The sequence below is a fragment of the Vipera berus genome (assembly GCF_964194415.1).
Source record: "Vipera berus genome assembly, chromosome: 1".
NCBI lineage: Eukaryota > Metazoa > Chordata > Lepidosauria > Squamata > Viperidae > Vipera > Vipera berus.
The window spans coordinates 26,822,018-27,065,810 of NC_138202.1; the positions used below are offsets into that span (position 1 = coordinate 26,822,018).

At 40.0% G+C, this 243,793-nt stretch overlaps 2 protein-coding genes across 6 annotated transcripts; one reads left to right on the plus strand and one right to left on the minus strand.

The window, feature by feature from the left end:
* Positions 1–119,604: 119,604 nt before the first annotated feature.
* KTN1 (kinectin 1) lies at positions 119,605–214,603 on the minus strand. 5 transcript variants are annotated; one of them, XM_081316964.1, is made up of 42 exons: positions 214,352–214,603; positions 188,203–188,754; positions 186,064–186,201; positions 180,702–180,878; positions 175,847–175,977; positions 174,900–175,016; positions 174,061–174,201; positions 172,504–172,610; positions 171,115–171,247; positions 168,218–168,305; positions 167,474–167,640; positions 166,424–166,492; positions 165,318–165,355; positions 163,272–163,362; positions 162,016–162,084; positions 159,751–159,788; positions 159,546–159,636; positions 158,312–158,380; positions 151,534–151,568; positions 150,784–150,874; positions 145,619–145,687; positions 143,453–143,490; positions 143,063–143,153; positions 142,834–142,902; positions 141,386–141,423; positions 139,295–139,385; positions 139,174–139,211; positions 138,656–138,746; positions 138,504–138,572; positions 137,476–137,513; positions 135,838–135,928; positions 133,128–133,214; positions 129,603–129,692; positions 129,283–129,363; positions 127,860–127,949; positions 127,672–127,764; positions 126,427–126,510; positions 126,101–126,184; positions 123,970–124,053; positions 122,986–123,078; positions 121,113–121,221; positions 119,605–120,001 (listed from the first exon to the last, which is right to left on the minus strand). In XM_081316964.1, exons 2-42 carry the CDS (start codon positions 188,723–188,725, stop codon positions 119,994–119,996), a joined length of 3,939 nt encoding a protein of 1,312 aa, XP_081173090.1. In that variant the 5' UTR covers positions 188,726–188,754; positions 214,352–214,603; the 3' UTR covers positions 119,605–119,993. The 5 variants fall into 5 exon arrangements, with proteins under 5 accessions (XP_081173090.1, XP_081173091.1, XP_081173092.1 ...); XM_081316965.1 differs by having other exon boundaries at positions 119,605–120,148; XM_081316966.1 differs by lacking the exon at positions 158,312–158,380.
* Positions 214,604–223,750: 9,147 nt separating this feature from the next.
* PSMA3 (proteasome 20S subunit alpha 3) lies at positions 223,751–243,518 on the plus strand. The gene is made up of 11 exons (XM_081314091.1): positions 223,751–224,342; positions 232,931–233,013; positions 233,999–234,122; positions 234,638–234,739; positions 235,171–235,244; positions 238,172–238,244; positions 239,331–239,396; positions 241,642–241,688; positions 242,446–242,513; positions 242,697–242,761; positions 243,374–243,518. Exons 1-11 carry the CDS (start codon positions 224,322–224,324, stop codon positions 243,416–243,418), a joined length of 768 nt encoding a protein of 255 aa, XP_081170217.1. The 5' UTR covers positions 223,751–224,321; the 3' UTR covers positions 243,419–243,518.
* The last annotated feature ends 275 nt before the right edge of the window (positions 243,519–243,793 follow it).

Below are 243,793 nucleotides of genomic sequence, written 5' to 3' on the forward strand. Positions count from 1 at the left end.
GGTCAGATCTTCCAACTGGCGATTCAATGGCCGGTCCCTCTGGTGACCTCTACAGACTGATGTGATGTGGCCGGTTTTCCCGCAGGCCCGGCACGCAGCTGTCCAGAAAATGCAGTCAGAGCGTTGGTGGCAGCTGCCACAACCTGGACATCTAGGCAAGAGATCTGCCTTGTAAGGAGTCTCTTGTTGCTTGCTGCTGCGTTGCTGTTGGTCGGGCTGTCTGTGCAGCTTGTCAACTTCAGCGTCTTCTTCTGAATCCTCTGTGAGTTCTGCATCCTTGTGGTGGATGGCTTCTTCGTGTTGCATCGTTTTGGTGGACCAGATCGTTCGGACGGCTTCACCAGCGGCTTCATCCGCCATGACCTCGTTCTGGGCATCTGCGAACGACAGGACCTCTCTGGCAAAAAGTTTCTTCTGCAGCTCTCGGTTGCAGAGGCCGCAGATGAGCCGGTCTCAAAGTTGCTCTTCGACGTCTGAAAAACAACACAGGCATGCAGCCTGCTTCAAGGCCGTGATGTATTCGGATGCAGTTTCTCCCGGCTGCTGTATTCATTGTTTGAAGGCATAGCGCCATGCAATCACTGACATCTTCGGTTGGAAGTGTTCTCCAAGCTTCTTCTTCAGTTCGGCATAGGAGACAGATTCCAACGGCGTGGGCGCGAACAGTTTTTGAGCCAGATCGAACGTCGCTGGGCCGCACACACAGAGCAGCCTGGCAGCCTTCAGTCTGTCCTCTGCAACCTGGTTCACCCAAAGGTAGTTCTCAACCTGGGACAGGTACAAGGGCCATCCTTCTGGTTTCTTGATGTCAAATTCTCGCAGTCTTCTGACCTTGGGCATTCTTGTCTTCACAGCTTGAATCCTGCCTCTCTCTTGCTCAGGGACTGGTCCTCTGAGCGTGTGGTCGCTAGCGTGGCTTAGCTAGCCGACCGTAGGGCGGGGAATTGTTTTTCCTGCCAGGCGTGCACTGCCTCTCCCCTAGTGACTTTCAGCTCCGACGGAGAAGCAGGATCCCACCTTCGTCGCCAGTGTTGTGTACTGGGTTCATTGTGTAGGAATGAAGACAAGGCAAGTGAGTTCAGCAAAGATCATGGTTTATTGCTTGCAGGATCTGAACTAGAGAACTGGGCTGCAGATGCAGCAATTTATACCCTGGTCCCTAGGTGGCGGCCAATAGGTTTGAAGCAACTTATTGCCGCCCTAGGGGCAACCAATAGCAGCACTGGAGATGGGTTGTCTGAGGTGCTGGGAGCTGTTAGCTAGCTCCCTGCTCAAACAGCCTTCCAGCTGTTACCACATGGTGTTACAAAACAAGCCCAATACATTACATTAAGTCTAAATGAAGACGGTTAATCTCAGTTTAAAATACTACCTATTGAGAGTTGTAATTGGGATTTTAAAAAAAATCAGTGTGTTTATTCTTGCTTGTACTTACAATTGTCATTTTATGAATTATAATTGCTGTGGTGCAAAATCTGGCAACCATATAGGGTATAAATGGATTCTTGTCTGTCAAAAAAAAACCAGCATGAAAATTCTCATTTTGACCTATAATACAGGTCGACGAAGTGTGGTTGGCTGCTCTGGTCATAGGGTAGTTTAAAAGTATGGTAACTTCAGGGACAAAGGTATGTTTTAGAAAAAGATAAATCTAAAGGTGTTTCTTATTTTTCATTTCTGAAATAAAAGAGTCTCCTTTGTAATATAGAACACATGGCCACTGGTACCAGCACATGTAATGTCAGGGCTATCAGAGGCTGTGGTCCAAGAGACAAGTTGCCTGAAGGCCTTCAAGTCAAGAGAGACCTGATGGCTTTCTTCTTCTTCCTCACCATGGTTGAACTCTTACAGGGCCATTCTCTCTCTGTAAAGGGATTAGGGGGAAAGTATGTTTATATTTCTCTGGTGGGCAAGATGGGTTGAACTAGACATCTCAATGTGCCTTTCTACATATGGGTGAACCCTCCCTTCACGGCCTCCTGTGAGGAAGCACCAAACCACAATTTCTAACAGTTGCAGACATTCCTCCTTGTAACTGAAGCAACAAATACTTTCTCAGCAGCTTCACAACAACAGTCATTTAAGAGTGTTCCCGCAGCTGCAGTCGATTATCGGCAAGACCTTTAAATAACTCGTAGGTGGGGCTTTGGGATTACTCAGGCTGACTTCCTAAAGTGGTGAAGGAGGTCTTTTGTTGAAGGGTTCCCCTCTTCAATGACATTTACAAATAGCTTTGGCCAAGCTTCTTTTCCCTAGCTATTGGCATCCTTGCAGTAGTTTTTAAAAAAATGGCTTTCATTTCAACAAAATAAATGAGGCCTCTGCTTAGGGTTATCACCTTTCCCTCAGGGAGGAACTCTGAACATTTTTTATGTGTTTTATGGCAGTGCTGTAAGGAATTTACTGGTGCCTGGGATGAACCTCTGTGATACCACAAAAGGCTTGTTTGCAGAATCCACAGAGCTGAAAAACTGAGTTCATCTGTGCAAGTCATCATCACAATCAGCACTATACTTTAACCAATCTTTATGGTTTGCCTTGTAATCCAATCCCAAATGAATATCATTTTGGTTATTCAGAAACATGGATTTGGAAATCTAGACTATAGAACATGTACTGTAAGTAAAGCTTTCTCCACACTGTCATTTAATTGTCCTATGCGACTACAAAATATTTTTTTAAAAGAAGGGAGATGGCAGAATGGAAAAAGTTAAACCTATTTTGGAGCTCCTCTAGTCTCCCATCTTTGTGATCAGAGGGTGGAAGAGAAACTTAACCACAGAGTTAGTGTAATTACTGTTATTGGATGGCTCAAGCTGGTTATATTAAAGTTAAGTAAGTTTAAAACAAAATGTTCTACCACAATCATAGATCAATGTTTTTCAAACATGGCAACTTTAAGATGCTGGCTGGGGAATTCTGGGAGTTCAAATCCACACAGCTTAAATTTGCCAAGTTTAAAAAACATTGTCATCGATTGATCTTTGGTCCACATTTATACATGTTGGTTCTGTTAGACCGATTCTGATCAAAGTTACCCAATGAAGAATGCAGGACAATTGCTCAACGTAGAGATAGAATTTTATTCGAAAAGCTGGACGGCAAAACTGAGGATCAGAAATTCAAAGGTGGCCAAAAATGGAAATGTTGAGAGTAGTAATATTTATACTAATAGTGGGCTTTGATTGTGAGGTGTGAAAATGTGTCAATTGAAGTGTTTTACCTTGTAGACATGTAAAGTCCAATGAGGAAATCTGTCTCTTTCGGGTGGGACATGGACATTTTCTTTTTACAGTTCCGCTGTGCTTATAGTTTTTTGTGTATGTACATCACCACTATTTGGAGAAGATGGGGCAGCTCAGTTGGATGAGATGTTCTGGAAGTCCCTCAAGACCTGGTTTTGCCATCAGGCCTGAGAATACAGGGAACCAGAGACTTGTTCAGATGGTTCCACTATTGAGATGTATGCATTCATTCACTCACTCACTCTCTGTTTGTGGTTTGTATATAGTATATTTTTAGTTTTAATTAACTCCATTTTAATGAATTTTCTATTTTTAAATGTCTGTTTTTATATATGTGTTGATTTTTATTGACTATTGTACACCACCCATACTCCCTTCTCATGAGATGGGCAGCTATATAAATTTGATTGATTAAATAAATAAATAGATGAAAGGGTGAATGAAAGTATCAACCTAAAATCATTGCAATAGCAAGGTTTCATGATTATAATTAAAAAGAAAATAGAATGGTTTTTTATCAAAGTTATTTCTGCAGAAGAAAGACAGGTCTGCTTGCTAAATTTATCAAAGCTGAAATCATAATCAAAAGCAGAGGTGCACAGTGGAGTTAATGCCTGGATCATAAATCCTGAACATAAGTTCAAAATGAGAACAGAAATGAATCATGGTGTTGTATATTTGTTCCATAAAGAGATAATGGTCTCAGTTAAATTGCATGCATCTTACTATTATTTATTTTAGTTTATATCATGGATTTGAACTGGGGAAAAGAGTGGTATATTGCATTCTGTAAAATAGTCTAGTGTTGTTCAGATTCTTTTTTTAGGAAGAGGAGGATTTAAAATCTATTGCCATTTTTATTTTAAGATTAGGGGGATTTGTGGTGTATGAATCCATATGCTTAAGTAAGGTTCCAGATTTCCTTTTCCTTAAACTCCTGGATAAGTCTTATCTTAAACCTTAAAGCAGGTCTTGTTACTGAAGTGGCTCCTATAAGACACCTGTGCTGAAAAATTAGTGTTTTTCTCTTTCTCTTGGATCAATCTGTGACAGTGTTTTTCAAACTTGGCATCCCAGTAGTTCTTAAGAACTTGGAGATACTATGAAGAACTAGTTAGAAAAACAAGGACATGCTTGATGCTCCAGAGAAAGTGTTAGAAAGAAGTTCAGACTGGCTGTGATGGACTGCAGTGAAGCAGCAATTTCCCAGAAAGGAGGGAACATGCTCCAAGGAGGGGGATGAGACAAGAGACACAGCCCTGAGCAGGATCAGAGGAGGAGGCAGAACATTAGGACAGCTACTCCCTAGACTCTTCCAAGGAATATCCATTAGAGTTAGAGTAGTATGGGTTTAGTCTGGCAAGATTCTGTCTGTATGATGTGAGCAAATAAAGAACTGAAAGTTGGCTGGATTGTTCTGTCATTCTTGAGTGGGTCCATAAGTCACTTGAATATAAAAGGATTGAAGGGAAAACATAGGCCTTCCTAGATTCTATTAGGTAAAGGTGAAGGTTCCCCCACACATGCGTGCTAGTCGTTTCCAACTCTAGGGAAACGACTCCATTTCAAAGCCGAAGAGCCAGCGCTTGTTCGAGGACGTCTCCGTGGTCATGTGGCCGGCATGACTAGATGCCAAAGGCGCACGGAACGCTGTTACCTTCCCACCGTAGTGGTCCCTATTTTTCTACTTGCATTTTTACGTGCTTTCAAACTGCTAGGTGGGCAGAAGCTGGGACGAGTAACAGGCGCTCACTCTGCTACGCGGCACTCGGGATTCGACCCACCAAACTGCCGACCATCTGATCGACAAGCTCAGTGTCCTAACCCACTGAGCCATTCCAATCAAATGCGTGGAGTCTGTTTGCCGACATGGCTTATCTCTAAGGGCTAATAATTCCAACCAGCCTTGCACCTCTCCCCTCACTAGTTCCACCAGTTCCTTCATTATTAACTAATCCCACCTACTTCCCTTTCTCTTACCCAGGACTGTGGAACTAACTCCTGGAAGTTCACTCTAGAAGCCTCATGTAGTGATCTTCTCTGTGTCTCACACAAAGAAAGATGCAATTGTTTTTCCTCCCAGTCATGGGGTTACCCAAATAACTTTACTAGAGCTGTAGTTATTGCCAATTGGTTTCTGGGTGCAATTTAAAATGCTGACAGTCATTTGTAAAGCCCTGTCTGGCGTAGGATCTGGAAGTGTATGGGACCACTTTTTCCCAGTGACTTCTACCCAGTGCTTTTTTTGTAAAAGAAAAAGGTGCCGGAACTCACACATGTCATACAACCCGCCTTGCCTACCCTACAAGGTTCCATCCAAAAAAGGTGCCGGAACTCCGTTCTGAGCGTTCTATGAGAAAAAAAGCCCTGCTTCTACCCATCTAAAGATAAATGCAAAAGAAGATTCCCTCTAGGTTCCTGCCCCTGGCGTTTGCCTTCACTACAAAGGCAGGTCTTCTCAGTTGCTGTCCCTTTCTCTGGAACAGCATTTCCCTGTGGTCTGATTAACCCCAAGTATCTTGGGCTTTCAAAAAGCAATTAAAACATGGCTTTTTCAGCCAGCCTTTAGGTATAATAGGTTGGATTTAATTTCTGCAGGGAGATCATCGGTTCACTGGTGATAAGAGGTGCCTCATGGAGGAATAATTGATTATATTTTAATGTTTTTTTATATTGCTTTAATCTTACTCCTGACTTTAGGAATGCAAGAAGCCCAGATGCATATGAGAATGGAGCAGCATATAAGCCATATAAATACATTGCTTCAAAATTGTTTTTCATCCTGGATTTCAAAGCTCAAATTTCCAGCCAATGTATAAGAATGGCAGATAAACACTGCTTAATAATGAAATTACTTAGACAGTGTGAACCAAGTACTACTTAGGGGCACAGTACCACAGAGACCATTTGATGCTCTTTTGTATGAATCAGTTATTGTGAATGAAGATGCAGAGTACAGCTGCAGCCAGGCTTCTCTCTGGTACCCTGCTCACTTTCTCGCATTTCATTAGTTGCAACCTTTTGGGTTCCAAAATATTCAAAGTGTGCAACCTATCACCCATAGGTTCCCATTTTGGGAATCTGGGTCCACAAAAGAAAAACTGTAATCAGCCAATTTAGAGCAACTCTCCATCAGTTTTGCATGCAGAACAAGTCTCCAATTATGCAAAGGTCACTGCCTACAGATGGAGTTGGAGTATAAATCATTTCAGCAAGTTTTTCTTCCTTCTTTGAATTGGTCTTCTTGTTCTTTTACCCAAAATGCATAATAAAGATGATTCCTCTCTTTCCTAAATAGCAGTTGTCCCACATATTAACAAACATTTATCAAGAGTGTTAGCAATGAAGTAGTGCATGCCATAAATAGAATATGCATCTCTACAGCTGATATTTCTTTCAACTAAGATAGATAGTAGGCAATGAAATAGCCACCACATTTCATTTGACCATAATTAAAACACAGACTCGGCCACCTTTTGAGAAATTCTTTATGACAGTGCAAAATATCTAGTCAGTTCTAGGTATTTACATCTTGACTTGTATGGGTTTTTTAGTCTACAAGTATATAAAAATTGGGTCAAGATGAACATCCACTATAGGAAAAATTGTGAACAAATATAGAATCTTTATGAATGATAAAAACCTTAGGCCAGGTTTCACATGCCTTTGCTTCAGAATATATGATAGGTTATAGTTACATATTTAGGAGAGGAAGAACTGAACTAAGAATGACAGTTATTCATAAGTCATTCAGTCATTCAGACAACTGGTTAGCAAAATATGATTTAATACATGTTTGGATTCAGCTAATGTGGTGATATAAATTGAACAGTTATATAATATCAAAGGAAAACTCAAAACACGCGTGTCATTTTGACCACAGTTCCTTTGTTAACCTAATTTATCATTGCATACTCCTGATACTTATCTTCTGACCACTGAATTTAAAGGCCTTTCTGCAATTTTAGATAAATGCACCTGCCAAATAAATGAATGTTCCTGCTTCCTACTAGCAGCTGCCCACATCCAACATGCTTGGCCTCTCATTGTTTGCATTGATGAATGATTCAACAGACCTTGGGGCTGAAGGAGCTTCCTTTCTCTCCTCTTTTCCCTCCTCCACTGCCCTTTGCCCGTGGAACATGGCTGGCACCATCAAGTTGCACAGACAAAGCCTCGCCTTCTTCCTTTCTCATTCTCCTGGTCTTGAAATGCAACATTGCTAACACTGCAGCAAAGTAACAGAAAGCATAGAAGTGACAGCAGTACTAGACTCAGGATGATAACCATTGCTCGTGCTCTCTATTCCCTATATATGCATAAATTTGGAACAATGTCATATTTCTTTTTTTTTGCTCATTTTCTAATTAGCTGGACTCTCCCTCTATCTCATCTGTGCCAAAAGCATTATTTGATAAAGCATTCCAGAAGGTGTACCTGAGGCATAAACTATGTATTTTCCACTTCAGTGCACTAATAACCTGGACATTTTCCCACTTTTGAGTTGATGGTATCTACCCATCCTTGAGTCAGCAATAAACTATATTGACATGACATTTGCTATCCTTAATAATGATCCCTATTCTATATTTATTGATTCTGTTCTCATATCTGCAGTCACTTGATTTCTCTCCAAGGTGATGGGTGCAAAAGCCTTAAAGATTTTACATGTTTGGATAATATTTGGACAACATTCAAATACGGAGGGAACAAGAAGGGAAACAATGATTTATCACCAGTATAGCTAAGAACATTTTAAGCCCTTCTCATTCATGGGCTGGAAATGAGACAAAGGCAATATTTTGTGTTTTTAAGGGAGCTTTTATAAAAATATGGTAAGCTGTACAGAAAGTATTTGGAATCGGGTGGACTTAAAAATCCAATAAATAAATGCCCAATGGATGTGGCAGAAAAAAATGTTACCAAGATATATTTCCACCGTGATTGGGTACAAGCGGAGCATATCTAATCTTGCTATAATATATTCTATGAGCAAATATGTTTTAATAGTTGATTTTTATTAAAAAAAACCTTTTTGAAAATAGATTTATGACTTTTAAAATTAGCAGTCTAATACAGGAATGGCTACACCTTGTCTAACAACAGAAAAAACAGTCAACCATCTCTCACTTTTATATGCGCTTATGTAACTGCCAAAAGGCTCCAAGTGCTAACATTGTCATCAATAGCAAAAAAAATATTGTACCATTCAAGGCAGTGTTTCTCAACCTTGACAAATTTTAAGATGTGTGGACTTCAACACCCAGAATTCCCCAACCAGCCATCCTGGCTGAGGAATTCTGGAAGTTGAAGTCCACACATCTTAAAGTTGCCAAGCTTGAGAAACACTAATCTAAGGGTTTGGCTACTTGTTTTTAGCGAGCAGAACTGTTTAAATACACACTACACATTTATACTCTGCTTGCCCAAGTCTGGTTAAGGATAATACCAAAACTCCACTGAAGTTGATTATAGTCTCACATCAGAGCATGACCCCAGGAGAGTATTAGGAAAAAAAATAGATCTAATCCTTTCGGTACTGTCTGAGTACATCCTTTGCATCTTTTTCCTTACCGTCCCTCTGCTCTCAACAAAGGCCATTTGGTTTCACTTGGCATCTTTGCAATTGGAATGCAGTCAGCCATGACAGCAATAAGAAAAAAAGATTACTTGGCTCTTGGGAGACCTTTCCAGACTGTTCTATGAGGCTAATGGTGGCAGAAGCCCAACTGAACTGCAGCTTACTGATCCAGCTATGATTTATCTATTGGAAGGGGTTGGATCTATACAAATATTTATCAACCTCCTTAACAAATAGAACTGCAGAAAAGTGTTTGTGAATTGTTAAATGGCTGAGGCATCTTTTCAGACCCAGCCTCAACCCTCTCCTATCCACAATTTCTTTCTCTTCCCTCAAGAACAGGTACTCCCCAACTTACAACCATTCATTTAATGACTGTTTGAAGTTAAAACGGCACTAAAAAGGTGACCTATGACTGTATTTCACACTTACAACTGTTGTAGCATCCCTGCGGTCACATGATTAAAATGGCAACTGGCATATATTTATGATGGTTGCAGTGTCCTGGGATCAGGTGATCCTCTTCTGTGACCTTCTGACAAGCAAAGTCAATGAGGAAGCCAGATTCACTTAGTAACTATATTACTAACTTAACAACTGCAGAGATTCACTTAACAACTGTGGCAAGAAAGGTCATAAAATGGGGCAAAACTCACTTAACTGTCTTGCTTATTTATGGAAACGTTGGGCTTAATTGTGATTTTAAGTCAAGGACTACCTGTTTTTAAAATTAACCCCTTGGCAGAGACAGTTTCAAGTTAGGCCTTCTGAGGTTTTCTATCCAATTTGTGAATATGGAAATGTAAGTAGGAACCATTTCTCCAACTTTCTCAAGGGAAAAGAGAAATTCTCCAATTATTTCTTCAGCCAATATGAATACCAAGGGAAAAGACCTATGAGAGGAATTGTTCCCAGGGGATTTAAAACAAACAGGAAAAGCTACGGAGTCTGCAGACCACTGGAGTGATAACCGTATAATTAAAGACAGCTGTACTCATACCACCTTGGCTATTTCAAGTCCAGGTGGCTGCATTCTCACAAAACACTTAGCTTGGTTAGTAAAGCAATCCATTGATGTATTTTCATAGTAAACTGAATCATGAATTAACCAAAGAGGCAAAATTTGAAAAATATAATTAATCATAAATAACCACCTCAGGTTAAACATATCCATGCTTATGAAAACAGCCAATAAGTGTATCAGAAAACCACATTCCACCCATGACAATTTCATCCAAATTTCCATCTATTGAACTATGCCCAAACTGACCTGTACAGCTCTTACCTTATCATTACTAGAGAATGTTGCATAGGACATAACTAAGATGAGTATCCTAGATATATCTTCTCTATCTACTAAAGAATATTATTTAAAAGCTTCAGATGGTCAAAGCTATGATGAGCAGCACAGGCCAATTTCTATGGGTGCATTTGCTAACAATTTTGGCACATGCAAGACTGTGACTTGATATATAAGATGAAACAATGGTAAACTGCCTTTTCCAAAAAGCTAAGTCTTTGCATAATGTGTCTGAGATTGTCAGGTGTGAAAGACCAGGACATGCTCATGCCTATGCACAGAAATCTAGTCACCTAATAGTTAGCACTATTTTGGCACTAGGCAAGGGTTATTGGAATTCAAGAGGGTTGGTGTCGTGGTTCTGATGCGAAGACCAACAAAATCAGAACTCCAAGGCCAGAGATTTCCTCAAATAACATGTTTATTAGTTACAGAATATCAGCACAGTCAAAAGTGAAACCAAGTCTGAAATTTCCTCCAAAGAGTTACACTACTACAAAGTCAAACTTCCCACCCCAGGGCTATGCAATCAGCTACGTTCCCCAATAGAATAATTTGGCAGGCTTTCTAACTAAACGGCCAATCCACTAAGCTAACTGATAGAATGACCTTGTTTAGACTAGCAAAAACACACACCCCTCCCTTTCTTGTGGCAACATAACAAAAACACTCCACACCTCCTTTCTTGTGGTAACCTAGAATGAGCAAGATGGCTTTAGCCAGGTTTGTTGTAGAGTTGACAGTTGGGCTTAGTTCATTTCTGGCAATGAAGAGGCTCTAGGCCAGGCATGTCAAACTCGTGACGTCACGTGATGTTGCGTGATGTATCACAACTTTTCCCCCATTGCTGGCAATGGGGTGGGTGCGGTTTTGTCGTGACGCATCCAGCCTGTGGGCCGACAGTTTGAGTTGCCTGCTCTAGGCTGATTCCTCTTTTGACTCTCGCTCCAGGCTCTGTCATTCTTTCCCCTACATTGGTAGGATAATTTGAGCCTGGTCATTTGTGCCTCAAGTAAAAACTCTGGGTTGAAAATACCAAAGTACCATATTTTAACCATAATTCTAACTTTTCAGTTTTATTGGCTTGAAGTAGTATTATGATTCCACATGAGCATTTGAAACTTTAAGCATATTTTAGATGGGGTCTTCCACCATGTGACCAGTCCACTTTCTCCTCTCCCCCCCCTTAATTTTATTGAAATACAGGTTTCTGTTGCTATTTGCTTCTGAAGCCATCATGACTAAAAAGCTGGCTTAAAACAATGAGTGGACAGAAAAAGCCCTTGCAACATTCCTTGCAGAGTAGAAGGACAAGCGTAGGAGGCGAGGAATTCCAACCAATAATCAGAATGTCAAAGATGCCTTTTTAAAAATGCTTTCTATAACTCTGGATGCATGTGTGTCATACCTCCATCTTCAGGCAGTCTAAAATTTAAATCTTTTTCATCCCCTCCAGAGTAGAGAGTCAAAATCGTATCCACTTAATTTGATAAATGATACTGCTGCCACTGCATTGGTCTCCCTCCTCCCCCTGCCCCCGTCCTCCCTCCACACCCTGCCAGTGGTGTGTTTCCTCTCAGGCTGCATTAAAATCCTCAACAAAACCACAACAAAATCCTCCAGCAGAATCCCAGAGGGCTCTCTGAGTATTGCTCAGCAATGTCACCGTGATGAAAAAAAATGCTTGCCTTTCAGAGGAGCCAGGAGCAGCAATGTCAGTCTATGGATCAGTGTTTTTCCAACTTGGCAACTTTAAGATGCGTGGACTTCAATCCCTAGAATTCCCCAGCCAGCCATGCTAGCTGGGAAATTCTGAGGGTTGAAATCCATGCATCTTAAAATTGCCTGGTTAGAAAAATGCTGTTGCTGGTTGCTTGGGGAATTCTGGGGGTTGAAGCCCATGCATTTTAAATTTGCCAAGTTAGAAAAATGCTGATGCTTCTGGAGAATTCTGGAGCAACCTCCAGAATTCTCCAGAAGCATCAGCATTTTTCTAAGTTGGCAAATATAAAATGCATGGACTTCAACCCCCAAAATTCCCCAAACAACCAGCAACAGCATCTGAAGTCCCTGCATCTTAAATTTGCCAGGTTGGAAAAACACTGATCTGTAGATGGAAGAAAGCAGTAGTTAAACAAATGCCAAGCCCTATTACGTAAATAAGGCCTTGTTTAAAGAGCAATGCATTCCCATGAGTCCTTGCTATTTCCCTACCTTTTCTCCATGGGTTGCACCATGATGCAGAATGTATAGTACTGTATTGTCTGGAAAACAAAATCACATGCTTCATTATTCATAACCTTCATCAAATGCAGTTCAATTCTGTTTGGTTATCCAGCAGTGGGATTGCACTTGCAGGAGGCAAATATTGGTCTTTTTTATTTTCTTAATGGCAATAAAGGCTGTAAAGCTAGCGATGGGGATCAGGCACATTTACAAAGTATGGTCAAAAAAATTAAGATGGCACCCATGTCTTCATGGACATACACATACATCTTCATGCACAAAAAGGTATCTGGGAAACAGTCCAGATGTGTGGTATGCCTTTCCTTCCTTCCAGGGCCTTCTTTGGTTCTCTGGTCTAGCCTTTAAATTTAGGATTTGGGGGGGGGATTTCCTATCCAAGAATTAACCAGGTCTAACCTTGCTTAGTTTTTGCAAACAGCCAAGGAGAGCTAATATATAACAAGTTATGACTCAAAACTGATTAACCACTAGGAGTAGGAAGAATAATTTGAACCTTACTTTTCAGATTAATATGTGATTGGCATACAGTTGTTCTTCAGACAGTGAAGTGCTCTGAACTGTATAAATTAAGTTCTGTTTTAAAAAGGGGGAGAGGGCAAAAAACGATTCGCAGTTTGTATTGGCAGGGGGACAAAGATCCACCCTGAGGCCCCTCACTTCTGGGGTGCCCCAGGGATCGGTTCTCTCCCCCCTCCTGTTTAACATCTATATGAAGCCACTGGGTGAGATCATTAGCGGCTTTGGGGTGAGGTATCACCAATATGCGGATGATACCCAGTTGTTCATCTCCACCCAGAGCCAACCCAGTGATGCCCTTGACGTGATGTCCCGGTGCCTGGAGGCGGTATGGGTCTGGATGGGTAGGAACAGGCTCCAAGACCGAGTGGCTGTGGATACCGGCATCTCGTGTTGTCCAACAAGTTCCATCTCTTTTAATGGGGGAGGAGGTATTGCCCCCCTCAGAAAGGGTTCGCAACTTGGGTGTCCTCCTTGATTCACAGCTCAACCTGGAAGATCATTTAACGGCCATGACCAGGGGTGCCTTCGCACAGGTTCGCCTAGTGTGCCAGTTGCGCCCCTTCTTGGACTGAGATGCCCTATGCACGGTTACTCATGCCCTCATCACCTCTTGTCTGGATTACTGCAATGCTCTTTACATGGGGCTGCCCTTGGAGAGCACCCGGAGGCTTCAACTGGTGCAAAATGCGGCCACGCGGGTGCTTATGGGAGTAAGCCTATGAAAAAATAATAAATATTGATGACCAACAGACCCTACTTATTTCTCATTATTTGCTTTTCTTTCACAACGAGCCATCCCCCTTCTCTTGTCAATGACGTTTTGTTGTGTGAAAGCAGGCAGTGCTGTGCTGTGCCATGCCAGGATGTGAGGGAAATCTGTGCAGAGTCAAGGGACAACCTATGCTTGTTCTTCTTCGCTAGGACAAAAGATGCCACTGTGTTCTCACACTTGACCACAACAGAATAAATTGAAAGAGTACAAATCAAGTCAGATTCTGGGCTCTGGGGTTGAAGGAGGACTTTAAAACAATCTTAATTGTCTCCTAGAGCTGGAGAATAGTTCTCTACAGAGAAGTGTTTTGCTAATCTATATTAGCATAAAGCACAATGTGAGTTACCTATCTATGAGGGCAATTTAGAAATTAACCTCTGTTTGGTTATCAATGACAGACACTTTCAGATACAGAACTTTTATTATACACATTGGAAAACTACAACATTGCATTACTTTTTGACATAATCGCCATTCAAATTGAGGCACTTGTCATAATGTCTTATAAGGTTTGAAATTTCTTAGTAGTAGTTGCTCGGCACCGAATCTGAGCTATGGTGTGTGTGTGTGTGTGTGTGTGTGCATGCGTGCGTGCGTGTGTGTGTGTGATCAAAAACATCCCAACAGAACTGCCTCAAAAGCTCTTGGGTGCATCTAGCAGTGTGCAGGCAAGCATTATCATGAACCAATACCACACCAGAAGTGCTGCCATAGAAAATCCAAATGCCAAATGTGAAGATGCCAAAGGAATACTGTTCATGGAGCGTGGTTCAACCATCAATTCAGAAGTCTATTGTGAAACATTATGAAAACACAGACAAGCCATCCATAACAAGCGTCGGAGCATGCTGACTTCCGGTGTGGTGTTTGTTCACGATAATGCTCTCCCGCACACTACTAGACGCACCCAAGGACTTTTGAAACAGTTCCATTGGGATGTTTTTGATCACACACACACACACACACACACACACACACACACACACACACACACACCATAGCTCAGATTTGGTGCCTAGCAACTACTACTAAGGAATTTCAAACCTTATAAGACATTATGACAAGTGCCTCAATTTGAATGGCGATTATGTCGAAAAGTAATGCAATGTTGTAGTTTTCCAATTTGTATAATAAAAGTTCTGTATCTCTGAGTGTCTCTCATTGATAACCAAATGGAGGTTTATTTCCAAATTGCCCTCGTAGATTTGTCTAACACTTAAGTCAGCTGCCCCTGTAGAGCATTCAGGAGCTTCAACTAATAGAGAACATGGCTGTGAGGGTAGCAAGTGGTGCCAGAAATACGGCACACTGCACACCACGTCTGCATGAGCTGCATATTTCTGGATATTTGCAGGTAGTCCTTGACTTACAATAGTCCCCTTAGTGACTAAAGTTGCAACAGTATTGAAAAAATGACTTATGACCATTTTTCACACTTATGACCGTTGCAGTATCTCACATAATCAAAAAGTCAGATGCTTAGCAACGGATTCATACTGATGCCAGTTGCAGTGTTCTGGGTTCATGTGACCATCTTTTGTGAGTTTCAAAGTCACAAGGCAAAGTCACAATGGGGAAGCCAGATTCACTTAACAACTATGTTACTAACTCAACAACTGCAATGATTTACTGAACAACTGTGGCAGGAAAGGTCGTAAAATGGGGCAAAACTAACAGCTGTCTTGCTTAATGACAGAAATTTTGGACTCAGTCATGGTTGTAAGTTGAGGACTACCTGTAGTCTATTACATTCTCCCCAAATAAGTAATACATTTGTAACTGTTATTTTGGAATAGAAGGAGATGGCATTTGCAGACAAAATAATATAAGGCGGAGTTCATTATCCCGCTTTCAAAACTCTTGGTCGAGGTGTCCCAAATAATCCTTTCCCCAATGTAGCCCTAATAGTTATGTCACATTTTACCTCTTCTAACTCCCTCTTCCCTCCTTGCTGTTTTATTTAGAGATACAAATCTAAAAGTTAAAACTGTTCTTAGGGATGCAGGGAGTTTCTATGCAACCCTCTGAACAAGAAACATTTACAAAACCTCATGACTGCCTCTTTTGAAAAGACATTGCTCCTGGCAGAGCTATAGAATTGTTACAAAAATAACCCAGTTCACTTTGGGATGTAGCCAAATCCGATGCACAATGCTTCTTATTAACATAGTTATTGATATTTATTATTGCTTACGGTGGGCTGGATTATAAATTAGTCACAATTTAATCCTTATAGATTTCAGTGGGAAATAATTGCAACTTCTATAGTCTCGATCAGCCTGTTATTGTTTTTTAAAAAATATATATTTACCACATTGCATTTCATTGGAAATGTTCTCAGATAAAGCCTTATTGGCATATATTTTTGTTGTTCTATATTTTCATTTTACTCTTGTATGTATCTTTGTAGGACAGCTGATTCACGGGGATGCTGTTCGAGAAAACAAGGCACCTTGTCTGATGCAGCCCTTGGCCTCTGAAACAGCATCCCAACTTACAAGAGTGCCACAAATTGTTGAAAATGTGGCTGTGTTCCCAGACTCTGGTACAGCCTTCTGGTGATTCCCCAGATGTGACAAAGAGGCATGTAAGGCAATCAGCATTTTTTATTTGTTTGTTTGCCATATGGCATATTAATATCACTTTATAATGCCTTGGCAAGACCACATTTGGAATAATGCATCCAGTTTTAATTGCTACTATGTAATAAAAAATGTTGAAACTCTAGAAAGACTACCGAGAAGAGCAACAAAGATGATTAGGGGACTAGATGCTAAAACATATAGGGAACGGTTGCTGGAATTGGGTATGGCTAGTTTAATGAAGAGAAGGAATAGGGGTGACATGATAGCAGTGTTCCATTATCTAAGTAGATGCCATAAAGAAGAGGGAGTCAACCTATTCTCTAAGGCAGGGGTGTCAAACTCAATTTCATTGAGGGCCGCATCAGCATTGCAGTTGCCCTCAGGGGGCTGGGTGGGTATGGCCAGGGTGGGCGTGGCCTACTGGGTGGGCGTGACTAGAGTGCGTATGGCCTACTGGGTGGGCATGGCCAGCTCTACATCTTTCGCATCAAGGGTGCCTATGGGGGCCTGGGCAGGAGTGGGACAGATCTGAGGGTCTCTGGCGGAAGGAGGGTCTCTGGGCCAGGGCCAAGGCAGTGGGGGCCATTCCCTCACTGTTTCCAGGATGGCTTCGTGGGCCACATGAAACCAATTCGCGGGCCACATCCGGCCCCCGGGCCTTGTGTTTGACATGTCTGCTCTAAGGCATCTTAAAGCAGGACAAGAAGCAATGGATGGAAACTAATCAAGGAGAGAAGCAACTTAGAATTAAGGAGAATTTTTGTGACAGTTAGAACAATTAGTGCAACAACCCACCTCCAGAAGTTGTGAATGCTCCAACACTGGATGTTTTTAAGACAAGATTGGACAACCATTTCTCTGAAATGGTATAGGGTCTCCTGCTTGAACAGAGGGTTGGACTAGAGGATCTCCAAGGTCCCTTCCAACTCTGTTATTCTGTATTCTGTATATCATACATGGACTAGCAATGTATATTAACATTTCATCTAAATTAGTAGAGCACAATAAAATATAAATGTTAAAAAGATCTATGTTCAAATACCAATGTTTAGATCATCTATCTATTGATGCACAGCATTGTTTATATTTTAAAATCAGATACTGGACCTTCTGTGGACATCCAGACTTGTTCTTTGTCACAGAAGGCCACTCAACATTCATTTTTAGTGCTACAACATTAATTTAAAACTTACAAATAATGATTTATGGGCATCTTTACAAGGATGAATATGTTACACGATTTTCATAACATCCCCTGCCTTTTGTTAGAATGCAAGTCTTGAGTTATTCTTCTTCTTCTTTGCATTCTCAAGAAAAAAAACCTGATGTGTATTTATTTATCCACATTCCACTTCAGGCACTGATCACACACAATCAGTCTTCTCTTCCTTGAAATTAAAACATAATTAAGAATGTGTGATGGTGGTAAGAAAACAGCTTGGGCAATGACTATTGGTATGAGAAGGGTGACTTTGTGTATTTCAGAAGTGCATCCTGACAATAATAACAAGGTTTGAACAGAGTTAAGGCATTCATCTCTCCCTCTCCCTCTCCCCCCCCCCCCCGACACACACACACAAATTGATTTCAATACATTCCATAACTCCTGCTGAATAACTGTATTATTTGGACATCACTCCTGAACTTTGCTTTTTAAATAGCATGAATTGACATCAGCTACTGGCAGAATGACAGAGTTCTTAGCTCAAATTGCAGAGCCCGCCAGCTGAACAGAGCAAAACCTCATGCATGTTTCCGGAAAGGCCTTTGTAACATCTAATTAGCTCTTTTGGGTCAGCTCCAAAAAGATCTGAAGGACCAGGAACATTTTGCAAGAGTAAACATATAGCCTCCATTCCAAACCCAGAAAATCTCTGCTTCTGAATAGTATTTATCCTACCTGCAACCCATTCCTCCTTGTTTTTAAACGTAGTTTAATATCCAGGATTCTGATCATCATACAAACTCTTTACTCAGTCCCATCCTGGAACAAAAAAATTACAGTGAAAGGAAAATGTGATGTGAGAGCAGGATTTGGATACAAATCTCAGAAAGAAATATAATAATATAATAATTTTTACCATCTTTCTAGGAAGTATTTAAATAAGGGAAGTGTCAAAACACAAGCGGCAGCCACAGAGACACCGTCACCTCTATTCCTTACTGTTATTTCCAGCAGAGATGCCCCTTACTCTTCAAAGGTCACAAAGACCAACCATTACGTGAGAAAGATCAGCAAAACCATCTGTTTCCATCACAGCAGGCCACTATAAGAACACTTACGGACTGATGCCTGTTTTCCTTTTCCCTCCCCATCTCCTCTTCCTTTTGTGCCATGTCCTTTTAAGTATGCAAGTCTGAAGGTGAGGACTGTCTTGCTTTGTTTATTCTATAAACGTATCTGGGAGACTTACAAGCCAAAGAATAGTATAGTATAAATGTTTTAAAGAAATAAAGGGCTCCCAAATTCAGAATAGGATGATGTGCAATTTGATGGCATTAGAATGGGGGGGAGAGATTATTTAACCTTTCCTATAGCATAATTCTTCAGAAGGATGGGATTGAGAATGCAGCATTCACTCACCCAAAGAAATGCTGTTTTGATTCCTCCCCCAGTGAAACTAAATCTTTAAACCTCCAGATGATGTTAGACTACGACTCACATCCCAATTTCTATAATGGCCAGACTCTCCACGGCTAATGGGAATACTGGGAGAGATGTCCAAGGTCCATAGCTGTTCTAATAGCACAGGTATCACCAGGGCTTTTTTGTCATAGAACGGTCAGAACGGAGTTCTGGCACCTTTTTTGGGATGGAACCTTGTAGGGTAGGCAAGGCGGGTTGTATGACATGTGTGAGTTCTGGCACCTTCTTCTTTTACAAAAAAAAGCACTGGGTATCACCAGTCTTACTATATACTTATACCAATAAAACTGCACCCAGAGAATACCAGGAGGACATCAGAATGAAAAAGGATGGACTAGCTGAGCTCTTGTCTATGAAATCTCTTTGGCTTTCAATCATATGCCAACTACAGTGAAACAAAAATACATTATGGAAAGGTTCTCCAACTTTGTGGCTATCCAAGTTCAGATTTCTTAACCATGGCCATTCTGTCTGGGAATATTGATAGGTGGAGTTCCCACCTCTGGAAGACATCCAGGTTGGGGAAGGCTGAACTTAAGTATGACCTTTCCAAACATAAAAAAAGAAACTCTTTTTAAAACTGATGCCACTGGAGTGCTTCTAATTGACGCATTAATAAACACACATTTTTCTCAGTGCAGATTGTCTCCAAACATAAAATTTTATTTCCCGCCCCCTCCAAGAAAAGGACAAGAGAGAAGGAAAGGAGGCCCCGACTCATTGCCACATCACCACAACTGGAATTGTGCATTTTAGTTCTCTCTCTGGGTTGGCTTGCCCAACAAACAACACCCTAGAAGCTAATCACCTGTCTATGGCTACATCTGTTCCTGACATGGCGTCAAAACAACATAGGGAACCTAAAATACACCCTTTAAAATATATATTGGGCTTTTCTTCCTTTCTCTTTTTGGCATTGCTATTTCTGCTCAACTGTTTCCCAGTGACAACTTTTTATGTTGGTTTTGCTTACAGCCATGGTATTTTAAAACCTGAGCAGCGCCCTTTGAACACTGGCACACCTTGTTCTCAGTGAATAAGGCCATTCTTTGATGCTTCTGGAAATACTTTCTTATTCCCTCCCAGAGCCCCCACCTCACATGCTAAAGTTAATTGTGCAGTGAAGACTGGAAACCCAACTCATCAAGGCTGCTGAACTTCAGGGGGATGCAAACAATCAAGATTTTGAACTTTCTGATAAAAAAATAATTCAAGAGTTGGGGAAGCATGAAGATTTGCAGTAATAGGAGTAGGGGGAAAACCAAACTACTGACATGCTCATATTGTAAATATGATAGCCAGACACTAAATAAATAATGTGATAAATACATCCATACCAGAAGAAAGCATACATAGCTACAGAGTAACATAAATCCCATCCAAGATACCTTTTGCAATCTCTCTGTGCTTAAGAAACGTATTTTGTGTGACAGGCTTGAGAATCAGTTCCATGATGGATAAGCTTGATTTTTCAGCTGTTTTTTCTTGGAAGATTAGATTTGTAAAAGATGTCCAATGTGATTAGCAGCATTAGTGTGCCCATGTGCATAATTTAGTCTGGTTCAGATTAAATTTAATTCCCAGGAGATTAGCTAGCAGAATACTCTGGCTCTTTTTTATATACATATTCTCACAACTCGTTAATTTCTCAAAGTCTCACGTTTGTGGAAACCGCTGAATCTGAAACTGTAGGTCAAATGTGGCCCAGAAGAAGTTAAAAATGGCACCACCCAGATTTGTATTGACCATTTGTTCTGCAACAAATGTTGCAAATATAGGGATATCACTGTCCACAAAGCTAAGAACACTTCCAGAATTCTGGGAGTTGAAATCCACACTTATTAACATTGTCAAATATGAAAAATGCTGCTTTAATAGAATTCCAAAAGTCCATTAATGTGACTTAGGCCAAAGTGGTGCTGATTGTTTAGCAAAACATGTTCTTACTTTAATAACACTTTATGGTACTTTTAACACCACCTTATCTAGGAAGTAAACTATCTGCAATTGGCTCCTTCCTATTTCCTTGGCTTCTCTGCATTCTCCTGGACTAAGTAGCCCATTGGTTTGTTATTAACAAATATTTTTCAAGGAAATAAAATTCCTTTTTGACAAAATGGGAGGTATCTAAAAATTTTAGATTTAACTTCAGACATAACAAAGGAAGGTCTCCTGCAAAAAAATTGCTAGGAAGACACTGCCATTAAGTTTAGACCAGGGGTAGGCAACCTCGGCTCTTTTATGACTCGTGGACTTCAACTCCCAGAATTCCTGAGCCAGCCATGCTGAGGGGAAAGGGAGAGGTTTCCAAGCTGAGCCATGCTGGCTCAGGAATTCTGGGCATTGACGTCCACGAGTCATAAAAGAGCCAAGGTTGCCTACCCCTGGTTTAGACTGTATGAGTTTAGGTGATCCAATGGTTTGGCAAAGTAGAAAGCATTTTTCTACATTTTATCAACTTCTGTAGTGTAGAACCAATCATTGTCCCTTTGATTTAAAGGCATAATCAACTCAAGCAACCTCTCAGTCTGTTTTGTAGAAACCACAAGGAGAAAAAAAACAAAACAAAGATACTTGATTTTGTTAAGTATTAAAGCACAAAAGAAATCTATGCTCTTCTCCCTCTTTTGTCCCCAAAGCAGGGAAATTAGTGGAGCAGAAATAGCTGTTGAGTTTGCAAAGACACATACAGAAACATTTAACTGTGAATGAATGAATGAAATTGAGAAGGCAATGAATACACAATGGTGAGTCATGGAAAAAATTTTACCGTGCCCTAAATAAATAAATAAATAAATAAATTCACTGTGTGCAACATACATACATACATACATACATAATATCAACATTGGAGGCCAATGATGACTTTACAACTTCCTCTTCTTGACTCTGTCCACAGCCTTGATGCAAAACAATATTTTGCACTGACATGAGAACAGTAGCTTGTCCTCAATCAAAGCCACCACGTGTATGTGTGGAGAGAGAGAGAGAAAGAGAGAGACAGAGACAGAGATACCATATAGCATATTAATACCACTTTATAATGCCTTGGTAAGGGCACACTTGCATCCAGTTTTGGTCACCACAATGTAAAAAAGATGTTGAGACTCTAGAAAGAGTGCAGAGAAGAGCAACAAAGATGATTAGAGGTCTGGAGGCTAAAACATAAGGAACAGCTACTGGAATTGGGTATGTCTAGTTTAATGAAGAGAAGGGTGAGGGGTGACATGATAGTAGTGTTCCAATATCTCAGGGGCTGCCACAAAGGAGAGGGAGTCAAGCTATTCTCCAAAGCACCTGAAGGCAAGACAAGAAGCAATGAATGGAAACTAATCAAGGAGAGAAGCAACCTAGAACTAAGGAGAATTTTTCTGACAGTTAGAACAATTAACCAGTGGAATGGCTTGCCTTCATAAGTTGTGGGTGCTCCATCACTGGAGGTTTTTAACAAGAGATTGAACACCATTTGTCTGAAATGGTATAGGGTCTCTTGAGCAGGGTGTAGAGTAGACTAAAAGGTTCCTTTCTACTTTGTTGCTCTGTTATTTGACATTTTGTTCCAGATGTTGTTAGAATCCATAAGAAAACAATGGAAAATGATGGCTGATGTGAGGCTGAGAGTTAACATTTTAATGCCAAAAAGACAGAGCCCCCACCTCTGGCTCTGTTAAATGCCTGTTTAACATTGGCCTCTTAGTTCATTCTTAATCATTGCAGCATCTGTTTCACAACTTAGTGTCACTTTTGCATTTGCACAGATGAACAGAAAGAAGAGAAAATAAACTTTTTTTTAACTCAGAGAAATTTGCATTTAGAGGAACTGAATTTACTATGGTTAACAGATCTGAACTGCAAAAATCTGTACAACCATTAGATGGCAGCAAAGAAATACATTGAAATAATTAGCAGCCATCTAGCAGTCATCAAAGTTTTTTGCAGCTGCAGTCTGCTAGGCTTTCGGGTACAAATCACAGATTGATGCTGAAAAGCCAATTGACTAAATCAAGTTTCATCGCCTTGATCTTAATGAACTTCAGAATGAGGGTAAGAATAAATTCTGCAGTAAGAACCTGCTGAGTAAATGAGTCTATCATAGCAAGACATAATGCAGATTGTTCATTTGGGAATAGCCTTAAATAACATAAATGAATAAGCTTAAGCATAAATAAAATGTTAAGAGTCAGTGGTGGGATATAAATACTGTATAAATACGGTAAGTATAACAACTAAGTTAATTGAGTTTAGTGTTTAATGCCTTATGTGAACCCAACCAAATAACATTTTTCTAGTTTTGTGTCCATACAATAAAACCTCAAGGTATTGGAGCCCCATTTAGTGCAAATGTGGGTGCAACAGACACAATTTCTGTTTAGACATTCACCAGAAAGAATGGAGCATTCAGTTGCATCTGTAGTCCTCACAAAGCAGTTACATTTAGGTAAATGTCATCTTAATTTTATAACATCCATGACAATTTACATCATTATGCAAAGTACATTTCATTTACATCTTTTGTGTACATTACCTAGATGACTTAAATTGACACAAATTTCATACTTCTGGACTTAATGGGCATTTGTGAATAATAGACACCTCCTCCCTCAGTCCCTCAGAGCGATTTTCATTTATCTGTGTCACTGGACTGATTTTCTAAGCGCTGCCCCAGCTGTTCCAGATAATCTCACATCTATTCTGTTTTCCTGTGTATTCTTTTAATAAGGTCAGAGAAAAAAAGGAATGAAAAGACTTGAAATGGAAAAAATAAAGAAAGAAAATATTCCCAGAAAGAATGCTACCAATCCATCTTTCTAAGATAATTTCAGTTCATTTTGAATAAGTGCAACCTGCACTTATGTCTAAATAAGATGGTAGAAATCTGAAATAATAAAACAGACAAAATTATGTTACCAATATTTTTACTATTATACTCCCTTTGCTTTGTTAGCCCTTCCACTTCAACTGGGATCCCCCATCTATACTTTGAACTAATTCAAGGATGTCCATGAAGGATCAAAGAAGTCACCATGGTAGCCAGGCCCACACAATTGAAGCCCTGCCTATTTTTATGTTACAAAGCATTAAAGAGAGCAAGCTCTGATCACATGGCTGTGGCTGCCATTTTGACTTTTTTTAACCACTCTCCCTACACATGCCTCTACTCAAATCTCTATCACTACAGATGAGCAGAAATGTCATAAAGGGTTTTTTAACTGAAACAGGAGCTTGGGGTAGAGATGGGGGTAGACATTAGGGAGATGCCCTTGAAGGGAAATAGGTACCCAGTATTAGCTAAGCGAAGAGGCCCGAGACAATTCTCAGATACTTGGAAACAAGATACTGTGGTACAGGTAATCCTTGACTTATGACCATAATTGAAATGCCAATTATAGTCATAAGTCATGATAGTCATGCACTGAGGCATCACATGACTGGTTTAATTTTACAAACTTTTTTCATGGCAGTTATTAAGCAAATTCCACAGTCACTAAGCAACAGTTGTTAAGTGAACCCATTCTTTGCTATGGGGCATTTTTTGCTGAAACCAAAAGTAAATACCAATTTTTGGCAAAATGTAGTAAAATGTGGTCCTGTGACTATGGGACACTGCAAACGGGTGTAAATGTGGGGTGGTTGCTGAGCACCCAAAATGTAATCACCTGATCACAGGTGGGGGTGGGGGGAAGCAGTCATCAGAACTTCAGAACCATGTCATAAGTACCTTTGGGGCAGTTATCATAACTTTGAACAGTTTGTTAAGCAATCAGTTGTAAGTCGAGGGCTATCGGGTACTATACTTGGAAGAGACTTTAGCAGGCTCCATCCTGAATAGATGAGACAGAAGAGGGAGGGGGATAGAACCCAATCAGATTTGTAAGACTCTGTTATTGTCCTATCTCAGCTATAGCTTTAATTTTCCAATGAAGTTTTTTTTCTAATCTGGTCTACCGTGAAGGGCTGACAGCAGGTGAAACATTTAGGCAAGAAAAACCAAATACACAGGTACAGTATAGGTCAGGGGTGTCAAACTCGCAATGTCACGTGATGTGTCGCAATGTATCATGACTGTTTTGCCATTGCTGGCAATGGGGTGGGTGTGGATTCACCACAACGCATCCGTCCCGCAGGCTGGCAGTTGGACAGCCCTGGTATAGGTAGCAGCTTGCTCAATAGTAGTAACTATGAGAGGAATCTTGGAGTCCTAGTGGACAATCAAATATGAGCCAGCAGTATGCTGAAACTGCCAAACAGCCAACACAGTGCTAGGCCGCATTAACAGAGGGATAGAATCAAGATCACATGAAGTGTTAATACCACTTTACAATGCCTTGGTAAGGACACACTTGGAATACTGCATCCAATTTTGGTCACCATGATGTAAAAAAGATGTTGAGACTCTAGAAAGAGTGCAGAGAAGAGTAACAACGATGATCAGGGGACTGGAGGCAAAAACATATAAGGAACAGTTGCTGGAATTGGATATGTCTAGTTCAGGGGTAGGCAACTTTGGCTCTTTTATGAATCGTGGACTTCAACTCCCAGAATTCTTGACCCAGCATGGAAGTTGAAGTCCACAAGTCATAAAAGAGCCAAAGTTGCCTACCCCGGTCTAGTTTAATGAAGAGAAGGAATAGGGGTGACATGATATCAGTGTTCCAATATCTCAGGGGTTGCCACAAAGAAGAGGGAGACAAGCTATTCTCCAAAGCACCTGAAGGCAGGACAGGAAGCAACGGATGGAAACTAGTCAAGGAGAGAAGCAACCTAGAACTAAGGAGAAAGTTCCTGACAGTTGGAACAACTAACCAGTGGAACAACCTGCCTCCAGAAGTTGTGAATGCTCCAACACTGGAAGTTTTTAAGAAGAGAATGGCAAACCATTTGTCTGAAATGGTATAGGTTTCCTGCCTGAGCAGGGAGTTGGACTAGGAGACCTAAAAGTTCCCTTTCATCATCATCATCATCATCATCATCATTATCATCACTATTATTATTATTATTATTATTATTATTATTATTATTATTATTATTATTATTATTATTATTATTATTATTATTATTATTATTGTTGTTGTTGTTGTTGTTGTTGTTGTCATTGTTGTTATATTTCTAGAGATCCAACTCTGTATTCTATTCTATTCTGTTCTGTTCTGTTCTGTTCTGTTCTAATGCTATTTTCCCATTTTAGAATAAATTATTATAAGTTTTTATCGTAAACCATTTTAATGCAACAGCTAAAGTATTATATATAATATTGTATTAAATAGTTTACAATATAAGTGATGTCTTTAAGTGCTTATTAATGGTCTATCCTCCAAATTAAATTTAAGAAGAAATTGTGTAATTTCTGAGTTAATAAATGTGGTTGTGACACAGGTAGCATGGAAAAATACCAAGAGATTGTTGCTATTAACTGTGATGAAGGTAGTTCCATATTTAAATGATTCACTAGGCAGTGTCAATAGTGAGTGAAAGAATTGTCAGAATTCAACGTTTTTTGTTCACCAATTCAGACTTTTTGTACAAGTCTGCTCTGCTGGAAAGGAAAAGATACAAAAATACAATTAAATATACAGTTTTTGAAAAGAACCATTAGCAACATTCCAAAAATTGCATGATAAAACATTTCAGTAAAGAGACAGAAGTGGATATTAAAAAAATATGCAAACACATTTTAAAAAGTTCTGGGAATAACTAAAATTGCCATAATGTAAGTGTCATGGATGCTTTCTTGCCTAAGAAAACCCTCTATAATTATTTCAAGGTAATAATCATTTCTACCATGCTGCATGACAGTTTTTAATTATATTCTTTTGCCACTTAGATTATTGTAATAGAAACCTGGCCTCAAAATGTGTGGGTGCAGCTTCTTTAAGGCAATACCAGCAGCTGTGACATACATGCCCACACATGCTCCAATCACCTTTTCCACCTTTTCCAGTTCACTGCTCACCTTCAAATGAAATACTTCAGTAAATCTTCTCTGGAAACAAACTCCTAATGGGAAAGCTTAGCCCGTAATTGAGAGAGACACCATGGCTTTGTTTATGGATTTTTGTATAAGCAATTAACCATGGTTTCTTTAACTGTACCAACAGGGGTGTCTTCAAAGAAGTAAAAAAAAAATCAAAATGGCAGCCTTATGATCCAAACTTGCCTCTTGTGACAGGCATTATGCCCTTTCTGACCCAGCTACTTGTTAGGGATATGCCTGAATCCCAATTTACTGTCTTCAAAGAAGTAAAAAAAAAATCAAAATGGCAGCCTTATGATCCAAACTTGCCTCTTGTGGCAGGCATTATGCCCTTTCTGACCCAGCTACTTGTTAGGGATATGCCTGAATCCCAATTTACTGACTTCATAGAGCATACTTAACCATGCACTGACTTCACAGGTTGTGTTTATATTACACATAAAAATAAAATATGATAGGCACAATCCCAAAATGTAATTTTTGCAAACACACCTTCACTCTTTTAACACTTCTGTTATTTTACTGCCATTCAGCCATGGGTAAAGTGGATTTTTGTTCCAATATAAATGCTTAGGAGTACATAAAATAACCCTCCAATGCCATGGTGTGCATGGTTAGGACCATGGTAAAGTAAGTTTACTGCCAAGCATGTCAAAAATGTATGACTATATCAATTGTTGCCTACACTGCAAGTACCTTCCTGGTGTCATAGGAAAGGTTGCAAGAAGCATTCCTGATATATTAAAAATAAAAAGTTCCTTTTTTTCCTTCTGTAGTCTTAAAAAATGCCTGTGAAGGCAAATCTGGTTTGTGCATTCCCTTTCACTGTATGCGTTCCAGTTAGCAACTTAGCATGTAGGAAAAGATGAGAATTGTGAAAAATGGAAACTATAGATCTTTTGAATGTGTATGGAGATTCTCAATCATCCAGGTTATGGTTGTTCCAAAGGGGCTATTCAGAAGGCACCTGGATTTTCTTGGGTTTTTTTCCCCTTGAAAACAGATTCTCATCCAGTTCTGTTCAGTTTAGAACTGAAGAAGGTTCTTGGGTGAGAAGCAAAAAGTTTTCAAGGAAAAAAGAAACTCAAGAAAGTCCAGTTGCCTTTTGAAAAGCACCTTATGGATAGAGATCTCCTGGTTTTTCTGGAAGAACAGAAGTCATACAAAGTTGTAAGAGTATAACTAGCTCAGACAATATAATTTGAGATGAAAAAGTGCAAAAGTTGGAGGTTCGTTCCTCATTTCTGAGAATCAAGAGTTATTCAGATCCTGAAGTTTCAATCTACAAAAGCCATGTTTACTGATGTGCTTTGATTTTAGTCAATGATCTTAGTGACATTTAGCTTGAAGAAAAAGTGCAGACACTGAATTTTTTAAAGGGTGCAAGTGTGATGTTTAATGAATCAGATTTTATTTTACTATTGACTTGGTTCTTCTGCTCTAACAATCCACAAGTACCAGTGTCACCAGTAGTTGATCAGGCTGTGGGTCAAATGTTGTACAGGTTGTCTGAAACAATGCTTATAAATAGGGCCAATAAGAAAAGAGTTGAGATACAATGACTGGGTTTACATATCAAACTAAACCCAGATTAAGAAAACATAATAGCCTTGTTTGTATGCTTTCTCCAGAATGATAAATGAATGTTATGGTTCAGTTTATTGGTCTGGTTCACACATCATGCTAAGATTCCTCATAGCAGACAGAGCAATGATGTAAACTAGTCTAACACTTTGTGCAAATCCAATCATTGTGTTTAAAATTCTGGTGTGTTCCCGTAGCTCATTCCATTTTCTCCTCTATATATAATGTCTTCATTTTCTGCCTCTTCATAGTGTCATGCTAATTGAATTAAGAGAGAGGCCTCATTATCAAAAGAAATGCTAAGCAACCGAAACAGACCCAATTTAGTTCACTAAAAAACCTTAGAAAATGTAATAGTGACATTAAGGGTTACAGCATCAGCTGTATTAATTGGCAAAACTGAGATGAGCTTATTTTGAGTTTTAAAATTGTGTCATTATGGCAAGGTGTTAATGGGGATTGGGTCTTTCACATTTAGTATGGTTGAAGGATTTAACTGTTCTCCTGGAGGTTCTTGCAAGCAGAGTAGGTAGCTAAAGCATTTAAAATCTTTTACACCTAACAAACATTTTCTCCTTTCAAGAAATCTTGCCAGTTTTTGAAAAATGGGGAGAGGGTGCATGTCTGAACCAACCCCAAATGATCAAGAAACACTAGTAGCAATGACTGAAGTTAGTCATCCATCCTCAGCAGTGTCAGAATGGTGAGTAAACATTGCAGGTTTGATGCAGATTAGGGCTGTGATGGAACAGTTATTCTTCCCCACTACTGAGTTACAGTATATTCAAATGATAATTCAGACAAAAGTGGCATCATAATCTTGAAATACAAGTCCTGCCCCATTCCCATGCATTGTGATGTTGCACACACATCCAAAAAGGAGGGAGCTTGTAGTGTGACAGCAGGATTTTATCATAGGTTTTAATGCCCTCTACACATCCTTCAGTTAGCAGAAAACTACCGCACTATGAAACCTGTTATCCCTATCATTAATTTGCTCTATTGTCTCTTTATCGTCATCATAATTTCCTGATTTTCCTCCATAATGGACAACAAAAACAATGGTTTGTAGACTATAAGACTGCCCCTGGAAGGAATATGGGGGAAATTATTATTATAATACTGGTATAGCTAAGGATAACTTAGGGGTAACTTATTCATAAGTTGAAGATGACATTAAGGCACCATCATAGGGACATGGTAAGGAAATATATACGTTGGCAAAGGCCTTTAATAATTCTGATAAGCTAAGGGCTATATCAAAGACGTAGAAATCAATTTCTTCTCCCTGTATAATTCAGCCATGCATCCAGCAGTTTGAATTATCTTAGTCAAGATGATAAGAACTTCTAATTATATGGTTTTTCACAGTACATTCATGTGTATGTGTGAGTCAGAGAGAATCTAGGAAAGACTTCATGGACAAAAATCCTAAAGGGGAAAACAATGCAAGAAGCATGGGAAACTCCAAAAAATATGATCGTAAAAGCCCAGTCCAGCACAATACCACTTAAAAAGAAAAACAAGAAATTCAAGAAGAAACCAGCAGGGCTGCACAAAGCTCTCTCTCACAAACTGAAAGACAAAAGGACAAGTACAAAAAATGGAAAGAGGGACACATAACTAAGGCTGATTATCAGCAGACAGCCAGACCATACAAAGATGAAGTCAGGAAAGCAAAGGCTCAGAATGAATGAAGACTTGCAACAGAAATCAAGGACAATAAAAAAAGTTTCTTTCAACATACTAATAACAAGAAAAAAGTCAATGAAACTGTCAGAACCATTGCACCATATCTTTCAAAGTCCTGGAGCACTGGGGAAGTACCTGAGGATTAATAATAATAATAATAATAAAAAGAAGAAGTTGGAAGGGACCTTGGAGGTCATCTAGTCCAACCCCCTGCTCAGGCAGGAAACCCTACACCATTTCAGATAAATGGCTGGCCAGTCTCTTCTTTAAAACTTCCAGTGTTGGAGCATTCACCACTTCTGGAGGCAGGTTGTTCCACAGGTTAATTGTTCTAACTGTCAGGAAGTTTCTCCTTAGTTCTAGGTTGCTTCTCTCCTTGACTAGTTTCCATCCATTGCTTCTTGTCCTGCTTTCAGGTGCTTTGGAGAATAGCTTGACTCCCTCTTCTTTGTGGTAGCCCCTGAGATATTGGAACACTGCTATCATGTCACCCCTCACCCTTCTCTTGGTTAAACTACACATACCCAATTCCAGCAACTGTTCCCTATATGTTTTAGCCTCCAGTCCCCGAATCATCTTTGTTGCTCTTCTCTGTACCCTTTCTAGAGTCTCAACATCTTTTTTACATCGTGGTGACCAAAACTGGATGCAATATTCCAGGTGTGGCCTTACCATTGTAAAGTGGTATTAGTACTTCACGTGATCTTGATTCTATCCCTCTGTTAATGCAGCCTAGCACTGTGTTGGCTTCTTTGGCAGCTGCAACACACTGCTGGCTCATATTTAAGTGACTGTCCACCAGGACTCCGAGATCTCTCTCACAGTTACTACTATTGAGCAAGGTACCACCTATACTATACCCGTGCATTTGATTTTTCCTGCCTAAATGTAGAACCTTACTTTTTTCACAATTGAATTTTATTTTGTTAGATAGTGCCCAGTGTTCGAGTCTGTCCAGATCCTCCTGTATCTTAAGCCTATCTTCTGGAGTATTGGCTATTCCTGCCAGCTTGGTGTTGTCTGCAAATTTGATGAGTTCCCCATCTATCCCCTCATCCAAATCATTGATGAAGATGTTGAAGAGCTGTACAGACCTCTTCTAGATTTTCCTCTTGCCTTTCCGAGTTAACTCCTTGGTCTGTCATTGAGCAAGAATTGACTTTGTAGGGAAGCATATTATCATTTGATGTATATTTAACATATGTTTTACCTTTATTTACCAATTATATAATATTTGTATGCAATCCACATGGTGAGGTTTGGGGAAACTTACAATAGAAAAAATATATTTTTAAAATCATAAGATTAAAACATCGCCTGGCCCGCACCGCCTCTGCTGCCCGCATTGCGCAGCCCCACCATATAGAGTGGGCTCTGCTGCTCCCACAGCACCAGCCGCGCCAGCTACAGCCCCAGGGAGGGGAGCCCACCGCCAACACCCTTCACACCTGTGACTGCAGCAGCACTGCCCCCCCCACCCACCCCCGCCTCCTGCGCCTGCCAAGATGAGAATTCCGGCACCTTTTTTTAAGAAAAAAAGCACTGTGTAGAGATAAAGGTATTTCTTATATAGAGAGCAACTCCACCTCCTCTTTTGTTTAGTCTGTTGAAAAGGGCTGATGTAATCTTCAAGAAAGGGAAAAAAACACATCCAGGAAACTACAGACCAATCAGTCTAACTTCAATACCTGGGAAGATCCTGGAAAAGATAATCAAAAAACAGATCTGCAAACAACTAGAAGCAAACAAAGTTATAACCAGTGGCCAGCATGGGTTTGTTAAAAACAGATCATGCCAAACCAATCTTATTTCATTCTTTGATAAAGTGACTAAATTAGTAGACCAGCAAAATATTGTGGACATAGTATACTTAGATTTCAGTAAGGCATTTACAAAGTAGACCACAACCTGCTGCTTAGTAAGCTAGAAAAAGGTGGGATAGACAGCAACACCACCAGATGGATTTGTATCTGGCTGACAAACTGCACTCAACGAGTAGTCCTCAATGGACCTACATCCACATGGAGAGAAGTTTCAGAGAAGAGCAACTAAGATGATCAAAGGCCTGGAGACTAAAACATATGAAGAATGGCTGCGGGACTTGGGTTTGGCTAGTCTAAAGAAAAGAAACGGGTGACATGATAGCAGTATTCAGTATTTGAGGGGCTGCCACAAAGAAGAGGGTGTCAAACTATTCTCCAAAGCACCAGAGGGCAGAACAAGAAACAAAGGTTGGAAACTGACCAAAGAGAGAAGCAACCTGGAATTAAGGAGAAACTTTCTAACAGTGAGGACAATTAACCAGTGGAACAGCTTGCCTTCAGAAATTGTGGGCGCTCCATCACTGGAGGTTTTTAAGAAGAGACTAGACAGTCACTTGTCTGAAATGGTATAGGTCCTCCTGCTTGAGCCTCCAAGGTCCCTTCTTGCTCTATTTTATTCTAATTCTAGTCTCTTCAAACTTGTCTTCCAATGGTGTTTCTGCTCATACAGTGCTAAACCATGAAGCTAATGAACTTTCTTACAGGATTTAATGGATAGGGAGTTTCCTTTTTCTCAAAAACCTGGTTATATTATGCAACTGACTAGAAGGAAATTTAATTAAACAACACAAAGTAGTTCTTAACACAATGCATAAATAATCTGAAATTTTAATTAACACATAAAGTGGTAATTGCCACTAATTTGGATTATTTTTTTAAAAAAAGAATTGGATAAATTTGTGGATAAAAGATTCATTAAGAACTATTAATCTTTCATCAGATTAGCTTCCTGCTTTGAAGATTCACATTCTCTCTCACAAAATTCTACACTCTCACTCCTGAAGTATTTCCAAGTTAAACCCTACTAATTGGAAAAAGTATGTGTGCAAACACCTTCAAATACCATTTATACACATCAGCTTTGCTTGTAATTTTGGGAGTTGATGTCTACACTTCTTCAAGTTGCTGTGGTTGAGAAATGCTGCTCTAAATGCTAAACATTACAAGAGAATAACTTTGGGTGTAGGATATGTCTCTTTCTTTTCTTGTGGGCATCCCAGAGATTGCTGGCTGACCACTATCAGTAGCACTCAGATGGGCCTTGGCCTGATCCAGTAGGATTCTTCTTATGCAATGTTTTTTGACTTGAGGAAGGAGCAACTCTGTAATTATTATTTTGACTTCTGAACTCAAAAGAGCCTAGAGGTATCATCAACAGAGGGTTGAAAGTTCATCTTTAGCAATTTCAGGGGCCTTTTGGTAGTTTTAAACATGTATCCACATGGATCTTTAATAGCAAGATACTGCTAAATATTATACTCCCCCCCCCAAAAATCCATCACATTGTTGTTGGAAGTTGAAGCATTGTAATGTACAAGAAAGAGCTTTCTCAAGGGTAGCAATCTAACCAAGATCGGAATCAAAATTATTGCACAGAGGCATCAATACTTATCCTTTGTTGAAGTTTCAAATGCTGTGACTGTTTCTTATACCACAAAGCATCTATAAACTTCATTGTTTTGGAGCAAAGCTGATGTTGTATCATGGTAACTGGATCTGGATGCAATTTTCCAAGTGTGAGCTCACCAAGGCTGTACCTAGCAATGCTAATACTTCAAGTCAACTTGATGCGATTCCTCTGTTGATGCAGCCTAGGACTGCACTGGGTTTTTTGGTAGCTGCCAAATTTTCCCCACATAAAGGAGCACAACTGCTGTCACTGCCCAAGTAGTAGGCACAAAGATGGTGCAGCCTCTGCTGATCATGCCTTTGGCCTCACATTAGGGCTAGGGATGCAGCCATCCAGTGGCCTGCTACCACCTGAGGATAGAGCTGCACATTCTTCTCATCCAGAGAAACATCTGGCTGAGATCAGCAAGGCACTGTGCTATGTTCCTTGCTCTCACACAGCGGAAGAGCATTAAAATCAGCTGCACTTGCGGGGAGAGCAAACGGCAACAGCATTTTTATTTTAAATGCAGGAGTTGAGAACAAGTAACACAATGTGATGAAACATCTTACAGACATTCCTTGGGAATGTGGAGGAGCAAAACTGTTAAAGGGATAATAATAAAAAAACACCTTTGTAGAAAAGATTCCTGATTTCCAGAGAGAGGAGAAACATGAGAAAGAGGTGCAGATAAATACTGCTTCAATTACGATAGATCTAATTTTAGCTAGAGAATTGTTTCAACTAGCCTTCAAACTCTGAAAGTTGTGGAGTCCTTGGTGCTCTCTGAGAGCTCTCTCTGAGCTCTGCTGTTTTCTTGCAGATGTTTTATTACAACTGGGTAATGCGGTGGCTCAGTGGGTTAGGACGCTGAGCTTGTCGGTCAGAAGATCAGCAGTTTGGTGGGTCGAATCCCGAGTGCTGTGTAGCAGAGTGAGCGCTTGTTACTCGTCCCAGCTTCTGCCAACCTAGCAGTTCGAAAGCACGTAAAAATGCAAGTAGAAAAATAGGGACCACTACGGTGGGAAGGTAACAGCGTTCCGTGTGCCTTTGGTGTCTAGTCATGCCGGCCACATGACCACGGAGATGTCCTTGGACAAACGCTGGCTCTTCGGCTTTGAAACGGAGATGAGTTTCCAACTAGAGTTGGAAACGACTAGCACACATGTGCGGGGGAACCTTTAGCTTTACCTTTTTAACATCATCAGTGTAGGTGAGAATGTTATTTAGTTGGCTAATGAAACATTGGTGAGCAAACAATCCAGTTCAGACAGCACCAAGGACTCCATAGTTTAACCCTGAGCTATAAATATTCTCTTCTATGGGACTCTGGCAATTGCTACCCTCCTAGCAATTAAAGGTCTTTCCAGAAATCCAAGAAGCTCTTATCTCCTTAGTGAGCCTACCTCATTGGGCTTGACCCACAGGCACTTATCTCTTCACCTTGCTACTGTATACACTCACTATCTTACAGCATTTTAATGCAGACGTATGTGAAAGTGAGTTTGGGAGACAAGAGGAAAACCTACAGCCAGAGCAAGTCTGATAAGGAGCTGTTCTGTCCACAGGTGAGGGGAAAGCAAAGGAAGCTTTTCAAAAGGAATCCTCTCTAGTTTTCCAAAGACTAAAAAGAGAGGAGAGAAATAGTCAGAATTACATTCTGTTGAAGGTAACCTTACAATAAAGAAAGATTGATTGGGCTTCTTGTCAGGACTACTTGAAAGGCTAATATTAACCTTTCCTATACAAAGATAAACTTTAAAATCAACAGGCCAGTGCAAACAAATGAGGGAAAGTTGTAGAAACTATGGCAGAGGGAACACCTTGATGCACTTTGATGATCAGAAGCAGAGCTATTAACAAGAGTTTAGAAAGGTGCTAGACACAACACAACAATCTAACCAGGAAGGTTTTAAACAATGTTTGTAGTCAGAGTCTACTGGCTGAGCGCTAAAAGTCTTAAACTCTTCGGTGGCATTGAAAAAAATCTAGTAACGCTGAGGAGGTTTTAGAACAAGGGTATCAAACTCGCAACATCATGTGATGTGTCACGATGTAGCACTACTTTTTTGCCATTGCCAGCAATGAGGTGGGTGCACTCTTGTTTTAGAACAACAATGGGAAAACAAGGATAGAAGAACAAGGGGGGGGAGTGAAAGTAGGCTTATCTGTATCTAAAACCCAAGTTGGCCATGGGTAAAACAAAGGAAAATAAGAGACTTTTCTTCTTAAAGCCACAGCAGCATAAAATATAATAAAAATAATACAGGACATTACAGAAGAAATATAATATAGTATTTCCATAACAGAGAGCCACTGGCTAAAGCAGACATGTCAAACACAAGGCCTGGGGGCCAGATCCGGCCCGTGAAGTGGTTTCATGCGGCCCACGAAGCCATCCTGGAAACAGTGAGGGAACGGCCCCCCACTGCCTTGGCCCTGGCCCTGGCCCAGAGCCAGAGACCCTCAGATCTGTCCCACTCCTGCTCAGGCCCCCATAGGCACCCTTGATGCGAACGATGTAGAGCTGGCCATGCCCACCCAGTAGGCCATACACACTTTAGCCACACCCACCCAGTAGGCCACGTCCACCCAGGCCACACCCACCTGGCCCCCTGAGGGCAACCGCAATGCTGATGTGGCCCTCAATGAAATTGAGTTTGACACCCCTGGGCTAAAGCAATGATGAAGAGGGCTGGTAAAACCCCACAGACTGTGAGTCTAAAAATTCTGATCTAAATTCACATGATTACATCACAGAAGTTTTATAACTAGCTTATTGCAGGGAATATTGATTATATTGGCCACAGAGAAATGTCCATAAAAAAGGGATGGCTCCAAATCCAATTTTTGCTATGAGCCATAGGTCCTATACTTGTAGCTGCTTTTGCCTGTTTTCTCTACACACATAAAAAGAAATAAAAGAAGCATATCCAAAGTGCTATATAGGCCACAGGTCTGCAACCCGCAGCTCCGGAGCCGCATGCGGCTCTTTTAGCCGTCTCCTGCGGCTCGCAGTCCTCTGCCATGTGCAGTCCCCCAAAAAAAAAGTGGGACTAAAAAAGTTCAACCAATCAATTCAAATTTGCAGGGTAGGTGCATATCTCGCCTTGGCTCCACTCTTCAGTCAAACCCTGTTCTGCGCATGCGCGCATGTACGCGCATTTGCACACATTTTTTTGTGGCTCCCAGTTTTTCCTTTTGTGAGGGAACCGGTTCCGAGTGGCTCTTTCACTGTTTCAGGTTGCTGACCCCTGATATAGGCCAAAAACATCAACTTAACAATCATAATGGGATCAGAATTTTGGTCGTAAGTCATGATGATTTTAAGTTGAGGCACCTACATGACCAGATCCAATTTTATCATGATTTTTATGGCAATGCTTAAATGAATCACATGATCATAGATCTGAATCCATTCTTCTGAATGGGCTTTTTTTGCCATAAATTGCCAAAAACACCATTGCAAATTGCAGTCATGTGGCAGTAGGACACTGCAACCAGTCATAAATGTGATCTGGTTGTCAAGTGCCTGAAATGCAGTGTGACTGGAGGGCCACACAACATTTTAAGACAGTAGAAGTACTTCATAAGCTGTGCAAGGAGAGGCCCTCCTTGGGGGAGATGGGAGGGTCTAGAAATGCAAAATATAAATAAATAAACAAATAAACAAACAGACCTCATAACTCTGAAAGGTTGTTAGACAACACATGACCAGTTGCAAGTCAAGGACTACCTGTACTGTGTTTTTACTGACTGCTGTTCCTCGCTGAACCTCATCCTCTCATTAACATCTGTTAATGAACGACTATATAAAAGCAATGATGTGTGCTTATTCTTCCAGGAAGAAAAGTGGTTCTTTGGTGGAATAAGCCTGCAGGCTTATTCTTCCTTCTATCTAGATCATTGTCAGGACAACTGGCACGGTGACACAATGTTGTCTGGGCAATCAGGAGCATCTTTCTTGCTCCTTAGCATTGGTGGTCAGTTATTATACCCTTGGTTACAACCATCTCTTCTCAGAAATCATCTTGTCATATCCAAATTGGAGGCAAAGAAAAATGCAGAAATGAAAAGCCGCTATGAGGAAATCAAGCATCATAAAAATGATTAACTCAGTGATGCATGAAAATGGGATATAGATCCTGTGATGCTTTATCAAAAAGGATTCCAAGCGACTGGCTTTGTTGTATGGAAGCTGCACCAACTCACAATTCAGAAAATCTTCAGCACTATCTGGGTATTCTGTGCATTCTTGCAGTTACTGCTTAGATGATGACAACCTGCCTGGAGACAAAGTCCAACATTGGAAGTTTTTAACTCCAACAGTGGAAGTTTTTAAGAAGAGATTGGACGACCATTTGTCTGAAATGAAATAGGGTTTCCTGCCTAAGCAGGGGGTTGGACTAGAAGACCTCCACGGTCCCTTCCAACTCTGTTATTCTAATTCTAATACCCCGGAAATGACTCTAGTAGCCCTCTGTTGAGAAAGCATACACTTCTAGGATTGCCCCAAAGTCGCTTTTCAAAAGGCAACTGGACTTTAATAATAATAATAATAATTTTATTTATATACCGCCCTTCTCCCAAAGGACTCAGGGCGGTGAACAGGGCAAATATATAAAAAATACAAAAATACAAAAGTTAAAAGAAAATTAAACATATGCCCGACTAAAAACAGTAAATACAAATATTAAAAATGATCATAAAACCCAACCCATCCCCCATCAGGCCAGGCCGGCTTGTTCAAATAAGAGTGTCTTCAGATCGCGACGGAAGGAGCGAAGGTCGGGCGCCATCCAGAGCTCAACCGGCAGCCGATTCCATAGCTCCGGGGTGCCCACAGAGAAGGACCTCCCCCTGGGGGCCACCAATCGACATTCTCTGATCGGTGGCACCCTGAGGAGGCCCTCTCTGTGGGAGCGTACTGGGCGGAGGGAAGTTGACGCCGGCAGCAGGTGCTCCCTAAGGTAATCCGGACCCATGCCATGTAGGGCCTTAAACACCATTACCAGTACCTTGAATCTCACCCGGAAGACAACTGGTAACCAATGCAGCTCACGGAGCAGAGGTGTGACATGGGAGTATCGGGAGACTCCCAACACAACTCTCGTGGCTGCATTGTGTACCAGTTGGAGCCTCCGAGTGGTCCTCAAGGGCAGCCCCATGTAGAGAGCGTTGCAGTAGTCCAGACGAGAGGTCACGAGCACGTGAGTGACCGTACATAAAGCATCCCGGTCTAGATAGGGCCGCAACTGGCGCACCAGGCGAACCTGGGCGAAGGCCCCCCTAGTCACAGCTACTATATGGTCTTCCAAAGTGAGCCGTGAATCTAGAAGGACTCCCAAGTTGCGAGCCCTATCTACGGGGGGTAATAGTTCACCCCCCATGGAAAGAGATGGGATGTTCTGAATATCCCAGGATGCTGGTATGCACAGCCACTCAGTCTTGTCGGGGTTGAGTTGAAGTCTGTTCCTCCCCATCCAGACCCGAACCGCTTCCAGGCAATGGGACATCATGTCAAGGGCATCACTGGCTTGGTTCGGGGTGGAGATAAAGAGCTGGGTATCATTGGCATATTGATGATACCTCACTCCAAAACCACGGATGATCTCACCCAGCGGTTTCATGTAGATGTTGAACAGGAGAGGCGAGAGGACCGACCCCTGAGGAACTCCACAAACGAGAGACCTTGAGGTCGACCTCTGCCCCCCTGCCAACACCGACTGCGAGCATCCCAGGAGATAGGAGGAGAACCACTGCAAAACCGTGCCTCCCACTCCCAATCCTCTGAGACACCGCAGCAGGATACCATGGTTGATGGTATCGAATGCCGCTGAGAGGTCTAATAGGACTAGGACAGAGGAATATCCCCTGTCCTGAGCCCTCCAGAGATCATTCACCAGAGCGACCAATGCCGTCTCCGTGCTGTACCCGGGCCTGAAACCCGATTGGTACGGGTCTAGATAATCCGCTTCATCCAGGACCAGAGGGAGCTGATGCGCCACCACACTCTCAACAACCTTCGCAAGAAAGCGAAGGTTGGAGACCGGACGAAAGTTATTCAACACAGCTGGGTCTTTCCTTGAAAATGTTTTGCTTCTCATCCAAGAAGCTTCTTCAGTTCTGACTGAGTGGTGGGGAATAGAAGGATTTATATTCTTTGCAGTCATTTGGTCGTTAGCATTCTGAAGGTCAGTTGTTAGCTCTCTTTGGCCAATCTTCAAAGTGCTAACCATCAGATGACTGCAAAGAATATAAGATCTTAACTAGTTTGGAAGCTGTTCTAAGAAAGATTTGTTTTGGTTTTTCAGCTCTTACTTCAAATGTCCCCTTCATGGATTACTGCCTTGTCGTGGTGAAGGGGCTTGTGTAATTCAATGAAGCTATGAGCTATGCCGTGCAGGGCCACCCAAGACGGACAGGTCATAGCAGAGAGTTCTGACAAAACGTGATCCACTGGAGAAGGAAATGGCAACCCACTCCAGTATCTTTGCCATGAAAACCCTATGGACAGTACCAAAAGGCAAAACGATATGACGCTGGAAGATAAGCCCCTCAGGTCGGAAGGCGTCCAATATGCTACTGGGGAAGAGCAGAGGGCTAGTACTAGTAGCGCCAGAAAGAATGAAGCGACTGGGCCAAAGCCGAAAGGACGCTCAGCTGTGGATATGTCTGGTGGTGAAAGGAAAGTCCGATGCTGTAAAGATTTTTTCTCCATAGGAACCTGGAATGTAAGATCCATGAATCAAGGAAAGCTGGACGTGGTCAAACAAGAGATGACAAGACTGAACATCCACATCTTAGGAATCAGCGAACTAAAATGGACAGGAATGGGTGAATTTAATTCAGATGACCATCAGGTATACTACTGCGGGCAAGAATCCCTCAGAAGAAATGGAGTAGCCTTCATAGTCAATAAAAGAGTAGGAAAAGCAATACTGGGATACAATCCTCAAAATGACAGAATGATCTCAGTTCGAATCCAAGGCAAACCATTCAATATCACAGTAGTCCAAGTCTATGCCCCAACCACCGGTGCTGAAGAGGATGAAATTGACCGGTTCTATGAAGCCCTACAGCACCTTATAGAACTAACACCAAAAAATGATGTCCTTATTATCATGGGGGATTGGAATGCTAAAGTAGGAAGCCAAAAGATAAAATAAATAACAGGCAAGTTTGGCCTTGGAATACAAAATGAAGCAGGGCACAGGCTGATAGAATTTTGTCAAGAGAATACGATGGTCATAGCAAACACTCTTTTCCAACAACCCAAGAGACGGCTCTACACATGGATATCACCAGACGGTCAACACAGAAATCAGATTGACTATATGCTCTGCAGCCAAAGATGGAGAAGCTCTATACAGTCAGTAAAAACAAGACCAGGAGCTGACTGTGGCTCAGACCATGAGCTTCTCCTTGCAAAGTTTAGGCTTAAACTGAAGAAAGTAGGGAAAAGCACTAGGCCACTCAGGTATGAATTAAATCATATCCCTGTTGAATATACAGTAGAGGTGACAAATAGATTTAAGGAATTAGATCTGATAGACAGAGTGCCTGAAGAACTATGGACAGAGGTTCGCGACATTGTGCAACAGGTAGCAACCAAAACCATCCCAAAGAAAAAGAAATGCAAGAAAGCAAAATGGCTGTCTGAGGAAGCTTTGCAAATAGCTGAGGAAAGGAGGGAAGCGAAAGGCAAGGGAGAAAAAGAAAGATATGCCCAATTGAATGCAGAATTCCAGAGAATAGCTAGAAGAGATAAGAATGCCTTCTTAAATGAACAGTGCAAAGAAATAGAAGAAAACAATAAAATAGGTAGGACCAGAGATCTTTTCAAGAAAATTGGAGAAATGAAGGGAACATTTAATGCAAAAATGGGCATGATAAAGGACCAAAATGGCAGGGACCTAACAGAAGCAGAAGAGATTAAGAAGAGGTGGCAAAATTACACAGAAGAACTATACAAGAATGAGCTTAACGTCCCTGATAATCACAATGAGGTGGTCACTGACCTCGAGCCAGACATCCTAGAATGTGAAGTGAAGTGGGCCTTAGAAAAGCTGAGCAACAACAAAGCTAGTGGAGGTGACAGTATTCCAGCTGAGCTATTCAAAATCTTAAAAGACAATGCAGTAAAAGTGCTACACTCAATTTGCCAGCAAATTTGGAAAACTCAACAGTGGCCACAGGATTGGAAAAGATCAGTTTACATTCCAATTCCAAAGAAAGGCAGTGCCAAAGAATGTTCAAACTATCGCACCATTGCACTCATTTCTCATGCTAGTAAAGTCATGCTTAAAATCCTACAAGCTAGACTTCAGCAGTATGTGGATCGAGAACTACCAGAAGTACAGGCAGGATTTCGAAGAGGCAGAGGAACTAGAGATCAAATTGCCAACATACGCTGGATCATGGAGAAAGCTAGGGAGTTCCAGAAAAACATCTACTTCTGCTTCATTGACTATGCTAAAGCCTTTGATTGTGTGGATCATAACAAACTGTGGCAAGTTCTTAAAGAGATGGGAGTACCAGACCATTTTATTTGTCTCTTGAGAAACCTATACACGGGTCAAGAAGCAACAGTGAGAACTGGACACGGAACCACTGATTGGTTCAAAATTGGGAAAGGAGTCCGGCAAGGCTGTATACTGTCGCCCTGCCTATTTAACTTATATGCAGAGCACATCATGAGAAAGGCAGGGCTAGATGAATCAAAAGTTGGAATTAAGATTGCCGGAAGAAATATCAACAACCTAAGATACGCAGATGATACCACTCTAATGGCAGAAAGTGAAGAAGAACTAAAGAGCCTCTTGTTGCAGGTGAAGAAGGAGAGTGCAAAACTTGGGTTGAAACTTAACATTAAGAAAACCAAGATCATGGCATCTGGCCCTCTCAATTCCTGGCAAATAGATGGGGAAGAAATGGAGGTAGTGACAGATTTTATTTTATTTAATTTTTTATTTTTTTTTATTTAAAAAGTTTTACAATACATTTTGACTTTAATCCCCCCTCCCCCACCCCTATCCCTCTCCCCCACTCCCTCCTCCCCCCCCCCGACTTTCCAGAGCTAAATACAGGGCATAAAATCAAAAAACAAACATAAACACCCCTATGTTATCAACAATAAACTATAAATTCTATCTCTCTCTAGCTCATATAAAATGAGTACAAACAATATTAATATTACAAATAAAGTAGAAAAGAAAAAGAGGAAAACAGAAAAAGATCTTTACTCAAAATAAATTTTCTTAATCCCAGTCCTTATTCATATTAATTTCAAAAAAAAGGAAAAGAAAAAAAAACCTTTCACCTGCTATTTGCATTCTCCCACCTTTCTCTAATTTCCAAACAAATTCTCAGTTACGCACCAAAAGCGCTTATCTCTGTTAATCTTAATAATCTCCGACCAAACTAAACTATAATCAAAAATAGTTCTTGCATGTATCACGCCAAATGTCTCACAGTTCCAAATCATCCTTAAGTTCAAATAAAAGTTCAAATAAAAAGAGTATATATAAAAAAAAAATTAGGCAATCTCTAAGACAACTTGTTGTTAATTAGGAGCTTACATACCCACTCTTAGTTCAACACATAGTTTAAGTCCATAACCCTAATATACTTTTCTAGCAAGCAAATAACATCAATCTTAAATTGTGTAAAATATTAAAAAAGAGGGGGGGAAAACTTTCTTTCTCCTCTATAATAATTTTACTCCATTGACATTCTAATCTAAAAATTTAATCAGCAATCTTAACGCCCCAAAACTTTTGGAGCACCTCTGTCATGACCCCCAAAACTTCTTTAGACCGCTCTCCTCCTACATCTTCACTGTAAGCACACTTTGAAGATTCCATAACTTTCTGCTGGTCTTGCTCTTGCTCTCGTCTCGCTCTTCTTAGGGCGGCACGCGTCATCTTCTGGCCTCCTGCAGCAACCGATGAGACTGTGGCTTGATCCCCTCCAACACCATTGTCCTCTGTCTGTCTATCTGCAACATCTTGAAACTTTCCCACACCGTATCCTTTTGCAGCTTCCAAAAATGATAGGGGGGTTGCTTTTAACACATTACTATAAAAATCACGTGCCTGAGCCACAGTAACCAAACGATGTCTTTTACCTTCGTGCGTCGCCACCAACCCAACTGGAATCTCCCGTCTGAACTTAATATCACGTTTCTTAAGTTCCTGTACTAGAAATGCAAAATCTTTCCTTCTCCTTAGGATCTTCGGAGGGATCTCTTTTAAAACCAAAACTTCTTGCTCAGCCACTACCAAATTAGTATCATAAGCAGCTTGAATGACTTCATCTCTAATTACTCTCTTTGTAAAATAGACCACCACATCTCTGGGTAACTTCCTCTGTCTTGCAATCCATGAATTTACACGAAAAACTTTGTCCATATTTCCCTCAATTTCAGATGCTGACTGGCCCAGTACCCCTTCCAGAGCCTCAGAAATCAGCTGCTTTAAATCTTCTTTACCATTCTCCTTTAAACCCCTAATTCTAATAGCATACTGCATCTGATTATACTGAACAAGGCTCAATTCTTCGTCCATTTTATCCCTTATATTTTCATTTTCTAATACCTTTGCTTCTAATATAGAGTTCTTTTGACTGAGATCCTCCACTTTTATATCCAGCTGTAGCACACATTCAGCTACGGATTCAACCTTAGACAAGATGTCCACCCTCATTGCTCTCAGCTTCTCTTCCATCTTCTTCTCCAATTTCTCCATTTTCTCCTCCAATTTCTCCTCCAGCTTTTTCAACTTTTCATCCATCATATCAGACATCAGTTGTGCATGCTTTCCAAGAGCGTCTTGTAAATCCTTAAGCGTCAATACCGAGGGAGATGCAGGAGGAAGCAAAGCTTGCAGTGAGGTCTCTTGCACCAGGGAAGACCCCGCATTCCGAAGAGCTTTAGAAGTTTTAGCCGCCATCTTCCCCCACTTTCACTTATTACGCACTTTCACTTTAAAGCTATAAAATCCATTGAGCTAGAGAGTAAAAATAAAGAGTCCACTTCACCTTGACCTCCTGTACCGCTCTGCCTGCATCTTGATAATCAAAAGTATTTCCTTTTGGCAGGGGTGGTTGCTAACGCCTGGCTCTGCTCCAAGAATCCCAGAGCAGAGGCGCTGCGCAGCTCGGAGCAACCCAGGCTTCGGGGGGGCTCATCCTTCAGCCGCCCAAGCTCTCAGCTCAGGCGGCCCCGGAGAGCTCAACCCCTACCTGGGGCCTCACCCCCTCCTCTTCTCCCGAGGAGGGGGCTTCAAATCCATCTAAACAGCTGATCGGCGCTGTTTACGATGGAAAAACACAGCTGCGGAGCGGGCAGCCCGAAAACGGCTGTCTTTCGACGTTGCGTCGCCACCGGAAGTCTAGACAGCACACTAAAAAAGCAGAGACATCACCCTGCCAGTGCGTACAGTCAAGGCTATGGTCTTCCCAGTTGCAATGTATGGCAGTGAAAGTTGGACCATAAGAAAGGCTGAGCACCAAAGAATTGAGGCCTTTGAACTGTGGTGCTGGAGAAGACTCCTGCGAGTCCCTTGGACTGCAAGGCGATCAAACCGGTCAGTCCTAGAGGAGATCAATCCTGACTGCTCTTTAGAAGGCCAGATCCTGAAGCTAAAACTCAAATACTTTGGCCACCTAATGAGAAGGAAGGACTCACTGGAGAAGAGCCTAATGCTGGGAAAGATCGAGGGCAATAGAAGAAGGGGACGACAGAGAATGAGGTGGCTGGATGGAGTCACTGAAGCAGTAGGCGTGAGCTTAAATGGACTCCAGAAGATGGTAGAGGACAGGAAGGTCTGGAGGAATGTTGTCCATAGGGTCGCGATGGGTCGGACACGACTTCGCAGCTAACAACAACAACAACAACAAGTTTAATGAAGAGAAGGATAGCAGAGTTTCAATATCTAAGGGGCTGGCACAAAAAAGAGGGGGTCAACTTATTCTCCAAAGCACCTGAGGGCAGAACAAGAAGCAATGGATGGAAACTAGTCAAGGAGAGAAGCAACCTAGAACTAAGGAGAAATTTCCTGACTGTGAGAACAATTAATCAGTGGAACAACCTGCCTCCAGAAGCTGTGAATGCTCCAACACTGGAAGTTTTTAAGAGGAGACTGGGCAGCCATTTGTCTGAAATGGTAAAGGCTTTCCTGCCCGAGCAGGGGGTTGGACTAGATGATCTCCAAGGTCCTTTCCAATTTGATTATTATTAAATCATAAGAGAAATGTATTTTAAAAATCAGGTGGGAATGAGAATCAGCAAAGGGAGAAGTCACTCCAGTCCTCTCTATCTTTGCCCAAATATTAACTAGTCTATCACACTCACACTTTCAAATCAATGCAGCTGAAAAGTAGGGACATTCTTTGCTGTGATGGGTTCACTTCCTTCAAGGATACCCAGAAAGTGCAACTTCTCAAGGAAAGGGTAACATTTCCAAAGGCAGAGAAAAACTGTAACACCAAAAACTGTTTTGCTGGTTTTGCAATGAAAGGTCGAGATTCTGCCGTTTCCCTGTGGGTGTCCTTGTAAGTAGGTAGCAAAATGCTGAGAATTCTGCAAAAAAAACCAAGCTCCACAAAGCAGTTCTTTGATTAAATCACAACAAGCCTCATTGATCCTTATGTGCACAAGGCTCTTGTTAAATAAGCGGGGAGGGAAACATCGCAGGATTTTGTTGGCTGCATTGTTGCCAGATAAGGCATCCAGCTGCCTGCCTTTCCACATCAAACCTATCAGACAATTCCTGGTAGTTCTCCCAGGTCACTTGGCAAGAGGCATAGGTAGAATTCAGTCAAGCAGCCAGATGGTCCTTTGCCTCTTCCCCCCTTCTGCTGTACAACCAATACTAGCTACTGGCCTTGGGGTGCATCACTAAAGTCTACCAAGCTGCCCTGACAGTACAGTCAGAGCCCCACCCCCTTTTCATGCATAAAAAAGGGACATTATTTCTTTACCTGTTTTCATCTCATGGTGAGATGCGTGTGAATTATGGGTCAGGACAGCAAGTTTCTACTAGTATCTCTCTTGGCTTCCTCATGGTCACTGGAGGCCTTTTCCAACTTGCAGATTATGGTACAAACATGCTGTGGTAACACTGATGTAGGAAATGACTAGATTGAGTCTGAGGGAAGTATCAAGCACATCATCAGTCTCAAGTGTTTTTGCGCTCACAAGAAATCTCAGCCTAGCTCACCTTAACTCTTATCTACACCAATTTGCTTTGATCGTTAGTAGTTCAGATTCCTGGAGAGAGAGTTAGCACACAACGAACCTGTAGTCATTTGAACCACCTTGCTTCCTGATTTATTGCACCCGACAATTTCTTTTTTCAACTGTGTGTTCGTGATATGCCCTTAATGTTGTGGGGTAGTCCAGCCTGGAAAATCTAGCTCTAAGTTTATTGTAAAGTTACCGAGTCTTGCAAGTCTGAAAGTACACCTTTCTCCTCTTAGCTTTACAGCCCAAGAATTCTGGTGTGTGTGTGTGTGTGTGTGTCCCTCTGAGATGTTTGCCATGCTCCCATTCCTTCTGCGGGTTCAGATGAAATTTGCCTGACTGAAGCTCTATCCCTTGTCTCCCAAGGTCATTCTCAAATACTGTTACAATGAGTGAGACAGGCGTAAGTCATTTGGGACTGCCCTGATGTTAAAGTACCATTTCCCCCCTTATTTTGACCCTGTCAAAGGCCTGCTTCAAGGTGCATAAAATCTGCTATGCTTCATCAGCCATTATGCTAGAAGAGATCTTAGTAATCAATGAAACGGCTTGTGTCTAGAGGTTGTGGGTGCTCCATCACTGGAGGTTTTAAAGAAGAGATTGGACAACCATTTGTCCAAAATGGTGCAGGGTTTCCTGCTTGAGCAGGGGATTGGAATAGAAGACCTCCAAGCTCCCTTCCAACTCTGTTATTCTGTTATTAGTAATCCAAAATGGGTAGAATTAGTCACTTACTGGCTGTTTCAGGCTGATATTGGCCTGCCCCCTCCTCTCCACTCCCTGATTAACCTTTCATAACCCCATTCTACTGTTGCCATTCTGTTCAATATTGCACTGTGTGGTTAGACTGTTCAACCAGCATGATATTATGCCCTTTAGCACTAGAGTTGTTACTAATTTAGCACTAGGCTGAAATAATAAAACAGTAGAATGAAGTAGCCTTAAATCAATGCAACAGAATGTCCTACTGTACACTAAAAAATAGCTGCAAATTATAAAGATTCTACTTAAGGAATAAAATTGTGAATGTTTATTTTTCTGATGCTCTACAGCAGACATGTCAAACACAAGGCCCGGGGGCCGGATCCGGCCCGCGAAGTGGTTTCAAGTGGCCCGTGAAGCCATCCTGGAAACAGTGAGGGAACGGCCCCCACTGCCTTGGCCCTGGCCCAGAGACCCTCCTTCTGCCAGAGACCCTCAGATCTGTCCCACTCCTGCCCAGGCCCCCATAGGCACCCTTGATGCAAACGATGTAGAGCTGGCCATGCCCACACCCAGTAGGCCATACGCACTCTAGCCACGCCCACCCAGTAGGCCACACCCACCTGGTCCCGTGAGGGCAACCGCAATGCTGATGCGGCCCTCAATGAAATTGAGTTTGACACCCCTGTTATAGAGATTGAATCCAGGGCACTAGTTGTATTCCCTGACATATGTATGTATACATATGCATGCTTACTCCAAAACTGATTAAAATACTTCTTATGAGCCTGAAGCCTTTTTTTATATTTTATTTCCAGTTCTGGCTTGTAGTACATGCTTAGTCCTATTTTGATGTTCTATCAAATCCAGAAATTTTAACCAGGTTTGTGTGCAAAATTCTGAATTGAGTTAATACAATAATTCACAGGGTCTACACTCTCACTTCATGTTTTTAATCACTGTAGGATAGAAAGTTGCAGCAGGTTCATCTTATTCCCAAGGTTGGAATATACCCCAAGAGGGGTAACTTTTAGGGCTACGCAGGGCCTCAGATCTGATTGTCCAAAAGTACTCTGGAAAATGCAAGGATGGGAAGACACCCACGCCTTTTCCCTGGGATTACTAGGAGCCGCTTTTAGGTGTTTCAGATGAGTATTACATTTATATTCCTATGTGCTCTGAATCACCTTCTAGAACGGACATGTCAAACACAAGGCCCGGGGGCCGGATCCGGCCCGTGAAGTGGTTTAATGTGGCCCGCGAAGCCATCCTGGAAACAGTGAGGGAAGGGCCCCCACTGCCTTGGCCCTGGCCCAGAGACCCTCTTTCTGCCAGAGACCCTCAGATCTGTCCCACTCCTGCCCAGGCCCCTGTAGGCACCCTTGATGTGAACGATGTAGAGCTGGCCATGCCCACCCAGTAGGCCATATGCACTCTAGCCACGCCCACCCAGTAGGCCACGCCTACCCTGGCCATACCCACCCGGCCCCTTGAGGGCAACCACAACGCTGATGCGGCCCTCAATGAAATTGAGTTTGACACCCCTGCTCTACAGAGACAAAAGCCCAGTTGAGATATAATCCAAGACTGGCTTGTTCTAGTTTAAAACTTAGCAAGAATATCCAAGGAAGTTAAAGCAGCATATAGAAATGGTAATTTGCTAACTGCCATAAAGAGGCCACCAAGCCGTAGTGTTTTTCCCCACTGGCTGGGAAATTCTGGGATTGAAGTCCACATATCTTAAAGTTGTCAAATTTGAAAAATATTTCTTATACTCCTTATAGCCCTTATTATCAGTTTGGCTAACTGGCTCAGTCATGCTTCTGTATGTCAATTAGGCACCTTGATTTCCTTTCCTCTTCTTAATATTTTTTTTTCACTTTTAATATTCTGTAAGGTAAGAAAGAAACAAGAACACAGAATAATGTCTCAGAAAAATGGCTCTCAACATTGTATAATAATAATAATAATAAAGTTGGAAGGGACCTTGGAGGTCATCTAGTCCAACCCCCTGCTCAGGCAGGAAACCTTATACCATTTCAGGCAAATGGCTGTCCAGTCTCTTCTTAAAAACCTCCAGTGTTGGAGCATTCACCACCTCTGGAGGCAGGTTGTTCTACTGGTTAATTGTTCTAACTGTCAGGAAGTTTCTCCTTAGTTCTAGGTTGCTTCTCTCCTTGACTAGTTTCCATCCGTTGCTTCTTGCCCTGCTTTCAGGTGCTTTGGAGAATAGCTTGACTCCCTCTTCTTTGTGGTAGCCCCTGAGATATTGGAACACTGCTATCATGTCACCCCTCACCCTTCTCTTCATTAAACTACACATACCCAATTCCAGCAACCGTTCCCTATATGTTTTAGCCTCCAGCCCCCTAATCATCTTTGTTGCTCTTCTCTGTACCCTTTCTAGAGTCTCGACATCTTTTTTACATCGTGGTGACCAAAACTGGATGCAGTATTCCAGGTGTGGCCTTACCAAGGCATTGTAAAGTGGTATTAGTACTTCACTTGATCTTGATTCTATCCCTCTGTTAATGCAGCCTAGCACTGTGGCTTTTTTGGCAGTTACTTTATAGTTTATGTATATAGTTTAGTATATAGTTTATGTATATAGTTTATGTATATAGTTTATGTATATCACTAAATATATTATATATTTTTATTTATTTGCGGTCACAGACCAAAGTACAAGTGCAACAAAAGAAAAACATGGGGAAAGTAAAATCATAGACAATTGGACAGCAGAAGCCTTGGTTGAAGGGAATTGCAACGTTCTCCTCTAATAGTTACAGCTCTTAAAAGAAATTTAGAAACCTGAGAAGTGATGTATGAGGAGCCATCCCCTAGACAATATAAGACCAAATTACTAGCATTGGGACCAGAACGGTCTATTTCAAGGAAAGACAGTAATTTAGTTCTGCCTGCGTTATACATAGGGCAGTATAAAAAGACATGCTCCACAATTTCAACCTCAGCTCTATCACAGGGGCATAGACGCTCGCTAATCGGGAGCCTCTTAAATCGCCCGTCGAGTAGTGCTGAGGGCAAGACATTGAAACAGGCTAGGGAGAAGGATGTATATCACTAAATTTATCAAAAGAGGAGTTAATATCACTTTATGTAACTTAAATAAGAAAAATTATATCAGCTTTCCAAATTGATTGAAATGTGATTTTTCCCTCTGAAAAGCCAGTATTGGAATTTTAGTGTTAACTTTCCCATAAGAGTAATTCACCATACATTAACATGCCAATTGTTCAATATAACCTGTCTACAAATTTCCATTTCTGAGCAATTATTGATTAGGTAGCCAAGTGCAAGAATTCCATGAGCTGTTTTTTGTTCAATTTATTGTTGTGTTCCTCAAAAAATATGTAATAATCTCCATTTAGGAATACATTCTAGTTTTTGTTTAGTTATTCTAACTTTTTGAAGATCGCCTTTCTCTTCTTAATTTACATGGAGGAAATTAAGGTTCCAGATCAGCTAACCTTGCCTGTCTTGCAGCCTGCAGGGACGGTCTCTTCAGCCAATTCTCAAGATGCTATTAGACTGAGTTGGTCAAGCTCTTCAGCTTCTAAAGTTTCAGAATAGCAAGTCTAATAGAAACAATTAACAGTAGACAAACAGTACAGAACCAGCTCTCCTAGATTTGATAGCTTATTTGTTCTAAAGTTCTATATTTGTCTTTAATTAAACAAACCGCCCACCCACCCTGTGCATGAGGAACTCTTCCTCATGGCAACATGAAACTGGTTCCTCCCTATCTGAGCTGGTAGAAAAGCATGCCAGCAAAATCACTTTGCCTTCACTGCCAAGGGTTATTCTATTAATTAGGCGATGGCTGGTGTTGTCCATAGAGTTTCATGTGGGACAAGTTTAAAGAAAGTGAATTCACCAAGGCTTTGTTTACCCTCCCACCAAATGTTACCTGTCAGTGATAAAAACAGCCATCAATAATTCTTCCTAGAGAGAGTTAGGTGGGAGGCAAGTTTTGACAGATGGCTAGGCCATTATTTTTGCCATCTTTCAAAATCTCTTTCTTGAATATTTGTCTGGCCCTTGCTCTCTCTCTCTCTCTCTCTCTCTCTCTCTCTCTCTCTCTCTCTCTCTCTCTCTCTCTCTCTCTCTCTCTCTGTTTCTAACTCTCTTTGTTAGCCACATTTAACATTTCCTGAGTGACAGGTTGCAAGGAGGGAGCATCCCATCTGGTGATCAGTCAGAATATGTTTGAACATGGGTCTAGCACTATTTGAGCCCTAAATCTCTGTCCCAAAATGGCCGACTGATAGGTCACAGTCAGAAAGGAGCAGATTTCCTCCTGTTTACCTCATACTGATCCTCTTTACCTATGTCCAATCAGACAGGCTGTTTTGGGGCACATACAAAAACAAGTGAGATATGTACAAAAATAAATGCACATACGTAGAAACACCAAAGGAGAAATATCTGAAGAAGAGACTAAGGACATGAAATGAAAAAAAAAAGAAAACTAAGGAAGAGGGAGAAAAGAATGCCTGAAGGGACTGTAATGGAGAATCCTGGAAGCGGCAGACTTAGGAAAGGGGTGGGGGTTGTTTGCTGACAATAATAATAATAATAATAATAATAATAATAATAATAATAATAATAATAATAACAACAACAACAACAACAACAATAATAATAATAATAATAATTAATAATAATAATAATAATAATAATAATAATAATAATAATAATAATAATAATAATAATAATAATAATAATAATAATAATAATAATAATTTTATTTGTATACCGCCCTTCTCCCGAAGGACTCAGGGCGGTGAACAGGGCAAACATATAAAAGTACAAAAATACAAAAGTTAAAAAAGAATTAAACGAAATGCCCAAGCTACAACAATAAGTTAAATATATTTAAAACAACAATAAAATCCCAACCCATCCCCCATCAGGCCAGGCCAGCTTGTTCGAACAAATAAGTCTTCAGATCACGTCGGAAGGAGCGAAGGTCGGGCACCATCTGGAGCTCAACCGGCAACCGATTCCATAGCTCCGGGGCGCCCACAGAGAAGGACCTCCCCCTGGGGGCCACCAGACGACATTCTCTGACCGGTGGCACCCTGAGGAGGCCCTCTCTGTGGGAACGCACAGGGCGAAGGGAAGTTGATGCCAGCAGCAGAAATTCACCTCTCTTTTATGCCTCCCATGACTATCAATTTTGTCCTATCATTGTTCTGAAAGCATGCTAAATCCTTGTTTCTAAGGGGTCTGACGAATGTTTTGGAAAACACGAGTCTGATATTATATGGACAGATGCATCTACAGAAGTCTGAAGTCCAATCTTTTCTGCAGTCCAGCACAAAATAACCATGGAAGATAATCCACAGTGGCTGAAGGAGATAAGACATACTTGGCTAAATGGTAGTCAATGTGAGGTGGGGAGATTTCCTCCCTCCTCCTCCTCCTTCCATCCATATCATCAAAGAAGCATCCTAGAACTTGTCCATGGAAAAAAAAAATCTGTAGAGTGGAAATGTAGTTTAAAACTGGAATAGTTAAAAAAAGACAAATTTAAATTGATTCCAGTATGGGTTGGAAGGGTAACACAATTATAATGTCATAAGGACATGCCATTAAAAATGGTCAAAGGGCATGTTTGAACATCACTTAAGGGAATGAGAATGAACCCTGCAATCAGCTAGGGGATCCAATCCACTTGGATTCCCTTAACTCTCTGGCCCAACCAATAGATTCAAGTCATACGATGGTGGCCAGGAACGTCTCAGTGCCAACACTCTAATTATGAAATTCCTTACAATTACAGTTGAAGAGATGACTGCCTTTTCAAGCAGATGGAGGATAATAACTGTTCCAAGATGAACCTGCTTTTTAGACAGCATTATTTAAATGAACATTGTTTTAAACTTTTATATTTTATATTGTTATTGTAAGGGACGCGGTGGCTCAGTGGGTTAGGACGCTGAGCTTGTCGATCAGAAGGTCGGCAGTTTGGCGGGTCGAATCCCGAGTGCCGCGTAACAGAGTGAGCGCCTGTTACTCGTCCCAGCTTCTGCCAACCTAGCAGTTCGAAAGCACGTAAAAATGCAAGTAGAAAAATAGGGACCACTACGGTGGGAAGGTAACAGCGTTCCGTGCGCCTTTGGCGTCTAGTCATGCCGGCCACATGACCACGGAGACGTCCTCGGACAAACGCTGGCTCTTCGGCTTTGAAACGGAGATGAGCACCGGCCCCTAGAGTCGGAAACGACTAGCACGCATGTGCGGGGGAACCTTTACCTTTACCTTTTATTGTTATTGTCTTGTTCAAGAGTAGAACTTTTTAACTATTAATATTGCTTTCTTGTGTTCTACTCTAACTCCTTCAGGTCTAACTATGACTAATCATCATCATCAACAACAACAACAGCAGCAGCAGCAGCAGCAACAACAACAACAACAACAGCCTGTATGTGTACATTCTTAACTCTCTGATCCTTTGCGTCTGAAGTGTCCTTAAGGAAATCTAACTAATTCCTGACTGCTTACTGCTTCTCCCCTGAAGAAGTCACAATTCTTATTGAGGCTTTTCATCCCTTGTTCATCTGGATTTTGCAGAGTTTCATTGTTTCCTCATGTATTTTCACCCCTTCTCATTAATGCCTTCTGCAGTATTCAAGGAGGTGCAACTTCAAACTGTCCCTTAGCTCCAACACCTTGCAGCCTCTTCTTCCTCCTGGGAAGCTGAAATATTAGAAGCTTGTTTAACCAAACATTGAAGGAGTTGGGTACTTCTCCAAATGAACATAGAAGGAGGTAGGCAAAGAAAATAAGTATGTATTAAGAAAAAAAATGGCAGAATGACAAGTTGGAAGTTGTGTCCTACAAGATATAGCTAACAGAAACAAGACCAGAAGATAAAGCTTGTGTACTGTATATCTGCTTATTTTCTTTGTGCAAATCTATCACAACCAATAATGAAACTTGAAAGTCTTGATTTCACTTTATTCATTCAAGATGGACAGTATTTAATATTCATTTGTTATGTATATGTAGGGGTGTGGGTCTATACATATGTTGTATATACCGGTAGTATGTTTAGGTGTTTGTCATGTATGGGTTTCACTTTGACAGCGGGCAACTAAATTTCATTTTTGATGTGTGCCATTGTGCCCATAGTAAAAAAAAAACAATAATCTTTTCTTATCTTGCCTTGCCTTGCCTTGCCTTGCCTTGCCTTGCCTTATCTTATCTTATCTTATCTTATCTTATCTTAATCATTGCCTTTGTGTGAAGAGTCTCAAATCAGGGTCCCCAAACAGCCCATTTATAGGTAATTGCTTATAATTTATCTCTTAGACTATTAAGGGTGAAATCTTCCCAGTTAGCTGGTTCCATTAATTTCAGTGACATATCCACAAATTTTCCTGGCTTCAGTCTCTGCTATGCTACAGTGTAGTAATAATGAATGCATGAAGACTTACTACGGTTGAGAAGGAAAGAAGCATTTCAAAACACTGTTACTGACATGAACAGCCAGTAGAGGTTCCACCATCCAGTTTATCTGGAATACGGGCAGTTATTCTTTCAGTTTTGCAATCTAGGAAAAAGAGTCTTGTTGATTTGATTTCCATTTTTCTATATCTTTATCTCTTCTTTTGTGGCAATAAACCTAATTTTAAAAAGTTCTATTGTGTTCTATTGTTAAGGATGTCTATGAGGATTCTCAGTCATCCAGGTCATGGTTGTCCCAATATTGTTGTTGTTTTTCCCCAAAAGGCAATTAGACTTTGTTTTTCCTTGAAGACATTTCACTTCTCATCCAAGAAGCTTCTTCAGTTCTGACTGCATGGTGGAGGGTGGAAGAATTTATATTCTTGCAGTCATCTGGTTGTTAGCACTCCTTCTGAGAATTTTTGAGGCCACTTGGAGATTTATCTGTGTCCTCAGAGTCATCTGAATAGTGCAAATGGGTGTGGAAGCATCTTGGAACTGTTGAACCCTTTCTTATTGCAAGGTCTTTTTGCATAGAATTCTCATGTCAAACACATAAGTATAATTTCTGTCTTTTCCAAAAATGCTTTGACCAATTGTCCTCTAAATCTCAGAAAGAGATTTTATTATTATGTTTTACTCTGACTACTGTATCTGTACCTTCATATTTCTTGGTCCAGCGGCTTCTTCCCTCATTGCAGTTTAGCTTGTTCAAAATCAGTCAGTTCTATTTTTCACTAGAGTCCTGTTTAGATGGTGCTTGCACATAGAGCTCAAATTGTAAACAGCAGTGAGCAGTCATCTTCTCTTTGTAAAGTTCTCCTGGTGATGACCTTGAAAAGCCAGTGATACATGGATACTGGGCAGTTGTCTGCAGTGGGAATCTTTATGTCTGTGCAAAAGCCTTCATTATCTTCAAATACTCCATCATCATTTATCCTCACTTTAGACCAGACATGTCAAACACAAGGCCCGAGGGCTGGATCTGGCCTGCAAAGTGGTTTCATGTGGCCCGTGAAGCCATCCTGGAAACAGTGAGGGAACGGCCCCCACTGCCTTGGCCCTGGCCCAGAGACCCTCCTTCTGCCAGAGACCCTCAGATCTGTCCCACTCCTGCCCAGGCCCCCATAGGCACCCTTGATGCAAACAATGTAGAGCTGGCCATGCCCACCCAGTAGGCCATACGCAGTCTAGCCACACCCACCCAGTAGGCCATGCCCACCCTGGCCATACCCACCCGGCCCCCTGAGGGCAACCGCAATGCTGATGCGGCCCTCAATGAAATTGAGTTTGACACCCCTGCTTTAGACAATAATGCTGTAGTTATGGGGACCGGTTTCCTTCTGAAACTACTAGTGCCATGAGGAAGGAAGCTGTTCATTATTATTGGTATGTTCAGTTCAAAATAAAATGTTCTTTGTTGGCCAATGATCTGCAGCCGATAGATTTTTTTTTTTTAAACGAAGGAAATAATATACTATAGCAACCCTTACAAATTATTCATGCACAGATAAATTGAGTTTTTAATTAAATGGCATGCTCTAATACACTACCCAATAGATACCATAATAGCTGTCTTAATGCTCCAGCCATATCTGAGTTTTAACGACAGAGTGCAGGGATAATTATAATCCACAGGATATACAGCCCCATCTGGCTGCTTGTGACAATACTGCTCTTTGGCAAAATCCTTTTTATTGCTCCTGTTGTTGTTATTATTATTAAACAGAAAAATAAGTAAACAGATGAAGCACAAGCCACGTGGAAAGGAGTCGAGATGACTTTGAGAACGGTACACTTTATCTCACTGATTTTCTATACTTTTTAAGGGGGTGAGCCAGGCATAGATATTATCTACCTGGATATTGTCAGAATAATTCACCAAAGGCTGCTGAGCAGACTCAGTTGCCATGAGTTGGCATGGTAGAAGGACACATACCGTTATGAATTGGCAAGACAGGTAGGGCTAAAAAGGGCCCTTCTCACTTGGTGAGCTAGTGGAGACCCAGAGTGTTGGTTTCAAAGTGTTTAAACTTAAAACGTCAACATATATACAGTATGTATATGTAACAGTCTTGGGTTGGGGCTGAGTGATGAGGTGATTATGTTTGCTGATGATACCAAACTGTCCAGCATAGTAAAATCCAAACAGGATTACAAAAAGACCCAAAAGAAGTTCTCCAAACTGAGTTCAAAATGGCAAAGTTGGTCCAACCTAAACTGGTGTTCAGTAAATTATGTAGACACACAAAATTCAGGCTTCAGTTACAGCAGAGGTGTCAAACTGCCGGACCACGGGCCGGATGCATCATGCCAAAACCGTGCCCACCCCATTGCTGGCAATGGGGAAAAAAGTTGTGATACGTCGCAACATGTCATGTGACGTTGCAAGTTTGACACCCCTGAGTTAGAGAAAGAGAGATTTAGAACAGACAGAAACACTTAACAGTTTTATATAGCACATTGTTAAACTGTGAAAATTGCTATCAGGACCTGGTAGTGGCAGCCAATTTGGATGGTGTTAAAAGGGGACTTCCAAGATCACTGCAGATGGGGACTGTAGTCAAGAAATTAAAAGACGCTTGCTCCTCGGGAGGAAAGCCATGGCAAATCTAGACAGCACACTAAAAAGCAGAGACATCACCCTGTCAACAAAAGTGCGTATAGTCAAGGCTATGGTCTTTCCAGTTGCAATGTATGGCAGTGAAAGTTGGACCATAAGAAAGGCTGAGCGCCAAAGAATTGAAGCCTTTGAACTATGGTGCTGGAGAAGACTCCTGCGAGTTCCTTGGACTGCAAGGCGATCAAACCGGTCAGTCCTAGAGGAGATCAACCCTGACTGCTCTTTAGAAGGCCAGATCCTGAAGCTAAAACTCAAATACTTTGGCCACCTAATGAGAAGGAAGGACTCACTGGAGAAGAGTCTAATGCTGGGAAAGATTGAGGGCAATAGAAGAAGGGGACGACAGAGAATGAGGTGGCTGGATGGAGTCATTGAAGCAGTAGGCGTGAGTTTAGATGGACTCCAAAAGATGGTAGAGGACAGGAAGGCCTGGAGGAACATTGTCCATAGGGTCGCGATGGGTCGGACACGACTTCGCAACTAACAACAACAAAAAAGGGGACTGAACAAGGTCAGGGAAAATCCAACTGTCTACAAGGTCGGTGTAAATTACTAATTCTGTATCAAAGGCAGCACAATTTCAATGCTAGTTACTAAAAAGTAATAGCAGAAGACTATGAGCCTCACAGTTGGCTACTACATGAAACAGAATGAGGAACTATGCTGGACCATTCCCCAATCCAACAAGAGTCTTCTTATGTAAGATGTGAAACAGAAGGAACAATACCTCTAAGTCTTCAACTGAAATTTATTACCAAGAAAAATCTGAAAAAAAGTCTCAAATAGTCTGAAAACAAAATAGAAAAGAAGCTATCGTATTTTACAGAAGAAAACTGAGAAATTACACGGCAGATTTCAGAACAGCATTAGCTAGAAACCTCTCAAGGGTTATTAGGAAGTAGATCAGAATTAGAGTGATACCCTTAAATGTTTATTTAAGTATCCATGTTAAAGAGGAAAATCAATGTCTTTGTCCAGCTGAACCAAGAAAATTACTGGCAGGCCAGGGGCTCAAAGTTGAACTAAACTATGAACAAGAAATGCTCTCCTTCACAAGGTATTTTTAAACTTAGCAGTTGGAAAGTTTGGCTTTTATTTTTTGCATTCTTAATTGGAACTTCATGCACAAACTTCCAGGTTCCAGGGTTGCAAAAGCAGAGCCTCCAAAGATACCTTTCGATTTAGTCACTCCCAACCTTCACCTGGTCCTGACTAACAACTCTGAATTATGCATAAACCGTTGTCTGCTGTTTGGGTAGTATACCAGATGCATACTGTTGGGTAGTGAGTTCTTTGGAGGCAGGAAGCGAGATGAGAGGTTGCAAACAGGAACATTGCTTTATTGAGGTAAACAGGAACAGAACTGAAATAGAGGCTTCTGCGCAGCTACTTATATGGTTGGCCACTAGGCAGCGGCCACTAGGTTTAAAGGAACCCATTCCCGCTCCAAATCATCCAATGATTTTCTTGGAGACAGCAAGTCTGGCTAGTCAATGACCATCAAACAGACACATCAATTGAGCAACCTTAAGCAGCATTCAAACAGACAGGTGAAACAGTTCAAGTAAAATCCCAATACATTACACATACATACAGACATTGTTGCAGTACCATATACCACACAATATATACAATGCCATATAGAAAATGGTCAGAGCTAGCATGTTTTTTTTCAGAGCACCAAAAGAAATGGGATTAAACTTCTGAAGCACTCTCAACATGAGACTGTGATAGGAAAAACTAATTTGTAATTTCCATTGTCATAATGCATCTCTGGGGGGGGAACATTTGGAAGTTGGGATATCACATTTGTGTGTAATCCTAGTGCTACAGACACAAGACAAGATAGTAGTAACCGTGAGAGGGATCTCAGAGTCCTAGTGGACAATCACTTAACTATGAGCCAGCAGTGTGCTGCAGCTGCGAAAAAAGCCAACACAGTGCTAGGCTGCATTAACAGAGGGATAGAATCACGATCACATGAAGTATTAATACCACTTTACAATGCCTTGGTAAGGCTACACTTGGAATACTGCATCCAGTTTTGGCCACCACGATGTAAAAAAGAAGTTGAGACTCTAGAAAGAGTACAGAGAAGAGCAACAAAGATGATTGGGGGACTGGAGACTAAAACATATAAGGAACAGCTGCTGGAATTGGGTATGTGTAGTTTAATGAAGAGAAGGGTGAGGGGTGACATGATAGCAGTGTTCCAATATCTCAGGGGCTGCCACAAAGAAGAGGGAGTCAAGCTATTCTCCAAAGGGCCCAAAGGCAGGACAAGAAGCAATGGATGGAAACTAATCAAGGAGAGAAGCAACCTAGAACTAAGGAGAAACTTTCTGACAGAACAATTAACCAGTGGAACAGCCTGCCTCCAGAAGCTGTGAATGCTCCACCACTGGAAGTTTTTAAGAAGAGACTGGATACCCATTTGTCCGAAATGGTATAGGCCCTAGGGTTTCCTGCATGAGCAGTGGGTTGGACTAGATGACCTCCAAGGTCTCTTCCAACTTTATTATTGTTGTTGTTGTTGAATTCTAAGAGAGAGAGAAAGAGATATTTAATCAAATTTTGATTAGAATATCATTTTACACTCAGAACTCACTGGGTAATTATGTAACGTATTCCCCAGAGCAAATCACGTATACATCTTTGCATCTTAACACAACATTTAATATCCATACCGATACCTCTACTATACTATTTTCTCACTTCTTATTATTCTTGGAACTATCATGAGTTTATTGTTCTTGAAACTACCGTGCAATAATCCATCTTTGCCACAAAAACTAAACTGGGTAGTAAGCACAGGGCTAAGATATTGTAAATCATTGGGTTTTTTTTCATCTCAGTTGTATAGAAAGATATGTGTGCCCTCTTAAAAAGGGATGCCAATGAAAATTCTTTGCCTATGGACCTATGTGTATTTATCAGATAATGGAAGCCTTTTCAGATAATCAGTGTGTGTCAGATCATCTGGTTGCTTCAATGTAACGTGAACTGAAATTAGAGTTACAATGTATGAGCCTCCATTGCTATTTTAAAATCCATAACTCTATTTCTGTTCACCTTATTAAGCAAGGAATCCTGTTGCTCTTCTCCAATCTGATTACAGGTAGTCCTTGACTTATGACCACAACTGAGCCCAAAATTTATGTTGCTAAGCGAGACATTTGTTAAGTGAGTTTTGCCCCATTTTACAACCTCTCTTGTTACTGTAGTTAAGTGAACCACTGCAGTTGTTAAATTAGTACACGGCTGTTAAGTGAATCTGGCTTCCCCATTGATTTTGGCTGTCAGAAGGTCACAAAAGGGGATCATGTGACCCAGGGATGCTGCAATCATCATAAATATGAGTCGGTTGCCAAGCGTCTGAATTTTGATCATGTGACCATGGGGGTGCTGCAATGGTCATAACTGTGAGACATGGTCATTTTTTTCAGTGTCATTGTAACTTTGAACAGTCACTAAATGAACTGTTGTAAGTTGAGGACCACCTCTACTCAACTGTAGATCCTTATTCTTGTTCCAATTCAGGTCCAAATGTATGCAAATCCTGGGCTGGCAAACCAATGAAAAATGAAAGCTTACTATCCAATTCCATAATCAGTTGTGATAAGCATTTCAGCCAAGGCCTCAATGGCAGACTAGAACCACCAGATGTCCCCAGCTATTGACCGTTGGGCTCCAAAGTATCCTGGCTGAGGAATTCTGGGAGTTGAAGTCCACAAGTCATAAAAGGGCCAAGTCTGAAGACCCCTGACATATATTCACCTGCTAATGAATATCTGCTTTAATTGCTACTCAATTAAACTGTCTCATTTAGCAACAGAAATGGGCTCAGTTGTGAGCATAAGGTGAGGACTACCTATATTCTAACATGCACAGAGTTACACCCCATTCATTTCCCCATCCTTTATCCATCTGCTCACACAAAAATGTGTGAATTGATTAAGTTCACAGAACTCTGGACTTCAGTTCCTACCATGGCCATCCTAGCTAGAAATTCTGGAAAAATGTCCACGTTGGAAAAAAAGCTGATATAGATGGATTTCTCTTAGAAACAGCTGAGCTAAACCTCATTAGAAGATTTAATATGATTTCACGTAGACTAAACCTGGGGTCCCCAAAGTTTTGGAGCTGGTTGAAGCATTTTGAATTTTCATAACATGCTGGGATATTGCAAAATGGCTACTAGGAGGCTTGCTCTTTCGTAGTGTGTAACTCAAGGTGTTGTCTGACTATAGTCATGTATTTGTGCTTATACAAATCTAGAAAAGTGAATTGAATAAACCATGAAGTAATGATTTATGGGTAAATATATTAAACCACTCATCAGTGCACAGATGTTGGTGTCTTACTTAACCCCTGTTTTGTGGATGATCAGTGTAATTTTTGGTAGCTGAGTTTGCACAGAGTGCTAGGTTTCAATGTGGCCAGCTAATTTATGGTTCAGTTATAATGCACACAAAACCAAAGGCTGGTAGTTCCTGGACAGAAAAATCAGGACTAGTCTGGGGATTAATCCTGCAAGGCAGGGCTTACCACAGTGGTTGTGTTTTCACATGACAGAAGTACCTCTTGACTAATTGAGCCATGATTTATAGAAGTAACCCAAATTGTGTGATGTCACTTAACCTAAGCATACTGGTTGGGTTTGTGTACTAGGCTGAGCCACAAATCACCTAAATTGTTGCCAACCTATTGTCCAAATCAGCCAAGCAGTGCATTCATTTATGCATTAAATTCTAAGAAGTGGGTTTGTTGCAAGTAAAACAACAACAACAACGGCGAGTTAAACTAGCGCACTTTCAATTCTGCAGTCAAGCAACTGTAAAATGTTGCTTGGCTATTGACCCCAGCACTTTAACCTCCGGTCCCTGTGATGGCTAGCAGCAGATGCTCTCGAAAGTAGCAGATGTTCCTAATGGCTCCCCAGAGGGGTGGGGGAAATGTGCTAAGGAGTTATCCATTTGTTCTGAGGTTTATTTAGGCACTCATCACCAGCTGTGGTGCTATAGTGGTGAGTTGAATAGGGAGGCTTTTCAAAGTCACAGATCTACTGAAATACAGCCTTCCACCAGACATTTGCCCTAAAAGGAGATAATCCCCATGCTCTCAATTCAGAGATGTCCAGATGAGTGATACATGTAAAAAAAAGAAGGGGGGGAGTCAATCATACAATTGCAGTTACTAGTGTGACTTTTTGGACCCTACCTGAAGCTGCCCCTATTTCAACAACCCCCACCTGTACAAAACTCTGTGGGTTTTGAAATTGCTTTATGAGATAAATGTGTTTTTTTCCAACAGGATATGTAAAACATTTGTCATCATTTCAAGCAGATTAGTGGACTGCAAGTGTACAGCATGGAGAGTTCATTTGTGCCTATGTTGCCTAGGTACGTATTTCCCAGTAGAGCTGAAGTGTTCATTGATCTTTTCCTTTGTTTTTGAATGGGGAGCAAAAAAGGAAATTGCTGAGGAATGAGGTATTTACCACTCCATTGCCTTGGGGAAAAATGAGAAAAATCCAGTCCAAAGACACTTTACAAAAATGGGTTCTATTGTGATCATCAGTGGTTCTAGCTATACATGTGTGATTTAATTTATCACTTTGTTGTTTGTATGTACACTGAGCGCTTATGCACTAGAGACAAATTCCTTGTGTGTCCTATTCTATTCTGTTCTGTTCTGTTCTATTTAAGGAAAAAGGCTTTGAGGATTTTTTTTTTGCCTTATTAGGAAGCAGAATTATTTTATTTTATTGTTTAGTCACATATCTTATTAAAATTATTATTAATTCTTAATCTCAAAAGGAACATGCACAAAAGAGTTAATCATTTGTACATATCTCATTGGCTCTGATTTTTTAATAAAGTCTTTGTAAGTATTGATTTGACAAAGTGCTGCATGGTGAATTTCCTGCAAACATTAGATTAATTAATTAATGAATTTTTTCATGGTGATTTGGTCAAAAGTGGAGGAACTGCTTTTGAGTCTTGAATTCTCAAAAAATATGAGAAATTAACCCTTTCTTAAAGCCATTCAAACTAACGGCCAACACCATATTTTATAATAGTTAATTCCTAAACTATTTATGTGTTATCCCAGATCACAAAGAAATTGGAACTTTACCTGATAGTATATATCGGTCCAGAGTCTGCCTGCTGAAGAAGAGAATATGGAATGGGAAACCCCAATCTATTTCACAAAGAAATTGTATTTATTATAAAAAAGCCTACAGATTTGTTTTCTTTTTGCTTTCCCCCAATAGTTAAAACTTTATTAAAGAATAACACAGTGTATACAGATATAAAGAGATACTGTAGATTCATTTCCCCATACAAGGAGATTTCATTCTTCTTTCAACTGTTTCTTGTTTCATGATCAAAGTAAATGGCAATGCCTATCCAGAGCTAAATTTGGCCTTCAGTTATCAATTATTGAGTAGTATGTGGTTTATCAAATGTGGACCTGAAGAAATTTGTTTAGCTTTGCATTTTTATCTGGAGCCAACAATTTCACTTTCTGAATTAAAATATGAATCAAAATGCAAGTTATTTTTCATTATTCCTCCTTCTACAGACCCCTCACATCCTGGACATAAATTGTTTCAACTCCTCCTCTCAGGACATTGCTATAGAGCATTGCATGCCAAAACAAGTAGACACAGGGGCAGTTTTCCCCCCCCCCGTGCCATCTCCCTACTGAACACCTAATTCCCATAGCACTGTCTTATGTCTAAAGATATTTACTCATGTAGTAGGCTGTATAGCTATTAACCTTGTCATCTTTCCTATTACCTTCTCCTATTGAGATCTTATGATTTATCACTTTGTTTTTGTACTTATGGTTTATGATTATATCTTATGATTTATGTTTATTATTTACCTTATTGTTTATATGTACACTGAGAGCTTATGCACCAAAGACAAATTCCTTGTTTATCCAATAACATTTGACCAATAAAGAATTCTATTATTATTATTATTATTATTATTATTATTATTATTATTATTATTATTATTATTATTATTATTATGGGACGCGGTGGCTCAGTGGGTTAGGACACTGAGCTTGTCGATCAGAAGGTCGGCAGTTTGGTGGGTCGAATCCCGAGTGCCACGTAACAGAGTGAGTGCCTGTTACTCGTCCCAGCTTCTGCCAACCTAGCAGTTCGAAAGCACGTAAAAATGCAAGTAGAAAAATAGGGACCACTACGGTGGGAAGGTAACAGTGTTCCGTGCGCCTTTGGCATCTAGTCATGCCGGCCACATGACCACGGAGACGTCCTTGGACAAGCGCTGGCTCTTCGGCTTTGAAACGGAGATGAGCACCGGCCCCTAGAGTCGGAAATGACTAGCACGCATGTGCAGGGGAACCTTTACCTTTTTACCTTTATTATTATTATTATTATCTATTATTATCTTCTCTGAATATTGCAATACAATGTCTGTCACTCCTCCCTAGTAGGACCATCCCAGAATTAAATGAGTGATCAGAGAATAAAGATTCCATTGTTAGTCCTGATATGAGGAAGGTAATGAAAGGCTTTTGATAATTCTACTCAGACCACCATTCAGGATCATGTGCCAAAAAAAGTCAAAACATGGGAAGAATCAAAGGGTCTTGACTTCAATTCTTCCAACTTCAGACCCCAAGGATCACTTCAAAAAAAAATATCAGGAATAAAGGCAACAGCATGTCCAGAATAAATAAGAGCCTAGTTTCAGAGATACTGTAATATTTGGCAGCATATTGTTATTCTTGAATCCTGGTCATAAAAAGTAAACTTTCCATAAACACTCTCATAGAGGTCTGCCTATATACAGTCTAAGCCAATCTATGAAAATGCAATCAAACTACTAGGAAAAATGTAATCTGTTCTGGAAAATTTATAAGCTTGTTTTTCAGGTACCTCAAATTGTCTGGAAGCACCTGAAATGTTCATTTGCTCTGTATTTCTAATAACTTTTATATAGTTACTTCTATCCTAGTTGTCCCTTTACTTTTGCAGGTTCATACTTTTACAGTTCTGTCCAATATTACCCTAGAGCCTTCTAATGGTCTGTGTAAATCAGCATACAAAATATTGATATCAATTTAATCTTTAATTAGTGTATCAGCTTTCAAACTTATGAGTTCAACTTTCAGCTCTTAAAACTGAAGGAAAAATTCCAAAAATCTATTTGCTAAATATCTATTATCAGCCACCTGTGGTTAGGAAAAACAGCTGCAGTTCTGCTTAAGATTTCAATTAGTCATTAGCAGTCTGATATGAGACAGGTAAAGATCAACACAATACTTTCATCATTAACAGCAGTATTTACTAATAAGAAATAAAATTACAATTTATATTGAAACATCAATTACCAGACTTGAATGCAACAGCCATCACACACAAAAGACCAACTACTATTGCAATTTATGCTATCTGCATAACAATGCCATTATACAAGTGGGACCATCTGCATCATTTCCATGATAGCACATTATGCAGATGAAATAAATTGTGTTATTTGCATCAATTTACTTCATTTGCTTAATGATGTCATCATGTGAATGAAGTAATTTGCAACATTTGCATTACGATGTTGACACATGTATCAGTTTACCAAACATTTGGAAAAGACAGGTACTTCCTCCTACCAATTAATGCATTAAAAAAAGTCTCATTGTCCTTCTACTTTTGTTTCAATTGTCAATTAGCTGCCCTAAATCAAAATCCAGTCTTTGAAAACGTCCTAATATAAATGACCAAAATGGCAGGGACCTAACAGAGGCAGAAGAGATTAAGAAGATGTGGAAAAATTACACAGAAGAACTATACAAGAACGAGCTTAACGTTCCTGATAACCACGATGAGGTGGTCACTGACCTCGAGCCAGACATCCTAGAATGTGAAGTGAAGTAGGCCTCAGGAAAACTGAGCAATAACAAAGCTAGTGGAGGTGACAGTATTCCAGCTGAGCTATTCAAAATCTTAAAAGACGATGCAATAAAAATGCTACACTCAATTTGCCAGCAAATTTGGAAAACTCAACAGTGGCCACAGGATTGGAAAAGATCAGTTTACATTCCAATTCCAAAGAAAGGCAGTGCCAAAGAATGTTCAAACTATCGCACCATTGCACTCATTTCACATGCTAGTGAAGTTATGCTTAAAATCCTACAAGCTAGACTCCAGCAGTATGTGGGTCGAGAACTACCAGAAGTACAGGCAGGATTTTGAAGAGGCAGAGGAACTAGAGATCAAATTGCCAGCATACACTGGATCATGGAGAAAGCTAGGGAGTTCCAGAAAAACATCTACTTCTGCTTCATTGACTATGCTAAAGCCTTTGATTGTGTGGATCACAACAAACTGTGGCAAGTTCTTAAAGAGATGGGAGTACCAGACCATCTTTTTTGTCTCTTAAGAAATTTATATGCAGGTCAAGAAGTAACAATGAGAACTGGAAACGGAACCACTGATTGGTTCAAAATTGGGAAAGGAGTCCAGCAAGGCTGTATATGCAGATGATACCACTCTAATGGCAGAAAGTGAAGAGGAACTAAAGAGCCTCTTGTTGCGGGTGACGAAGGAGAGTACAAAAGTTGACTTGAAACATTAAGAAAACCAAGATCATGGCATCTGACCCTCTCAATTCCTGGCAAATAGAAGGGGAAGAAATGGAGGTAGCGACAGATTTTATTTTCCTGGGCTCCAAGATCACCGCAGATGGGGACTGCAGCCAAGAAATTAAAAGACGCTTGCTCCTAGGGAGGAAAGTCATGGCAAACCATAAGAAAGGCTGAGCGCCAAAGAATTGAGGCCTTTGAACTATGGTGCTGCAGAAGACTCCTGCAAGTGCCTTGTGGACTGCAAGACGATCAAACCAGTCAGTCCTAGAGGAGATCAACCCTGACTGCTCTTTAGAAGGCCAGATCCTGAAGCTGAAACTCAAATACTTTGGCCACCTAATGAGAAGGAAGGACTCACTGGAGAAGAGCCTAATGCTGGGAAAGATTGAGGGCAAGAGAAGAAGGGGACGACAGAGAATGAGGTGGCTGGATGGGGTCACTGAAGCAGTAGGCATGAGCTTAAACAGACTCCAGAAGATGGTAGAGGACAGGAAGGTGTGTTGGAACGTTGTCCATGGGGTCGCGATGGGTCAGACACGACTTTGCAACTAACAACAACAAACATTTTTATAATATAACTTTATTGACCTGGGCTCAAACCACCCAAGAGAGTGCTTTCTTCCGAATGATGGCCTTCACTCATTTATACCATTTGAGGAGGTGTATATGTGTGTATTGCCCTGATTTATCATGTGACAATTGGTTGGACCTTCCCTGTACAAAATTTCACTTGAGCTTAGATTGATTGATACAAGAGGACTAGCATCTTTGTGACTTTAAAAAGACCTAAAAAGGGAATTTTATTTTATTTATTAAATTGATATGCAATTTGTATGGGGAAAAATGCTTTTAACTGAACCTGCTGTTTTTGTCTTTTTTTCATTCCTTTGCTTTAAACTGGTTAACTTCTTGAATTGTCCTATAAGCTGCCCAGAGACATCTTTCTAAACAAAGACAATGAATACATTATGCACCTATATTTTAAATGTCAACCACTGAAGTGACTAAATTCCTGCCATCTGCTAACCCTTTTCTGGGGAACCTCTTCTCCCATATAACAGTGCAAGAACCATTCCTAGCTGATTTTCAGCAGTAGACACTACATTGGCTCTTGAAGGCGAATAGTTTTGGGAGGGATAGTAAGGGCTATAGGCCACATGATCAGGAAGATTTTAATGTGTTTGAGCAACATGGTGGAACTAAGGTAACATACGACATACGGCCGACAATCTTTGCTGGCCTGGCGAGTTTCTAGTTGTTTTGGAACTGTTGGTGAGACCGTTAAAAGTCGTTGGCGCTGTTTGAATTTGTTCTACCAGTAGCAAGATCTGACTGCTGGCCCAGTGATGGATTCTACTGCAAATCAGGGCTGTTTCCAGAGGAGGCAGAGGAGGAGAGGACCTGGAGCTTATGGAGCGAAGGAACTGGATGAGGCTGTCGGCAGGCCCAGAGGAAGAGAGAGAGGCTTTTGGAGGAGTTGGTGGCAGCAGCAGCGTGCTCCAGGGGCAAAAAGAAGCAAGCCCTCTTTAAGGAAAAGGTGGAAGAGTCGGGATCAGAAAAAGGAAAGAAGACGAGGTTGTCAGAATACAAGCTAACTTGAGGGCTAATCCACATGGAGCCCCATTTCCATCTGTCCTGTTTGCCATCGTTCACTCCCTAGAGACTAAAATGGATAATGCGAAATTTGAGCAGGCCCCGAACAAGGAGTATATATCGGAGGTGGTGACCCTTTGAGAGCTGTATGCAACGAAATTTCATTTTGATGTATGCCGATTGGTGTACATTCAAAGTGACAATAAAGTTATCATGTTATTTGCTAACTTAAAAGTGAGCATAGTGATCCAAGTTGTGATGCATTTCAGAAGTGTCTCTATTTCTTTTCCAGTGGTGCGGACAGAAAGGGTTGCATAAGGAAATTGAAAATTAGTTCACTTTGTAGCCTTTATCTCTGGAGATACCAAGGTTGACCAGAAATAGATCTGCTCTAAGAAAAGCAGTGTGGAACTACGAATCTAAAAAGAGTGGAATTGTTTACATTCTCCTTCTTCCTTCTCTATGGTTTCTTCCTTTTCCTGTTTATGACATATCTACATTCCTGCTACGGGCATCCTCTGGCTGGAAACTGGACCATTTCCTCTTGCTTTCAACAGTAAGTGAATTATCTGGAATTTACAACCTGCGTGGTTTATTCTCTAGGGCTCTATTGAAGATAGCCACATTTTTTTTCCTGCAACTTATCTTTTTCTGCCCTTCTTTCCTGCCCTCCCATTTCAACTCACTTTGCCATTCAACCACAATCATAACCTCAATTTCCTGAGTATCTTACCGTATTCTGCCAAAGAACTCTAGAGCCAAAATGAAGATGAATGGGGAAAAGCAGGAGGGAAGCTTTTAAATGTTACCACTGGGATTACAAGTGCAGAGGCTGTTAATAGGCTAAAAGGTTTGAATATGATGGACTGAGCTTTTAAGGGGCTTCTGCAGAAGTTGGGCCCGGTAGGGTTTAGAAAATGCTAATTTAAATGCCCAGAGCAGATGGAAGATGAGAACAAAGGTGGAAGTCTGGAGCATTGTAAAAAGAGCTGGGTGCTATGATGGCAGCTGATGCTCCATATGCAATTCCATAGGCAGAAATGCTGAGAGCTTTGGAGAAGATAATTGGAGCGCCTTCTGTTTGTTTTCCTTTACCAAATATTCCTTTACCAAATATCCTATGAGAAGAGTGTTTATTGCAAAAGCTGATGAAGCAAAAGGACAAAATAGATTGAGGAAAGAAGGCAAGATAATTTACCTAGAGAGGCTTCTTGCATCTACATCTACCCCTCTGTGACAAGTTAATTTTTTCCCTTAACATTTGATCATGTTCATTAAAACATTCTCTCTCTCTCTCTCTCTCTCTCTCTCTCTCTCTCTCTCTCTCTTTCTCTCTCTCTCTCTCTCTCTCTCTCTCTTTCTCTCTCTCTCTCTCTCTCTCTCTCTCTCTCTCTTTCTCTCTCTCTCTCTCTCTCTCTCTCTCTCTCTCTTTCTCTCTCTCTCTCTCTCTCTCTCTCTCTCTTTCTCTCTCTCTCTCTCTCTCTCTCTCTCTCTCTCTCTCTCTCTCTCTCTCTCTCTCTCTCTCTCTCTCTCTCTGTCTCTCTCTCTCTCTCACACACACACACACACACACTTCAACTCATTTTGCCATTCATTTTTACCATTTTGCCCACAAATGATAAAAAATATTATGTTTTGATAGCTGGCAAGTCCACCATTGTGCAAACATTGGGGGGGGGGGGGAGAAAAGACTCTGAAAGCAGGATATTTGATTGATAGACTATAATAGAAGGCTGAGGGAAACATGTTATCCTCCAGATTTGCTGAATTATAACTCTCAGGTGTCCCAGCCTCACAGCCAGGAGTGAAAGATGTTGAAGTCCTAGTCCAGCAACATCCAGAGTATATTTGTTCCCTATTCCTGTTCCTTCTGCATCAACACCATATAATTCTCACAATGTGTCCAACAGACCTCTGTGTTCAGAGCACCTCTACCAGCTTTCCCAAACAGTTTATTAGGTATTGTAGGTGATACACAAATTGCTATCCATCAAGCTCTATAAATCACAGGTTGCAGGTTCCAATGCCTATGAAGTAAAGCTGCAGAGGTCAAACACCACGTTCAAAATTTTAACTGTTAGAAATAAATTGTAACTCCTTTTCAATCTTCACTGTGTGTTTTCATGTCTAGTTAGTGGATTTATCCTAGTTGGCAAATTTACACATTTGCTGACTTGATCTTTTCCTGATCTTTTCATTGTATATAGCAGAGATAAAGAAGGATGGGATTGTGCTTGGAATAATAACCTGGGCGCATGTAGTTTTAACCCAAAAACTAGCTTAGAATCCTAAATTGCAGTTGTCACCCAGCTCAGGCCCACATGAGAACATGTGCTGAATTTCACTCCTTATTGGAAAATAGCAAGATTTGAGGCAAATGAGACAATAAAATCCAGGATTATAGCTCTAAACTGCTTTATATCATTTGAAAGATGCTTCCTCCATTCTGAAGCCATTCAACTATTTTAAGAATACAGCTCTCAGATTTCCCAGTCAATTCCTTTGGTTGTACTCTAAGTTTCAAACTGAGAAAGAGTGTGGTAATATTATATAATAGTATTAAAATTGGTAATAACAGTATTAATTGTCAATTGTATCACTAGACTGCATCACTGGGCCTTTGCTTTGGTAAAGTAGGTGCCATGTGATTTGCTTTATAGAAAAAAGTATTTTTTTTTAATCTTATTTAAAAATAGTTTTGAAAATGGAAAAGGTTCCCAAAACCTTTAAACAACTACTTCTGCATTGTTGTCACAAAAATAACACAGACCTGTTCAGGAAGTCACCAAAAGAAGACCTTGACTGGAGAAAAAGTTTGCCTTTTCCTTATATTAGGCATTTTTATGACTCGTGGACTTCAACTCCCAGAATTCCTGAGCCACCCATAGCTGGCTGTTATTCTGTTATGCTTGCTAAATAGCGGGTTCTTTGACGCAGGAATGAAGACGCGAACAGAGTACAGGTAACTCATAGTTTATTTCGTGCTGTGACTGTACTGAGGGAAATGGCTGCAACCAGCCGCAATATATAGTCTAGCCCCTAGGCAGCAGCCAATAGGTTTGAATCCACCATTGCCGCCTGGGGATAGCCAATTGTAGCACAGGAGACTGGTAGTCTGGGTTGCTGGAGAGCCGTTAGCTGCTCCAGCAACCCACGTGGTATTCCCTCAAAAAGCCCAGTACATAACAATGCTGTTATTCTGGGAGTTGAAGTCCACGAGTCATAATTACCCCTGGACTAGCCAATCCAGCTTCATTTGAAATAGAAAGGGAACCAGGATGCCAGTTTCTTTTTTGAAATAAAAGTTTTTCTTTGGGCATGCTTTGCTTGGGAAAAGACACATGTTTGACCTTCGTATACTGTATCAATGACCATTGACTGCAGACTTCTCAGCCTCCTTCAATGTCTTGGAATTCATGTAGGAATACATGTAACTTACAGACTCCTATAATAAAAAGGCAGGGAATCATAAAGTAAACAGCCTGCTTGCACATTATGGACTTTGGCTCTAACGATGCTTATTGGGTAAAACACGAAAAATATAGCATATCATAATGAGGTACTTTATATCTGTTTCTCTAAAGAAGGGGCATAGCCAAGATGCAAAAAGGCAGAATTAAAGAAGCGCTGATATTAAGAAGATTAGATAGTCTCATCATAGATGCTAGGTTTCCCTTCTATTCACTTGCTGTCCTACACAAAGATGGGAAAGGGGGAAGTGTGAACTAAGTAATATGTCATAAAAACTGTAAATATTTGATAAATTAAATAAGAATAAAGGGCTCACACAACTCACTTTCACCCATCTACTAAAGTGACTATAATAGAGGGGCAGAAGTATGAGAGAGAAGGCGGGAGGGAGGGAGGGAAGAAGGGGGAGAGGGAAACTATAATATAATACAGGAAATAGCTCTAGGAAGACCAGCAGTGCAAACATCCACCTGGTAGGAAGCCAGAGCTGGCCAAAAACATATTAAATTAGAAAGCTAGGAATCTCAAGAGGGAACTTCTGTCAAGGATGCTAAAAGGGGTATTTAAAGGTGAACCCCAGAGGATGGAGATAATTGGAGTTCTGCTGTTTCTAATCTAAATTAATAATCCAGTCTGAGACATCAAATGAGAGCTGGTAGAATTTACCTGAGAGAAGATCCAAGATTAATTTCTTATGAAGTATTTGTGAAGCTGCATTTAATTTAGTCTTGTAAAAGCAGAAAATGATGCAATGAAAAAGCTGTATTTAATTTAGACTGGTAAGAAGCAGAAAATGATGCAAAAGAAAAGAGATGAATTTACACCTCAGGATTTTCTTTCTTTCTTTCTTTCTTTCTTTTCCAAATCTACAGAATCACCTGGAAACAATCTTGGGGGCTCCATGAGTATTGATCTGATCGATTTCAAGGATAGAAAATTGTTGGAAAACAGGAATGATGCTCCACCAAGAACATTCCTTAGGAGGAAAGTAAGGTGGTGAAGGAGGGAATGAAAATTGCTCTCTTTGGCCTTTTCTTTTCTTTGAAGTTGTTAATGCAAGTACAAACAAAGCTTTTCCCGGTGTTTTTTCTCTCTCTAAGTTCCCCACAAATCAGAGAACTTCAGGTTGTTCTAAGATGGATGACAGAAAAAGAAGATGTGCATCACAAGAAGGACGCCTGCTTGCTAATAGCCCAGTGGTGGAATTCAGTCAATCCGCACCACTTTGGCAAAACTGGTAGCTAATTTTTTGTTGCCCCAGCCCAAAATGGACTTCCGGAAGTGGCATCCACACAGAGAACTGGTTGTTCACATATTTGAATCCCACCACTGCAATAGCCCCATGGCAAGTCGCAGAAGCAGGACTCCAGGACCCATGTTGAGGTTCAAGTACTAATCAAGTTGCTTGTTCCCAGGGCATTCTGACACTAATCCTTTTCATGCCTTCTCTGCCTCTGCCAAGTGAAAATGAGCAGGCTTTCCTTTTTTTTATTTTCATCTTTATTCATATGAATGGTGGTGAATTATCCACAATTTATTTTAATAAAATTTTCATTGTTCATGCATACCTATTTCCATTGCCCAGAACCTAGCACACTATAGAATGCTTCACATTGTTTTAGTTATAGGTTTTTGGTTTCCCTTCTGACCTGATTTCTTTCAGCTGAATGATATCCTCCAGGGAGCCACAATTTATCTAAATGGATGGATGCCTGATAGCTTTTATGGGCTAGAATTCCATTCTTTTTTTTCATAGTTGCTATGTATTGAGAAGAATTGTCATTTGTTTATTTAATTTTTTTGTTAAGCTAAGAAGAACTGATATATGGAGAATAAATAACTAAAAATTTGAATACAGTATTAATGCCTCCAATATATAATGGTTACGATAACTGAAAATATTTAGGAAAATTGGCCTCTGCTTTACAATTCTCCTTGAAATCAAATCAATTTCTGGTGACTTTATGAGCATGGTCACTGCATTTTTTAATTTTTTTTATTTTTTTGCAGCAAAGATAAAGAAAGGGTTTTGTCTTGCCATTTTCCATGCTTTCTGAGTTTCCCAGTCTATCTTTTGTTGTTGTTAGCTGCGAAGTCGTGTCCGACCCATCGCGACCCTATGGACAACATTCCTCCAGGCCTTCCTGTCCTCTACCATCTTCTGGAGTCCATTTAAGCTCACGCCTACTGCTTCAGTGACTCCATCCAGCCACCTCATTCTCTGTCGTCCCCTTCTTCTATTGCCCTCGATCTTTCCCAGCATTAGGCTCTTCTCCAGTGAGTCCTTCCTTCTCATTAGGTGGCCAAAGTACTTGAGTTTTAGCTTCAGGATCTGGCCTTCTAAAGAGCAGTCAGGATTGATCTCCTCTAGGACTGACCGGTTTGATCGCCTTGCGGTCCAAGGGACTCGCAGGAGTCTTCTCCAGCACCACAGTTCAAAGGCCTCAATTCTTTGGCGCTCAGCCTTTCTTATGGTCCAACTTTCACTGCCATACGTTGCAACTGGGAAGACCATAGCCTTGACTATACGCACTTTTGTTGACAGGGTGATGTCTCTGCTTTTTAGTGTGCTGTCTAGATTTGCCATGGCTTTCCTCCCCAGGAGCAAGCGTCTTTTAATTTCTTGGCTACAGTCCCCATCTGCAGTGATCTTGGAGCCCAGGAAAATAAAATCTGTCACTACCTCCATTTCTTCCCCATCTATTTGCCAGGAATTGAGAGGGCCAGATGCCATGATCTTGGTTTTCTTAATGTTAAGTTTCAACCCAAGTTTTGCACTCTCCTTCTTCACCTGCAACAAGAGGCTCTTTAGTTCTTCTTCACTTTCTGCTATTAGAGTGGTATCATCTGCGTATCTTAGGTTGTTGATATTTCTTCCGGCAATCTTAATTCCAACTTTTGATTCATCTAGCCCTGCCTTTCTCATGATGTGCTCTGCATATAAGTTAAATAGGCAGGGCGACAGTATACAGCCTTGCCGGACTCCTTTCCCAATTTTGAACCAATCAGTGGTTCCGTGTCCCGTTCTCACTGTTGCTTCTTGACCCGCATATAGGTTTCTCAAGAGACAAATAAGATGGTCTGGTACTCCCATCTCTTTAAGAACTTGCCACAGTTTGTTATGATCCACACAATCAAAGGCTTTAGCATAGTCAATGAAGCAGAAGTAGATGTTTTTCTGGAACTCCCTAGCTTTCTCCATGATCCAGCGTATGTTGGCAATTTGATCTCTAGTTCCTCTGCCTCTTCGAAATCCTGCCTGCACTTCTGGTAGTTCTCGATCCACATACTGCTGAAGTCTAGCTTGTAGGATTTTAAGCATGACTTTACTAGCATGAGAAATGAGTGCAATGGTGCGATAGTTTGAACATTCTTTGGCACTGCCTTTCTTTGGAATTGGAATGTAAACTGATCTTTTCCAATCCTGTGGCCATTGTTGAGTTTTCCAAATTTGCTGGCAAATTGAGTGTAGCACTTTTACTGCATTGTCTTTTAAGATTTTGAATAGCTCAGCTGGAATACTGTCACTTCCACTAGCTTTGTTGTTGCTCAGCTTTTCTAAGGCCCACTTCACTTCACATTCTAGGATGTCTGGCTCGAGGTCAGTGACCACCTCATTGTGATTATCAGGGACGTTAAGCTCATTCTTGTATAGTTCTTCTGTGTAATTTTGCCACCTCTTCTTAATCTCTTCTGCCTCTGTTAGGTCCCTGCCATTTTGGTCCTTTATCATGCCCATTTTTGCATTAAACGTTCCCTTCATTTCTCCAATTTTCTTGAAAAGATCTCTGGTCCTCCCTATTCTATTATTTTCTTCTATTTCTTTGCACTGTTCATTTAAGAAGGCATTCTTATCTCTTCTAGCTATTCTCTGGAATTTTGCATTCAATTGGGTGTATCTTTCTTTTTCTCCCTTGCCTTTCGCTTCCCTCCTTTCCTCAGCTATTTGCAAAGCTTCCTCAGACAGCCATTTTGCTTTCTTGCATTTCTTTTTCTTTGGGATGGTTTTGGTTGCTACCTGTTGTACAATGTCGCGAACCTCTGTCCATAGTTCTTCAGGCACTCTGTCTATCAGATCTAATTCCTTAAATCTATTTGTCACCTCTACTGTATATTCAACAGGGATATGATTTAATTCATACCTGAGTGGCCTAGTGCTTTTCCCTACTTTCTTCAGTTTAAGCCTAAACTTTGCAAGGAGAAGCTCATGGTCTGAGCCACAGTCAGCTCCTGGTCTTGTTTTTACTGACTGTATAGAGCTTCTCCATCTTTGGCTGCAGAGCATATAGTCAATCTGATTTCTGTGTTGACCATCTGGTGATGTCCATGTGTAGAGCCGTCTCTTGGGTTGTTGGAAAAGAGTGTTTGCTATGACCATTGTATTCTCTTGACAGAATTCTATCAGCCTGTGCCCTGCTTCATTTTGCACTCCAAGGCCAAACTTGCCTGTTATTCCAGTTATCTTTTGGCTTCCTACTTTAGCATTCCAATCCCCCATGATGATAAGAACATCATTTTTTGGTGTTAGTTCTATAAGGTGCTGTAGTGCTTCATAGAACTGGTCAATTTCATCCTCTTCAGCACTGGTGGTTGGGGCATAGACCTGGACTACTGTGATATTGAATGGTTTGCCTTGGATTCGAACTGAGATCATTCTGTCATTTTGAGGATTGTATCCCAGTATTGCTTTTCCTACTCTTTTATTGACTATGAAGGCTACTCCATTTCTTCTGAAGGATTCTTGCCCACAGTAGTATACCTGATGGTCATCTGAATTAAATTCACCCATTCCTGTCCATTTTAGTTCGCTGATACCTAAGATGTCAATGTTCAGTCTTGTCATCTCTTGTTTGACCACGTCCAGTTTTCCTTGATTCATGGATCTTACATTCCAGGTTCCTATGGAGAAAAAATCTTTACAGCATCGGACTTTCCTTTCACCACCAGACATATCCACAGCTGAGCGTCCTTTCGGCTTTGGCCCAGTCGCTTCATTCTTTCTGGCGCTACTAGTACTAGCCCTCTGCTCTTCCCCAGTAGCATATTGGACACCTTCCGACCTGAGGGGCTCATCTTCCAGCGTCATATCGTTTTGCCTTTTGGTACTGTCCATAGGGTTTTCATGGCAAAGATACTGGAGTGGTTTGCCATTTCCTTCTCCAGTGGATCACGTTTTGTCAGAACTCTCTGCTATGACCTGTCCGTCTTGGGTGGCCCTGCACGGCATAGCTCATAGCTTCATTGAATTACGCAAGCCCCTTCGCCACGACAAGGCAGTAATCCATGAAGGGGCAGTCTATCTTACAACCCTCCTATTCATTTTTCTTTTTCACACAAGCATGCCCAATCCTGCTTGGCTTGAGGCCCACAAAAGTCAGCCAGAGGCTGCCACCCACTGTTAGCATTTAGAAGATAATGATAGATAGATAGATAGATAGATAGATAGATAGATAGATAGATAGATAGATAGATAGATAGATAGATAGATAGATAGATAGATAAGTAGGCAGGCAGGCAGGCAGATGATACAGAGATGGTAGATAGACTTTTCAAAATAGAAAGATCTTTATATACTTGGAACAGAAATAAGGTCCTAGACTCAGGAAATAGAACAGGATAACTACAAGTCTGGTTGGACCTACCCAAATAATCCACATTCTATTTGTTTGTCTGTAAAGTGATGGTTACAACAGAACAACTTAATCTGAAAGGTGCTACACACAGCAGGCTTGGTCTTCAAGTACATTCATTTATGTCAATCATCCAGGGATAAATAGTATATGTGGAATAGAAGATCCACAATTGATCTATGGAGAAAATTCTTTCTATAGTCCCAGTTTCTAAGCAAGTGTGTATGTGTGTGTTTGTATATCTATCTGTCTTTCCATACACACACAAATACACAAATACTCACACAAACACACACAGAGAGGCACAGAGAAAGAAAAATATTTTCTTATGGACAAATTATTGTCACAGCTTCATACATTATTTGTAAAGAAAAAAATATTCATCATTTTTATTACATTCTTCTAGACAATAATGAAATGGACAATTAAAAATCTGTTCATTTAAATAGATTTCTTATTCAAGCAATACTTGTTTTGAAATACACACAGAGAGATGAACATACAAATAGAACTGTACATAGTTAAAAGCTGCCAGTGGAGTCATTTGAAGCCTTTGTTGATTATACATTGTAATAAGCCCAATTACACAATTAAACAAGGTTTCTCCTCACTGCATTTTATGCTAATGAAATATTGAGCAGCCTGCGAGAGATGTTTTGGGCTCTAAAGAGGAGTTATAATTACGCATTTTTCTTCTTGATGCTGTTTACCCATTATTAATTAATATTAAATATGTTGATTAAAAGCCAATTTGTAAGTTTTCCCACCATATTACAGAATGATTTTCTCTATTTATGCCCAGCAAAACCCTTTTCAAAATCTTAAATGATGAAATTAAAGGCTATGTTTGGAAATGACTTGAATCTTAAATCACTGGGAATGTTTTTTAGGAAAATGGCAGATGTTCCAGAAATTCCAGTTGTTAACACTTTAATTAAGGTGGATCTGTGTCAGAAGCTACAGCAAGTCCAAGCAGGCGTTAAGATATCTCTTAGAGCTCATTCTTTCCTTTTTTTTTAATATTGCTTAAAACAACAGATGAAATTCACTCATTCATCTGAATGCAGGAAGTCCAGATTAGACTGAAGCTAACCACAAACATCCGTCTCATGGTCCAAGACAGGCAGCCCAGACTGGGATCTCTCTTGCAGTTTGACAATGAAAAATGATTGAGGTAAAGATTAGAAAAATATATACATGGAGGGGTGTCTCCTGTTTTAAGACTCTCTTCCTGTTCCAGAAGTATTTCAGGTCACAGTAAAAACAAAATATATGTTTGGAAATATATACTGTATATTTAATGGTCCGCATCTTCTTATTTCATGGCTTACTGTTTCAGAACAGTATTTGTTTTGTTGATTTGTTTTGCTTAGTAATACAAGTTAAGTTCTTACTCTCTATCCAGTTTTTCCAGCCATTGATAAAATGAGTTCCATGTTTGAAAATATTCTGTACCTTCTTTTTCTTTGACTCTCAATGTAAATCTATCCATTTCAGCACAGTCCAGTATTTTCTTGATTAACTCTTCATCCAATGGTATTTTTTCATGCTTCCAGTGCTGAGCAAATACAATCCTCGCTGCTGATAATACATATAATATTAAATATGGACTTTGTTTATCAATTTTTTCTGGAATTATACCTAATAAAAAAGTTCAGGTTTAAAGTCTCTGTGCTTCCCTAACATCTTTTCTAACTAAGTATGTATTTTTGTCCAATTTTTTTTTTGCTTCCAAGTTTTTTGAGGCTGGTAGTAATGAGGATGACCAGGCATTATTTTTCACTCCCTTAATCCCAATAACGCAGTCTAGAAGGGTGTCAATGTACCTTTCAGTATTTTTCCCGTGGAACTATAAAACACTAAGACAACAAAAAGGAAAATGCTAATCTCACTGATTTCTTCTTTTGCTTATTTCTTATTTGCATTCTGTTCTTGGTGTAAGGAGGGGCCATAGATGGGATTCAATGGATTTGGCTCCAGGTGTGAGAAAGATCTCAGCAAGTGGTCTGTGGTGGACCTTCTCCTATATCAGGGAATGGCCTTGGGAGGCACAATACCCTGATGTAGTGTTGTGTTAGCTATTGTGGCAATCATCACTAGACGGAAGATCCCTTTCAAATTAGTATCAGGAGTACCACTTTATCATAATGTCTGGGAGAAACACAGTTCTAGTAACCTTTCAAAAGAGGAGGCCAGGGCAAGTGTGAATGGTTGGGCCTGATGGGGTCCTGCAATCTTGCATTGTCTGGAACTATCAAGGTCTGGGAAGACAACACGTATGCCACATCTTCAGCCTGTAAGGGTGGAACCCATTCTACCTATTTAGGATTCTTCTATTTAGGGCTATCAGATCTACTCAGCAATAATCCAACTAACCACCAGATAGCAAAAGAGAGAAAAGAACTGACATTCTGACCTTTTGGGTGTCTGGAAGTTTGCAGCTCAGATCTGGTAGCCTTATTTCTACTGTTTGTTCAGAGCGGTCTTCAAACTGAGAACAAATCTGAATAGATTTGAGAATAAATAGATCTGAGAATAAAAGGAACCAGTGTGGTGCAGGGGTTAATGTGAGGGATTAGGAGTTAGCCATGAGGTAATTTAGAGCTAGTCACTCTCTCGTTGAGCCCAAGGTTGTTGTGGAGTAGAAAAATTGTAGGAAAGAATTCTATGTTCTCCACCTTTCCTCTGTGTACTACTAGAAGAAAATCATTTTGTAAATAATCTCATTTTAGATATTTTATGTTTCCCAATTGTATGGACATGTCAGTGGCAACCTGATTAGCTAAACTTTGAACAACACAACTGACCCTGATTTTTCTCTCCCTTGGTTATATCAAATTTCTGCTTTATTGCCTCTCTGTTGTGCCTGCATGTGTGAATCCAGGGTCAGTCTGCTGCTTCAATGCACCATGAAGGACGTTTCAGTATAAAACATTCCCTGGGGATGCGAAACAATCATCCCTTCTGATGTCTTGCCAACAGCCCAGTCTGCACATGACAAAGGGACTTTATTCCCAGTTTAACCAGGCAATAATTTTATTTGGTGGGGAACAGCCTGCCTCTTACTGGTCTTTTAATGTTTATAGTAGGAATGTTTTTGCTTCTCTCTTGGCTTCTGTAGCATTACTTGACATTTATTTGCCTTTCTGAGATCCAAGGGAATGATGAGAAATATGGCTGTGCTCACATTTAACCAGGGCATGTAAGGATGTACTAGATGCATTTACACAACATACTGAAGTGGATAGTATCGGCTTTGGTTATTTGGGAAGTGGGAATGATTCAATAAATAGAATGACCCAGCAGTTGAGTTAATCCAGTAATCTGGTTAAACGTATTGTGTGCAAGGAACCACCATGTGTGTATATGCATTTGAAGGAGACTAAAGCCAAAGACCTGTGTCCTTGGAAAGGTACTGACTTGAGTTGTATGGATGTTGCAGTAGTTTTCATCCATGAACTGGAACAGAAGCATGGAGGGAAGGAGTTTAAGAAGAAAATGAAGAGAGGCATAAATAGGATGGTCTGCCTTATAGATCAAAGGATAATGAAGATAGAGACTTATCAACTATTGAGGTCTAGAAATGCCTGCAGTGTTGGGAATTCAGTCTTGGAAACTCCGCTTTAAACAAAGGCTGGAATGTAAAGATGCTCTTATATCACGTGTGGACAACTGATGACAGCCATAATTATTTTCACAGTAGAAGATCTAAGATATTCATAAAAGCAATGCAGACACCTACCAACAGTTCAATAGCAATGTTAAATAATCAAAGGGAAAAGGCCAACCCCAATATCCCTCACAATGGAGCAGCCTAGGGTTCAACTGCTCATCCCCCATGATTGCCAACTGGTATTGCACACTTAACTAGCAAAGGAAGCACCCCCAAAAGTTGCTCCCTACTCCCAATCCTTACATCCCAATCATGCTTGATGGCACTGAATGGTAATAAGAGGGCTCTTAGGATAGGAATGGTATACTCCTACATCCAGGTCTCAGTGAAGGTTATCCTCTGAACCAGTGTTTCTCAAAGCGGGCAATACATGAATTATGCAGAGGGGCACTAGATATTAAAGGAGCAGCAAGGGAGCAACAGGAGGGACAACTGGGATTATAATAACAGAAGATTATATGTAATTTATTTTATTAAGTGTATTAAATTGTAAACATATACTTTGATAAGTATGATTCTGTTTGAATCATATAATTGTGCTGGGTATTAGCACAACTGTATAATTCATGAAAACACAAGTAGCACAAGCACCATATTTTTTTAAAAAAAATAACATGTATATTTGACACACACATTGTACCATATGAAAAACATGGTACAACTAAGGTGGTGGCGATCCAAAAATTTTGCTCTGGACAAAACAGTACTGCTTCTACGCCATGAGTCTATAATCTCCAGTTTCTGAGAATGTATTTGCCAGTAAGTTTCTAAGTGGCTTCTGTATAGCAACACCCCCTTTTATGATGTTTCCCCAGAAACATTTTCTCTTGATTCTTCTCCATGTACTTCCTCCCTGCTGTGTTTCACACTCCTAGCCTCATATCCTTCTTGGCTACACAGTTGGGATCAAATAACTGATGTAGACGTTACTTACTCTGCCTTTAGCCCTCTGCTATCACTTTACAGAGAATGTCTGGCTTGCAATCAGTGCTTAGCTTCTCCCAAAGCCTTTAAAGGTTGGGATTATTCTTATAGCTTTCTGTTGCTTCTCTGCTTCTTCTGAATAGTAAAAGCATCAGGACTCCACATTCTAGTTCAGCCTCCACACTTTCAAAATCCTATATGTATAAAACCTATTGTGCACATATTCATATTTTGGCAAGAGTGTAGCTATGTAGGGGGGTGTACATTTATTTATTTGTATAAATGAGGGTGTCAGAGGGTCACTGTGCAAATATGAAGATGCTGAAGGACGAAAGAGAGGATATGTTCTGAATTGTCTCCATCCAACAATCTGCATAAGAGATCTACAGCATCCTCAATCCAAGTAATTCTAACAATGCTTCTATGTGCTCTACAGATTGGTTGGTTGATGGACTTATTTACTTATTTTGTAATACTGCAATAAACCCAAATCAGTTCAGGCTCCAGACAATGAATAACAAAGCTAAATAAGAAAATCACCCACAAAACAAAGACAATAGTATAGTGTATACAGTGGTGGGATTCAGATATGTGAACAACCAGTTCTCTGTATGGATGCTGCTTCCGCATGTCCATTCTAGGCCTGGGCAACAAAAAATTAGCTACCGGTTCTGCCGAAGTGGTGCCAACCGGCGGAACCCCACCACTGAGTGTATACCTGACGTGAATGCCACAGGCTCAACATATATTGAAATGTTTGAGAAACCGCCTCGAGAAATGCCAAGAAAATGCACGTAAAAATGTAGGGGAACAAATCACAGAAGACCTACCTAGTTTACTCACAGAGTGTTTCTCACAGGGGAAGAATTCTCCCTAGGTCCTTCCTAGATTTTCAGACTAGAGAGGCTGGTTTAAATTCTGATCAGGCAGTGTCTGGGTGTCACTGCCAGATTACAAAGGTAATAGCCAGCATTTGGAATTAATAATCAGGGCACTATTAAAATATTAACTTCTTACTGAACTGTTTTTTCCCCTCTCTGCATGGTCTTTGAATGGAACACCTGAAGACCAAAATGCCACTCCTCTGGCTCAGCTTACCAGTTGCAGTCAAAAATAGTACAATCCCACAACAGCTTTACTACTTGATTTTGCTAATAGTAAGTTTCTTCAGTGTATATTTCAGTCTGATTCTGTAAGATCAGTTTATAAAAATAAATGTGTTAAGTCCATTTTTTCTCATAATTATGGAAATTACGCAAAGAAACACCCAGTGCTTTTTTTTGTAAAAGAAAAAGGTGCCGGAACTCACACATGTCATACAACCCGCCTTGCCTACCCTACAAGGTTCCATCCAAAAAAGGTGCTGGAACTCCGTTCTGGGCGTTCTATGACAAAAAAAGCCCTGGAAACACCAATATAAAAATGCAATCAGTAACTGACAAATATTACAAGATATAGTAAAGAATAGTTTAAACCAAAGATTCCTCAGTGTATAATGATGAGCAGAAATTATATTAGTATCATCCAACCCAGTCAATAGATACCTTCCATAATGAAATATTGCAAGTTATTGATGCTCAAAAGCAAAACCTGAATTATTATTATTATTATTTTGGCGGGAGGGAGGGAGAAAGAGACAGAGAGAGAGACGTAAATGTTAGGTACTGGTTATATTTCAGCAGCAGAGACATGGAGAGAATATTCATTACAGCCATTAAGATCTGTAAATCTTGAGTATGTATCACAATAGCCCCACAGTTTCCATTTCACATGTATTGGCCAGTAATGTACCTGCTTCAGACAGAAATTATATGAAAATTTGTTGAGAATGCTGAGATAGTGACATCTCTAGTACATCTGAAGGGCACCATGTTGCTTAACCAATGAGATTTATTTTCAAAGATCTTTTCTAAGAAACAGTTTGTCAATCCAAATATAACACATTGTTTAACTTACAATTGTTTAAGTTGATGTCTTATTTGTGTTTTGTTTTTCATACACTGGATGTTTTTACTGCATTTTATTTTGTTGTAAAAGGAGGAGGAGGAGGAGGAGGAGGAGGAGGAGGAGGAGGAGGAGGAGGAGGAGGAGATGGAGATGGAGATGGAGATGAAGATGAAAATATTCGCATTTCTATTATATTTTTCCTTAATGATTCCCAATATACAGCAGCATTTTCACAGCCATATTAGCCTCAATGTGTTTCTGGAAAATTATTGCTAATACAAATCTCACTAGTGCATATGAAAAAGTTCATATTGTTTGTTTATTAAAATGCATCACACTATACTTGTTCACAGCAAACTTAACTTGCCACTTTGATACCTATTACTCCAACAGATATTTGGATGCATCTTATTCTAAATAATCACTGGTCCCAATCCACATCCTTTGGGTATACAACTATTTACATCCCACCATTGGGCCATAGGAGATATTTGAGTTTTCTAGCAAATATTACCTGGAGCATTTATGGGTTGTGTGAAAAAAGATCAAGAGGGCAGCCACCACAGTAGCACTGAAGGATGATTCCCTTTTTACATGTATTGCATGTACCAAAGAAATGGAGCTTCAGTCTTGCAGCTGCCATTTTAACTTTTTTGACTCAACTGCAGATACTGTGTTTGCCCTTGTCATTTGCCAATTTGATGTTAACATCAGACTCATTGCTGGAAATGAGTATCATGTTGTTGTTGTTGTTGTTGTTGTTGTTGTTGTTGTTGTTGTTGTTGTTATTTCTTAGATTTATTATAGCCAGTATAGCTGGTCTTTAATAAAATTTCCTGTGGTCTTTAATCAAGTGCATTTGCTGCAATTCCACTTTTTAAAATAAGTCTTGAAACCCTTATCTTAGAGCTATCTGGAAATGTCTCAATGAAGCAAACTGCCTATTTACCAGACTCTCTGGTTCCAAATACAATAAACGATGAAATTAATCAACCCTGTGGGTTTTTTAAAAAAAATTAGATTAATGCAAGATTGTCAAAAAGGCAAGTCTCCTGAGATGAAGTATTTATCTTGAGCTCTAATCTCCATCTTGCTTCTCTGCAGGTTTCTGAGGAACATCCAGGACTTGTTAAACTTCTGGGGTGTGATTAGTTACTAATCAGCACATCCTTGATTGTTTCCTTTAAGCTTAATTACATTATTCTTGAAAAAGCCTATTTGCTGTCTATTTGGTTACAGTTAAGCTGAAGACACCCCTCTTGGGGCAGTAGGTAGAGCAGTCTGCCCAGATGGGTACTGACTGAGCACACTCATCTCCTTGGTCTGCAAACATTTGACTGTGAAACATGCTGGTTGATAATTGACAGCCCTGTGCTATTAATTACAGTGGAAACTGCCCATACAAACATTCCCAGCAGTGTTGTTAAAGCACTGAAAATCGTATATCTGAACATAGTATAGGTCAGGGATAGGCAACCTTGGCTCTTTTCTGACTCATGGACTTTAACTCCCAGAATTCCTGAGCCAGCAGAGTTGCCTACCCCTGGTATAGGTAGTCTTTATCTTACAACCATTCATTTAAGGACAGCTCAAACTTACAACGGCATCGGAAAAAAGTGAGTTATGACTGTTTTTCACACTTACGACCATTGCAGCGTCCAAGTTACTAACTTAACAACTGTGGTGATTCATTTAACAACTGCGGGAAGAAAGTTTGTAAATTGGGGCAAAACTCACTTAACACCTATCTTGTATAGGAACAGAAATTTTGGGCTCAATTGTGGTCATAAGCTGAGGACTACCTGTATCCTTATTTCCGGCCTATGGGATTAGGAACCATTACAATTAGGATTTTTTTTCTCAAGTTAGAAAGTCAAAGCAATCATAATTTATATAAGCCATAAATCTGCTGCTATCATCTCTACAAAGTGGAATTATTTAAGAGGGTCCAATGCATTCCCAGAGGTTATGTCTACAAGAGAGAGAGAAGAGAGGGGCAAATAATAACACATAAACAATAACACCAGTGATATCATCATGTAAATGACACAACATACTTACATCAGAGGACATGAAACATAGTTCAGTTATTGATATGATGATAAATACCATATTGGAAGCAATTATTCTTGCTTCGTACAAAGGGCCCCAACCTATCTTGCCCATTCAGTATACCTTCTTTAGATTATACATTTTATAACAAGAACCTAGCTAACTATAAGAAGCTAAAAACGGCAAAGGCAGGAAACAAATAGCTAACCACATGCAGTCACATCCTAAATTTTAAAATGTAGAGACTCACACAAAACATTTTTCTTTCAAAAACTGGACTATACCAAGCCAGAAGGAGAATGCACAAATGTGGGGAGCTGTCCAGCAGTGATCTGCTCTTGGAATTGATATCAATAGTGTGAGAGAGATCTCGGGAAACCAGGTTGCTGCCATTAGTTATTTTCACCACAATCTTCAGAGGCATAGATGCTCTGAGTATCAATCAACCCATGCAAGCCCCCCCTCCCATCAGCAGTTCACCTCCCAATGGCCCTCACCTGATGTAACCTCCCCATCAAAGACCCATCACAAGACTCACACCTGACCCATCACAGACCCTCACTTGATATACCCACACCTGAAGCCCTAATAAACAGAAGAACACTGACATCCCTGAACTCTGCTGAAGATGTTACCTAGCCTGGTAACAAAATGTTCAGAAACCAGTTCACAAGTTCGGAGAATGAATCTTCACCCTCATCCTATATTTGAGCTACAGATATTTGCCACTATTGCATAGAATAGAATAACAGAGTTGTAAGAGATCTTGGAGGTCTTCTAATCTAATCCTGTGCTCAAGCAGGGGACCCTATTCCACACAAGTAGCTATCCAGTCTCTTCTTAAAAGCCTCCAGTGATGGAGCACCGACAACTTTTGAAGGTAAGCTGTTCCACTGGTTAATAGTTCTCACTCTCAGGAAGTTTCTGCTTAGTTCTAGGTTGCTTCTCTCCTTGATTAGTTTCCATTTATTGCTTCTTGTCTTGCCCATTCAATACTCAGCTGGGCCTCAGTGAATTACTTTGGAGTGATCCTGTGCTTTCTTAGATTTTTTTTTTTAACAATTTTTCCCATTGGGATTTTCCTTAAAGCTTCTCTTCTGCATGGGGAATTGTGCTTTGGCAGCATAAAGTTTCATGCTTCAAATTTTTTTTTCATGCCACTAACTGTATCATTGGGTTTTATCCAATTCAGGGGTAGTTCTTTATCTTTATCCCAAAGATGATTACTTTTTTAAAATTTTGACACTGTATTGTTAATAAATTGACTTTTTCCTTATCAGCTCTTTCCATTCCCAGCAAGATCGCAAATAAAAAGGCAGATTAGCTTTAATTAGATTGAGGCACCTGCTCTCTGACCAAGGAGCAAATTAAAGACATCCTTACATTGTTTTGGCAATAAAAAAACCTATCAGATTTTATTCTGCATCTGTCTGAAAATAAATTTGCCCCCAAACTTACAACTTATATGGGGAAAAACCCTTCATGTTTTAATGTTAATATAAATTCAGAGTTGACTATCACTTTACTCAAGTGATGGCATTTTTTTCAGGCACAGCGTAATAAGATTTTTGAGATGCTTACTTTTCTCTTTTTAACTGTCTGCTGAGAAAGAAAAAATAACTCCAGATAATAATAATAATAATAATAATAATAATAATAATAATAATAATAATAATAATAATAATAATAATGCTGCCCATGCACGCAGTGACATTGACAGACTCTATCAAGGCAAATAGGTGGACGTGGAATGCTACAAGTACATCAGATGGTTGAAGAAGAAGAAAATGGCTTTGGAAGAATATCTGAAGGACAATGATGAAGATGCATTGAAATTAGTATATCAGGAAGGCTTACTGACTACTGGAGAGACCAAACTGGCCTACAAGAAAGACCAAATGAAGAACAGAATTGAGGCATGGGAAGACAAAGCACTACATGGCCAGTACATTAAAAAATATAGCTGGGAAAGCAGATAATAACAAGACCTGGCAATAGCTAAGAGCAGGAAAGTTGAAGAAAGAGACCAAGGGACTAATTCTGGCTGCACAAGACCAAGCAAGGATAAATGCATACAAAGTCAAAATTGAGAAGACAGCAACAGACATTGTCGCCTATTCAAAGAAGCTGAAGAAACAGTGGACCACCTGGTAAGCTGCTGCAAGAAGATCACACAGACTGACTACAAGCAGCGGCATGGCAAAGTAGCAACAATGGTGCATTGGAAGATCTGCAAGAAATATCATTTGCCTATAAGCAAGAACTGGTGGGATCATAAAATAGAGAAAGTCATAGAAAATGATAAACTGCTCTGGGACTTCAGAATTCAAACAGACAAGCACCTGCAACATAACACCCTGGACTTAACAATTGTCAATAAGAAAAACAAAAAAGTCTGGATAGTGGACGTGGCAGTGCCTGGAGACAGCAGAACAGACGAGAAAGAACTGGAGAAGATAACAAAATACAAAGACCTACAAATAGAAATAGAAAGACTGTGGCAAAGGCAAGCAAGGGTAGTACCAATAGTAATAGGCGCCTTGGGTGCAATCCCAAAACAACTGGAGCACCACTTGAATAGCATTGGCATTGACAAATTCGCCATTAGTCAATTGCAAAAGGCGGTCTTACTAGGAAGTGCTTCCATCCTGCGACAATATCTGTAATACCATCAAACATCCACATCTGCCTATCCCAGGTCCTTGGTAAGGACTCGATAGGAAGACAAAAATGCCAAATCCAGTCTCAACATCTGGCTGACTGTGCAATGATCAATAATAATAATAATAATGTTGGAAGGGACCTTGGAGGTCATCTAGTCCAACCCCCTGCCCAGGCAGGAAACCCTATACCATTTCAGACAAATGGCTGTCCAACCTCTTCTTAAAGACTTGTTGGAGCATTTACCGCTTTTGGAGGCAGGTTGTTCCACTGATTAATTGTTCTAACGGTCAGGATTTTTCTCCTTAGTTCTAGGCTGCATCTCTCTTTGGTTAGTTTCCATCCATTGATTCTTGTCTTGCCATCAGGTGCTTTGGAGAATAGCTTGACTCCCTCAAGATCCAAGAGTGTTGGGGAGGATCAAGAGCTGCACAACTATTGAAGCACTGCCCCTTTTGATATGCTTTGGGACTTTTTGACCCAGATCTTTTGTGGACATGGGAGAGGAAACTGCTAGTCAATTACTGTTTTTGTGTGATGTGTTTGTAAAGTGATTTTCATTTATTTTTCAGGTACAATTTAGAGCCAAAACAGCAGATGGATGGATGCCACTGATTGAACACCTTGCAAACTGAAGACTGAGTGCTGATTGATTAGCATCCTAGACAAGCATCCCAGCATGTCCCTGTCATATGCAAATAAAGGAAATGTAGTGCTACTGATTTCAGCAGAAAGAAAAAAAGAGCACAGGTATCTCCACATTAGTACAAGAGAAATTAAAATTACTTTTAAACATTTATGGAGCCTCTGTTGCTAGAGATTTATTGGGATAGCAAACTGAACTAAACAAACATTTGACATTGTCCCACATAACGTTTTTTTTGCACTTACAAATGTTTTCCATTTAATACATATTACAAATGTTTTCCATTTGTAATATGTATTAAAGAATTAGAATTAAATAGAATTAAAGTCATGACAGTTCAGACCTGAGGACTGACTCATTTTTGGCTAAACTTTTTTAAAAAAGAATTTCCTAAATTCTATCTCATTCTGTCTCCAATAAGCATGCAATGAAACTAGGTTACTTTGATCAAAATTGGCCTACTTCTAAGTTTATTTTGGGATACAATAAATATAAACCAAAGGGTAAAAGTTCTTATCTTGATATGGTGTTTTTTTTATTAGCTCCTTTGTAGTAGGAATTCAGGTGACCAGCTGCCTATAACTATGTAAAGGTAAAGATAAAGGTTCCCCCACATGTGTGTGCTAGTCGTTTCTGACTCTAGGGGCCGGTGCTCATCTCCATTTCAAAGCCAAAGAGCCAGCGCTTGTCCGAGGACATCTCCATGGTCATGTGGCTGGCATGACTAGACACCAAAGGCGCACGGAACACTGTTACCTTCCCACCGTAGTGGTCCCTATTTTTCTACTTGCATTTTTAGGTGCTTTCGAACTGCTAGGTTGGCAGAAGCTGGGACGAGTAACAGGCGCTCACTCTGCTACGCAGCACTCGGGATTCGACCCGCCAAACTGTTGACCTTCTGATCGACAAGCTCAGCGTCCTAACCTGCTGAGCCACCGCGTCCCTTCATATAACTATGTAGACAACCACAATTTTATTTAGTAATGACATGTTATTAACAAATAACATGGGGCATAAATTGTTTGTTCGGAGATAGGGAGTTGTGTGCTTACTGAATTTACAGAATTTGTCTCCTCCTTTCTTTTGCTCTGTCGGAAGTTTCTCTCTTCTCTGATTCTCTTTTGACTCTCAGATTTTTATTCTCCTTCCTTATAAAAACGTGTCCTGTTAATTTTTTTATTGCAAATTGTTTAAATAAATAAGAGTTTCTTCTAGATTCTACAGGATGCATGTATAAAAGCAGGAATGAAAGAATTTTATTTCTATACTTTTTCTTGATAAAGCTTCAGAAATCACATTTTCCTTTCCTCGTACGTATGACTGTTTATATTCATAGTTAGAAATTTGCAGAATTTTGCTTCTGTACTGTTTTAATTTTGAAATTTCTATTTCATTCTGTTCCCAACAAATACACAAGCTTAGAAATTCAACCAGATTTAAAAGAAACTAACTTAACACAACTTCACTTCCCAGCTGCCCCTATCTTCTATTTTCTTTTTCTCAAATCAAAATAACATTTACTGCTTAGCTGGGAGATATATGTTTAAGGCCATTTGATCCTCTCTGGGAATTGATACTATATAATTACAATAAAGTCATTTATAGTGTCAAGTGCAAATGCAGTATTAAAATGATAAATATGAAACAATAAAATGGGAGGGAACCTTTTCAAAACATTTTCATTCAAAAACATTTTAAAAGAGCACACCTAGAACTGGCTTCTTCAATTTAAAACTCTCCCAGCATGAAATCTGACCTGGGACTGGATGAAATCAATATAAACAAGGCCACCTTGTTATCCTTAGAACAAATTATTTCCAGGTAACTTCCCTTTATCTGCCTATTCTTCTGGCTTGTCATGAAAGACTGATGTATGGAGACAGGGGACATTAAAAAAAACTGATACTAGAAGCCCAGATAGTATTTGCTCAATCAGAAATAGTGGTTCAACTCAAAAATTGTGTGTACAACTATGATCAATTCAGAAAAAAATCTTTTTTTCAAGAGTAAAATCTGTCTACATGTTCAAAACTCATCTTTCAAAAGATTTCAGAACTTCTTTTAAATCTCTTCTTGACTTCTTGATTCTTTTGGCTTCTACTCCTTTAACCTGCAAATTTTCTGTGTTGCAGCAAAGGATTTCAAAAAGGATGCATCAGCAGCAACACTCTGATTTTGGGGAATCATAAACTAGTGGTTAATGAGAATATGTGGATTTCATAAATGGCCATATATCTTAAAGTTGCCAAGGTTGACAAACACTGGTGTAGTAGTTAATCGGCTGGACTAGGAGTGGAAAGGCCCAGGCTGCAGTTCTTCCTTAGCAATAATAATAATAATAATAATAATAATAATAATAATAATAATAATAATAATAATAATAATAATAATAATAATAATAATAATAATAATAATAATAATAATAATAATAAATAACAACAAGAACAACAACAAAAACATCTAGTCCAACCCCCTGCTCAGACAGGAAACCCTATACCACAGGTCTGCAACCCGCGGCTCCGGAGCCACATGCGTCTCCTGCGGCTCCTGGTCCTCTGCCATGTGCAGTCCAAAAAAAAAAGTGGGACTAAAAAAGTTCAACCAATCAATTCAAATATGCAGGGTAGGTGCATATCTCGCCTTGGCTCTACTCTTTTTTTTATTTAAAAAGTTTTACAGTACATTTTAACTTTATCAATCCCCTCCCCCACCCCTATCTAACCCTCCCTATCCCTCTCCCCCATTCCCCCCCCCGACTTCCCAGAGCTAAATACAGGTAATAGAAACAAAAAACAAACATAAGCATCCATATGCTATCTACAATAAACTATTAATTCTATCACCCTCTAGCTCATGTAAAATGATTACAAACAATATTAATATTACAGATAAAAAAAAGAGAAGAAAAACAGAAAAGGAGCTTTACTCAAATGCTAAATGAAATTTCTTAGTCCCAATCCTTATTCATATTAATTTCAAAAAAAAAACAACTTTCATCTACTATTTACCTCTAATTTCTAAACAAATTCTCAATTACGCGCCAAAAGCGCCTATCTCTATTAACCTTATTAATCTCAACCAAACTGAACTATGATCAAAAATAGTTCTTGCGTATATCACGCCAAATGTCTCACAATTCCAGATCATCCTTGAGTTCAAATAAAAAAGAAATTTAGGCAATCTAGCATGATTCATGACACGCTTAAAAAAAAAACCCACTTTATCCATCTATACGTCTAGGGCACCATTCCAATCTCCAATGAAAAAAAAAAATTAAAAATTTTTATAATCCAATTAAGTACCCTTTATATGTAGTAAGTTAAGTAAAGTCAACTTCTTGTTAATTAGGAGCTTGCGTACCAAATCTTAAATTCAATAAATACTTTTGGTCCATAACCCTAATATGCGTTTCTCGCAACCAAATAACATCAGTCTTAAATTGTTTTGAATATTGAAAGACTTTCTTTCTCCTCTATGATGAATTTAATCCACTGACATTCTAAATTAGAAATTTAGTCCCCAATCTTGATGCCCCAAAGCTTTTGGAGCACGTCTGAAATGGCCCCTGTAACTTCTTTGGACCGCGCCCCTCCCACAGCTTCACTGTAAGTACGCTTTGGAGGTTCCATAACTTTCTGCTGGTCTCGCTCCTGCTCTCGTCCCCCTCGTCTTAGGGCGGCACGCGACATCCTCTGCTCTCCAGCAGCATCCGATGAGACTGTAACTTGATCCCCTCCAACACCATTCTCCTCTGTCTGTCTATCTGCAACATCTTGAGGCTTTCCCTCACCATACCCCTTTGCAGCTTCCAGAAGTGATAGGGGGGTTGCTTTTAACACGTTGCTGTAAAAATCACGTGCCTGGGCCACAGTAACCAGACGATGTCTTTTACCTTCGTGCATCACCACCAGTCCGACTGGAATCTCCCATCTAAACTTGATATCACATTTCTTTTTTTTTATTGAAAAGTTTTATCATACATTTTATCTTTGACAGTCCCCCCTACCCCTCCCCTATCCCTCCCTCCTTACCCCTCCCCCCCTCCCCACCCCCACCCCCGACTTCCCAGAGCTGAGTACAAGGTATAAAAAAGAAAAAAAGAATCATAAACAACCATATGCTAACAACCATAGACTCTAAAATCTATCACTCTCTAGCTCACATAGGATAACTACAAACACTATTAATATAGAATATATAAAAAAAACAAAAAAAAATTCTCCTTATTCTCCTTATAAATCTCTAGCCAAACTGGGCTATGATCAGAAATAGTTCTTGCACATATCTTCACCTTCTTAATCCTTAAAAAAAAGTCATTAGTCATAATCCTTTTCATACGAATGTCTTTCACACCAAATATCTCGCAGTTCCAAGTCATCCTTCATTTCAAAAGAGGATTTAGGCAGTCGAGCATGACTTGGGACACGCTTTAAAGCTCCAGCCTTGTCCATCTGAACATCCAAAACACCATTCCAATCCCCCATAAAAATAAAAATTTTATAATCCAACTGGATAAGCTTTGTATGAAATAAACTAAAAAAAGTCAACTTGTTGTTGATTAGGAGCATATAATCCAACTAAAAGCATCTTTTTACCTACTAGCAGCAACTCTATCATAACGTATCTTCCATGCTTATCTGCTTCAATTAAGTCCGCTGTTAAAGCACTTTTAAGATAAACAACCACTCCATTTTTCTTATTCATTGCAGAAACAACAAATTGCGTGCCCAACCTTGAGTTCGATAAATACTTTTGGTCCACAACCCTAATATGCGTTTCTTGCAACCATATAACATCTATCTTAAATTGTTTTAAATATTAAAAAATTTTCTTCCTCTTCTGTGGTGAATTTAGTCCATTAACGTTCCAAATTAAAAATTTAGTTGCCATGCATATCATCCCAAAGCTCTTGGAGCACTGCTTAAACAGGACTATCTTTTTTAGGCCGTGCTCCTCCCACTACTTGGCTGTAAGTACATTTTGGAAATTCCATAGACTTCTGCTGATCTTGTTCTTTTATTTTTATTTTTTGATCGTTTTAAAGCAGCACACGTCACCCTCTGCTCTCTAGAATCATCCAAAGAAGTTGTAGCTTGATCTCCTCCAGCACCATTCTCCTCTGTCTGTCCATCTTCAGCCTCTTGGTGTTCTCCTTGTCCAGATCCCTTTGCAACTTCCAGAAGTGATAGTGGGGTTGCTTTTAAAACGTTATTGTAAAAATCACGCGCCTGCATCACAGTGGTCAAACGGTACCTTTTACCTTCATGCATCACCATCAACCCAACTGGAATCTCCCATCTGAACCTTATATCTCGTTGCTTGAGCTCTTGCACTAAAAATGTAAAATCCTTCCTTCTCCTTAAAATCTTTGGAGGAATTTCTTTTAGAACCAAAACTTCTTGATCAGCAATCACGACTTTAGTACCATAAGCAGCTTGAATAACTTCATCTCTAATTTCCCTCTTTACAAAATAAACCACCACATCTCTAGGTAGCTTTCTCTGTCTGGCAATCCATGAATTCACACGAAACACTTTTTAATTTAATTTAATTTAATTTATTGAGATTTCTATACCGCCCTTCTCCCTAGGGGACTCAGGGCGGTTCACAGGGCATATATAAATAACAATACAAAAATTAAAAAACAATTAAATCAATGCCCAAGTTAAAACAAGAATGATAAAACAAGCCTATAAAAACCCATATACCCCCATCAGGCCAGACCCGCTAGTTCAAATAAATGGGTCTTCAACCCGCGACGGAAGGATCGGAGGTCTGATGCCGTCCGGAGCTCAACCGGCAGTTGGTTCCATAATGCCGGGGCACCCACAGAGAAGGCCCTCCCCCTGGGGGCCACCAGTCGACATTCCTTGACCAGAGGCACCCTGAGGAGGCCCTCTCTGTGGGCACGCACAGGGCGGAGGGGAGTCGACGCCAGCAGCAGGTGGTCCTCGAGGTATCGTGGACCCATGCCATGTAGGGACTTAAAGATCATAACCAAAACCTTGAACCTTACCCGGAAGACAACTGGTAACCAATGCAGCTCACGGAGCAAAGGTGTAACATGGGAGTACCGGGAAACTCCCAAGACAACTCTCGCGGCCGCATTCTGTACCAGTTGGAGCCTCCGAGTAGTCTTCAAGGGAAGCCCCATGTAGAGAGCATTACAGTAGTCTAGGCGAGAGGTCACGAGCGCATGAGTGACCGTACATAAGGCCTCCCGGTCCAGATAGGGCCGCAACTGGCGCACCAGGCGAACCTGGGCAAAAGCCCCCCTATCCATGCCTCCCTTTATTTCAGATGCTGGCTGACTCAATACTACTTCCAGAGCCTCAGAAATCAGCTGCTTTAGATCTTCCTTAATATTCTCTTTTAAACCTCTGATTCTAACAGCATACTGCATCTGGTAATATTGAGCAAGACTCAATTCTTTGTCCATTTTGTCTCTTAAATCTTCATTTTCCAGTACTTTTACTTCTAATATGGCATTTTTTTGAGTCAAATCTTCCACTTTTTCATCCAAATCTTCCACACATTCAGCCACTCTATACACTGAAGACAAAATGTCTACCTTCATCACTCTGAACTTCTCTTCCATCCTCTCTTCTATTCTCTCCTCCAGTTTCTCCAACTTCTCCTCCATCTTTGCAAATTTATCACCCATTGCTTCCAGAATTACCTGGGCATATTTTCCAAGAGCATCTTGTAAATCCTTCGGTGTCAATACATCAGGAAGAAGCAACGCTTGCAATGATGACTGTTGCACCGGAGAAGTTCCAGCACTCCAAAGAGCTTTTGGAGGAGGTTTAGCCGCCATCTTTACTTTCACTTACTACGCACTTTCACTTTTAAATTTATAAAATCCATTAAGCTAGAAAGCAGCAATAAAAGTCCTCTTCACCTTTTCCTCCTGTACCGCTCTGCCTGCTCCTTTTATTCCATAGTCTTTCCTTCTGGCAGGGGTGGTCGCAAACGCCTGGCTCCGCTCCAGAAATCACGGAGCAGAGACGCTGACCAGCTGGGAGCAACCCAGGCTACGGGGGAGTTCGATCCTTCAGCCGCTCAAGCTTTAAGCTCAGGCGGCCCCGGAGAACTCAACCCCTACCTGGGGGCTCACCCCCTCCTCTTCTCCCGAGGAGGGGGCTTCAAATCCACCCAAACAGCTGATCGGCGCTGTTTCGGGTGGAAATAACACAGCTGAGCCGCGGGCAGCCCGAAAGGGCTGTCTCCGGCGCCGCGCCACCACCGGAAGTCAACATTTCTTAAGTTCCTGTGTAAGAAATGCAAAATCTTTCCTTCTCCTTAAAATCTTTGGAGGAATCTCTTTTAAAACCAGGACTTCTTGCTCAGCAACTACCAATTTAGTATCATAAGCAGCTTGAATGACTTCATCTCTAAATACTCTCTTTGTAAAATAGACCACCACATCTCTGGGTAACTTCCTCTGTCTTGCAATCCATGAATTTACACGAAAATTTTTATCCATGCTTCCCTCAATTTCAGATGCTGGCTGGCCCAATACCACTTCCAAAGCCTCAGAGATCAGCTGCTTTAAATCTTCTTTAGGATTCTCTTTTAAGCCCCTGATTCTAATAGCATACTGCATCTGATGGTACTGAACAAGGCTCAATTCTCCGTCCATTTTGTCCCTTATATTTTCATTCTCTAATACCTTTACTTCTAATATAGAGTTCTTTTGACTGAGATCCTCCACTTTCCCCCCCAACTGTTGCACACATTCAGCTACACTTTCAATTATAGACAACATGTCTACCCTCATTGCTCTAAACTTCTCTTCCATCTTCTTCTCCAATTTCTCCTCCAGCTTTTTCAACTTTTCATCCATCATATCAGACATTAATTGTGAATGCTTTTCAAAGGCATCTTGTAAATCCTTAAGCGTCAATGCCAGAGGAGGTGCAGGAGGAAGCAAAGCTTGCAACGAGGTCTGCTGCACCGAGGAAGACCCCGCACTCCGAAGAGCTTTAGAAGTTTTGGCCGCCATCTTTCCCCACTTTCACTTGTTGCGCACTTTCACTTTAAAGCTATAAAATCCATTGAGCTAGAGAGTAAAAATAAAAGTCCACATCACCATGACCTCCTGTACCGCTCTGCCTGCATCTTGATACTCAAAGGTATTTCCTTCTGGCAGGGGTGGTTGCTAACGCCTGGCTCTGCTCCAAAAATCACGGAGCAGAGACGTTGCACAGCTCGGAGCAACCCAGGCTTCGGGGGGGCTCAATCCTTCAGCCGCCCAAACTCACAGCTCAGGCGGCCCCGGAGAGCTCAACCCCTACCTGGGGCCTCACCCCCTCCTCTTCTCCCGAGGAGGGGGCTTCAAATCCATCTAAACAGCTGATCGGCGCTGTTTACGATGGATAAACACCGCTGCGGAGCGGACAGCCTGGAGACGGCTGTCTTCGGCGCCGCATCGCCACTCTTCAGTCAAACCCTGTTCTGCGCATGTGCGCATGTACGTGCATGAGCACATATTTTTTGCGGCTCCCAGTTTTTCCTTTTCTGAGGGAACCGGTTCCGAGTGGCTCTTTCACTGTTTCAGGTTCCTGACCCCTGCCCTATACCATTTCAGACAAATGGCTATCCAGTCTCATCTTAAAAACTTCCAGTGTTGGAGCATTCACAGCTTCTGGAGGCAGGCTGTTCCAGTGATTAATTGTTCTAAATGTCAGGAAATTTCTCCTTAGTTCTAGGTTGCTTCTCTCCTTGGTTAGTTTCCATCCATTGCTTCTTCTCCTGCCTTCAGGCGCTTTGGAGAATAGCTTGACTCCTTCTTCTTTGTGGCAACCCCTGAGATATTAGAACACTGCTATCATGTCACCACTCATCTTTCTCTTCATTAAACTAGACATACCCAATTCCAGGAACCGTTCCTTATATGTTTTAGCCTCCAGTCCCCTGATCATCTTTGTTGCTCTTCTCTGTACTCTTTCTAGAGTCTCAACATCTTTTTTTACATCGTGGTGACCAAAATTTAATACAGTATTCCAAGTGTGTCCTTACCAAGGCATTGTAAAGTGGTATTAATACTTCATGTGATCTTGATTCTATCCCTCTGTTAATGCAGCCTAGCACTGTGTTGGCTTTTTTGGCAGCTACAGCACACTGCTGGCTCATATTTAAATGATTGCCCACTAGGATTCTGAGATCCCTCTCACAGTTACTACTTTTGAGCAAGGTACCACCTATACCAGTGATGGCAAACCTTTTAGAGACCAAGTGCCCACACTGTAACCCAAAACTCACTTATGTATCATTGGGTGCCAGGTAGGCATGGCCCGTTGGGTGGGTGTGGCCAATTGGGTGCGTGTGGCCCATTGGGTGGGCGTGGCTGCAGTGGTAATGGCAGACTGAGTGGGACTAAAAAGTTCAATCAATCAATTCCAACTTTGCGAGATCTTTTTTTTTCCCGCGAGAAGTTGAAATTGATTGATCAATTGAACCTTTTTTTTTGGCACACAGCGGCAGAGGCCTAAAGCGAAAAAGTTTTATAAAACCCAGCTGAAGGCCTAGGACTGGGGCAAAGGCACGCGTGCCCACAGAGAGGGCTCTGAGTGCCACCTGTGGCACATGTGCCATAAGTTCGCCACCACGGACCTATACAATACCTGTGTATTTGGTTTTTCTTGCCTAAATGCATGGAAGTCACTAAATCACTTCATTTGGAGTGATTTTATATTTATATTTATATTTATTAAATTTTTATACCGCCCTTCTCCTGAAGGACTCAGGGCGGTGTACAGGGCAATAAATATTAAAAAACAAAGTACAAAAGTTAAAAAAGCAATTAAATAATTATGCCCGATATATACAATAATAAAACCATGTTAAAAACCCAACCCCAAGCCCATCAAACCAGGCCGGATTGCTCAAATAAGTAAGTTTTTAGATCCCGCCAGAAGGAGCGAAGGTTGGGGGCCATCCGGAGCTCAACTGGCAAGCGGTTCCACAGGTCTGGTGCGCCCACAGAGAAGGCCCTCCCCCTGGGGGCCACCAGTCGACATTCTTTGATCGGAGGCACCCTGAGGAGGCCCTCTCTGTGGGAGCGCACTGGACGGAGGGAAGTTGATGCCGGCCGCAGGTGCTGCCGTAGGTAATCCGGACCCATGCCATGTAGGGCTTTGTAGGTCATTACCAACACCTTGAATCTCACCCAGAGGGCAACCGGCAGCCAATGCAGCTCGCGGAGCAAAGGTGTAACATGGGAGTATCGGGAGACTCCCAACACAACTCACATGGCTGCATTCTGCACCAGTTGGAGCCTCCGAGTGGTCTTCAAGGGCAGCCCCATGTAGAGAGCATTACAGTAGTCCAAACGAGAGGTCACGAGCGCATGAGTGACTGTACGCAAGGCATCCCGGTCCAGATAGGGCCGCAACTGGCGCACCAGGCGGACCTGGGCAAAGGCCCCCCCCTAGTCACAGCTCCAATATGATCTTCTAAAGAGAGCTGTGAGTCTAGGAGGACCCCCAAGTTGCGCGCCTTATCTACGGCGGGCAATAGCTCACCCCCCATAGCAAGAGATGGAGTAATCTGAATTTCCCGGGATGCCGGCACGAACAGCCACTCAGTCTTGTCAGGGTTGAGCCGAAGCCTGTTCCTCCCCATTTTGCACCAAGCACTCCTTCTCAGCTCTAAATCAGCATCAGGCTGTGTGGCAAACTGGCTGAACAACACCCCTCATCACATCCTACATTTGCTGTAAGAACTAGACAAAAGCAATGCCAAAACAAGTAGACCCTGTAACTAAATGGGACAAATGCCAAGAATAACAACTACCTGATGAGTGAGTAACTTTCTGAAGGCAGAGTGATAGCACTGGAGAAGCCAATGAACTTAAAATGATTTTATGTAAAACAGGTTTTCTAGAATCATTTCAACTTGGTTTTGACCTGCGTTCATCATCAACATTTTGATAATCCAGATTAATATGATATATGATTCCAGTTCTTTTCCTTGATGTTAGGGCAGTGCTTCCCAACCTGGCCAAATTCCAGATGTGTGGACTTCATCTTGTCTCATCAATGGCTATGGTGAATGTGAAATTCTGGGATTTTAAAGTCTATTCATCTGGAAATTGCCAAGTTTGGGAAACACTGCCTTAGGAAGTAGGAGTTTGATATCATCAACTGCAACAATGGTTCTCCGTCAGATAGGAATTGAGGATATACTCATCTAGTAGTTCTGTTTCTTCATGAGAGACCACTTCCAGGAAGCCTGAAACACAAAACTCAAATGACCCCCACAACAGTTAAGTGAGGGGGAGGAGAAGAGAGAAGTGGTCCACAAATCTTTCCAGAGAGGGCTGCTTGAAGCAAGTCCCAGGTCCCATCTCATCTAATAGACTCCATCTGTCTGTGCTGTTGTTTAAAGCCCAGCCTTCACTGTGCAAGCTTTACTGATCCTTTATTTATATGTTTTCATTGCAGCAAATTGAACCAATAAATAAAGTAGCAAATGAGGAAAGAGCTGTATTAAGCTACTGGATGTGGTTTCTCAAATGCTTCATATGACCCTTGAGAGAGTTTCTTTTTGTAAAGTTACAATTCTGACCGAAGCACAGGGCCTCTGGGAAAAACTCAGGTTTTATTTAGAGTGAGTAAATAGGTTTTCCTTCCTTCCTTCCTTCCTTTCCTTTCCTTTTTAACCAAGTATATTCTTGGTGTCTTTTTGCCTTCTGCAGTGGTTGATTGCATCTATCCTCAAAGCAATTTTCATGGGGCCAGTGGTCTCACTAAATCCCTTTAGGCTAAAACAAATAAATTCATTGATTTATCCATAATTGGAGAGAGGCTGCTCTGTGTTTTCATTTACTCTGGTACACTGATCTGAGTAATAATCCACATGAAGCCCTGGCAGGACCAACTGTCCTGGCCTAATGTAGCTGAGTTGAGAGGGCAATCTCCCCCTCCCTCTCCCCCTCCCCTCCTCCTCCTCCTCCATGTTAGAGATAGTAAACATTGACTAGGAGAAGGTACTTTTCTATTCATTAAAGTCACCAGGTCTTGTTCTGTGGGCTTCTGTTTGATGTTGAAGTACTTCTTAATTGCATTAATAAGCTGACAAGAAAACAAATTGTTTTGTTCATCTACTAGATTTTCTTCAAATGGAAGCATGCTCTCCTCCTCTGTGCAGAGAGAAATATCCCTTGAACCCTCAGGGTAGAAGATTCAGAGGATCAATAGAGGGCAGCAAATTGATATGAAACTTTCACTACTTGCTGCCATCTGCTGGTCATCTGGAGCTTTACAGCTGACTTAAAGCTTGAAAGCCCTCCTGGAAGCTACTTTGCCAAAACTTTCCAGTTAAATGAGCCCAACTCTTTATTGACAGGATTAGTTTTCCATATGGCAGTGAAATTCTTAATTTATGTCAGCATTTTTCAAACTTGGCAACTTTAAGATGTGTGGATTTCAACTCCCAAAATTTCCCAGCCAGCATGGAATTCTTGGAGTTGAAATCCACACATCTTAAAGTTGCCAAGTTTGAGCATCATTGATCTATGTCATGCTAAGGAAATCCTTCAGCTGCTAGTTATTTCACCCAAGAGTCATATTAACCTTTGTGTCTATATACCAACTTTTAAAAAAATGTAACTGCTTTCCATGATCCTAACAGACTATTCTCTAGATAAGGATGGCAAGAAAGGATAGTGGAAAAGAATATATGGCTTTGACAAGACATAGCAATCTCCCTTAGATCTAAAACAATGCCTGAAATATGACTCAGGAGACAGAAATTCAAATAATATGACCATTGAACTTCCTAGAAACTGTCTTTTCCTTGTGTACATAAGGAATGATTTTATAGACTATTTCTATAACAAACCTATTCATGGTTTAACCTAATCATACATTTTCCCAGGTATGTGTTTCAGAGGATGATGCTACAACCTGGCCATTTGCATTTTCTATTGGGTTGCAAGTCATCCAGTAATACTATAACATACAACAAAGAGGAGTGGCTGACTTGAGGAGGCTTATTGCTGTAAATGATTCCCATCCACGTGTTTCATAGCCCAATAGTAAACACCGTTTTCCACAAGCAGAGTCCCTGCCCAGCCAAAGCAGCACCATTTATTCTCCATAGGAGGGCATTATTAGCAAAGTTGAGAAAACCTTAACATTTGCAGAAGTACAAAACATTTTCAGGGAAAACAAATATAAGGAGAGAGGGAAGGGGAGGGGAGGAGAGACAATAGGAACAAGAATTTACAGTTGTTAAAAATGTCTTCCTTTGATTCTGGCAGAATTCACAAAATTGATCAGATGGGCCACAGTGAAAGGTGGTACAGTATAATAGTTGTAATGCTGGGCAGGACTGGAGGCACACAGTCCTTTGGACAAGTCATTTCCTCCCTGCTCAGCCTACCCTACAGGATTGCTTTAGGAAAAATAAAAGGCAGGACATAAAGCTGACAAATAAAGAAACTTTGGGAGTGTGCTCTGTATTTCACATTATTCTGTTCTTTCCCTTCATTCATATTCTTTGACCCTGTTCTAACACTAATTCATACTTCTGTTTTAACCACATTCTGGCCCTCTCTAAAGCATCTCTAGGCTTGTTAGAGCAATATTGCCACAGTTTAGAGGACCTTTCCTTAGCCTCATAATTACCACATTTTGGAAATTTATTCTTCAACTTCTCTGATCTTATGAAGCCAACAATTAAATCCTGCTTATCCATAATCCTCCACTAAGTTTCCAAAGACAACAATGCTGTTTTGTTGTATCAGGATTTGCTCAGCGTCCTTCTATCAGCAGCCCTAACAGGAACAGCAACTATTTGAAAACTAGTGCCTGTTTCATAAGTGTTTAAATGATTAGCTTGAATTGGAAACACAAACTTTTGGGGTACCTGATGCTAAACATAGAAAATATGGACAGAAATATGAAAAATAAATTACTTCAGAGCGGGCACAGGAAGTTGAATTTGGAGTATGAATAGGTAAAATTCTGAACAGGAGTGCTTTGTACAGTTACACCTTGATGCAAGTAACAATTATATTTTTATATGTTAGTTCTTATACACTGTATAAACCAAGAGTGGGCACAAAGAATTGGGCTTACTTGTGTGTCTCTGAATGAGTTGCAATGAATTGGCAAGAAGTTTGGATTCACACTTGTTTAACATTATTAATAACATTTTTCCTCTTTTCTTTCTAACAGATGAAGTAAAGAAAATTAGACAGATTTCTAAGTCATTAGAAATGTATTATCTGAAAAGACTGTGAGATCAGTCCTAGGCTGAGAATGCACATCTGGATGTACATTTCACCATTATTTTGGAGGTGTCTGGACTATTTAACTGATAACAGCAATAACCTGACTGACCTTAAGGTCGAAACCCCTGATGAGCAACCAACGGTAGCTGCCTCTAAAATGGGTGTGTATGGGGCAGGAAGTGGGTGGGGGTAACTAAACTTACTCAAAGCTGCTTTTCTGGTGGCTCCCCGGGAGAATTTTGGAGCGTCTTCTGGTCTTACTCTTTCACAATTCAGAGGGGTGATGGTTGGATGAAGCACCCAATTTCCAGGAAGACCTGGTTGCAACTAAGAGCAAAACCAGACACAGCTGGTGAAAAGGACTCTGTTACAAAACAGCAGCAAGTTATTCCTTTTTGTGGGAGAGCACGTTCTCACACAAGGGGAGCAGAGGAATCAGCACCACCAATAGGTAAAAGCAGTAGCCAGACATCCATTTTGCAGTATTTAATGAACCTTCTGTCCCTCCCCCAGCTCATACAAGCAATCCCTCTGCACTACAGCCTAGAACAGGAGTCTCCAACCTTTGCAACTTTACGACTTGTGGACTTCAACTCCCAGAATTCCTCAGCCGGCATAGCTGGCTGAGGAATTCTGGGAGTTGAAGTCCACAAGTCGTAAAGTTGCTAAGGTTGGAGACCCCTGGCCTAGAAGGCTCCAGCTTGCTGGGAGTTGGCCTTTCAGACCGATTATCTGAGCACAAGACTCTCCTGCCCCTGCCTGTATCTCACTAGGAATTGAGCCTTTTTTTGGGAAGCAGGAAAATATAATCATTTATATGATTTATATGGCCACCCACCTTAAACAAGTGACTCTGGGCAGTATACAAGGATTAAACACCCACACACCCCAAACCTCATGACATAATGAAGCACCAGAAATGGAGATCTCTATCAAAAAAAGCCAGCACCAGTAATTTAAAATGTTCAGATAGGCTTTTCATTCAGACTGTAAAATGTATTAATTAAAAGAGAATGCCCCATATTATTTTGATGGGTTGAACGCTTCCAAACATTCTTATTTGCTTGGCCACTGACTGTAGTAGGAAGTAAGAGAAAGATAGACTCGGGTCTAGAATGTGATTTGTTCCAGTCTTGGTCTTCCTGTCTTGGACCACATGCTGCTTTTCATGGTTGATCCTACCTGTTCTAGATCAAATTCCTTTCTTTCTGCCAAAACCATGGAAAGCCCAGCCTTCTTTGGCCCAAAGGTCCATAGCCTGGAATCCTCTGAGTAGCAGCACCTGTACCGCCTTGTTACTTCCACCAGCATGAAGAAAAAATGGGTCATGCCACAAGAACCACTCCTTTGTGCATGCAATATGGTGCTGTATACAAAAAAGGGGTGAGACCAATGTCACAACACTACTTTAATCACTGTGTCCCCCTTGCCCTCTGGACCTTTTGCTTTTCCCCTTGAAAACACCCATGGGATTGCAGCAAAATACAAGGATGGCTTTATTACTACGGGGAATTTTTTTTTTAAAAAAAAAGCTTGGTAGGTTTAGGCAGAAGTGTCCATGCACCGATTCACATAGGAGAGTCCCATATTTTTCACTTAATCAAGAAACAATGCCAGCGTTTGGACCATCGTTCCAAATCCTGGCTGACTGCAGTCTGCAAATTCTGCAGTGTACAAATTGCAAATTCAGATTTCAGACCCAGGAACTGCAGAAACCGATAGGAACTTGCATAAGCTGCATGAAATTGGTCTCCCTCCAGTGATCCACTTCATCTGCAAAAGCAAGAGCGGGTTTGATAAGAGTGCTTAAATTACAAGACCTCCTTGGACCCTGAAGCACATCTGAGTCTCCTGGACACACTTCCCCCTTGCTAGGTTCTTTAGCGGTCCCCATTATTCTTCATTATAAGTGAAGAAGAATGTTACTAACTATAATTTAGAGAATAAATCTCTGCTTTTATCTAGATATTTTACTATTAGCATTAACTGGATTCTTTCCATGAACTTTTCCCCCCACCTAAAAGAATCAAATTCTATCACTGAGTGCTCATCCAAGAAGACACGATTTTAATCCACATCTGTAGGAACAGAAAACTTTTTGCTCCCCAAGAGCCCACACAATGCTGTGAGAATGACAATGCTGCCCCCAGAGAAGGGATTGTTAATTTACAGGTAGTCCTCGACTTGCGAACACAATTGAGCCCAAATTTTTTGTTGCAAAGTGAGACATTTGTTAAGTGAATTTTGCCCCATTATACGACCTTTCTTGCCACAGTTGTTAAGTGAATCACTGCAGTTGTTAAAAAGCAACACCATTGTTAAGTGAATCTGGCTTCCCCATTGACTTTGCTTGTCAGAAGGTCACAAAAGGTGATCACATGACTCCGGGACCCTGCAATGGTCATAAATATGAGTCAGTTGCCAAACATCCGAATTTTGATCATGTGACTATGGGGACAATCGTAAGTGTGAAAAATGGTCATAAGTCACTTTTTTCAATGCCATTATAACTTAGAATGATCACTAAAAACTGTTGAAAGTCAAGGAGTACCTGTACTAGCTTGTATTATAATACTGTATGCTAGTTTACATTTTCAAGAGAGAAGCTAAACTCTTATTATTGGATTATTTTTTTAAAAAAAAATCTGCCTTCCTTCAAAGAAGCTCAGTGTGTGCTGCCTGATTATTAAAAGTGTACATTCAGTGCTTGTTGACTCTGTAGGGCTCATGACTCAGTGACTGTAAGAGGGCAATGGGAGCAGATAGAAAGTTAAGGGTTTTTCCTGTGTCCCCTCTTTCATCTGTCACTCTGTTGCTGTTTCCCTAAAACAGGACTGATCTGAGATCACAGTCTTCTGCCATTGCTCCCAGGCACACGTGCCCAGAACAGATGCTCTCTAACACTCAGTCTGGCATGAGGTAATTAGGTGCTAAGCATTGCCTTCCTCTATAATATATTTCAAATAAAACTCTTCGCTGCTATGATTAAAAAAATGCTTAAGTAATCACTGCTCAGGTCAGATTCCTGCTCTCAGAACCTTTCACTTTGGGGGTGTCTAGAGTGTGTGATTAAAAAAAAAAAGCAAAGAGGATGACCATGAACTCTGCCTATTTTTGGTCATACATAATCTTAAAACTGGAAGACAGTATTTATTGATTTACTGCCACCCCAATGATTACCTACTCCTATTGCTTACACTGCAGTTTATAGCAACAAGATTAAAAACAAAATATAACACCAAACAGCAAAACCAATAATAATCACAATTGATGCCCTTTCTCTGGGAAAGGGCAAAAATCTTATTATTCCCCAAAGGCCCTCTAGGAAATCAAGAAGTCAGGACTTGGGTTATGTTATGTATTGGGCTCAAGTGTAACACCACGTGGTTAGCTGGAGCAGCTAACGGCTCTCCAGCAACCCAGACTCCAGGTCTCGAGTGCTGCTATTGGCTGCCCCTAGGCGGCAATGGGTTACTTTAAATCTATTGGCTGCCACCTAGGGGCCAGGCTATAAATTGCTGCAAGCTGCAGCCCAATTCTCAGTTCAGATCCTGCAAGCAATAAACCATGAGCTTTGTTGAACTCACTTGCCTCGTCTTCTTTCCTGCGTGAAGAACTCACTACACAACAGGTTATGTCTGTAACTACTTGAGCTGCTGCATTCTAGATCAGTCGCAGCTTTCAAGTATTCAAAGACAGCCCCATAGAACAAATTCAAGTAGCACAAGGCTTGACTTAGGCATGAGTACTGTGAGGAGGATCCCTGATCCACAAATAGTTATAACTGGTGCACAAGATGGAGTTGTGCAAAGTCATTTGTGGCCATGACTGACACCTGCTCTTTGAGGATGCTTAAGGTTATGAGCCCTCTCTGCAAAAGGAGTGTGACCCTCTATAGAACCAACCAAGGATAAAATAGAAAATAACTGGAGTAGTTGGCTTCCATGCCCACAGCCACTTTGTCTGGCAAAAATTAAGCTCACATTTCTTCCTCCTCATCCAGACTCGTAACAATCTCTGGACACTGGGACAGAATCCCAACCACATCTCCTATTTAGGTATCATTAGTATACTGAAGATGATATCTGACCACATACCAATGGACGCCTTTCCCCAGGTGTTAAAATATGAAGGGCAAATATGCAGAGTGCTGTGACACAATAAAACAGTCCTAAAGATTGGCCATTTCCCCCACAAGGCATTAGGGAAGAGGGACAGACACAGGTTCATACTGAAGAAATTGAAGGCACCTGAGTAATCTAGCTGGACTAATAAGATTGCACTCTTTCTATCTGAGTTTTAACACAATTCATCCACATCACTGATCCAGAATAATCTCAATTCCAGATGTGTCTGAAACCTTCTTTCACCTAAATCTGGAACTTAACTTTGGGGAATGGGAAGAGGACAGGTATTTGCCCTTCCACTCAGCTACTAGTTTGCTTTGAAGAGATTCTCATTAAACAAAGATGCAGTCCTTTTTTGATGTGAAATGAAGCCCCTGGTGACTAAATATGTATATTCACAACAACTTACAAAAAGGCACAAAAAAGCTTGGGTTGGAGCCACCCATGTTTTTATTTTCTGAGAATGTTTCTGTGGTCCTAAAGCACTAATGGAAACATAGTTATACTGGGGAAACAGGTATATTGCTTTATCTCATGTTAATTACCCATCAATTTCTCAATTTTTTTTAATTACAAGAGGCTTTAAAAATGAAAATAAATATGGAAGGAATGTATCAGCACCCAGAGATGATGTGTTCGTATGTCAGGCACTAACCCCATGGCACTATCACACAATAATAGGTCAGTGTTAAATATAGCAATTAGCATGTTGTGTAAATAAGATAAATCTGGTTAGTTTTATCCTCCCTCAAGTGTTTTATGGCATAAGGCAATACGTCGTGACACGTCACATGATGTTGTGAGTTTGACACCCCTGGCATAAGGTGTTGCTTAACCTTAGCCATTTTGTTGGTTTGTAATTCAGTGTTTTGTATGCAAACATAGGAAATGAGTTGTGGAAACTCATCAATATAATTTATTTTTTAGCTTAATATAGTTTGTGAATTCAGTCTTGTGGTTTGTAAACTATGGTTTGTTGTTGTTAGTGGCGAAGTTGTGTCCGACCCATCGCGACCCCATGGACAACGTTCCTCCAGGCTTTCCTGTCCTCTACCATCTTCTGGAGTCCATTTAAGCTCACATCTACTGCTTCAATGACTCCATCCAGCCACCTCATTCTCTGTTGTCCCCTTCTTCTCTTACCCTCAATCTTTCCCAGCATTAGGCTCTTCTCCAGTGAGTCCTTCCTTCTCATTAGATGGCCAAAGTATTTGAGTTTCAACTTCAGGATCTGGCCTTCTAAAGAGCAGTCAGGGTGGATCTCCTCTAGGACTGACCGGTTTGATCGTCTTGCAGTCCAAGGGACTCGCAGGAGTCTTCTCCAGCACCACAGTTCAAAGGCCTCAATTCTTTGGCGCTCAGCCTTTCTTATGGTCCAACTTTCACAGCCATACATTGCAACTGGGAAGACCATAGCCTTGACTATACACACTTTTGTTGGCAGGTTGATGTCTCTGCTTTTTAGTGTGCTGTCTAGATTTGCCATGGCTTTCCTCCCCAGGAGCAAGCGTCTTTTAATTTCTTGGCTGCAGTCCCCGTCTGCAGTGATCTTGGAGCCCAGGAAAATAAAATCTATCACTACCTCCATTTCTTCCCCATCTATTTGCCAGGAATTGAGAGGGCCGGATGCCATGATCTTGGTTTTCGTAATGTTAAGTTTCAAGCCAACTTTTGTACTCTCCTTCTTCACCCGCAACAAGAGGCTCTTTAGTTCCTTTTCACTTTCTACCATTAGAGTGGTATCATCAGCATATCTTAGGTTGTTGATATTTCTCCCGGCAATCTTAATTCCAACTTGATGAATCAAAAGTTGAAACTATGGTTTACAGTGTAACATATCTGAAGTCAGTTTTTTAGGAAACCATGTTTAAGCCACCTGTGGCTTAGTACAGTAAGTGAACCTAATTAGAAATCACCAAACCAAAATGCAAGATGCTCTTAACACCTACTCTGTTTGACTTCAAAAGCCAAAGTCTACTACACAGATATACAGTACATTCATAGTTAGCACACTTTCCTTGCAAGAACTCAGCAAATAAGTATATGGCATGAGGCCAAGTTACCTGTTGTACTGACTCTGCTCCATTACATCAGTTCATCCCACTTGGTCAGGCAGAAAGCGTAGAGCTAGTCCTCAACTTACGACTGAGCCCAAAATTTCTGTTGCTAAGCAAGATAGTTGTTAAATGCATTTTGTCCCCAGCCTCTTGGTTTTTGGGAAATGTCTAAAGACCTGGCTCTGCCAAGTTGCTTGGGGCTCACATAGGAGTTTGCAGCTATGGGGGTAGTTAGTGCCTTGAAAGGCCTCCTGGTCTCTAACCCTGCAAAATTTGCTGCTATTCCAAGCCTCGTATAATGAACAATCAAGGGCAGGTATGCTTTCTTATTACTACTGGTATAGTGTAAAATGCAATGTTAATTTCTCTTCAGTTAAGGAGTCAGTGAAATAACTTCTTTTGGTCATTCACCAGCAAATTAAGGAATAATTGCAATGTGTAAGTCATGGTTGCAGTATCAATGGCCTCCCCCAGCTGGGCACATGTATGCCAGAACAAAGGCAAGAATGCTTCTCTTCTTCTCTGGAAGAGGGAGATCAATCAAGCCATGTTCTTCTGCCTTTCTGAGGTGGAGCAATCTGAGAAAATTAATAGCAGATGCGGCACAGCTGAGGTGGCTGGATTGCCCGTTCTTTTGTTTACACTTGGGGATTGGTGTAAATAATGTACCCATCTGAATGATAGATGTGGAAGCTCCAGATAGCCAGCTCTGTTATTGATCAAGTGGCTTTGAATGTAACAGTGAAAAGGGGAAAAACTGACCACATTCCAAGCACCCATATATTTATTAGCTCCGTATTGTTGTGAAAAAGCTCCTTTTCAGTTGGACAAAAGATTCACTTTGTCACCATCATAAAAAATTAATTAATACTTAATTTGTCCCACACCGTGGAGGACAGCAACAGCAAGATGACAAAGCGTTCTTTCTGAAAGAGCTGGGAATAATCACAGGTTATTGATACTGTTGTCATAAATTAATGAAATCAAATTAACAAAGGACAATGGGGCAATGTGCAAAGGTTGCACACCAAACTCCAGCATTTACTCTTTCAAATCAGAGATGTCAGGGTTATAGGTGAGACACCATCTGTCCCCTGCCCTCTACCCCATGGGTGGTAATCCTTTGGGCAGCTTTGTGCCATTGTAAAATTGATACCTATTAATGTTTGTATATATAATCCTGAAGATCTTGCAACATTCAGGTCTTATTCAATTACCTGCTGTTGTGAAATTGATTTTTAATGAAATAATTATACCTTTGACTTAACACTTGGAGTCCTTCGGGTAACAAGGCATCTGTAAGAGACTGCTGACTCCTGCTGCATAATACTGGAATGAATGATACAATCAAGCTTATAGGTTCAGGATGGCTAGCAGATTTATGTATACATACAAAATAATAAATATAGTTCAAAACAAAAACAACCAAAATGGATCCCTCTCTGCCATTGTATAGACAAACGGTGAAGACCTGGCATTTCACCCAGGACTTTGGCAAGAAAGAATGAGACAATGCCACTGTACTTGTTATCTTTTATGTTTACTGTCTAATTTTATTTGCTTCATCATTGTGAGCCACCCAGAACTGTTGAGAGTTGGGCAGCATCTAAGTTTAATTAAAGTTGGTCACCCTTTATGTGTGTTTACACTAATAATGATAATAATGATAATAATGATAACAATAAAAATGAAGAACTGGAAAAAATTACAAAATATCGCAACCTGGCCATCAGAACTGTGCAATTATGGATGAAACATGTAACGGTGATACCCATTGTCATCGGGGCACTGGGAACTATGTCCAAAAACTTTGCAAAATACATCAAGAAATTGCAGCTTTCTGCAATAACTCCAGCAATGCTACAAAAAACTGCACTACTCAGAACATCTTATATTTTAAGCAGGTACCTGGTTAATACCTAGGATGCTAGCAGCAACCCATGTCAACCATCAGCACCAGTCAATTTGAATGTTCAGTTGACTGAGGTTCATGTTTAAATAAAAGATAATAATAATAGATTTGGCATTTTTATCCACCTATTGCAGGGGTCTTCAAACTTGGCCCTTTTATGACTTGTGGACTTTAATTCCCAGAATTCCTCAGCCAGCATGCTATTGAGTCCTTCCCAAGGTAACCCTAGCCCTAGCTCTTCCCAAGAATCTGGGATAGGCAGATGTTGCTTGATGATAATATATCATTGCAGGATATAAACTGTTTCAAGTAAAGCTGCCTTTTGTAGTTGAGTGACAGGGATTTTGTCAATGCTGATGGTGTTCTAGTAGCACTCCAGATGTTTTTGGATTGCACCCAAAGGCCTGTTACTGCAGGTACTATCTTTGCTTTCTTTTGCCACAGTTGTTCTATTTGTAGGTCTTTGTATTTTGTGATTTTCTCCAGTTCTTTCTCTTCTCTTTTGCTGTCTGCAGGTACTGCGGTGTCCACTATCCAGACTTTTTTACCTTTTTCTTTTTGATCAACAATTGATATGTCTAGGGCAGGGGTAGGCAACCTTGGCTCTTTTATGACTCGTGGACTTCAACTCCCAGAATTCTGTGCTGGTTCAGGAATTCTGGGAGTTGAAGTCCACAAGTCATAAAAGAGCCAAGGTTGCCTACCCCAGGTCTAAGGTGTTATGTTGCAAGTGCTTGTCTGTTTGAATTCTATAGTCCCAGAATACTTTCATTTCTTCATTTTCTATTACTTTATCTATTTCATAATCCCACCAGTTATTGCTTGCAGGCAAAGAGTATTTCGTGCAGATATTTCGTGGAGGTTTTTAAGAAGAGACTGGACAGCCATTTGCCTGAAATGGTATAAGGTTTCCGGCCTGAGCAGGGGGTTGGACTAGATGACCTCCAAGGTCCCTTCCAACTTTATTATTATTATTATTATTATTATTATTGTTATTGTTATTGTTATTGTTATTGTTATTGTTATTATTATTATTATTATTATTATTATTATTATTATTATTCCAATACACATTGATGCTATTTTGTCATGAATTGTTTGTAGTCAGTTTGTGTAATCTTCTTGCAGCAGCTAACTAGGTGGTTCACTGTTTACTCATTATTTATTTATTTGTTTGTTTGTTTATTCATTTATTTATTATAGGGCTAGTTTGCAGCCTGTGTAGTGAAGGTGGTTTCTTTCTGACTCAATTTCTCTGCCCATTATGCAGCTGTGGGCTATATCTCCCCTGATCTGAGTGTTTCTTAGACAGCATATCTTTCCCCTGTCCCCCAAAGCCATTTTCACATACCATTAAATGTTTTGTGAGATGCACAACCATATTCATGGAAAAACAAACAAACCAATAAATAAATGGGTGAGCTGCTGGGAGGCATCCAATTAAATAAGAGCAATTGATTTCCACTGCTATTTAGCAACAACATCTATTATCAGGACTATTTGTGGATGAAAGAAGAAAGCAATGAGTCTTTCCACTTTCACCAGTTTATTTGAACCAAATAAAGGTGGATGTACACAAGCATTTATCTATGTACTTATTCACAATGCTAGCCCCCCCCATCTAATACCGCAATGGCCAAGGGACCAAAAATATCACCACCCCTAGAATAAGCTGATCAGACAAGTTTGTTTGTTTATAGGTAGTCTTCACTTAATGACCCTAATTAGGACTGGCAACTTTGTTGCCAAATAATGCAGTTGTTAAACAAAATGTCATGTAATTGCTCCAATTAGTGGACAATTAATGACTTCTAGGCAATCTCAGTTGCTGTCATTCCATGTGAATTCCATGCAGTTGTTAGGTGAGGACTCACCCAGATCCAAGCCATTTTTGGAAGAAGGTAAGGGACTGACTCCATTTCCCCCATCCACCTGTCTCCCCATCTCTTGGGGAGGGAGCTATGGTGGCACAGTGGTTAGAATGCAGTATTGCAGGCTAACTCTGCCCATAGCCAGGAGTTCAGTCCTGACAGACTCAAGGTTGATTCAGCCTTCCATCCTCCTGAGGATGGTAAAACAAGGACCCTAATTGTTGGGGGCAATATGCTGACATTTATAAACCACTCAGAGTGCTGTGAAGCATTATGGAGTGGTATATAAGGCTAAAGGCTATTACTATTGCTATCTCCCCAACTCTTGCCTTTTTGGTATCCACTATCCATCACCAGCTTCCTTCACAGCTCACCCACTGCACCACATTGCATTATTGGCCAGGACCTTCTATTGTGCTGCCTTCTTTTGCAACAAGGCACTTCTTTTCATGCACCTGGCTGGTGCATGAAAGAACCCAGCTAGTAGCCGTATTTCTAACTTGCCAGTCTGCAGGATGTTTCCACATCATATTCCCCAGGCGTGGCCAGGATGGTGAGCCCATTGGAGAGGCAGATAAAGATGACAAAAGTCAGCTGAAAATGAGAGGACAGCAGTGGTGGTGGTGGTGATTGGCAGTTGTAAATGCAGGAAGGCCTGAATTTTGTTCACAACTGTGCAGGTGTTGAATAATCAGAACTTTAAAGACTAGTTGTAAGTCCCTGTGTTCATTGCTATGATAACTTTGAACAGTCACTGAAGAAATGGACATTAAGCAAGGACTACCTATATTTAAAGAATTTTTGTGGCTGCTTATCTCACATAGTAATCCTAGGCAGCTCACAGCAACCAATAAAAACATCAATATAAAAACACATCATATTCTTCCATCAGGATGCCAGAACCACCCACACCATTAACCTTTTGAGTCAACCTCATCCTAACCCAACACTTGGGAAGAGCCAGATTCTAACCATCTTGTGGCTTTTGGAGCTGGAAATCTTTCAAAGAATGGTGGACTCATTGGAACAAATTTTTACCTGTGAAAGAGTTTAAGTTTAATTGTTAAGCAAGGTCGTCAAAAACACAGTGTCTGGACACCATCAAAGCTGATACCAGCTTCAGCATAGAACAACTCAAAGAAGTACAGCAAGATCAGAAGATGTGGAGAGATCTGACCCATAGAATTGCCAAGAGTGGACACAACTGAATGAATAATATCATCACCATCAAGCAAGGTTTGGTGAGACATAGCTCAGTCATACATTGCAGAAATTTCACACTAAGTCTTGGATTCAATTTCCAGCATCTAAAGCTAGAAAAGCCAGTGAGGAAAATAAATTCTTTTGAAGGACAGCTGCCAATAAGAGCAGACAATATTAAATTAAATGGTCAGATAGTCTGACAGGATCATAAGGAGGTTGGTATCCTATAACCAGTGTGATTCAAACTTTCTTGCTGTGTGATATAAACAAAGTCTTGATTGATTATATATTTGGAGTCACTTCATAGGCATCAGTTATTCTTCAAAACACAAGTCTTTCATAATAATTGCAATACGAATTTAGGAAAAGGAGAAATAGGTATGCTGATCCTAATTTTAAGCCTCCTGAGGAGAAAAGGGGTAGTATTCCCGGTATTCTTTGAATTTCACAGTTCAAGGGAGCAGAGAAAACGGAACAGAGAAATACAAATTGCTGCAATTACTTCTTACAAACCTGCTTAATAACTACTATCCCATCAACATATTAATGATGGGCCTATTGAGACAGATTACCAGTGCTTTTGAACACTGTTGGACCTGAAAAGGGTGCTAAGTTGACTGCTCTGAATTCAAATGCATTTTGGCTATGGTGACAGGATAACTACATCTGCGTGCCAGGACCCAACTCATTCTTCGGCTCAAATGAGCACTTTTGTCCAAAACTTATATAAAGATTGAACTCTGTGAAGTCATAGAAGTCCATGACACCAAGCATGCAGATGTGGACAAATCCCCTCTTTGAAGTATTAAAGTAGTAGTGTTCTCTTGAAAACTTGACATAGCTGCTTTAAAAGGCCTTTTCAGACTGCCTGCTGTGGGCTAATTATTTTACTGGCATTACAGGCAAAGCAGCTTTGTGTGCACATAGATGTGATACCCAGGGAAAGCTTTCACAATAGCTGTGCTGAACCTTTTAGAGCAGTGTATCTCAAGCTTGGCAGCTTTAAGAAGTATGGACTTCAATTCCCAGAATTCTGAATGTGAGAATGTGCTCTAGAAGATGCAGCCACTCTAACAATTAGAGAAAATGTACTTTGTTAATTATTGTGAAGTGCCCCTTTCAAAACAACTTACACAGCTGTATAAAATACAAAATGCTGGAAATTTCCCTCCACTTCAGGCAGTGTGCCACTTATAAAAACTGCTGCAGTCTGCCATACAGCTATAGGATATTCAATTACTTGGGCAACTGAACTCAATCCATTTTCCCTCATGGAAATCCTTTCCTCTTGAATACCTGAAGCACAAAAATGAGTGGATGATGAGGGGAATAGCCAAGAAGACGTTTTACAGCCTTGACTTTACCTCATATACTTTATACTTTATACCTCATATACTTTACCTCATATACTTTTTGAAGCCCATCCGATGTTTTCCAACAGTTCAGCAATGGTTTAATTAATTCCCAGATACACTATTTAAGATCAACTGAGACTGGACAAGAAAAAACGTAGGTAGCATTTCCATTTTTATAAGACAACATGAGGGAAAGCTTATCTCTACGCACTCTTTAACAACTAAGTAAATATGTGCAGACAGGAGTGCTTGTTATCTTCTCCATTGTGCATTGTTTCAGCTAATTCCTAGCCTGTATTTGCTGATTTCATCATGCTGAGCTGGGATAGTGACATTTCTGAGAAGTGCCAGCTCACACTGTTACATTTCACTGCTAAAACAGTTCAAAATAATCAAGAAGGGTCAGGAAAGTTGCTTTTAACGAATGACAAAGATTCATTCAGAGCTTTTGTCTAATAAATAGGGGAGAATTATAATCAGGATCAGTGAATCTGGGCATTCCCAAAGTCAGCGCTTTTCAGCCATTGTACCACTTTCAGGATATGGCAACCTCCGAGTACCACCACCCTAGCCAGGTGACAAAAAAAAGGGAAAAAGTGATGAAGTACAGGTATTCCTCAACTTACAACAGTTCACTTACTGACTTTTTGAAGTTACAATGGCACTGAAAAAAGTGCCCCCCATGCCACAGACGAGCAAGACACCTGCCTGCCTGCCCGATGGCGCTCTTCCTCCTGTCCGAGATTTTCATTGTTGTAAGCATTTCTGTTGAGGATTGGCAACGGGGGTGGGGTGGGGGGTGTTTGGTTTTTATTCCTTCCCATTTGCTGGCTTGCAGCAGGTTTTGGTCACTTCACATGACCCTGGGACACTGTGACCGTCATAAATATGAATCAGTTGCCAAGCATCTGAATGTAAATCACAAGACCCTGGAGATGCTGCAACATTCCAGCTGATCGGCGCTTCTTCTGGGCTGAAAAGTGGCAGGATCAGTGCCAAGCTCCAGCTGGAGCCTGGTGCTGATCCTGGCACTTCCGCTGAGCCCTGACAGCCCCGAAGAAGTGCTGATGGGGGCTTCCCGATACTCCCATGTAACACCTCTGCTCCGCGAGCTGCATTGGCTTCCGGTTGCCCTCCGGGTGAGATTCAAGGTGCTGGTGATGACCTATAAAGCCCTAAATGGCTTGGGTCCAGGATATTTGAGGGAACACCTGCTGCCGGCATCAAGCTCCCTTCATCCTGTGCGCTCCCACAGGGAGGGTCTTCTCAGGGTGCCACCGGCAAAAGATTGCCGGCGGGTAACACCCAGGGGGAGGGCCTTCTCTGTGGGTGCGCCTGCCCTTTGGAACCAGCTGCCCGTAGAGCTCAGGACTGCCCCTGACTTTCGTTCATTCCGCCGGGACCTGAAGTCCTGGCTCTTTGAGCTTTCCGGCCAGGACTGAGAATTTTAATTGTAATTTTATTTTAATTGGGTTTTAATTGGAGTTTAACAGGGGTTTTATTTTATTCAAGGACTAAATTTAATTATTTTAATTGTTCTTAACTTTTGTAATTTGTATTGTTATTTTAAATACCTTGTGAACCACCCTGAGTCCTACGGGAGAAGGGCGGTATATAAGTCCAATAAACATAAACATAAACTTCTGCTGAGCCCTGACAGCCCTGCAACTCCAGCCATCTCTCACGAAGGCTTGTGCGGTGCTGCCACCAGTTCAGCTCATTCCCCTCCCTCGCTACCACTTTTCTAGGATGGTTGCGTACCACCTGCCAGGTGCCAATGTACCACAGGTGGTACCCACAGGTGGCATGTATGGTTGAAAAGCCCTGCCCTAAGTTGCAGCTATGCTTCATTCCTGGATGTATTGATTTGTGGGGGAAGAATTGACTTCAGAGGATCTGATTCAGTTTGATTGAAATACTGTATGTAGGCGAGTAAGGGCATAGTTAAATGGATCAAAGTGTCAATTAAATGGTTGCTGGATATATGGGTCTAAATTTATTAATGTTTAGATATTACTCTTTATACCAATGACAAAAATTCTTTCCTATCAGTTTTTAAGAACCGTATGTATTTCAGGAATTCTTTAATTAGCTGGAGCATATTTGAAGGAGGAGCTAGGTATTCTAATTTTTTTTCCAAAAATGTGTTTCTTAAGCAAGTGCACTCAAGTATGTAATAATGCTTCTAATTCAGTTTTTTATTGGTACCTCAATTACTTTTCTTTTACTTGAAAGGAACAAATGTAAAGACTATCACTAAGAAAATATTTGATTTCATCACAGCATAGAATCCTTTCCACTTTGTCATCACAAGAAATGATACATTTAAGAGGTACATATAGGCCACCTGAAACATTTAGAAACTTATCACACTTTGAATATTATGATTAGCTGTGCACCCTGCTTCTGAGAAATAGTAAGGTAGAAGTGGAGAAAAGACGTCATAATGGTGAAGGAATTGAAAGCAACACAATAGTTTGAGGGGCTAAACACCAATCACAATAAGAGCAGGTAACCATGGCATATAACATTGGGCACAGCACGAATGAAGTACATATAAAATGTTTCTCACACATATATTAGAAGGCAGAGCTATTATGATTAGTGGGAAGTTCAAGGCAAATAGTAATTGGGTTTTTACTATGATTTATTAAATACCATAATCGGTTGGGTTTGCATAACATGCCTAGCCTTAAAATCATGATTTACAAGTTGTAATGGCTAGAATCACGTGACACTTTTTTCTACATACTGCATTTTCAGAATTGGTTCGAAAAAGTTCTGGAGAGGGCCCCAATTCAGATGGATCTAAAAAGGAAATGGAATGATGTCTTTTTTCCGGGTTCCCAGTGATTGTCCCGTCTGTGAAACCTGATACAGGAACAGGAAAACCTGTGATTTGGACCCAACCAGGTTCTTGTGCCATCAGTCACGTTAGAGTGTTTTTATATAGTAGCACGGAAGATTGACAAATCAAGAACATAACAGTACAGTTAGAGTAGTAAGCATCCCTTTATTTGCTGACACCATTACAAAAACTGATTACATTAGCAACCCAAAAAAGAGAGAGTAGGGAGGAGGAGTGTTTACTTCAGGTAGAAGTTACAAGGCTGCTACTCCCAAACTGTATCTAAGTTAAACAGCATAGGCTGTCAGTATTAAAACGTTATTGTTGCTGCTGCTACCACTATGTCAAGGGTGCGTGCGTGTCTCTGTGTGAACGAGTTTTACTGAGCATAGTAAAGATAAAAGGTTACACGTTTACTGTAGCTCCAGGAATGTAAAGCTCTAATTATCCAAACCGGTTTATTTAAATTTATTTATTATAAAACTAAACTCTGGAGGTGTCTGCAGAGTCGTCTTCTTCATCATCTTGCTTAAATCAGTAGTCTAACAAAGAGTAGAAAAGACAAAACTCTGTTCAGTGTTTGACGAAGTAGAAAGGATGAACACATAAATAAGGCTTTAATTTGGCAAAATATAAAATGCATTGCCTTCTGCTACCCCCAAATTAAACGATCTCCCCATGATTTCATTCTGTAAAAGAGAAGCAAAACAAAACAAAAACAAAAACAAAAAAAGATAAGCTTAAAGATTAGGTAGTCACTATGGCAAACTATTATTTTTAAAAGTAACAGAAAAATGTCATATTTTGGGAGATCCAGTTGTGGTATATACTAAGAATCAGGAGGGGTTTTTTTAAATAGAGGTTTTTTTAGGGAGGAAAAAAGTCAATATTCAGCATGTATAGTTTTCTTAAAGCTAAAAAAAAAGTACTAAGTAAGCCCAAATTCAGAATCTACTAAATAGAATTAATGAAAATTAACTTTGTAAAGAGGACAGGCAATTGAGAATCCAAATTCTATATTTGTCCATGCATATTTCTGCATTTGTGAACAAGATTTTTGTTACCCCAGAATAAAAATAATCATTACAGCTGTGAAAAAATTATATTTGCCCTGTACAAGAGCAGTAAACGCAGCTGCAAAGGGTAAATGCAAATCCATGGGAATGCTACTGGGAACTTTGAAAATGACCATTTCATTATTTCTGTAGGCTGTTGGTTGGGGAAGGCTGATCTGCAATGACTCTTCCTAACAGCAATAGCAATAATACTTAAGACGTATAAACTGCTTCATAGTGTTTTACAGCCCTCTCTGAGCAGTTTACAGAGTCAGCATATTGGGCCCAACAATCTGGGTCCTCATTTTACCGACCTTGCATGGTGCAGTCAACCTTTTGCCGCTCAGGATCGAGCTCCTGGAGTGAGCAATGAGTTAGCCTGCAGTACTACATTCTAACCATTGCGCCACCACGGCTCTTCAATGTGCTACTTTATATGGAGAGATAATCCACAATGGTATTTCAACCAACATATGAGGCTGCAAGCTTCTTCTATGATTTGATTACTGCTGTCTAGAGATCAACTGAAAGCTTCACCAGTTACTTTTGCCCTCCTGCTAAAGTCCATCTTAGGAAAAACAGACTCAAATTCTCCTACCTAGTAGCTGATACTGTTCTTTTCCCTTTGTGAGCATTTGGCCTACTGATGCAAGTAGCTTCTTGAGATGGACAATATCTTGAATTAGATTCACATTATCTGGCCCGGCCTGAAAGAGACGGAAGTAGAAAGTATTTAGAAATTGTGAAGCAAAGAAGGCCAAAGGAGATGAACAATTCATTTTAGGATATGAGCTAAATACCTAGCTCAGGGGTAGGCAACCTCGGCTCTTTTATGAGTCATGGACTTCAACTCCCAGAATTCCTGAGTCAGCACAGCTGACTCAGGAATTCTGGGAGTTTTTTTAAAAAAAATTCCATTTATATCCCGCCCTTCTCCGAAGACTCAGGGCGGCTTACAAGCTTAGCAGTAGCCTTCATTCTGTGTATATGCCTGCTTATTAGGGCTTTCACACACACATACACCCAAGCGGCATTATTACAAAGTCAGCTTAATTGCCCCCAACAATCTGGGTCCTCATTTTACCTACCTCGGAAGGATGGAAGGCTGAGTCAACCTTGAGCCTGGTGGGATGCGAACCTGCACTAATTGCAGGCAGCTGGTGTTACTTAAGGAGGCATTAGCCCACTGCTCCACCAAGGCTCCTCATGGAGTTGAAGTCCATGAGTCATAAAAGAGCCGAGGTTGCCTACCCCTTACCTAGCTGAAGCCTCAAATCTGTCTCACCCCTTAAATAGAGCCTCTTCATCCCCAAGAACCTTCATTCATTCAACATTCATTCAGCTGTTCTATACAAGTTTCACATCTTGGCCAAAGGGTTCCTTTTCCTCCAGGACAAGCAATTAACACATTTTGGATATTCACTTCAGAAACTCTTTAATTTTTTTAAAATAAATTTTTTTAAAATTTTAAAATAAAATTTTTTTAAAATAAAATTTAAAATAAAATTTTTTTAAAATAAAAAAATATTCTCCAATTAGAAAATGTAATGTCATGGAGAACTATACTAGATCAGATCTACCTTTTATTTTTTATTTTATTTTTATTACATTTATATCCCGCCCTTCTCCGAAGACTCAGGGCGGCTTACAAGCTTAGCAGTAGCCTTCATTCTATGTATATGCCTGCTTATTAGGGCTTTCACACACACTCCAAGCGGCATTATTACAAAGTCAGCTTATTGCCCCCAACAATCTGGGTCCTCATTTTACCTACCTCGGAAGGATGAGGCTTCATTTAGTGGTGCCCTAAACCACAACAACCCAGATATATACGATAAGAACTAGATAATATAATATAAACATCAGAGCAATTTTTTTCCAGCTATCTCTTAAGATTTCCAAATGTGCTTAATAGTACTTGCCAGGATGTTACTAGTCTGCCATCTGGTGGCAGGAGATAATAGTCTTTTGCAGGGTTTTTTTAAACTAAGCAATTTAGCAAAATTTGAATTGCCCACCCAGCATGTAGGCTGGGGAATTCTGGAAGTTGAAGTCTACACATCTTAAAATTGCCAAGTTTGAAAAACACTCGTCTATAGCTACTGGCCAGCCCCATAAAGACATGTACCAAAGAAGCTGCAAGACCATAAGACAGTTACAGTTGGATTTGGAGTCAGGTGGTGCCTAAACTGAACTAAATAAGTAAATAAAAATATACAGCACCTATAAACTTCTAAAGCAAATTTCCAATGGCTTAGACAACCCAAACAGCAGTTTTTTTTATACAGATTGTAGTGGACCCTTAGGCCAAACAAATGCAAATATGCGAAAATGGGATGTAGCAATTTTATTACGTACAATGACATCAAATGATACAGAGCAAAATGCACAAGATAAATCAGCCTCTAGGATGTCTGCTTTTATCTGCACTTCCTAAGCCATATTATTTATACAGCTAGGAAAATACTCACCATCTGTGAGCAGACATCACTATTCTGTATCACTTCGGGGCCCATACTAGTTTTTCCTATTTCCCTTTCTAGGATCACCAGTAATTCCTGGGCCTTTAAAAAAAAAAGCAGAAAATTAGAAGAGTTATTGCTTTAAAACATCTAATCATAGTCAGTGCCTTTTTAAAGAGGAGGTAAAGGGGACAACAGCCCTGGACCCATACGTGGGGGAGGACGGACTGGAATACAATTCAGTATTTGAAGTGATCAGATAAATCATTATTCTTCATTCTAGATCTCAAGCATAATCAATGAAAATATGACAAGAAATGTTCCTGTATTACACATTTCTCCAAACTCCCAATGACTGAATTAGAGATTTCAGTGAGGGGGAAAAAGAGTTGAGAAGAAAATTACACTGAAAGGATTTCTGTTGTTTAGAAACACAAGTGTTGCAGGATTGCAAAACAAATAAAAAATAACCAGGGCTGTAAAAAATAAAAAAAAAAACATCAAGGTCGGCAGCTGCTGTGACTTTTTGATGTTCTTTTACTGTTTATAGCCCTAGTTAATTTTTGTTTTGTGTTCAGGGGCAGGAACTTTCATTAATTATTGATTAAATCGATAATAAAAGTTGTCACCAAACTTTCCTGAGGAAAAATATTTCAAAGGGAACACTCCACTAAGAAGGACCTTTTGCAGGATCTAGGAGATCATCTAAGTATGAGGAGATGCTCTCTGGTTAATTTAAGTAGCATTTGGGAACTAATATTTCAAATAACCTTCATAATGACAACTTCACATAAAATGCATTGCTATAAACTAACACAAAAGTCATTGAGGTATGGATCACCATGACTTTTCTGGGAGAAGCTAGAAATGGCACAGCAACCTTAATGGGTATTTTCATGACGAACCTGAATCTATCAATACCCCCAAACTATAGATAAGTGCTTTAGAAAGAAATGAACTATCATCATCCAGAATCGGGCCGTCATTCCTTACCTTTAGCAAATCAGCAGCTAATTTGTGTCTTTCACTCTGATCAGACTGGAGTTTAGATAATGTGTCATTCAGCTGGGTTTTGAGCTGTAAGAGGTAAGTCATGGTCAGGTGAGAGTGCTTAAGAGGAGCATGGGGCAGTTTCTGGTAAAGTAATATACATATAAGAACATAACCACACTGAAGACTAATTGCTACAAAGTACATTGAGTGATAGGAAGTTCCATCTGCAAAGGAGTTAAGAAGAAAAGATAAGCCTAAAAGAAGTTAAAATCGGTATTTAATGCCAGCATTAAATAGATTTTTTACAAGTATGCTTTACAGATAGTCCTCAACTTACAACAGTTCATTTAGTGACCAAAGTTACAACAGCACAGAAAAAAGTGACTTATCACTGTTTACAACACAACTGTTGCAGCATCCCCATGGTCATGAGATCAAAATTTGGGTGCTTGCCAACCAGTTCGTATTCATGCAGTGTCCCGGGGTCATGTGATCACCTTTTGCCACCTTCTGACAAGCAAAGCCAGAATCACCTAACAACCATGTTACTAACTTAACAACTGGCAGTGATTCACTTAACAAGCAAGAAAGGTCTTAAAATAGGGCAAAATTCACTTAAATGTCTTCCTTAGCAACAGAAATTTTGGGCTCAGTTGAGGTTGTAAGTAGAGGACTACCTGTATTTTATTGGCTTGAGATTTAAAGTTGCAGATTATTATTCTTGATCAGAGGAAGTACTTTTATGGGTATAACATTGTTTTGTTGTCTGCAGATCATTTTTAAAAAACATAAGGAATCCTTCCCCAAGACAGTATTTAGACGTTTTCTGCGTGTTTCCAGGATCTGAATCAATATAGATTCCTATATGTAGAAACAGAGATGAAAATAATCTCCAGAATTTTTTTGGTGGAGCCAGTTCCCCACTAAAAGTGATACTAAAATATAAATTCTCCTGAACTGGCTCAAAAACCTGTTCTTAATTTACAAATTATGTAAGTCAATCTTTTAGCAAAGATTGATAATATAATTTGTATCTGTCATTCCCCAACTGCTCCCAAATATGACAAATTCATGTGGTCCAACAAAGAAAGAGATGGCCTTTTTCACTTGTTAATTACATTAGTTTAATGTACATTAGAGACCTTTCATTTGCTTGCTTCTTTTGATCTCTCTATGCTCAGGCTTGGTTTTTCTTCAACAAATGGAAGCGGCTTCCTTGATCACAAGACACTCAAGTCTTAGCTGGGAGTCTTCTCCCTTTAGATGACTGATAAACAGGTATGTTCTCTTCCCCACTGAGTAGGTCCTGTGGGTCTCAAGCTCCATATTCAGTCAGCTTTTAAGGAAATAAAAGAACTCCCCTTCCTTAAGCTGATAAACCATGTTATCTCATAGAATCATAGGGCTGATTGTAGATTTTTCAGTCAGCGGTTCTTGGGCCTGAACTCAATAAAGAATGGCTACTTCCTTGTGGGTATTTAATTTTGACATCAAACTGGTCCCACCCAGTTAGGCGGCTTTTCCTATCACTGAAATTTATTTCTCTGTAACTGCATTATTTCAATTCTTATATTCTGAAATTACAGACAATACACTGTATATCCCTTTTTTTGTATTTATATCCAATTCTTCTAACTGTCTTCGAAGACGTAATTTCCAGTCCTGTGATCATCTTCATTGCCCTTCTGTGAATTCAGTGCTGAGAACTGGATAAAATACTTGAGGTGTCATTTGCCTATTCCAATGTATTTGTTGTATACAGACTGGGATTGTTCAGTTTTTCTTTTCAGCAACTGAAATTCCTTTCAGGAAAGGAAGTGCACAATTTAAACAAAACCAAAGATTTTCCTCCAAATAATCCTACAAAACACTCAAGCCCAGTTCCTCTGTGTTCTGTGAACAACATGTTCCAAATTCACAAAGTATAGAAATATGAATCCTTTAGGCAAGGGAGAGGCAGGCAGATGAAAAGGTATACTAAGCACTAGTCATGTTATTAAGAGGCAGAGAAAGGCTATAAAAGTGGCTGAAGTGGACAAAGGCTAAGCCAAAACGGTTAGCAGACAGAGAGGATTTGGAAATGTTTCTCCACTTTTGAACAGATATATTCAGTGGAGGACAGGCCTCTTACCAATGTTAACTCTTCGTTCTGCCTTACTGCTTCAGAATATGAGTCATCAAGTTTTCTCTGCAATTCAGTCAACAGATCTTTAAGCTGAAATGAAGTTTTCAGAGGCTTTAGGATGCATTACCATATGTTCCCAAATGACCTTCTATTCAGCCATTAATATAATTTATTTCCAAGTAATAAATGAATTTGAAAGCATAAAAATGTTCCAGATCGTCAGATGAGTAGGTTTTTCATCTTTGGGCCAACTAAATATTTATGCTTCCAGGTAAATGCGTACATGTGACAGAAAGCAAATCTGGCTTCAATAGTTCAATTAGGTACATTACCTCTCGGACTTCTGAAACATACGTTGATCGCTCTATTTCTGCTTTTTCCAATTCATGTTCCAAATGTTCTCGTTCCTTTTTAAGCTACGAAAGAATAGGCAGCCACAAATCATATATTTTATTTCAAGTTCAACCTGGCCTTCTGCCTCCCTTCCTCCTTCTCTCTACACACACACAACACACACACACACACACACACACACAATATATGATATCCAACTCTATCCAATTTTATAGCTTTATTCAAATAATTTATATCTTTAAATTACTGTCTGCACTTTATTGAATGTAAAAACTGAAGAATTTATTCATACTAATTCTAAACATAGCTAATTTTTCATTAAATAGCCATGTTTAAAGACTGTGGCTCAAAAGGTCCTGGTTTGATATTCTAGCTTAATGGGAAGACCTGAATGAATTTCCTAATGTATACACGGGGGGGGGGGGGAGGAGAAATCTAGGAAAATTTCTAATTTGTTTTCAAAAGATCAGGTAGGAGAGAGAAGGAATAATATATCCAGACACATATCGTATTCCTAGGTGAATAAACTATAATGTATCTATATATTTAGTTTTCTGACAATCTGACAGGTGAGCTCATTAAGGAACACATTGTCCACTGCTGGCAACAGAAGATCAGCTAGGCCCTTCATGAAATTACTTCTGAGTGGCTTCTATCAGCTACCCCAAGTGCCCCCTCCCATTTGTGGAGGTCTTCTGAAAGATAAAGCAGCAGATGTAATGTCTAGAGCACAGGCAGAGGGAGGAAAGAGTGAATCTAATTCAGTATGGGTACGTGTGCACGTTCAGACCTATTTTGTGGCAATAAGAGCGGTTGAACATTCTCTTCCTACATTAGTTTAGCTATGGAATTCTTAGGGCAAAAATCAGCTCTACTTTTTTAGTTGGTAGCAGCTATAGAAAAATCTGTTTGAATTAATGGAAGGGTAAACATTTGTATAGATCCATAAATTAATCAATTGTTCCATTTATTCAGATAATCAGTTTTATATATCAATTTGGATTTACATGTACCTAATGACTCTTTCAGATAGCTTTTATTTATATCTTTCATTTTATCACCTACATTAAGAATTATTATACTGAGAGGCAAGCTGTATTTTTTCTAGACTAATAATTAAACACTGTAAGAATATTTTCAGTTAACATCTGAAATCTGAATAAAAGCTCTAACCAGCTCCCAAGTATTGCAGCATGAATTCTTGATTTTTTTAACAAAAATACCTGTTGTAGTTCCTTCTGTGATTCTTCAATTTTTATTTTCCATTTGCTTTCTTCTTCTTCAACACTGCGCTGTAGCCTTTGCAAGATTCCCTCCTAGTAATACAAAATTTCAGTTATGTTGATGCCCACAAGAAATTGAGGCAAAAGAATTACCAGATACAGCCAGATTTTATAAAGTTCCTTCCTACCGTCTCTGCAAGGACAACTTTGTACTTCTCACATTCTTGCTGCAACATGACATGTAGTTCATCTGCCTCTTTCAACTTCTGTTCCATAACCTATAATGATAAAAAAAGATTCCATGGATATAATGTACAGCATGCGAGGCAGAGAATTCTCTTTATTCCAGTGAAATGCTGTATGACTGCATTTTGTTCCATTAGCTCTGATTCTGCACAGCTGAACAATCTGGACAGGTAGCCGGGATAATAATAGAATATGAATTCAATATATGTTTAGGGAGTGACCACAAACTAAGAGGAGTTATTTATTTCTTCAAGCAATTCACATCTATTTTAGCAATTACATGTTCATCAATTGTACACAATTCTATTTCAAACTCAACCTTACAATGTTCATAAGCAAATTACATACTTTAAATCTTTCTAATAATGGTAAATAAGAAAACCATTGGCAACCATGTCCCTCTGCCATCAGCTCTTTTTGATTTTATATTGTATTCCCTCTGACAACATTCTAGCATCCCGCAATAAATTAGCTGTGTTTGCCTATTATTTTTCATCTACGAAATGCTTCTTGTGCTGAGTCTTGTGCTGCATCCCCCCCACATACACCTTTGAAAACAAGATGTTGCTTTTTATTTATTTATTTCACATTTGTTCCTTTAGGAATCCGGACAGGTGGCACAGATAATAACAGAATATGAATTCAACGTAAGTTTATGGAATGACAACAAACTAAGGAGGACAATTATTTATTTCCTCAACCAACTCAAACCTACCATTGAAATTATAATGCCAGTGAAAAACTTGAACACAAAACAAAAGAAAAAAAACTGGCAGAGAAAACAAACCCAGATGGGAACAAAGACAAAGAAGAAAAGGATTGTCAATCATTCTTGCCAAAGGTCTGGGGAAAGAGCATATTTGTGGCAACCCATGCTTTTATCATATTTCTCAAGCACCTAGATTGGATCAACAAAATGTGGTTATGTTGCTAAATTTCAGTAGCAAAGTTCTATATGCACTGCAACAATAACAACAAGAAGATATGCAAAAGTGGAGATCTGGGCTAAGGAAAAAGTGCATGCTTCTGTTGTTCTACAGAAAAGGGTCTGTCTGCTTTTCATGTTTTGTTCAGTCAAATCTGAAAGCTCAGGATTTTGCAGAGGACAATCAATTCTGTAATTAAGCTCTGCAGAAAAGTAATCATTCAAAACATTAAAAAAACTTTGGGGAAAACACTTGTGGGACTAATTGTAAGATTAACCTTGGCATTACCTATTGTCAGTCAAATCTCCAGATATCACCAGTTAATTCTCAGAGGACATCAGTTTCCTCCCTGCTCCCCAGAATAAAAATACCCCTTACATTAAAAAATACCTCTTACATTATTTAGTTAAAACTAAATTCATACCCAGTCTGCACTAACCTTAATGTCATCTGATCGAGAAGTTTCTTTTGTATGTTCTCTTATTGCTTTTTCAAATCCACGCATCCACTCACTGTGATTCTTGAATATGAAAAAATACATTACAAGAATTTGGAAATAAATAAGTAGCACAGCTATCTAGAAAGGACAGATCAGCTAGCAACTGCCAGTTAATTGGAGTCTTGAATGACTCCAATAGCAAGTTAGAACTTACTAATCTTTGAAGACACAATTTTGCCAGGTGGTAGAAGTGAACCAGCCAAAGCTGCTTAATTAACAAGAGAACTAAGGACATGTTAGCAAACAAATGGTAATCTTACCAAAGTGGAAGGAAGAGAGACTATAGGAAATAGCTTCTGCAATACATTTCTCGTCTCTGCTTCAACAGCCTCTGCATGTTGCTGACTCTCCTGGATTGATAAAAGTGAAAGAAAAAAAGACAAAATAAGTAAAAATCTTCAACCATAATATCACATCAATCTCCATTTCGTGGCCTAAATAGTTCTGAGTTTAATATTACTGATTCTAAGGAGCAAAAATGATTTTATACGCTGCCATTGCATTTGGAATATGGAATGATTCGCTTTAAAACTAAAATTTTTATATATGCATATATATTTAATATAATCAGAATAAGTTTCAAAGCAGATGAAAACTATAATAATCATCAACTTTCATTTGGAGAGTCTAATACAAAGATTTTTAAAAGATGGAAGAGGGAAATCTTAAATGGGTGCCATGGAAAAATTTATTACCCAAACTAGTTTGAAAAAAATCTTTATCACAGTCTGATAACAATTAAATTGTTTTATGCTGCCCCCCTAAATTTTATTACAATATTATTTCACCTTGCATATTTCTTGATACAACAATTTTTCAATTTTTTCCACTTGTTTGCATGCTTGCTCATCCTTTAAATCAGGACTGAATATTTATGTTTAACTGAATTAAGGCACCAAAGCAATAGTATATGGGCTGTATTTTGAGAGGCTCAAGCAATTCTGGAACTAACTGCAAATATTCCAGATTATATCCACAGCAATTATGCCATCATTAGGAAACATTTTTTGTTATTAAAATTGTAGGAAGCTGGCTCCCAGGTGACATTCATTTTTCTGCTTTTCCCTCCCTTACCCACTTTAGTTCTTTTATGAAAATTACATGCAGTATTGCATTGGGAATACAGCTGCTATTAAAAAACTCAATTGTCACTTCAAAAGTGACCGGAGCCTTCCAACTTCATTTGCTTATTATGCTAAAGCACTTGAATGGCTCACACATACATGTGCACCACTTGATCTCTCACTGTTTGACCCTTGGCTGAGAGTCTAGTTTCTTTTGTAACAGCAGAATGGACTGTCAGTAGTTCCTGTTTCTTTTCTCTTGTAAGCAGAGGCAGATAAACTCACTTAAAATTAAGAAAGAACTAATCTGACCCCAGGCTTCTAATTTATAGTCACTTAACCAAAGTCTTATTGTCAGCAGAATGTTGTGCTTTATTGCTTGGTAACACCAGGATGCAAAATGAATGTGATGGAAGAGAATATTTGTAGTTGGGTTGAACTGTGGAGTCTTGGTGCTTCTGAGCTTGGTTGTTTTCTTGCAGATGTTTCATTAGCAAACTAGGTAAATTATCAGTGCTAGAGCTGATGATCATCATCCTAGTCCTGATGATGTCACCTAGTTTGGTAATGAAATGTCTAAAAGAAAACAACCAAGCTCAGAGAGTACCAAGGACTCCACAGAAAGTGATGGAGGAGTTGTGATCAGGCAATATTTATGGATACAACAACTCCTCTATTTCTTCCATTTGTTGCTTGCTTATCCTTTAAATAAATGCAAAGCAAAATTATCTTTTAAGTGTCAAGGCAAAATATGTTCACTGTCTTTCAACACATGCTTCAAGAGGCACGTTTTCTCTCTTGCTTTTGTTTTCCTAGAATACCATGTAAAATTAACAGCTGGGCAGCATTTTTTTTTCTTGTATAAACAATCTGGCCCAAAGAAGAAGGTTCAAGGGTTTCAAAGATCACAAATTAGGCAACCAACATTTCTTCCTTCCATTTGTTGCTCTGCAACAGAGCAGAATGGAAGGGCAGGTGGGGGAGCCATGGCCCGTCTTAAAGCACAGTCCATGGATGAAAGCAATGTTCTTCAGACAGATTCAATACTGTTCCTGTTTCCCCTGGACTGCAAATATTCAGATTCCACAAAAGATGAACTTCTTTTGACAGAAGTTCAAGCTCTCCGTGAGTTATTGAAGTTTTATTTTGCCACATTCACCAAAGTTGAAAAACCTACCAGCCCTATCCTGTAACCCATTTCCAGCAAACTCTATAAGCATTTTAACAAATGCCCGCCAAAGCTTTTCTTTAAATCTTTTTAGGAGAGGTTCTTCCTAGCAGTTTATTCTTCAGCTAGGTCAGGGGTAGGCAACCTCGGCTCTTTTATGACTCATGGACTTCAACTCCCAGCTATGCTGACTCAGGAATTCTGGGAGTTGAAGTCCATGAGTCATAAAAGAGCCGAGGTTGCCTACCCCTGAGCTAGGTGAATGCTGCTTCACAATAAATTGAGCTTGTGGATTATATCACTGGATTTAAAATGAAAAAAATCTTGCACCACATTAAATACTAACAAATTTATCATTCTGTAATTCAAATTTATCATTTTGTGGATCAGCAAGTCCACTTCATCATACTATATGGTACAGTTTGTGCCCCAAGATTATTATTTTTGATACAAAAGAACCAGCATGATTGCTCTTCTGGAGACTGTGATTGTAGTTAAGTTTTTTTCAAAAATATAAATCAGTGTATTTAAAAATAAGAACTGATATATAGAAATGAATTGCTAGTTTAGCCGAAAGCATAACAGGAGACTTGCTAACAGAAATGTACAAAACAGAAATAGTTTAAATTCATAGCTGCTTCATTGTAACAGCTTTCCTTAACCTAGCACCCATCAGATGGTGCAATATAACCCAAATCACCCTCACTAAACAAATACTGTGGAACATTTGGTTATGGATCATGGGGATTGTAGTTCAGCAGTTAGCTACAATGGGAGGAGCCAGAGTTATTTTCAATTATCTTAGTTTTAAAACACATTTTAAAATTTCTGAATTTTAATAAATCTTAAGATTGATGAAAAAATATATTTTTCAATTATTACAAATCTTAAATCTGTACTGTAAAATTCTAGAAAAAATCAGGATGTGGCAAACATGAATCTGGTCCTATTAAAATGAACTAGGGGTCTCTATGATAAGAAGTTTAACACAGACATAACTTGGTCCTAGTTACGTACTTTGAAATATCAGTGGGAGCCCATGTGTGTAATACTCCCAGCAAGATTTGTGGGCCTTAAATTTTGTCCAGACAACTGGGGCAATGGCCTGAGTATTAAATTTCAATTTTTTATATAATAGAAGTAAAGAATTGTCTTCAAAAAAAACTTACGGGCAGTTCTTTTATGACAGAGTTCCTTTCAGCACAAAACAAGAGAAATTTTCAATGACCAAGAGGGTGGCAGATCATTCCAACTCTGCAAACTAAACATCACAGCCCTACAGCTCTAGCATCTGTCCCAAGCAAAACCAAAATAAGCAGCATGCTCACAAATTAAAGGTTTAAAGAAAGAAAGAAAAAGAAAGGTATAAAGATGACAGGCAGAAGCGAAGGTGAAAGTACATGGAGAAAGGAAGGGAGAAAGGAAGAAAGGAAGGATTCAAAAGAGTGTATTTAAAAACTGCAGTAAAAGCTAAATGCTTCCATTTGATTTTAGAAGGCGGCTGCAGAATCACTTCTAGCTAATGCATTGTGTCTAGCAATTAGCATTACAACCTTGGCAGTCTTGTTCACTCTGTCCTGCAGCAATTTTTCAGTTGAGGCCAATGCTTCCATTGCATTCCAGTTTTTCTTTCGAAGGTCCTAATCATTTTTAGAAAGAATGGTTTCAGTTCAGCCAAAATAAAACGATTTCTGCTTTCACCTCAAAGAGCGAGCATTTGCATTTGAACATGGGCTACTGCAAAATGGGTCGATGCTCAGTTTAGATGAAGCATACTAGCAAAAGACAAGTGTGATGTTAAAAAGACAAAGTGTTGATACGGCAAAAATTCAAAAGCAAAAAAAAAAGCATCTATTTCTGATTTTATGGCCATAATGGCATCATGAACAGGACCCTCCCCCTCCATACTTCGACTGCATTTGTAAAGAAGAAAATGGAGAAATATTCAAAAGTTATCAGCATACATACATGCATACTGACAAGCATACATACACTAGATCAGGTACCCACTAAGTTGGCTGCGTACTCTAGAAATTAACCCAAATAGAACAGGAAGGAAAATTTGGGGTCATTAGAAGTAATGTAGAGAGGTTTCCCAAAGATGTCCTTTCAACATCCAAAGCATCAGCTTTGACTTTAAATACTGCTGTGAGGTAGTATATCTTAGGAACAACGTAAATTATTTTAAGTGTTGGAAATTTCAGGCCCACTCCTTGGTACAGAAGGATCTAAAAGGAAAATACAGGAGATGAATGCTGTGGCAATGTAGTTATTGCTGGACTCCAATTACCCTCACCTCAAACTTGACTTTTGGATAAGCTGGCTGGGGTCTGATGGGAGTTGAACACTATAAAAAAGAGCACTCAGTTTTGTATCTTGAGATATTAGGACACTTTAAAGGAGATCCAGCCAGAGTAAAAAGTGCTGAACTAGATATACCAATGATGTGAATATTAGATTACAATCCCCCTTCTCCTAATTTCTGGTGGCTGCTAGGGGAAGTGCAAAACTGTTTTAGTTTATGTTCACTGGCTGGATCAGAAGACAAAGCACGAATTAAACTTTTTGGCATTATAATTTGTACTCCATAATGTGTTTAAGGTGATCAATCACATTTTGATAAAATAATCAAAACTGTGTTAAAATACAAAGCAGCTGTACCTTAATCAAAAGAGAAATCCAAATCAGAATTTTATTTTCTTAGATCACAGGTGTCAAACTTGCCACATCATGTGACATGTCGCGACGTATCACGACTCTTTTTGCATTGCCGGCAATGGGGTGGGCGCAGCTTCGGTATGATGAAACCGGCCTGTGGCTGGCAGTTTGACAACCCTGTCTTAGATGATCATCACATTAAAAGGGAACGATTTTCTTCAGTGGAATTCCATAGTTGACAGTTGTGTATTGATCTGAAGGGAGGCATCCTTATTTTCTTGTGTCACAAACTCTCCAGTAACCTTTTTAGTTTGTCTTCATTCCATTTTTTTTTATAGAATGAAAACCTAGAATAGCTTTCTAAGAGTGAACAGGAGATTTCCAAATTCAATTATCCCTACTCAGTAAACTACACAGTCTGTCTATCGGTCTCTCTTCCTCTTATGGTGACTGCTGAAAGGAGATGAAATATATTTCAGAGACAGGAGAAATATTTAGGAAGTTCCATAGGAAAAGTTTCAGACCACCTTATGCAGCCCCCAAGAGAACAGCAGATTTGACTGCCCAGTGCGATTCCAGTTTTGTTGACCAACAGCAGAAAGATTGAAGAGAAAAGGTAAATCATAGAATCATGGAGCTGGAAGGGACCTTGGAGGTCTTCTAGTCCAACATCCTGTCCAAGGCAGGACCATCCTGCTTAAATGAATGCCCAATCTTTTCTTGAAAACCTACAGTGATGGAGCATTCACAGTTCCAGAAGGCAAGCTGTTCCCTTGACTAATTGCTCTCACTGTCAGGAAATTTCTCAGTAGTTCCAGGCAGGATCACTCTTTAATGAGCTTCCACCTGTTGCTTCTTGTCCTGATCTCAGGTGCTCAAGTCAAGTCAAAAGATCTCCCAGCAGGTGAACTGAATATATATTAAGTTTGCTTCTTTGGTCAGGAAACTATTTCCTAATTGAGTAATGCTTCTCAGAAGCATTTTCCTATCAAACTTTCAAGAAATTCACTTAGCCAACTAGAAAATACATCATTTTCTTCTTCTGAAATTTGTTCACTAAGCAGTGGGACCCTTTCAGATGCTTCCAAAACGTTTTCATCATATAAAAGTGAGAGTAAAATCTCCCTCTGACTATCTCCTGAAAAGCCACCCTGCTCTTACTACTGGAGGAAATGGGCTATGTTAAATGCTTGTTAACTATTTAGATTACCTTGCTAGGCCCCATATATATTAGATTGCTAACAAAGAATTAAAGGGAGACTAATATGCATTTCAAACTTATTTGTTTTCATCAGTCAGCCATACCCTTCTGAGATTCGAACCTGGGCTGATTGCACATTAGGCAGTTGTTTTAACCTCTAGGCTACAAGCTCTTTCTCACTTTGTTAGCTGAGAAGCAAGGGAGATACCGGTATGTTTTTAAATGCTTGTTAAAGAAATCCTCTGGACGTGCTGGACCACAGCTCCTGTGTGTTCCATAAAGGCAATGCTGAGGAAAATGGGGCTGTAGTCAAAGGATCTTCCAGGATGAGAATATTCCGTACCAAAGGAGTGCTTCCTTCCACATCTATCAGCCCAAAAGTTATTCTGGAAGGAGTTACTTACATTGTTCTTTTGCCTCTGTTGCTCCACTGCAAGTTTCAAGGAGCCCAACTCATTTTGGAGGCTGGTGATTTCTTGTTCTTTCCCAGAAATGCTAAATCCGTACAAGAAAAGGCAAAGTCACAGCCATGTAGAAGGGAGCAAAGACAGGGACTGTGAAGAACACTCCTGTTTTTGTTTCTTCAACAGAAAAGACAGATAATCAACCTCCCCCCTCTGTTGTCAACATATATTCAGGATTCCACTTCAGACCATGAGAACTAGAAAATCTGCTCTTTTCAAAGTAGGAAGAGGAAAAAAATCCCCCCTTTTTTGGTGGATTCAGTTGGAAGTAAGAAGGCAGCAATTACAATGCTTATTGTTCCTAACTTTTTCCTATGCCTGCTATTTACTAAAACTTTCCTCTGCTTCCTAACACCACTTCTGTCTGATTTGAGGTTTTAAAAACTTTCTTTAAAAAGGAAATACTATACAAATTTGGAACAAGTAAATGAAGACACAGACAGTGTAAAGCATTTTTCTTCTCCCTACTAGTTGACTTTCCTTTCTAAGCTGTACCCAGTTGGGAGAGGCCATAAGATTGCTACTCCATGCACCATCATTAAGTACAGAAGGCAACATATCATACACCCCATAAGTACATCTTATTCTCACAGTACACATGAGGTTTTTCCAATCCGTCTGTTTAATGAGAATGCAGGAAATCTCTGAAATATGTTCTCTTTCTGTATCCACTTTTCTGCTTAACTGAGTTATTTTGTATCTAGAAGCCCAATCTAAAATGAAAGTGACACCAAAATTAATGGTAATGGTGTACTGAGTGATAAAGTCTCTCCTGATTTTAGCTTTCAGAGGATGGATTTATCTCCATTTATCTGTGCTAGATCATTTCATGCAGAATTGGATTAAGATCAAGGGAGATTCAAATTCAAATGTCTATGTGCCTATTCTCTGGGTAATTTTCAACAAATTACTCAACCTGTTTTACCTCACAGGAGTGTGAGGATAAAACTGGTAGGAAGATTGCCCACCAACGTTCTCTTGAGCTCCTTGTAGGAAGCATGTCATAAAAATATAATATATGCAACACACTTATTATTAAATATATTTAACACATTTGTACAATTTAATTGGCAATAGCTAAACAGTAGTTCAGCAAAAACAGCCAGTTTATCATGATACGCTGCAATGTCACTTTGAATTCAGAATACATTTTTCTAAAGGATATGAACTGTGCAAGCCATTATTCACAAATAAATCAAATGCAAACTTTATGCACTACTAGAAACCAATTGTCTGTTAACAGTTTACAATAAACATAAAACTAAGTTAAAACTAAGAGTATTACAAGTGAATCTCAAATAGTCAACAATTTTTAAATGCCAATGGGCTTATTTTTTCTCACACAAATTGTCAGCACTGCTATGAGCATGTATCATCTTTATACATCTTGGTACAAACTCTTCTGGGCCTTATAAAGCTTTCCAGGATATCCCAGTGAATTTAGACTATGAATACCTAATGCAGCTGTATTGCTGTGGAAAGAGTAACTAATGAAGGGATGAAATGGCATCTAGCAGAAGAATATCTTGGTTCAGACCTATATAAAAGACATGCTGAAATAAGTTACCAATAACTTACAGCTGTAAAAGTTGCTCATTCCTGATAGCCAAGGATTCCTGAAACAGAGAAGCATAAATCACTTAACTGAAATGGAGTGGAAACTTCCCCAGCTTTAACAGTATTTGACATGCAGCCATATGCCACCCCAAGATTTTTCTCTATGTCCATTATGGCATTGTTACATTAGCCAGGACACTAGAATGCTACTGTTGAGTAGTAGTGTGGCTGCCAATTTACCAGCTCTATTGTAGGACACACTTGCACTCTTCCCAAGCTACACCAAAAAAGGGTGAGCTACCTTTGTACCAGATACAAAATGAGCAGCTCTTCCTACAGTGTCATCTTAGGCCCTCTCCCTTCCCTGAAGCTTCTTCATAAATGGGTGCCACAATCAAGAAGGAATCTGACTGCCTGAACGAAGAACCAACCTGTCTCCCCTCTGAAGTAGTACCTATTTATTTACTTGCACAGAACATGCTTTTGAACTGTTAGGTGGATAGAAGCTGAGGCAAGTGACAGGTGCTCACTCTGCCACACAGTGCTAGGACTCGAACTGCTGAAGCAGAGACCATCTCCAGTGTTATTAAACCACTGAGCCACCATGTCTCTAAAACCAACCTGATTTGGGGGGGGATGGTCTTGAAGGAGTGAAACAGGTGTCTGGGCCTTCTGCCACCTTGTATGCTCCTTATCAGATTAAAATTTACACACAAACACTTATTTCACACATACAGATGCTGTAATGGAATTAGGGAAGGATGGAGAAAGTCACGTCTGACAAAGGAGTCCTGTCACAATTAAAATACTATCCTTGAAATGCCTGCCTCTGATAGGGGTCAAATGATAGGCTAGAAAATTAAGATCCATTGTTCCAGTAAGCGGACAGAAAAATTCTTTCTCCTTATTGAGCCAAACACGAGACCTGATCAATAGTAATTTCAATCAGCTAACTGATTTTATTCAAAGTGACTCCTAAGGCAGAGAGCATACAGTACATACAATGTCTCACTTTTTAACACTGTAAATTTAGTAATCTGGAGAAATACCTGTTTGCCATTTTCCTGCTTGATTTCTTGAATCTGTACTCTCAGTAACCTATTCTCTTCCTGTACAGCCTGTAAAAGAGGATGACATGTTAAGTCTCCGTGGCTGCTTCATAACGCCCCCCCCCCACTCCTCTTAAAGCTATTACAGCCACCTGCAACTCTTTTCTTTGGTGAGCAACTTCTTTTCCCCTCTCATCTAATAACGTTGCCATTTCTTGCACTTCTTCTTGTTTCTCTCTCAATCTGTGAACATGGTTTTAAAAATTACTCATAAAAAAAACACAAATGAATCCTTCAGCAAATTAACTCAAAACAGAATCTTTTAGCCAGCAAGCAAAGTCAGGGCTGAATGATATGAAAACATTTTTATGACAGGATTGTTTTTTAAGTTTCCCAACTAATTGTGGTTATCATGTTTCTTTGATTGCTCTGGCAACCAACCGTGCCAGAAACTCTCATTGTTCATTTGAAGATTTATTACTACCTTGATACAGGAGCAAGTCTTCAAGAAAGAGGGCTTCACCCAGTACAAACAGCTGTTCCAACCAATACCAAGAACAATGAAATGTCTCTCTTATCATTCACACTGCCAACTGAATCAAGAATTTATCCCAAGTCAAAAGGTGGAAGAGTACGTAACGGTGGAGGAAGTTCCACTTTGTTCACTTACATAGCCTCATGATCTTTAATAGAAGTAGCAACAGAAACCTAGCAGGAAAGAGATAGAAGAAAATTAATGTGATAAAATATCTAAGATCGCATGCTGAGTTTTAGAGTTTCATCAACTATACCTGAAGGCATTCTACGTTCTTTGAAATCTCATTCTCCTTTTCTTTCAACAGTACTTCTAGACTGTTCACCCGTTCCTCTTTCTCCTTCAGTCTGCAAGAGAGAACAAGATAAAAGTTACATTTGTACGATGGGTAGCTATTTAAACAAATAAATAGCAGACCATAAATAAAAGCAACAGCAATTGTTAAATGTCTTCATAGACAAAATAGCCAAATGCTGGATTCTGGGCATGATCACTTTTCCAAGGCCAGCAATGTGGGTCAACATCTCACCAGAATACAAAGAATAGTAGGGTAAGAGCAAAGGAAAAGCAGCAAAATTAACAGCGTAAATAAGTATTTTGAACAATCCTCATGATGTCCAGTTAGGTGCTGAAAAGCTAAAATGAATTAATCTGGATTTGTATTTGGATGACAAATTCCCAAAAATACAAGGGCTACTGGTTAGCCTGGGAATTTTTTTTTAAAAAAACCCTTATTAAAAGGCAATGGCAATACTTCCAATTTATTGCTCAGGAAAACCATGAGAATAAGTCCATGCTTGAAGACCTTTTTTATCATTATTTTTTAAAAAGAAAATACAATACAATTATTGAAGCCTAAAACCTTCTTGAATGGGATTTCACTGATATTTCAGTGATTTCATGTATACTTTACCACTTTCATTAGCACAGTATGCCTACCAGACCTGACAAGTACAGTTCTTGGATTCCTATAATTACAATGTCCTGGAAATCTTACACAGCTTATGAATTCCCCAATAGCCTTGAGCCACTTAGAACAATCAGTGAAACAACCTGCCTCCAGAAGATATGAATGCTGCAACACTGGCAGTTCTTAAGAAGAGATTGGACAGCCATTTGTTTGAAATGGTATAGGGTTTCCTGCCTGAGCAGGACTAGACGGCCTCCAGGGTCCCTTCCAAATACTAATACTAATACTAATACTTTCTTCTTCTCCTTCTCCTTCTTCTTCTTCTTCTTCTTCTTCTTCTTCTTCTTCTTCTTCTTCTTCTTCTTCTTCTTCTTCTTCTTCTTATTATTATTATTATTATTATTATTATTATTATTATTATTATTATTATTATTCACATAGTCAGCCAGATATTCAGACTGGATTTGCATTTTTGTCTACCTATCGAGTCCTTACTGAGGACCTGGGATAGGCAGATGTGGATGTTTGATGGTATTACAGATATTGTCACAAGATGGAAGCAGTTCCTAGTAAGGCCACCTTTTGCAATTGACTAATGGCGAATTTGTCAATGCCAATGGTGTTCAAGTGGTGCTCCAGTTGTTTTGGGATTGCACCCAAGGCGCCTATTACTATTGGTACTACCCGTTTGCCTTTGCCACAGTCTTTCTATTTCTATTTATAGGTTTTTGTATTTTGTTATCTTCTTCAGTTCTTTCTTGTCTGTTCTGCTGTCTCTAGGCACTGCCACATCCACTATCCAGAATTTTTTGTCTTTCTTATTGACAGTTATTAAGACCAGGGTGTTATGTTGCAGGTGCTTGTCTGTTTGAATTCTGAAATCCCAGAGCAGTTTAATTTTATCATTTTCTATGACTTTCTCTGAGGAACTACCAAAGATTCTTTGTAGTATGAGCTATGCTACCTTTGGATTAGATCCATGCCTCACTTGGCTTTGGGGGCAATCAGAGAAGGTACAGGTGGCTGTATATGGCAGTGAGTAATGTTTTCTTGAAAGAGAAAGTCAACATCTTTAAAAGAGATAGTTCTGCACCTTCTCTTGGTATCTCTTCAAACAACACATGACATACTTTCCCTTCTTACGGTATCTAATTTCTAGAAGGGGTAGACTAACTATCCTAACCAACAGCCATTGCAGTTGTTGGGGGAAGGCTGTTTTAAGATCTTTACTTGCTATTAAAATAGTAACTTCAATTTTAGTTACCTAACCTCTAATCAGACTTAATATAAGCCTTACCGTAGTTTTCCAATCCTAGATTATGCAAAAACTGTTTCTAATATGATAAACATGATGAAAATTAAAGCTATGTTCTATTAACATTCTATTAAAAAGGACAGCTAGAAAACACCTCCATTCTTGTTATAAGAAACACTTACTGGTTTTGAAGATCTTCAACTTCCTGAACAAAAGACACCTAACAGAAAAAATACACATATATGTATACAAAAGAGATGTGCAGAATAATAATGAAATGTAAGTCCAAGGGGGGAAAATAAGATAGCAAGCCATAACAGTGCTAATATCAAATATATACAGTTGTCTTTTGGAATACTTTGACATTTCTGTAAAATGTTACTCTTGGGAATTTAATTAAATGCAGTCAGACTATTCTACAAAAAGAGCATTTTTGCAGAACTAAAAAATGTTGTGTTCTGGAAGACAAAAGAAACAATAGGCAATAATAAAAAGGTCTTGAAACAATATGTCCTTTGACTTCCAGAAATGAAACTAAGCTTTTTCTGAAACCAGCCAAGCTGGTAGCCAGCACCTCACCTCATGGCGCTGAATTCCAAAATTGAATTACATGTTATCCTGATTCTTTCAGGATTCAGATTTATTGAGTGATCCCCATTTCCAATATTTTGGGAAGGCAGAAATAGATTTTCCTTGCTAACGTTATCGATACCTTGCACAATCCTATACACTTCAATCCCTCCCCCCAGCTGCCTTCTTGTTAGATTAGAAAGCCTGCGTAATCACAACCTTTCCTCACTGGGAAGCTATTCTAGCCCTTAGTTATCTTAACTGCCTTCTCTAGCTCTATTATATCCTTTTTGCACCAGAATGGCACACAAAATTCCAGGTGCACTTGCACCACTGATTTCTGTAAGTGTATTACAATATTGGCAATATTGCCATTTAGAGTAGCTGTTTTCTTAAAATTCTTCTTTGATAACAACTCTAGCATTTCAAATTAAAAAATATATATTATATTTTCCAGTTTTTCTAGGTGCTCAAGGAGCTTTCATGGAATCTCCATTTTATGCCACAATAAAGATAGTGAGATAGGCTGGGCTGAGAAAAGTTGACTTATTTTTGAGTGATTTTTGAGCCCTCCCAGTCCAAGTTCAATGTTGTAGTCACTACACCATCTTCATTGTGTTGGCCAACAATAACAATGATAACAATGGTATTAGGAGCTTGAGCTGATGAACTAAATTTGCATTTAGAACTATCATTTCTTTACATGATGTTTTCATAACATTTACATGATGTAAATGTAGACAAGACATATTATCTTAGCAAATGCTTTCTTCCTATTGCATACAAATTAGCCTTTTCTAAGATAAACAGATTTTTTTCAAATCTAGAAATCTGCTTAATATTAGTGGAGGCCATGTCCTTCTTTAAAATTCAGCAATTTACTCTTAATCAAACTGAATTATCAATTAAATACTGCAATCCTATATGATTCATTGTTTTTAAGCCTCATGGCAAAAACTGAAATAAAACATTTTTTTAATGAGGAAAGAAGCACTTAGATGTGGAGGGAGAAACAATGCCAAGTAAAATACATCCAGCTGCTAGCTCACAATGGCTTTACCTGAGTGTCCTTCTCAAGATGGGCCTTTCTTAGTTCTTCTTTCACAGCCTCTATTTCCTGTTCCAAAGCCTTTTCAATGACAAAACACACAAAATTGTACAATGGAGATGACACAAAATGATAATGTTGCAAAAACAAATTTGACTAAAATGCAGTACAGGGGCAAATACACTCACAAGTTAATGCCACAAATAATGGAGCATCAGTATCCAAATGATCCAATACTTACCCCAAGAGATTTTTCCTTGGTTGAAACTTTAAGGACTTCAGCTTGAAGCAGTTCCTCCACAGACTTGATCTTTCCATCTTTTTCACTAATTCTTTAGCAAGACATAAAATTGAAAATGCAGATATAAAATACATTTATTTTAGAAAATAAATTTTAAATATATAAATTCTTGTACAAGGCGAGTAATAGTTTAATCAGGAAGTAGTTTGTAAATGCCAGCTAGTGGAAAACAAGCAATATTTCTACAACAGTAACTGGATTTAATACCGTAAGTACAATAGCAAACAAAAACCTAGATATGGAAGAACAATATTTATCCACTTAATTTCAAACAGTAACAAAATGCAAACATTACGAGCATATTAAAATTGAAGTCATGCTGCTACTTACACCCTTTGCAGGTCTTCTACCAAGGATGCAAATGATACCTTTGGTAGGGGGAAAAAGATGAAAATATATTAGTGTTTCATAGGAAAGACTCAATCACTGAATGATGCTTCAAAGGACAATAATGATTACCTGGCACAAATGATAGTAGTTTTTATTAATTATTAAATTAATTAAATGAATTGTTTTATTGATCTACTAAGAAAAAATATTATTAGGATTACAACTGTATTTGTAGTATTGTAATTATAATTACAAATTAGAAAACAATTATTAGCTCTATTATTTAATCAAATTAAACAATAGTATTTGGCATCTACTGATCATTTAATCCTAAGCACAACTTGCAAGCACAGTTTAGCTCCCTAGATTCTTTGTGAAAAATATTGTGCATGTCACATTGTCACTCATGGCATCCCACTGGAATCCAGGTGGGGATGAGACAGCATACAGGGTGGAGGTACAAATCTATCCATATAGTGTTGCAACAACTTGCACCTGAATATTGGCAAGACGAAAGAGATGGTGCTAGACTTCCGGAGGAAAAAGGAGGAACCTGCCCCACTTTACATCGGGAAGGACTGTGTGGAGAAAGTTTCCTCCTTTAAATTTCTGGGAGTCTACCTCTGCGAAGATCTTACCTGGAAAGTTAATACAACCCAGGTGGCCAGAAAGGCCCAACAGAGACTTCACTTTCTCAGGGTCTTGTGGAAGAACAGGGTAGAACAACGGCTAATGACCCTCTTTTACCGGTCTACTGTAGAGAGCGTCCTCTCGTACTGAATTGTGGTTTGGTATGCTGGTCTGACAGCCACGGATAGGAAAGCATTACAGAGGGTGGTGAGCACAGCACAAGACATTGTGGGCTGTCCCCTGACACCACTGGATGACATCGCCAGGGCTCACTGCCTTAGAAGAGTGAGGAAAATTCTCAGGGATGACTCACACCCTGGACGGTATCTCTTTACTCTCCTACCATCGGGTAAGAGATATAGGAGTATAGCCAGCCATATCAACAGGCTGAAGAACAGCTTTTATCCATGGGCTGTTAGGCTTTTGAACGGGAAATAATTTTATAAACTTTATGCATGATTGACTTGTGAGGCCGGTGCGTTGTGCAATTAGCTCACATGGTGTAATAAGATGGAGGGTTTGTGTCACTGTAAGTTGGGGGGTGGGAGCACGAAGGGAGGCTCAGCCAATCTCAATGTATACATGGTTGTACTTTGACAATAAAAGGTTCATTCAGTTTTCCCTCCTCTGTGATTTTTGGGTCCCTGGAAGCAGTGTATTAAGAATGATGGGCCTATATCCTACCACCAGACAATTTTATTTACTATAGCCTGGCATCAGAGATGAACTTACATTCCAAGGGTAACCCTTAAGCACAGCTTAGCTTACAGTACAAATCCTCTACCTGGTTACATTAACTAGTAACTGGAGTACTATGCCTTCCTCAAAATGTCAATAATATTTTAGAACTGCAGTTATGTATGTATCTCCTACATAAAAGATATAGTACAGATTCTAGCTGGCCTTTGGGTGTAAAAAAACTCACAGGATATAGTAAAGCAAGATGTGACAACAGATTTCAAATTAGAGTAGCAACATTACAATCCAAAAGTTTCAAGTAAAATCCTCCAGACATACAAAAAATACTTTTATAAATCAAATATATAAACCAGGGGTCCCAACCTCCGTCCGTGGACCAGCACTGGGCCACAGCATGCCAGCAACCGGGCTGCACAAACAAGCACAGCCCCATCCGTTGAATGCATGCAGCGCACGAAACCATGTTCTTTCTGGTCCGCAGAAAAATCTTTCTCCACAGAACCAGTCCCTGGTGCCCAAAAGGTTGGGGACCTCTGATATAGACTACTTAACTAATAGTAACTTTGGGTAGTGTACAAGATAAGAGCAATCAGAACAATGTAAAACAAAGGAAACTGGTATTCCCACAGAGGACTTACTTCCTCACCTAGCATCTGGGGGCAAAGCCAGATCTTCAAAGCTACCGTAATTTAAAAGAAAACATTGTCACGGCACCACAATTCTCCAGTGGGATACTGTTATAATTAGCAGAATGCTAATAGATGGAAAATGTTATAGTTATAATTACCAGAAATCAATCTGAAGATTTCTTTTTAAAAAAGTTCTGATAAGACATACCTGCTCAGTTTGCACTTTCCGAAGATTTTCAACTTCACTTTTCAGGGATAAGTTGTCTGTTCTCAATGTCTTTACAAACAAAACAGTTTCTATATTGAAGAGTTGCAATATTGCTACTTATCTTTAAGTAATAATAATTATTAATTAAATTATATACTGCCCAGCTGCCAGTGACACCGGCGGCCAGTTTATAAATTATTTAAAACATTAAAACTAGACATTTAAAACTACAAGAAACAATAAGAGTAAAAATGGCAGGATGACAAGCAGACTGTGGAAAATAAAACAACTTGGATCAAAGTCATCTTTAGCAAAGGCTTAGATCAGGGGTAGGCAACCTCGGCTCTTTTATGACTCATGGACTTCAACTCCCAGAATTCCTGAGTCAGCATAGCTGACTCCGGAATTCTGGGAGTTGAAGTCCATGTGTCATAAAAGAGCCGAGGTTGCCTACCCCTGGCCTAGATGAACAGCCATGCCTTCAAGTCCCTTGGAAACATCAGTAGGGTGGGGGCCATCTTGCGGGAACCTCATTCCAGAGGACAGGCATTGCGACAGAAAATATGTCCTTCTTCAATCCCCATAGAGCAGTGGTTCCCAACCTTTTCTATACCCTGCACCCCTAGATCGCTTCTGATATATTCTCGCACCCCTTACAAAAATTATAAATAACGGCAACGAATTATGCATGTTGTTAGCTGCGAAGTCGTGTCCGACCCATCGCGACCCTATGGACAACGTTCCTCCAGGCCTTCCTGTCCTCTACCATCTGCTGGAGTCCATTTAAGCTCACGCCTACTGCTTCAGTGACTCCATCCAGCCACCTCATTCTCTGTCGTCCCCTTCTTCTCTTGCCCTCAACCTTTCCCAGCATTAGGCTCTTCTCCAGTGACTCCTTCCTTCTCATTAGGTGGCCAAAGTATTTGAGTTTTAGCTTCAGGATCTGGCCTTCTAAAGAGCAGTCAGGGTTGATCTCCTCTAGGTCTGACCGGTTTGATCGTCTTGCAGTCCAAGGGACTCGCAGGAGTCTTCTCCAGCACCATAGTTCAAAGCCCTCAATTCTTTGGCGCTCAGCCTTTTTTATGGTCCAACTTTCACTGCCATACATTGCAACTGGGAAGACCATAGCCTTGACTATACGCACCTTTGTTGACAGGGTGATGTCTCTGCTTTTTAGTGTGCTGTCTAGATTTGCCATGGCTTTCCTCCCCAGGAGCAAGCGTCTTTTAATTTCTTGGCTACAGTCCCCATCTGCAGTGATCTTGGAGCCCAGGAAAATAAAATCTGTCACTACCTCCATTTCTTCCCCATCTATTTGCCAGGAATTGAGAGGGCTGGATGCCATGATCTTGGTTTTCTTAATGTTAAGTTTCAACCCAACTTTTGCACTCTCCTTCTTTACCCGCAACACGAGGCTCTTTAGTTCTTCTTCACTTTCTGCCATTAATAGCAGAATTATGCATATGCATATCTAATGGCAGAATTATGCATATAGACTATGATTTTGAAGTTTTTGCACCCCCTGGAATATGATCTCGCACCCCTGGTTGGGAACCCCTGCCATAGTGTTATTTAAACACACCAATCCTGCCAGATTGAATTGGCCAAGCAGATACACTGGAATATAGATAGTCCCTCAATAATAATAATAATAAATTTACCGTATATACTTGAGTATAAGCCGAATTTTTCAGCCCACTTTTTGGGCTGAAAAATTCCACTTCGGCTTATACTCCAGTCAACAAAAAAACTTACCGAGGACTTGTGCGCGGCCGAGGCTTTGGTGCTTCTGGGATCGCGCGCACCTCTCCCAAGCCACCGCCGTCCGAGACCTGCCGAAGTTTGGGGAGGTTTGGGGAGGTGCGCGCGCACCTCCCCAAACCTCCCCAAACGTCGGCAGGTCTCCGTTCCTCCGCGCCCTGCCTGCCTGCTTCTTTCCGCAGCAGAAAGAAGCAGGCAGGCAGGGCGCGGAGGAACGGAGACCTGCCGACGTTTGGGGAGGTTTGGGCGCCTCCCCAAACCTCCCCAAACGTCGGCAGGTCTCCGTTCCTCCTGCCGACGTTTGGGGAGGTTTGGGCACCTCCCCAAACCTCCCCAGGTCTCCGTTCCTCCGCGCAGACCTGCCGACGTTTGGGGAGGTTTGGGCGCCTCCCCAAACGTCGGCAGGTCTCCGTTCCTCCTGCCGACGTTTGGGGAGGTTTGGGCACCTCCCCAAACCTCCCCAGGTCTCCGTTCCTCCGCGCAGACCTGCCGACGTTTGGGGAGGTTTGGGCACCTCCCCAAACCTCCCCAGGTCTCCGTTCCTCCTGCCGACGTTTGGGGAGGTTTGGGCGCCTCCCCAAACCTCCCCAGGTCTCCGTTCCTCCGCGCAGACCTGCCGACGTTTGGGGAGGTTTGGGCGCCTCCCCAAACCTCCCCAAGTCTCCGTTCCTCCTGCCGTTTGGGCGCCTCCCCAAACCTCCCCAAACGTCGGCAGGTCTGCGCGGAGGAACGGAGACCTGGGGAGGTTTGGGGAGGCGCCCAAACCTCCCCAAACGTCGGCAGGAGGAACGGAGACCTGGGGAGATTTGGGGAGGCGCCCAAACCTCCCCAAACGTCGGCAGGTCTCCGTTCCTCCTGCCGACGTTTGGGGAGGTTTGGGCACCTCCCCAAACCTCCCCAGGTCTCCGTTCCTCCGCGCAGACCTGCCGACGTTTGGGGAGGTTTGGGCGCCTCCCCAAACCTCCCCAGGTCTCCGTTCCTCCTGCCGTTTGGGCGCCTCCCCAAACCTCCCCAAACGTCGGCAGGTCTGCGCGGAGGAACGGAGACCTGGGGAGGTTTGGGGAGGCGCCCAAACCTCCCCAAACGTCGGCAGGAGGAACGGAGACCTGCCGACGTTTGGGGAGGTTTGGGGAGGCGCCCAAACCTCCCCAAACGTCGGCAGGTCTGCGCGGAGGAACGGAGACCTGGGGAGGTGCCCAAACCTCCCCAAACGTCGGCAGGAGGAACGGAGACCTGCCGACGTTTGGGGAGGTTTGGGGAGGCGCCCAAACCTCCCCAAACGTCGGCAGGTCTGCGCGGAGGAACGGAGACCAGGGGAGGTTTGGGGAGGTGCCCAAACCTCCCCAAACGTCGGCAGGAGGAACGGAGACCTGCCGACGTTTGGGGAGGTTTGGGGAGGCGCCCAAACCTCCCCAAACGTCGGCAGGTCTGCGTGGAGGAACGAAGACCTGGGGAGGTTTGGGGAGGCGCCCAAACCTCCCCAAACGTCGGCAGGAGGAACGGAGACCTGCCGACGTTTGGGGAGGTTTGGGGAGGCGCCCAAACCTCCCCAAACGTCGGCAGGTCTGCGCGGAGGAACGGAGACCTGCCGACGTTTGGGGAGGTTTGGGGAGGCGCCCAAACCTCCCCAAACGTCGGCAGGAGGAACGGAGACCTGCCGACGTTTGGGGAGGTTTGGGGAGGCGCCCAAACCTCCCCAAACTTTGGCAGGTCTCCGGACGGCGGCGGCTTGGGAGAGGTGCGCGCGATCCTGGAAGCACCGAAGCCTCGGCCGCGCGCAAGTCCTCGGTAAGCTCCGGGCGGTCACTTGCTTCGCGTCTCCTGAGGGAAGGGGGGGCGACTGGAACGGGCGTGTTTCCTCGCCTGCTGGGCGCCACGATTTGCCCGGGGAACGCGCGGGCCCCGAATGGCAGCGTGGAGCGAGGAAGTGGACAGCCAGGGCTTCCCCGAGAGCCGCGGCCACACAGGGTATTCCTGTGTATTCAGGCTTGCAAAATGGCGGATCGAGCCTCTGCTGGCGGCAGAGGCTTGCAGAGCGCAGATCCAGCCTCCGCCGGCGGCGGAGGCTTGCAGAGCGCGGATCCAGCCTCCGCCGGCGGCGGAGGCTTGCAGAACGGCGGATCGGCTTATACTCGAGTCAACAACTTTTCCCAGTTTTTGGGGGTGAAATTGGGGGTCTCGGCTTATACTCGAGTCGGCTTATACTCAAGTATATACGGTAATATAAATTTAATTAAATGTGAACTTAAATGTAAATCCTCAGTACGGTTTTGATAACCTTTTATATTATTATTGATCATTGCATAGTCAGCCAGATGTTTAGACTGGATTTGGCATTTTTGTCTACCTATCGAGTCCTTACCAAGGACCTGGGATAGGCAGATGTGGATGTTTGATGGTATTACAGATATTGTCACAGGATGGAAGCAGTTCCTAGTAAGGCTGCCTTTTGCAGTTGACTAATGGCGAATTTGTCAATGCCAATGGTGTTCAAGTGGTGCTCCAGTTGTTTTGGGATTGCACCCAAGGCGCCTATTACTATTGGTACTACCCTTGCTTGCCTTTGCCAGTCTTTCTATTTCTATTTGTAGGTCTTTGTATTTTGTTATCTTCTCCAGTTCTTTCTCGTCTATTCTGCTGTATCCAGGCACTGCCACGTCCACTATCCAGACTTTTTTGTCTTTCTTATTGACAAGTGTTAAGTCCGGGGTGTTATGTTGCAGGTGGTATTATTATTATTATTATTATTATTATTATTATTATTATTATTATTATTATTATTATTATTATTATTAATAACAACAACAACAAAACAACAACAACAACAAAACAACAACAACAACAACAATAACAATAATAATAATAATAATAATAACAATAACAATAACAATAATAATAATAATAATAATAATAATAATAATAATAATTTAATATAGAGGAATGCTTTACAATTTTTCCCGGAACTCTGCAAGACATACCAGAGTTTGGCACACATATCAAAGGTTAAATGTGTGTACCACAAGGGATCATGAATGACACCTTCATATTTAGGCATTCCAGCTTGACAGTCTAAACTGCAACTCAATGTCACAGTAACAAATGGCACACTGATGTCTTCAATACAAAAATTTCTGAAGGCCTAATCCTATTCCAGCATAAAGAATAGTGACATGTCTCAGTTCTCTTGGCAGAAAAGCGGGGATGGGAATAAAAGAAGAGATTAGTTATCTGTAAATGGAGTTTTTTGAGTAGTCATCTGCGGATACATATATGAGAGTTATGTGTCACACAGAAGTTCATTCCAAACCCTACAAATCCTCCACATATACTATGCAATTTGGCATGGCTAGCTGTAGTATGAAATCTTACACAAGTAAGCCATGTGACATTCATAAAGTCATTACCTTTAATTCTTCTTCCTTATTTGCCATTTCTATGAGCCCAGTTTCAAGGAGTTCTTCAACCGTCTTTATTTTGTCATCCTTATCTGTAATACTGAAGCGGAGAACATGTACACTGACAACTATTCGAAACTGATTAAAATAATCAGGATGGTAACTATGCACATATCCTCAAGGAGCGTTTACCACTGAATGGTCTTCACAGAACCAGCTGCAACATAGTCTCAATTCCTCAGAATATTACTTCATCCAGAAAGCTCCTTTCCATCCTACTTTCTCAAGTTCCTTTACTACAGGAAGGACATTCTTTTGGTGACTCACACTTAACTTTGTGAAGTTGGATGGAAGTAATGACATTGCCTTTCTTTTTGATGTCTTTCCTTCTTGTTTATTGTGGGGAGGGGAAGAGAATTTGATTCTATTTTTTCCCCCCACCAATTATCTTAAGCCTATTTTAGATGTACATGAGGCTATTTTTACATCTGAAAATAAGAAAAAAATTGTACAGCTGGAATTTGAAAGCATTATTAGTATAATATTGGGAGGACGCAAAGTAAAATTTCAGCAGCCACAATTTACCAATTTCTGCTTTGCATAGAAATGTCAAGGATGGAATTTGAGAACATCTCTATGCCGAGCCCTATATTTCAGAAATCTGTGGCAGACCCATTTAATTAACCCTGGCCATAGAGATTTATACCAAGGTAAACTTGAAAAATGATTAGGAGGTCATTTACTTCCCCCATTCCTTACCTTTTTTCCAGTTGCTCCAACAATTCTTTGTTAGCCTAATAAGTAAGAAACAAAGCAATAAATGTTAGTCTACAACTTTCATTCTAAGATATTCAGCTGCCTGGAATCTAAATGTTTACATTCACTTGAAGCCATGGCACAAAACCCACCTCAGATATTTCAATATCATTAGCTGAGCATTCAAATGGAGCCTGCCATTGATTTGTTAAGAAGAAGGGGCAGCGCAGGGAGGGAAAAAGGCAGTTTTTATGAGGTAATCTGAGAAACAAAGATAGTCTGTTTCTTTCACTTTTTCTTTTCTGGTGTTTGTCTAGAACCAAGTTAGTTGAGAGATGAAAGTGAAGTTCTTGGTGTTCTTGAAGTCTGGCTGTTTGCTTGCACAATGTTCCACTACCAACTAGATAACATAAGAGTGCAGAAATTAGAGTCATCAATGCCACCAGTAACAGTGTGCAAATCTGCCCTTTCTCAGGTCTTCCCACAACTATACACCTGCCCATATGCAAACTGAGCTGCACATTTTGTGGTACCTGACTTAGTTCTTTTGTCTCTACGATATAATAAGGCCATTGTGAGAGAATCTTTCCTTGGCACTGCTCCCTACACTATCTTGCCATCTTTCATGACTGCAATGCTAAATTTTAATCAATCTTTACAAAAAAATTCAAGATGTTAAAAATTACAAGAGATCTACTATGATAATAATTATAGCAACAAAATAGATTAACTGAAATTACTGGTGTCCAAAAATTGTCATTCAATCCAGCTAAAAGGCTGATCTAGGTATTCTTCAAGCCAGATACCTTTCTAGTACCACTTTTCATCAAAGCAGATATTTAATTACTTAAAATTCAGCTGCTCACCTTAGAAACGTGATTCTGAGTTGCTAGCAAGAATTAAAAATACCATATACAATATACACACGTAATTTTTTTTAAAAAATCCCACCCAACTGAAGTGGCTCCCCAAAACACCCTACATTAATAATGTGGGTTCAGTGACTCTCTTGGCTCCAAATATTTGAAAACATTTCCTAATTTTCATTTCTGCAGAAATCTGAAAACAAAACGCAGATTGTTACATGGCTCTATATGAAGCCTCACAATACATTCTTCTTCCACACACTTCTATAATTTTGTATTCAGACTATTACATACTGAGAGAATAGGGTTTTATGTTTCCTGTAATATGTATTTTTAATTACATTTTTAAAAAATCTTCTCTCCTTTTAGAATGTTTTTCTGAAACCTCTGTTTTCCATAATTATCCACAAGAGACAGAGAATTTCAATTATTAAATAAATAAGAAACAAAAATTAGAGTATGAGGGAAACAACAGCAAGTTTTCATGTTGCTACCCTGCATATAACACCGAGGGGACATTAATAGAGAAGGTAGCCAAACTGTTAGCAAGATGTCCTGAAGAGTAGATGAACCGAATAATATAACTGTAAGCTTCCATGTACTGAGCTAGTCACTGAACAAGTTGAAGGAGGCCTTGACATGGTTTATTGAGCGATGAAAGATGTGATTGATTATTCTAGCATTATTGAGGTCTCCCTCATGAGTTTAGATCAGAATTGCAGAGCCCTAGCCTGATTACTTTGAGTTCCAAGAAGGCTATAATTTTTAATGAGTCCGACAGCATCCAAAAAGCTAAGACTTGTGTCCCCTACACAAGTCTCCTAATCCCCGAAGGGTGGCATTGGCAAGTAGTATGGGTGAAAAAGAATACAACCTTTTCAAGGGCCTTAGACATCCATGATATGAAAGACTTTCAGATGAGATCTCGGTGGAATAAAATGACTTGGTCCAGTTGCTTCTCCTCTCAATAAGGAAAATGATGCCTAGTGTAGGGAGTATGAGTGAGTCCTGGCCCATGGAACTGAGCCTTAGAGATGACCTAGGACTGCTGAATTTCAACCATTTGGCATGCATCACTGACCTGATTAATTCCTGTAAGGGAGGAGGGCCAAGCCTGCCAGAATACTTCAGCTTTGTTTCCAGAAGCTGCAGGCATTAAGCAGGGGCATCTGCCTCTTCTCCCAGTTGATGCAGAAGCCAAGGTATGATAAGCAACAGACTATCTTGCTCACTCTGTTAAAGAATGAGAACAGAGGAGAAGCCAATCTAAATAGTAGGTTTGAATTTTGTCCTAAGAGAGACACTACATGTGCTACAAGGATCTTTTATGTTGCCATACCAAAGGGGAGAGCAGTGTATTGAGAATGATGGCCCAGTTCAAATCTCAGAAACCTCCAGAAGATGGGTAAATGAACATACAAACGTGGTTCTTTTGGCTTGGAAATAGCCAAAAGAATGGAATTTCAGGTTGCCACATGGAACTTACTGCCAGTGGGAATGATTCTATAACTTTGATAGCAAATAAGATGATTGATGGCTTGAAGCATCAGTAGGTGCTTTGCTTTTTGGCATTTCAGGGAAATGAGCTATGTCACTGTACAAAACACTAGGTGCCTGAATATGAGAACAGTAGCACTAGGCAAATAAGCAAAGCCTGCTCATGCCAATGAATTCTAGATCCTTGTGTAACTTTGGTTTTAGATAGGAAATGAAGGGAAGAGACTTCAGCCACTCTTGGAACTAAAAGTAGACCATCCAGGAAATATGTGCCCACATACTTCCTTCTCCACTGGCTATGAGACTTCTGACCTCTTTGAAAGCTTTTTAAGATGGAAAAAGGGAAATCCCCACAGGACTCTTCTTTCCTGGGCTTCAAGATATGTCGTCTTCTTCTTCTTCTGGATGTCTTCAAAGATGGTTGTTGCCATGTGCACTTGACTTTCTGGCCAATTTGTTTGGGGGGTTCTCAATTCCCCTAAGAGACTGAAAATATATCACTCCCTTAAATAGGGTAAGCAAAATACCACCTCTTCATAATTGTTAAAAATACTTCAGGCAAGATGGAAGGAGGCCTACTTGGAAAGGCCATCAGGTCATCTGAGGAAGTCATAGTTTGGAGGGTCAGTCCCTGAGAATGGTGCCCCCCTACCACTGAAAACTCTCCTGATATGTCCAAGAAAAGTGATGGACATCCTGGGCTATCAGAAAAAGTAATAAGAAAGGAAGAAATAGAAAAAAATGAAGTCGAGTGATATAGGATAAAGGTTAGCTGGAAACTCTTGTAATGAGCTGCTTACTACAGCAGGGAGGACCAAGGAAGTGGCTGGGAGCTTGTTGTATATTATTATAGGGCTACAAATTTCTTTGGCCTCCCATTGAAGCAAGAGAAGAAGCATCGAGGACACTCTCAGCCATAATAGGAATCAAAATTATGACATGCAATAATGTTCATTTTTACTCTATCAGGATAAAAGTTCTAAGAAATCAATCAGCAGAAGAAGTCAAAAACAGTATGTGCTTCCATAAAAGTTCCCTTCAAATTAGATAGTGGTAGCATTCCTAGCTCATTGCTTTTAGATCAGACCTTAGAAGAGAAGAGGTATGGAATAAATAGCCTGTTATCAGGAACATAAAAAAAATATTATGACTCACCATGTCTGCCTCTATTCCAAGCCTCTTTGTGTCAAAAACTTTCTCCCATTGAAAGGCAAAAGGCACGTGCCTATCTCTGTCCATCTCCACCATCACTGCCCTCTTGGCTACTCTGCACTCTGTCATTTTTGCTGCCCTCTGCTCCTACAGCCCTGCCATGCCCCAGCTGACCATCTTCTTCACCCCCAACTGCCAATGAGGCAGGCCTGAACTTTCTGAAGGAGCTGTTGGCCACATGCAGCCTTCTTGCAAAGCAGCCTCATGAGAAGGTCATGTACAATTTGAAGAAGGGTGTGCACAGCATCAGAAGGCAACTGAGACTGCTAAAGGCTCCAGGTCTCTACTTCAGCCTCAGTACTGTCAAGGCCACCATTGCTGCCAAAGAGTGCCACTGAACAAAAGAGCAGAATTTTTTGGGGGGGGAGGGGGGAACATAGGTAGGTGGGGGGGAGTTCAAGAGGAACTCTCTAGATGTACATTGCACACTTGAGAAAAGTTTGACAGTTGTTTCAAATACTTTATTCAAAAATGAAAGATTATTCTGCATTAGAATGGGAAATACATTTATTTCTCCTTGAAGACTATTTTCAACAGTATCATTTATACCACTAAAGGCTCTTTGGCATCTAAAAATGCCACCATGGGATCTGTTGATAATAGGGAAGAAAAGCTCAAATCTAATGTTTTAACAAGCAAGTTCATTCTCAACTAAGCATGCCTTGTTTAATCTCTCAACCCATCTACCAACCATGCATATAAAAACTAATGGTTGGTGGCATGGAAAGTTATACTACACAAATAATCTTCTGGGAATGAATTAATGGTTCCATCTGAATGCTTTCCAATCCTATGTTTTTTATTAGGATAAAGTGTTTAAAAGGAAGCATGAGTAAACTAATAAAGCATTTTACAAGCCTGACGCTGTTTATAAACACCTAGGCAACCTAAAACATTCACTGAACAACTACACACTTTCATATATAGAGAAGCAAAATGTGAAACGGACCCAGGTACCTAATCTGTTTTCCCATAATTGCTTTTGTAGCAACACTACAATATCCTATAACATCATTTACCGCATCAGAAGTTCATACTTCTGTTCATCTCATTCAGAAAATTGATAGCAGAAATAGCATTATGCAAAACCTATTCGGGGAATACTTTAGGTCCCTGCTAAAGTCTCTTTATGTTAAGTTGGAGTTCTTTTTATAAAGGAATTATAAAAGTGATTCTACCAGAAGACCAGAGCTCTGCATGTCTCCCAAAAGTCAAAATTCCAGAGCCACAACCATAAAGGTAAATAAAACTGGCCACCCCCATGTGAGACCCAGAGCAGCCTTCCTCACAGCTGAACTAAACAAGCCTTCCTTCTCCTGGTTCAATCCTAGTATGCACTTTCATGCCAAACTAGGGAAAAGAGGAGGATTTATTTATTTACGGTAGCGTATGGCTGGTCACACACAGAATTAAAAGCACTTCATATTTACAAGTTAGAACAGTTAAAACAATTTTTTTTTAAAAAAGAAGCAATTATAAAACCTAAGAGGAAAACAGAAATAACATTTCAGAGTTTAATGTCGAGTTTGGAGATCCAGTCAGTAGCTGCCGTTGTTACGCAGAGGAAGTCCTTAACATCTCCTGGGTATCTTCTATTAGTGCATTCCCTCACTATAGGTATATGTTGGATAGTCTGTCGGGGAGCCCCGCAATCACATTGTGCTGAAGGTGTCTTTCCCCATTTATACAGAGAATCGGCACACACCCCATGAGTCGTTCTAATTCTATTGTATGTCACCCATATGTGTCAGGGTAAATTAAATCCTGGAGGTATACTATTAATATGCTCAGAAATATCTTGGGAGGTATAGCTACTCCATGCTTCCATCCACTTTTGTATAGTGCTCTGATGTTCGGCCAGCAGCTTAAGCACTGTGAGGAGTGGTGGATTTCTTGACTTTAATCGACATCTTAAGAGATCAGAGGTATAGGCATGAGGAGGAAGAGGCTGACAAGTTGGGTATCTCATCAACCTTGGCTATATACAAGTTATTGTCTCTGTGGCCAAATTCAGTGTCTCTTTTTTATACAAGTTCCACTGAAGTGACAAGCCAGTGGTGGAAGAGAGAAAAATAAAGGAGGAGAAAAACGTAAATGAATGAATGAGGATTGGCATTGTGGGATTCCAAATTGTACCATCATTTCTTCTTTTGCATCCATGTGTATTTGGGAGGTGTGGGAAGCTATCTGGAAGATCTGTTGCAAGTCTGCTAAGGACATAAGTGTCAATGCTGCTAACATTGGATGTTGCCGCTTTGACAACTGATGAAAATGCAACCATTTTCTTTATTCCTTTAACATGCTTTTTCTTACTTTAGAAATTAGGTGCAGCAGAGAGGGGGGGGAGGTTGGAATGTAAGCTCAGCTAGCCATAACATAATACTGTGGTGGGAAGCCAAGGACATAACATAACACTGTGGTGGGAAGCCAAGGACAAGCTGATAACATTTTGGCCGGGCTGTGGAGCTAAGGAGAAAGCCCCTACTTTAAGCTAATTGGGGAATGTGATTTATGACAGTTTATTGGGGTGGGAATTGCACTTTGTTACTTTGTATCAGGGGGAAGGGAATTTGGTTTTGGGGTTCAACTATGTAGTGCCGATACTTTGTTTCCCAAATAAAAGATTCTTTAAGGAAAACAATGCCTCAAAGTTCTTTTGAAGGGTTTCATCTATCGGAACCACGATATTAAGGTCAATGGAATGGGACAACGTGCCATGGCCAATCCACCGTGGCCTATTCACCGTGGCCAACTCACCGCGAGACAACACACCATGGGACAATTCAACAAATACAAAAGTTAAATTAATTTTGACAGAGCCGTGGCCAATAATAATAAAATAAAGAAAGTCAATCCAGAAACACAAGAGTTATGTGGCCACCAATAAAACTACCTGAATGAAAAAATTAATACAGCATTGAATTGTCCCACAGTGAGTTAGCCGCAGCAAATGGCCGTGCCGAGTTGTCCCAGACCTCACTGACAAGTACTTGGTGTAACTGATTCATTAGAAAGGTAATACCAATAGCTTTTTACAGTGGATGAGGCTGCTGCTCAGCATGGCAAGCCTGGTATCGTACTGCCATATCCAGACGATGTAATGTTTTTCTATATCAAAGTAAAACTTAGTAAACGTTAACTATTTATTTTGACTAAACAGAGTGAACATCCTAAATTATTATTATCTGCAGCAAAGTGTGCCATACCTGCTCAGAGAGGAGAGCCTGCAGTTTCTGAATTTCCAACTGAAAAGTTTTGTTTTGATCCTTTAGATCCTAGAATGCAATTGTCACATCATACTGTTAATCTGGAATTACAAACTTAGGGATGGTTCTTATCATTTTCTTTAAGAGGAATAGTATGAACAAATGAAGAAATGTTAAGTGATTCTTACTGGAACTGGTTTCTATTATCATCTTGAAAAAGTAAACTTTGGGGAAAGAAGCATCCAGAGACACAGCTCTTTATATGTAATGTCCTCCTATTTCATTCTCTAAACATGATTTAATTTATCCTTAATCTAATGATTTTAAGATTACAATTTTCAAAAATTCCAGGTGGAATGGTCATTGGCAAGTAATTTCAGAGGGATTTTTAAAGGACAAACAATGAACTGTTTGTAACTGCAATTTAGCAGAAGTTAATCAACAAGATAGGATACTGCCAAAATGTGGGGGGAAATGAAATAAATAATGAAAACAGAAAGTGGGCAAAATATGATCCAAACTGCTTCACAAAGGGTAAGGACAGCCAACCCTGGCTCTTCTAGATATTTCAATTTCCATAACCCCCAAACGTGGTTAACAGACAGGGGTTTGAGAAGTACAGAACATTTACTGTGTGACACATTCACATCTCGTTTTGATAAAAACATAGGAGATAAAAATACAAAATATAAAATATGTAACTTAAAATATTTATAAACAGGAAGCATAAAGGCATCAGAATGTTATATGTACAGTTTGTTATACTCTGTCCTGTCATAGAATGTATTTTACGTTTTTGATTTTTCTTTCTGTAACATATGGTAATACTAATAGTAGTGTTGTAGCCAGGGAAGTTGAATCATGTCCACTTTTGTTTTTAAATGTACATTTAATAACATTTTCTAATTAAAAAAAAAGAATGCCTACTCCTGGTTCAGGAACAGGGAAGAAATAAAGAAAACTAATGCTGAAGAACAGACAGCATTTAACAACATTGCTACAATCATAAGCTTTTGGGCCATAGACAATAATCCAGACTGAGACCACATTTCAGAATGGACCCCTTAGGTATTTTGATGAAATATGTAATATTGTCCAAAATTTAGAGTCTTAAGAGCCAATCAGTCCATAAATAATTTAATTTTGGCTTTCCTGTTTCATTGTTTCCTATTCCTACTGTCGAGGGGTTACTGTCTTTTGTTCCCCTGTAAGACAGCTTTGTGAAATGTAATACCTGAAGTTCCTCCTTTGCATCTGAAGCTTTGGAGTAATGTCCCTGCAGCTGCTCTTCCAGTGTTCTGATTTTGTCATCTTTGATCTGCACACTGAAGGGGAGAAAAAGATTAAAATAAGTTTCGCCCTTGCTCACAAGACCTTGTATGCGACCCTCCCCATTCTGAGCTAATGCATAATAATTACAGCATCTTCATTAATTTTACCTTTTCTGTATCCGCTCCAGCTCATGAATGGCAACCGCCTAGATGTAAAAAAGATTAGTGCAATTTTTAATGTCACATCACACCAAAATTCTGTAATTTTACTCACATCCAATTTTTTAAAAGGTCACATTTAGTTTCTGGCTCTGCTTTTCATTCTAGGACAAGAAAAGGGATACACATATACTTTTGCTTGGCTCTGAGAAAAGACATATTAATTGAAAGGCTATGTTTTCAAAGCATCCTGATCTAACAAAAAATTACTATCTTTAAGATAATATCTCAACAAGTGGAAACACTCCAGGAAAAATGGCTATTTGTAAATGTTATTTACAATTGTACATGAATAGATTTAAATATCTGAATATATATGAGATTGGCAAGCTGGGTATGTTTAAATCCACATTCACATCATCTCAAGATATGGAATCTGGATCTTCATGAGGGGACAGATTCATCTACAGTAGATGTTCTAGCTCACATAAAAAGTTTTTGTTGTTTTAAACTGGAGACAGAAGTTGTGTACCAAGATTGGTACAAAGAAAGTACAGGTACTCCTCAACTTACGACCACAATTGAGCCCAAAATTTCTGTTGTTAAATGAGACATTTGTTAAGTGAGTTTTGCCCCATTTTACAACATTTCTTGCCACAGTTATTAAGTGAATCACTGCGGTTGTTAACTTAGTAACACAGCTGTTAAGTGAATCTGGCTTCCCCATTGATTTTGCTTGTTAAAAGAGATCACATGACCTTGGAGCACAGCAACAGTCATACGTATGAACCAGTTGCCAAGCATCTGAATTTTGATCACAGGATCATGGGTATGCTTCAAAGGCTGTGTGAAAAATGGCCATAAGTCACTTTTTTTTGCTATTGAACTGTCACTAAAGGAACTGTTGTAAGTCGAGGACTACCTGTTATCAAAGCAAGAGGAGGCTGGGGAAAAATCCAAAGAAACAGAAGGCTTCAGGAATCCATTTTTGTCTACCAAATAAGTAAACAAGTCTAGGCAGAAAACTGTTACTAGTCTTTATTTTGTGGTGGGTTCATATTGCATGTGATACTGTACTGTATGTTTCAGGTCACTTGGAATTTGTTTAAAACAGAAGTTCCTCTAAGTAGGAATAGAGCAATATTGTCTTGTCTGCATGGAACCTTATACTTTACTTTTTCTTCTGTTAGAATTTCTTTTAAGATGCTATGATTTGAACTACTTTGTATTCTTATTTCCTCCTTTGCTGAATGTTTTCCCATGATAATACTTAAAAGTTAAAATGGATTTTTTTTATTCTTCCTTTTCCTTTTTTAAGTATCTCTGTCCTCAAAGTCACTTCAGCAGTGCAAATGGGTGTGGAGCCTTCTTGGAACTGCTGAAAGGACTGTGTTGTAGACAGGAGATAGGCGATGTCGTATCCCTCCCCCCCTGTTGAGAGAGGGCTGTTCAATTTCGACACAGATGGCCTCTTTGAACTCTCTTTCAAACCAGTGGTCCTCTCTGTCCAAAATGTGGACTTTGCTGTCTTCAAAAGAGCAGCCTTTGTATTTTAAATGCAGATGGATTGCTGAATCTTGTGTTGATGGGACAACTGACAAGAAGCAAAACATCTTCAAAGATTGTGATGGGGGTTTCCCGATACTCCCATGTAACACCTCTGCTCCGCGAGCTGCATTGGCTTCCGGTTGCCCTCCGGGTGAGATTCAAGGTGCTGGTGATGAGCTATAAAGCCCTAAATGGCTTGGGTCCGGGATATCTGAGGGAACACCTGCTGCCGGCATCAAGCTCCCTTCGTCCTGTGCGCTCCCACAGGGAGGGTCTTCTCAGGGTACCGCCGGTAAAAGATTGCCAGTGGACAATACCCAGGGGGAGGGCCTTCTCTGTGGGTGCGCCTGCCCTTTGGAATCAGATGCCTGTAGAGCTTAGGACTGCCCCTGACCTTCGCTCATTCCGCCGGGACCTGAAGACCTGGCTGTTTGAGCTCTCTGGCCTGGTCTGAGCATATTATTGGGATTTTAACTGTTTTTTAACTGGGGTTTTATAGCAAGGTTTATATAATTCTTTTTAATCGATTTTAATTTTGTAATTGTTGTATCTGTTTTTAAGAGCCTTGTGAACCGCCCTGAGTCCTACGGGAGAAGGGCGGTATATAAATTGAATAAATAAATAAATAAATAAATAAATAAAAACAAGAAAGTCCATTTGCTTCTTGAAAAAGCACCTTTGGGACAACCGTGACCTGGATGACTGAGAATCTCCACAGATACTTACCTGATCATTTGTGAATGCCTGCAACTTTTGCACTTCTGCTTTCAGAGACATGTTGATATTCTGGACAACCTGCAGCGGAGAAAATGAGCACACCTAGTTCCTCTATTCAATCTACTGTTTAACACACTGGATTAATGTTAAAAACTTTCCTGTGCAACTTCAAAAAGGCCAAAGATGGAAATCAGCAGAATAGAACACCTGGACAGTTTACTGGACCGACTGTAAAACTGACTTTACCCATTCTGAGGTCAGTTTTACAAATGCTGAAGAATGAAATGGAAGACTGGACTGTCAGCTCAGGCTACAGTTGCCATGCTCTGAAATAAAGGGACACCTCAGACACTCTGCAGCTAGAAAACTAGACTTTCAGGCAACGCATCTAAAATTTGTTGGACCTGTTTGCGCTACTGAATTTGCAGAGAACTGCTTTGCATTTTGAAGAACAAAGAATGGCGCTTCTTCTCTGAACTTGGATCAGATCCAAGAGTGAGGCATTTACAGCATGATGGGATGAAAAGATAAATGTTCGTGAGGTTTAAACTGGCCTGTTGCAGGCTCAGAAGGTTTTTGGAGAAAAGCGGTTTATGGATTACGCTGCTAACAATTCTCACTCTCTGTCCATATAAACTTGTTTCAGAGTCTAGCTTGCCAAGCTGTAAAGGAACAATTTAATAAATACACCGTCTTCTATATAAAAATTCTCTTAAATCCAAATATTAAGCATTTCCTTCCCATCCATGCAACATAATTAGGTTTTTGAGGATTAGGAAGAGAAACTCCTGTAGCTTTAGAGTAATTTGCAATAACTGGGAATTGATCTGAAGCTGACTGCGCTCTTTCTAGGATCTACTGCATCTCTTAAGCTGCTGAAGTTTTTACTGCTTTCATTATAGGTGCCTTCATGCTTGCACAGGCATATACCTTCCCTCGAAGGCAAGAAAGTAGAAAGTACTGAAGTCACAGAACTGAACTACAGCAAGCAGAGGAAGTGATCATGAATGATTTGATGAGCAGTGCCCCACTGATAATTACAAGTACAGGAAGAGAAAAAAGAAAGAATCAAGGTAACTGCTATCACTGAAATTAGACAAGAAAGAAGAAAAGGTTAGTCCACTTTTTGTTTACATGACAGATGAACTACAGCAACCGCAACAGATACAACCACCTAACTAATACAACTTGTCTGCTACTATTACTTATTTCCACAACTGAAAGACAACTCACTCCACCTTTTTACAAATAATATTTCACCGTACCATTAGATCCTCTTCCTTGCTGGCTAGTTTGAGTCGTTCATTGGCTAAGGACTCCTCGGACTGACTTATTTGCTGCTCTTTTTCTGCAATTCTGTAAGCATAAAAAAAATCAATAGTGATCTGTAATGGCCTTCATAAAAGGTAGGCACAATATTCTTTAAAGTTGTTGCATTTGATAGTCCCATTAGTGTTTTAGAATATAAACAGACAGTGCTCTCTTAATGGAATGCAGTCTTTAAGGTTTCTATTATACTCTACTCTAATTCTGCAGATCTGCTTGGGGTGAACAGGAAAAGGTAGTATACAGTAGTAGCTAACAACAATGAATGTAATAATATGCTTTCCATGAATATCAGCACTTAATTTCAAGATATAGCCATTTAAAGAGGCTTTAGAGCAGGGGTCCCCATCCCCAGCAGCTCACTCAGAACCAGGCCATGCAAGAACAGGTGAGCATCCACATGGAGTTGTATGCGCTTACACACAGCTGCTACTCACACACAACCATCCCCTCTCCCTCCCCTGCTGATCCGCCAAGCCGGAAAGTCTGGGGGCTGTTTCTTAGAGTAACCTAGCAATAAGATATTATTTAGATGGAAGAAGGAAAGGAATACTTCTACTATTGTCACCTACTTGGGTGCAAGATAGTATTCCATTATTGAGGATTTCATAGTTTTCAACCAGTTTTTTATTATTATTATTTCCTTATGCTGAGTTGTGGATTGAAAAACTGTGGCGTCAGAGAGTCTGAAATTCAATATATATTATAGAATTCGGGATGTTGGTTTTACTCTTCTCTCTGCTTTTGACCTTTGGCCTTTGTGTTCTGATATAGAGATCAAAAATCAAGTCAGGCTGGAGCATTTTGTTCTATATGACTTAAACTTTCTTTAGTCCTGTCTGACCTTAGCAGTGCTAAATCAGGACCACTACATTGCCTAACCACAGCCTTATCAATGTAACATTAACTATTATACTAAAGCAGATAATAGCATTACATTTCCCCCTGCCAAAAAACCCCCAACCATCACCAAAAGAATTAATAGGGAGATTAATTAATAGTGAGGAGAAACTGTTGAAGAACTTGTGATTGGGAATGACAGAAAATAGCTTACATACTTTATTTTAAATTTCATTCAAAATACTGATATATTGCCTTTCAAGATAACTTCCAGGACAGTTTGTGAAATTTCCTCCAAACAGAAAGTTTCAGAATCAATTGCAAATCTTATCACAGAACTGAGAAGTCCGGACCTGCTACATTAGGGTTCAGGAGTACAAAAATAGTCTCTGAAACTAGAGCTACTAGAAATGTTTATTAAAAAATGTAGGAGAAGCTTCTCTTCCTGTATCTCATATGCACAGCTACATACTGAATCATAAAAGGTAAAGGTAAAGGTTCCCCAGCACATGCGTGCTGGTCGTTTCTGACTCTAGGGGCCGGTGCTCATCTCCGTTTCAAAGCCGAAGAGCCAGCGCTTGTCCGAGGACATCTCCGTGGTCATGTGGCCGGCATGACAAGACGCCAAAGGCGCATGGAACGCTGTTACCTTCCCACCGTAGTGGTCCCTATTTTTCTACTTGCATTTTTACGTGCTTTAAAACTGCTAGGTTGGCAGAAGCTGGGATGAGTAACAGGCGCTCACTCTGTTATGCGGCACTCAGGATTCGACCCGCCAAACTGCTGACCATCTGATCAACAAGCTCAGCGTCCTAACCCACTAAGCCACCGCGTCCCTTACTGAATCATACACAATGCTATTTTTTTGTAATGTATGAAAAACAAGAAAGGGACAACGGTAATTCTTCCCTAAAACAACATAAAATACAATGCCCTGAAAACGTTCAACCTAAAAGGGAAATCCTTAGGAAGATGTCGGTAACTTCTCAGAAGAATTTGTTACAACAGATGGTAAAAATATTGACAATTACTGCATTTCCTTCAACAAAATCTCTTTCATATGCCCTCATACTCCTTACATGTACAAGGAAGTAATTAGCACAGAAGCAACAGAAGGTCTGACTATACATGTGAAAAATACTTACACTTTGTGCAATTCTTCAGCAAGGGCTGAAGCTGAATTCTGAAAGGCAGAAGAAACAATGGCAAATTACATTCAGAATGAACATGTGAAAGAATAAAATGTTTAAAGCTCTACTAAATTAGAAGAATGCTAATTCTTTGTCAGTGTTAAGGGTTTTGTTTCGTGTTTAAGGTATTGCATTAGGGTCAAGGAGACTCAGGTTCGAGATTCTGGAGAAAACAATAATAGAAATCTAATAAATGGCCTGGGTCCGGGATATCTGAGGGAACACCTGCTGCCGGCATCAAACGCCCTTCGCCCAGTGCACTCCCACAGGGAGGGTCTGCTCAGGGTCCCGCCGGTAAGAGATTGCCGGCGGGTGACACCCAGGGATAGGGCCTTCTCGGTGGGAGCGCCTGCCCTCTGGAACCAGCTGCCGGTGGAGCTGAGAACTGCCCCCGACCTCCGATCATTCCGCCGGGGCCTGAAGACCTGGCTCTTCGAGCTCTCGGGCCCAGACTGAGGAGGAATTTTTAATTTGGGGTTCTTTTTAACTGACTACAGGGTTAATTTAATATTTTTTAATTTGGTTCTTAATTTTTGTATTTTGGATTTTTAATTCCCTGTAAACCACCCTGAGTCCTCAGGGAATAGGGCGGTATATAAATATAACTAAATAAATAAATAAATAATAAATAAATACCTAAATAAATCAATAAATACCATCATCAGGGATATACAGAATAACATGTGACTTTGAGAAGAATGAGTCACTGCTTCCATCAGTTTAATTTCCACTCTCTTTCTCTAGTATGAATGGTTTATCCTCCAGCTGTCAAGCTAGGTACCTGATAGTTATCACTCTGAAAGAATTCTGAAAATGAGGTAGAAGATAGCTACTGCAGCTTTCTGTGCAAATGCGCAGTACGGCCATGTTGTAACATGTGATTCACAGAACTCTCATGGAAAGATGCAGGCAGAGCAGTAACCTGCTCCAGCAATCTGCACACCTGAAGCACAAGGAAAGAGCAGCCGGAGAAGATGGAAGAGACTGGCTCCTAGGTGGTGATGGCCACCTGTTCTAGTCCGATACCTAACGCATCTAACAGCAGGGCTTGTCACATATACCTGGACTGCCATCTGTGAATGCAACTTCTGAAGCTGAGCTTTCAAAGCCTCATTCTGTTCCATCAGCTCCTTTACAAAAAAGAAAATACAAAGAGTCAAATACTTTATTCTAAATGGGCAATACTGCGTGCATAAACACAATTATATTTTTACATAGCGGTGCTACTAAAATTATTCACCCTGGAAAAATAATGAAGTTGCCCCATGCTGCATCATTTGGAGATTACAGAAATATCAACATACCGGAAGATATCACGGGAAGTTTTAATTCACGCAGAGAAACTCATACACGTCAAGTGTTGTTCAATACTGTCTGTTAGCCCGCTCAGGCAAAGCGGACAGAAAACAGGATTACATGAACTAATTCAACTTTATTGTAAGGCAGGGGTGTCAAACTGCTGGCCCACGGGCCGGATGCATCATGGCAAACCCGCACCCACCCCATTGCCGGCAATGGGGGGAAAAAGTCACAACACGTCACGTGACATTGCGAGTTTGACACCCCTGTTGTAAAGCTATCTTAACAGAATCTTGTAAGTCTGAAAGCACGGTAAACTGCTTGATCCATTAGGATGGGTCCTTCCTAAATTTCTTCCCTTGGCTGTTAAGTCACTGGGGATTCCTGCCACTCTTGACTGATTGTTTGCTAGGCAGCATTTCTCTCTCTCTCTCTCTCTCTCTCTCCCCCACCCCCCAACTTTCTCCAATGGCATCCACACATTCCATTACACTGCCTTTGGAGTCATTTTCTAAGGCCCACTTTGCAATTTCCAAAATATACTGCAATCGCAATAGGAGCACAAAATCAGTGTAAAACAGGATTTGTCCAAAACATGCAAGATTGTACTAGCTGACAGCTCACCAATAAACATCCCTGGGAACTAAATTCATTTGCACGTTTTAGCATTCTGTTTCAGGGTAAATTGGTTGTTATCAAATTATCAATCTAAAATGTAACAGATCCCGTAACACTGATGTTGTAAACAAAACCAAAAAAACCAAAAAAACAAAACCTTAAAAGCTAAATATGATCCTAGCAGAATATCCTACCTGCACCTGTCTCTGGATAGAATCCTCAGTTGTGACCCTCTTTTGTTCTGCTTCCATTAATTGCATCATCCTTTGTTCCAGCTGTTGTTTCGAGACCATTGTATCAGTTAGCTTGCTGTGCAGACTCTGGATTTCATTATCTTTAGCCGCAAGTTTATTCTGCACATCTATAACGAGAAGCAAACATTTACTGCTACTAATTATTTGGGTGGGGGAGCTTCTTACCATTGTCAGATATGTGCACTCTATGAGTGTGAGTGGTCACCTTGAATTTTATGGAAATGTAGGAAACAAATATTTTAGGCATACAGAAAAAGAGAGACTGACGTAGGAGTGATCTGGCTCAGAACACAAGCAGCACAGTCTCAGCATGAGATCACCTCTCTGGAGAATAGAGACAGAAAGTGCATCACACTCTCACACTACTAAGAACAAGCTATTTATTACACATTAGGGGATGTAACCAATGGTGGTTCTATTCTCCCAGAAGGCATTTCTGCATACCAAGATAATTGAATTTTGCAGTCCTCTTTCCCTTCTCTTCAATGGAGAGACAGGAAGGCTGTAGTAGGTAAAAGGGAAACCAGCAAAAATCAGATGCCTTGCTTTGAACAATGCCAATACTGTATCGGAAATCCCATGTTCCCAGCAACACAAAAAGAACTTTAAAGAAACCAGTTTTATCCCGCTGATAAAAAAAGGAGGGGGTCATATTCAGCAGCAAGGAAGACGCTCTGAATGCACCTTGCTGGGCGGCCTCGTGTTCTGCTGTCCGTTTCCTGAGATAGCTTTGCATTTCCTCCCATCTTCGTTCAGCTTCCTGTTGTTGTGCCTTCAAGTTTAAAGGAAAGGAAAAGAATAAACATGACTGCCTGTATTACTGCATCACCCACAAATCATAAAAGGGAAGCCAAATACTTCTTGTTCTTAATAGTTTTGAGTCATGCACTAATGCAAACATTTAAAAAGCAGATTACTCAAGTATCTAGCAGACATGGAGCAGAATAAATAACTCAAGGCTGATACTAAAAATAGGTGGGCAAAAAAATTGAATGATTATAATGATTATAATAATAAAGGTATGAATATATTCCGATGGTTCTTAACCTCAGAATATTAAGGTGTGAACTTCAACTCCCAGAATTCCCTAGATAGTATGCTGGCTGGAGAATTCTGGTTATTGAAATCCAGACACCTTAAAATTGTGAGGTTGAGAAACTGACATATCCCCATATAATCAACACATTTTAATGTGAACTAGATTAGGCCATGCAAGTAAACAGAGCACCATGTTTGCAATTCCACACAATTCAGACTCTAAACAAATATGGCAGGAGCAAATTAAGATTTGTTTTACAAACCTACCAGTCAAGCAACTACTACCTATAGTCAGGACAGGAACTGATCCATGGTTATCATAACAATAAAACAAAAAGAAATCCCATTCCACTAAATCAGTTAAAGTAATTTACTGAGATAGCTATTCCATTTTTATAGCGTAACCAGTCAATCATCCAGAATTCCTTTACCACCAATCTGCATTTCTGTTCGCATATGGACATGAATATGAAATTATCTCAGAAGACGGACTATGCAAGTTCATAAATAATACAGGAGGTTAGGGTGATTTTTATAAGAGCCTTGGTGGAGCAGTGGGTTAATGCCTCCTTAAGTAACACCAGCTGCCTGCAATTAGTGCAGGTTCGCATCCTACCAGGCTCAAGGTTGAATCAGCCTTCCATCCTTCCAAGGTAGGTAAAATGAGGACCCAGATTGTTGGGGGCAATTAAGCTGACTTTGTAATAATGCCGCTTGGGGGGTGTATGAAAGCCCTAATAAGCAGGCATATACATAGAATGAAGGCTACTGCTAAGCTTGTAAGCCACCCTGAGTCTTCGGAGAAGGGCGGGATATAAATGGAATTAAAATAAAATAAAAAATATAAATTTTTATTCATGGAAATGCTGCTTCCAGGGAATCTTGTTGGTGTAAGAATGAATGTCTTATTCTACCAAAAATAGCTAGATCATTAAAACATGATCTTTAAATTATCTTGTATCTGCACCTTAAAAGCAACTTTACTTTGCTATTTTGTATATTTCTTTTAAACATTATGAACTGATTTAAGAAACAGTACTGAAGAGATGTAATACATATTTTTAAATAACATATATAATAATACTTCTAACCTGACACGTATCACTTAGAAAACACAAGTCACTTACATAATGTGATCTAATAAATTACTGTTGGGTGCCATCTCTATTCCCAAATAAAATTATGAGGCATTTTTTTACAATGCTACAACACATGCTCTGTCAATAAAAGGATAGTTTATAACTTGTTGGCATTGATTTATATACAGGTCATAATGTTTCTGTACTTAGTAATTCATTAAAAGAAGAGTTCACAATTATTGTGTATTCTAGTAACATATTGCTTGCCTATGCATATCCTTTGATGGTCAAAGTGCCCTTTGCAGAATTTTTGCATGATCATGAAATACAGCATTGCACTGATTAAAAGCAGGCAGAAAATACAGTTGGTAAGCATGACAAATCAATAATATAATAGAACTGCCACTTTCACCCCTCCTAAAAAGTTGTTCCAAGGTTTCTCTAACATTCAGGAGGATTTTTCAGAGATAAAATGGGCATTAGAAAGAGGAAGTAGGAAAAACAAATGTAATTATTTTAATTTCGTGTTGGTTTAAAATCACACAAACCAACTGGTAAAGGAAGCATTTCAGATTCATCTGCTCTTCCTGAGGCCACTAGTAATTTTGTGACATACAATTTATGTGTTCCTGCTGTACATATAACAGAATAACAGAGCTGGAAGGGACTTTGGAGGTCTTCTAGTCCAACCTCCTGCTCAAGCAGGAGACAAACACTTGTGCTGAAGCACCCACAACATCTGGAGGCAAGCCATTCCACTGATTAATTGTTCTGTCAAGAAATTTCTCCTTAGTTCTAGGTTGCTTCTCTGCTTGATTAGGTTCCATTTGTTGCTTCTTGTCCTGCCTTCAGGTTCTCTGGAGAACAGGCTGACCTCTTCTTTGGGGAAGCCCCTTAGATATTGGAACACTGCTATCATGTCATCCCTAGTGCTTCTTTTCATTAAACTAGACATACCCAACTACTGCAACCATTCTTCACCTGTCCCCTAATTACCTTTGTTGCTCTTCTCTACACTTTTTCTAGAGTCTCAACATCTTTTTTTATATTGTGGCAATCAAAACTGCACACAATATGCAGTTTTATAAATAAGAACTACAAGAAATAATAACAGGTACCAACTTGTTGGCAACTACTTGCAGGTATTTGGAAACAAAACAGGGTAAGTTGTTTGATCTGATATGCATAAGCTTACCATACCTGTCAGTAGTATTATAAACAAGCTATACCTTCTTTGGATCTCACACAACCAAGAAAAGACAAAACTTCATTAAAGCGTTTCAGGAAAGGATGGATGATTCCAAAGCACTTTCTTCACTTTGGATCCAAATCTTGCAATCTATTGGCAATCCTCCCATGGGAGAGACTGCAAAGTCACATTTCCTCTCAGCAGCAAAAAATCTTCTGATTTGCATGTTTGGGGCACAGGATTTGCCACAACTATGAAGACAAGTTGATGCTCACCTTTAACTGATTGATGGCTTGTTCTGCATTTTTCTTTAGGAGCTCTTCTTGCTGCAGTTTGTTACTTTTTTCTGTCAGCTCGGTCACCAGTCTAGCATAATCTTGACGCAATTTGTTGAGTTCTGAAGACTGCCTAGATACAAATACAATTGGTTATTTTCACAATGTAGACAATGTGAATGAAGCACATTTGGACAGGTCAAGCTGCAGTCACCATGACTGAAGATATGGTAATATTTTAAGCACATATGGCAACTATTAAAAATATAATATGGTTATGTTACTGGGCCAACTATATATTCTATTAAAAACAAAATTCAGTTTCCTAGTTAAAGAGCAAAGAAACAAGGGAAACCATTCTTGATTACATTTTGCTCCTCTCATATGTACAGATTCTGAAATGCCAAAGCAACTAATGAAAATTTACCCCTGCCTCCAAATGTCTGTTGTAAAGAAAATCTCCAAATTATCATCCAAAATTCACTAAGACGATGAGTATACACTTTGAACAAAGAAGGCCCTAAACAAGTAAGTTCAGTGCAAAATTGCAGGAGAAACCATTCAGGCACAGCAACAGCTGTATAGTTAACACATATTGATTCTATGTTATAAGATAGGTCAGGGGTAGGCAACCTCAGCTCTCTTATGACTCATGGACTTCAATTCCCAGAACTCCTGAGCCAGCTATGCTGGCTCAGGAATTCTGGGAGTTGAAGTCCATGAGTCATAAAAGAGCCGAGGTTGCCTACCCCTGAGATAGGGTATTAATTTAGTAAGCATTCTCCCTTGTGCTGCTTAGAGGCAGAAATTTTTCTAAACTTAGTTTGACACCAAATGGTAGAACAGATTGGGATAAATTCCCATGCTATCTTGTACAGCTGAAAAACTAAAATTAATGACAATTAATATAGAACTCTCTTCTTATCAGCAAACCTCCTATCAGACTGATCTCCCCTACATGTTGACAGTAATATGAAGAATACTCAACCTGATAATGCTGATTTTTAAAAGGAAATAAAAAAACAATAACAATAAATCCCTAGAACTTGCTTTCTGTAATAGAAATAGAAAAATATCCATTTTATAGGATACAAAACTATATGAATACTATCTTTTTCTCAGCCCCTCTGAATCCCTCAATGCACTGCAATGGATCTAACAGAACCATACAACTAAGATTAAAAAAAGGTAAGTCTCCTTGTAGCTTTGCTCCGGGTAATTTCTTGACAACAGTGCAGAAGTGGTTTACCTAACCTTCAAAATCACATTATGTTTCTCCACAATAATACATGATGATGATGAGGATAACAATAATAATAACAATAACAAACAATTTCAAGTTCAAAAGCACAAGATAGATGTTTTAACAAAATGACCATAATGGCGTACTTGCTTTCCATTTGATTTGTGGAAGTACTGACAGCATCTCTCAAAATACCATTCTCCTGCTTTAGACGATTGATCTCTGTTTCCATCTGTTCACGAAGCTGTTGAAACTGTGACATGGAAAACATTATTATATTCCTTTAAGATAACCACTTTGTAATTTATGTGATTCCATATAAAACACAGGGACTTATCGTTTACTAATCCAAACTGTGGTCTACTTTCGGCTTTATTTCTTCAAGAAATAAAGAAAAGGCTATCACCAGATTAGTTCCCCAAGATTATTTCTCAATAAGAAATCTAGGAACTTTGAACCTAATCATTGTTGAATCACACTGACATTTCCCCAGTTTTAGCTCCTGCAATGTAATTAAACACTAAGGTCTCTTTTGTTTTTATTTCATATTATTAGCTTATTTAATTAATGATATGATTTTTATAGGGCATTGTTATTTTCTCTATTATAAAATAACCACTTGGTTGATATTGTAATATTCCTTTAAAGTTTGAATTCCCTAGGTTTTAATGCACTTCCATTATTTTTTTGTACTTTGAAATTTAATTAGTGTTTCCTTATTATGTTCCATTGGTTGTTTTTAAACTGTAATTTAAATTAGTATTCTGGTTTTGCAATTGTTACTATAAAGGAAGGGAAACTTTAAGAAACCTTTTACTTTAAGTCTTCAAACTCTGCAATGAAACTATGTAAAATAGTAGTATAACCTGAAAAAGGTGCATAATCTAAATCCTAGTCAAACTTGAAATTATATATGAGGTTTTCAAAACATGAGCACTATCTTGCTTTTCCATGTCCTTACAGTAGAGTCCTATCAATAATTCAGGAACAAAGCTGATATTCAAACATGAAGCGACTACTGATCATCTAGGGTCTGTATGTCATGTGAACCTCATTCTGATAATTAGGAGATATACATGTAACAATCATAACTAATGAAATCAAGATATGGGAAAGAAAGAATTTAGGGAATGTCCACTGAAGCATGACTCAGGGTCCTTTACAGGTCATTTTTTCTGTTCCACACTGTTCAAAAGAACAATTACACAATAATTCCATTTTGCTTAAAATGTTTATTTAGCCACAGGTCTGCAATATCTTGGCATGGAAAAAGGAAAGTCTGCTTGCATAGAAGCTGAGCAGATGGTTTAGAGAAACTAGGGATGTTTCAGGATTTAAGGATCTGCATTTTAAAAAACAAAAATCTGATGCACTTTTAATAAAGAACCTACAACTAAGTGTAATTTGGTGTAGGTGCTGCTTTTTTTTAAAAAAAAAATCAATTTGTTAGCAAATACAATAAAATTTACAAAAGAAATTAGTATCCTGTGGGAAAAAAGCAGTTTAAAATTATGTAAAGGTGAATACTTTAAAAAAACACACTAGCTGATTCACATTACATGAGAAAGAAAAGAGGTTACCTACAAACACAGAGAAATTGTAATATGCACCCAAGGGCTATAATGCATGTTCCTCATCCTAAGCATCTGGATACTCAAGTCAAAATGAACATTTGCATTTTTCATTAGAGATGTTGACTTTACCTTCATTTTCATCTGCTGGTTTTCTTGGTAGCCCACATGGATTTTGTTTTGGAAACCCCCATGCTCTTTTTCCAATGTGTTAACACGCTCTCTCAGTTTTGCCAGAACCAAATTGCTTCTTTCCTTCTCTGCCATCAGTTCCTACAACCAAATCAAAGAGTATCTCTTTTCAATACTCCGCCTTATTCTGAGGCCCATGGCCACTTTAAACAAAGGACAGGATTGCAGTTCCCTATCATAGTTCTAGGTATGTCTCAGAACATCTGTGAGACTCAGAAAGCATTCCTGGAAACAAGGAATTTACTTAAGGGTTACATTTTGCTCTACAGCATTTAAGCATCTCTTTTATTTCTTTTTAATTAAATGAATCTTAAAAAATAAAATCAATAGGACATGGGAATTGACAGGCACCAAAGGCAGACATAATGCTACCAGTAGATGCTTTAGTAGGTTCCCGGATTTTAAAGAGGTGAGACTGGACACAGCTCACAGTAGGAAAACAGAAAAAGTAATTTTAAAAAAAGTTGAAAGATAGCTAGGCAGGGTGTGGGGAGGAGGAGGCATCGAATTCTTTATAAAAGTAACAAAGAGGTGCTGGAAGGAGTTGGGAGAACAGAGACTGTTATGTATGCTTCCCCCTATGGATTTGCCCCACCTTGTCTTCAGACCTGAAGTGTTTCCTACTGAAAAGATTTTTTTAAAAATGCCTAACATCAAACCTGTTTTTATTAGTGGTATAAATGACACGCTTAGCTGTTCTTTCCATGAATGATTGTTCCTCCCTTTATATCTGATTATACCAGTAATGGTACATTTGCTTACTCTGGGATTCACTGTACCTGGGAGAGCTGCTTGCATTGTTCCTTTGCAACAGCACCTTCTTCTTTTGCTGCCATAAGCAATTTATCCTTTTCTTGCAGCTGATGGAGCACTGCAGCGGAGTCTCCTTTACTTGCCTTCATGAAGAACATAAAATGAACTTATGAAGAAACTAATTACCAGATCGCATGTCACAATAAATCAGTTTAACTCAATAGGAACAAGCCGCAGCAAATCATGATCATGTTCCTGCCATCCATTTTCCTCCTTTAGCTTATTTCCTGATATACAGTAAGTCCCTGTTATACTTAAGTCCTAAATTCATTCATATTAATGACTACATGCAGCAGCAGTTTCAGAACCCTTGATCTAAGAAGATCGATAACTCATCAGTTTGAATAGCCATAGAATTTCTGAACCGGTCAAAAAACTACTGCTAGGCATGTGGTAAATACTATTAAATTCACTAATATGTGTGTGAAATATTTTAGGGTTGCAATAAATAAGGCACAGAATCTAATTCAAGGACAAAAAGAATTGGCCAAATAGGACCAGAGCAGAATATCCTCTGGAAGAGCAAATACTGCTGGGAAATAGCTTATCAGAAAGCCTCAAGGATTCCCAGTTACCGATGCACTTTCTTTAGAAGCAATGACACATACTAACTATGCTACCGTACAAAATCCAAGATGAACTTATGTAATAAAACAATGCATTTGTGGCACGTGTTTCTGCTCAAGAACAGAATCTCTAACAACCAGCAGCCAGGAACTGTATCTTATGTGGTGCAGGAACAAAATAGTGACATCATTAAAAGTGTCCTCAAAAATCTTCTGATCTGTTGTCCAAAGAAAGAAAATCCAGATTTATTTATTTGTTTGCTTATTTTTCAAAGAAAGAAAATCCAGGTATTTATTTGGATGGTAAGCAAATGCAATAGCAATGCTAGCCTCACAGCACCAGTTACCTTCTGCAGAATCTCCTGTATGGCATTAGATTTCTCCTTCAATAACTCCACCACATTCATGACCTCCTCTTCTGTGAATATCATGTTCTTCATAACTAAGATAAAATCCTTAAATTTCACATCTGCATTTTCTATAATGAAATCAACAGAACAGTTATAAGAAGAAAGCAGCGTATTTATTTTTTTAAAATCCCATTTATATCCCGCCCTTCTCCGAAGACTCAGGGCGGCTTACAATCTAAAGCACAAATCAATGTGCTTAGCAATAGCCTTCATTCTATGTATATGCCTGCTTATTAGGGCTTTCGCACCCTCCCCCAGCGGCATTATTACAAAGTCAGCTTATTGCCCCCAACAATCTGGGTCCTCATTTTACCTACCTCGGAAGGATGGAAGGCTGAGTCAACCTTGAGCCTGGTGGGACTCGAACCTGCACTAATTGCAGGCAGCTGGTATTACTTAAGGAGGCATTAGCCCACTGCTCCACCAAGGATCATTTTTACAGTAAGAGTAGAAGGAAAACTACTATTCTGTGATACATGGAAGACCACTTTTCAGCAGGCTTTCTCATAGGCACTAGCAAAGTATAAATATAATAAATACCAGTAGTCTTTGATTACCGACTGCTTGTTCAGTGACTGTTGGAAGTTATGACAGTGCTGAAAAAGGAGATTTACAATTGGTCCTCAAAGTTATGGCTCTCAAAGCATCCCCATGGTCAGGTGAATGTGATTCAGGTGCTTCACAACTGACATGTATTTATAACAGTTGCAACATCATATAGTCACGTGACTGCCATTTGTGACCTTTAAAGCTAGCTTTTGACAAACAAAATCAAAGGGGAAACTGGTAGGAAGTCACATGACATTGCACTTAATGACTGTGGGTGATCTGCTGCACAACCACAGCCAGAACTGACATAAGGTGGGCACAGTCGTATGATGTTTCACTTAACAACCATGTCACTTAGCATCAGAATTGCTGGTCCCAAGTGCAGTCAGTAAGAGAGGACTACTTGTATTGGCAAATAAAGTTTATGCCTCTGCCTAGGAAATGTTTGAGAGACAAAACTCCAAATTATTGTTGTAAGCTCTCCAGTACGTTTGGAGCGCAAGGCACCATTAAAAAGAAAGCATGGATTAGTGGCAATCTACAGGCAGAATCTCCCTAAGCACAGAGAGTAACTCTATTGGAAAGCGTACTGGTATCATTTTGGTTCCATCTGAGGCTTATCCTATCATAAATAATAATTTTGAGGGGGTTTTTTTTTCTCTTACAGGTAAACAGAAAGAAGAACTTCCAATGCTCAGATTATTTCCAACCCAAGATAAAAAAGTGGATTTCCCACCAAAAGATAGATTTAAAAAATACCCGTATATACTTGAGTATAAGCCGACTCGAGTATAAGCCGAGACCCCCAATTTCACCCCCCAAAACTGGAAAAAGTTATTGACTCGAGTATAAGCCGATCCGCCGTTCTGCAAGCCTGAATACACAGGAATACCCTGTGTGGCCGCGGCTCGTCGGCAGGTCTCCGTTCCTCCTGCCGACCTTTGGGGAGGTTTGGGCGCCTCCCCAAACCTCCCCAAACGTCGGCAGGTCTCCGTTCCTCCTGCCGACCTTTGGGGAGGTTTGGGCGCCTCCCCAAACCTCCCCAAACCTCGGCAGGTCTCCGTTCCTCCTGCCGACCTTTGGGGAGGTTTGGGCGCCTCCCCAAACCTCGGCAAGTCTCCGTTCCTCCTGCCGACCTTTGGGGAGGTTTGGGCGCCTCCCCAAACCTCGGCAGGTCTCCGTTCCTCCGCGCAGACCTGCCGACCTTTGGGGAGGTTTGGGCGCCTCCCCAAACGTCCCCAAACCTCGGCAGGTCTCCGTTCCTGTTTGGGGAGGTTTGGGCGCCTCCCCAAACGTCCCCAAACCTCGGCAGGTCTCCGTTCCTCCGCGCAGACCTGCCGACGTTTGGGGAGGTTTGGGCGCCTCCCCAAACCTCCCCAAACCTCGGCAGGTCTCCGTTCCTGTTTGGGGAGGTTTGGGCGCCTCCCCAAACCTCCCCAAACCTCGGCAGGTCTCCGTTCCTCCGCGCAGACCTGCCGACCTTTGGGGAGGTTTGGGCGCCTCCCCAAACGTCCCCAAACCTCGGCAGGTCTCCGTTCCTGTTTGGGGAGGTTTGGGCGCCTCCCCAAACCTCCCCAAACCTCGGCAGGTCTCCGTTCCTCCGCGCAGACCTGCCGACGTTTGGGGAGGTTTGGGGAGGCGCCCAAACCTCCCCAAAGGTCGGCAGGAAGAACGGAGACCTGCCGAGGTTTGGGGAGGTTTGGGGAGGCGCCCAAACCTCCCCAAAGGTCGGCAGGTCTGCGCGGAGGAACGGAGACCTGCCGAGGTTTGGGGACGTTTGGGGAGGCGCCCAAACCTCCCCAAACAGGAACGGAGACCTGCCGAGGTTTGGGGACGTTTGGGGAGGCGCCCAAACCTCCCCAAAGGTCGGCAGGTCTGCGCGGAGGAACGGAGACCTGCCGAGGTTTGGGGAGGTTTGGGGAGGCGCCCAAACCTCCCCAAACAGGAACGGAGACCTGCCGAGGTTTGGGGACGTTTGGGGAGGCGCCCAAACCTCCCCAAAGGTCGGCAGGTCTGCGCGGAGGAACGGAGACCTGCCGAGGTTTGGGGAGGTTTGGGGAGGCGCCCAAACCTCCCCAAACAGGAACGGAGACCTGCCGAGGTTTGGGGACGTTTGGGGAGGCGCCCAAACCTCCCCAAAGGTCGGCAGGTCTGCGCGGAGGAACGGAGACCTGCCGAGGTTTGGGGAGGCGCCCAAACCTCCCCAAACAGGAACGGAGACCTGCCGAGGTTTGGGGAGGCGCCCAAACCTCCCCAAAGGTCGGCAGGTCTGCGCGGAGGAACGGAGACCTGCCGAGGTTTGGGGAGGTTTGGGGAGGCGCCCAAACCTCCCCAAACAGGAACGGAGACCTGCCGAGGTTTGGGGACGTTTGGGGAGGCGCCCAAACCTCCCCAAAGGTCGGCAGGTCTGCGCGGAGGAACGGAGACCTGCCGAGGTTTGGGGAGGTTTGGGGAGGCGCCCAAACCTCCCCAAACAGGAACGGAGACCTGCCGAGGTTTGGGGAGGCGCCCAAACCTCCCCAAAGGTCGGCAGGAGGAACGGAGACCTGCCGAGGTTTGGGGAGGCGCCCAAACCTCCCCAAAGGTCGGCAGGAGGAACGGAGACCTGGGGAGGTTTGGGGAGGCGCCCAAACCTCCCCAAAGGTCGGCAGGAGGAACGGAGACCTGCCGAGGTTTGGGGAGGCGCCCAAACCTCCCCAAAGGTCGGCAGGAGGAACGGAGACCTGCCGAGGTTTGGGGAGGCGCCCAAACCTCCCCAAAGGTCGGCAGGAGGAACGGAGACCTGCCGACGTTTGGGGAGGTTTGGGGAGGCGCCCAAACCTCCCCAAACGTCGGCAGGTCTGCGCGGAGGAACGGAGACCTGCCGAGGTTTGGGGAGGCGCCCAAACCTCCCCAAACGTCGGCAAGTCTCCGTTCCTCCGCGCCCTGCCTGCCTGCTTCTTTCCGCTGCGGAAAGAAGCAGGCAGGCAAGGCGCGGAGTTTGGGGAGGTGCGCGCGCACCTCCCCAAACCTCCCCAAACTTCGGCAGGTCTCGGACGGCGGTGGCTTGGGAGAGGTGCGGGCGATCCCGGAAGCACCAAAGCCTCGGCCGCGCACAAGTCCTCGGTAAGTTTTTTTTGTTGACTGGAGTATAAGCCGAAGTGGAATTTTTCAGCCCAAAAAGTGGGCTGAAAAATTCGGCTTATACTCAAGTATATACGGTATGTTTTTTTCATATGCCAACTTAAAAAGAAAAATAGAGGCTGCTCATTGGCAGGTCGCTTCAAGGCTCCCTATCTTTCTTTTATGAAACTTAAAATAAAAAATACTGTTTTGACTACTCTTCAAAAAACACAGACATCAGATATGCATACAGTCATTACTTTCATGTTTATGTTCATCTCAGAACTCTGCTATCAACCTCTGAAAAACATATTTCAGGAACTTAATGTATTCCTCTACTTGGAAATTAACATCAGAGTTCAGGCATTTCAGCTTTGTGAGGCCATCAGCAAGTTCTCTGATCATTGTCTCAGAAATATACAGCACCACCTTACCTAAAATACTGAACTTAATCATTTCTGGTACAGGCAAACCAGCCGCAAACAGCAATATCAAGCTTTTATCAGAAGGCCAAGCCAACACAACTCTCAAAGTGAAATACAGAAAGAATTTAGTTGAGATGAAAAAATGACTCAAAATAGTAGATCCCCAAAGATTCTAGCAAATACACAAAAATCTTAGGCTTACTAGTAAGGAAAATACTACTGATTTGCCTGGGAAAATCCCAAATGCAAAGCAAAATGCCTTAAGATTGGAAGACGGTATTTTCTCCCAAAGAACTAAAAATTAGGAACACCTTTGATGATGATTCTGAATATTAGTTATTGCTTGGACAGGTTTGACTGGTGAATTTTAAAACTTTTTGTGTCACCTGAACAGGATCTCTCCCCCTTTTCTTTCCTGTTGCCTCTTTTGTTCCTTTCTTTCCTCTCCATTCCCTTTGATTTCTGACGCAACTTATCCAGCCCTCCCCTTCCATTCACCATTTGGTTTCAATCCATTTATCATAAATTCTGCAACTGCCCACAGTCTAAACTTTTCTCAATTAAAAAAACAACAAAACCCTCAAATTCTTAAGAATATTGTGGCAATGGGAAAGGGTGGTATATAAATCCAATTTTAAAAAAAATGACTATGTCTCCGTGCATCGTAGCACGATCGACTAGTTTTCCTGGCCCTGCCTTCTCTTTTGCACCAATACCTTTCTCGGTTTCATTCTTCAGCTTCTTCACACTGGTTTTCTGCAGTCCTTCAAGACCATCATGCCTCACCAAATCAGCTGCTTCTCTCTTTCCCTCTGTTACGCCCGAGTCTGCATTATCCATCAGAGGAATATATGTTGTTGCACGAATCAAAGGTTCATCCACTAAAGTCATAACTGCAAATTTAGGAAATACATTGACAATAATACATGGTAACATGCATTTAAAAAAAATTAGTTTCACTTGGTTTCTTCAAACTCAAGTCTACATATGCACCAGTACTTTGGTTATTTCTTGAACAGGTACATAATGCCTTTTATATATATATATATATATATATATATATATATATATTTATTGTTCGCTTTTGATAGTTTGGGATTGCAAGTTGTTTCTAGTATATTTTTAAAAAAATTGCTACTAAACATATATTAAAAATGCACATAAATTAACAGTTAGAAACTAGGTTTCTACTTTTCAGCCAATATAGTATTTGAATATATTCAAATAAAATATAGCCTCTGGCATAAACTGACTCCACAATTTTAAGCAAACCATTTCCCCAAGTCTTAGTCTTCCAAATCTATAATATAGGAATAATACCATTTATTTACAAAGAGTTTTTATAAGAATTATAAAACTATACTTATGAAATGCATTGAACACATAGAAAGTACTACAGAAGTGCTTTTATATTAGGGTTGTTAAAATTCATCCAAATTCCTCAGTCTCTCCAATGATTCACCCATAGTGATTAAGTCTTAGATTATATATCAGTATTTGTAATCTATTGTAAGGGTCAACGGTAGCACCATGCACAAGTCAAAGACAAGAGATCTCAACTGGTGATAATTTTCAGGATTTTCAGGTTAGACCAAACATAGATGGCACAAAGAACAAATTCACACTTGAGAATCTTACCTTATACGCTGCAGTTTGCAAGATCCTGAGAGTAAAATCCTAAAAAACTACACTAGGTTATTTGTTAACTTAGTGCTCTTCAGATGGTAGCCAGTACTGTGCATTTAATTCATTATGCATTGTATTAAAATCAAATCAGAATAATTGTTTTTAACCAATGTTGTTTTCTTGCAGACGTTTCATTACCCAAACTAGATAACATCATCAATGCTAGTAAGGAGTGGGGTTTGTTCTTTTTAACCAAATATCAAATGTCTCTCTAAAACTGGTTCAAGCTTGCCATGCTGAAAACCAAAATTACAGGCTAACTTGAAAATTTTCAATACTCAAAATGCCATCTTGCTTAACTGAGCACACTAAAGAGAAACTTCTCTTTAATATATCAATATAGCAGATGATTTTAATTTTATATGAAGAATGAGGAAGAACCTAAGCCCTTAATGGCATTATATATTTTTAGTGACATAGTTTTGTGTCTTCCAGCTTCTGTAAAAAAGATCATCTAAAGCAGGGGTCTTCAAACTTGGCCCTTTTATGACTTGTGGACTTCAGCTCCCAGAATTCCTCAGTCAGTGTGCCTGGCTGAAGAATTCTGGGAATTGACGTCCACAAGTCATAAAAGGGCCAAGTTTGAAGACCCCTGATCTAAAGGCTTGAATTGTGAAAAATGGGTGGGGAAGTAAGAAGAGTTGCTCAATTAGAACAAACCTCTTCTTGTTCAACGTGCAATTCCTCAAATGGGAACACAAACTATATATAAATGGGAAGTCAGGACCCAAATATCGTACAGGTAGTCCTCAACTTATGACCACAATTGAGTCCAAAATTTCTGTTGCTACGCAAGACATTTGTTGAGTTTTGCCCCATTTTAGGACCTTTGTTGCCACAATTGTTAAGTGAATCACTGCAGTTGTTAAATTAGTAACATGGTTTTTAAATAAATCCGACTTCCCCATTGACTTTGCTTGTCAAAAGATCACAAACAGTGATCACATGACCTCAGGACAGTGGAATAATCATAAATATGAGTCAGTTGCCAAGCGTCTGAATTTTGATCACGTGATCACGGGGATGCTGTAACAGTCATAAGTGTAAAAAATGATCATAAGTCACTTTTTTCACTGTCGTAAATCTGAATGGTCACTAAACAAACTGTTTAAAGTCAACCTGTATCATGCCCCAATTTGAATTCCACAACATTGCTCTAATATTTTAAGTCTATAGTACTTAATAGGATGTTTCCAATTTCTTTGGACTACAATTGCCAAAAGCTTTACTACTAGCTTTATTGGCTGGTGCAGATAGAAATAGAACTCTAAAAGATCTAGATAACATATTTGCTTTAAATATATTTTAGATAAGAGACAAGGTTATATATGGTAGCCACTGTTTAGCTTATTATCCTTCAACCTGTTTATCTCTCTTTCAAACTGTGCAAATTGGTAGCGATCACTTGTGGCAGTGAATTACACAGTATAACCAGGGCTTTTTTTGTCACAGAACACTCAGAACGGAGTTCTGGCACCTTTTTTTGGATGGAACCTTGTAGGGTAGGCAAGGCGGGTTGTATGACATGTGTGAGTTCCGGCACCTTTTTCTTTTACAGAAAAAGCACTGAGTATAACTATGTGAAACAGGTTGTTCTCTTACCTGTCCTAAATCTGCCAACACTCAAGCTCATTAGATATTGATTCTATTTAAGTGTTGACACCATGAAAATAGCACTGAGATATAGTGATACATTTTCATATTTGTAACGTAATATACTCAACATGAAATTTTCATTTTTCCCAGCGACTGTATTTTTGTTACTCTCTAATGAGCAAATGTGTTCAGCTCCCTCACTCAATGTATGACATATTAATTTTCAGTTATTCTGAAACTATAAACTGTTCAAACTCAACCCCTCCTGGTTATGTGAACTAAAGTTAAGCAAATGCAGTATACCCTTTGTGACCCAGTGTACAGCTGTATATGAATACACATGGACAAGAAACAAACACACACACATACTATTTCATTATACAGCAGAAAATTCTGATGCCCCTTATGTGTATTGGAGGTAAAGAAATTGGAAAGAATTCCAGAAGCCATGTTCTGCCTGCTTTCCCTAATTTGTTTACCATAAGGAAAGTTTAGAATGAAATATCTCACTACAATATAGACAGTCGTATAACAATCTATGCCCTGCCTAACAACACATATGTAACAGTACATGCATAACATCATACTTTGGATTTGACTAAGCTTTGCTGTATTGGCCGAAATCTAGTTTAGCTGTCAGAGGAATTCTTGTTGAAGCTGTCTTTCCAGTAGATGGCGCTACAACCATCTTAAATACAGTATTTACTTTCAACAATATGAGAAGGTCCGGTGACCCAAAGAATAATGAGCAAAGTTGTAAGAAATATGATTCACCAAATGTGGACATCTATGCTTTTGGCCTAAAATATATAAAGAGTTACTTTTGTGGGAATGGATTAGCCCACAAATCTTACTGTCCTTGCACTTATGACAACCAGTGTCCCCAGAGATTGCATGGTGGCAATTTGGGTACTTGACAACCAGCATTTATTTACAACAATTGTAGCATCCTGGGGTCATCTGATTGTTATTTATGATCTTCCCAGCCAGATTCAGGAAAGCCAAGTCAATGGGGCAAGCAGGATTCATTTAATAACTGTGTGATGTTTAATGACTATGGCAATAAAGGTCATAAAACTGGGTGTAGTCATGACTCATTTAATTATCACCTAGCTTGGCAATAGAAGGCCAACTGCAATTGTAGCCGTAAGTTGAGGACTATCTGTATATAAAAATAGACTTATTTAGAGAGGTAGAAAGATGTTTGGTAGAGGAGAGTGAAGAAAGCAGTGAGTGGACTAGAGGCCAAAACAGTTAACTATTGTCTCTCTGAAAACCCTTTGTCATCATCTTATCTCATCCCCAGCTTACAGAAGTATGGACAGTCTTACCAGCAATCTGATTTGATCTCTCATTTGCGTAAGTTTAAATTAGTTCAACTGCAATTACTTGGACCTAGATTCAGAGTCTGTCCACTCTGATCTAAGGACACACCCATCTTTAAATAGCAGGCTCCTTCATCCTAACCCATCAAATAGCAGTAAAGCATGGACCATTTTTGCTGGTTCAGCAGCACTGTTTTACCCTAAATCAAAGTTTGCTGTTCAACAAATTGGTCTGATAATGCAGGAAACAGATATCCCCTGAAGGATATGCTTCCAAGCTTATAGTATGGATAAAACTGAAACATTCCACACAATTGCTCAGAGGAGGAAAAAGAAAAACAACAGAATGGTTGTATGTTATGGGATATCCCTAAAGCAGGGGTCCCCAACCCTCTTCTGTGGATTAATACTGGCCTGCGGCATGCCAAACACCGGGCCACACAAACAAGCGAAGCCCCATCCACAGGATGCAGGCAGCACGCAAAACCAGGCTCTCTCCGGTCTGTGGAAAAACCTCTCTCCACGGAACTGGACCCTGGTGTCCAAAAGATTGGGGCCGCTGCTCTAAAAGTATATTTATAAGGTGAAGTATACAGTAATAAATATATACATGCAAACATACTTGCGATGTACCATTAAAAATCATCACACGGAGGAGGAAGAAATAAACAGAGTAAATAAGCAGCGTACACCACTTTAAACTTCTGGAGGAAAGGCAGGGTATAATTCAAATGAGTGAACATATATTGATTCAAGAAGATCAAGCACTTATTTTTCTTCTACCAAAAGGTAACAATTGTCAGTCATGCTATTTCTACCCTAACCTTCCTTTTGTCAGGCAGGACCTCCTTGGTTCTAGAAACAAATAAGTCACAGAAGACTCACAAAACTCTGAATGCTACTATTCTTAATATCTACAGTCTGTGGCACAGTTCACGTATATGCATTAAATATTTACAAATCTTAATGAATCATTTTAGTTTCTTTCGTGTAAATTAAGTGGATTCCAGACTATGAAAGTACATGTCATAATGCAATTGTTACATTCTTTAAGTGAAAAAAGGATTATCATTTATTATAATTACTAAAATAGAATTCTAAACTAAGTAGATTCCATTCCATTCATGTAATTAAACAAGCACTGATTCCCCCAAAGTCAGGTAGGTATCTGCACAAGCTAGACAATTGGAGGGAAGCTAACTTTCCAACTTTAGTGTCAAGTATATCTGATTCATGAGAATGATGTTGCTAGCTATTTTCCTTCTTCCTAGTGCATTTGAGAAGGAAGTAAGGCTCTGAGGATTGACACCAAAATTACATCCTCACTTCTACACATGCACAAATTCCGATTTGATTTGGGAGTAATTTTGTGACTGAATTTGATGCACTGAACCCAGAAATATTTAATCCAACAAAGATCACCCACTAAAAGTGTTTATTAAAACATCTGATATAAAATGCACTGAATTACCATTATCTGTCTTTTGTTTCTTTGCAGACAATTTCTTCTTCCCAGAGCCACTTTCTTGCTTTATCTCAGGATGCAATATGAGAGGATCTTGCTTTCTGGATGTGGACAGAAGTGAATCACTCCTGGCATCCTGATCATCTGTTAAAAGAAAAATGAGCTATATTACACTTTATACTGTACACACTAATCTATACATGTCCATACATGTTTGTAGGTATGCATGTATGCTATACATTTATATACACATGTACATAGATACAACAGGTGCATGTACAGCCATGTACAAGTTGCACGGAACACTTAAATTCATATATATTATACGTGATAAAAGTAGTCCTTGACTTACGACCACAATTGAGCCCAAAATTTATGCTGCTAGGTGAGAAATCTGTTAAGTGAGTTTTGCCCCATTTTACAATTTTTCTTGCCACAGTTGTTAAAGAGATTCATTGCAGCTATTAAATTAGTAACACTTTTGTTAAATGAATCTGGCCTCCCCGTTGACTTTGCTTGTTAAAAGGTGGCAAAAAGTGATTACATGATCCTGAGACACAACAATCATCGTAACTATGAAACAGCTGTCAAGCATCTGAATGTAAATCACACGACCATATCTGAATCTAAGACATTTTCTGTACAGTTGGAAAGTTTATGTAGGCTAACAAAATATTTCCAACAGTGCCGAATATTTCTCTTTTCAAAGCTTCATTCGGTAGATCAAGCTTCATTCTAGCAAGATCAAAACAACCTAAAGTTTAAACTGCTGACAGAAAACAGTGAATGCAATTTTGTGTGCCAAGGTTAACCTTTACATATAAAGTTGTTACTAGGTAGGAACTCTTTAATCCATGTGTCACATTCTATTTTGAAATAATTTCTTTATTAATACAAAAAGAAAAAGAAGATATGATAGCAGTGTTCCAATATCTCAGGGGTTGCCACAAAGAAGAGGGAGTCAAGCTATTCTCCAAAGCACCTGAAAGCAGGACAAGAAGCAACAGATGGAAACTAGTCAAGGAGAGAAGCAACCTAGAACTAAGGAGAAACTTCCTGACAGTTAGAACAATTAACCAGTGGAACAACCTGCCACCAGAAGTGGTAAATGCTCCAACGCTGGAAGTTTTTAAGAAGAGACTGGACAGCCATTTTTCTGAGATCATCATCATTATTAGAAATAATGTGTTCTTCCTCATTTGCATGGTCTATGTAGTGTTTAAGTCTTAGGATTCATCTATCTGTCTTTCTCACAGAGGCATAAAGGTCGAAACGTCACCAAGACACCCTCAATCCTACACGGGAAAAGACCCAAATACGCCAATACACACACACACAGACACAGACACACACAGACACAGACACACACACAGACACACACACAGACACACACACACACACACACACAGGGCTTTTTTTCTCATAGAACGCTCAGAACGGAGTTCCGGCACCTTTTTTGGATGGAACCTTGTAGGGTAGGCAAGGTGGGTTGTATGACATGTGTGAGTTCCGGCACCTTTTTCTTTTACAAAAAAAGCACTGTGTGTGTGTGTGTGTGTGTGTGTGTGTATTGCTGATTCTGACAAGGATCCAGCAATGGCTTTAAAAAAAGATTCTCTATAATCCTCTGAATCCAAGCGTCTTTATGAAGTATATAGGAAATATGCTATGCCTGGATTGCTTAATATTTTAAACCAAGCAAGTGTGAAACATCACTTACAGCCAATTCCAGATCTATCTGTCAAGAAAGAATAGGGAGCTGCCAGCAGGTTCCAGCAAAGCCTTATTTTCAAGGCTAGCAACTTCAAGACAAATCACAGCCACATCCAGTAATTGCCAGGCTGTGCCTTGAAAGACTGTCAAAACTTGTCTTTGAACTCTGTGCCCCTCACTTTGATTCCAGTTGATCATCATCATCATAACAGATAACATTAGAAACTGGTGCCTGAATGTGCTTAATTTCACTGTTGCTTTCCCATTCCCTTTCCTTTGGGGCCTTGTCATTTAATCTGTAAACCTGCAGCCAATGACTCTTATTCTGTAGTGGCGGTGTGACTTGCTCTTCTACACAATGAAAATATATTGCCACCCCCTTATTCCCTCCCCCCCCAAACCCCCCCCCCCCAAATAGTAACACAGTCGTACCTATTCCATTTTTCTGCTTTTTTTGTCCAGATTTTTTTTTGGACCCAGCTGAATCCGAAGGTGGGGTGGGCTGTTTTGTTACAGGTACGGGGTCCACTTTTTTCCCTGCAGACTTAGAACTCTCCGATTCTTTTGGCACAAGTTCCTCTGAGTTGCCCTTATGTTTCTTCTCCTTCTTCTTGCGCTCCCGGAGACTGCTGGGGGCCTCTGTCACATTCAGTGGGAGAGGGACAATGTGTTCCTCCTCTGACCCCACAGCATCTGACAGTCGGAAGTCCCGAGGGGTGCTCTCCGAGTCAGACTCGTGGAGATTCCCATTCTGCGCCTCTTTTTTCTTGCTCTTCTTCTTCTCTGCTTTCTTTTTATCCGTCTTACTAGGCAGAAGCTTTTGGTCCCTCTTTTGTTTGGCAAGGGCTTCATCGTATAGCGTTTCTTTCATAAAAAGCCAAAAAAAGAGGAAGATGACAGCAATCACAACAGAAGGTACTAGGACGATAAAATAGGGAGACTCGTAGAATTCCATTGTGCTTTTTCTTAACTACAGGAACAAATCTGCAAAGAAAATAAGGACAAACGAGAATAAAAATTACTAAGAAGTCTTAAAGGCGGTGTTTTTACAGATGTATCACTGAAGCAATGGTGTTTCCAAGTAGCTGATCAATAATGATTTTTTTTTTAAAAAAAGTATCAATAAAATAAAAATATCGATAAGGAGAGTATATTGTTTAGAATGAAGCAAAAGGAGAGAAGAGGAGCAATACCATTTTTTCACTGTGCCTCTCAATACAAAGAGTTGATCAGAATAGTACCTTTATTGCTATTGCCAGGAATCTTGATAGACTAATGCACTCACTACAGAAACTACTAGATAAGCACTGCAAAGTTTAGAGAGAATCTGCTTTCAGAGGCTTCCTCCTCCTATCAGCGATTCAAGGCTTTTCACTCCAGCCCTCACTTCAGTTCCAGATTCCACCATAATGCCTGAGTGGAGAGAATTCTGCTTTCGTTTGGTTCTCCTAGTTATTATTTATCAGCAACCATTCCAAGATAAGAATTGTAACTTTAAACAATCATGCTCCAAGATTGTTTTTTTTCTTCTTCCTTTCCTCCCCATTCCTGCTTCTTGTAGGCTTGGCCTTTTTAAACTATAACATTGAAGAAATTGATTATTCTAATTGATACCCAAGATATTCTAGATTTTTTTTTAATCTCATCACACATTATTTACCTCAAACTATTAGAATCAGTTTTATGCAACAAAATTAATGGCAAGATCAACTGTCTTCAAAAGAAAGGAAGACAAAATTTGAATTTTTATTTTGCCTTACTTTAGGAAAAAGGCTTGCAACCTTATCTACAGAGAAGTAGTCAATAAAATTCTTCTAAGATGAGATGTCTACAACCCAAGTTAAAGTTAGAGCAAAAGTATTTATTTGATTTAAATTGTGTCTTTCTACTCAAAGTACAAGAGATAGTTAGTAATGACTACAATACTAATACATATCTTTAAAAATCAGTCATTTAACCAGTCATTTAAAATCTAGTGAAATCTTCAAGTTTCCTAAATAGAAGGGATGTGGGACATAAAATCCATAAGATTAAACTACAAGTCATTTTCAACTCCTAGCAACCACACAGATAGGCTTTCTCCAGCAATATTTATCCCTAACCTATTTTTTCAGATCACCCAATAGCTAATTCAACACCATAGGAAGACTCTGACAAACTAGAGAATGTCTAGAGCAACGGCCCCCAACCTTTTGGGCACCAAGGACCGGTTCTGTGGAGAGAGGTTTTTCCATGGACCATAGGGGGCATGCTTTCGCATGCTGCCTTCATCCCACGGATAGGGCTTTGCTTGTTTGTGTCGCCCAGTTTCTAGCATGCTGCAGCCCAATGCTGGTCCATGGATCGGGGGTTGGGGACCCCAGATCTAGAGTAAACCAACCATTTGATAGAGCCAGGATAAGAGGAAAAATGCAGAGAGACAATTCAGGTATCTAAAGGGCTGTCCTGCAGGAGGGGCAGAATTGTTCAGAGTTGCTCCAGAGGTAAAGCAGCAATATGTCTCGATCACAAGAAAGTAAATTTAGGAAAATTCCTAATGCTAATTCCTAATGCTAAGAGTAGTTCAGCAATGAAAGTGGTATGACTCAGGAGACAGTAGATTTTTTTCCCCCACTGGAAGTGTTTAATGGAGAATTATACTGTATTCCACGGCTATACAATTCAATTTATAACTGCACTGTGGAGTGCAGTTGTTAATAGCAACACAATTCTCACTACTTCCTTCCAAGAACACAGAATATAATAAATTCTTCAGTTCTTCTAGGGAGAACAAAACTTAAAAGAATTACTCCTTAATGACAGAACTATCTTTATTGGGCACCTAAGGGCTTCCTGAACTGCTTCTTGAACCACTGAAATTCTGTCTGCCTCTGAAGTTAAGAATAAGCAGTGAGAACAAGTGGGTATGGCTCTGGGCTATCCATGGCTCGCTTAGCCAAGCATGACATGGAAACATTGGATTTTGAATGGTGTGCACCTACAATACACAGCCTGATTTATTCTTTAATTTCTAAGCTGGAAGATCCCCACATTCATGCATCATATTAAACTCACATAATCAGCTAGCAGACAAGAGGTTGCAGGAGCATATGAACATATTTATCACTAACCCAAGCCTGACACACTAACTGATGTTACAGAATGAAAAGGGTACTATATTACTATTGTGCATCAGTCATTACATTTCACTGGAGTCAGGAAGGAAGTGCAAATCTCCAGAGTACTAAGTGCTCTACACAATGATATTTTCCTGAAAATGCTAAAAGAACTATTATGTGATATTCACACTCACAAGCAATATATATTTATTGCCCTGTACACCGCCCTGAGTCCTTCGGGAGAAGGGCGGTATAAAAATATAATAAATAAATAATATATATATCTCTTTGGGGAACCCAACATTTTTTTTATACATCTACATTTACTTTAGCTGGGGCACTAAACTATAAAAAAAATCTGTGTGCTTGTGAGTAGCCAAAGTTAAATAATATAGGATAGACTGTGTGCCAAAGAATAATTATATGATGATATTAAAATTCAAATTACATTAAACAACAAAACTTTCTAACTTTAAGCTCTCAGGAAAAAGTATAGCTTCATCTGTTCAATGAACATTAACCTTTTTCCTGTGGTCTAAAAAGACATGCACGGATAAAACCAAATAATAACTCTGAATATCATGAAAGACATCTGGGTGATTTGGAGTAATCACTCTTCCTCACCTCAACCTACCTCACAGAATTGTCGTGCAGAAAATTGGAATTGGAATATTTTATTTGGCCAAATATGATTAGATACACAAGGAATTTGTTTCCAGTACAAAAGTACTCAGTGTACTTACAAGCAACAGAGGAGAATAATAATAATAATAATAACAACAACAACAACAACAACAACTGGCTGACTGTGAAACAAATCATAATAATAATAAAAGGGAAAGAAGATAATAAAAAGTATAAATACTACTACTACAGCCTATTTGGATTAATATACATACACATTAGACACAACTGCAAGAATTAGGTATTCACAGAGTGATGGAACAAGGGGTAAAACTGTCCCTGTTTCTAGTTGTCTTTACATACAATGCCCTATTGCACCATCCCAAGGCAAGGAGTTGAAACAGCTCACGTCCGGGATGTGAGGGGTCCATGGATATCTTCTCAGCCCTCCTTCTGACCTGTGCAGGATGGCTGCAATTGTTTTTTCTGCATTCTTGAGTGTTGGAGTCTGTATCTGTCCTGTTGGTTGCTACACCAAACCAGAGTTATAGTAGTACAAATTACAGACTCAATAATTCCTGAACTTCCTGAGCTGACGCAAGAAGAACATTTTTTAGTTGTAACTTTTTAATGATGGTTCTAATGTTAAGTATCTATTTCAAATTCAGACGGATTATAGAACACAAAAACTTGAAGGACTCTCCTGCTGATACCTACCTGTAGAATATAGTTGAAGGGAGAAAATAGAAGGGCTAAAATAGGAGGAGGGGGGAAAATTAGATATGTTTGCCACTCTAAGTTATTTATAAAAAATAAAAAGGTGGGATTAGAAAATCTTAAATAATATAAAAAATACTACATTTGTAGTAACAACAACTTGCACCTAAACATCGGCAAGACGAAAGAGATGGTGTTAGACTTCCGCAGAAAAAAGGAGGAACCTGCCCCACTTTACATCGGGGAGGCCTATGTAGAGAGAGTTTCCTCCTTTAAATTTCTAGGAATCTACCTCTGTGAAGATCTGACCTGGAAAGTCAACACAACCCAGGTGGCTAGAAAGGCCCAACAGAGGCTTCACTTTCTTAGGGTCTTGCGGAAGAACAGGGTAGAACAACAGCTAATGACCCTCTTTTACCGGTCTACTATAGAGAGCGTCCTATCGTATGGTATTGTGGTTTGGTATGCTGGTCTGACAGCCGCGGACAGGAAAGTATTACAGAGGGTAGTGAGCACAGCACAAGACATTGTGGGCTGTCCCCTGACACCACTGGATGACATCGCCAGGGCTCGTTGCCTTGGAAGAGTGAGGAAGATTCTCAGGGATGACTCACACCCTGGACGGTATCTCTTTACTCGCCTACCATCCGGTAGGAGATATAGGAATATAGCCAGCCGTACCAACAGGCTGAAAAATAGCTTTTATCCGTGGGCTGTTAGGCTTTTAAATGGGACATAATCTTATGCAAAATTGACTTGGGAGGCCGGTGTGTGGTGTAGTTGGTTCACATGGTGTGGTGGGATGGAGGGTTTGTTGTCACTGTGTGTTGGGGGGAGAGAGCACGGGGGGGAGGCTCAGCTAATCTCAATGCACACATGTTGTACTTTGACAATAAAGGTTTATTATTTTATTATTTATTTATTAAGTAGCTCTCAACTTATGACCTGAGCCTAACATTTGTTGCTAAGCAATATAGCTGTTAAGTGAATTTTGTCCCATTTTACAATCTTTCTTGCCATAGTTGTTATGTGAATCGCTGCAGTTGTTAAATTAGCAACACAGTTATTAAGTGAATCTGGCTTCCCCATTTAATTTGCTTGTCAGAAGCTCACAAAAAGGAATCAGATGATCCCAGGACATTGCAACCATCATAAATATGAGACAGTTGTCAAGCATTCCAACATGCTGCAACAGTCAAAAGTGTGAAAACAGTCATGTCACTTTTTTCAGTCCTGTTGTAACTTTGAACGGTCACTAAATGAACTGTTGTAAATCAAGGACTACCTATATTCTGAATTCAAAGTATCAACATTCTTGTTCTAAATCACTTTTCCCTGATCTGACAAATGTCATAGTCATCCTTAAATAATAATATTTGCTACCGTATTTTCTGGCGTATAAGACGACTTTTTACCCCATGAAAATCTTCTCAAAAGTCGGGCGCTGAAACTTTAGGGACAGGGCTGGCTGGAAAACCTGGAGTGGATCTCCCATTTGGTCTGCGCAGGGAAAGCAGGACCAATTGGAGAAGAAGCTGCAGTCTGTGATTTTTTACAGGCTGGGGTCTGGGCATCTTTCCTTCTAAAGTTGAAGAGCAGCTGCAGTCTATCCCAACTTGAAAGGCAGGTGGGAAATGCAGCAGCCAGGGCAGTTGCTTAGCTCTAAGGACACATTTGACTCAGGAACTGGTTTGGCTGGCTGGAAAACCTGGAGCGGATCTCCCATTTGGGAAAGCTTTAGAGTGAATTAGGAAAAGTTTAATCCACTTGCACTGTTTTATGTTTACATGTTTGATAACAAACAGCCTTATGTTTATAAGTGACAGTTTTCCTACTAAGTACCTGCATGTCATAAGCATTTGAATTAAAATTACCATATTAAAATCAAATCTGATGTTTTTTAATTTTTATTTGGTGTGCGTTGGAAGAGGGGTAGTCTTATACGGCGAGTATAGCCCAAACCCTATAATTTAACAGGAAATGTAGGGGGTCGTCTTATACGCCCAGTCGTCTTATACGCCGGAAAATATGGTACCTTGAGTCTATAAAGACTTTAGCCTCACAAAGCTATGAAAAGCTTGTGTTAAAGCAATGAACCTTCTGAAAATCTTTTTAAATTCAGAACAGAACATGCATTCCATTAATTATTCTGTAGCTAAATTTCTTAAAGTGTTTCTGAGAGCCAAAACATTTCAGACTAAATGAGTTAAACGAAACCTATTCCAATCTAATGCCTCCTAGATGTGCTGGATTACAACTCATAAATCTCAGATAGAAAAAGTTAATCAGCTATTTGCTACTTGTGCCACCTAACTATTAGGCTGCTATACAATTTTTAAATTACTGAATGGGACTCAACTTTCAGGCAAATAATAGTCAAGTCTTCCCATTTCTCCTACCCTTTGAACAGATGACTAAATACTGTGTAAGTACTATGTGAGCATGCCAGATCACAGTTGGGGAATGGTACAGCTATAAACTCAATATTGCATTGAGCAAGTGGAATCAGGGAGTTAAACAGACAGCTACCCAGCTCCCAAGAACATTTGAAAAGTTAAAACTATTTTAATGTGTAGTATGATTGAAACATCTGCAATACTGACAACCTTGGTTTAGAATAGGCTACAACATATCTGGAAGAAATAAAGGAGAGCATGAATCAATCCTCTTTGTACAATATTTCCTGCATAATGACCAGAGAACCCCACAAGTACTGAATATATCTTTGATGGTCAGTAAAGGCTAAATAGTGAGACAGACTACACATCAGACTTTATTAATATAGTCAAACATGAGTGATCATGAAATCCACCGTCGTCTTAAAAGTTTATACATTGTTCATCCATACCCTAGATTAGAAGGAGATAAAGATTCAAAATTCTCCTAAATGTAAAGAACCATTGAGATGACCTTAAAAAAAAACAAACTATGCAGAAGTAGTTAATTCAGGGCAGCTAACCTAGTACACAGGAGAATAAAATTGGAAGCGATTGCTATGTATACCACTTTGAATTCCTGGAGGAATATAAATACAAAAACCAAACAACTAAATTACTTGTGAGATATCATTATAAATCAGATAAACTGAAAGCAATAAATACTTACATTATTTAAAGAAGCACTGCTTCATTTCTCTTTTTATTTTCTATGTTTTTAGTCAGCTTTTATTATTTTTGTTAATAAAGTTATTATAAAGCAGTTTGATCTATTTTTAAACATAGGCAAAATTCAGAGTCTTTTAAATCAGGCAACTCTTCTCTTGATTAAACTGATCCAATTAAGCCTTTTGTTGAGCACAAACTCAGCCCTCCAAATATCCTCTGGGTAAATGCTTTACATTCCAACTATAACAGAGACACATCAAGTCAAATCTATAGTCCTTTGAAAAAGAAAGATCTGAGCAAAGGTGGGTTTTTTTTGCTTTTTTTTAAAGAAATTGGGAGTGTACCTTCCAGGTATTTGGTTTTAATCAAATTCAAAACATCCTTATAGGAAAAATATTTTAAAGTATTTTAAAATTAATATAATACATTAATGCATTTAAAACAAGAGTATGCTAATATATCAACAATGTCAGCATTAGACACAAGTTTTAAATATGGTTATATTCTCCCCAAAAGAGCATTCCTTGAATCCTAGCTATTACTGGATTTGTAGGTAGTAACTATATTAGGGAGTGTATTTGTGCCAAAAAATTATGCCAATTCCTGAGTTGGCTAGACTTGGCAACATATCCACATCTTGGTTACAAACTACTTTCTATATATTTTAGTTGGTAAAAAATATAGTGGGTAGACTATTAATCAGTACAAACTACATGATGTTGATTCTGAAAGATCTTCATGTGGTGTTAAGTCAGCTATTGGGCGTAATTTGAACTGCTGGGAATGAATTTCAAAGCCCTAAATATAATAATATAATAAGGGACCTTGGAGGTCATCTAGCCCAACCCCCTGCTCAGGCAGGAAACCCTATACCATTTCGGACAAATGGCTGTCCAGTCTCTTCTTAAAAACTTCCAGTGTTGGAGCATTCACCGCTTCTGGAGGCAGGTTGTTCCACTGGTTAATTGTTCTAACTGTCAGGAAGTTTCTCCTTAGTTCTAGATTGCTTCTCTCCTTAATTTCAATCCCTTGCTTCTTGTCCTGCCTTCTGGCACTTTGGAAAATAGCTTGACTCCCTCCTCTTTGTGACAGCCCCTGAGATATTGGAACACTGCTATCATGTCCCCCCTCACATTTAGGGCATGATTATTTGAAGAACTTTTGTCCTACCATGAGCTTGTCCAGTTACTTAGATCAGCAGGAGAGGACCTTTTGAAACTGCACTTATTCCCCAAAGTTGATTATCTGGCAAAGAGAAGGCTTTTTTCCTATGTGGCTATGAAATGCTCTCCCAGGAAAGTATAGCCATGTGAAAAACAAGACCTTATGTAAAGTTTCCCCCTCCCTTTTTTTTAACAACTGTACGACATATCAATATTAATAAAACCGTAAAACCTGGCTTTTCACTCAAGTCTTCCTAACAGGAAACCAAGGCCCTTCACTCAAACCCATTTGCCACTTTATGTTTTATGATTTTATGGCATTTTTTTGTTTAATTGTTGTGACTTGGCCAGAGTCATTGGGAGTCAGGCAATTTAAATTATATTATTATTGTTAGTTATTGTTATTATTATTATTTCTTCATTCATATAGTATATAGACATAAATGTGATGTAGCTGAATAAAAGAATTATAAAAATCAGTTTTGCTAATCTTTATTTACCCCAAAATAACATTTCATTTCCTTCTGTGGAAAAAGTACGTAAGTATCTTTGGAACTGAGTATTATTCCTTTTGGCAGAAATAATCTCAAGTAGGTTTCCCAAAGGTACTTTTTCAAAAGGCAACTGGATTTTATTTTTCTTGAAGGTGTTTTGCTTCTCATCCAAGAAGCATCCTCGGTTCAGACAGAATGCTGGGGAATGGAAGGATTCATATTTCTTATAAATCTCTATCAGTCACTGACATTGACTGGAAGGGATTTTTCCCACTTGTCCATGCATAATGGACCTCTCGGCGGCTTTCGATACCATCGACCATGGTATCTTGCTGCGACGCCTCAGGGGACTGGGAGTGGGAGGCACGGTTCTGCGTTGGTTCTCCTCCTTTCTCCAGGGTCGCTCGCAGTCGGTGCTGGCAGGGGGACAGAGGTCGACCCCGAGGCCTCTCGCTTGCGGAGTCCCTCAGGGGTCGGTCCTCTCGCCTCTCCTGTTCAACATCTACATGAAGCCGCTGGGCGAGATCATTCGCAGCTTTGGAGTAGGGTACCATCAGTATGCTGATGACACCCAGCTTTTCATCTCAACTCCAAACAACATCAGTGATGCCCTCGACGTGATGTCCCGCTGCCTGAAAGCGGTCCGGGAATGGATGGGGAGGAACAGGCTTCAACTGAACCCGGACAAGACTGAATGGCTGTACGTACCGGCAAGCCAGGATACTCAGAACATCCCATCCCTTAACATCGGGGACAAGTTACTACCCCCTGTTGATAGGGCCCGCAACCTGGGTGTCCTCCTCGACTCGCAGCTCTCCCTGGAAGATCACATAGGAGCTGTGACCAAGGGGGCCTTCTCCCGGGTTCGACTAGTTCGCCAATTACGGCCTTATCTGGACCTGGATGCCTTACGTACAGTCACCCATGCTCTTGTGACCTCTCGCCTAGACTACTGTAACGCTCTCTACATGGGGCTGCCCTTGAGATCCACTCGGAAGCTTCAACTGGTGCAAAGTGCAGCGGCACGGACACTCTTGGGAGCCTCCCGATACTCCCATATCACACCTCTCCTCCGTGCGCTGCACTGGCTTCCAGTTGCCTTCCGTGTGAAGTTCAAGGTGCTAACAATGACATACAAAGCCCTACACGGCATGGGTCCGGACTACCTACGGGAGCACCTTCTGCCAATGTCAGCACCCCACCGTCCTGTGCGCTCCCACAGAGAGGGCCTCCTCAGGGTGCCACCGCTCAAGGAATGTCGGCTGGTGGCCCCCAGGGGGAGGGCATTCTCAGTGGGTGCGCCAGCCCTCTGGAACAGCTTACCAACCGAAATCCGGATGGCCCCCGACCTCCGCACGTTCCGGCGCGACTTAAAAACTTACCTGTTCCAGCAGTCCGGCCTGGCCTGATAGCTCGAATTGGGGTCCCAGTTTGTTTTTTACTATTGTTTTTTCACTATTGTTCATTCTGTATACCTACCTTATTCTGTACACCGCCCCGAGTCCCTCGGGAGAAGGGCGGTTTATAAAAACAAACAAATAAATAAATAAATAAATAAATAATATTTTCAGCTATGCAAAGTCTGACGGGTTTCTTTCATGCACAACCCATTTCAAGTCACCCCACAGCTTCCCAATGGGATTTAGATATGGGCTGTGACTTGATAATTCCAGAGCCTCTATTTATTTTTCTTTTTTCAGGTGTTCTTTGATGGATTGGTTGGAATACTTAGGCTGTCATCTTGAACTTTAATTAACAGATGGATTCACATTATCCTCAAACACTCTCTGGCACAATGAAGAATTCATAGTGGTGAGCTGCCCAGGCCCTGTTGCAACAAAGCAGTCCCAGACTATAACATTTCCACCACCCTACTTTGCCATTTTTATTAAGGTCTTTTGAGTGAAATGCTATTTTTGATTTTCACCAAACCTGGTACTGTGGCAAAATAACTCTATCCTTGGCTCATTTGTCCTGATTCTAATTTTAGGTACTTGAGGTAGTGATATATGTTGGGAAGTGCTTACTTTTCATACATGTGAAATGTGCATTTATATTTAAATTAAGATAAATGGTGCATGATATTTGTTATATCCCTATATATCAATATTGTTGAAATGAAGATCACATATCTACCTTTGAAACATATAGAAAAAGTCAAAAAAAATAGTGGGGTGTACTAATTTTTCCCCATGATTATATGTTTGGTTCACCGGCCATCTGACTGTGTAATGATAGAGAGATGAAGCTAGAACCCATGGGATGCAGATTTTGAAGATTTCCCTCAACAGTTCATTAGGGACATGTATAATTTATCCCTAAAAAAGGACAAGCAAAAACTTCAGACAGGTTCTCACACACTTTAATTTGAAAAAGAAATTTCAGCAGATAGCAGCACATGACTTGAAGATACAAAAAGTCAAGCTGAGCTGCTATCTGGCTAAACACAGTAGGAGAAGAGCTCCATTAGTCCATGGTGGCAAAAAATACATCTGGTGAAGTGAACTGCAGTTCACAAAAGCTTATACCTTTTAATAAAAGCTCTTAGCTGGAAAAAGTGCTACCCAACTCTTTCTGATTACTTAGACAGAGAAATATCTGGAAATGTCAACAGTGAGAAGCTAAAAAAAACCCAAAAGGTGTAATGGCAAATAATTTCTGCATTATTGTCAAAAAAATTATAAAGGCATGTCCCTGTAGAAACCAGAAATCAACTTACTTCTCTCAGGAATTAAAAAGAAAAACACATTCTTATTTTATCATTCTTTCCTAACCACATTTCCAAGCAAGTGAAGGAAGAAAGCTCTCTTCCACAAAGTTATGTCTAAAATACTATGAGGAGGAAAATAACCAATTTAGCTAGAGATAAGAAAAGCCAGCAAAATCTGAAAGTTATAATTTATTTTGGAGTATTATATGAAGAAAGATAGTAATATAAACCAAACAAAAAAATGCAACCAATTTACTATGCTCCATATCCAGGATCAACAATCAAGACATTACAAGATTCTGAAAACAGAGCAAAGTTGATGTCTCTTATGCGTCGATTCGGAGACAAAATCATCATGAAATCTAGAAAGCACAATATTCGTCTTTCTAAAACATGTAGGTAATAAAATGTAGTTTGGCAAAGTTTCAAGGACTTGGAATGGGGCAGGGAAGAGAAAACAGAGGATTGCTGCATTTTCTTGTCAAGGGTATAATAACCTGGCCAATGGCAATCATGAAATATTTACTCAGATTTATCCTCATGGAGAGCAAGTTCACTGCAACCCAGCATATCTGGAAGATGAAACTGGGAAAGACTGTTGCATTCATAACAGAGAAGACGGGAATCTATGCTCACTTTTTTGTTTAAAACTCATTTTCTCTTAATTCAAGCCAGACAATTCCTTCCTTTACAAACTAAGCCACAGCATCTATGTAAAGTTTTAAAGTGAGAAGAGGAGGAATATGTGGAAAGCCATGGGGAAAAGAAGTATGAACAGTTTAAATTCACAAAAAGAGCATGAGAATGTCGAGTGTTATAACTAAACAGATTTCTCTAATTGCCAGACAAGATTTAGTATCTTAATGCTTAATCCTATTTTCCAATAGGAAAATGTGGACAAATGAACTGAAATTTACACTGAATTGTAATCTGAAACCCCTTCATGGATTACTGCCTTGTCATGGTGAAGGGGCTTGCGTAGTTCAATGAAGCTATGAGCTATGCCGTGCAGGGCCACCCAAGACGGAAAGGTCATAGCAGAGAGTTCTGACAAAAAGTGATCCACTGGAGAAGGAAATGGCAACCCACTCCAGTATCTTTGCCATGAAAACCCTATGGACAGTACCAAAAGGCAAAACGATATCGACGCTGGAAGATGAGCCCCTCAGATCGGAAGGCATCCAATATGCTACTGGGGAAGAGCAGAGGGCTAGTACTAGTAGCGCCAGAAAGAATGAAGCGACTGGGCCAAAGCCGAAAGGACGCTCAGCTGTGGATGTGTCTGGTGGTGAAAGGAAAGTCCGATGCTGTAAAGATTTTTTCTCCATAGGAACCTGGAATGTAAGATCCATGAATCAAGGAAAGCTGGACGTGGTCAAACAAGAGATGACAAGAATGAACATCGACATCTTAGGTATCAGCGAACTAAAATGGACAGGAATGGGTGAATTTAATTCAGATGACCATCAAGTATACTACTGCGGGCAAGAATCCCTCAGAAGAAATGGAGTAGCCTTCATAGTCAATAAAAGAGTAGGAAAAGCAATACTGGGATACAGAATGATCTCAGTTCGAATCCAAGGCAAACCATTCAATATCACAGTAGTCCAAGTCTATGCCCCAACCACCAATGCTGAAGAGGATGAAATTGACCGGTTCTATGAAGCCCTACAGCACCTTATAGAACTAACACCAAAAAATGATGTTCTTATCATCATGGGGGATTGGAATGCTAAAGTAGGAAGCCAAAAGATAACCAGAATAACAGGCAAGTTTGGCCTTGGAGTGCAAAATGATGCAGGGCACAGGCTGATAGAATTCTGTCAAGAGAATACGATGGTCATAGCAAACACTCTTTTCCAACAACCCAAGAGACGGCTCTACACATGGACATCACCAGAGGGTCAACACAGAAATCAGATTGACTATATGCTCTGCAGCCAAAGATGGAGAAGCTCTATACAGTCAGTAAAAACAAGACCAGGAGCTGACTGTGGCTCAGACCATGAGCTTCTCATTGCAAAGTTTAGGCTTAAACTGAAGAAAGTAGGGAAAAGCACTAGGCCACTCAGGTATGAATTAAATCATATCCCTGTTGAATATACAGTAGAGGTGACAAACAGATTTAAGGAATTAGATCTGATAGACAGAGTGCCTGAAGAACTATGGACAGAGGTTCGCAACATTGTACAACAGGTAGCAACCAAAACCAACCCAAATAAAAAGAAATGCAAGAAAGCAAAATGGCTTTCTGAGGAAGCTTTGCAAATAGCTGAGGAAAGGAGGGAAGCAAAAGGCAAGGGAGAAAAAGAAAGAGACGCCCAATTGAATGCAGAATTCCAGAGAATAGCTAGAAGAGATAAGAATGCCTTCGTAAATGAACAGTGCAAAGAAATAGAAGAAAACAATAGAATAGGGAGGACCAGAGATCTTTTCAAGAAAATTGGAGAGATGAAGGGAACGTTTCATGCAAAAATGGGCATGATAAAGGACCAAAATGGCAGGGACCTAACAGAGGCAGAAGAGATTAAGAAGAGGTGGCAAAATTACACAGAGGAACTATACAAGAATGAGCTTAATGTCCCTGATAATCACAATGAGGTGTTCACTGACCTCGAGCCAGACATCCTAGAATGTGAAGTGAAGTGGGCCTTAGAAAAACTGAGCAACAACAAAGCTAGTGGAGGTGACAGTATTCCAGCTGAGCTGTTCAAAATCTTAAAAGACAATGCAGTAAAAGTGCTACACTCAATTTGCCAGCAAATTTGGAAAACTCAACAGTGGCCACAGGATTGGAAAAGATCAGTTTACATCCCAATTCCAAAGAAAGGCAGTGCCAAAGAATGTTCAAACTATCGCACCATTGCACTCATTTCTCATGCTAGTAAAGTCATGCTTAAAATCCTACAAGCTAGACTTCAGCAGTATGTGGATCGAGAACTACCAGAAGTACAGGCAGGATTTCGAAGAGGCAGAGGAACTAGAGATCAAATTGCCAACATATGCTGGATCATGGAGAAAGCTAGGGAGTTCCAGAAAAACATCTACTTCTGCTTCACTGACTATGCTAAAGCCTTTGATTGTGTGGATCATAATAAACTGTGGCAAGTTCTTAAGAGATGGGAGTACCAGACCATCTTATTTGTCTCTTGAGAAATCTATATGCGGGCCAAGAAGCAACAGTGAGAACTGGACACGGAACCACTGATTGGTTCAAAATTGGGAAAGGAGTCCGGCAAGGCTGTATACTGTCGCCTTGCCTATTTAATTTATATGCAGAGCACATCATGAGAAAGGCAGGGCTAGATGAATCAAAAGTTGGAATTAAGATTGCCGGAAGAAATATCAACAACCTAAGATATGCAGATGATACCACTCTAATGGCAGAAAGTGAAGAAGAACTAAAGAGCCTCTTGTTGCGGGTGAAGAAGGAGAATGCAAAACCTGGGTTGAAACTTAACATTAAGAAAACCAAGATCATGGCATCCGGCCCTCTCAGTTCCTGGCAAATAGATGGGGAAGAAATGGAGGTAGTGACAGATTTTATTTTCCTGGGCTCCAAGATCACTGCAGATAGGGACTGTAGCCAAGAAATTAAAAGACGCTTGCTCCTCGGGAGGAAAGCCATGGCAAATCTAGACAGCACACTAAAAAGCAGAGACATCACCCTGTCAACAAAAGTGTGTATAGTCAAGGCTATGGTCTTCCCAGTTGCAATGTATGGCAGTGAAAGCTGGACCATAAGAAAGGCTGAGCGCCAAAGAATTGAGGCCTTTGAACTATGGTGCTGGAGAAGACTCCTGCGAGTCCCTTGGACTGCAAGGCGATCAAACCGGTCAGACCTAGAGGAGATCAACCCTGACTGCTCTTTAGAAGGCCAGATCCTGAAGCTAAAACTCAAATACTTTGGCCACCTAATGAGAAGGAAGGACTCATTGGAGAAGAGCCTAATGCTGGGAAAGATTGAGGGCAATAGAAGGGGACGACAGAGAATGAGGTGGCTGGATGGAGTCACTGAAGCAGTAGGCGTGAGCTTAAATGGACTCCAGAAGATGGTAGAGGCCTGGAGGAACGTTGTCCATAGGGTCGCGATAGGTTGGACACGACTTCACAGCTAACAACAACAAATAATCTGAAAAGGGTTTTTAAATAAAATGATATATCATTGATGTTTAAAGCCTGAAAAATTGTCAAAGATGTATACTGGAATGTCAAACAAATGTTGGAAATGTAACCAATGTGAGGGCACCTTTTACCATTTATGGTGGACCTGTAAAAGTGCTAAGAAATATTGGGATTTGATAGGTTTGCTGATCCAGAAGATTCTTAAAGTCGATGTACATTTGAAACCAGAATTTTTCCTTTTATGGTTGATGGATAAACACAATGAAAGTAAACACTGTACTTTGTTCTTATATATGACAACTGCTGCAAGCCTTCTTTGTAAACAAAGGAGGAAGGATGTGCAAATCCCACGAATGGATCATGAAGTTAATGGAACTGGTGAAGATGGCAAAACTGACTACTTTGATTAAAGATAACATTTTGACTGCTAAATGACGTTTTGACTTTGGGATTTGAAGATTAGAGATGTTTTGATTATAGAAATACCGTATACTATATATCATTTAATAGATATACATTTTATTTTATGTCATTTTATAGTTTTATACATTTAATATTATGTGTAACTGAAATTGTTAGGATTATGGTTTATCTTTTTAGACTAAGAAATCATATTATTTACTGTTATATATACATATACATATATATATATACATATATATATATATATATATATATTCATATATTCACTTTGCATCTGTTTTAGTTAAAGTAAAATAAGAGAATATCATAATTTTACCCATGCTGAAGATAAGTGGGAAGTACCTTTTTTGTTACTGTTTTCTTGTGTCACTTTTTAAATTTTTCCTGTTGTCCCTGGTTCCTACTTTCCCTTTTGCTGTAATTTTGTATTTTAACTTTCTATCTTTGAAATTTAAAAAAATTCTGCATATAAAAAAAGATTCAGTATCTTAGTGCCAAGAGTATAGGAGTATCGTTTTTTTTAACATCAAATCAGCCAAAATGGGAACATGCTCAAAATTCACTCCCACTTTGCCTTAGCTAGTCCACAGTGTGCTTGCGCATGAAAAAGAGAAGCAAAATATGAATGAATAGACAGGTAATTGTGCCTTGCCATCTGCCAAAACCTTCTGCTCCTAAATTAATTATGAACTTTGGTCATAATTTTATCAGTAGATATTATTATCTGCAATATTATTTTACAAATGAAAAGAGCTTTGAGAAGAATTTTAGTTTTTTTGTTCATTAAAGTTTTCATGTATGACATAAATAATTGAATTTGCTTCAGAGGGGAAAAGTTTTGGAATGCCCCTTCAGTCTAGTTCAAACTAGTTCTCTCTTTATTAAGCAAACAACCAAGCTCAGAGAGCACCAAGAACTCCACAGCTCTTTATTATCCTTTCAAAAGGATAGGCAAAAACATTATTTATTCAAGTATGCTTTCAGGATGTAAGTACTTTTGACCTTCTGAGCTTCGTAGGTACTCTATTTTGGAACATTTTTGTATGCTCTTTTTAAATATTCCTTCTCTTTACTATTTTAAATTATTTTCCTTTTCTAAAAAAAACCCTATATAAATAAAATTAATTTAAAATTATGAAGAAAAACATTTCAGGAGGGGAAAAAACTCTTTTGTTGGTCTTAAAAATGGACTCAATTTACTAATGGCACCTAGTCAGAATAACAGAATTGGAAGGGACATTGGAAGCCTTCTAGTCAAGCAGGAGACTATACTATTACAAACAAATGGTTGTCCAATCTCTTCTTAAAAACCTCCAGTGTTGGAGCACAACTTCTGGATGCATTTCAACATATAAAAAACAAGAAATAAAATAAATAAAAAAAGAATAGTCATTCCAAAATCAGTCATCTACAGCTCTATAAACAATGTTCAGCTTGGGAAAATTATTATTAGGAATAAGCAGTAATTACGTTAAAACTGTGGGACGCGGTGGCTCAGTGGGTTAGGACGCTGAGCTTGTCGATCAGAAGATCAGCAGTTTGGCGGGTCAAATCCCGAGTGCCGCGTGGCAGAGTGAGCGCCTGTTACTTGTCCCAGCTTCTGCCAACCTAGCAGTTCGAAAGCATGTAAAAATGCAAGTAGAAAAATAGGGACCACTACGGTGGGAAGGTAACGGCATTCCGTGCGCCTTTGGCATCTAGTCATGCCGGCCACATGACCACAAAGATGTCCTCAGACAAACGCTGGCTCTTCAGCTTTGAAACGGAGATGAGCACCAGCCCCTAAAGTCGGAAACGACTAGCACGCATGTGCGGGGGAACCTTTACCTTTACATTAAACCTGTTCTGAAATCCAAGAAATTTAATGTTCTTAAATTTGAATGGGTCAGCTCTTTCTAAGGAGTTTGTTATCTTTGATACAAGGGAAAAAGTGGGTTGCTTTTACACAAACATGCATGAACAAATATATACACAAGCATAACATATATTCCTAGTGAATGTTTCCAAATGGTCTTTCCTTATGGATTACTGTTTAGATGTATACATTACATGATGTATTTACAAAAATAGAATGGAGACAAGGCGCTTACGAATCACTTCCTTCCCACTGCATAATACCAAGTCCTTCAATTTCAACCTTATTTCACAGTTTCTGTTTTCTGAATCTCACTTTTCATTGCTTTTCTTTTCTACTCAACCCCAGTCCAGACTTATTTATTTCATACTCACCTATTGCAATGAATCTTACTGGAATACCATTTATTTACATGCAAGTAACTGGACGCTATCTAACAAAATGAAATTCAATGGTGAAAAAAGTAAGGTTCTACATTTAGGCAAGAAAAACCAAATGCACAAATATAGTATAGGTGGTACATTGCTCAATAGTAGTAACTGTGAGAGGGATCTTGGAGTCCTAGTGGACAATCACTTCAATATGAGCCAGCAATGTGCTGCAGCTGCCAAAAAAGCCAACACAGTGCTAGACTGCATTAACAGAGGGAAAGGTCATACTTGGAATACCGCATCCAGTTTTGGTCATCACGATGTGAAAAAGATGTTGAGACTCTAGAAAGAGTACAGAGAACAGCAACAAAGATGATTAGAGGTCTGGAGGCTAAAACATATAAGGAACGGTTGGTGGAACTGGATATGTCTACTTTAATGAAGAGAAGGACTAGGGGTGACATGACTGCAGTCTTCCAATATCTTAGGGGTTGCCACAAAGATGAGGGAGTCAAGCTATTCTCCAAAGCATCTGAAGATCGGACAAGAAGCAATGGATGGAAACTAAGAAAAGAGAGAAGCAACCTAGAACTAAGAAAAAAATTCCTGACAGTCAGAACAATTAACCAGTGGAACAACCTGCCTCCAGAAACTGTGAATGCTCCAACACTGGAAGTTTTTAAGAAGAGACTGGACAGCCATTTGTTTGAAATGGTATAGGGTTTCCTGCCTGAGCAGGGGGTTGGACTAGATGACCTCCAAGGTCCCTTCCAACTTTATTTTTGTTGTTAATTGGTGCCACAATCTTAATTTTCAGGTGGTAAAGCTTCAGTAGAAATATCTCTTTGTGGCACAGTCTACAAATTTTACTAGTAAAGGTTCAAATGCTTATGTCATTTCAGATTCTGGCAACTTAAATGTACACTTCTATTCTAATACACGGAAATACAGTTGCTATGACAAAGCATGTTAAACATCCAAAATTTCAGTTTCACAAATGTCTGTGAATCCTAATAAATGCATCAAAATGTGTTGTTCTCAGAATGTGAATATAAGAACTGAGCAAACTAAATCCAGTAGCATTTTTTCTCTAAATAACTTTCAAAATTTAATCTGGCCTTGGAGAAAGTCTACTTGTTAAATAATAGGGCACTCATTAGGATACTTCTCAAGCTTCCTCTATTTTGCTGTATCCAAATATCGTATCTCAGATTATTTAATAACTTGCTGAACAAACCAACTGGTCTGCTTCAAAAAAAACCTTCATGTATTAGATATTTATACATTACATACACTACCTTTCAGCACATTTTTGACATCTAGAACTGACAATCAAACCAATGAGCAAACCTGAGTATGTTAAGTAAAGGTCATATACGCAAGAAAATTATCAGTTAAAAATTAACTCTCAATCATTGCCTGTGTGCACAGGATAAATTATATAAGGATGGAAATATCTTTAGTGATTGAAAGTTCCTAAAATGTTTTGTTATTTAGAAATTTAACTGTAATTTCACTCATGTCGCTGCATAAATATTACACAATTTTGACCCTTTTTTGGAACTTACGGTAATTTTCTGGTTTAAGAATAAGAGAATGAAAGCAAAGAAAATGAATAATTTTGTTAAATGTCACTAATAGTTAAGATTTCGGTCAATTCTTTTTTGACTTGTTAATCTTATCAGAACTGAAATCCCAATTTTATTAAAAGGTGGCAGCTTTTTCAGATTTCCAGAGAAAAAAATGCATCAGTAATCCTTTGATATCTCTACTGCCCCAGTCACAGAAAGCAATTCTTTGCCTTCCAGCTCTTCCCAAAATTGCATACTACATTTCACAGTGGGATACAATGAAGAAAACTTCCTGCAATGACCAAAGTTCATTAATTCTCACAATGACAAAGCTCATAATCTGGTTCAAACTGCAGCTAAATGCACTTTGCCCTCTATTCTGCAAAGCAGAAATAGGTGGAGCACAAAATGACTGTGGGGGCAGGAAATAGAAAAATGTTTCATAGCTATTTGCATCATCACACCACCCTGCACAAGCTTCAACAAGTCAGGGGTTTTTTTAATATGGCATGAGACACTATACAACTCTCAATATTATTCTCAGAAAGAAATAAAAATAAAAATAAATAAATAATGTGTTTTGTAATCCCATATGCCTTCACACAGAGCTGAATTACCAGCAGACAACACTATGCATTTATAATATGTATATTATTACAAATTTTGAAAGACAAAATAAAAATCTAGAATTTATCAAAAGAACAGAAATATAATTCCCACACTTTTATATTTTATATGCTTATCTTCATTTTGGTGTAGAAAAAGTATTTTAATTATGAAAATTGTATGCAATTGTAGAAGTTCAGCAAAAGCAGCTACAAAGCTAAGCTTTAGAATAAATTCCACTGATTTTTATTTTTATTTAGCATTAGCACTCTGTTAGGAAATGTCCAGAATAAAGACAAAATTATATTAAATAAGAGGGGAAAGGACTCCCTCTGACACAGCTCTGACTAAATTATTTTCACTAAGAGGAATATTTTTATACATTCTTTCTGGATCCCACTATCTCTTTCAAATCACAGTGAGTAACTTTTATTCATTTTCCTAGCAGACTAATAAATATTATTCACATATTACAATGTAAGACACAACAGCAATTGTTAAGCTAAAATGTAGTCTTCTGGGTAGGATACAAACTGCATTGTTCTAGATGTTTAACAATTGTTTTACTTGGAGGGTCATAAGCCATTAAATCTCTTCTGGAGGCTTTCAGTAAGTGAACCAGGAAAAGCTCATTCAATTTAGGCAAACAAAAGAACCATCAATTTACATGGCCTAATTGAAACACAAGTATAATTAAAAAATACTCTCCCCCCCATATATATCTATTTCAGTTATGGGATGCTTAAATACAGGTAGTCCTCAGCCGACTTAAAACAGCTTGTTTAGTGACCAAAGTTACAACAGCACTGAAAAAAGTGACTCATGACTATTTTTCACACTTACGGCAAAACCCACTTAATGTCTCACTTAGCAACAGAAATTTTGGACTCAACTATGGTCTAAGTTTAGAAATACTGTTTCTGTGTTTCCAACAACAAGCATGCAACAGAAAGCTTCAGATGTCAGAAGTTGAATGAATATATGCAGCAGAAATAAGAGAATTTGTGTGTGTGCACACGCACGCGCATGTGTATATAACAGTAATTGTCCCAAGACAGTTGAACTATTACTACTAGCAATCCCAGCATCCTGCTAATAATGAGGGCTACTGGGAATTGCAGTTCGGGAACAACAGGCTGGCCAGGGGTTCTTCCATATCTGGGGGGGGGATGACAAATATGGGAGAGGAGTTGAATCAAACCACACAATCCTCATAAGAATCAAAGTCTTGCTGACTGTTCTTACCAACTCATACTAATCAATGGTCTCATTTAACACAAACTACTTAGCTAATCAAATATTGCAATCAAGACAAACATTAACCTATACAAAGAACTAGTACCACGCTTCAATGGTTATTCTGTAGGCATTCTTCAAATAAATGCTACTCTCAGCACTTGATTTGATAAAAAAGATGATTACACCAAGGTGAAATTGCTATATGTGAGGCTTGTTCCTATGCAGTATCAAATATTTTCAAGTTCAAATCCAAGAATCCACCAGTCTGGACACATCTGACATACAAAAGCACTGCCAGGAATACTTTCAGAGCTTATTAGAGCCTACCTCTATTCCATGTGAGATTTTACCCCTTGACTCTTACATTACAGAACATTTCTGAATTTAAGTAGAAACTACTTAAAAGGCTGAAACATCATTGTTGTTCACATAGTAACTGAATAGTTCTTCAATATTTTTATAATTCAAGTTTCTGATTAAAAAGCTTTTTAATTGTAATTAAAAAGTTACTCTGAGGTAAGATGGGCAGCCAATAAATTTTACAAATAAATGAAGATCCTGCTGTAGAAAATGAAAATCCTCCTAGTTTTCAGCCTATTATCAGGCTAAACTTTTCAGCAGATCCAAAATACGACTCAGAAGTCAGAAATATCATGCATACTTCACATGGAATTTCCTGCCATTAATCTTTGCAAAGTTTGGAGCACAATCCACCAACATATTTAGGAATAAGCACTACAGAAGTATACTCAGAAAACAGACAATATGTATAACACCGCAAAAAAATTTGAACACAAAGGATTGCACTGCATATTATTCAAGGATAACTTTGTCTCTGCAAGAAGAGTACTAAGCATTTCTGTCCCTCAAGTATTACTATACTAATAATAGATACAGAGGTATTATTACAGTATATATTATACAAAGCTTAATGAAAAATATTCTCATAATACAACAGGTATTCAGCCGGTTGGATTAAGATTCCTGCTGCAGACCATATTACTTCAAGAACATAAGTTTTAACTAATGTATATGGAAACATCAGTGTGAAAAAATGTGAATCTGAAGTACAATTAATAAAAAATCATTTGGTCTTTCTTCATTCCCCCCCCCCAAAAGGCCTTATATTTTGGAATGGAGAATGGCATTACAGAATACTCTTATGATCCATATTACAGGACAACCCCCCAAAAAGGAGAACCTTACTATATGGTAGCCAAACATTAGGAGGAGGCTGGCAATACCTTTTCCAGCTACCAAATGTGATTAAAAGAAATATGCTTTTGTAAGCTACAGCTCACCATCAAATGCATGGAAAAGCTAATTCCTACATTAATTTGCCATTCCATACATCTGACTTAAAGGAACCATTAATCAATGTGCACTGGTGCTATATTTCATAACAGTAAAAAACACCAACAAAATAATTTAAATACTGAGGGGACAGTTTATTTATTAAATTTATACGCTCATCACACTGTCAGGCAACAATCCATTACACAAGCACAATCTCAGTTCCAATCTCAAGTTAGCTGCCTTTGTGACTTGAAAGTCTTGCATTTTTTACATAGGCATTTCAGAGATCCTGTCTAAACTTCATTTTCTGAATAGATGTGGAGTGGGGTAGGGGAAAGGAGACAAAAAACATTACTGTAAACTTTGCTTATTTAGGTAACAGGGCTACACAATCTGGCATTCATCTGCAAATCCAAGCAGATAGTTAATTTGTGGTTCCACTGAAATCTATTGTACAAACAAGAAAAATATATTTAGGACTGATTCATTTGCTACTCTATTAACATAAAAAATTTCCCTTAATTCAGTAACATTTGAGGCAGTTTCTTCTAAGGATATGCAAGGCAACAAATCCTTAGAACATTCTCAGCAAACAATCATTAAAGATCACAGAGAATTAACTATTATGCTGAATTATGATGACTAAAACATGACAAATACTATATTAGTCTCATCATAGGCAGTCATAAAGAGATGCACTGTTATAAAAACAGAATATTTAATGGATATAATCCTTTGCTTCCCATTTGCCTTTAGAGAACATATGCAATATTTTTAAAAAGGACAAGTGGTGCAATGAAAAGACAGTTTTCCTTTCCCTGTACTGCAGTGCTAAATGTCAAAAACCCAAAATAATGAAAAGGGGGAGAATTGCACTAAAGTGACAAAATTATTCTGTTTAAGCCATTACTTTTCTCTATTTTAGTCATCTCCATAGTCCAAAAACAATGTACCTTTACTGACATTATATACACAGAACACTAAATGATATCTGTATGCATGTATGTTTAACAATTACATTTTTTAAAAAGGGATTATTAAAATATATTAAAATACTATTCTTTTCCCCCACATTTCATATATTGACATTAAATCCTAAGGGGTTGAACAAACTTAACATATTTCACCCACATCGGAGGGAGACTTGGCAAAGAATGTCTTAGAATTGTAGTAACATTCAATTGTAGTAACATTTCATTATCTGATTTTGTCTGAACAACCCTCAAGCAGTTCAGGCATTCTGTGTAACAGTTCAAGAAACAATGAACCACAGCATTAAAGAAAATCAATCACAGCCCAATCCACTGCTAGAATCATTCCAAACTATGAATTTTAAAAGAAAGGGCTTAGTACAGTTCAAACACAATAACTGTGCACCAGCTTAAGATTCTAAAATCAAGCTCGCACAACACTTAGTAAGGGGTCATAGTTCAATAGCAAAGGATATCTTGGTTTCCATTCCTGGCATTTCCAAGGCAGGCTATGGACACCCTACCTCCCTATCTGAAGCTCTAGTGATCAGTTTTCATTTAATGTAATGTAGTCAATATTAACCACTACCGCATACACAAATCAACCGTCTGACTGTCTAGTTTCATACAAGCTCTAATCTTGCACATACAAAATTAAAATTCCTGCTTCACAATCAAAGAACACAAACTAGTTTGTACTAGGACATCATAGAAAACTCTGATCAGAGTTTTAGATGCTTCTGATTTTCCTTTCATAGAAGAAATCAGGGAGAGCCTAAGCAGGGGCTCATTCCAACTTATTCTATTAATACTATGTGAGAGTTCAATGCTGCTTCAACCAGCCCTTTGTTTCCTTATCTATAACCAGTTAGAAAGAATGCCTTAATAGTTTTTTTAAAACACGGGAGTGTTTGGCTAAATATCCCCATATACATGTGCTGAATGACAGTTCTTGGATTTCCCAAAAAAGTAGCTCAGACTTGGGAGGAGGAGGAGAAGTAGAGAAGTGAATGCACATGGGTTTTGTTCTGAATAGACTAGGATATTTTTTTTAGTTGGACATACAAAACAGAGGTCTTCTTGTTCCCCACCCAGGTCACACTTAAAATACGTCAACTTGGAAGCAAGGGTGACTCAACCACAGCTAAATACATCCCGAACTGCAATTCAGACCCTTTCCCAGAAGACTTGCCTCCCTTCCCTTTCAAGCTTCCAGCTCAGTCTCCTGCACCCAATTCCTTGGAGCACCTTTTGACAAGAGTTAAATCCCAACAGTCTTAGAGGTAGACTCTACTTTGGCCCCTTCATCTACATCTATACCAGGCAATCATTAACTCTGATTAAAATCATATACAAACAGTAAAAATAAATTAATGGGAAGGAGAGAAAGGTGGTGGTTGGTTCCTAGCAGTTTCAGGAGAGAAAGGAATGTAACTCCTCATTATTCACCGCACCTTCACATGATTTCCACAGAAGGAAAAGACGGGGCCTTTTAGAGCAGCGCTTTCCAACCTTAGGAACTTGAAGATGCATGGACTTCAACTCCCAGAATTCCCCAGCCAGCATAGCTGGCTGGGGAATTCTGGGAGTTGAAGTCCACGCATCTTCAAGTTCCTAAGGTTGGGAAACGCTGTTTTAGAGAGGCAGGGTTAGGGATGGGGCCGTTTCTTCCCATTTCTGAAAAAGGAGGAAAAGAGCGCTCCAAAGACCCCCGTACAAATTTAGGATACTACCGCAAGGCTTGTAAAGAGTTCCTCTCCTGATTCACCTCCTTCCTCCGCGCCCTCCACAAAGGCCCGTCTCCTTCGGGGGTGGGGAGGGGGGGGGGGGCAGAAGCAGCGCCAGAGAAACCCCCACAGGTCGGGAGGGGTGGGGGGGGGCTTCGGTGCCCCTTCTCTGCCCTCACCCGCTCGCAAGCCGGCCTGCAGAGAAGAGGGACAAGGGGGAGACTCCTCTACGCGGCCAGCCTGAAACCCGAGGCCGGATGGCCCCGTCAGCCACTCCCCGCGTCCCCCTCCCCGGGCCTAGCGGGCCCAAGCAAAGGAGGAATCCCGAGCAGCGGCCCAGTGCCACGGAAGCAGCCCCGTTAGGCATTCGCGCCTCCCCAGCCGGGCGCTGCTCCCTCCGCTGCTTACGAAGCGGCTGCCCTCACCCGTCCCCAAAAAGGGAATCGGAGCAGGAGGAGATGGCGGCCGGCCGCCCGGAGCGACGTACCTGAGGAGGGCAGGAGCCTGGCAGCCGGCGGAAAGGGGAAGAAAGGCAGGGAAAAGGAGGAGGAGAAGGAGCGGCGGCGGCGGCGGCGGCGGCGAAGCCAGCAACTAGCAGGCGGCGACGGCTCCTCCTCACACCACTGGCCTTCTAGGAGAGGAGCCAGGGCGCGGGAGAGGCGGTACCGACACGTCCGCGGCGTCGGCCGGACCCGGCCCTTCATACATCCAGGCAGTCATCCATCGCTTCCTCTCCCCGCCCCGCCGCCTGTTAAAGGGGCGACCGACTCTCTCTCTCTCTCCTCCCTCCCCCTCGCCCTCCCTCCCTCCCTCCCTCGGTGGAGCAAAAGCGGCGGCTCTTGGCACTCTTATTCCCGCAGCCTGTGTGACTAGAACGGCTCTCTTTGCGGATAGGGGATTCTCTGCACATTTCTCAACGACACGCATAACCTTATGGCGATCTGCGGCCCAGATCTTGGCCGTCTGTGGAGACGGTCAAGGAGAGGATGCCTCGGAGAACGTGCGAAGTGGCCGCTTTCCATCGCTCTGCTTCTCCGCGCGATAAGAGATGTGGGGCACTTAAGATTTGTGGTTTAATTCCATATCGCTGCCGTTGCAGCCTCCGCGCTTGCTGTTAAACTCGGGCATTTATGTATTTATCGTCTTGGGATTTCTCATGCGCTCTTTCTAATTCCGCTGTCAGTCAAACCAGCCCGCGGCGGTTTCTCCATGTGGCCAAGTACTGCCTTATTTTTTTTTCCTATCGCAAGGCGAGGATCCTGTCTTTGTATAGGGAAGCCTCAAGACGAGCGCTTTTTTTAGATATTATATGAACACGCGGAAGTAGGAGTTTTTTATTCAATTTATATAGCCCCCCCCCACCCCCGTTTCACAACTGTGACACTGGGCGGTTTATAATTAAATATGTGCATGAAATCCCACTTCCTCCATCAGAAATAAGGAAGGCCCAAATACAGCAGACTAGGAGCCTGAATAACCAAGCATTTTGCTTTTCAGAGTGGCTGTGCACAAGCAAGACAAAAGGGCAATAGTGTTTTGTAACTGCTCCTATGCAGCTGACATGCAAGAATATCATGCCTGGGCATAAGGAGAACACAATGCTACTGTTAACCAGTGGGCGTGTTCACAAAAGACACTAAGCCCACAATCAGAGTTAACAAGTATGCATGCATATATCATCACATCCTACACATTAACCAGGATTTGAGATTTATTACGTTGTCAGCCCCAAAAAGCCACAATGCGAATTCTTCATATATTGAATTCTTACCCTGCAGCTTCAGTCTGTTTTTCAGAAAAAGATAAACATCTGCCACACATTCTGTATTATCTGTTAAACCTTTGTGTTCCATAGATTAAACCAGTTGGTTAATTCTTTCCTTACTGGACAATGTTTAGTATTATCAGCGTTGGCTAAGACTGATTTATCATACCTTTTCCTTATAAAGCATTGTTGTCAAAGGTTTGTAGTCAATAAGCTCAAAAAACCTTGTTTCAAATGAAACTTGAGTTAGTTTTAAATCCTATGAATATTTTATATTAAATGTTTTATGTCTTGCAAATTACATTTTATGTCTTATAATTTTACTAAGTATTTTGCCTCCACTTGGAAAATGCTAAATAATTATTCTGTACTTTGATGGGAGCCCGCTACAAATCCAATTTTATGTACTAAACCAAAACGTAAAAACTTCCAAGAAGTGAATGGTAAACCATTTCTCTATTGTTGCCAGGAAAACAATATGAGTTTCTTCATGTTGTCACCAGGAATGAAGCATAACTCAAGATAAATTTTATTTAAGCTACATTGAGCAGGCTTTCCCTTGAAGACAATATAAAAATAGAATAAACATGTAAGTATTAACTTAGTTTTTGTCTGGATCCCAAACTAGTATAACTAGATAAATTTATTCCCCCATATTCCCTATCCAAACCTTACCCAAGTAAAAAATTAAACCTCCCTCTGCCTGTCTGTCAGATAATTTCCTCTCTTTCAGGCAATTATTGAGCATAGAATCTCATCACAGATTTTTCAGTTTAATTATTTTTATTTAATTTATGTTTACTGAGCTGCATTAATCACAAATGTGTGATTAAATAACAATCTAGAAGAAGAGCGCCCCCTTCTGTCAGCACAGTGAACAAGTATGCATCAGTGTGCAAGATGAATGGAAATAATTTTTCTGTGCTTTTTATCTGTGAGCATGTTGGAGAACCCTGTCTTCATTATCAGTGATGCATTAGAATCATAGCTTTTTATTAGTGGTGTTTACAAGAATCATACCAGCTGGAAAAGAAAATTTAAGATATCTGCTATGAGAATATTGGTTTATGGGTGGGAAATATAATTCAAAGGCTTTAAGTATCCTCATAGTCAGTTCTAAGGCTGATTGTTGTACTTGTCATTAGATTTTACATTAAATTTTACTGCCCTTTTTCACTGTGCTCCTTGACTTTTATTAGTACATCTTTCAAGTCCTTTCTGTTTTTCATAGTATCAGCCAGTCTATTTCACTATATTCTGTCTGTATTGTGGTTTCTTGATCTGTAAAAAATTGTTTCTCATGAGAACAATAAGATGTTCTGGGATTCCAATTTATTTAAGCACATACTACAGCTTGAAGTGATTGAATGATCAAAGGCCTTTCAGGATAAATGAAACATATATTGATTTCTTTTGGGGGGTCTTTGGCTTTCTCAAGTATCTGGTATGCAACAGCAATAATGTTTTATATTCATCGGCCTTTTCTAAAGCCACTGGAAACATCTGGCATCTCCTTTTCCATTTAGGGCTCTAATATGCGTTGGATGACTAGAAGCACATGAAATTAAGGATGCTATGCAATAATTTGCACCCTCTGTTAATTTTTTTTGTTTTGTTTTTGGTGTTGGAATGTAGATTGAACTCTTTCAATCTGTTGGCCAGTGTGTCAGTCTTGATAGATCTGTCTTATTTCTGTTGGTTGCTTCCTGTGTGATTTGTAATGTCGATAACTGTGTGATGGGATGACTCACTGGGAGGACAGTCAAATAACATAATTTTATACAAGTAGTCCTCGACTTACTACTGTAATTAAGCCTGGAATTACAGTGGTCACAGTCGTAAAGCAGGTGATCACATGACCAGCTTGATTTTATGACCTTTATTTCAGGCATTAACTAAATGCAGCGCTCGTTAAGCAAATGCTGTGAACCCATTATTTGCTATGGGCCAGAAATAAATGCTAGTTTCCAGGAAAAATGTCGTAAATTGTGGCAATGTGACTGTGAGTTGCCGCAAATACCCATAAATATAGGCCAGTTGCCAACCATCAAAATGCAGTCACATGACTGTGGGGGAGAGGCAGCTGTTGGAACTTCAGAACCGAGTCATAAATAGCTTTGGGGGTGGGGTCCTTTGTAACTTAGATGGTCACTAAACAAAGCTGTAAGTTGAGTACTACTTACATTCAAACTGAAGAATGACAGAGGCTGCTAAATACAGATATTTCTCATTTAGCCTTGTTTAATGATCATTGCAATTACAATGGCGATGAAAAAGTAATGTTACAAGCAATCCTCTCATTTACACCCTTCACGGATCTTTAAAGCAAAGGAAAGCTGAAGTAAGAACTATAAGCACAGTCATAGTTTCACTTAGCAACCACTTCACTTAACAACTGAGTTGCCAGTCCCAATTGTAGATGCTAAATGAGGACTACCTGTACATGTGATTCTCCTTCATGTAAGTTACATTATAAGATTCTCTGAAATTCAGCTTGGTGAAATTGCCTATTCTAAGTACTGAAGATGAGGGGGAAAGGGCAATGACCCCTAGTGATTATAGAGCTCAGTAACCTATACTGAAGAATTCAAGCACATACTCTGTTTTCAAATGAGAAACCTATATATAGGTAAATTAAGGGAGCAATACTCCAATTCATATTTTTCAGTATAAAGGAAAGACACTTGTCCTTTCTATGAAAAAGAACACAATTTATACCTCTTTATTATTTTGGAAATGGGTATTAAATTTCGTATCAATTTGATACCAGTGTTCACAACCAACACCAGGATCTATGTACAGGTTTCATTTGTGTTGCGGATGAGTCTGAGCCTAAAAGTTCAATATATGGGTTTTACTGTACTTATTTTCTACATGACTAGTTTCTATCCAGACAGATTTTGACCGTTCTGAGTATTTTGCTTGCAAAATGCTCCTCCCCACATTCCTATAGATACGATACATTCCTAGTGCTTTAGGAGCATGAATGGGGGCAGGGGTGGGGTTTCTTAGCAGACCAGTTCTGTGTGAAATGACTAGACGGTGTCCAGCCAGAGATCATTTAGTGCATTGACACAGCTTTTCCCAGAAAGAGTGTGGAGTTCTGCTGGTTCCCAGGTGCATTTGCGTCCTACGGTGAATAAGTGGTATACAAAAGAGAATAGCAATATTTTCTTCCATCTCCTGTACTCTGCTGCAATTTGTGTCTTCCATAGATTTCCCCAAGTAGAGATTTATTAATGCAAAGTCTGGTGCTTTGATAAATGAGCTCATCCCATATTTCATCTGCTGTCTCCTCTTTAAACTGTCCGTGTAAGCTTTTTTCATTGCAGCTCCCATCCTGAGCTAACAACTAAAAGTCAGCAACATGTTTGTGCAGACTATTTACTGAGTCATAGGCAATGGATCTCACAGCTAGTGGATTGACAAGGCTGTCACAATTAGTCCCTAAGAGTCTCACAAAAGTGCTGTATATATGTCTGTCTCTGTCTCTGTAAAATTTGGGCTGTTCTGCAGATGGAGAGGAGTTATCGTTCAATATCTGAGTACAGCTGTTGCTACAACTGCTAGATCTTGGGCAGGGTGGCAGCACAGGAACTATTAGTGAGGAAAAATGGTGCTAGCTTGATTGCTTCATCATCTGGCTTGCCATATGAGTCTAATTCTGGAACCAAGAGTTTGGGACCTAACTTGTGAATGAATTTGTGAGTGGGTGTAGAACCATGTTTTAATCCTGGAGTTTTGAGTGTTCTTTTTCCTCACTTGAAGTTGAGAATAAGAGTAGCTGTTCTTGTTGTCAAGATTTCACTGAGATCATGACAATAAATCTCTAAAACCTTGACCAGCACTCAGGAGTTAGCAATAAAAGAATCAATGGCAGAGCTTAGGTAAGAAGGTTGCTTTTATAGCAGGTATAAAAAGCCAAAATAAGAAAATGAACTGCTGCAAAATCTAGCTGTTTTCCTTCTCTCCATACAGTAAATAACTGGCCCCAGTATTTTAATCTTTTCTCCCACCATTATGTAGTAAAGGACTTCTTCCACTCATTTCTCATCTATGGAACTGGAGGACAACTGCATCAGATTTTGATACTGACCCAGTCTGGTCTCAAACTATTTAATTCTCACTTTGGTAGCTTCAGCCCTCGTAAAAGTTGGAGTGTATAAATATGACATTAGCATGTACATGGAAGTGTACCGTGATAGTGATAGGATCAGTGTACAAAGCCCTCAAAAATGTGCATTGTCAGGCCACAAGAACCAAGAACAACTCAAGGAATTACTTCTGACTAGTTTCTTTATTGTTCTTCACCTACAGACAGAACCTTGCAAGATTAATGCAACTATCTGGAAAACTATAGATACACTCTATGAACTGCTAAAGAGAAGCTATCTTTGCCCTCTTCCTGCCTACCAGACTTTCCAAGCTCTGCTCCCTTTGGGATGCAATCCCTCCCCTCCGGGTATTTCAGACTACATTTCACCATAGTATAATGCCCAGGAATATATACAGCTCTTCAAATAATTAAAATAGCAAGATCATTTACAAAGTCGGTAATGATATGAAGCTGAGTACACCTGCAAGCACATGCATGTACAAATGAAGATAGCCAGGTTGCAATTTCCAAAGCATGAATATGGAATTCAAGGTTGGTGGCTGAATACAATTAGAATAGTGCATAATGTGTCTAGTGAACATTTAAACATTGAATATATAATATTCCCTTATTTGTTTAAAGATATACAAATGTATAAGGAATATTTGTAGGGATGTTACAGGTGAGTTTATAGATAAATTATGAAAAGCTATATGCACCTTGGTAGACTGTTTACTACAGATGGGGCAATGGGTGAAGAAATAGTAAGATGTGCAAATGTTGATAGAAAGTTAGTGGATGTTATGGTCTGCTATGAGGAAGAAAGGTTGTTGAAAAAAGTGCTTCTGTCTACTTTTTGGTAAAGAAATAAGAGATAAATATGTCGAGAAATATGAAAGTAAGTTAAATACATGGGAATGGAGTACTTAAGAAATAAAATCAAATGTTTATTACAGTCAATGACCAGCATACTTAAGAAACCTGTACAGTAAAATAAGAAGAGATTATTTTTGTCTATGGCTATCAGATAGCAGGACTGGAGAAGAGCTATAGCAGATATTTGCAACCCAGATTTGGCAGGTTTAATCTTCTATTAGTTTGCATCCTGCCTTTACTTAAAGGGTCCAAAGGGGTCACAGTCAATCTGCCCCCAGCTTATCCTCACCAAAATTTGAGAAGGCATAGAGGCTACGTAATAGTGATTTTGTTGAATATGACAAATGTAATTCAATATGAACAGATGCAAAGTAATCGATTATGAAAGTGCTAGCAGGGAATTCCAAAACTGTATGCTAGTCTGGAAAATACTGCCTAGAAGAAGACAGTGAGAAAGCACTTCCATATTATTGCCAAGAAAATTACACAGTCTTATCTTTATAGCTAGCTGGAGATGAAGTTTATCATAAGATATAGATATCCTGAAGTTTCAGCAATAGACCAGGGAATAGCTTATTGAAAGTCTCAGATGTATATGCAATAGAATATTTTTTAAAGGCAAACGTCATGAGTTTTCCTGTTAGGAATCATTGCAAAAAGGATTGAAAATCAAATTAAACAAAGCAGCAAGAGGCAGAAAAGGCAGATAAAATTAATGTGCTATTGAAGTCCTCAAGATCTGTGGTCTTCTGACCTCATCAAAATAAATGAATTTGTGTGATTTACTTGTAGATACAACTGATCAGTAGTAGTGTGGCAGCTAATAATTTAGCATCATATGGATTCCTCATCCCATTCCTTATCCCAGTAGTTCCTAAACATTCTCAGTTCACATCACCCTTAGTATTGGTGTAATATTTTCATAGCCCCCTTAAGCTAAAGAAATGTCTAATAGCCGTGTTTCTTTCAAACATTTAAAATATCTGCAAAATTTGACAACTTTACCCCTTTACATAAAATTGGAGCTCTGTTTTGCTGCCAGCTTGTCCAAGCAGCTTGGTAGGAATCTGCTCTAGTTTGTGCATACAAACCTGGATTGCTGTCAGAATGCAAGCTTGCACACACAAAGCAAGTTTGCTAAAGATGTCACATGGACAGAAACAATGATGTCAACCCCTCTAGGTAGACCAGATAAAGGACTCAACTCCACAGAAAAGCTACACCTATGTTTATTGAGGTTTGCTGTAGTTATAGAATCTTGCATTCTGATTGGCTGAACTTATCTGCCTGAGCCACCTCCAAATGTTACCTCATTGAGGTCTCAGTGCATTGGTCACTGCAAGAACTTCACGTCCTTATAACTTTACTTCTTTACTCCTGGGATTGTAGGCCATGAAGGAGGGAAGAAAAAGTAGTGCATTCTGAGGATCCTCTGTAGATCAGCCTGCTCCTCTGCCTTCATTTTTAGAGTCCATTACATCCGAGACACCCTTTCTTTCTCCTCAGACCCACCATTTCTCTTCCCTGCCCTCATCTCCCTATATTTTTCCTTTCCTTTCTCACTCCCAATTTTGCAGACTTGCTCTGTGTTGCATGTTCCTTTAAAAAAACAAGCCAAAACAAAAATGTTCCTTGCTTCACAACACAAGGTATTACTATAGAAAAGCCACCTCAGCCTAGCCATCAAAGGCCAACCAGGAGCTGGACAAGCTCTGATCCTGATCTATGTCTGTATATGTTGCCACCCCCTTTTCTAAGCATTTCTGCACAGCATAAAGCATTTTGTTTCCCTTTACAGCCTGCTCACTTGGCTATATTGAACAAGCCCATTTCTTTATATCACGTGCATGATTGAGCAGGCTTGTCATCAACAACTCAATTAGACAAGCTGCTTGGGGCTCTTGAGCTGCTTTGGCTCCAAACCGCATGGTCAAATACAGATCACCCACAAACTAGCCTGCAGGACCAAGACTTATGCTAGATCCAGTGATAATAGGCCCGGAGCTACTAATCTGTGGAGGGAGACCAGGGAGTTAATCCCTAGATGAGAGTTCATCTGAGCATCACTGAGTGAACGCAGCCTGCCACCCTGCTCTACACCTTAGCAGAGGGGAAGTCCTGGTAACTGGCAGAGGTTTTTCTCTCCATACTTCCTTTGAAATGGTGCACGTAGCTTGCTGACCCTTTGGTAACAGGCTGGGCAGGGAACTGTCTTTTCCACAATTAGTGAGATATCCCATCCCTGTTGATTTGATCTGCTTGCTGCCCACATGCAGCTAGCGGTAGGCAACGTCGGCTCTTTTATGACTCATGGACTTCAACTTTTGGCTACCCCTGAGCTGCTAGACCAGGGGTAGGCAACCTTGGCTCTTTTATGACTCATGGACTTCAACTCCCAGAATTCCTGAGCCAGCATAGCCAGCACAGCCGGCTCAGGAATTCTGGGAGTTGAGGTCCATGAGTCATAAAAGAGCCAAGGTTGCCTACTCCTGTGCTAGACCAAATGAGGGAGTGTAGAATGCCACCATCAGTCTTGCATACATAAAACATGAACTCTGAAGTCTGGACAAGTCAGAATCCAGCATGTTTAGGCAAGTAGAGTTAAGTTCACATAGGAATTTGACTGTGTGCTTCTCATTGCAGGCCTCCTCTCCCTCTCAAAATTGCCTAGGATCCCTCGGCCTACAGTATGAGAACTCCTAGGCTACAGCATTGTCATACAAGGAAAAATGATTATTTGTGTAGCGTATGCAGGTTTTGCATACATGTGTGGGTCAGTGAATTAAGGAGGCGTGGAGCTGGACAGCAACCGGTAGGAGATATAGGAACATAGCCAGCCCTACCAACAGGCTGAAAAATAGCTTTTATCCGTGGGCTGTTAGGCTTTTAAATGGGACATAATCTTATGCAGAATTGACTTGGGAGGCCGGTGTGTGGTGTAGTTGGTTCACATGGTGTGGTGGGATGGAGGGTTTGTTGTCACTGTGTGTTGGGGGTAGAAAGCAGGGGGGGGGAAGCTCAGCTAAAAATGTACACATGTTGTACTTTGACAATAAAGGTTTATTATTATTATTATTATTATTATTATTATTATTATTATTATTATTATTATTATTATTATATTTGTATTTCCTTGTGGCTAGTAACTACTATAAAAACAGGTTTCAAGCCCACTGTTATCCACACCTAATCAGAAAACCCAATGAATCTAGCTGCTGTTGTTTTGATTTTTTTTAGCATCATTGGTTTTCTTCCCTAAATTTTATTCCGGAAGGTAAAAAAAAATGAAAAAAAAAAAAGAACAGCCGCCCAACGTGGGGCTCGAACCCACGACCCTGGGATTAAGAGTCCCATGCTCTACCGACTGAGCTAGCCGGGCCCTGCAGTTCCGGCTTCTTGTGGTGAATATCATTCCTTTTCCTTTTCTTTTTTCTTTTCCTCAAGCGCGCGCATATAAAAACGTCTGCAGTGACTCGGCGATCCTTCGTGAGCGCGCCCCCGATACTTTGTGCGGTTGGCTCCACCTCCTCGGGTCCGTAGCCTACCGGAGGAAATCATTAGCCAAGACGCTTGGAGGCGGCGTCCAATGGATGTGCGCGTTGTTGAAGAGCGACTGAGACGCGCGAGTGGGTGATCATCTGAAGGGGCGGAAAAAAAAAAGAGAGAGAGAAAAGTCCGGGTAGGAGCCGAGAGGTGGTTTGTTTTGAGGCTTCCTCCGTCATGAGTTCCATCGGCACCGGGGTGAGTGAGCCGGCGAAAGGAGGGGTGAAGGAAGCGCTGAGCCTCGCCCCGGGCCAAGTTTTGTTCGAATTGGGGGGGGGGGCAGAAGGCGGGGGGGTTCGAAGGTGGGAGGAGAGAGGCGCTGGGAGGGGGAGGCAGCCAGGGGACAACGTAACTCAGGGGTAGGCAACCTCGGCTCTTTTATGACTCGTGGACTTCAACTCCCAGAATTCCTGAGTCAGCTATGCTGACTCAGGAATTCTGGGAGTTGAAGTCCACGAGTCATAAAAGAGCCGAGGTTGCCTACCCCTGACCTACCTGCTTTGCACATCCGGGGTCTGTGAGGGAGCCTCGCGCTTTCTATTACGTCACCAGCAGACGTCTGGAGCGCTGGGTTGCTAGTGGCGCTGCTGAGTCACAGAAGAAAATCGAAAGCGGAAGGCGAGTCTGACCGGAGGAAAGGAGGCAGGTCTTCCTGGAATAGAGTGGGCCTCGGCCTGGAAACTTTCCAGGGCGTTCCAAAACCCTTCCAAGTCCTGGCATCCACTGTCTTTCAGTGTACAAAGCCATCGAACTACGGCCGGGGGAACCTGGCTTGCTTCTTGACGGCCCTCTTTGGTTTGAGAGCTTCCCTGCCAGGTTGCTACCTAACGGGCGGTGTTAGCTGTGAATCTTGAAAGTGAAAACCCTAATCATGCATTCCCTACTTCAGGGGTAAGCAACCTTGGCTCTTTTATGACTCGTGGACTTCAACTCCCAGAATTCCTGAGCCAGCCATGGCTGGCTCAGGAATTCTGGGAGTTGAAGTCCATGAGTCATAAAAGAGCCAAGGTTGCCTGTTGTTGTTGTTAGTTGCGAAGTCGTGTCCGACCCATCGCGACCCTATGGACAATGTTCCTCCAGGCCCTCTACCATCTTCTGGAGTCCATCTAAGCTCACGCCTACTGCTTCAGTGACTCCATCCAGCCACCTCATTCTCTGTCGTCCCCTTCTTCTATTGCCCTCAATCTTTCCCAGCATTAGGCTCTTCTCCAGTGAGTCCTTCCTTCTCATTAGGTGGCCAAAGTATTTGAGTTTTAGCTTCAGGATCTGGCCTTCTAAAGAGCAGTCAGGGTTGATCTCCTCTAGGACTGACCGGTTTGATCGCCAAGGGACTCGCAGGAGTCTTCTCCACAAGGTTGCCTACCCCTGCCCTAGTTACTAGGTAGGGGAAAATTCACGAGCTGCCCATCTTGGCTAATTCGCTTGCATTCTTTCAAAGATCTACAGTGAAAAAAATATGTAGACATTATTTTACCTAAGGACTTTAGTCTGGTTTGCTATAAGTCACCAGCCAAGCGGCAGCTTTTGAAGACGGGATGGGTTGTATTTCCTAGAGTAGCACTCCCTTATCTGGGGAGGCACAAATTCTGACAGGTGCTAAATGAGAGGAGAGTAAGTCTGTTTGCTACCATTCAGCGGTTGAACAAATTCTGATAGCACCATCTATGAGTATGAGATTTTTTTCCCCAGAAAGCACGTTAACTGGCTTTGTATCATCATTTTGCAATTTTTCTGGGTTTGCAAGACACACTAAACTTTAAGTAATTTATTCATAATGGAATTTATGCCCATTTGTGTCTTTTGGTTTAGCTTTTTTTAAAATCCCATTTATATCCCGCCCTTCTCCAAAGACTCAGGGCGGCTTACAATCTAAGAAGCACAAATCAATGTGCTTAGCGTATTGCCTAATTGAAGGGAATTCAAGATGGTAGAGTTATGTTATTTGGCAAATTTGAAGTCTTTGCTAAAACATGGCACGTGACAGATGAAAATAGTGCAAACCATCAGATGCAAGGAGTTTCAAAGAACAAGAGTTGGAATGCTAACACCCTTTTGCTTAGTCCATGACCTCCTTGCCTCATACAGAATGGGAACTCCAAGTAGACAAATCTTACAATATTCTTACTGGCCAGACAAAATCCATCTTGGCAAAAACAGTGATTTATAATAAAAAGTTTGTAAATCATCACCAGCACTTTGAGTTGGCCTGGACGCCTAAAGGTAACCAGAACAATAACTTACCTAATGCTGCCATGATGCTGTTATGATGGAATTGTCCCATGAATAAATTTGCTAGCACATATTGAACCAGCTGAAACTTTTGTGTTGTCTCCAAATACTGTCGAATACCTTACACTAATCAGTCAAATAAAGGTAGTCCTTGACTTCCAACTGGTCAAGGTTATGACAGACCTGCCTGAACCAGATTTAAAGTTCCAGTGGTGATATAATCAAATGTTGGGAACTCAGCAACCAGGCTGAGTTTTACAACCATTTGTACCATCCTGTGATCATGTGGACAACATGTTTTACAAAGTTTTTGCCAAAATCTAGCATTTACTTCCAGTTTTTAGTGTTTTGTTTGCACCCATAGCACACAATTGGTATATTTAACAATGTTGTTCACTTAACAACCTTGCTGGCTGCTTTATGTCTGTTGCAGAACAGATTGTAAAATCAAGTTGATTATCTGACTAAACATTTATGACCCTCGTGACATGACTGATGGGCAGGTTCCAATATGGTCATAAGTAAAGGGCTAGCTGTCCTGATCAGAGTATAAATTACTATTAACAATTCTTGATCCAGGTAGCTCATAATAGATATTACAGCCAAAGCTGGACAGAAACCTTTTACCTGCTACTTAAGCAATAGGCACAAATCTAGGACGATCTTCAGATTGTGAACCAACCCTTTCAGGTAGAGTTCCACCCCATTCAGAATAACTTCTAGGGCCAAAGTTGCTGATTTTTTTACTGACAAAAGCCAACTCTTTTTGGAGGGCTTCAGTCAAAGAATACTTTGTCCCATTCAGCCCATTTTGCTGATGGAGCCAAAGAATTCATTTAATTCTATAAATCTTGGATGCATTTAATAATGGTGTAAAATGTGTAAAACGCAGCCACAATAATTTTCCTCAACCTGTATTCTCTATACACTCATCAAAATTTTCAATAGTCATACTGGCTGGAGAGTTTGGGGATAATGAGGGGTGTTGGTTGAAAGCTTAATGTGATGGGCCAGTCGCGATCTCCATTAAACAAATTTGCCAAGGCACAAGTGACCAAAAGCACTTTGTGGCCTTCTATGCAACAACCTTTAAGTGAACCTATTCATTTGAGTGGGCATTGTTTTTGTTAGAAATCCACAAAAATATTGTGTATTGCAGTCACCACAAAACCCTGCAGTGGGTCAGAAACATGATCCTGACGTGTTTATGTGACCAAGGAGGTGGTACGAATATTTACAATGGCTGGAGGAGCTTTATGGACTGCGAAGCACCTGTTCTATGATAGTGGTATCTTTTTAACATTGCAAAATGACTGGTTATTATCAGTTGAGAGCATATACGGTACAGGAACAGCTTCCAAAGCAGCCATTGCAAATCATTGTTTGAAAAGACGTGCTTCATGCTTTCTTACGAACTATAGGAACTGGGGCAGATTTGGACTTGTCTACCTCAAAATACAATATAATATGATTTTATGGAAATTAATATGAATCCAGTAGTACTCCCAATACCTGCTATTAAATTGGATTTCCATAATCTGTGAAATGATTCTAAGTATAAAGAGTTGCAGTTTGAAAAGTTAATACAAGTTATTGCTTTGCTTAGTTTACCAGCAGAGGTTGCTGTTCATTTATGTCAGTCAGTCATGTAAATCACTATAAGCAAACTTAGTTTCAGCAAAGCCAATATTTTCATTTTTCCTGATTGCAAGAACATAAAATATATGGGCACATTTGTTTTTGCTTTCTGTGTTGTTTGAACCAAGCTATGGTTATTTGTAAACCATGCTTTTAGGTAAAGGTAAAGGTTCCCCCGCACATGCGTGCTAGTTGTTTCTAACTCTAGGGGCCGGTGCTCATCTCCGTTTCAAAGCCGAAGAGCCAGCGCTTGTCCGAGGACATCTCCGTGGTCATGTACAGTCACTCATGCGCTCATGACCTCCTGGTTAGACTACTGCAATGCCCTCTACATGGGGCTGCCCTTGAGGACCACCTGAAGGCTTCAACTGGTGCAGAATTCAGCTGCGCGAGTTTTGATGGGAGCTTCCCGATACTCCCGTGTAACACCTCTTCTCCGTGAGCTACATTGGCTTCCGGTTGCCCTCCGGGTGAGATTCAAGGTGCTGGTAATGACCTATAAAGCCCTAAATGGCTTGGGTCCGGACTATCTAAGGGAACACCTGCTGCCGGCATCATCTTCCCATCGTCCTGTGCGCCCCCACAGGGAGGGCCTTCTCAGGGTACCGCCAGTTAATGAATGCCGGCGGGTTATTCCCAGGGGAAGGGCGTTCTCTGTGGGTGTGCCTGCCCTATGGAACCAACTACCCACAGAACTTAGGACTGCCCCCAACCTTCGCTCATTTCGCTGGGACCTGAAAACTTGGCTCTTCGATCTGTTTGGTCCAGACTGTGGGGTTGTTAATTTAACTGGGTTTTAGATTTACTCTTGGGGCTTGAATTTAATTTAATTGTTTTAATTGTTTTTAATTTTTTGTATTCATGGTTTTAACTGCCCTGTAAACCGCCCTGAGTCCTACGGGAATAGGGCGGTATACAAATCCAATAAAATAAATAAATAAATAAATAAATGTGGCCAGCGTGACTAGATGCCAAAGGCGCACGGAACACTGTTACCTTCCCACCGCAGTGGTCCCTATTTTTCTACTTGCATTTTTACGTGCTTTCGAACTGCTAGGTTGGCAGAAGCTGGGACGAGTAACAGGCGCTCACTCTGGCAGAGTAAATTGTAATTCAAAAATAATTAAGAAAACCAGAATTTAGCATGATGGACAAATCCAGCTATGGGTTGATTTTCAGAATAATTTGTTTTTATATAGAAGAGTGAATAAAAATAAAATTTATTAACAACAGTTAAGATTTGATAAGCAAGACAGTGTAAACCTGCCCAAGAATCATGCAAATTGTTGTTACTACATAGTAAAAAGTGAAAGATGATTAATATAAATGGCAATATCATACAGGTAGCCCTCAACTTGTGACTGTAATGGAGACTGCCCATTAGAATCGCAAATTGTAATGGTTGTTAAGCGAGATGACCGCATTATGGTTTTGCTTAACGACCCCCATCCCTGCTCACCCTGATATGACAAGTAGAGCACAGGGTACCTCAAAGTTCTCCCTGCCTCAGGTTTCCCAAGGTATCCTATGCTCCACTTGCTGCCCCTTAGGTTCCCTGTGTGCTTTGGTCCTGGTTCCCCTCACCACTGGGTCCCACTCCCAGTTACTGCTTGTGTACTTACTTTTAGAAGATCTTTAGAGCTTGTATGAGGGAAGAAGAGTAGGCCACTTTGTCTCTAGGCCACATGGAAGTGGGTACCATTTTTGGAACAGGCATAATTCATTGCAGCTGCTCCAAAAATGGTACCCTCTTCCAGGCTGGAGCCATGTGGCCTAGAGACAAAGCAGCCTACCCTTCTTCCCTATAACACAATCTCTCTTGCTAACGTGAGGTATTTTGGTAATTGGAACAACCCTTGAAGTTGGAATGGAATGATCATATTGAATTCTGCAGACATGCTTGTTTTCCAGATTTTCTGAGCCAAGGCTGTTATAGTTGTGGGTCTCAGTAATTCTACCCGCATGGTATCAACACCTGAGGCCTTATCTGGCAGTTGGCTCATAGTCCACACAACTTCTTCCTGAAGGATGGCTAGTTCTGTTTCTGCTTCCCTTTCCTCATCCTTGGGAGGCTGAGCCTCTTTGTTACTGGATGCAGTTGTTTGTATATTGTTGCCACCTTGATGGTCACCTATTCTTTCCCTTTCATGCTTTTGACGATGCTTTTACGAGCAGTAAAATCCTTTTTGACTTGCACAAGTGCATTCCTGGTGTGGCCCATCATGCAGTCCTCTTCTAGTTGCTTGTAAAGTTGGTCCCAGAATAATTTGTTGTCTTTTCTTAATGCTGTTTGGAAATCTGCATTCATTCTACTTGCTTCTTCCTGTTTGCAGCTTTTTTTCACTTGGCTATTCTGATGGTTTCATCTTAGAGCAGCTTGCACTTTTTCTCTGGCTTCTTGTATGGTGCGTTGCTTCAATGATACGTGATTGAATTTCTTGCTAAAGTTTGTCAGGCATCATCTGAGCAATGTCCGGCAGTTCAAACTTATTTTTTATCTCAGTACCACATATGGAAGGGATTTTGGTGATGTCACACTTCTTTTGACGTTGCATAATGTGACTCTGATCGTAGCTGCCAACAATTCATGATCTGAACAGTAATTGACACCTGGATGTGTTGACAGCAAGGAATGGACCATTGATGACTGCATAGGACATAGTCGATTTGATTATGGTGAAGTTTATTTGGTGAGATCCAAATGTATAAATAATGGTTGTGCTGTTTGAATCAGGTATTCATGATTCAAAATTGATTTTCATGGCAAAATTGAACCAAACAATCACTTGCATCATTCCTCACCCCAAACCCAAAGCTGCCAATGATGCCCGTTTCTGCTTGGCTGCCAATGACGTCTTTTGGGGACACTATTTTAGAATATTTTTGATGCTGGCATAGAAACCTCTACAGGTAGTTTTTAACTTACAACCATTCATTTAGTGACCATTCAAAGTTACAATGGCACTGAAAGAAGTGACTTATAGCCATTTTCACACTTAAAGACTGTTGCAGTATCCCCATGATCAGATGATCGAAATTCAGACATTTGGCAACTGGCATGTACAAGGGCAATTCGGAAATAAACCTCCATTTGTTTATCAATGATAGACACAGATATAGAACTTTTATTATCCACATTAGAAAACTACAACATTACATTACTTTTCAACACAATCATCATTCAAATTGAGGCACTTGCCATAATGTCTTACAAGGTTTGAAATTCCTCAGTTGTCGCTGAGCGCCAAATCTGGGCTATTGGGGGGGGAATCAAAAACATCCCAACGGAACTGCTTCAAAAGTTCTTGGGTGTGTCTAGCGGTGTGCAGGCGAGCATTATCGTGAACCAACACCACAATGGAAGTCGGCATGCCCTGACTTTTGTTATGGATGGCTCATCTGAGTTTTTGTAACATTTCACAGTAGACTTCTGAATTGATGGTCAAACCATGCTCCATGAACTTCACTAACAGTATTCCTTTGGCAACTTCACATTTGGTGGGATTTTCTATGGCACCACTTCCGGTGTGTTGTTGGTTCATGATAATGCTTGCCTGCACACTGCTAGACTCACCCAAGAACTTTTGAAGCAGTTCCGTTGGGATGTTTTTGATCACCCCTTTCCCCATAGCCCAGACTAATATTGAGGAATTTCAAACCTTGTAAGACGTTATGACAAGTGCCTCAATTTGAATGGTGATTATGTCAAAAAGTAATGTAATGTAGTTTTCTATGTGGATAATAAAAGTTCTGTATCTGCAAGTGTCTCATTGATAATCAAACAGGTTTATTTCCGAATTGCCCTCATATTTATGACAGTTGCAGTCTGCAAACAAAGTCAGTGGGGAAGCCAGATTCACTTAACGACTGTGTTACTAACTTGACAACTGCAGTGATTTACTTAGCTGTGACAAGAAAGGTCGTAAAATGGGGCAAAACTCACATAACTATTTTGCTTAGCAATAGAAATTTTGGTCTCAATTGTGGTCGACTACCTGTATTTCAAACTCTGTTGCATTAGTCACTGGGTCATAGACTTAGATAACTGTTATTTTGAGAGGCTTGGCACAAGATTAAGATGGTTATCCACTTACAACTGAGACAATGTACAAATATAAATATTTTTATCATTGTCTGACAGTGAAGGAGAGTGAGCGAAAGTGTATGTATAAACAAAATATTTAAGTATTAAAATAATGTTTCTGCCCCTTAAAAATTAGTATTCTGAATATGTGCTGAGCTATAATGATTACTAGAAAATTTAAATGAAATATAATTTGTAATACTTCAGAATGAATTTGATTCTTTTTTGGGATAGGAATAAATACAAAGAGAATACTTATGAACTGTTTTTGCTAATACTCTGTGGCTGAAATCTGCATTCTTCCTCCTGGAGAGTAAATGCTATTGAGCTTAAGTGACTGATTTTTGAGAAAATATGCTTAGAGTTGTATTTTTATTCTCATCTGGGGTTAATGAAGAATATTGTCTTCTGTGTTTACGTTTGTTTAGTAAGTACAGAATTCCTTTGCATTTTGAAATCTACTTGTTTTAATAGTGGGAAAACATTAAATATTGTATTTTATTTATTTTTTATTCTACCCATTTTCCCTATAAGGTGATTCTGAAGAATATTCAAGTATCCAAGGGATGCAATGAAAGGCTAATGAATACAATTCTACTATTTTTGCTTTATTTTTATTTTATTTTTTTTATTTTAATCCCACTTATATCCCGCCCTTCTCCGAAGACTCAGGGCGGCTTACAATTTAAACACAAACCAATGTGCTTAGCAATAGCCTTCATTCTATGTATATGCCTGCTTATTAGGGCTTTCGGGGGCCCCAAGCGGCATTATTACAAAGTCAGCTTATTGCCCCCAACAATCTGGGTCCTCAAATGATTTTTTTTTCTTACAGTATGATTTGTCAGCCTCTACATTTTCTCCAGATGGCAGAGTATTTCAAGTAGAGTATGCTATGAAAGCTGTCGAAAACAGCAGGTAAGATATGAATTTTTACATTATGCAATAATGTAGTCAGTTACTTTTGGGGATTCCACTAGTCCAAATAATTTAAATAACTTGTTATTTTTATTTGACTCTCTGAAATTCTCTGAAACAAGATACAAAAAATGAAATTATACTTGCAGCTAATTCACTGTAGAGAGGCCTATTGAGTTGGCTTGCCTGAGATGACTGATAGACCCTGGTTAAGATTCCAGGAGGAGCTTGGGGTTTCCCCCCAAGGACCTGTCATGCATTTCACAAGGCCTCCGCTGCAGTCTGGAATAGGCATGTGATGAGGACTACCTGATTGCAGTCAGTTTTTTTATTCAGTTTGTATGACCACCCATCTGAACAAGCGACTCTGAGAAGTGAACAATATTAAAATAAAAAAAAGATGGTATTGTGATAGACCATCAAGAGTTGTTTTAGGTCCTCTGTAGGTAGGCTATTGGTTTTTCTATTTTAGTTTTTCAAACTGAAATGGGAGACATATGGGCGCTCTGGAGTTTCACCTATAATTTTTAATACTATATTGCTTATAAAATTTATTTTTATATATCTGCTTGTTATATAGCTCTTTTTTATAGGATTAATCCCATGCGATACTGTACTTGTGGAAATAATTTAAAATTTTATTTGTCTAGAATTGATGAGAAGCAATTTTTATTACCTAACTAGCTGTGTATATTTTAAAACTAAATTCAGTAATTTATTTTTTAATTGAGACTGTTTTGCTTAAATAGTTATTAAATCAACTCACTATTTTAGATTTGACTTTTAAAATTAAATAAATTCCTTTAAGGTATTTTCTTTCTGTTAGGTTACTGAAATGTCCCCAGACATAACAGAATTAATGAATTTGTAGAGGCCATTTTGGCCATGCAGCCTAGCCTCTAAATCTGTGTAGCAATACAAATCCTATCAAACTAAATGCAATAAAGTATATTTGACTGATTATTATGCTTCATTTTCTCTTCAGTACAGCAATTGGGATACGATGTAAAGATGGTGTTGTTTTTGGAGTAGAAAAATTAGTTCTATCCAAACTGTATGAGGAAGGATCCAATAAACGTTTGTTTAATGTTGATCGACATGTGGGAATGGTGAGTTGGTATTTACTTATTATTTAGCATGTGGCTAAGTACCAGCGCCCAACTGATCTTGGCTGACCTTAAAAAACTAGGCATAGTTGATTAGGAACTTCATGGGAGATTTAACCTATAACCCTTTGTTTCCTTGTAGATTCAGAAATTAAAAACAAAATCCTACTTCTGTAAACTACTTCTGTACTAATGCCAAGAAAACAACATAGATATGTCAATGTAGGCACAAAAATATCAAGCTTGATTCACGGGATACTTGACTCAAGTTTTAATAGAAGCAACCCTATAATTAAACTGTGTCTTGGATAGTCAACTTGTAACTTTCAACTTACCAGGAAGCAATTGGGGCATCATCTTGTAGGGGCAGGAGTTCTGGTTTATCCAGTTCTCAAAATATGTGCCTGGCAATCACATTCCTGATATAAAAGATACTGTCAGAATGAGGTGTAGAGATTGGCATGTTGAGTTTCAGATTCCTGTTAGCTTAGGTTCTGAAATGTGCTTCTATATTTCAGGCAGTAGCAGGACTCCTCGCTGATGCCCGATCTTTGGCTGACATAGCAAGAGAAGAAGCTTCTAACTTTAGGTCCAACTACGGTTATAATATTCCATTAAAAGTAGGTTATTGTTTTATCATAGCTACTTTTTATCATAGCTAAGAAACACCTAAGCCACATTAAATTGTTGAAATTTAGAAATATTTAGTTAACCATATTTTATTATGAATTATCTTACCAGAATAGCAGCTGACTCTACAGTAACTGTAATCTACAGCCAGATTTATAATCCATAGCTTGAAGTTATCTGTTTTGAAATTAATTACAGTTAATTAAATTAGTTTGTTATTCTAGATAGCATGAAAAGCTGAACAAGGGCAAATGAAACCTTCTAAACCTACCCATCTTCATGACAGAGAGGGTAGGGCTGAGTGGGCGACCTTGTGGCTCACCACTTTTCTTTCGGAAATATAGGTTGAATTTACCTCATTTTATTTTAAATGGAAATATTACTTCCAGCGCTCTAAAATTATTTTCCTTTCTCCCTATAGCATCTTGCAGATAGAGTTGCTATGTATGTACATGCCTATACTCTATATAGTGCTGTAAGACCTTTTGGCTGCAGGTATCAACTTTTCTTACATTATTGTTCAGTGTACCCTGGCATTAAAAATTTCAGAGCAAGTAATAAATCACAATCTAGTTCTCTTTAGCCCCTGAATACTGATAGAATAAAGCCATTCCTGTAGATCTTGATTATTACAAACCTGAGAGAATTTTCAGAATTGGGAATGCACTGCAAATAACATTTTTTGGTTTGTTTTTGGACTCCTGGCAATTGCTTGGATTAATTCCTGTAGTTTTCTTCGCAAGGTTTTTTTTTTAAGAAATGGTTTGTCATTACCTCGTTCCTAGGACTGAGAGATAGTGACTGGTTCAAGGTTATCCAACTGGTTTGTGTCTAACCTGAGTCTAGAACTCAGTCTTCTGATTTCTAGCTTGATGCCTTAACCATTATACCAAACTGAATATATGGGGTCTCCCTATATATTCTAAATAACTATAGCAGTAACAAGTATATTTATAAATTCTTGGGCAATCAGATTAAGTAGAAAGAAAAGATACAAACCATTCAAAATAGCAGCAAAGGAGGACACAGGGAGATAAATTGGTTAACACATACAGTCATGGCCGAAATTCTTGGCACCCTAGAAATTTTTCCAGAAAATCAAGTATTTCTCTCAGAAAAGTATTGCAGGAACACATGTTTTGCTATACACAGGTTTATTCCCTTTGTGTGTATTGGAACACAACAAAAAAGGGAGGAAAAAAGCAAATTGGACATAATGTCAAACAAATCTCCAAAAATGGGCCGGACAAAATTATTGGCACCCTTAACTTAATATTTGGTTGCACACCCTTTGGAAAAAATAACTGAAATCAGTCGCTTCCTATAACCATCAATAAGCTTCTTACACCTCTCATCCGGAATTTTGGACCACTCTTCCTTTGCAAACTGCTCCAGGTCTCTCTTATTGGAAGGGCGCCTTTTCCCAACAGCAATTTTAAGATTTCTCCACAGGTGTTCAATGGGATTCAGATCTGGACTCATTGCTGGCCACTTCAGAACTCTCCAGCGCTTTCTTGCCATCCATTTCTGGGTGCTTTGTGACGTATGTTTGGGGTCATTGTCCTGCTGGAAGACCCAAGATCTCGGATGCAAACCCAGCTTTCTGACACTGGGCTCTACAGTGCAACCCAAAATCCTTTGGTAATTCTCAGATTTCATGATGCCTTGCACACATTCAAGGCACCCAGTGCCAGAGGCAGCAAAACAACCCCAAAACATCATTGAACCTCCACCATATTTCACTGTAGGTACTGTGTTCTTTTCTTTGTAGGCCTCATTTCATTTTCAGTAAACAGTAGAATGATGTACTTTACCAAAAAGCTCTTATCTTGGTCTCATCTGTCCACAAGACGTTTTCCCAGAAGGATTTTGGCTTACTCAAGTACATTTTGGCAAACTGTAATCTTGCTTTTTTATGTCTCTGTGTCAGCAGTGTGGTCCTCCTGGGTCTCCTGCCATAGCGTTTCATTTCATTTAAATGTCGATGGGTTAGTTCGCGCTGACATTGATGCTCCCTGAGCCTGCAGGACAGCTTGCATTCCTTTGGAACTTGTTTGGGGCTGCTTATCCACCATCCGGACTATCCCGCGTTGCAACCTTTCATCAATTTTTCTCTACCGTCCACGACCAGGGAGATTAGCTACAGTGTCATGGGTTGCAAACTTCTTGATAATGTTGCGCACTGTGGACAAAGGCAAATCTAGATCTCTGGAGATGGACTTGTAACCTTGAGATTGTTGATATTTGTCCACAATTTTGGTTCTCAAGTCCTCAGACAGTTCTATTCTCTTTCTGTTGTCCATGCTTAGTGTGGCACACACAGACACACAATGCAAAGACTAAGTGAACTTCTCTCCTTTTTATCTGCTTTCAGGTGTGATTTTTATATTGCCCACACCCGTTACTTGCCCCAGGTGGGTTTAAAGGAGCATCACATGCTTGAAACAATCTTATTTGTCCACAATTTTGAAAGGGGGCCAATAATTTTGTCCAGCCCATTTTTGGAGTTTTGTTTGACATTATGTCCAATTTGCTTTTTTTCCTCCCTTTTTTGTTGTGTTCCAATACACACAAAGGGAATAAACCTGTGTATAGCAAAACATGTGTTCCTGCAATACGTTTCTGTGAGAAATACTTGATTTTCTGGAAAAATTTCTGGGGTGCCAACAATTTCGGCCATGACTGTATATTGTAACAAAATTTGCTCAAACAAGGTTTATTGAATAAATCACAATTTACTTGATTCACAAATCCTAGACCAAAGCACAAGTAAATTTCATAGCTAAATAGGCGAACCTTGTTGAAGTACAGAATAACGGAGCATTTCCAAATGCTCCATTCTGTCTATATCATTATGGTTTGCCTTTTCCAGGGATTTTTCTTGGTTCTCAACAGCATCATTTTAGCCATTGTCTATCCTTCAGGATGAAGGCCTCTTCTGCATGTTTCTCACATTCTCAACATACTCATTTATTGACAGAGCTTACAGGTCCACCTATCTCATAAAACGATCCCAGGTGACTCGCAACAATCAATAAAAGCAGATTAAAAACACTACCTTTCTCCCTAGGCAAAATGTTAAGCAGTTCATATTCATGTTGTGTTAAAAAGGGCATATTTAAAGCAGAAAAACTCTGAATGAATATAGATTATTGTCAAGTAGTAATATACCAAATTGTACATATGGTCGTTGTATTATTCTGCCATTATCCAGTTCAGGAGTGTGAATAAATTGTCTTTTTTTATTTGTAAGGATAATATAAGGGATTGATTTATCACTATGAATAACTTAAGTACTTACTCTTAGGAGTATAGCAATTGTACCAATTCCTTCAGTGAAACAATTATGAATGACTTTGCTTTCTATATTTTATTGAAGAATTCTCCCTAATAGTTTCTAATAAGAAACCTTGATTTTCCAGCTTCATGTTAGGTTCCTATGATGATGATGATGGTGCTCAGCTCTACATGATAGATCCATCAGGAGTTTCATATGTAAGTATTTTGAACTACATCTGTTTAAGTGAAAACCAAGAATATTATCTATTATCCATAGCGAGTATGTAGCTAAATCTATTTAACAGTAAACACAATTTTCGGAAGTATGTAATAACTGTAAAGGTAAAGGTTCCCCCGCACATGCGTGCTAGTCGTTTCCAACTCTAGGGGCCGGTGCTCATCTCCGTTTCAAAGCCGAAGAGCTAGCGCTTGTCCGAGGACATCTCCATGGTCATGTAGCCGGCATGACTAGACGCCAAAGGCGGACAGAAAACTGTTACCTTCCCACCGTAGTGGTCCCTATTTTTCTACTTGCATTTTTACGTGCTTTCGAACTGCTAGGTTGGCAGAAGCTGGGACGAGTAACAGGCGCTCACTCTGCTACGCAGCACTCGGGATTCGACCTGCCAAACTGCCGACCTTCTGATTGACAAGCTCAGCGTCCTAACCCACTGAGCCGCCGCGTCCCTTGTAATAACTGTAGAGTATCTAAAATCATAAGCTGGTAATTGAAATTCCATCTGTTTTTGTGGGAAAATTAAGGTTTGCTCTGACAGGCACTATTATATAGCAAAAGTGCAAAGTTATCTATTCTGATAAAGATTTAAATCCACTTGCCAGTAGTAACCTTAATTCTGAATATCCTGTAAGTGATTTATCCACAATTCCTACTTACTGCTTTTACTTTATAATAAATGGGCAGAAATAACACTATTTGTTTTTTGCCCAATATGCTGTAAGTTATTTATGAAAAAGAAGCAAAAAAAAATCTGCAGTTTCTTCCTCTGTCTCTTGCCTCAAATGTTTGTGTTCAATAGTAGTGATGCTACTGTTGCATTGTTGTCATCCTCTGAATTGCTGTATTGTAAAAGGCAGCTTCTAAATTAAAGATCAGCAAACGGATAGATTCTTATTAGATAAATTATCAATTTGGAGATGATATAAAAATATTGACTGTTTTGAGAAACCACATGTGTGTATGTTTATCTATGAAATATATGTGTCTGCCATTTTGAAACAATACTCTGTGTTTTTTACAGGGATTTTCTTAAATATGGTCTTTATTTTTTTTGCTTTTTGCAGGGTTACTGGGGATGTGCTATTGGTAAAGCAAGACAGGCTGCAAAGACAGAGATTGAAAAGCTCCAGGTAAGACTATATTGTAGCACATTACATACTAAAAGCAGTTCTTGTTCTTCTGTACAAATGTCTGATATTAATTGGAAATCTATATGGAAATGCTTCTGATTTTCCAGAGTTCTTCGGTCCTTTTGACAAGGCAAAAGCAATAAAACATTGACTTGCAATGACATAGTTACTGTCAGTTCAAGCTAGACTCCATCTAAGTATTGCTATCCTTGTAGCATGTTAATCTAAATCATTGAATGAATCTACATTTGCACCCTTTGTCTTATTTCAATCTTATGGGAGAAAAATCTCACTAAAAAAGTTGTCCTTAATCATTGCAAAATTAAACGAAAACAAGTAAATACCGTGTTTCCCCGAAAGTTAGACGCAGCCCAATAGTAAGTCCTAGCTTGTTTTGGGGGGTTGGGCCTAATATAAGCCCTACTCCAAAACTAAGCCCTAGTTTGGGAGCGAGGCGCACCCTTAAAAATCAAGCTAGGGTTGAGGGGGTGTGGGGGGTAAAGCAGCTCCACGCATCCCACACCCGCTTACCATAGCCAGGCCTCCCACACCCCGACACCTGTCGTGCCACTGCTTGACTACTTCTGTGGCCGCTTGCCGCCACTTGTGGCTGGACGCCATGTGGTGCATTGTGCCGTTGCTGCTCCTCCCGGCATGATGCTCATGGTGCTTCAGGCCGCTTCTCTTGCTCGTGCATTTTGGGCCGCTTTTGCTACTTGCGCAGCACTTTGGGCTGCTTCTGCTGCTTGCAGAGCACTTCAGGCTGCTTCTGTGGCTCGCGGCAGAAGGCCACGTGGTGCTTTGGGCTCTTTCTGCTGCGGAAACGGCCCAAAGAGCCATGCAGCGTCCTGCTGCAAGCAGCAGACACGGCGCAAAGCATCAGGCGGCTTCCTGGGAGGAGCGGCAATGGCGCAATGCACCACATGGCATCTGGCCGCAAGTGGCGGCAGGCGGCCACAGAAGTCAAGCAATGGCGCGACAGGCGTCGGGGTGTAGGAGGCCTGGCTGTGGTGTTCCTAAGACCTAAGGTAAGACATTCTCTGAAATTAAGACCTAGTGCCTCTTTTGGAGGTAAAAAAACCATAAGACCTGGTCTTAATTTCGGAGAAACACGGTATGGAATTTAGTGCCCTGCAAACGTCTTCCTGGTTTTCTTCCCTATAGTTTGAATTCATTTCCAACCACTTTTCATTTAGAGATAGTGAAAGCTGCTGTTTCTAAATTGAAATTGCTATTCTTTATTTATACTCAAAAGAAACCAGGATCACATTGTAGAATTGTTAGAAGCACATGTATACATTTTTATAGTCTGACTTAATTATTTCCTGTTCAGCCTGAGTCTACCTTAGACTAAAATAAATGAAAAAGTAGATTCTTGCCACTTCCCATTTAATGCATGTCATGAAAAACAGAAAACTGACAGCAGAAAAAGACCTAGTGGTCCGTCAAGTTTGCTCTTTAAGGTTGTTTTATTATTTTTGTTATTTTTTGTTGGATGGTGGACATGTGTTTATCCCCAAGCATGTATAAACTCAGTTACTGATGACTGAGCTGCTACCTCCGTTGGAAGTTGGTGTCAAACCTCCACTACTTTCTGTGAAGTAATACTTTTTAACATTGTTTGAACTTCCCTTCTGTCAGTTTGAGGTTATGCCCAGGTGTGTCTTGGGGCTAAAGCAGCAATTGGGAATACTGGGATTGTTGTTGCTAAGCAATGTGGTCATATGTAGTCGTACTTTATGACCGTATCACTTAACAATAGCAATCCTGGTCCTATTTGCAGTTGTAACCCAAGGACTACCTGTAATAAGATAGATGAGCTATATCCTCCCAATATTTGTTTCCAAATCTTCTCTGGAGCTTCCCAGTTTGGTTCTCCAATCCCATCCAGACACGGTAGAATTCTATTTTACATGTAGACATATCAAAACGTACATTTTTAAAAATATGTTTTATCTCAGGAAGTTAATACTATCCCAGGTATTGTTGGATGAACCAAAAAAACAGCTCTAGTAGCACCACATCACATTTATCTGATTGTTTTGATAAAATTAGTACAAGATGGAATATAACCTTCATGAGCACTATTTAATGTGATTCTTATACCAAAAACACTATGCAGTAATCACACACACATATATACACATATACATACACACACATAAATATATTTTGAGGCTATTTATAATTGCACTATTGCTTTTCTGTTTTAACAATTAGTAAAATGCTAATAATACATCCACAGATGAAAGAAATGACGTGCCGTGAAGCTGTTAAAGAAGTTGCAAAAATGTAAGTTTTTTTTTTAAAAGTGACGTATTTTTCATGCCAGCTTTTAGGTTGAAACAAAAATCATAGGTAGTCCGTGACTTATGTAATGGAGTCTGCCGTCATGGTTGTTAGAAATGATTGTCATTAAGAGTCAATCGTGATAGACTTGATTTTACAACTTTTTTGATGCAGTTAAGTGAATGCCAGTCATTAAGCAAACCAATGATTCACTAACTGTGGTTTTGCTGAAAACCAAAGTAAATGCTGAGTTTTGGCAGAACTGTCATAAAACTCAGTCACATGACCATAGGACTCTGCAAATGGCTGTAAATGTGGCCCAGGCAGCAAGCATCCAAAGTTTAGTCATGTGACTGTGTGGGAAGACTTGTCATAACTTTGAATCCAGACTTAACTAGCTCCTAGTAGGTCCATCGTACTTTTGAACAGTTGGAATTCAAGCACTACCTGTACTTTTTTCTTGGTCTGATTCCCAAAGAAAATGAGATTATTTTTTCTTTTGACAATGGGGCAGGACATCCTACAGTTTAAATAAATTAGACACAGCGTTTAGATCAGGTAAGAGGCTCTTAGACATCAAATTGGATTGGGCCAAAAAATTCATGTCCACAACTTTTTATTCTTGATTTATATGAAAAATATATGATTTTTACATTATTTAAAATCCAAGAATATGCTGTGCTTAAATATAGGTAAAACATTTTAATACATATCATTCTTCTTGAAGTGATAATTATATTTTCAATTTTTTTCCTTCTAGAATCTACATAGTCCATGATGAAGTAAAAGATAAAGCCTTTGAACTTGAACTAAGTTGGGTTGGAGAAGGTAATGTATCACTTTAAAAAAATATTTTCTTAAATAATATGAAGGAAAATCTTGCTCTAAGCTTAATAGTAATATAATCTTTATGATAGATCATTGCTTGAGGTATATAACTGACACAATGTTTAAAAAAAGTTGAATTTTGTTCTCCAATTATATGCTGTTCTAATTTTTTTAAATTCACAGCAACTAAAGGAAAACATGAAACTGTGCCCAAAGATGTTAAAGAAGAAGCAGAGAAATATGCTAAGGTAACTTTGGGAATTTCAGGGCAAATGAAAATGGCTTTTAAATTAATACAATTCTAGACATTTTTCCACAATTGTCAAGATATTTTCAAATAATTCAGGAATCAAAATTATGCAGTTAATAATGAAGATTTAAATATATACTGCTCAGATCCCTAGAGTCACAGTAATTTATAATAATCAGAATCCAGAATACTTTTCCATCTTAAACAAACATTAAGTAACATCAGAATATAATGTGTTTATATTCAAACAATATCAGCTTGGCAACTTTATGAAACATGGTAAAGATGATGCTAAGTGTCTCCTGGGGAAGATATACCAAAGTATTAGTGCTATCACTGGGAAGTATTTTTATTCAATATTATTTCACTCTTATGGGAGAAAGAATATTTCTGAAGTAATGTTTACTATATTAGACAATAATAATGCCAGAAAAAAAAATGTAAAGTGAAAGGCTGCTCTTGAATTTGCATCTACTCCATTAATCCAATGTGTCCACATCAAATAATTAATTTGCATTTCACTATCTGAAAATCTGAATGCTTTTCTATCATTTATTGGGTTTTTTTAACAATGTAGATTAATTGAGGTCTGATTTTATTTTCTTAATAGGAATCTTTGAAAGAAGAGGATGAATCAGATGATGAAAACATGTAACATTTTTACTTGAATTCATTTTGTAATGTGTACCACAGGCCTGCTTATGTATTTGCCATTATTTTAATGACCAACTTGCACTAAACCATTTTCCAATTACTGTTTAGAGTTTTTGAGTGATTGCTTCAAAAATTTATTAAAGGAAAACTAGAAGTGATGACAAGATTTTATCCCTACACATGCACATCTAGTGTTTCAAAGCATTGCAAATTCTGTTTACAAAGATATTTGATATATTTGATTAGAATCCATGGAAACATGCAGCTTGCTAGGCATCTAATTTGCTCACAAATTAGATGCATTCATCTAATTTGCTCACAAATTAGATGCATTCATCTAATTTGCTCACAAATTAGATGCATTGCACTTGCAAAG

What these genes read in the sequence shown, in the direction of transcription:
- KTN1 (XM_081316964.1), bottom strand. Translation starts at nt 188,725, where the DNA reads ATGGAATTCTACGAGTCTCCCTATTTTATCGTCCTAGTACCTTCTGTT. An exon ending in GAAGAATGAAACCGAGAAAG is followed by an intron (nt 175,978 to 180,701) that starts GTATTGGTGCAA and finishes ATTTCATTATAG; the next exon opens with AAAATGCAGATGTGAAATTT. An exon ending in AATGAGCAACTTTTACAGCT is followed by an intron (nt 135,929 to 137,475) that starts GTAAGTTATTGG and finishes GTACGGATTTAG; the next exon opens with CATTTCTGGGAAAGAACAAG.
- PSMA3 (XM_081314091.1), top strand. Translation starts at nt 224,322, where the DNA reads ATGAGTTCCATCGGCACCGGG. An exon ending in TGAGTTCCATCGGCACCGGG is followed by an intron (nt 224,343 to 232,930) that starts GTGAGTGAGCCG and finishes TTTTTCTTACAG; the next exon opens with TATGATTTGTCAGCCTCTAC. An exon ending in GTTAAAGAAGTTGCAAAAAT is followed by an intron (nt 241,689 to 242,445) that starts GTAAGTTTTTTT and finishes TTTTCCTTCTAG; the next exon opens with AATCTACATAGTCCATGATG.